At 42.5% G+C, this 286,060-nt stretch overlaps 1 protein-coding gene across 3 annotated transcripts; it reads left to right on the top strand.

Annotated features, from left to right (window-relative positions):
• The first annotated feature begins 163,727 nt into the window (after positions 1–163,727).
• LOC115655402 (heparan sulfate glucosamine 3-O-sulfotransferase 1-like) lies at positions 163,728–280,195 on the top strand. 3 transcript variants are annotated; one of them, XM_030570821.1, is made up of 2 exons: positions 163,728–163,961; positions 278,799–280,195. In XM_030570821.1, the coding sequence occupies exon 2, from the start codon at positions 278,902–278,904 to the stop codon at positions 279,829–279,831; it is 930 nt and encodes a 309-aa protein (XP_030426681.1). In that variant the 5' UTR covers positions 163,728–163,961; positions 278,799–278,901; the 3' UTR covers positions 279,832–280,195. The 3 variants fall into 3 exon arrangements, with proteins under 3 accessions (XP_030426681.1, XP_030426682.1, XP_030426683.1); XM_030570822.1 differs by lacking the exon at positions 163,728–163,961 and adding an exon at positions 164,508–164,570; XM_030570823.1 differs by lacking the exon at positions 163,728–163,961 and adding an exon at positions 164,605–164,668.
• The last annotated feature ends 5,865 nt before the right edge of the window (positions 280,196–286,060 follow it).

Below are 286,060 nucleotides of genomic sequence, written 5' to 3'. Positions count from 1 at the left end.
ATTCTAATGTGGGATTGTTCCAAGCTACATAACCCCTATGAAGATGGGAGTTGTTAAAACCAGAGGTCAGGAACCCTGGATCCTGCTTGGATGAGACCGCCGCTGCTTCCTTTCTCAGACTCTGGGGAAACCCCTTTGGAAACTGTTGCTCAAACTGTGGGTTGCAATCCTAACTGGGGTTGCTTCATCAGCAAATGGAATCGCAGCAATTCTGAATGTGCAGAGGATCCCATTATATAAAGCAAAATTCCATCCTCCAAGTGACATGACCTTGCACATATGATGCATGTGAAGTCACACTGCATGGAGAATGGCAACCTCTCTACTGTTTGGGGTTGCCAGAAGCAATCCATGTTGAAATGGGGTCATGCAGGGAAAATGTTTGGGATCTTCTCCCCTAAAGTCTCTTTGATATCCCCATTTCCCAAACAACAAAGGTGGTGGTTACACTGCCCACACTGCAGGCCAACTTCAGTCAGTTCTGGGAACAAGAAGTGTGTCTACTCTGGCTCCAGTGAAAGCCAGCAATAGACTCCCTAGCTCCCTGCTTGGGCAAAGCTCCAGCAGTTTCTCAGCAGCAACTTCTGCCTTGGACAGAGCCCACAAGGAAATCTTCCATTTCCTGGCCAGGATTTCAGCTCCTCACAAAATGGACCCCTCCACGTTGGTGGCTGCAGCCAGCAAATGAGGCTCCCTGGAATTGGAAGGCTCTCTTCTCAAAGACTTCCTGGGACTTGTGGTCTCCAAGGCTGATCTGATCCAAGAGGTAACTATAACAAGACGCCTTGGAAATAGAGACCATAATATAACAACATTTAACATTCCTGTGGTGGGAAGAACACTTCAACAGCCAAAAAACTGTGGCATTTAATTTCAGAAAGGGGAACTATGCAAAAATGAGGAAGATAGTTAAAACAGAAATTAAAAGGTACAATGACTAGAGTGAAATCCCTGCAAGCTGCCTGGACACTTTTCAAAGATGCCATAATAGAGGCCCAACTTAAATGTATACCCCAAATTAAAAACACAGTAAAACTAAAAGCCACCATGGCTTAACAACCATGTAAAAGAAGCAATGAGATAAAAAGGCATTTTAAAAAAAGTAGAAGTCAATCCAAGTGAGGTAAATAGAAAACATGAACACTACCGAATTAAGTGTAAAATTTAATAAGAAAAGCCAAAAATGAGTTTGAAGAACAGCAGCTAGAAACTCAAAAGATAATAATGTTTAAGTATATCAGAACCTGGAAGCCTGCTGAACAACCAGTGGGGCCCCTGGATGATCAAGATACAAAAGGATCACTTAAAGATGATAGTCATTGCAGAGAAACAAAATGAATTCTTTGCTTCAATCTTCACAGCTGAGGCTGTTAGGGAGATTCCCAAACTTTAGCCATCCATTGTAGGTGACAAATATAAGGAATTGTCATAGATTGAAGTGTCACTAGAGAAGGTTTTGGAATTAATTGATAAACTTAACAGCAACAAGTCACCGGGACCAGATGGCATTCGCCCAAGAGTTCTGAAAGAACTCAAATGTAAATTGCGGAACTATTAACTATGGTTTGTAACCTGTCTTTTTAAATCAGCATCAGTACTCAGTGAGTGGAAGATAGCTAATGTAACACCAATGTTTAAAAGGGCTGTAGAGGTGATCCTGGCAATTACAGACCAGTAAATCTAACATCAGTACTGGCAAATTAGTTGAAACAGTAGTAAAGAATAAAATTGTCAGACACACAGAAGAACATAAATTGTTGGGCCAAATCAACATGATTTCTGTAAAGGGAAATCATGTCTTACTAATCTATTGAGTTCTTTGAAGGGGTCAACAAAATGTGGACAAGGGGATCCAGTGGACATAGGTGTATTTTAAATTTCCAGAAAGCTTTGACAGGTCCTCACCACAGGCTCTTATGTAAATTAAGCTCTCATGGGATAAGAGGGAAGATCCTTTCATGGATGAACAGGTTAAGACAGGGAACAAAGCGTAGGAATAAGGGTAAATTTTCAGAATGGAGAGGGATAACTGGTGATGTTCCCCCAAGGGTCAGTCCTAGGACCAATCTTTTCAACTTATTCATAAATGATCTGGAGAAAGGGGTAAACAGTGAGGTGGCAAAGCTTGCAGATGATACTAAACTGCTCAAGACAGTTAAGACCAAAGCAGACTGGAAGAACTTCAAAAATTTCTCAAAACTAAGTGATTGGGCAACAAAATGGCAAATGAAATTTTAATGTGGATAAATGTAAAGTAATGCACATGGGGAGGGAAATAACTGCAACTATACATACAATATGATGGGGGGGTTAATTTAGCTACAATTAACAGGAAAGATCTTGGAGTCATCGTGGATAGTTCTCTGAAGACATCCATGCAGATGTGTGTGGTGGCAGACAAAAAAGCGAACAGGATGTTGGGAATCATTAAAGGGATAGAGAATAAAACAGGGAATATCTTATTGCCCTTATATAAATCCATGGTATGCCCCCATCTTGAATACTGCATACAGATGTGGTGGTCTCATATCAAAAAAGATATATACTGGCATTAGAAAAGGTCAGAGAGGGCAATTAAAATGATTAGGGGTTTGGAAACAGGTTCCATGTGAAGAGAGATTAAAAACACACAGACTTTTCAGCTTGGAAAAGAGGAGACTAAGGGAATATGACAGATATATTAAAATCATGAGTGGTGTGGAAATAAGTGAATAAGGAAAAGTTTACTTCTCATAATATAAGAACTAAGGGCCAGCAGGTTAAAAGAAATAAAAAGTTCTTCACGCTGCACACAGTCAACTTATGGAACTCCTTACCTGAGGAGGTTGTGAAGGCTAGGACTATAACAGGGTTTTAAAAGGGAACTAGATAAATTCATGGAGGTTAAGTCCATGTTTGTCAGAGGGTGGAGATGGATGGCAGGAGAGAGATCACTTGATCATTACCCGTTAGCTTCACTCCCTGGGGCACCTGGCATTGGCCACTGTCAACAGGATACTGGGCTGGATGGACCTTTGGTCTGACCCAGTATGGCCATTATGTTCTTATGAATTGCAGCACTTTGGGCTCTTCCTGACCAGAACACTCCCAATTAAGGGCAAAGGCCCTTCTAATAGAGGGTGCCTATATGTGTTAAAATTAATGTAGAGATCTTTAAACTCCATCACAGGCCAGGAAATTCCATACAATTAAACTGGTAACTTCATTGTTGGTGACCATATTTCATATGTCATGGATACAGGGCAAACTGTGCGTTGGATCCCTTCAATCCCTCTTGGGTGCACCCTTGGGTGGCAGGCCTGGCTTCATACCCCTCTCTCTGGGTGAATGGTCCAACCACTTTGCAACTGGAGCTGTAGGCTGCAGCTTCCTCTTCACCATGTTAATTCAACAGGCCCATCTGTGTTGTAAGCTCTTTCTCTGGGAACCTGTAACCAGCAAGTAATTTAAGTGATTCAAAACCAATGTCTTCAAGCAAAGCACTATTTTTTCCATTTTTTCCCAAAGGTGCAAAGCATCTAGAGCACAATGTAAAAATAAGGCCCCATGCATGGGTATTGTGCCTTACTCTTTCCTGAACAACTTTGGTAAGTTTCCATCAGCTCAGCCAGCTCTGGTTGGGAGAAGCAACTGTCCAGCTCACATCCATGCTCGGTCTCCGTATGTTTGCTTGCCAGATGGGTAGCTTTCACTGTTGTCCCTAGGCAGCCTCTCTTCACCCAAATCAGCTCCCTTTATAAGTGTGGAGCTGTGTAATGGTTTAGTGATCCTTTTGATCTCTCGACTCTCTCCCCCTCAGCCTTGGCAAAAGATGTATGTCACCAAGCTTGGGGTCTGAGTTGCCTCTTCATGGCTGCAACCTAGCTATGTGTTGTGTTGGAATGCTTGTTATTTAAGCCAGTGGTTCTCAAACTATTGTACTGGTGACCCCTTTTCGCATAGCAAGTCTGAGTTGTGACCCCTCCCTGATTAAAAATTACTTGTTTCTATTTAACACCCTTAAAAATGCTGGAAGCAAAGAGGGTTTGGGGTGGAAGCTGACAGCTCATGACCCCCCCCCCCCATGTAATAACCTTGAAACCCCCTTGAGGGGTCCTGACCACAATTTGAAAACCCCTGAACCAGGCCATTGTTTTGCCTTTCCTGCCTGATACTACCCTATTGGAGTGAACATTCATAGGCTACTGTTGTCAAAAACACAGGCATTCATCCTGCTTTAGAGAATATAGACATTTCCTAGTTCATCTATACCCCTACCTAAAAATATATAGGGTTGGCCAGTTGGTTACACCTTTAAAACTTTAATTCATTAGTACAACTTCCATCAGTCTTAGAGAAAGACAAGTGGTGTTAGCAATGATTACCTTACCACTAGCTATTCTACCGCTTACTCTCAAACAGCAGCACATTCTTGTGCTGCCCCCAGCTAAGATTCCTAGGTTCTGCAAAGCTATTTGCTCAGACCTTCACACCCACACAGAGTCTAAGTGAAGTCAGTATGACTCTGTGGAAGTAAAGGTCCATTGTTTGGACTGCTTCCCAATACCCAGGCTTAAAATACTTCATATACTTCATATACATCAAGGCTGTAGTTGAAATCAAACAAACCTATGGGTTTTTTTTTCCTGTCGTAGGAAACAAAAAGAATCCAAATTCTCTTTTTATGAGAACTGCGGTGGAACTCAATAATATAAAGCATTAGGCCAAACACACGCAAGAGGGGGAAACAACTTCTTTTGACTTGTCTTTTAAAAGAGTAGAGGAGGGATGGGCCTGTGCCTTCAGGGAGTCTTTAAACTACTAATACACTGCCAGTGAAATTAATAGGATAGAGCAAAACTTTTCGGCTTGCAGTGGACTCTATTTTCTTAACAATTCTAATATGAAATAATATAACTTTTTTTGAATATTGTCATTCATCTCTCCTGGTTTTGTTTAAAGTGTGATTGAAAATAATGGCTAGCATTTACAGAACACCTAAAATTTGTAGGGATTACAAGCCTCCACAGGGAACAGTTCACCCATCAAGAAAGACAACTGGCTCTGAGTGTAAAGTGGGAGCCTTAAGCAGCACACACTATCCCTTCATAATTGTTCAGAACAGACATAGAAAAAAATCCTACTACTTCAAACAGCTGGCGAATTTAGGTAGGCAGAATACTATTAAAATTAGTGGTGATAACCAAATGGTGACATGGCTACCCTTGGGTTGGGTGGGAACTGGCACTGGATTTTCAATAAGCACAATTGGCCAGACCTCAGTTTCACATCTAACCTGAAAAACAAACCTCCAGTGGCATAATGACTCCATTCTATGATGGGTCATTGTTTTATTACTGTCGCACAGAGAGGAGTGTTACCTGTTTTAACTCACTAGCACCACTTTCTACAGCAAGTTCTGACTAGGTTTAAGTTGTGTACGCTATGAGCTCTGAGGGCTATGCTTGCAGGAAACCTTACTTAGGGCAAACGGGTGGAGAAGCGATTCCATAGAAAACAGCAAAATAAAGCAGCAGAAAACTGCCAGCAAAGAAATTTTGGGTGGGCAGGAGGGTGGATATCCATACCAAACTGTAACGAGTTATGAGTGCTCATGGTTGGGGTAATGGAGAGTTCTCTAATCACTATAGATAGGCACATCGTTGCAAGTGTTGACGTTCTGACCATGTTCTTCTAACCTGGCCGGAGCAGCACCTGCAGAAATGACAAGGTATTTCTATATCTCCACTAGGTTCTAGCTTACCTGGAGTAAGTCTAGTAACCTCATTTTACAAAGACTACATAACAGAGGTTGGATTCTGAAAACCTCCAGTTACTGTATCCACAGGTATCCAAGAGGAGAAGATTATGGAATTAAACCTATATGTATGGAGCCATCCAATATCCCAACAGGTTTGTTTTGAACACCTAGTGACTACCTCTCTTATTAACTTCTCCAGGCACCTTCTGGTAGAAACCAGAGTGTTTCAAATAGTGGTGTACTACCAACCTTGTAAATGTATGGGCCCTTTACAGTTGCCTCAATGCAACCATTATTTTTTTTAACTCATACAAATTGCTTCTAAGTACTTTTTCCATAAAATTCCAATGATAGCTCCTAGGAGACCTGAATACTCTTTTCAAAGCATATATTCATCCTTTTGCCTGTAACCCTATGTGCAGCCAAGGTCCTAATTTCATAGCAACCAAAAAACCTTGTACTATTGCCTGATGCTCTTTGAATCTGCCTCATTCTGTCTTCTATTTATAACAAGGACTACAATTACAGTGCCAGCTCCTGATGTCCTTGCTCAATTTTTACATGGGCAACAATCCCGCTTATTTGAGTAGAGGCTGTGAAAAAGCTGAGAACTAATTTCTGCTCTATTCCATGCTAATTAGGCCTCAACTGGAGTATTGTGTCCAGTTCTGGGCATGATTTCAGGAAAGATATGGACAAATTGGAGAAAGTCCGAAAAGAGCAGCAAAAATAAGGGTCTAGAAAAAATGACCTATGAGAGAAGACTAAAAAAATTGGGTTTGTTTAATCTGAAAAAGAGAGTACTGAGAGGGGACATAAAAGGTTCTTACAAAGAGGAGGGAGAAAAATTCTTAATGTCTGATGGGACAAGAGGCAATGGGTTTATACTGCAGCAAGGGAGGTCAAGGCTGGCCATTAGGAAAAACGTCCTAACGGTCAGGGTGGTTAAGCACTGGAATAAATTGTCTAGGAAGGCTGTAGAATCTTCCTCCTTGGAGATTAAGAGCAGGCTAGACAAACGCCTGTCAGGGATCGTCTAGAAACTTAGTTCTGCCATGAGTGCAGGGGACTGGACTAGATGACCTTCCGAGGTCCCTTCCAGTCCTATAGTTGCCCTGTCCCCTGTTGAAACCCATAGGAAAGGGCACAAGGATCAGAGAAACTTTCATCTCAAGCTTTCCAAACAAATCATTCCTTAAGTTTTTGGGTGTTAAGTATGGAGGTATGAAACCTCTTATGCTTGTGGATCAAAGGCATGAGCTGGGAGGAACCCAGATCTGCAGAGGGCAGAGCTGTTTGTATGAATAGCTGCTCCACTTGGCCCTGCTGTCTGGTAGCATATCTTTTTCAGGAGCTGTGTTGCCATTGACTGAGTACCCCCACAGCCACTCAGCCATGGAAGAGACCCCGGAGCAATTAGTGCAGTATCCACTGTATTAAGCCCCTGGCAGGGGTGGTTTTGCATGTAATTCCTGGGGGTGGTGGAGAAGTCTCAGTAAGGATTGTAGGAGGTAGTTCACAAAGAATGGTATAACTCCCATATTTTCATAAGATTATTTTTATCCTTCAACTTGGATTCGTCGATCAAGCTTAGACTTTTAAATAACTTAAAGATAAAGCCCATCAGCCATCGTGGGTATGGTAGTTCAATATTCTAAGTCAATCACAATCAGGTTTTATTTTGAGGCTCATGCGCATATAATCTTCTCAGACTTTCTCTTTGATTAGTTTTATTGGATAGCTATTCAATCAAAAGAAGGTTAACCCTTTCAAAGCCTTTTCCCCACCTACCAATTAATAACACACATCTCCTACTTTCTTAGCATTCCTCTTTCACGTTAAAATTGTGATTGCTATTACCTATCAGTGCATGACAATTTCTCAGAGAATCCCTCCTTCCACACCATGTACAGTCCTTCAATTAAATCTCTATCAATGGTAACAGCCTATTTTCTATCTCCATAACAATTAATGCTGCAATGCACATTGTTTGAAAAAAGAGAATAAAGAGGATGATTTGACTTTTCCCAACACCAACAAATTGTATAATCTATGCACGGAGAGCTAGTGCTTTGGCCGCAGATGTCTCTAATACTTTCTATTTTCAGCATTCCATTAAAAATGTTTACAAGAGAAGAGTAATTCCATGAACTGTTCAAATAGTTCACCTTGAAAATATATTGAGGCAAAAGGTCTTTTTAGTCTTTTGAATACATCTTGTAAAAAGTTCTTAGGTTTCCTGAATTAAGATGACACTTATTTCACATGAAATCTTTCTAGACATTCTCCTCTCTGGACTGCTAGCCACGTGACTGTAGAAGAATTTTTAAACACATTCCAAGGTGCACTTGGCTATATTTATTAAACTAAAAAGTTCTCATAATTGTGAATCTGGACCATTACTTCTATGCCTGTAGAAAAGTCTACTTGAAGCAAAGCCGATAACATAAAAGATAAACCAAGTTGTGGATGTTTTTTTTAAAGGTACGTAATCTGAGCAATCATAAGCCTTATGTGACATTACTATTTGGGAATGCCAAATATCTTGCCCAAGTCCTCAAGCACAGAAAAGCAAGTGAAAACCTGATATTTCAAATATTTTTTTAAAAAAAAAGCTCAAGCACAATATTTTCACTTTAAAAGGCTTGAGTCTGTCTCCTTTATCATAAAAGAGCAGTAAAGCTGCTCATTAGCCATTGCTACATTTTACCTAGCATAATAGACATTTAATTAGGTTTTTCCCTCCTCCATTAAGAAACTTTTTAGTTGCTAAAGATGAGTGGGGAGTAGTCTGGTTTTATTTTATTTTTAATTTGTAATTCAACTGTTAATACTAATAGCAAAACTTCCCCCCTTCACATTTCTTCATTTTGAAGCAAGTTTTTATGCTGCCAAGAGTCAGTATCCCAGCCCACTTCAGTTGGTAAGACAGCTGCAGTTCAGGTTACATTTGTCAACTGACAACAGGGGTCAGACTCTGCCAAATCAAAGCCCATTAACATATATCTCTTCTAACTTTTAAGGTGGAAAAGAAAAATATTCCAAGACTCCAATCCTGCCTTTGGATATGCATAGGTGGGCTAAGATTGGGGTTTATATGGAAATCAGTACAGTGTTGTCTTCCTGAGTTTGCAGACAGAGCCAGAAATTACCTGGGGAGGTTCCCCCAATGAATTTCATGATAAATTAACTCTGAAGTCCTAATACTGATAATTTAAATGGTTTCTTTATTAACTATTTTAATGGTGATCGCTTTACCAGAAACATCCAGCAACTCTGGGGTTGTAGGTTGAGCTCCTGAATTGGGATCCAGGGGTTTCTACTTCCTTCCACACATAAAAACTGAGGTGATCTTATGCCCCAAAATATTTAAATGCCTTCTATTTCTAATTCAGTACTACTTATGCAGCGGAGACTTGACATGTTGGGAAGCCTGCCATTAACAGCAATTGCCATATGTCTGCACTTCAGAGGGTGATGCTGGCCTGCTAGCACAAACTTAAATCTTTCTGTTTCCTTAGAAAATGCCATATTTGTACACTACAACTTTATTGACAAGATCAAAATCTGATGTTTACAAAAACATGCACCAAAGTTCAACCACAAAAAGGAAGTGAAGAAACAGTGAAATTTGCTTCTCACTTGATTTAAAGTTAGCTTTTCCAAATCAAACTTACCAATGCACATTTAATAATACAATATAGGAGTGTATGTGGAAGGGGGAATAATGCTAGTCCTATTGTTATAAAAAGTAATAAAAGGAAGTAGTTCTAGAGAACAAGTTGTGGGAATAGGATCAGTTTGATATTACCAATAAGAAGAAACGGGCTTCAAGACAGGAGAAAATGAATATAATGATTAACAGGTAGAACATTCAGAAGGAGTATAGTTTGGTCTCAATCTTATGTTGGATTGCTGCATCATGGAGGCCATAACTTATTTTTTAAAATAGTAAATTCAGCCAGGGAGACCATCAAATCACTTCAGGAAACTGAGGAAAGGGGAGCTTAGGAAGAGTCCCTACATAATTCTGTGTCACTCACTGTTATGATTGTTAGATTCAGTTGAAGAAATTATGAAAACTTTGGTAAAACTAGATTTAAATGCCTGATCCTGCTCTCAACAAAGTTAATGGTAAACTTTCATTGATTTAATGGTGAGAAAGATTGGGCAATAGTTGATGATGTAAAAGGTTACGCTCACAGAGGTAAATTCATCCTTTGCTTGCCTTCATCATTGGCAAACCACTTACCTCTGTGCCTGGTGCTTGGAGGAAACACAGGCTCAACTAGAGCTTCTGATTGCCTTGTTGATATAAAATGTGACACTGTCTAGTGGAGAAGAAAGTGTTGCTATATGCTTCCATCCATGGATCAGAGTAACAGAAGTATATCAAAACATTCTTTCAGAATGCTTGGAACAGCATCCCAATTAGGGTTCATTATTCTCCCTCTTCATCTTCAACGTTAGAAGCATCACCTGTTCCATGCAGCTTTCTTGATATAAATCACCAGTCTGTGTTTCTTTTTTGCTGTGTAGTTTCATACTCTTCCTGACTGTGTTGTGAGAATGTAAGCTCTTTGGGGGCAGCTTGGTATCCAGCCCTTGGTATTCTTTAGGTAGCTGGTATACAGCCCTTAGGTTGTTGAGGAAGAGTATACAAGGAGACTCCTTCTCTTGTGCACCTATGTGGGATCAGGCATGACAGTCCTTTGTGGTCAGGGGATATAAAGACTGCATGGGACTGGCACCAGCCTTCCAAAAGGAATGGAGAGGGCTGGGAGAGTGGGGATGTGTGACCCTCTCCACAGTACATCCAGAACCATAAACCATTGTTATCCTTCTGCATCAAAGGGAGAGCTTTGCTGGGGCTTACTGTGTCAGCTCCCTGGCGCACTAGTTTGTCCATCTCACCAGAAAACTCTTTGAGGCTCTGCCGGTCTTAACCTTGCCTTCCAGGTAACCATCAGTGAACCCCAGTTCCCCAAATCCATCTCTCTGCAGCATCCAATCCCTCTCATTGGACACTCGTAGAAATGTAAGTTCACTGCTTCCAAAGAGCGTACACGTGATCCTGTTAGATTAGCTGAGGACTCTTACTTTACTTTAATATAACAGCACTGAGGAGATTTATAGTAAAACTACGAATAGGTTTATTAACAAAGAACAGAGATTTATGTGACTTTAAGTAGAGAGAACTGAAACAGAAAATGGTTACAAACAAAACAAAATTAAACATACTTTCTAGTGCCTAAAACTTAATTCTAGCAAGCATGTGTCTTTTTTCCTAAATAGTTTCACTGTCATTTCATAACATCCAGTGTCCCCTTTGTCCACAAAGTGATGTATAAATGTTCTCAATTCTTTTTAGAAAAGTAAACCCCAACAAAGTTCTTTTTCTCTAGCTGCTCATCCTTTAGGGTGCAGGCACCAACCCCACTGTTCATCTTCTGGCCAGTTTGCTTTCTTGATTTGGCTTAATTACTTTGTTTACCTTAGATGCAAGTGTACTTCCCGTTGTCTCTGACATTACCTTGCTGAATTTACATTAGTGATACAGGCAAAGCAACATTCTTCTGTCTAGGACAAACTTGTTTATGGAGTCTGTCCCCAAAACCTAACCAGTGAGTCACTAGCTTTCAATTGAGACATGACTTGATACTTTGATATTACAATAATACTGAACTTCTTGGCTGCTCTTCACAAGTTTATACTGTAATTTTCTTTTGGTCTTGGGCATAGACAGCCAGAACACTAAACTAAGTATCAGATTCATTCTCCAGTAATGAACAAAATCTTATCCTAAAACATGAACCAGCAATAATTTAAAAATGCCCCAGAGGGCTCTAAGGATTGATTATTCTTTTCTCTTGATATATTTTAGTAGCCCCAGTGACTTCTTGTAGATTCCAGTACTGTTTTATGCAGATGTGGCTGTTACGTGCATTAATAGGCCATCTGTCACAGATCTTAAGACTGAAGTACAGTACATTTTGAGCTCTGTGCAACTGATTCCCTACCCTCGCCCCTCCAAAAAAAACAAAAAAAACAACAACCTGTTCCCTTCTCTCCTTCCTAATCTGAATTACTGGATGAGTCTTATGAAATATCCACTGTATGAGCATACTCCTTTTAAAATATATATAGCCAGCCTCTGGACAGATTAATTTTTAACTTGTACCTTTTTTTTTATTACCTTATCAGTGACTGTTGCGTTAGATTAGGATTCCTCTAAATTAATTTAAAATGCTGTGCTTGGGAAAGGTACTTGACATTAGTTTCCTATTTTGCATTGCTACAAATTCATTACAGTGATTATATGTACAATGGGACTTTGTTTGAATTTAAGGTAAAACCAACAAGAATGTGCCATAGTTCTGTTAAATTCATTTTCCTCAGATCTCTTGGGGAAACTCACAGGGACACATACATGAACTGATTGTGCTGAAATGAAAAATTCTTCCTGCATTAGCTAACACTAAGGCCACGTCCACACTACAGAGTAAAATCGAAATTAATAAAATCGATTTTATAAAACAGGTTATAAAATCGATTTTACGCGTCCACACTAGGGCACATTACTTCGGTGGTGTGCGTCCATGGTCCCAGGCTACCATAGATTCCAGAGCGTTGCACTGTGGGTACCTATCCCATAGTTCCTGCAGTCTTCCCTGCCCTTGAAATTATGGGTTACTACCCCAGTGCCTGATGGGGCAAAAATCACTGTCGTGGGTGGTTCTGGGTACAGCCTCACCCCCTCCCTTCCTGAAAGCAGCAGACAGCCATTTCGCGTGTTTTTTACTGGGTGAAGTGAGCAAACGCCATAGCACAGCAAGCATGGACCCTGCTCTGATCAGTACGCGATCGTGGACATTGTAAACAGCTCACGCATTCTCGTGCTGTCTATGCTGAACCATGAACTGCAAACGCAGGAGAGGAGGAGGCAGCTACGGCAGCGCGGCGATGAGAGTATGAGGACCTGGAGACTGATTTCTCCGAAACCGCGGGCCCCTGTGCTTTGGAGCTCCTGATGGTAATGGGGGAGGTTCTACCCATTGCTCGCCGATTTTGGGCCCGGGAAACAAGCACAGACTGGTGACTGCATAGTTTTGCAGGTGTGGGACGATTCGCAGTGGCTGCGGAACTTTCGCATGCGTAAGAGCACTTTCTTTGAACTTTGTGACTTGTTTCCCCTGTCCTGAAACGCCATAATACCAGGATGAGAGCAGCCCTCGCAGTGGAGAAGCGAGTGGCAATAGCCCTCTGGAAGCTTGCAATACCAGACAGCTACCGGTCAGTCGGGAATCAATTTGGAGTGGGAAAATCTACTGTGGGGGCTGCTGTGCTGCAAGTAGCCAAAGCAATCATTAAGCTGCTGCTACGAAAGGTTGTGACTCTGGGAAACGTGCAGGTCATAGTGGATGGCTTTGCTGCAATGGGATTCCCTAACTGTGGGGGGTTGACAGATGGAACCCATATCCCTATCTTGGCACCGGAGCACCAGGGCACCCAGTACATAAACCGCAAGGGGTACTTTTCATGGTGCTGCAAGCACTGGTGGATCACAAGGGACGTTTCACCAACATCCACGTGGGATGGCCAGGAAGGGTTCATGACGCTCGTGTCTTCAGAAGCACTGTCTGTTTAAACGGCTGCAGCAAGGGACTTATTCTGGTCTGAAGTAACAGTTGGGGATGTTGAAATGCCTGTAGTTATCCTGGGGGACCCAGCCTACCCCTTGATGCCATGGCTCATGAAGCCATACACAGGCAGCCTGGACAGTGGTCAGGAGCTGTTCTACAGGCTGAGCAAGTGCAGAATGGTGGTAGAATGTGCATTTGGCCGTCTAAAAGGTCGCTGGAGAATGTTACTCTCGCTCAGACCTCAGCCAAACCAATGTCCCCTTTGTTATTGCTGCTTGCTGTGTGCTCCACAATCTCTGTGAGAGTAAGGGGAGACCTTTATGGCGGGGTGGGAGGCTGAGGCAAATCACCTGGCCGCTGATTACGCGCAGCCAGACACCAGGGCGATTAGAAGATCACACCAGGAAGCGGTGCGCATCAGAGAAGCCTTGAAAACGAGTTTCATCATGGGCCAGGGTACGGTGTGACTGCTGTGTTTCTTTCCCCTTCATGAACCTCCCCCTGTATTGACTCCTGCTGCAAGCAACCTACCCTCCACCCTTCCATAACAGCTTGCTTATGGAACTAAAATCATTCCCTGTAACCAACCCACCCTCCCACTTGCTTTGAATAGCATGTAATTATAAGAAGTAAGAGAAATAAAAAGGTACCCCGGGAGTGGTTTGGTAGGAGTATAGGAGGGAAGAAAAAGGCCATTAAGGACATTTCAATGTAATGACAGCCTTTTGGTTGGACTGTCCACAGGGTGGAGTGGGCAGGTGCAGAAAGCCTTCCCCTACGCGTTCTTACACATCTGGGTGTGGAAGATATGGAACATGGTGAGTACTGAGGGAGGTTAAACATGGGCTGGAGTGGCACTCTGTGACCCCGCAGCTCTTCCACCAGACTTCGGAGGATGTCAGTTTGATCGCGCAGCAGCTCCAGCATTGCAATCCGCCACCACTGATCTTCCTGCCTACGCCTCTGATCTTCCTGCCGCCACATCTCATCTCGAGCGTCCCTCCTGTCCTCACGTTGGTCCCTCCTGTCCTCACGTTCACTGGCATCTTTCCTGTACTTTGCTACCATGTCTTTCCACTCCCCCAGATGAGCTCTTTCATTGCGGGTTACTGCCATGATTTCTGTGAACATCTCATCCCGTGTCCTCTTCTTCCTCCTCCTTATCTGAGCTAGCCTTCGGACTGGAGTAGGGAGGCTTGAGAAATTTGCAGTGCATGAGTGGGGGAAAAGAGTGATAGAAGGATCATAAGAGATACATTTCACAGAACAATGGTTATACTCTTTCACAGTGAACTACACTATTCACCGTACGTAGCACATCACTTCACTACAAGGTCGCCTTTGGATTCTTTAGTATTTAGTGCCTGCGGCTGTGGTGTAACAGATCAACACAGACGCAGGTCCGGGGATTACAATTCATCTTGCGGCGGTCATGGTAAGGCTACATCTAATGGCAGATCACCCTACAACCTCCCCCTTCCCCCCCCCCCCGCTATTAGCAGGTAAAATTCATGCTGGGCAACCAACTGCTAAAAAGCACATCTTTTGCTTTTTTTCTTATGCCTTCAGAAAGGTTAAGCACTAGAGGAAATTGTGAATTGTGTTCCCCCCCACTCTGCATGTCTGCTATGATGGCAGCACTGAAACCCTATCCCCTCCCTCCCCCCCCCCCACCGCGTGGCTATTAGCAGGGAAAATTCCTGCTGCCAAATGCTAAAAAGCTCAGCGCCATTAAAGACACCTCCCCGTAGGAATGGGCAGCTTTTTCCCTTCCCCCCGCATGGCTAACTGCAAGGGAAGGATTTCTTTTAAGCCGCAGGAAAGCATCACTGTAGGAATGGTCATCTCTGTCCCTTAATAAAATACATTAATTTTTACCAGGTGACCATGAACGATATCACTCTCCTGAGGATTACAGACAGAGAAAAAGAAATTATGCTTCTTGAATGCCAGCAATCCCGGGACCATACGCAGCTAGGCTTTGTCATACAATGATACCCGATTACGTGCTCCAGGCATGGCATGGTAAAGTTTCGTACCATGGTGGACGGAATAAGGCTGCCCTGCCCAGAAACCTTCTGAAAAGGCTTTTGGGTACCTCCAGGAGTGCTTCATAGAGATGTCCCTGGAGGATTTCCGCTCCATCCCCAGACATGTTAACAGACTTTTCCAGTAACTTTAATGCCAGCTAATGCATGCAAGCCCTCATGGCAAATCAATCATTAAAAAACGCTTGCTTTTAAACTGTGTTTTATATTTACAAAGGTACACTCACCAGAGGTCGCTTCCATGGCTTCATTGTCTGGGCTAGTGGCTTGGGAGGGCTGGGAGTTTAATTCTGTCTGAGTCACGAAAAGCTCCTGGCTGTTGGGGAGAATGGAATGCTGTGTGCTTTCAGCAAGGTTTCTTCCTCTTCCTCTCGTAATCTTCCCCCTCCGCTGAATCCTCAGCCATGGGTGAGATTATTACCCCCACCTCGGAATCCACAGACAAGGGGGGGCTTGTCGTGGCGCAGCCCCCTAAAATTGCATGCAGCTCCACTAGAAGCGGCATGTTTTTGGCCCAGATCCGGATCTGCCATTTGCTGCTTTGGTTTTCTGGTACGCTTGTCTGAGCTCCTTCACTTTAATCTGCACTGCACTGAGTCCCTGGTATGGCCTCTCTGCCTCATGGCATTAGAAATTTTTTCAAAAGTTTTTTCATTTCGTCTACTGGAACGCAGTTCTGATAGCACAGAATCTTCTCCATACAGCGATCAGATCCAATAACTCCTGGTGGTCCACGCTGGAGCTCTTTTCCTATTCTCAGGAGACTGCATTGTTACCTGTGCTGCTGAGAGCTCCACGCTGGCCAAACAGGAAATGCAATTCAAAAGTTCCCGGGCTTTTCCTGTATACCTGGCCAGTGCAATAGAGTTCATTTACCTGTCCAGAGCTGCCACTGGTGCACTGTGGGATACCTCCCGGAGGCCATTAACTTCGATTTCTGTCCACACTAACCCTAAATCAATTTAGTAATATCGATTTTAGGGTTACTCCTCTCATTGAGCAGGAGTACAGAAATCGATTTTAAAACCCCTTAAAATCGATTTTAAGAGCCTTGTAATGTGGATGGGTACAGCGTTAAATCGATTTAAAGCTGTTTAAATCGATTTAACGCTGTAGTGTGGACCAGGCCTTATTCCTAAATGTGTCTTATGGAAACATGCCTACTTATGTCAGAATCTAAAGTCTAGAATCTGAAACACTGCATCTTATTGATACTGGTGCACTGAAATAGTCAAAATGCAAATCTAGTCAGATAAAGTCCTAATTAAAAACTCTATTTCACTGATAGAGAGCTTCGTCTTATTTTTTTCTTTTATGAAGACCTGGCTGTACTGAACTGGACATAAAATATTTGCTCAATAGATTTGCTTTTTAAACTTTCAGATCTATTTTTACTGCTTATCTTGGGCCTTAACTTTTGAAGTTGTCATGTAAATGAATGCATGAAGATCTTCTTAGGGTTTTTGTCTTGTTTAAATAAATTGAATCAGATTGATTTAGGATTCCTAGTACAATCTGTTACATTTACCCAGGCTGTTGAGGGATATAATGTTATCAGGGTTTGTTATGAATTACAAAGGGAAACAAATGATAACTGCTCAGCAGGTTGCTTTGACCATAATTCATCATTTTAGGTAACATCCATAACACAATCACTGTAAAGCAAAATCTAGATCATGTTTGTTTAAACTATTTACATATTCAATTGATAAATTGCAGGTTTTAAGTTTAAAAAAACAAATAAAGCAAACTTTAAAAGCTTCCGTTTTTATTAGAGTCTTTATTTTTAGTCTGAAATTCTCATTAAATAACTATAAAACGAACTTTGAATGCTCAGCTGTGTTTCTAAGATCCTGCCGAGAACTTTATATTGTAGATCTATGGATATTTGTTGTAAGTTTTAGTTATCTACCATTGTTTCATTTTTCCTGTTGCGTTTAACTGGTGTATTGGGAGAGAGGGTGAGATAGGAGTTAAGTTTAAATGAATACCTCTCATTCCCATGAATGTCAGCATTTTTCCCTCCTGCTATGCTCTGTCTACATCAGGCCTCTTTTTTAAACACTATTTAAGGAATCAAAACATTTTAAAGGGTGCTTCCTTTACAGTGTGGTGATGGTAACATTCCAAACTGCAGCCAGTGTTGCTGAGTCCAGTAGTTGTCTGCTACCCTTCTTGCCCAACATCCCTCTGCAGCTCTCTGGAACGCCTATGACAAGATAGCATTAACAGTTTAAACTGTGGAAACAGTGATTCAGGTGCACCCTGAACTAAAGGAATTGCAGGCACAGCAAAAACAAAAAAAGTTGTATAGCCTGAACTAATTAAAATGTGCACAAATGGCCTTTGTATGACCAACAAAAAAGGACCTTGAGACACAAGTAAATGTAATAAGTGTGCTAAAGAGGTGGTAAGCACAGACGTGGATGAATCAGAAATGTCTGGAAAAGACTATAATGAAGGAGCAAGTCCAGTGTTGGGAGAGTGCACACGGACACTTTATACAAAAAAGGAGAAATGAATTTCTGGTGGGACAGAGGCAAGCTACAAGTCTTGGGCCTACATGCATATGAGGCTCTCGGTTTCATTAAGATGCATATCACAGAGACAGAAAGACAACATAGTGGATGTAGAGCTCCTCAGCTAGAGTATTGTGTCCAGTTCTTGGCACCACATTTCAGGGAAATTTTGGAGACAGTCCAGAAGAGAGCAACAAAATGTTTAAAGGTCTAAAAAACATGACCTATGAGGAAAGATTGAAAAAATTGGTTTATTTAGCCTGGAGAAGAGAAGACTGAGCCGGGGCATAGTAACAGTCTTCAAGTACATAAAAGGTTGTTACAAAGAGGAGGGAGCAACATTGTTCTTAACCTCTGATGATAAGACAAGAAGCAATGGGTTTAAATTGCAGCAAGGGTGTTTTCGGTTGGACATTAGGAAAAACGTCCTAACTGTCAGGGTAGTTAAGCACTGGAACAAATTTGCCTAGGGAGGTTGTGGACATTCCACCACTGGAGGTTTTTAAGAACAGATTTGACAAAAACCTGTCAGGAATGGTCTAGCTATGACCAGGGGCAGCTCTGTTTTTTGCCTCCCCAAGCACGGCAGTCAGGCAGCCTTCGGTGGCATTTCTGTGGGAGTCCCGCCAGTCATGCAGATTCGGCAGCAGTTCTGAAGGTGATCTGCCGGTCCCTCACCTTCAGCATACCCGCTGCTGAATTACCTCCGAAACCACAGGACTGGTGGACCTCCCACAGAAACGCTGTTGAAGGCTGCCTGACTGCCGCCCTCACAGCGACCGGCAGGCTGCACCCCACAGCTTGCCACCCCAAGCAAACGCTGCGCTGGTACCTGGATCCGCCTCTGGCTATTACTTAGTCCTGGCTTGCATGCAGGGGACTGGAGGTCCCTTTGAGTCCTCACTTCTGACTCTGTCACATTATGCTAGGCACTGTACAAACACATTATGTGAAAGTCCCTGCAGCGATTATCTTAAAATCTTCATTTTAAGTGCTTCCTTCCTATCCCAACCTACTTGCCTAGGATGGGGAGAAGTGGCCCTGTAAAGGCAGCTCTCCCTCTTGAACTGCTATGCATCAGTTGCAGCCAGTGCAGTGCAGCCATTAGCATCAAAGGGACTTGAGCATCCAGTTCCCTTAGACAACTTGGAAAAGCTCAGTTTTATAGCCCGATTGTGACATTATTGCACAGTCCTGCAGTAAGGGATGGTACAGAAAAAGCTTTGTCCATGGAATGATTGTGTACAGTGCACCTGATTTTGCTGCTTATTTACTCTAGTGTAAATCAGTAGTAATTCAATGTTAGATTATAATAAACAGGCGTATATGATAAGAGAAGCATAGCGGATACTTCCTGGGTTTTGAAGAGGGTGCAACATGCCTACGTGTCAGTAAACAGGGCAAATTTTCCAACTGTCTCCCCTGATGTCAGTAAAATAAACCAAACAGTCCCTGTCTGATGCAGAGAACTGAAAAAAAGCTGCCATTCATGTTAATCAGTAGTTAGTAATGTTAGACATTTTTTTAAATCCTCAGGTCAAGATAACTTGCACCCAAGATTTTTAAAAGATATGGCTGAGAAGGTCTCTGGACCACTAATATTACTTTTCAATAAGTTTTGAACACTTTTGAAGTTCCAGAGGACTGGAAGAAATTTAACATTTTAAAGGGGTAAATGGAACAATCTAGGTAACTTATAGGCTTGTCAACCTGACTTAAATCCTGGACATAATAATGAAATGGCTGATGCAGGACTTGTTCCTTAAAGAATTAAGGAATGGTAATAGGATTAATACCACTCAACATGGTTCTATGGAAAATAGATCTTGTAAAACTTATAATCATTAAAATTTTATATAAATAGTTTGGTTGATAATGGAAATAGTGGTGTTATGATGAACTTAGATGGCTGTAAAGTATTAGACTTGGTATTGCATGAGATTTTGATTAAGAAATTAGAATGACACATCCAAATGGCACACAGTAAACGGATTGAGAGGCACCATTTAGCCAGTTTTTAAAGTGTAATTGTAAATGGGGAATCCTCATCAAGCAGTTTTATTTCTAGTGGGGTCCTGCCTGGATTGGTTCTTTAGCTTATCCTATTTGACTTTTTATTTTTCCCCCATCAATGACCTAGAAGAAAACCTAAAACCAGCACTGATAAAGACTTCAGATAACCCAAAGATTGGGGGAGTGGTGAAAAATGAAGAGAACAAGTCATTGATACACAATGATCTGGATTATTTCATAAACTGGGCACAAACAAATACGTATTTTAATATAGTCTAATGTAAAAATGAAAACTGCTTGGGTCTAAAGGGTGACAATGCATTTAAATGGGGCCCAGTATCAAGTTACACAAAAATGAGGAACAAAAAATGTTGGCTATCCTTACAGGATCTGGGATGCTATCCTGAGAAACACTCTCTCTAAAAACAAACTTGAGGGTCATGGTGGATAATCAGCTGAACGAAACTCCCATTATGACATTAACCAAAAGGTCTAGCGATCCTTGAATGAAAATATATATACACACAGGAGAATATCGGGTAGGAGTAGAAAGGTTATGTTTCTGTGTATGCGATACTGGTGTAACTGATACTGGAATACTGTCCCCAATTCTGATGTCAACAATTTAAGAAGGATGTTGAAAACTGGAGAGGTTTCAGAGAAAAGTCTTGGGAATGATTACAGCATTAAAAACATGCCTTTATAGTGAAAGACTCCAATGACCTTGATTTTTTAGTTTAACAAAGAGAAGATTGGGGTGACTTGATCAGTCTGCCACTATCGAGACGGGGAACAGACTTTATATGAAATAATCCAGAGATCAAATGGCTAGACTTTGAAGCCAAACAAATTCAGAATGGAAATAAGGCACATTTTTCAGTGAGTGTAATTACGCATTAGATCAGTTTACCAAGAGTTGTGGTGAATTCTCAATCACTGGGTATTTTTAAATCAAGATGAGATGTTATGCTGCTTTTATATGTTAGGGGGTTTATTCCTTCACCCTCTTACTTCCCTGGTCCTTCTCGCATGAACAGAGAGCAACAATACCCGAAGTCCAAAGGCACAAACAATTTGATGTTTATTGGGGTGAACTTCCAGCAAGCATGAGTCCAGTTTCCTTCCTTAGTGTCCCCCTTCCCATCTCTGACACCACAAACCCTTGCCTGTGTCCCTGTTCCTGTTCCCAGTCCCTGTTCCCACTTCCTGATTGACTTCAGACTATATAGCAAAACCTGAATTTTGCTTAGTTATTCCTTAACCAATCATTTTACTGAAATTTAACTAACCAATCCTAACATATTGTAACATGGTTATTTAACCAATTATACCCACCACCATTGGTTTACACCCAACAAAATTAATTATACAGCAGACCGAAACAATTACAGAACCAGACAGAAACCATGCAAATAAACATACAAAACAATACAGAAGTGAGGATTTCACAACTACATCTATACAGACATAAGGGTTCTTCAGCTGTGTCTATTGATAAGTGAGTTCTTGCCAGACAGGATGCGATCAAACTAAGTTTCCTTTTACATCTTCTAGGCTCTTCCGTTTCTCTGGAGGTGATAGGAATATCAGGACAGGATTGTATTCCTAATAGCCCAATAGCACCTTATTTCAATGTGACTAGTTTGGAATGTGAGGATGTGACCATACACTTCCCAGCTTATGGCTGCCTAACTACAACTTAGCTGAAGGCCTTAGCCTGTCACAGTAAGAGAAGGCCATTACACAGACAGTGATCTTTGATTCTTTCTTTTATACCTCTATAACTAGCTAAGTGATAAGAAAACCCCTAAATTCTTAAAGTATAGGCCTTTGCAGACAGCCTGAATATCTATATCCTAAAAATATATATTATATATATATATATATTAAAAAAAAAAAGCTTTAATGCACAGAGGAGTTAATTTAGGAAAGACCTAGCTAGCCTATGTTATGCAGAGGGTCAAACTATATGATCACAATGGTTTCTTCTGGGATTTATAACGTATGAATTATTCTTTAATTGACCAGTAACACCTACCACATTCATCAAAAGTCCTTAAGAACCATATTCCAGATACTTAAGGATCTGCATTACACACATTTAATCTAAAATATAAATATTAGATGACTTTTTAATAGAATGCTAAGTAACCATTCTTGATTTATTAGAAAAATCCCAGATCAAAACATCTTTAAATCTTTCACTTGATCTAATTTTGTAGTTTTGTTGTTGCATCTGCTGATGCAAAAGCTTTATTTTGTTTTATTTAGCTTAAATTAGATTTTTATAAAATGTAAAGAATGTTTGTCTCCAGGATATTTTTGATGGTACCATTCTGATGATATATTACAACACTCTATTATTACAGCAATTGTTCTCTGATAGTGTACAGTATTAGAACAATAAATCACTGGTATCCTAAAAACTGGCATGTTAAGCTTTTCTTCTTTTTTTATTTTAGAGGAGGGTGGGTGAGAGAGAATGAACTAAAGTTGAGAAGGAAAGAGGAGAACTTTTAATAATGGAGGGAACACTTCAAGGTGCTGATGAGTTCATAAGATGCAATGTATATGTATACAGCTTTTTATTACTGTAGGTCACAGTGAAAGGAACAATTAACACAATAACCCAGAGATCTGGTAACGTTCAATACACATCAGTGGCATTATACGTCAATATGGGGTAGAATTTCACATTTTTAGTTCCTAGGCAGCATTTAAATGTTGTTTCCACATTAGGCACTTATATGGCCCCCATTACCACAATACATCACAATTTTTTAAATGTAAATGCAACTATTCTAACACCCCTGTGAGGTAGAGAAGTGCAATCCTCATTTTACAGTTGGCAAACTGAGATTTTTTTTCCCCAAGGTCACTCAGGCAGACAGTGGAAGAGCAAGAATAAACCCGTGGTCTCTTCATTTCCTAGGCTAATGCCTACCTACTTAATCATGCTTCTTTTGAGCTTCTGCTTTTTCTGCATATTATTGTTCGCAAAAAGAATGTAGGCCTCATTTACAGGATGGGGAGCTGTGAGCTGAGAAGGACATAGGGATCGTAGTTGATAGCCAGTTGGACAAGAGCTAAGAGGGCTAACATGAACTTTGGATATAAAAAAGGAAATAGTAAATGGTATTCTACTGAATTAGTTTAACAACGTGAGATCATCACTGGAATGCTGTGTCTACCTCTGGTGCCTACACTTCATAAGGGATAGTGAAAAATTGGAAAGGGCTCAGAAAAGAGCCAAAAAGAGTGGTTCAAGTCTATAAAACCTGCTTTATAGTGAGAGAAGAAGCTTAACTTTCTCTTTGATAAACTAAAGAGAGTGAAGTGACTTGATCAGTCTATTAGTATCTGCCTCTGATGATCATTTCTGCTGAGAGCTCTTCTATCTACCTGAGATAGACAAAACAAAGTCTAATAATTGAAAGTTAAAATTAGACAAATTCAGCTCACAAATAAGGTATACACTTTTTTCAGTGAATCATTGGAAAAACTTACCTAGGGATATAGTGGGTTCTCCATCACTTGAAGTCTTTAAATCAAGATTGGATGTTTTCTATAATTTAGCTTGACCAGAAGTAATGGGCTTGATGCAGGAATTGCTGGGTGAAATTCTAAGGCCTGTATGATGCAAGTCAGACTAGATAATCATAATGGATCTTTGGGGTCCTCTGTATTAAACATCTATTTGTGTTATTGTGGGCCAGACTGTATGACCCTTTGGGGGGGTCCCCTTTTACACCTAGACTTGTCACCTTTGGGGGGGGTGGCAAGGGACATGTGAGACCTGGGGTTCAAAAGACTATATTGAACAATGTGTCAGACAAGAATGGACTCTTAGAACAAAATATGTGAAGTGGTTTTCCTAGGGATTATCAAGGGAAAGGTACTTGCAAATTCCTAATCTCCCATTATGCAAAAATCCAGCCCTTTGAAGCTACATGCTGAGATGCATGCCATTGTCTGCTGATCACCTGTTACATGAGGCCAAGATCAAAGACCCAAGCTGTAAAGGAAAGACTGAACTATGCATGATTGTTTTGGTTCTGAATCTGAGACCATTGTAAAATGTTATCAAGGGGAAAACCCAGGTGAGGTTGAGACGGGAGCTGCGGTGTTTACTAGTAAGCTTTTTAGTATACATATAGGTTCTTTTACTGTTTTATAATACGTTTTTGTGTAACACTTTTACCTTAAGAATAAATGTGCTTGCTTATAAAGATGTGTGGTAGCTTGTAACTGCTGGCAGTTACACTTTTATAGCCTTCTGGGAGAGAACGAAGTGGAAATAATGTCCTATTTATGCAGACTGGCTTGCTGGGGATATTATAGCGTAGTGGGGAACTGTGCAGACTGGGGAAAAACTCTGGTCAGGCGAGAGAGACACACACAGGTCTCTACCCAAAAGAGGTGACAGCTGAGGAGCTGGGACCACAGAGTGGTGCCCTTGAGGGACCACAAAATGGGACTACGGGTACAATTGCCCTAAATAGTGACAAGTTCCTTCTGGCCTTGCAAATAATAGATTCATTGATTTTTGTTACTGGAGCCCCTACAGGACATGATTAGGTTTGGCGCTTCATCATGATAGGTACTGTGTACACACAATGAAAGCATTGTCCCTACCCCCACAAACTTGCAGTCTACGTGATGATTAATGACCAGGTGCCATGAATTCAGTTAAATATTGTAGAGGGGCTCATGCATGTCTGAAATTTTAGCAAACCACTTATCTGTGGAGACAGATGAGATGAGTATTCTAGTCTGTAGCTCTGACAGTTCCATCTGCAAGGAGGGGTAGTTGTAGCAGGCATCTGAATTGCCTAGATCAGAGTGATTTTAAAAAAAACTACACATGCACACACTTAAGACTATAGGAGCTCCTGTCAGTGCAACACTGAACTGGTTTTTTTTTTGCATTCAGGTTAATTGCAGAATGTTCTCACTTAATAGGACTGGTAGGCTTGATGTTTCCGGAATTGTTTACCCAGAACTATTTTTTCCTCAGCTTGGAAGCTTGCATACAAATTTAAAAATTAGGCTAACACCAGGCATGCCAATATAGCCAGCAAATTCTGTAGCCACCTCCATCAAGCAGCTCTGCTAATGTTATACCCTTGCTCTAGGGCATCCCTAATATTCAAGTAATTGACTCTGATGAATAGCGACTATGAAATCAGTTGTGTGATAGTTTTGTTATATACACAACAGAAGCCAGAATGAGGTCACAAAACTTTTATTCCTCTTGATTCCAAACATGATTGAGCCTAGGTTTCCAGAGGTAAATGGAGAATGCACTAACCCACCATGACACCTAGCTTCCTATCCCTAGTCAGACCTACACCTGTTCCATACCACAACATGTGAATAAAGCTTGTCTTGTTAGATGCTTACTGAAAATAACAAGGACATTCAACTCATTTACATCTGAAAACGAGCAGTCGTGTTTTCATAATGCTGATACTGAAATAGTTTCTTATCATATAAATCATAATGATGAGTCTTCTGACAGTAGTGTGAATCTGCTTAATGTGTTCTATGGTTTCTCAGGTGAACTAAAGATGATTCGTTTCAGTTCCTTAAATACCATCTCTGTAATATGCAAAAAAAACACCATTAGGTGACCGCTACTACTCTTCTTTATTAAATAGTGATGCAGTTTTATGGTTTCTACAGGATAAAGAAACAGTACAGTTCATCAGTGATGAAATCCACCCACTGCAAAAGATTTATGCTCCATTTAAATCTCATTTGAGTCCCATTTCAAAGGTGTGGAGAATGGGAGTTGCATATTGGTTTTTTAATAAATATTGTAACCTTGAGGGGCTTATCAGTTTAATATCAAACTGCTTGACTGTGAGGAGTTAAATCAAAAGAGGCTGTAAAGGGAAAACAGATGCCAAAGATAGAATCATGGAACTGGAAGGGACCTTGAGAGGTCATCTAGTCCAGTCCCCTGCACTCATGGCAGGACTAAGTATTTTACACCATTCCTAACCAGTGTTTGTCTAACCTGCTCTTAAAAATCTCCAAAGATGGAGACTCCACAACCTCCCTAGGCAATTTATTCCAGTTCTTAACCATCCTGACAGAGGTTTTTTTTCTTAACGTCCAACCTAAACCTCCCTTACTGCAACTTAAGCCCATTGCTTCTTGTCCTATCCTCAAGAGGTTAAGAGAAACTGTTACAAGGAGGAGGAAGAAAAACTTTTATATACTTGAAAACTGTCTTCATGCCCCCCTCCGTCTTCTCTTTTCCAGACTAAACAAACCCACTTTTTTCAGTCTTTCCTCATAGGTCATGTTTTCTAGACCTTTAATCATTTTTGTCACTCTTCTCTGGACTTTCTCCATTTGTCCACATTCTTCCTGAAATGTGGCACCCAGAACTGAACACAATATTCCAGTTGAGACCTAATCTGTGTAGAGTAGAGCAGAAGAATTACTACTTGTGTCTTGCTTAAACACTCCTGCTAATACATCCCAGAATGATGATTTTTTTTTTTGCAACAGTGTTACACTATTGACTTTTATATTTAGCTTGTGGTCCATTATGACCCCCAGATCCCTTTCCCCAGTACTCCTTCCCAGGCAGTCATTGCCTATTTTGTATGTGTGCAGGTGATCGTTCCTTCCTAAGTGGAGTACTTTGCATTTCTCCTTATTGAATTTCATCCTATTTACTTCAGTTCATTTCTCTAGTTTGTCCAGATCATTTTGAATTTTAATCCTTTCCTCCAAAGCACTTGCAACCCCTGCCAGCTTGGTATCATCCTCAAACTTTACAAGTGTACTCTCTATGCCATTATCTAAATCGCTGATGAACATATTGGACAGAACCAGACCCAAAATTGATCCCTGCGGGACCCCACTCATTATGCCCTTCCAGCATGACTGTGAACCACTGAAAACTACTCTCTGTGAATGGTGTTTTCCAACCAGTTACCCATCTTACACTAGCTCCATCTAGGTTGCATTTCCCTAGTTTATGAGAAGGTCATGTGAGACCATATCAAAAGCTTTACTAAACTCAAGATATACTATATCTACCACTTCCCTCTCTGTCCACAAGGCTTGTTACTCTGTCAAAGAAAGCTGTCAGGTTGGTTTCACACTTTGTACTTGACAAATCTATGCTGGCTGTTACTTATTGCCTTATTATCTTCTAGATGTTTGCAGATTGCTTGGTTATTTTCTCCATTATCTTTCTGGGTACAGAAGTTAAGCTGACTGGTCTGTAATCCTTGGGTTGTCTTTACTTTTTTATAGGTTGGCACTATATTTGTCCCTTTTCCAGTCTTCTGGAATCTCTCCTGTCTTCCATGACTCTTTCAAAGATGATTGCTAATGGCTCTGATATCTCCTCAGTCAGCTCCTTGAGTATCCTAGGATGCATTTAAACAGGCCCTGGTCACTTGAAACATCTAATTTGTCTACATAATTTTTAACTTTCCCTATTTTAGCCTCTTCCAAACCTACCTCCATTTTCACTGGCATTCACTGTAGGATGTCCAATCACCACCAACCTTCTTGGAGAAAACCAAAACCCAAGTCATTAAGCACCTCTGTCATTTTCACATTTTCTGTTTTTCCCCCTCATTCATTAATGGACGTACCCCATCGTTGGTCTTCCTCTTGCTTCTAATGTATTTGTAGAATGTATTGTTGTTACCCTTTATGTCTCTAGCTAGTTTGACCTGGTTTTGTGCCTTGGCACATCTGGATAGACAGCTTAAAGATAACAATGGCTGGGCTCTCAATTGGGAAGAAGTTACCTGGATGGCTCCTGCAGGGCTGGCTAGAAAGCCTAGGATCAAAAGGAATTCTAAACCTTTAAGATTCTGCATATGGGTGTCAGTGAGAAGCTGAGAGCTGATTGTCTGTGTCTCTCCTTGACAGCATGCTGGAGTTTGGTTGGGCTGAGGGCAGCTTACAAATGCTTGCAAGGAAAAGTTTAAAATTTAGGGGGGTAGGCCTTTGTTGTGTTAGCCCTTTGCTCTGTGTGCTACATACCTCTAGGTAAAACACTAAATAAGGGGATTTTTTTTTAAGATGCTGTTGCTGTGTCATTTCACAAAAGGAAGTTCTTACAGGTGCCAAGCCCAGTTGGGCTGGTCACATTAACATGGTTAGGAAATGGGGTGCTGCCACCCAGGATCCCTATGGTTCCACCCAGACTGAGGTACAAGAAGTCAGATGTACTCATGAAGAGCAAGGGGTCTCGTCTTAGATATGGCACAACCTGTAACCATGACACGGGGTGAAACAATGCATAAGCTTTGTGCCATTCCTCTGTAAACACCCCAAATTTGTCTCCATTACTTAAATTTTGTCCAAATGAAATTTCTGAAGATAATTGGTCCTCATAGCCCCCCGTCAGGTGGAGAAGGTATGTTATCCCTACTTACTGATGGGGAACTGAGTCAGATTAATACATTTCCCCCAAGGTCTCTGAGTCTGTAGCAAACTCGGAACTGAAATCTGGTCTCCTATATCCCAAGCCTTATTCACAGGACCACTCTTCTTCTCTCACCTGGCACAATAAAAAGTCCTGGGAATAAGAATAATTTAAGGAGAAAGAAATCACTAACTCTGGGTATGGCTACACTTACAGTTTTGCAGCGCTGGTAGTTACAGCTGTGTTCGTACAGCTGTGTAGGGCCAGCGCTGCAGTGTGGCCACACTGACAGCTACCAGCGCTGCAGTGTGGCCACATTCACAGCACTTGCAGCGCTGTTGGGAGTGGTGCATTGTGGGCAGCTATCCCACAGAGCACCTCGTCCCATTTTGGCGCTATGGCTTGTGGGAAGAGGAAGGAAGTGTGCGGGTCTTTCCGCTTCCTGTTCCAACGTCCCGTGGAGCTTTGCTACACATTCCGAGCAGTATGGCAGCATTGTGATTCTGCAGCGTGATTTCTGAGATTTCTGTTACAAATGGAGCCTGAGCTGCTGAGGACCTTGCTGATGAATGTTGCCAGCACATCACGCATGGCAGTGGAGCTATTCCTTCAGCTGCAAAGTGACAGTGAGGAGTCAGACGATGATATTGAAACGCCTGACGCTGAAGACACTCAATTGCTTGTGGCAGTAACAGACGTGCTCAGCACCGTGGAACGGCACCTTTGGGCTTGGGAAACCAGCACTCAGTGGTGGGATCGCATTGTCCTGCAAGCCTGGGATGACGAGCAGTGGCTGCAGAACTTTAGGATGAGAAAAGCCACTTTCATGTCACTGTGTGCTGAGTTCGCCCCTACCCTGCGGCTCAGGGACACGAGATTGAGAGCTGCCCTGCCAGTGGAGAAGCGGGTGGCTATTGCAATCTGGAAGCTGGCAACTCCAGACAGCTACCGACCGGTGGCGAACCAGTTTGGAGTGGGAAAGTCCACCGTTGGAATGGTGCTGATGCAAGTTTGCACAGCCATTAATCGCACCCTGCTAAGAAGAACTGTGACTCTTGGGAACGTGCAGGACATTGTGGATGGCTTTGCAGAAATGGGTTTCCCTAACTGTGGAGGGGCAATAGATGGGACGCATATTCCTATTCTGTCACCACCCACCTGGCATCAGAGTACGTTAATCGCAAGGGGTATTTCTCCGTGTTCTGCAAGCACTTGTGGATCACCGTGGGTGTTTCACTGACATTTACTCAGGATGGCCTGGAAAGGTGCACGATGCATGCATCTTTTGGAACAGTTCCCTGTTCAGGAGGCTGAGGGCCGGGACTTTTTTCCCAGACCGCAAGATCACAGTAGGGGACGTCGAAATGCCCACTGTGATCCTTGGAGACCCCGCTTACCCCTTAATGCCATGGCTCATGAAACCGTATACAGGGAAGCTTGACAGGAGCAAGGACCAGTTCAACTACAGGCTGAGCCGGTGCAGAATGACTGTGGAGTGTGCTTTTGGCCGTTTGAAAGCCCGCTGGAGGTGTCTTTATGGGAAGCTAGATTTGGGGGAAAGCAGCATCTCCACTGTTATATCCGCGTGCTGTACCCTCCATAATATTTGTGAAGGGAAGGGTGAAAGATTCAGTGAGGAATGGACCTCCGAGGTTCGACGCCTAGAGGATGAATTTGCACAGCCAGAGAACAGGGCTACTAGGGAGGCCCAGGAAAGGGCTTCAGGGATTAGGGATGCTTTAAGGGAGCAATTTGATGCTGAGAGCCAACAGTAATGTTTGGTGCCTTTGCTGTGCTTTGTTCTACCTTGGGGTACAATATTTACCACTTCCTGCAATAATAAAACATATTGTAAAAGCCATAAAATCCTTTATTCAAAATACAGTACATAAAAGGCCAGGGGGGTTAGGGTGGTGGACTGTACATTCAGAGGTTTGAATATGTCCTGTTTGGATTACTGTTCAATGTCTGCTGCACTTCAGGATTACTATGCTGCAGGGTAATGGGGGTGGAGTGCACAGGGTAAGAATTATAGTTATCAGGGCTGGTAGGTGATCGTACAGGTGTTGGGGGCAGCTGGGGGTAATAAGAAACTGGCTGCTGGAGAAAGGTGTTTTGTGCAAATACTGAGGAACAAGAAAGAGAGCTTTGGGAGGGCTGTGGGTTACCACGGTACATATCTGCCTGCATGGCTAAGAGATACTCGAAAGACTCAGTTTGGCGAGCCAGGAGGCTTATCATCTGCTTTGAGGTTTTTTTTGATAGCCAGTTCCTTTCTCTTGCTTTCTGTTTGCCTCCAGTCATACATTTTCTCTCTCCATTCCTGTGTCTTCCTACACTCTCTGTTGTAGTGATTCATAACTGCTTTGATCAATTCTTCTTTTTGATTTTCTGGGATTTCTTCTCAAGTTCTGCAAGTGACATGAGGTCGGTGATCCGGCTGCATTAGTCAAGGTCACTAGAAAAACAAAGATAGAACCATGTAATACACAGAGGCTACATTGTTTATTATCACACAGTGAAGGAGTTTTTAGACTTTTTGTAGCATCCTTCCCACATACCTCACATAACACAGAGAGGCCAGGGAAGCTAAGTCATGGCGAGCAATGGGGTGAGTGTTTCTGCCCCGAGTGCACCTGGGAGGGGGAATTGACCGATGGGTCACTGGGGTTTATCTGCATTGGGTACAGGAGGACAGTAGTGAAGAGGAAGGTGGCGAGCTGGTGGCAGGGAGGGGGGTTCCGCGTTAATGCCAGCCTGCTGGTGTGTGTGGGGGGAAACGCACAGCTGTGCTGCTGCCTGATGTCGGGGAAGGGTGGGGGAACACAACGGAGCGCATCGTGGGGCTGGAGTCCTGCTGCATGGGCAGGGGAAGGGAGTGGGGAACACTGGAGCGCACCGCGGGGCTAGCTACGTGCTGGAAGGGAGGGGGAAGACTGGAGCGCACCGCAGGGGGGGGGGACTGCGAAACTGGGCCCTGCCTCAATTAAGTCAGCCCTAAATTCTCAACAGGGTTTCCTACTGCCAGATATATCACTGCTGCGTGTTACCTGGGAAGAGAGGGAGGGTTCTTCTACAGCACTGTGGATTCCGCCCTGGCCCTAGGCAGTTGCCTGTTGCAGCAGGGTCCCCCACCCCCGCCTGCACAGTGGATCGAACGAGTTAGCCTGACCGGGACAAGGACCACGGTGGCTCTCCCGATAAACTTGAGGAAAGCACATTGCCCATGCTCGGCTACAACTTTTCAAGAGTTACCGAGGCAGATTCAGAGACGTGATAGAGCAATCAATATGGCTATATTCCACGTTTAGGCATGCATGCAGGCAGCCAAACCCAAACCCTCTCTCAAAATATAAAAATTTGCTTACCCCGAGCACGCTCCTCCGTTTCTTCCTCACCAGCAACTTCCTGCTGCGCGACTGGTTAGCTCCTCCTGGCTTGAGAAGAGCTCCTGGTTGCATACCTCCTGGGACTCCGGGGGTGTCTCCCTCCAGTAGCCTCACGTCGGCTTCCCTACAAACCCCCATTCCCCACTTCCCTCCTCATCTCAATGGGTCTCGGATGGCAGTGGGGTCACACCCAAGTATGGCATCCAGCTCCTTATAAAAACGGCAGGTTGTGGGGGCAGCTCCTGAGCGGCGATTTTCCCTCACGAGCTTGCAGTAAGACTACTCAGCCTTTTATTTTGACACATGCACTGCAACGCATCACCGTTCATGGCCCTTCTCAGCAAGGACTGCGATATCTGCCCATAGGTATCATTAATCTTCTCCTTCTGGAGCGCAGCTGTGCTTGCACAGCTTCCTCACCCCAAACACGCTGAGGTCCTGCAGCTTGGAATGTCCATGCTGGGGCTCGTTGGAGCGTGGAGGCATGGTTGCTGATTGATTGAATGATTGATTGCACTCCACACCTGGCTGAGCAAACAGGAGGGGATTTTTAAAATTCCCCAGGGCATTTAAAGGAGGGGTCAGCTGAGCCCAGGGCAGTGGAGTGTGCATGATTCCAGAGAGGCTTCTAAGGTATGCTGGGATACCTCCTTTTACCATGGAGGTCAATAAAAGCGCTGGTGGGCGTCCACACTTGCTGACCAGGCTGGAATCCCTACACCCGAGGCTCGACCGGGTGTACAGCCAGCGCTCCAACCAGGGAGTTGCAGCGCTGGCCGTGCTTTGCAAGTGTGGCCACATCCTAAATTGCAGCGCTGTAACCCCCTCACCAGCGCTGCAACTCTGTAGTGTAGCCAAGCCCTCTGACTGGATCTATTCATACTTTGACCATCATCTTACAGCTATTGTAAAAGAAAAATGCAGTAGGTGCAGTTTGAATTTTAAATATAATAGAAACTGCACTGACAAGCAGTTCTTCTGCTCCAGTATAAAAGGAATCTTGCGTTTCATTGTAACTAGTATTATCAATGACATATTCTCTATTATGGAAAAACAGCCTTTTCATACACTTACAGAAATTAGAGCTGGAAAAGACCTATTAGGTCACCATCTTCCTGTCAGTGCAGAAGGTTTCCATTTATTTGCAACCTCAGGCATATTTTCCTTATTACAAAGATGCATGTATGCCATGTAATTATCTCATTCTAACCCCCTAGGCTTCTATCAGTGGTTCTGACAGTTACATCTACCAATGTTAAGGATAATAACTGGGGCTAGGTTGATTGTCAGATTAGAAATCCTTTAAAGGGTTCTGACAACATTAACCTTAGGGGCACTAGATTTTTGTGCTAATGGAGTATTGAAAATAAAAATGTGGACTCCTGTTGGCCTGATTGCATTCAAATTTAGCCCAGATGTCAGTGAATTTTCACATAATGTCCCTAGCTACAAAACTGCTGTATGGACTAGTAAAAGTTGGAAAAAGCAGTTTTTAACTTAACAGGTTTGCAAAATATTCATTGTTATTTTCTTCATGTGAAATATGACTTTATTGAAAAGTTTGAGTTTAAATGTTCTAAAAAGGCTCAAATTTGTAAAATGTTCAACATTTACTGCAAAATAGTTGTCATTATCTGGAAGTTTGTGAAAAAGCCATTTTAACATGAAAACTCATACTTAAGAAGAGCCTGCAGGAGAAGGAGGAAGACACTCCCCTCCCCCTGAGTCACATGATCTTTTATATCTGGATTGAACACAGGATTGGGATCCATGAGGGCTAAGCTGTATTCCAATATTTGCTAACTGACCTTTTTTAATACTTATTTTCCATAAAGCTTTTGATTTCTTCAGAGAATGGCTAGTGGTACCCTCCACCACTAAGGCAGTTCTCTAGGCTGCTTCTCTTTTTGCTGTTTTTGGGTATAAAAGCCAGCAAAGTACACCATACTCTCCCAGTCAAGCGAGCAGGCTCTCTGCTCATTTCCCTAGTCTGCATCGAAGTAATCAAAATGCTTCACCTGGTCCCACTGGCTGATCTTGGCATTACTGGAAAAGAGAGGGTGAGTGGGACGGGTGCTATTTGCAGTTGACAAAATGTAGGAAGCCATGTAAGGCTGTTGTGAGGAAGAAAATTAGTTTGACTAGGTTTTGAGATTTGTTATGAGATGGTCACACAGATCTAATTATAGGAAAGCTTGCAGACAGTTGTCAGATCTCATTGAAAATAAATGGGAGACTCAGAATCCCATAGATTTTCCTGCAAGTCTTTAATGCGGTCATCAATATAAATCAAATGTGTTTATGATAATTCCAAATCCCAGTTATAGTATCTACACACAGTCACTGATAGTTAGAACGTTCCTTTTTTACATTACTATTTAATAGTAACTACCGTATCAATAAACTGAGAGTAGGGAAATACTGTAAATGTCATAATTGGGAGGTACACTGGCTACTGTGTGTCTATACTTGTATCTATATAATTATATACATACATTAATATGTGTGCCTATATATGATTTTGTGCCACTTTCATTTGGTGTCCTAATTTGTAGTACATCTATTTTTATATACAAGGGCTATTGATTAATCACATTTAACTCACTGGATTAACTCAAAAAAATTAATCATGATTAGAAATATTAATTGCAATTAATCAGTTTTAATCACACTGTTAAACACTAGAATACCAGTTGAAATGTATTAAATATTGTTGGATGTTTTTCTACATTTTCAAATGTATTGATTTCAATTACAACACAGAATACAAAGTGTACACTGCTCACTTTTTATATTTTAGATTAAATATTTGCACTGTAAAAATAAAAATACAGTAGTATTTTTCAATTCACCTCGTACAAGTACTGTAGTGCAATCTCTTAATCATGAAAGTGCAATTTACAAATGCAAATTATTTTTGTTACATAACTGCACTCAAAAACAAAACCATGCAAAACTTTGGAGCCTATAAGTCCACTCAGTCCTACTTCTCATTCGACCAATCACTAAGACAAACACGACTGTTTACATTTACAGGAGATAATGTTTCCCACTTCTTATTTACAATGTCACCAGAAAGTAAGAACAGGCATTCACAAGGGACTTTTGTAGCCAGCATTGCAAAGTATCTATGTGCCTCATATGCCTAACATTTATATGCCCTTTCATGCTTCAGCCACCAGTCCAGAGGACATACTTCCATGCTAATGACTCTCATTTAAAAATAGTGCGTTCAGTAAATTTGTGTGTTGAACTCCATGGGGGAGACTTGCATATGTCTTGCTCTATTTTTACCACATCTGCCATACATTGCATGTTATAGAAGTCTGGGATGAATAACTCAGCACCATGTTGTTCATTTTAAGAATACTTTCGCTGCAGATTTGACAAAATGGAAGAAGGTATCAATGTGAGCATTTCTAAGGTAGCTACAGCACTCGACTCAGGATTTAAGAATCTGACGTGCCTTCCAAAATCTGAGGGGGACGAGATGTGGCGCATCTGAGATGCCTTCAGAAGTCTTAAAAGAGCAATGCTCCAATACAGAAACTCTAGAACTGGAACCACCAAAAAGAAAATCAACCTTCTGCTGATGGCATATGACTCAAATGATGAAAATGAACATTGCACTGGTCCGCACTGTTTTGGATTGTTATTGAGCAGAACCCATCATCAGCAAGGACATGTCCTTTCGTTGAAGCATGAAGGGACATGTGAATCTTTAGTGCATCTGGCACATAAATATCTTGCAACACTAGCTACAACAGTGCAATGAGAACACCTGTTCTTACTTTCAGGTGACATTGTGAACAAGAAGCAGGCAGCATTATCTTTTGCAAATGTAAACAAACTTGTTGAGCGATTGACTGAACAAGAATAGGACTGAGGGACTTGTAGTCCTGAAATTTACATTTTATTTTTGAATGCAGTTATGTTGTACATAATACTACATTTGCAAGATTGAACTACAGAGTACTTGTATTAGTGTGAATTGAAAAATACTTAAGAACATAAGAAGGGCCATACTGGTACAGACAAAGGTCTGTCAGCCCAGTATCCTGTTCTGACAGTGGCCAATGGTAGGTGCCATGAACAGACAGGTTATCAAGTGGACCCATGCCCCTGTCACCCAGTCCCAGCTTCTAGCAAACGGAGGCTAGGGACACCATTCCTGCCCATCCTGGCTAATAGCCATTGATGGACCTATCTTCCATGCTATCTATCTAACTCCCTTTTGGACCCTCGTTATAGTATTGGCCATCACAAAACCCTCTGGCAAGAAGTTCCAGAGGTTGACAATGCATTGTGTGAAAAAATACTTTCTTGTGTTTGTTTTAAAACCTGCTACCTATTAATTTCATTTGGGGGCCCCTTGTTCTTGTATTATGAGAAGTAAATAAAACTTCCTTATTTATTTTCTCTATGTCACTCATGATTTTATAGACCTCTATCATATCCCCCCCTTTTAGTTGCCTCTTTTCCAAGCTGAAAGTCAGTATTAATCTCCCAATATGGAAGCTGTTCTATACCCCTAATCATTTTGTTGCCCTTTTCTGAACCTTTTCCAGTTCCAATATATCTATTTTGAGCTGGGGCGATCACATCTGCACGCAGTATTCAAGGTGTGGGCATAACATAGATTTATATAGAGGCAATATGATATTTTCTGTCTTATTATCTATCCCTTTCTTGATGATTCCCAACATTCTGTTTGCTTTTTTTGACTGTGGCTGCACATTGAGTGGATGTTTTCAGAGAACTATCCACAATGACTCTGTCATAAACGGATAGTTAAGAGTTAATAGAACAGAAGTATTTCATATCTCTTTTGCCTGTAAAGGGTTAATGAGATCAGTGAGACAGACTGTCACCTGACCAGAGGACCAATCAGGGGACAGGATACTTTCAAATCTTGAGGGAGGGAAGTTTTTGTGTGTGCTGTTAGTGTTTGGTTGTTGTTCACTCTGGGGGCTCAGAGGGACCAGACGTGTAACCAGGTTTCTCTCCAATCTCTCCGATACAGGCTCTTATAAGTTCAGAATAGTGAGTACTAGGTAGATAAGGCGAGCTAGGCCTATGTTTGTTTTCCTTATTTGCAGATGTGTATTTTGCTGAAAGGATTTTAATTTGTACTTGTATACTTAGGCTGGGAGGGTATTCCCAGTGTCTATAGCTGAAAGACCCTGTAACATATTCCATCTTAATTTACAAAGATACATTTTACTGTTTTTTCTTTCTTTAATTAAAAGCTTTCTTGTTTAAGAACCTGATTTTTTTTTAATTCTGGTGAGACCCCAGGGGACTGGGTCTGGATTCACCAGGGAATTGGTGGGGAGAAAGTAGAGAAGGGGGAGAGAGAGGTTAATTTTCTCTCTGTGTTAGGATTACTTTCTCTCTCAGGGAGAGTCTGGGAGGGGGAGAGAGAAGGAGAGGGGAAGGTGAATTTTCCTCTCTGTTTTAAGATTCAGGGAGTTTGAATCACAGTGATCTTCCAGGGTAACCCAGGGAGGGGAAGCCTGGGAGAGGCAACGCTGGGGGAAAGGGTTTACTTTCCTTGTGTTAAGATCCAGAGGGTCTTGGTCTTGGGAGTCCCCGGGCAAGGTTTTGGGGGGACCAGAGTGTACCAGGCACTGGAATTCCTGGTTGGTGGCAGTGCTACAAGTATTAAGCTGATAATTGAGCTTAGAGGAATTAATGCTAGTACCTCATCTTTTGGACTCTAAGGTTCAGAGTACCATGACAGACTCCAAGATACTCTTTCTTGAGTGGTAACAGTTAATTTAGACCCCATAATTGTATGTGTATAGTTAAGATTCTTTTTTCCAATGTGCATTACTTTGCATTTATCAACATTAAACTTCGTCTGCTGTTTTGTTGCCCAGTCACCCAGTTTTGTGAGACCCTTTTGTAGCTCTTCACAGTTTGCCTAGGACTTAACTATCTTTGTATCATCTGTAAATTGCCACCTTACTGTTTACCCCTTTTTTCCAGATTGTTTATGAATGTAAATAGGACTGGGCCCACTACAGATCCCTGGGGGACACCACTGTTTACTTCTCTCTGTTCTGAAAACTGAGCATTTATTCCTACCCTTTGTTTCCTATTTTTTTAACCAGTTACCAGTCCATGAGAGAACCTTCCTTCTTATTCCATGACTGCTTATTTTGCTTAAGAGCTTTTGACGGACCTTGTCAAAGGCTTTCTGAAAATCTAAATACACTGGATCACCTTTGTACGCATGCTTGTTGATCCCCTCAAAGAATTCTAGTAGATTGAGACATGATTTTCCTTTACAAAACCATATTGGCTATTCCCAACAAATTATGTTCATCTATGTGCCTGATAATTTGTTCTTTATGATAGTTTCAACCAATTTGCCCGGTACTGAAGTGAGGCTTACTGACCTGTAGTTGCCAGGGTCATCTCTGGAGCCCTTTTTAAAAATTGGGGTCACATAAGCTATCCTCCAGTCATTTGGTACAGAAGCTGATTTAAATAATAAGTTACAGATGACAGTTAGTAGTCCTGCAATTTCACATTTGAGTTTCTTCAGAACTCTTGGGTGAATCTCATCAGGTTCTGGAAACTTGTTACTATTTAGTTTATCAATTTGTTCCAAAACATCCTCTAATGACACCTCAATTTGGGACAGTTCCTCAGATCTGTCACCCAAAAAGAATGTCTCAGGTTTGGAAATCTCCTTCACATCCTCAACAGTGAAGACCGATGCAAAGAATTCATTTAGTTTCTCCAGAATGGCCTTATCTTTGAGTGTTCCTTTAGCATCTTGATCATACAGTGGGCCCACTGGTTGTTTAGCAGGCTTTCTGCTTCTGATGTATTTAAAAAGAAATTGCTGTTACTTTTGGAGTCTTTTGGCTAGTTGTTCTTCAAATTCTTTTTTGGTCTTTCTAATTATATTTTTACACTTAATTTGCCAGAGTTTATGCTCTTTTCTGTTTATCTTCCAGTTTTTAAAGGATGCCTTTTTGCCTCTCACTGCTTTTTACTTTGGTATTTAACCATGGTGGCTCCTTTTTGGTTCTCTTACTATGTTTTTTAAATTGGGGTATACATTTAAGTTGAGCCTTTATTATGATGTCTTTAAAAAGTTTCCACTTATTTCTTTTGTTTTTTCACAGTGGTAATATTTGTAATAAAAAATAAATATAAAGTGACCAATGTAAACTTGGTATTCTGGGTTGTAATTGAAATCAATATATTTGAAAATGTAGGAAAAATCCAAAAATATTTAAATAAATAAATGGTGTTCTATTATTGTTTAACAGTGTGATTAATCACTATTAACTTTTTTAATCACTTGGCAGCTTGTGTGTGTGTGTGTGTGTGTGTGTGTGTGTGTGTGTGTGTGTATATAGAGAGAGAGAGAGAGAGAGAGAGAGAGAGAGAGAAATACATACACACACACATAAAATGCTGCTTCCTAAAACAGCTAAGGATAGTAAACCTCATGAGTGAGGTTTTGCAGATCTTTTGAAGTGCCAGTGCAGAGTGCCGCAGCTCAGTTGCATGGCCACACTCCATGCCACAAAATCCTACAACAGTACTATGTGGGGTGGGAGAAGGGGGGAAGAGTAGGAATCTCTGTGTTTACAGAAATGCTGTATCTACCCAACCATGGCTTCACCCTTCATACCAGGAGTAGAGTTGAGACTTTTCCTCCCCAACATGCAAATCCCACTGCTACCAGTAGGAGAGAACTGGGGAATAGTGGCAGGAAAGGTGACCCAGTATTTTTCTGCTTTTTTTTCTCCCAGCCTTTCCCATATGGCATGTGAATCAAATAACGCTGAAATTCGTAGGTATGTTGTTAAAGTGGGTTTGAAATTAGGCAGACTTGTCAGTCCATCCCTCCGTGCTGTGTACAATCCCAAGGTTAGGTAAGCAAACATTGGCATAATGTCCTGGATTTTCAGGTCTTTAAAACAAGAATTTTTCTTCTTTCACTATAAAACAGGATCCATATTAAATCCAAAACAGGGATCCTTTGCTCAGGCTCCCAACCAATGCATTTACAACCGGTACACTTGGTAATTAACTTGGAGGAAAGTTTACTTATACATCCGGATAGGAAGTTCTGAACTTGCTGCAGTCTAATTTAGTCCATGATAGTAACAGTAATATGGGAGACCATGAAAACATACACTTAGTTTTGAACTATGACTCTAAGAACTGGATGTGGTTTTAGCTGTAAATATGAAGGCTTCCACAAATTGTCACTCAAAAGTCTCACTAACTATATTTTCTAATGTACACTACTAACCCATTTAAAGCAAATAAGAAGGATCAACTTTAACGCTGTCTGCTAATGTGTGGACAGCAACAAATATTTCCATTGTAACTTTATAGTATATTCAAATTCCTCTTCTACACAAGCTGTTTTGCTCTCTAAATAAAAGGGTTTGATGCTTGGTGAGGATGTGACATTGGTGGATATGTCTATCTTCCCATTCACTCTGCCTTCAAGATTTGTCTTCTCATTGCTTCTGACCTACTGAGATATAAGCACAATAAGAACCATGTACTGCTGACCACTTAGTTAAAAGACCAGGCTAGTACGGTGTTCAGTGGAAGCATGGCTTAAATAAATTGTAGGTTTAATCATTGATAGGTTTAGAATGGTTATGATTATAAAAAACATTTCATAGGGAAACTTAACACCTAAGTATTGAAACGCTAATTCATAAAGCAGGAACAACATAATCATTTTCTAATTTACCTGGGTAGCTGTAGCTATCATCATCCTTCTCCTTTAATTACTCAATGTATTTTCTAGGAGACCAAGTTACAAAACCATTTTTGTAACAGCATTTCTTGTGTTTTGCTGAAATTGTTACAAAAAGACTGGTGAAAAAGACAGATCACAGAAATATGATCATAAATTATTCTCTAAGCTTTATTACCCTTTGTATGATTTCTCTGGGTTCCAAAGAGATTAAATAATACTGTTAAAATCAACTTGGATTTTCAAGTTCGCAAAGGCCTGTGAGTTGGATTAGAAGAGACAGATTATATGATGGGGTCAGATGAAGGCAATCTGATACATGTAATGAAATGAGGCCTGGATAAAATGCAGAACATTACTCTTTGTGGAGACCTGTACTACCAGGCAAGATCATCTGCAGTTGATAGAGTTCTTTATGGAAGGATCTTATCAGGTTACGTATACACTTTTTAGCATTAAAGCAAAAGTGGATGATATACTTCTGCTTTTGACTATCCTTACTCAAAAATAGTTATATTTATTCAAAGTACCTTTAAAAAAGGAAAGAGAGAACCTTGGGAACTACAGACCGGTAAGCCTCACTTCAGTCCCCGGCAAAATCATGGAGCAGGTACTCAGGGAATGCATTTTGAAGCACTTGGAGGAAAGCAAGTCATGCCTGACCAACCTGATTGCCTTCTATAATGAGATAACTGGCTCTGTGGATATGTGGAAAGCAGTGGATGTGATATATCTAGACTTTAGCAAAGCTTTTGATATGGTCAAAAAGAGGGGGGGATAACTGCCAAGGTAGCCTGGGATGGGTGGGGAAGGAGGGAAGCACTGAGTGGGGTGGGGGAGGAGGGAAGGACAATGACACACTGCACTTCAAAACTTGATGAATACCAATTTTCTGTTGCTTGGGCAGTCCCCTGGGGTGGAGTGGTTGGGTGCCCAGAGGCTCCCCCACCATGTTCTTGAGTGTCTGGGTGAGGAGGTTATGGAACTGGGGAGGAGGGTGGTTGGTTACACAGGGGCTTCAGTGGCAATCTGTGCTTCTTCTTCAAGTGATTGCTCACATCCATTCCAGTTAGGTGTGCGCGCCGCGCGTGCACGTTCATCGGAAACTTTTTTACCCTAGCAACTCCAGTGGGCCGGCAGGTCGCCCCCTAGAGTGGCGCCGCCATGGCGCTCCATATATACCCCTGCCGGCCCACCCGCTCCTCAGTTCCTTCTTACCGCCGTGTCGGTCGTTGGAACTGTGGAGCGCGGCGTAGCTGTCCTCCACGTCCCTAGCTCTCCTTGTTAACTCTCGTTAATTGTTATAGTTGTTAGTCAGATTGTTAAGTGTAGTTAGTGAGTAATTAAGTGTCAATAGTGTTGTAGATAGTTATTCGCCGGGGGCTGTAGCCCTTTCCGGCACCCGGCACCGGGCTCATGCCTGGTTCGCCGGGCTTCAAGCAGTGTGCGGCCTGTAGGAAGCCTATGCCTACTAGCGACCCCCACAACGCGTGCCTGAAGTGCCTGAGGGAATCGCACAGATTGGACAAGTGCAGCATCTGCAAGGCTTTCAAGCCCAGGACAAAAAAGGAGAGGGATCAAAGACTTAGGACTCTCCTTATGGAAGCGGCACTTGACCCGGCGGCTTCGCAGGCTGTGATCTCGGCGCCGGCACCGGATCGCACCGGCACCGGGAAGACTCCCCGGCACCGACCTTCTCCGGCACCGGGTACAGAGCCGAGACAGTCAGCGTCTGCTACTCCAGCCAGGCAGACCCGACTGGAATGCCCGGCCTCGACATCGGCTGCGGCGCCGCCGGCACCGTCGACTCCGGGCCTGGCAGGTCCGTCGAGTCCGGTGCCGCCGAGCTCCCCCATAAGATCTGGGGTTGAGCTAGTGGTCCCATCCACGCCGGAGACCTTCGCCTCGGCACGGGACCTTATTGCCCTAACGGAGCCTACTCAGCCGCCACCCCCGGTACCTCTGGTGCGGGTCGCGTCTAGAGGCAAGCCAATGATGTCGGCACCGTCTCGGGACTCGCGCTCACGATCCCAGTCCCGACGCCAAGGCAGATCAAGATCTCGCCGCCGCTCACAGTCCCGACACCGCTCCCCTTGGTGGTACCGGTCGCACTCGCGGCATCGATCGACCTCCAGACGGTCGCGCTCGGACTCCGGCCGCCGATACCGGTACCGTCACTCCAGGAGCCAGTCCCGCCGTCACGCACCACACCGGTCGACCTCCCGGCACCGAGCTGGTAGCAGGTCCCGGTTCCGGTCGACCTCCCGGCACCGCGTCGGTGGCAGGTCCCGGTCCCGATCCCGGCACCGAAGCGGCGGCCGGTACCGGTCCAGATTTCGGCACCGAGACAGAACCCGGTCCCGTTCCCGTTCCCGGCACCGCTATGACTCCCAGTACCGATCCCCGGCACCGAGAAGACCTTCGCTGCCGACTCGCGCTGACCCTTACCAACCAGGGTCGGCCCCGCCATGGCCTTCTAGGCAGCCGTCGGTGTCTTCGCAGATGGACAGCGGGTATGCGTTGGGCACTGACCGGCAGGCGGCGCTGTTCCAAGACCCGCCACAACAGGACCAAGGTCCGCAGCAGTGGGGGTTTAGGACCCCATGGGCATACCATCAAGCCCAGGGCCCCCAACAGCTTCCTGTCAGGCCGGCGACAGCGGAGCACAGGGTGCCTGAAGCCTCGTTGTCTCGCCCCCCTCCCTCCCCGGATGGAGAGGAGGGATCCAAGCAGCAAGACTCCGCTCTGGCTCCTGAGACAGAGGCGAGGGCCGAGGGAGACCCCCCATTGGACACTTTCTTGCCGGGGGTCTCCTCATCCTCCTCCCCTGATGAAGCGGTGGCTGGCACCTCCTCTAGTAGCCCCCCTCCGCTGGATCTCAGGGCGCACCAAGACCTCCTTAGGCGAGTAGCTCAGAATCTGAGCCTGCAAGCCGAGGAGGTCTCTGAGGTCGAGGATCCGATTGTCACCATCCTCTCGTCGGATGCTCCCACCAGAGTCGCCCTGCCTTTCATTAGGACGATCCAGGCCAACGCCAACACAATCTGGCAGTCACCGGCCTCCATCCCCCCTACGGCGAGAGGTGTCGAGAGGAAGTACATGGCCCCCTCCAAAGGCTACGAGTACCTCCATGTCCACCCAACACCGGGTTCCCTGGTGGTGCAATCGGTGAATGACAGGGAGCGTCATGGACAGGAAGCTCCAGCCCCAAAATCCAGGGAGGCCAGGCGTATGGACCTCCTTGGACGTAAGGTCTACTCGGCCGGGGCCCTGCAGCTCAGGGTTTCGAACCAACAAGCCCTGCTCAGCAGGTATGCGTTCAACTCGTGGGTGGCAGTGGACAAATTTAAAGAGCTGCTGCCACAGGACGCCCGCCAGGAGTTTGCGGCCATCCTAGATGAGGGCAAGAAGGTTGCACGAACATCGTTGCAAGCTTCGTTGGATGCCGCAGACTCGGCTGCCCGCACCCTCGCCTCGGGGGTAACGATGCGCCGTATCTCCTGGCTTCAGGTCTCTGGCCTTCCACCGGAGCTCCAACATACCATCCAGGACCTCCCGTTTGAAGGCCAGGGCCTTTTTTCGGAAAAGACAGACCCGAGACTTAAGAGTCTCAAGGACAATCGGGTCATTATGCGCTCCCTAGGGATGCATACGCCGGGAACGCAACGCAGACCCTTCCGGCCACAGCAGCAACAGCAGCGCAGGCCATACCCCCAGTTCCGCCAACGGCAGGACCTCAATAGGCGCCGTGGCAGGACTGGAAGGCGTAGGCATTCGGGGAACCAAGGGGGGGCAGAATCAAAGCTCCTCTAAGCCCCCGCCTGGACCCAAGCCTTCATTTTGAAGGTGCGCCCGAGGGCGCAGTAACAGTTTCCCCCACGGATCCTTCCCCCCTGTTTTCCAACCGCCTTTCGTTTTTCCTTTCGGCGTGGACCCAAATAACATCGGACCGCTGGGTCTTGCGTACGGTGCAGACGGGATACCGCCTGCAGTTTACATTGTTTCCTCCTTCCCGCCCCCCTTCCTCGTCACTCTTCAGGGACCCCTCTCACGAGCAATTCCTTCGACAGGAGGTTCGGACGCTCCTCGACAAAGGAGCTATAGAGGTGGTTCCGGAAAACGAGAAAGGCAAGGGGTTTTACTCCCGCTACTTTCTGATCCCCAAGGCCATGGGAGGCCTCAGGCCTATCCTCGACCTGCGAGAGCTCAACAAATACCTGGTGAAGTTGAAGTTCCGCATGGTATCCCTGGGGACCATTATCCCATCCCTGGATCCGGGAGACTGGTACGCCGCCCTCGACATGCAGGACGCTTACTTTCACGTTGCCATTTGGCCACACCACAGACGGTTCCTTCGCTTCGTGGTGGGCCCCCTTCACTACCAATTTGCAGTCCTCCCATTTGGCCTTTCCACGGCCCCGAGGGTCTTTACGAAATGCATGGCAGTCGTTGTGGCACATCTTCGGCGCAATCGTATCCACGTGTTCCCTTACCTAGACGATTGGTTAATTCGGGGCATGTCGGAACTGCAGGTTTGCAGCCACGTCCGCGTGATCACCGGCCTGTTTGCTACCTTGGGCCTCATGATCAACGTGGACAAGTCCACTCTGATTCCCACACAGAGGGTGGAGTTCATCGGGGCCGTCCTGGACGCCACCGTCGCCAGGGCTCTTCTACCGTTGCCGAGGTACCAGGCATTGTCGGCGATCGTTCATCGGTTGCTGGCAGCCCCCTTAACATCCATACGGACATGTCTAGCCCTGTTAGGCCATATGGCAGCATGCACGTTTGTGACCGGTCATGCTCGGCTCCGCATGAGGCCCCTCCAGTTGTGGCTCATCGAATATTACCGTCCGGCAAGGCAGCCGCTGGACATGCTGATCACTATCCCCCAGGGGGTGTTGGATTCTCTCGATTGGTGGCTGAACCAGTCGGTGGTATGTGCGGGGCTCCCCTTCCACTCGCCTCAGCCCTCGGTGTCCCTGACAACGGATGCCTCGGATCTTGGCTGGGGGGCCCACCTGGGAACCCTGAGAACACAGGGCCTGTGGTCCCTGCAGGAGGTGAAGTTGCATATCAACATGCGGGAGTTGAGAGCGGTCCGCCTTGCTTGTCAAACATTCTGTCACCAGCTCCAAGGTCGTTGTGTCGCGGTGTTTACCGACAACACGACGACCATGTACTATATCAACAAGCAGGGCGGCACCAGATCCTCTCCCCTATGTCACGAGGCGATGCGACTCTGGGACTTTTGCGTAGCCCACTCCATTCACCTCACGGCTTCCTTCCTCCCCGGAGTGCGGAACACGCTGGAGGATCGCCTGAGCAGATCCTTCCTATCACACGAGTGGTCCCTTCGCCCGGACGTCGCCCTTTCCATCTTCCAGAGGTGGGGTTATCCCCGTGTGGACCTCTTCGCGTCCAGGGGGAACAGGAAATGCCAGGCGTTTTGCTCCTTTCAGGGCAGAGAACCCGGGTCTATAGCGGATGCCTTCCTTATTCCATGGACGACCCACTTGTGCTACGCGTTTCCCCCTTCCCCTCTGGTCCACAGAGTCCTTCTGAAGGTGCGCAGGGACAGGGCTCACGTGATCATGGTAGCCCCGGCATGGCCCAGGCAACATTGGTACCCCATGCTGCTGGACCTGGCCATAGCCGACCCAATCCCCCTGCCCCTTCACCCGGACCTGATTACCCAGGAGAACGGGTCCCTCTGTCACCCGGACCTGCAGTCGCTGCACCTAGCGACGTGGTTCCTGCATGGCTGACCGGTTCTGAACTGCGCTGTTCCACGCCGGTACGGGAGGTGCTTTTGGGCAGCAGGAAGCCTTCCACGAGAGCGACATACTCGGCCAAGTGGAAGCGTTTCTCCTGTTGGTGCGTGGAAAAAGGTCTCCGCCCTATGGAAGTTTCGGTGGCCAATATCTTAGACTGTGTTTGGTCCTTCAAACAACAGGGTCTAGCGATATCGTCGTTGCGGGTCCACCTGGCAGCTATCTCCACCTTTCACCCGGGTGGGGATGGCCGCTCCGTTTTTTCTCACCCGACGGTGTCTAGATTCCTTAAGGGGATGGAACGTTTATACCCGAACGTCCGCCTCCCTGCTCCAACATGGGATCTTAACCTAGTGTTGTCTCGGCTCATGGGGCCCCCCTTCTAGCCGCTAGCTACTTGCTCCCTACTTTATCTCTCTTGGAAGACTGCCTTTTTAGTTGCTATCACCTCAGCTAGGCGGGTGTCGGAACTCCGGGCTCTTGTGGTAGACCCCCCCGTATACAGTCTTCCACAAAGATAAGGTACAGCTGAGACCACACCCTGCCTTTCTCCCCAAGGTTGTCTCAACCTTCCACATCAACCAAGAGATATTCCTCCCGTTTTTTTTCCTGAAGCCTCACGCTTCAGGCAGGGAGCAACAACTCCACTCGCTTGATGTCCGTAGGGCTCTCGCGTTCTATGTGGAGAGGACCAAGCCGTTCCGCAAATCCCCCCAGCTTTTCGTGGCAGTAGCGGACCGCATGAAGGGGCTTCCTATCTCCTCACAGAGGTTGTCCTCATGGGTAACGTCCTGTATCAGGACCTGCTATGAGTTGGCCCATGTTCCTACGGGCCGTGTGACTGCGCACTCTACCAGGGCGCAGGCGTCTTTGCTAGCTTTCCTCGCCCGTGTGCCCATCCAGGAGATCTGTCGGGCAGCGACCTGGTCATCGGTCCACACCTTTGCTTCCCACTACGCCCTGGTCCAGCAGTCGAGGGAAGACGCGGCCTTCGGATCTGCAGTGCTCCATGCCGCGACTTCTCACTCCGACCCCACCGCCTAAGTATGGCTTGGGATTCACCTAACTGGAATGGATGTGAGCAATCACTCGAAGAAGAAAAGACGGTTACTCACCTTTGTAACTGTTGTTCTTCGAGATGTGTTGCTCACATCCATTCCACACAAGCCCTCCTTCCCCACTGTCGGAGTAACCGGCAAGAAGGAACTGAGGAGCGGGTGGGCCGGCAGGGGTATATATGGAGCGCCATGGCGGCGCCACTCTAGGGGGCGACCTGCCGGCCCACTGGAGTTGCTAGGGTAAAAAAGTTTCCGACGAACGTGCACGTGCGGCGCGCACACCTAACTGGAATGGATGTGAGCAACACATCTCGAAGAACAACAGTTACAAAGGTGAGTAACCGTCTTTTCTGCTGCCTTTCCTGCAGCTCAACCATATGCTGGAGCTTATCAGTTTGATCCTCCAAGTGCCTCAGCACTGCTTCCTGCCACCTCATCATGCTGATGTCACCTATCATCTTGATCCCGCCACCTCTCTTGCTCCCACCACCTGTCCTCACATTCATTTTGTGCTTTCCTGCACTCTGACACTGTCTGCCTCCACACATTCTGCTGGGCTCTTTCAATGTGGGAGGACTGCATGAGCTCAAAGAACATTTCATTGCGAATGTGGTTTTTTGCCTTCTAATCTTCACTAGCATCTGGGATGGAGATGATAGGGGGAGTGTTGAAACATTTACAGCTGCAGGAGGAAAAAAGGGAGAGCAGTATTTAGAAAGACACATTTTAAAGAACAATGGGTAGACTCTTTCACGGTGAATCAAGCTGTTGACATTACACAGACTCTTATATTGAGGGCCTGCTGGTTTAGTGTGAGATCTCACATGCAGGGCCAGCAGGCAACAGAATTCAGCTTGCAGGCAGACGTGGTAAGCCACAGTTTTGGCTTCTTTAACCTTCGTAACATGTGGGAATGGTTTCAAACAGCAGTGCCCTCATTTCTCATCCAAGCACCTGTTGGGTTGGACATTTAAAAGGAGGGGCTGTGGTTTTCAGGTTAATATGCAGCACAAACCCAATTACACCACCCTGCCCCACACACCCTCAAATCTCTGGGATGATCGCTTCACCCCTCCCCCTACCGCATGGCTAACAGTGGGGATGATTTCTGTTCAGCCACAGGCAAACAGCCCAGCAGGAATGGCCCCCTCTGAACGTCCCCATGAATATCACCACTCTCCTGAGGATAACACAGAGATATTAAGAATGGATGTTGCCTGAATGCCAGCAAACACCGGGACCATATGCTGTGTTATGCAATGATTCCAGACTATGTGCTACTGGCCTTGCACGGTCAAGTGTCCTACCATGGAGGACCAAACAAGGCTGCTTTCCCCAGAAACATTTCGCAAAGGCTTTGGGAGTACATTCAGGAGAGCTTCATTGAGATGTCCCTGGAGGCAGTCATGAGCTGCCAACATATTAACAACCGGTTCCCTCCTCCTCACCCCACGAAGGGGTCGTGCCCCCCCTGGACTCCTGCCCCATCCAACCCCCCATGTTCCTTGACAGCCTCCCCAGGGACCCCTGCCCCATCCAACCACCCCTTCTCACTGTCCCTGGTATCCCTACCCCTGATTGCCCCCCAGTGCCCCATCCAACCCCTGCTCCTTCCTGACTGCCCTCCAGGACGCTTGCCCCCATTCAATTCTCCTGTTCCCTGCCCTCTGACTGCCCCGACACTAATCCACTCCCCCAACTCCCCTGCCCTCTATCCAACACCCTTTCCCTGCCCCCTTACCGTGCTGCCTGAAGGTGGGGGCCGGGCCTGTGGTTTGGACCGGAGCCGCTCAGCCAGAGCCTGGGCGCTTGGCTGGGGCCAGGCCCAGGGTCCGGAGCCGGGACACCCAGAGCTGAGGCGTCCAGTTGGCCGGGCCCGGGGGCTGGGTTGGAGCCACGCCTACCGGCCAAGGTCAGAGGGTCAGGCCGGAGCCGCGTCGTCCAGCTGAGGTTGGGGCAGGGCCTAGCGGCCAGGCTGGAGCTGCGCTGCCCGGCCGAGGTCGGGGCTGGGCAGGAGCTGCACCAGAGCCGGGCCTAGTGGCCAGGCCAGAGCTGTGCCACCCGGTGGAGGTCGGGGCTGGGCCTGGGGGCCAGGCCGGAGCCGCATTGCCTGGCCAAGGTTGGGGCCGGGGGCCAGGCTGGAGCAGCGCCGCTCGGCAGAGGTCGGGGCTGGGCCGGAGCTGCGCCGCCCAGCAGGCCACAGTCAGAGCTGGGGCCGGACACATGCTGCCTGCGGTTGGGGTCGGGGGCCAGGCTGGAGCTGTGCCACGCCTGGAGCCCTCCTCACACTCACGCCCCCACCCCCCTGCCCCAGTTCACCTGCAGGAAGCTGCTGCTTCCTTCTCAGCTCTCCCAGGCTTCCTATGTGAACAGCTGATTCGCAGGGAGGGAGAGGAGAAGCCGGGGAAGCATTCAGGGGAGGAGGCAGAGGTGGAGTGAGGTGAGCTGGGGCTTGGGCTGGGGCTGGGGCTGGGGCTGGGGGAAGGGCAGGGAGCTGCTGGAGCTTTTGTTAAATTTAAAAGCCCTTTTCGGACCAGTTCTCTCTTGCGGGACAACCGGTTCTAAAAGTGCTTCTAAATTTAACTGGTTCCCGCAGACCGGTGGGAACCGGTTCCAGCTCACCACTGCCTGGAGGATTTCCATTCCATCCAGGACCGGCACTAGGGGTTTGAGCGCCCTAGGTGGCCGGCAATTTCGGCGCCCAGCGTGCTGGTTCCGCAGCTCCAGTGGAGCTGCCGCAGTGGTGCCTGCGGAGGGCCCGGTGCTCTGCAGCTCCGGTGGAGCTGCTGCAGTCGTGCTTGCAGGAGGTCCACTGGAGCCGTGCGAGGAGCCGACCGTCCGCAGGCACCACTGCGGCGGCTCCACCAGAGCTGCCTGCCACCCCCTCCGGCAAAATGATGCCCACCAATTATTCTGGCGCCCTAGGTGATTGCCTAGGCTGCCTAAATGGTAGTGCCGGCCCTGATTCCATCCCCATACATGTTTACAGACTTTTCCAGTAGTTGTACTGGCCGCAAATGAATCCCAAATCTTCAGGGCAAATCAATCATTAAACATGCTTGCTTTTAAACCATGTATTATATTTACAAAGGTACATTCACCAGAGGTCTCTTCTCTGCCTTCAGGGCCTGGGAGCCCACCTTCGGCGGATTGGGAAGGTACTGGCTCCAGGGTAATAAACAGTTCCTGGCTGTCAGGGAAAATGGTTTCTCCACTTGCTTGCTGTGCGCTTTCAACCTCCTTCTCCTCCTCTTCCTTGTCCCCAAAATCTGCATCCCTGTTGCGTGAGAATCCACTGACGGAGTCCACGCACAGGGGTGGGGTAGTTGTAGGGGCACCCCCTAGAATGGCCTGCAGTTCATCATAGCAGCATGTCTGGGGCTCTGACCCGGTGCAGCTGTTTGCCTCTTTGGTTTTTTGGTAGGCTTGCCTCAGCTCCTTAAGTTTCACACGGCACTGCTGTGGGTCCCTGTTATAGCCTCTGTCCTTCATGCCCTTGGAGATTTTTTCAAATATTTGGGCATTTTGTCTTTTGGAATGGAGTTCTGATAGCATGGATTCCTCTCCCTATACAGAGATCAGATCCAGTATCTCCCAAGCAGTAATAACAAGGGGATATTGGTTTCGCTGAAGTCTAACCGAGTCAGTAAACTGCACCAGTGCTTTTAAACATCCAAATGCACATTCTACCACCATCCTGCACTTGCTCACCCTATAGCTGAACAGCTTTTGACTACTGTCCAGGCTGCCTGTATATGGCTTCATGAGCCACGGCATTAAGGGGAGGTTGGGTCCCCTAAGGATAACTACAGGCATTTCAATATCCCCAACAGTTATTTTCTGGTCTGGGAAGTAAGTCACTTGCTGCAGCCATTCACACTGACCAAAGTTCCTAAAGATGTGGGCATCATGTACGTTTCCCGGCCATCCCACGTTGATGTTGGTGAAACATCCCTTCTGATCCACTAGTGTTTGCAGCACCATTGAAAAGTACCCCTTTCGGTTTATGTACTGGCTGTCTTGATGGTCTGGTCCCAAGATAGGGATATGCATTCCGTCTATCGCCCCACCACAGTTAGGGAATCCCATTGCAGGAAAACCATCCACTATGACCTGCACATTTCCCAAAGTCACTACCCTTGATAGCAGCAGCTCAGTGATCGTGTTGGTAACTTGGATCACAGCAGCCCCTACAGTACATTTGCCCACTCCAAATTAATTCCCAACTGACCGGTAGCTGTCCGGCATTGCAAGCTTCCACAGGGCTATTGCCACTTGCTTGTGAACTGTGAGGGCTGCTCTCATCTTGGTATTCCAGCACTTCAGGGCAGGGGAAAGCAAGTCACAAAGTTCTATGAAAGTGCCCTTATGCAAGCAAAAGTTTTGCAGCCACTGGGAATCAACCCAGACCCACAAGACTATGCGGTCCCACCAATCTGTGCTTGTTTCCCGGGTCCAGAACTGGCTTACCAGGGCATGAACCTGCCCCATTGCCACCAGGATGTCCAAACTGCCAGGGCCCGTGCTTTGAGAGAAGTCTGTGTCCATGTCCTCATCACTCTTGTCACCGTGCTGCTGTCACCTCCTTGCCTGCTTTTGAATTTTCCGGTGCTGCATATACTGCAGGATAATGCATTTGGTGTTTACAGTGCTCATAACTGTGGCAGTGATCTGAGTAGGCGCCATGCTTTCTGTGGTATGGCGTCTGCAGGAGAGCAGAGTGGCAGTGGAGGCGGTCATTCGATGATGATAGTTTGCAGCCCTACTGCACTGTCTGCTGCCAGCAGTATCCAGGACACAACAGCAGCGGCTGAGCTGAGCGGGCTGCACGCTTGCCATGGTATGGCATCTTCATGGGGAAAAAAGGCGCAAAATGATTGTCCTCCTTAAACAGTTCCGCACAAGAACTGATGAAAGGCCACTGTGAACATGAAAGACAAGAAGTATAAGGTACAACTATAAAATGCATGTATAACTTTCACAGATGCCAATGCATGTTGAACATACGTATCTAAGAGCAAATTTTTCCCCAAAGCATAGACAGGAGTGTTTTGTGTGTGTGTGTGTGGTTTTTTTGTTTTACAGAGAACCATATTTAAGTAGGGGGAAAAGACAGATGCATGTTGCAAATTACAATATTAAAATGCTATGATGAGTGAATTGAATGAGAGACATTAACAAACATAATGAAGGCTAACGGTGAAATTCTAATCAACAGGTAAAATAGGAGAAAACACAAACTCCATAACAGAATGGATGGGGCTACAGGTATAAAATGAGAACATGCTGAAATATACCTTGACTAGAGTGATTATTTATAACTCCCTTTTTAATGAAATGCTAGGTAATTCTCTACTAAAAATGTCATCTATATTAACTAGCGCAACCTTTTTATATTCCTGCAGTAATTTCCCTGAATTTATTATCAGATATTGATTTGCTAAATTATAAATATTAGAATCAAATGCCTTATGATAGAAGGCTTAGAGAATAAACAATTATTGCCAACAAAAATTCTTGCCTTGTGAACATGAAATATAATCAATATGACTATGCATATTCAAATATAGGGTAGCTTAACGAAATAAGCCTATATTGTATTCGTTCTGAAGGGAAAGTGAGTAAAGCACTTGTATTGCCATTCTAGATACACTGCAGTTCTTTATGGTGATCCAACATGGCTGTTATGTCGCTGTCATATAATGAACTATATTTTCCACACCTACTTTGTTTGTATGCTTAATGTTCCTGCAAACAATGCTGTGTTGCCTAATAAAATTATTGTACTCATTTAGTACATTGTTCTATTGATCTGCCTATTTAGAAAATGCAGTGGAGGTCTACCATCAATCACATGGTGTGAAATCATAGTTCTGAGCTCCCACTGCATAAAGCCCTTAATCTCAATAGACTCTAAGTAAAACAACGTGGTGCATTATTCACAGTAAATATTCCACAGTCCTTCACTATATTGATCTACTCTTACAAAATACTTACGCCCAAATTTGTAAAGTTATTTTCGGCTTTGCTGTGCTCAGTGTTGCAGTGCTTAACTGATTTAGGAGCCTAAATCTAATTTTCAGAAGAGATTTAGCCCATTGATCTTGGGACAGATCCTCACCTCACATGAACTGGTGTCACTCCATTGACTTCAGTGGAATAATGCCAATTTACACCAGGTGAGAATCTCAACCCACTAAAATTTGCTTTGATCTATTTGTGGTAACATCAAACATAGAAGAAAGAAGTCCAGCATTACTAATCATGGAAGAAACTGAATTAATGAAACCTCTATAAACTTTCTAAGACTTGTTTTTCCAAGGTAGTTTAATGTATCCGTATATTTTTATTTGAATTTCAAATTTAATTGATAACTATTCTTAGGAAACATGGTGTAAATATGTCAAAACAGAGAAGTACATTTTTAAATAAGTTGAAGCCTTTGCTAAAATTATCTGCTACATTTCTGGATATCTGTCACCTAGACAAACCTGCATTGTATTAATGGCCTCAGCAACCTATGAAGACAATTAGTGTTATGAAACCCAGTGTAAGGAAAGTCTTCATCCTTTCCATCCCACCCCCATGTAATGTGTGTGTGAGGCCAATTTCATGGCAGAAAATTGCATTATCAAAAGAAACTAAGACAAAAGGGAAGTCCCAGAGATAATTTAATATTCGAATTGAGTAGTAAACAAGGTGCTTCAGGCCCTTCAATAAATGGCAACAACGATGAAGAAGCATGTGGATGCCTATTTTGCCTGATGTAAGATGCATCAAAAGTATATAATTTGGCATAAATGAGTCCAGGGACAGCTTCTCCTGTGGGGATGACCCAAAGTTTTTATGGTTAAATGTATTTAGTCAATATGAGCAAATTACTGTAATGTAGTATTTGTAACAATCCAAATTTATGGAACAATCCCTTCAATTGAGGTCTTTTATTTGTTAAATTCTTATTAGTTGCAAACTACCATGTAAGGTTAGTAACAGGATCCCAAAGATGCTAGAGCTGGCTTAATAACACTGCTGGTGGTAGAGCTAAATTAATCCTTGCCAGGAAGATCCTAGAAGGCGACTCTTTTACACACCATAATAATGCTTGTAAATTGTAATTTATTCAAACATCTCAAATGATCTTAAACATCAAGCAGAGTGCAAGGTGATGTTTCAGTAGGAGTCAGCCTTTGTCAATCCACTAGTGAAAAAGAATTTTGAATCCTGTTCATCATTCAATTTACGTTTGAAATGCCTGAATAAATTGCACTTTAGGTTCTTCATTTCAGTATGCAAACTCCCTTCTGGGAATCTGACATGAACAAACCTAGACCAGGATCTATGGAGTCTCTTAATTTCAGGTACATTGTTTTTGAAACTAGATTGCCTGAGAAGGAAAAAATCCTTTTCAGTATAAAATACTATTTAAAAAAAAAGGCAACTAAAACCAAAATTCATGAACAAGAATGAAATTAAAGTTGTGAGATGAGTGCACTAGATAAAGAAAGACATAGTTCCTTTTCCAAAGAGTTTTCAATCTAAGAATTAACCACTTTTTCCTCCTCACTTCTAATAAACTGATGTCTTCACCTATTGCTCACAGCTGCACGATTAAGAAATACTAGTGCATTTACAGGGAGACTCTTCTTATGCTTAAATATTTTTAATTGAGTGATGTGGATTTTTTTATTCTTAAGACAAAAGTCCATATGTGATGCTTTGAGGATTCACCCAGACGAGTAAGGGATTTGGTAACCACATGCTGCTGCCTAGTAACCCTGGATGCCTCAGTTCTGTGCAGCTTTGGCTCAGCACCCTGACACTAGCAGCATGCTCACAGCACAGTAGTCTCACCCTGGCTTCCACCAGCCCAATTACTCCTTGCAGATGAACCCAACAACCCTTCTCATCCCAAAGCTCCCCAAAACCATCTCCTCTGCAGGGTTCTGTCATAATGGACACAGAAGTCACACCAAGTTTGCTGCCTCCAAACAGCCAATACACACAATGGCTTGTTAGCAAAACTGGGGTTATATGCTTCAATACACAGCACTGAGAACTGTTGCAGTAAAACCAAGAATAAGTTTATTAACAAAGAAGAGAGATAAGTGGCAATAGGTAAGAATGAAAGATACAGGTATGGTTACAAGTAAAACAAAGCAAATCTCCCTTTCTAGGGACTAAAACTAAATGTCAGCAAGTTATAAGCTTTGTCTAAGCAGGTTTCTCACCTATAGTCAATCTCCAGCTACTCTTGCCTCTATGGCCCAGATGGTCCACTTTTCATGAACTCAAAGGCTGCTGCTCCCCTTAGTCCCCTAAGTGATGTATGACTCATGTCTCTTTGCCCTCTTTATATTACCCCAAAGTTCACTGTTTCTGTTTCAAGAGCCAGGAAGGCTTCCTGCTGACTCCATCCCCCGTCATGATCGTTAAATAGTAATTTCCCCCATGTGCTAGTTTGATGGCTTTGTTTACTTTATATAAATGAACACTTTTTTCATTGTCCTCTGCAGTTCAGCCGGTCAGACAATAAACATTCCTGTGTGTAGGGCAGGATGGGCTTGATGCGCTGCTGACTAAAGCAGGGCCAGTGCAACCTATTAGGTGACCTAGGCGGTCGCCTAGGACACTAGGATTTGGGAGGTGGCATTTTCTTCAGCAGCAACCATGGCGGCTGGATCTTCGGCCGCCCCAATTGCCGCCGGCATTTAGGCGGAGGGAGCTGGGGCAGGGGGGTGTGGGGAGGGCCACATGCAGTAACTAAGGGGGCACGGCACGCAGGGAAACTCCCCGCCCCAGCTCACCCTTGCTTCACCTCCTCCCTGCGCACGTCATGGCTGTTTCACTTCTCCCACCTCCCAGGCTTGCAGCACCTAAGCTGATTGGCGTAGGAAGCCTGGGAGGTGGGAGAAGTGAAGCAATGACGGCGTGCTCAGGGTGGAGGCGGAGCAGGGGTGAGATGGGGCATGGGAGGGGCACCTCAGGGCAGAGGGAGGGAGCTGCCGTGGGGGTGGGGTGCCTCAGGGTGGGGGCTCGGGGATGGGGGAGGGGATAACGGTCCCCTAAAATCTTGGTTTAGGACTTGAAACACCCTCTTCATTGAGCCCTATAGTTTAAAAAAAAAAGTCTATTACATTTTATGGTTTCTTAACTCAGCATCCAGAATTGCTTCAAGAAATGATAAACTGCAACACTAAAATGACAGTTGTATATTCAGAAGGGTAGGCCTGCTAAATGTCTTTTTGGCTTCTTTTTCTATTTGCATGTCTAATTCACAGATTTTTGACATGTGCCTTACCATGGTATCGGTACTCAAATTTACTTAGGACAAAGTTTTAAAGTATGCTAACAATGCAAAATGTACTCTTGACTTTAATATAGACTATATTCTGATCTCAGTTACAAAAATGTAAATCTGGAGAAATGCTATTAAAGCCAACTGCATTGATTTGTGGCTTATGTGAACTAAGCTGGCAGTCTTGGTCCATCTGCAAATGGGAAAGAATATATCCTGTTAAAATCATCATTACTGGCACCATTCTAGTCTGTCCTCACAGAGAAACTAGACCGTGACTGGTATTACCCTCCTAGTATAATCTCCTTTTAAGGACTCAATCCAACGCTGATAGTAGTCAATGGAAAGATCACACTGACTTCAACAGACATTGGATTGGGTCCTGAATCAGTAGTAAACCTTTTAACTAACTACACAATCTGATAGAAAGAATCAAAGTCCTTATGTGAAACACAGACCCTATCTGAGTCACAAAGCTGCCAGAAAATTTCAAACTTCTCTTTTGTACAGCAGCTACTGAAGCTGCTGAACCCATCTGGTGCAGATCGTGTGATTGCTTCACCCTCATCTCCTTTGTGTGTATTTTGAGGTGAAGTGAGATTTCACTATCAGAAAGAAAGGAAAAGAGGAGGGATTAATGAATTCCCAAAGGTCTGCTTAGTCTGCTTTTTTCTTAGAAATGTTATTTTGGATTCATGCAGGGCTGTTCCTAGCTATTTTGGTGCCCTGTGCCAGCCCCAGTCTCTGTGGGGGGACTGGGTGGGGCCCTGCCCCAGGCCTCTGCCGGGGTGGGGCTGGCCATTTCCTGTGGAAAGTGGAGTGACCCGGCCCTAGCCTGCTCTGTTCCCCTGGCTCCCAGGCTTGGAGGGAGGGGGAACCGCCCCCCAGCACTCACCGGCGGCATGGCTGGGAGCCAGGGGCCGGGTCGCTCTCCTTACCAGTGAGTGCAGGCCTGACCACTTCTGGAGTCCTCAGGGGAGTGGGGGCAGGGCTGGGGTAAGGGGAGACAAGAAAAGGCAGGGCTGGGGTGTGGAAGGGGCAGGGCGGAGCTGGGGGGGAACCCTGGGGAAGAGCTGGGGCAGGGGTTGGAGCAGCATGTAGCTGCTTTGGCCACCAGGAAATTTGGGGCCCCAAATTTTCTGGTGCCCTACGCAGCTGCGTACTTTGCGTATGGTTAAGGATGGCCCTGGATCTATGTATCTGTGACTTGACTAATCAGATAAGTGAGGGACTGTGCACACAGAACATAGGTAAAACGCTACAATTGTACATGGATATATGTTTGTTGTTTTTGTCAGATACTATCAAAAGACACTTGCCAACTTTGACCCAGAGTAATTAGCATGCATATTTTAATACTTTTGAAATAGAAAGGAATGCTAGTTTATATGAAAAATATAAAGCGGACCAAATACTACTCTGAAGTGTTAGAATATGCTTCTAAAAGTTTTCCAGATGTCATGTGACAAAGTGCTGTAACATGGTAAAGAAGTGACCCACTTTAAATTTTGATCTTGCAAAGCTTAAATAACTCAAAGAAAATGTCTTAAAGCATAAAATTTGCCATGTTTATCATTGCATGAGACTTTTGTTCAACTCTATATATTCATCTTGCTTTGTCACACATTTTTTCTTAATAGAATAAACTCTGTTGCCTTAGCAATCCACTTTCTATACAGTGAAAGTCTCTCAACTTCCATTGAATTTCTGCAGGGTCAGCCAAAACATCCTTTCTCCCTCCTGCCACTGAGTCTGTTCAGTTTGTATAAACACATGCATCATGCACATTCTTATTTATCAAATCTCAATTATTATGATATATGTAAATATTTAGGAAAAGAGCCTGTTTTGCTGTTTTCCTGGGGAAGGGCACATCAATTTTGTGACCTAAAAAAAGGTAGAAATATGGACAGGAAATAAAATGAAAGGCACTATAAGAAATGCAAACTAAACTTCTGAAGAAAATTAATCCAAAATGCTGATGCTCAAGCAGAGGAAGGTGGTGGGAAGGCTGTTATACTCAAAAGGTTCTGCGAAAAGACACCTAATAAACAGCAGGTTAGATATGAACTTGCAATGTGTTATGTTGGCAAAATATGTGGTTGGTTTTCTCTTTTGGGGCAGGGCTTATGCAGAGGCAAAACATCACAGGCCAAGGAGGCAAATAGTTCTTCATTGGTGAGACCACTCCAACTGGTAGAACCCTGCACAGAGTTCCAGGTACCCAGTATCAGAAAGGTGTCAAATTATACAGAGAACTCAGAAAATGTAACAAGGCAGATTTCTACATTAGCAGGGAATGAATAAACTGGTGTCTCCTCACTCTACTTCTTACGGGGTTTGATTTCTTGTTTGTTACTGTTATACAATAATTTGTGAAGGGCCACATTCTTCAGGCTTGCTGAGCTATGGGGCAAGGGTGGGAAAGACACAGTCCAAAGATGTCTTTTAGCCTGGACCAGTCCCCACGAGATCCACTTCCTGGACACTACAGTACAAAAAAGTGATGGTCACATAAACACCATCCTATACCAGAAGCCTACTGACTGCTATACTTACCTACATGCCTCCAGCTTCCACCGAGAACATATCACACGATCCACTGTCTACAGCCAAGCCCTAAGATGCAACCAAATTTGCTCCAGTCCCTCAGACAGAGACAAACACCTACAAGCTCTTTATCATGCATTCTTAAAACTACAATACCCACCTGGGGAAGTGAGAAAACAGACTGACAGAGCAAGACGGGTACCCAGAAGTCACCTACTGCAGGAGAGGCCCAACAAGGAAAATAACAGAACACCGGCATACAGCCCCCAGCTAAAACCTCTCCAGCACATCATCAATGATCTACAACCTATCATGGAAAATGATCCCTCACTCTGACAGACTTTGGGAAGCAGGCCAGTCGTCGCTTACAGACAGCCCCCCACCCTGAAGCAAATACTCACCAGCAACTGCACACCACACCACAGAAACACTAACCCAGGAACCAATCCCTGTAACAAACCTCATTGCCTACTCTGTCCCCATATCTACTGTAGCGACACCATCAGAGGACCCAGCAACATCAACCGCACTATCAGGGGCTCATTCACCTGCACACCTACTAATGTGATATATGCCATAATGTGCCAGCAGTGCCCCCTGCCATGTACATTGGCCAAACCGGACAGTCTCTACATAAAAGGATAAATGGACACAAATCAGACATCTGGAATGGTAATATACAAAAGCCAATAGGAGAACACTTCAGTCTCCCTGGACATTCAATAACAGATTTAAAAGTAGCTATCCTTCAACAAAAAAACTTCAGAAACAGACTTCAAAGAGAAACTGAAGAGAAACAATTCATTCGCAAACTTAACACCATTAATTTGGCCTTGAAGAGGTACTGGGAGTGGTTGGCTCACTACAAAAGCATTTTTCCCTCTCTTGGGATTGACACCTCCTCATCAATTATTGGGAGTGGATCACATCCACCCTGATTGGATTGGCCTTGTCAACACTGGTTCTCCACTTGTAAGGTAGAACTTCCTTCTCTTCATGTCCCAATATATATTTATGCCTGTATCTGTAATTTTCACTCCATGAATCTGAAGAAGTGGGGTTTTTACCCATTAAAGCTTGTGCCCAAATAAATGTTAGTTAGTCTTTAAGGTGCCACCAGATTCCTCATTGTTTGTTTTTAACCATTGTTGGACTCCCCAGTATGATGCACAGCACAAGGAAAAGACTGTTTTGCATAGGGTGCCAATTGCTCCAGGGGCCATTCCATGAGCCAGATCAAATGGACACAGAGGTGGCCTGGGCTCCCTTCCTTTAACACATTCTCTTCTGGGAGTTTGGGGTGGCTGTATGCCACTTGAGAAATTCCCTTCGCAGAAAACATGGGACTAGCCCTCCAGAGAATTGGAGCCAGAGTTTCCTGTTGGAGCATTGGACTGGGACTCGGGAGACCTGGGTTCTGTTTCTGGCTCTGCCACACACACACACCCAAGCAACATAGCTTGGATCCTAAGCACTGTCTCCCACCAACATAGCTTCCACCTCTGATGGAAGTGGAGTAATTATGCTGATGGGAGAGCTCTCTCCCATCGGCATAGAGTGTCTTCATCAGACATACTACAGCGGGCATAGCTGAATCGCTGCAGCTGTGCCAATGTGGTGCTTCTAGTGTAGACTATCCCTTAGTTAACAGACCCAAAAGCTCTCTAGCTTTTTCCAGGATCACACTGTGCCCACCAGCTACTGCTTGGCTTTCTTGCCTTTGCCTCTATCTCTTGTTCTCTGAATGAATGCATGTTCTGTGCACGCGGACACACACAGCAAAATCCCCCTTCCTCCCAGTCCAAACTCCTGGATGGGGTTGTGACTTTTTGTCTCAGGTGAGGACTTCTAATTAACTCATCCTGACAGTTATGTTAGCTGACACTCAGTCTCCAAGAGGTTTGTTATTCAAGCAATCACCAGCCAATAACAATATCAAGTAGTGTGGGAGAATAATCAGCCCTTTTTCACTTTTGGTTGTCCCTCCAGTAAGCTCTCCAATTCCCATTTTTACAGTGGAATTTGCTTCACCTGCATAAAGCTTGAAAATCAGCCTCAGCCCTTCTGTGCCATTTTCTTAGGGTGTTAAGGACACTGCATCTGCAATACAAAGATCTGATTGCAGACCCCATGGCCCATCTTCTGGCCCACCAGCCAGCTGCCCTCTGCAGCAACCCCTCTGTACAATCTCCGCAGTTCATCTGGTGCAGTCTAACAGCAGGATTTAACAAGTGTAGTGTTCCCTAGCCAACAGGGTGAGTTAGATCCTTCAGTTTTCTTACAGATTCCTACATTCTTCTTGAAGTAATCATGCAGAGTATGAATATTGTAATCACTGAGCAAAATCCCTTTGTTTCAGTAGCCATACATCTCACGCTATTTACATAATTTAAAATTTTAGTTGATGCCCTATTGACACCACACCAGGGCCATATTGCATAATTAAATTACACGGGAACTTCAAAGTCATGTTCTCAAAGTGTACTGCAGTGTTGTTGTAGTTTCCCTTTAAATCATTGTATCAAAACTGCAATTAGAGGGCTTTGTATTTTAATTTCTGCTCAATGAAAAAAGACCAGTCCATATTCATAACTTTTATCTCTGGACCGCAGCTGAAACCTGCTGACTTACTTTCGTAACAATTTAAGTTTTTTTTTTCATCCAGATAAAATGGTTCTGATGTGTTTGGGTTAAACCACAGAGGCTATTCCTCTCAGACCTTCCCAGAGGAAACATCACACTTTCTTGTTGAAATCGTTAGATATAGGTGTGATATAATATTATTTCGGAATATTTTGTTTGGAACATTTTATGAAATCTTTATATATTCACAAATTATGAGTAACAAATACTGTTTGTTAATTTTTTTTTAATTATCACAAAATTTGTCCTATACTTATTTGATGGAGATTACTCAGCTAGATAAGGCTGTGATATAAAGCTCTAGAATCCCTCACTGAATTTCTCTGTAAAGCACTGTCACCGATGGAGGGTGGATGATATTAGAAAGCTAATTTTAGATACTATAGTGTTTCCCTACACATAAATACAGGGAGCTGGAGGATTTCCAGGGCACAGTACTGAAGCTTGATTGACTTTAACCATCCAAGAATTACAAATGTTTCCTAAAATGACACACAGATATTATTACTACTGTGAAATAGAAAATATAGCTGAAATGAGGATGAAAGTTGCATTTAATGGGTACTATTGATATGAATCGTATATTGACAATTGAAGTCATTAGTAGCCAGAACTCCGAAAAGGTACATAATGTTTAGTATGTACAAACACATACAAGAATATTCCAAATGTGAACATGTGTTGAAAACTACATTTCTACATACTTTTTCTCCACTTAATAGAAGAATACCCCTGTTCTATTTTTGCTATGCTGTCCTTAGTTTTCAACATTTCTGTGCTTTATTTAAAAAAAACCACAATAACATTTTGGCCTCTTTGTGTGTGTTGCAACAATGACATTTACTATATTGGATTACTCCCCTTGCACAGTGTAATTAATTGCCTCAGCACTGCTGTCAAAGATACTCTTCCACAGCTGAGTCTGGCTTTGTGCCAAGCTCCGTAGACACTTGTGTTAGTGGCTTTTGTAGATCCTTGTTTTATGGTTAAGCTTAAAACAGACACAATTTAGGCTGCTTTGTCCTCTTGAATCTAATTTTCTTTGAACTTACCACTGAAGTGGTGGAATTTGTTTATGTATTATTGGAGAAGTACTAGTACTTCAGCACCTGCCAGTCTAAATTACTTAGCGACACTGGGAGTATTCATGCTATCACAAGTATTTCTAATAATTAATTGCCTGTGAAAATTCACTGTCGTTTGCAATTTGAAATGACAGCAAGTATAACACCAGTAGCAGTAGGAAGCTATTCCCTCCCCACCCACCTCCAATTTCTAGCTTTACTGTGTTGAGGGTTAGGGTATAATACTGTGTGTCAAAGTACAAAGGTGTTAAGGTGTATAGTGCGGAAAAAAATTCCCTAATATATTAATAAAGTGGTGAGCTAGATCCCCAGACTGGTTAAGTTGTCATAGCCCTATTTGATATAACTATGCTGATTTACACCATTTGAGGATCTGGCCCTATGTTTTATTTCTTTTTTTCTTTTGCATCAACCTTAAATTGAATATGGCCTCGGTAAATCTCTGCTAAGCCATCTCTTTTGCTTTACGGGGTCACGTGGCCTCTGAACCTATAGTTGAGCTCTAGAGGTTGGGCTCTATCTAAGCTGCAATCTTGGATCAATGTTAGTGAAAAATGTCCTACGTATTTATATTTTCTTTCCTCACATTGTTTTACATCTTTATTTTCATATAGAACATTATTCTACATCTATAATGGACAATTAATCTTCTTGTTGGGTATCCTTCCCTGAATCCTTATATTCACAGTGTGATGGGATGTCCTGCTCTAAGGAACCTTACAAGTAGATGCAGAGCTATTTTGCTGACTCAACCTGGCAGCGAGAACAGGTGGATATTATTAATTGCTGCTCAGGAATATGCAAGAGTTTATATCTATCTGAGGTAGCAATAGAGGAGAAATAGACTTAAACTTAGACTATGCTGCAATATATAAATAGCTGAGAACATAAAAATATTGAGGCTGCTATTGCAGAGCAGAGCCAGAAAGATAGGTTTGCTGCAAATAACCTTTTTTCAGCACAGCAGTTGAAAGAAACACCATTTGATTTGAGTAGGAGCCACATTTACACCTGTCTTTTCTGTTTGCTGAGCTAAGCTTATTTACACGGTTTATAAATTAATGTTGCTTAGTTTTGAGCATCTGTAGCTTTTATAGATCTGTGAAGTTCTTAGTTTGAAAATTCTCTGAGATATTTAGCCCACACTAGTGGAAGACAAGTTATCTGCATTCCCATTCATGTTTGCCCGGAATTGCAATTGTGAATCGTGAATGAAATCAGGCATTTTAAATCTTACTCCATATACACTGTGCTATAAATATTAGATTTATCTTTTGTATCTTGTACCCTCTGCGTATTTTTTAGTTGAGTAGCATGTTGATGGCATGCATTTTATAGTGTAATTATACTGGCACTATTCACACCATTATGTTTAAGACTCAGCTAGCATTTTCATGTTAAATCTATATTTTCACGGTGTTAGTTTAGCCATAAAAAATCAGGCCCTGCTCAAAACTCAGACAGACAGACAGAAGGTCTGAGCCAATGTATTTATTTTATAGTTTTAAATTCTGGCCTTTTAAAAAGTGACAATTTTTAAAAATACAAATAACTATTTTATGGTGTCCCGATGAATGATGACTTTTTTCCTACAAGTGGAAATTCAGTATGTAATTTCACCAGAATAAGGACTAATTTCTTTTACTCCTTTTAACAAAACAGGTTTTTTTTTGTTTGTTTAAATATAGCTTTTCCTGTCAATAATTTTGATTTAGTGCTGGTTGTGGAAAAATTACAAATGCTCAATGTATTAAGGGGACAAAAAGCTTCCTTACGGCTTATAGATTCTGCATAGTGGCCTGATCCTGCAAACACTTAACACCAGGTGTAATACTTACTACTGTGATGTCAATGTGTTACTCATGGTATTAAGCACTATAGACTTGATTCACAAAAGTATCCCTATTCAGGAAGTACATGCTTTACTTTAAGCACATGTATAAGGGGTATTCAAGTGACTAGAGTACCCACTCAGCTGTGGGTTCCTAGTACTCTGTCCAGGGAAGAGGGGGTGTCTCAAGTAACTTGGGTCAAACATAGGTAGGACTTGGAAGATGAGCACTGAAACCTTGAGTTTGACCTAGTTTTCTATGAGGAGCTGGTGAAAAGAGCAGAGCATTTGGATGATGTACTCTTCATGTCCTATGTTGCTGAACTACTGGGTTCTGAACCAGTTATAGCTTTGTTAAGGTCAGCGATTTCATTCCTAGCTACAATAATCAAGCCTGGAAAGTAAGAATGTGTGGATCACCATGGCTAAGTTCAAATCCAAGAACAAAGGGCACTCTTCTTCCCAGCCATAGACAGAAAAGTGCATTATTCATGGCCTTATCTGCCTAAGTATCCAGGAGCAGTGAGGAGGCTTGATAAATATTTAAGTGAGGGGGAGGATAGCTCAGTGGTTTGAGCACTGGCTTACTAAACCCAGGGTTGTGAGCTCAATCTTTGAGGGGGCCATTTAGGGATCTGGGGCAAAAATCTGTCTGGGGACTGGGGCTGCTTTGAGCAGGGGGCTGGACTAGATGACCTCCTGAGGCCCCTTCCAGCCCTGATATTCTATGAAGTGTACATTTATCAAAAGCAGCTGAGCATTTATGAACACAAGTCCTATTGATTTGTCCAGGCATCCTGTTAAAAAGAATAGTAAGTGATCATGTAAGTAAAGACTGGATCATAATGAATATGCAGAAAGGGACTAAATTAAAGTTGCACTGGCTGCCTTAACTTTGACATTTACTAACTTTTGAGTGCTTGACCCTTTTAACATAGTATTTCTAATATACTTTAAATAAGTTCCACCTAGCCCCTCTGCTTGGGCACTTCTCTCTCATTTTTAAAGAAAAGTTCTTTGCAGATAAGCTTTTTCTTTTCTGGTTTCTTTTTCCTTTTTGTTATATGGAACATGTATTTATTTTGAGAGATTTTCAATTTAATAATATTCCCTTATCTTTTTTTTCTCTTTACCATCTACAGCTCTTTTTGTACAATACCTAAAAATGTTTTCTTTTGATGTGTTTCAGCATTCAAAGGTCTAATATTCTCATTTGGATACTGTTACTGGATTTTGTTATTGATCTGCTATCTTCTTTGTCTTTCTTCTATGTTTAAACTGTAAGAAATTTCTGCCTTTCTTTTATTGGCACAGCCAACAATGAGAGAATTAATATCCAAAATAGGCAAAATTGCTTCCTCTTTTTTTGCTGGTGATTGCTTGTTTGATCTGTCAGTCATGTCACCAATTTCAAACACACCTAGAAACAAAAAGTAGGACTAAAGGAAACGTATTAAAGACGCTCACATTTTATCGCTATAAAATCCAGGACAAGCCTATCAATATAAATTAGACTTCTATTTGTCACCTTTATCACAAAAAATATATTCTTTTCATTTTGGGAGATTGCATTAAACACAGATGGAAATATCTTTATACATAATTTAACAACTGAAGGAAACTAAATTGGGACTAGACAAAGTCAAGTGTGAATTCAGAAAAGCAGATATCGGTAAATGGGAGATGCCTACATTTATTTTAGATGGACAGTACTTCTCAAAGTTTTAGGAGGGCAAGTTTCATGCTTTTCTTAAAACAGAGTGGTATAGCTTGGTTAGGCCCTGCTCCTGCAAAGATTTAGACATGTGCCTAATTTTATGCATATAAATAGTGCCACTGAAGCTAATAGGAATACTAACACACTTAAATATAAGTATGTGAATAAGCCTTGTAGGATTGGGGCTAAAATTAGTGATTTTGAGGGGGGGGGAGATATTTATAGGCAATTTTTGTAACCAACAAGCAATTTTCAAAGATAAGATGTTACTTATGCAAAAAGTGGTCTAGTCCCTATGATCTTGAGTTATGGTTGCATACACATTTTTGAGCTATAGTTCCCTACTTTCATTATTTTCTAACATTTTAATCTGTGGACACATTTAACCACTTTTGTGATCATTACATATATATGATTTGGAGGACTTTTACTCCTGAGCCCCCTTTTAATAATCTTCTGCTTGATCCCTCTCAAAGGAATCCCATTAGCTTCAGTGGATTTTGGATTGGCTCAGTATCACATCTCTCCTGACGGAGAGCATCCTCTTGATTAATCTTGGTTCTGTACCAAGGCTAATCTTGGTGTGAATGATATGTAAAGATACTACTAGTAAGTAACAGAATTTCAGAGGGGTGCCATTGTGGTCTCACAAATAAACCTTGCTGCATCCAATGAGATTCCACTTTCACCTAGCAATTGGCATAATATATTATAATAAGTCAAATTAGCATGAATAAATAATTATTACATACATAATTGTAGGGTCGCCAGCAGAAAGGAAATCTACAAAATAATTAAAACCAGCAGATGTCTTAGCACCTGCTAAATTTAGGGCACCCTGCCTATACACTACCGAGGCCTCAAGGCGTGACCAATCAATTTAGGCAACCCCAGCCTTTTCCTTCTGCAGGCTCAGGGTGTAAGGCATCTATCCTTACCCATGGTGCTCAGGAAGAAACCTGATCAATTTAAGTACCCACCCTTTCCCTCTGGACTCAGGGCTCTACCTTTTCACAGTGACAGAGCCTTGCACATTTGGGCTCTAAACATCTATTTATTAGCAACACACACAGAATACGTACACCAAGCAAATCTCTTGTGCTAACCACGCCCAATATACAGACAAATTTCACCCAATGGCCAGTTAGGATTCATTCATCTGGGGATTCCTGGCAGCAATACCTCTGCACGTCTCGTTCATTCAGAGGGGTCAGCGTTCCAACAGCTTGATCTTGCACTGCAGTTCGAAAATGGTTCCCAAAGAGCATTATCTTTCATTTACATTGTACAGGTAAAACTAGTTAAATTTACTAAACCTATCACATTTTCCCACACTCCTAAATAACAATTTTAACCAATTATATACTGGCACCTTCCTGCCCAAGCTTTTTTACATTTTATCTTTCATGCCTAAATTGTAACTTAGTTGTGACCTTCTCTGTTTATGCAGATGGTCAGCATAAAAACACAGGTTAGAGCTTATTTTACCATTTATTGATTCTCTCTCTCTCCATATCCTCCCTAATTTTCCAGCGCCAGGTTGTCTCTACTTTACAACCATGGTGGTTATAATTCTTGTTAAGGACATTCTTGAGGTGGGGGTGCTTTGTCAGCAGCAGAAAATTCTTTTTTTCAATTTTAGTGGTGACCTCCCTAAGTTTCACCCAAGGCTGGTTTAATATGAGGCGGGGGGGCACTTGATCGGGTCTCACAATTTCCCTCCTTGATGACGCTTTCTGGGAAATCTGGTGATAGTTGTGGTGCATCATATGGTATTGGGGAATCTTGGTACAGAAGGAGGTATAGTTGGCTGAAATGAAGCAAAAAGTTTAGTTGTGTGCTGAAAGACCCATTTACCCTTGCTATCCATTGCATCCAACACTCCAAAATACATATTGTGCCTTTTTTTTAAAAAAAAAGGCAAATATTTGATAATAGAAAGGAAAATGAATGTATCTGTTTTGTTCCAGATTTCAGACACAACCAAAACTTGGGCATGTTCCAATTACTCAGGTTTGGCCCATAATAGAGAGAGATGCTAATAAACCAAGTTTGGACCAGAGTCTAAACTTTTAAACTCTCCCTTCATCTACCTCAAAGTTCAGCTCTGTTCAGACTCAGATTCCAGTAAGGATTCATCTCTGTTTTATTGGGAGTTTCATGGGAAAGACGAAAAAACTTTAAATATTGTGTATATTGGCATATTATTAAAGTATGTATTTAGAGCACATATCCTGCAATCACTCCAGCGGTTCTGAAATAAAATATAATATGCTGCTAATTCATTTTAACTCTCAGACACATTTGTGGATTATGGATCTATGAGTTTTTCTAAAATATAGATCTATCACATGAAATATGCAATAAGTCTTTATGAAAAATAGTTACTACACACGGACAAGGTAGCTCCTCTTATACTTCAACTATTTACGTTTTTTCTAAATACCAAACCTGCCAAGTCCACTATAGATTACTAGTTTGTACCTTTCAATTTTGCAACACAAAACTGTTTAAAGTGACATGACCTTAAAGTCTATGACTCTATGACATGACTGCTAGGAACTTAGACTTGGATATTAAAAATAAAACTTTACAATGTATATTTTAAACACATTTCTGAAAACATCCACTCTTTTCTGAACCATTGTATGCCAAGTTTCATCCTGGAGAAAATGTTTAGAGCTGAGTTACAAATGCCTGAAATTGCCCCTCTGTAATGGGAACTCGGATGACCCCATTACGGTAGCATCAAATGCTGGTGGCACTATAATGACATCTTTATAGAAAATATAGGCTAATATTGTAAAAATAGGCTCTGGATCCAGACATTAAATACTCTGAAGCTTTTTGGTGGTGTTTTGCTTCTGAAGTTTTAGTTCTCCTCAAGATGGGGTTATTTTCAACACTGGGATCCCAACATGGGTTCAGATTTTGAACAGATCCAGGATTTTGATTTGGCTCCATCTCTATCTGGGGTCACGATGGTTTCAGTGTGCTGATGACACCCAGCTTCATATACTCCTCTCCCGTGACAGGTAGCGGAGAAGCAACTTCTCCAATGTCTAGCCATCAGAGCTAGCTGCTTGAGACTCAACCCAGACAAAACTGAGATCCTACTTATTGGATGGGGGAAGCAGCCAGAGGAAATAGTAGAAGATACATCCGCCTGTCTGATGCCGGATTTTGTTTCTAATAGTCATGTCGGATCCCCAACTATGACTGGGTATCCAGTAAGGTGTGCTGCTTAGCCTCTGTACTTTGCAAAAAGGTGGTGTCCTTCTCTTTCAGCGACAGATCTCACTATAGTCACTCATAGTTTTGCTACCTCTAGGTTAGGCTATTGTAATGTGCTGTATATGGAGCTACATACTAACACTATTCAGAAAATGCAGAACGCAGCAGCCTATTTAAGTAACCTTTCCCACCAGGAGCACATACTACCTTTCTTCTATAAACAACAGCATCTACCAGTTAATTTCCTGGTGAAATTCCAGATGTTGGTTTGTCCTATAAATCCCCAAATAGTTTGGAGCCTGTATATCTGAGGCTGTCTTGCATGATACCATGGCAGGTGTGATCATCTGAGGAGGATGAGTAACTGTCTGCTGTAACAAGGAGATGGATGGTGGCAGGGCATTTTCAGTGAGAAGTTAGCAGCTCTGGATTGATGTTTTGCATACTCTGCAAAACTCACTTGTTTTGCAGATGTTTCCTGGAGAAAGAGTTTTAAGAAGTTGGTTGAGGTTGATGATGGTTGAGATTGGGAAGGTTTTCTTTCACTTTATATGAAGGCTTATTTATAGATCTGTAAAATATTGTGCCATTTTAAATCTGTGTAATCCATCTAGAGTTTGAGAGAAATACAATAAAAGTCTAAATAAATAAATCTTCATTCTGTAAGAACACAAAATCAGGGAACTCATTAACTGAATATCCATCTTTCATAGTTTAAGACCTTGCTTAGTGGCATGTTGAAGTAAAGTACAACTGTAGTGGCATGGACCATGCCTAAGCTGTTGTCTAAAGCATTGCTCTAAAATCCCTCCTCAAAAATTTCATCTAAAAATGTCGGTTTTAATATAAGTACACGTAAAGCATCTCAACTGCTGGCAATGGCTGGAAATCCTTTTTTGGAAATATCCTACCTCTGGGGAAGGGGATAATGTCTCTTAAAAATCGCTAGCAAAACCAGACTATAGGAATTTCCACAAGATGATACCATCCTTGTTGGGTGGCAAAGAAGAAATCTCATTTAGAGTGGGCTCCTTGAAACTGTCCCACTGGCTTGAAAGATTCTACCAGGTATAATAAAATTCCATATTTTTAAGACGGGTAATATACCTGCAACTTGCAGACTCTTTCAGATCAGTGGTACTTTTTTAAGGATGCCTGCTAGATGTCCAGTGAAATCACTGGGACCTGTTCCTACTGCTAGACTATATTTTTACGTTCCTTTTGAAGGTGATTTCTAATGCTGGTTCCCTAGAAATGTAGCCATTTATATATGTAACTTACAAATTCTGTGGGCAAGATGCAAAGGTAAACAGATGCGGTGACTAGAGGTGTTAAGAAATTCAGCCATTTCTCTTGGCAGAGGTGCAAAACTTTTCCTTGATTTTGGTTCATACGGGATGGGTTCATAAGCCCAAAGTTTCACTTTGAATTTTGAGTTCAACAGACCTCAAAATATTAAGATTCACATCATAACCATGTGAAAGCATGAGCTTTATGTGATTTCAATGCAAAATTTTGAATTGACCCATGTAGATATAAGGAATATAAATATAATATTTTTTAAAAAAAAAATTTCAGCAAACTTTGGTCTCATTTTGTAACACATCTGCAACCCAAGCAATCTTTCCTACCTCAGCATCTACTACAAATCTTGCAGACATCTTGTTTTTGTTTCTGTTCTGAAGTTCAACCAAAAATTTTCAACATTTCCTGCAAAACTAAATTCAGGAAAAAAATTGTTTTGGGTCAAATTGTTCTGATTTTGATTTTTTAAAAAATATTAATGTGTATTATACACCATAAAATAAAAGAATTGGAACAAACAGACATTTCAGAACAGAAAATTGAAACCTTCCATTCAGAAAAAAGTTGAAACAGAACATATTGACCTTACTGAAACACTCTCCATTTTCTTTCTGAATGAAATGTCAAAAAAAAAAAGAGTTTCACTGTCAATGAATCAGTATTTTCTGACAGAAAACTGAACATTTCCAAGTTGTTCTTCTGTAGGCTGTGCATCATCAAGGCCTTCCCTCTGGTTTAGAAAGGCTAATTCTATACTCTCTGGTATTCTTCAACAGGGCTCTGAGTTCAGGCCAGAAGGTAATGCTGCTTCTTCCAACATCTGATATCATGCTCCTCACACCAATGGGGGAGCAAGCCACACATTTAAGTTTAAAGCATATATATCTAACACATTAATGGCACAGTCTAATTACTCCTGGTTAGCACGGATTACAGTTAATATAGCTTTAAAAACTCTATTTTGAATAAATCATGAAATCCATTTTTTTGAGTTCATTAATTTTTAATTAATTATTAATGTTGTTTGCATTGCAGTAGTTCACCAAAACCCCACTCAGGATTGGGCCTGGTTGTGCTAGGTGCTGTATACAGTCACTTAGGAAAACATGGTCCCTGCCCTGAAAAGCTCCCAAGCTTAATGGAAGAGACAAGACACCACATCAACTGTGAGGAACAAGAGAAGAGAGTCTGGAGATAAAAATAAGCTCACACAATATAAGTGATCAAAAAGCTTGGTGTGGTGATAGTCTATTACATTACAAGCAAGGAGAGGGAAGAAACTGGTAGGAAAAGGCAAGGGAGAAAGACTGCTTTACATTGCAATTTAAAAGCCAAGTTATTACACACAAGGAAAGATGGTTATTCTTTGAGGAAACTGATTACAATTGTTTAACAGGGGGCTGATGTGTGAAAATGATGAAAATATTCTTGGTGCCTCGTACTCAGCAGTTACTGCATTCAGAATATTTTGGCTGTTGTTTTGTTAAATTGCTGTGGCTTCCTGCAGCTTATTAGGTGCAGCAGTAGTTTTCCTATGGTTCTCTACTTTGTCTGGAGCATAGATTTGGACACCTTTGGAAAATTAAATTGAAGTGGGTTGCAATAAGATTGGCAGAAGCAGCTGATGCTGGAGTTTTTGTATAAATCCATCCATCCTAATTTTGAAGGAAGGTGAACAGGACATCAAAAAATAATGAGACAGAAGACAAATGGCTTGCCTGTTTGGTCATGTGGTGTGCGGAACTTCTGTTTCAGATGTATTTGCACACTAACCCACAGTAGTCAGAGAAAAGGAAAAGTGGTAAGAGCTGGAGGAGAAAGAAAATAGTTTTATTAAAAATATATAGCATGGCTGTTAAGACATACATACAGTGACCTACAATCTAACCCTCATCACACTTTACCTGTTTCTCTCCCTCCTTATTGTATGTTACTCTCACTCATTGTGTCACCTCTAAAATTACATTGTAAATTCTTGTTTGTTTTGGAAAGTGCCAGCAGTGGTAAGGTGCTGTATAACAATATGCCTCGATCTAATGTGTTTTTAGATGTGGTATTTTGATACAGTTGACAACGTGAGTTTGACTAAGCTTATTAACAAACCAAAATTATGATAACTATTTCCACTAACCCCCTCACACACACAGTGCTGCATAGATGTAGCCACTCCGCTGCCCTGCTGCAGCGTGTCTGGTGAAGATGCTCTATGCCAACGGGAAAGAGTACTTCCGTCGGCATAATAATACCACTTATGCTGATGTCAGCTGTAGTGTTACACAAATCCTAAGACACAGGAGCCTGCCCATATAGAAATCAGTGCGGGATCAGGGCCTGAGGAGTGTTCTACACTGAAGAGTTACATCAGCATAGCTATTTCTCTCAGAGGTGTGAAAAATCAACACTCTTGAGAGACGTATTTAAGCCAGCCTAAGTCCTGGTGTCGACCGCGCCTCTTGTGGAGGTCGATTATGATAGTGATGTTCCTGTCACTGTAGTGTCTATCCTGAAGCACTACAGCAGTGCCATTGTAGCATTTCAAGTGTAGACATAGCCTAGGTGGCTATTATCTCCTTTTCACTTATGAATGAATTACTCTTGGGGAAAGAACTAATAGCATTTTCTAAGGGTCCAATCTTGAAGTTCATACTTGGGGTCTGGTCTTATAAGGAGTACAGGAAGGTGCAGATTATCAATACATCTCCGGATGTGCTCAGTAACTCACAGGATCTGACCATTATCCCTTACTCAGACAACACTCCAAATGAAATCAATGCAGGAAAAGCCTGAGGAGTGCTACACTTGCAATGCTGATGGACTGCAGTGGGAATTGCATATGCTCAGGAGCTCTCAGGATTTGACTGAATTGGAGGTTTGTCTGAATAAGAATGTGAGGTATTGAGTTCCTTCATCTTCCATTGACTTCAGTGGGAGTTGAAAGGTGCTCAGTGGGAGTTCTCAAGAGGCACTTAGCACCTAGAAGGATCAATCCCTGTGGCAGGAGTGGCGAGCCTTAAATAAAGGTTAGGTAAAGAAATCCTAAAAAATGCATTTATTTTGTTGCTAGTGAATTGCTTAGCTGCATATAGGAAGAGAGGGAAATGATTTATTTTAGTGAAAACTATTAGAATGCAGATACCTGTATGATATATCCAAACACTGTCACATTACTGTCTATTCATGGACATTTTGAGACTTGTGATCACTGGTGCTACCCTCATAGGACCACTCAGAGATGCTAGATTGTCAGAGTGATTGGCTCTGTGACAGAACTTTGAACTAGTTCTGGAAAAGAAGGTTTTCCAGAAAATACAGTTGAATTTTCAGGCTCTGTCTTTGAATTACAGCTGAGTGACACTGATCTGTCCAGTTTCCACCTTGATCATCATGAAACCTACAAAAGAAAGAAAAATATGAGAGTAATTAACCTTTGGAACAACTTACCAAGGGTTGTGGTGAATTCTCCATTACTGACCATTTTAAAATCAAGATTGGAAGCTTTTCTAAATATGATCTAAGAATTATTTTGGGGACGTTCTATGGCCTTTGTTATACAGGAGATCAGACTAGATGATCACAAGGGTCCCTTTTGTTCCTGGAATCTGCGAATCTGTGAAAATGGACTAGAAGCAAAGATGGAAGTTGGATATGCCATGGGTATACGACAGGACATATTTGGGACTCTTTTCCTTTCTTCCTAAATTTACTTCAATTCCACAGGTTTCTCTCAATTTTCATGATTCCTATATTGAGCCAGGTGAAATAACGGGCCTTATGCTGATAATCGCATTCAGTGATTTGGTGTTTTTTCCCCTCGTATGTTGAATGTGAAAACTGTTGTCACCAATAATCAGTAAAGTTATAACAAGACTCCTGAGATGTTATAGTTCTCATTCATCAACGACTTCAAGTAACTGAAAGACTGCAATTGCTCCAGGTTGTGCTGTTAACCCAGTTGCTCTCTATAATGTGCTACTTAACTTGATTTTTTTTTACATTCATATTAAAGCCAAAATGACGAGCAGCTGTAATTCCTCTTGCATCAGGATTCTGAATGGAACTTTGCTTGTGATGAAAACTACAGTTTTCTGCACAACTCATGGTTTGTGACCACAGTAATGTCACCATATAATTACTCTGACTTTAAAAAACAGCATGTTTCTTATGCTGTTAGCTTTCTGCTCTCTGTTTTACTGCTGCTTTAGAATAACTTGGGCTCAGGAGCATGAGGGAAGAAACGGAAAGAGTAATATTCCATTACAACTCTGCTTGTCCCTCCTTTCCTTCCAAAACAACAATTTTCTTTTTGAGTGAGGGGACTCCAGAGTAATTAGACTTAACTCTTGTACAGGTTCTGGGTAGAAATGGGTCTGGGTTGTGAAGTTAGGCTCCCAGTTTGGATTCTAATTCAAATGCCTTTACATTTGGGAGTGGTTTGATTGGCTGATCTAGCATGTCCCAATACAGTGTTCTGTATTCTAATGATTTGACACAGATTCAAATCCAAACTTCAGTGGTGTTTGGATATGATGTTCTAGTCTGGGACCATCCCCGATTCGCCAATCATAAATTTGTTTGAAGCAGTAAAAGTCAGTCTGTCTGCCTTACTTTCTTGCTCCCTGAAAGATGTATGCATCATTACAATCCTGAAAAAGATAATTTTTCTTACCTCCAGTTTTGAATGGTCAAAGGTCCAATAGAATATTTTGCCTACCTCTAATTGTGAGTCTTTGATTCTGGGGAAGTTCTAGAGCATGCAAGCACTAGAAGCTGTTGGAATCAGAATACACATTGACTCAGGTAAAGAGGATATTTATCCAAACCTCCAAAAAGATTGTCTGGTTCAGTGTAGAGATGGGGCTGAACATAACACCAAATAAGAGTCCTTTCCCATCAAAACTTTGTAGCAAATCTGGATCTGAATTTCATCTCTCAGGACTATTTTCAATTCTGTACTTCAGCTGTGGTCCAGGTTAGTTCCCAGGTTTTTCTGAACCATTTTTCCCATCTGTACAATGCATTTACTAAGGACATTGCACTGCTATGTATGGATATTGCAAAACAAGATTCTGACGTGAAGAGTTCATTTCTCAAAGCAAGTTTTGTTCTTCAGGAAGTTCCTGTAATCCCATTACATCAGTACTTAAGCAGCATGTATGGCACAAGTCATTCCTAGAACAACCATCTCATGGAGACCAAATTTCAGGGGAAATGGGTCACTAGTGTTGGAAAGTAGTTCTGTGTATAGCAAAATCCCTCTGTCTGTATTCCTCCTTTATGTACAGAGGTACCAAATGACAGGTACCCTAGCAAAGATTTATCAAATGCATAGTAGTACAGTGATGTTGGAACTAGGGGTGTTGCCACACCCCCTGGCTTGAAGTAGTAATAAACACCAAATACATGGTTTCCATCATCAACACTTTGACTATAAATTGTTCCAGCAACGTGTAGTTCTAGGTGTTAATTTGACTACAGCTCCACTTGACTTCAGCTTCCTATTTGCTTTATATTAACTTCTTCCACACAACTATGACATCTGAAATTTCAAGTTTATAGGGTTGATTATAGAAACTATTTCTCAGGCAAGTAGTCCTATTGATTTTAATGGGACTGCTCACATAAATAAAGACTACCCAGTAAGGGTTTGCAGGGCTTATAGGATTTATGAACTTTTGTACAGATAAGAAGCAAAGGCCTGACCACTAACCTCTTTGGAGCAATAATACTTTCCGGCTCCCATTACCACTCTCCTCTTTGGTATTTCTTAACTAATTTTTAATCCACCCCCTTGTTTGACCCAGGATTCTTGTAGTTATTAGAAGTTTGTCATTAGGAATTTCATCAAAGGCTTTCAGAAAATATAAATAAATAATGTCATCTGCCATTACAGAACTTTTTGAAACCTCCCCTAAAATATCAAGGAAGTTAGACTGGCAGAATTTATCACATTCTGTACTATGCTAGTTATATTTTATTAAATTATTGCTTTTCCTTAGAGACATGCTAGTTCTGAAATATCTTCTACCTACTTATTCTTTCAATACTATTTCTGATTGCTAATTACCTGGAAAAAGTTAGGCGACATCTGACCCAAATCTTATGAATAGGAGAGATGTTTTTCTAGTCTTTAAAAAGTAACTGGTAATTTTCTTTTGATTGTTGTAGAGTCTCATTTTTTGCATGTGATGAGCTGGCTGAAAGGCTATACAGACCATGGGCCAGAGTTGCTTGGGCTATTGTCAGTGTAGGACTCAGAGACAGTGTCCTGCTCCCCTAGCCTACTGCCTAATCAAGGTCAAAACCAGCTCCCAGCACAACGTAGTGGAGCTAAAGGTCCAGTTTGGATGACCATGGATCACCCAAGTACAGTGCACTCTTGCTCCCTTCTCTAAACAAATTAGGGAAATGTGCCCTAGATGGAGCTACTATGAGGTAGGTGCATAACTAGTTGGCAAATAATTTCTGGAGAGTGGTTATCAGTGGTTCACAGTCAAGCTGGAAGGGCATATCAAGTTGGGGTACTGCAGGGATCAGTGCTGGGTCCCATTCTGTTCAATATCTCCATCAATGATTTGGATAATGACGGAGAGAATACACTTATAAAGCCTGTGAATGATACCAAGCTGGGAGGGGTTGCAAGTGCCAATTCAAAATGATCTGGACAAACCGGAGAAATAGTTTGAAGTAAATAGGATGAAATTCAATAAGGAGAAATGCAAAGTATTCCTTCCTAACTGGAGTAATCAGTTGCACTCATACAAAATGGGAAATGACTGCTTAGAAAAGAGTACTGCAGAAAGGGGTCTGGGACATACAGTGGATCACGAGTTAAATATAAGTGAATAGTGTAATGCTGTTGGTGGGGGAGCAAACATCATTCTGGGATGTATTAGCAGGAATGGTGTAAGCAAGACACAAGAAGTAATTCTTCTGCTCTACTCCACACTGATTAGGCCTCAGCTGGAGTGTTGTGTCCAGTTCTGGGCATCACATTTCAGGAAAGAGGTAGACAAAGTGGAGAAAGTCCAAAGAGAAACAACAAAAATGATTAAAGATCTAGAAAACATGACCTATGAGGAAAGATTGAAGAAAATGGTTTTGTGTAGTCTGGAAAGAGAAGACTGAGAGGGACATACCAGTTTTCAAGAACATAAAAGGTTGCTACAAGGAAGATGGAGAAAAATTGTTCTCTCTAACCTCTGAGGATAGGACAAAAGGCAATGGCTTAAATTGCAGTAAGGGTGGTTTAGGTTGGACATTAGGAAAAACTTCCTAACTGTCAGAGTGGTTAAACACTAGAATAAATTGCCTAGGGAGGTTTTGGAATCTCCACCACTGAAGATTTTCAAGAGCAGGTTAAACAAACACCTGTCAGGGATGGTGTAGATAATACTTAGCCCTCCGCTGCGTGCAGGGGACTGGACCAGAAGGACCTCCCAAGGCCCTTTCCAGTCCTATGATTCTATGATTCTATTATTGCACCACACATAGAGGAGGTGAACATATCCCATAGACCCAGGTACACCGGCATAATACTGCTCAGAAATCCTTCTACTTTAGGGGAACCCCCAGCTGCCCTGTTAGAGCAGCTCTGTCCCTTAATGAAAAAAGGACAGAGGCAGGGGCAAGGGATCTGGCTCCATGTGTAAATGATGAAAACTGGAAGCTCACTCCTGGGAGTGAAAGTCTCTGCTCTGTCCATACCTACATTAGCAAACACCTTCTTATATTGAAAAATGGGAGTGGTCCATTTCAGATGTTCCTTTCAGAAGGAAGAATTTTCTAGGCATTATGAAAATTATATCTTTCTATTTGAGCATTTTAATGATTCCAAAAGCCTAATCTTAGTTTTCTATAAACATCTTGCTGAGCTGCTCCAGACAATATTGAACTGTAATTGTTTGGGGGAAGGAAAGCTGAAACAATGGCTAGAGTTAGTGGTCAGTGTACTGAGAATCTAGGCTCTCTGTTTTCACTGCCAATGTAGAATAATCATTTTCTAAAATTAAGATGTTATCTAGTGAAGGGAGCAGGGATGTCTAAGTACTCCATAAAGGTCTACTGTATGATTAACTGTAAAAAATTAGAAGAATGAAAACATTAACACTTATGCTTCTCTGTGCTATTATGAACTTTTATTCTTGAAAAGCAATCTTTATATAACATTTAATATTTGTAAAGCTTTTTAAAAAAAATACACCAGCTCAATAAAACACAAGTGTATATGAATTGTTGATGCAAAATCAATTGTAACAAAACTGGGTAATAGTGATTTTGGTAGCCATTTAAGAAGAAAGCGCTATTTTTATATTTTAAATTCTTACACAAATTTGAGAGTAAGCAACTACATTGTATATTTCAGCTATTTTATCATCTATCATCTTTCTTCCTTCCTGTCTAATCAGAGATACGCGTGACTGTTCAGATACATAAGCAGTGCCATTGCAAACATGGGTATCTTCCTACCTTTGCATATCTTTTGTGTGCAATTGCTTTCCTCTCATTCTTATGCAAGAAAACTAGTGATAACATTACTTGATTACATTTTCTGTGTCTGGTTTGGACCTTGGCCACTTCAAAGACAGCCTAGAGGAAGAAAGACAATCACAACAGTTGAGATGGCGAGCGCAGGAGGAATTTCTTGCTAACATTCCATAGATTGTCTGGGGATGGAGGTAAATCATTATCAGTAAAGAGATATCAGATCTCAGAACTCCAAGTTAATCACGCTCTGTTGATTTTCTGGCAAAATGTATGGCCCATCAGCCCACTTTTCTGTGGTGCTGCCAGACTGGTGGAATTGTGGGTTGGCCATGGGAGGATTCCTTCAATGTAGGTGGATCCTGCAATGTCATGGAGCTCAAGTATCATCTCCTAAACTGCTCTCCTACTTATCAGGTGGCCTTACACTCTGCTGTTCTCTTTTTGTGTTGGCTGTTATCAGGCAAAGGCTGCTCTGAGTTGCATTGGGGGACCAGGACACATACCTCAGCTGCCCCATGATCTTGAGGAGTACAAAGTTAAACTTTGCATTCCCCTTCTTGACCAGTGCCATGCAGTGCCATAGCTGTAGATGAAAGATTAGGGCCCTTGTATTTACAAAGCCTTTTGCCTGAATGGGGCAAGGGACTGATTGTGGGTCAGGTACATACATTGTAGTTTTGTTTGTAACGTATTCATCCCGGGCATATGCTGGACACAATGTAAACAAATAGCCCCTGATCATCTGAGCCGGCAAAAACAAAATGATGAAAAATTGTGCTCTCTGTCCCTTTATTTATTTCCAGACACCATTTAGTTCAGTACTTGGGAGGATGGAACTGTTTGAGAAAGAGGAAAATGTTCTAAATGACAAAAACAAAATGTTAGAGGACTCAGGGAATAATGGATGGTGGTTTGAGGAAGATGCCTTGGGGGACCTATTTTTTCCAGCTCAATGAGATGTTACTTGATGCACATTGTATTGGAATTAAAATAATTGAAACAGATGAGCCTAAAAATACTTTTCACAATCATGTGTAGTGTTAGGGATAGGTATGAATGGGACTGCCTGATTGTATTGCTGTAATACACACTATAAGAATGAAATATATTATGTTATGAACATATTTATATCCTCTTCTATGGAAAAATCCAAATGATACCAGTTAAATATATTTAATACAACATTTTATAAAAGGATAACTCTGGATCCATCATTTATTTTTGTGAGTTATAGATGACCTCATAACTTATGAGCGATGGAGCAAAGCAGAGCTGGAAGAGCGTTATAAAAGGTCATCAATAGAAATAAATGGTATATTCAGAATCAGTCCCCTCCTCAAGTTCTGTTTATGCAACACCAATTTTAGCTGCAATCTGCACTGTTGGACTATAATAGTTTATATTAAGTGCTGGAGCACCATGTGTATCTTGGTCGCAACGTGCATGACTGGTTGCATTGCTGATGTTTTTGAAAGTAGGAAATGAGCAAGCATGTAAAGTAGTGGACGATATCACAAGAGCAGCCATTGCCACTGAACCTTCCAGTGCTGATACAAGAGAAGAGGCGATAGTGACAGGATCACAGGAAGGCAGTTAGCAGATTTTTTTTTTTTAAAATTGAGGGTAAATTCAATAGATCAAGTCATGCTCCCAAGATCCACACATGTGGGGACCTTCCACACATGAATCTTAACTGCTCTGCTTAGGAGAGGACTTGGGAACTGTCTCCCATTCCAGAACCTGCAAAGACCTCTCTGTGTGATCTGGGGACTGTGATATTAAACGGAGGAGATGGCGAGGGGGCAAGGCAGGAGGAGTGGTGAGACCTGGAAATGCCTGGCAATTCCTATTTTTGCACCTCTAATGGAAATTACCTGGAAAAGGAATACAGTTTGAGGCACACCAAGGGATTCAGACATGCATTTGTGCGTGTCTTTCATATTACAGTTGCAAATCTTTCCTATGCCTATCATGTTTTTCTGTTCCAAATAGTCTTCTAGGTAAACAGGCAAAATTCCATTGGACTTCTGAAAAGGATTCAGGGGTTATAATGGAGAAGCAACTCAACATTATGTAAGCGGGGGGATGGTCCCGCTATTGTGGGGAACTTTCCTGGCTTCTGCCCTACCACAGTGAAATGGGCTAGTTAGAAGGATCTGAGTTCTTGTTCCCACTTCCTTTACCCAGAGACCTCCCTGCCCTCGAGGACTCCCTTTCCACTCTCCTGTCTGACAGAGTCCTCGTAACCCCAACAAGGCTGGGCCCAGGATTCCTGGGGGGGCTCGACCCCCAACCCTGCTGTGGTCACCTAGGTCAGGAGCTAGGGTGTTCCCACTCTCGGGTACTCTCTCTGCACTGGATGCTTTCCTGATCCACTGATCATTACATATGATTTAAAGCAATACAGTTTACTTAATTAACAATTAGTTTAAAAGGGAATAAGGAAAAGTCGGAAAGGTTAAAGGAAACACATCACACTGCTCTGTGGCAGGGAATATCACAAACAGTGTCTCTGGAACATCAGGGCAGTTCACAGTCTGTTTCTTGTAGGTCCCAGGCCGCCTTTTCAGGCTCTGGCTGTACTGCAGGGATGCTGCGGGTTGGACACTTGCTCTGGTGGTGGCCACATGCTCTCAGGCAGGACCCTTCTTCCCAGCATCACCCCCTCCCTGTCAGGATTACGATCCCCCTCCAAGTCTGGCCTGCAGAGTTTCTTGGCTGAGGGATCTCCCTGTGCTGGGTCCGCTGCCCAGGGCACCCCTCGCCCTCTCCAGCTGCTCACCATACCTGGCTCCAGATTGCTCCACTTTGCCTCCAGCTCCCTGGGCTGCTTCTCTGGCCCCTCTGGCTCTGATTGCTGCAGCTCTGCTCCCAAGACAGGTCTGCTCTCTTTGGGCTGTGCTCTGGCTTTGGGGCTGCAGCTCTGCCCCCAGCAGCTTAGCTTGGGCCCCTGCTCTCCCCTTAGCTTGGCCTCACTCTGTCTGATGCAGGCAATTCCAGCTTACACGGAGGATGGGACCCCCCCGGGCCTCCTGACTCCTTGATTAGCCTGCCCGCCCTGTCAATCAGGCTGACTTGGAGCTTTGGCTTCTCCCCATTGCCCCTGAGGACTGTCAGTCTCAGGGTCCTGATTTCCCATCGATCCTTCCCCTTTTGGTACTGGGAGCTGGCAACCAAACATCCCCACTGAACGTTAGTAAGGGGATAATAGTCGCCTTACAATTAGTTCCCAGTCCTATGCTGTGACAATAAGAGCCAAATTGATCTTGGAATATATAAACAGGGGAGTAGTGAGTAGATATAGCAAGGTAATTTTACCTCTGTATCTGGCATTGGTGAGGCTGAAACTGTAATACTATGTACAGTTCTGGTGTCAACATTTTTTAAAGGATGTTGAAACATTGGAGACAGTGCAGAAAAAAGCCACAAAGTAATTTGAGGACTGGAGAAAATGCCTTGTAGTGACAGACTGAAGACTTGACTTCACTACCGGGAAGATCTACACTGCTGCAATTGATGCAGCGGGTGTTGATTTAGCAGGTCTAGTGAAGACCTGCTAAATCGATGGCAGATGCTCTCTGGTCAACTCCGGTACTCCAGCTCCCCGAGAAGAGTAAGTGAAATCAACCAGAGAGTATCTCCCATCAATGCAACACAGTGAAGACACTGGGGTAAGTTGACCTAAGCTACGTCGACTCCAGCTACATTATGCACATAGCTGGAGTAGCGTAACTTAGGTTGACTTACCCCTGTAGTGAAGACAAGCCCTTAAAGAGCTCAATCTGTTTAACTTATCAGAAAGAAGAGAGCTACTTGATTACAATTTATTAAGTACCTTCTTTGAGAAAACACTGAACACTAAAGGCATTTTAATCTAGCAAAGAAAGCCTAACAAGAGCCAATGGCTGAAAGCTGAAGCCAGACAAATTCAGATTAGAAAAAAGGTACAGATGTTGTTTTTTTTTTAAACAAGGACAATGAGTAATCATTGGAACAAACTACCAAGGAAACTGGTAGATTTGCCATCTCTTGATGTCTTCACATCAAGTCTGCATACCTTTCAGGAAGAGAAGCTTTAACCAAGCACAAGTTATGCTTTAGTCACACACAAATTTAATGGGCTTAATATAGGGGTAACTGGGTTAAATTTAATGACCTGTGATATACCAAGTTCAAACTCTCTATTGCAACTCTATTGCCTATTTTTAAAGTTGGTCTATATAAAGTTCTTTATTTATTTATATATAAAATATGGCTTTACTTTCAACTTTTTATCCTATTTAGTAATGCACTGAGGTACAGAGGCTTCATTAACACCGGATAATTTGCTTATTTTATAGTATTGTCTCAACTATTTTGAAAGCACTAATGCCCTCCTTGTCATTGGTTAATACCACACCAATATAGAACCTATTAGCACTAGAGTTTTGAGTTTCTAATTAATTCAGATGATGATATTCACTACATCTTCATATCTGTATCTCTCCTCTGTCTCAGAGGTTTTTTGCTAATTAGAGGATTGGAATTACCCACTCTTGTAGTCTTATTATTTTTTACCTTCCTTCTCTCATCTCATCTTTGAGTAGAATTTTATTCTCATGTCTTTTCTTTGCCCTAGAGGTCTGTACAATGTCCCTAGTGCTATCCTTATTTTTAGCTCTGTCTGGTAGCTTAATCCCAGATTGATTCATTATATTTCTCTGAGGTTCACTGTTGCAATTTTTCAGTTCTGATTTTTTCTCCTGATACACACAGTGCTACTTCTCCCTCTCTCTCTTGTACTTTTGTCTTCCAGAAAATCCTGAAGCCCTATACTCAGAATTAATACCCTTCCTTGGGAATAAATCATGTTTCTCATGTAACTGCTACAGTAACATGCATTTGATTAACAGATGCTTGATTTTTGAATATTGTACTTCTGTAGGAGCATCCCCAGAAGTAACATCATAGTTCCAAGCTGGGTGAAGAGGGGACCCAAGAATATTTTATAACTCAATTCATGGTAGGTCCTCCTAAAGTGTAGATTTCATATCTCCATTCCATGGGGAATAAGTTGTACTATTGTTCAGGAAGCTGCAGCACTGTTGCTAAGTTCACCTGACTGTTATCAATAGTTCCACTAGGTCTGACCCTCAATTTTAATTACAATATCATAGAATTGTAGGACTGGAAGAGACCTCAAGAGGTCATCTAGTCCAGTCACCTGCACTCAAGGCAGAATTAAGTATTATGTAGACCATCCCTGGCAGATTTTTGTCTAACCTGTTCTTAAAACTCTCTAATGATGGAGATTCCACAACCTCCATATAACATAACATATCAATAGTCATGCTGCATTTCTCTACTGTTGTATATGCACATCTGCTGGAGAGGGAACTTGGAGGCAAAGTTTGGTTCCTCAGTGACTGAGGTGTTTGGATCTGTAGTTTTGGAATGCAAAGACTGCAATACTGGATATAGAGCTCAGCAAAACTTGGGATTTCACGAGAAATTTCAGGATTTAAGTGATCCTGGAAGCCCATCCCAGGACTTGTAGACTACCATCCCCACAGTGCTGAGCCTGTAAGTCCTGATAGCTCCTAGGATTTCCAGGCTAACTGTTGCAGAGCTATACACCTAGACTCTGACAGCACTGGCCAGAGCTGGGTCTTTAGAGCTTCCATGCTGCCATCTCCACGGTCAGGAGACTGGAAGACCTGAAAGTCTGAGTCAAGATAGGGTTCTCAAGGCGTCCAGACTCCCTGCTGCACAGCCAGGAGGCAAGGTCCTCCAAGGGCTCTAGGGTTGCTTCTGTTGCAGACTCAACCACTTGCCTAAAAGGAGGGGGAATTTTAGGTCAGAGTGATTAATTAAAGAACCATAATACCGTTGGAAAAAGTTTCTTAGCAAGTTATCTACTTCTGGTACTTACCAAAAAATCCTTTTTATTTTGGTAGTTTTCTGCTATTTCACACAAGCACATTTCTACATAATTTAAAATGCTTCTACAAAACCATGCAGTAATTTTATTCTTGGGCTAGATGAGTTCAATCACTGTCTGAATTTACAAGTAGAAATCACTTTTTGGTCTTGTTCCAGTCTCCATTTATCCATATCACCAAACTGCTTTATAATTTAGCTTCATTCAGGACAAGTAATCTCTACTGTGGAAGGGCCTGCAACTGTTGCAAGTCAGGATTGAGGTACATAATATCAAAGAAATTGTCCAGACTTTGCCAGCCTTGTGCCCCCAGCTCTAAGTACTATGTGAGCATGAGCACTAAATTCACTCACAAGTTTAAAGAGAAGTTAGAAAAAATTCTATGAAGTAATTTTTCCATGTTTAAATTTTTTTCACTGCAGATATAACTTTGTAAGAATAAACAAACATACTATAAAAAGGTTCAGTGTTTGGTTTGTTCCATTTATGAAAATGGAAATAAATATGTTTAGAGATAGAGTGTGTTATACTTACGTACATGGTTGTAACTCTTCCAAAAACTATATTTGCCTATAATGTTGAAAGTTGCATCCGAGTCCCCAATACCATCTTGCCTTTTTATTACTTTTATTTCCCCATAGCCTGAGACCAGCTATCCTAATCTTGATTTAAGCTATACACTGGAACTGCATTAGCTGTCATTTTGATATTATGCGTCCAGTTTTGAGTAGGAGGGTGCAAAATTTATGTATTAAAGTGAGCCTGAAGCTTCCCTAATGCAGTTATATATGCTAAAATTTGAGGTTTTTACCATACATTCTTATCATGGCTTATAATATAGAACATTTATGGCTTTTTTCTGGAAAGTCGAGTGAGTGTAAAGAAAATACTCTTGGCTTGAAAAGCATAGTAGGAAACTTAGTGAGCTACTCCATTGAGAAATGCTACTAAGCACTGAAATACTGCAAAAAAAAGCTGCTTCTCTGATCAATCTCTGTGCATAACTCCTATTGGCTGGGAATTAGAAGGACACAGCAAGAGTGATAAATAAAATAGGACCTTATGTTCCCATTCACTTCAAACAGATGTGTCTGTACCCACAGATCTGATTTGGCAAGTCATGGAAGTGGGACATGCTGCCTTTGCAGTATGCGCTCCTTTCCATGCCTGCTTATGCAGAAGCCCCTCCGTGGGAACTCCAGCTGACATATAGAAACATTATTTGGGAAGGAGCAGTTAGGCTTCAGGGCCAGCTGCTCTGTACAGCAGGTTTCCCTTCCCAGTCCATGGGCCAAGTTGTGCTGAGCAAGATATGTCCTTTTTTGCACTATCGAACCCTCACTGCTGCAAGTTTAGTGTATAGTGAATACAGGCCTTAAGACTGCATTTTTTCCTAATGCTATTTACAGAAATGAAACTACAAAGTCCTATTTTACACCACTTCCTAGTTATGTTGGTGAATGCAGAGCAACTCCTCATAGGGATAATTAATACAAAATCACCCATATTGTAGGGTGCTTGTGAGGATTAGTTAATGTTTGCAAAGCACTTTGAAGATGAAAAGTGTCATCAGTATGCTAAATATTATTGAATATATTATCATCCAAAGGCTTTCTATTCCCTCTTCAGGTTATTTCTGTGTAGGGGAGCATAAACTCTGAGCTTCTCATCCTGAAATTAAAATCTTGAATTTCTGAACCATTTTAAATACTATTGATTTTAAATATAGTTCCTTCCAAATGCTTGAATCTGATCCCATTGAAGTCAATGGCAAAAGCCCTATTGATTCCTATGAAGCAGGATGTACTAACAGGAATAAACCCAAGTCTGGACTTCTTTCATAATTATTATTTACATAGCACAATGCATATGCATGATTCTTTGCAGACAAACGGGGCAGGCTTCATATTTCTTAAGACTTACTGTCTCTGCACCAGTCCTGCATGAAGATGCACTCTTACAGACCCTTAGGAGACCCATTGACCTCACTGGGGTTTTATACAGGCACAATAGATCCCATTTCAGGTTAAGGACCTAAATTTGATGTTATACAATGAGATAATGGCAGTAGGGGAGAGTAGGAGGGGCAGGAGTAATTGGAGGATTCCTCTTGCATCTTGAGGTGCCTTTTTAAAGACTTTGTTATTTATAACTATAAAAAGTTTTTAAATGTATGTTTATGGGGTTTGGGAGCATTTTCTCATTTTTCCCACCCAGCCTCTTTTTTTCCCTCCCCATCTCTCTCTTCCTTATGTCCCTATTTTTATTGGTTTAGTATTGTCCTGATGTATTCATGATCCCTTTCCCTTGAAGATGTTGTCCATCTTCATTTATTCCCTTTCCCTGAGTTCCCTAGTTAAAGCAGTCACATCGTATAAACAAACTGAGGAAAAGGAAAGGCAGACAGACTGTGAACCCCACCTCAGAAGATAGGTCCCCTGCCCACACCAGAAGCACTTGATACAAGTACCTCTCCTGCCCCTGGTATTTCAGCTGCTGCTTCACTTTAAGGTGCTGGGAACAAGGTCCTCCACTTGCTAATGGGGGTGAAGTGAGCAGGAGGCCTCCTTCATTGGGAAGTGCATACAATGATGTTAGAAGTAGAGTTCATAATTGAGTCCTCACTTAGATAAAAAATGACATCTCAACATGAGCTCATTTAAATTTGACCTTTTTAATGTGTTACAGCAGCATATTATCTTATGCTTTTAGCTGCGTTGGCTCTTAAATCAGGATCTAGATGTAAAAGGCCATTACTGAGTCCTTGAATTACATATTTCACAAGAGACAATATCTATTTTTTTCATGGTTAATGCTCAGAGCATACAGGGGTATTTAGAGGAGAAAGCAGGAAGGCATGTGACAATTCAGTGTCTTTGCATACCATACTCCACGGGTTGCAAATGTTCGGTAATATGCTGAGAGTAAGCAAAGTTAAATAAATAATGGTTAAAAAGTAATGCAATGAAATAAAAACCTTTGATTTCCTGTGAAATCAAATGTAAATCTTTTTAATTCAAGAAAAAATGTTGACCTATGTGTCAGATACTCAGGAATTATAGAAGTTAAATATAAGTTTCTGATTTTATGGTTCTAAAAAATTATTTTCCCATTGGGAAGTATGAGATATTTGTGTGTTTGCTGGAAATTGTAGAAATAGTGACTTATCTTTTCAATAATTTACACAGGATAACTACTTGAAAAGCAAGATCAGCATGGCCTTTTTTTTTTCCTGAATAAAAAGAATTTGGCCAGCTAGTTTTGTATGCTCAGAAATCAGGGGACTTTTCAAAGCAGAACATGAACAATGCTTGTTCTTTGCTAATATGCTGTCTGTATTAGGTTCTGCAGCTCTCTTGGCGATTTCAAGCCTCAGCTTGGTGCCTCACTTTTGAATGATGCTGTTCCCCATGTTTTTAAAAGTCATAGTGCCCCCCAACTCAAAGCTCACTCAGACACTTTCCCAGTCCTCTCAAGGGATATTTGTGGCCTTCCAGTGTCAGGACACTTCTCACCATCACTTAAATGGATAGATTGAAAATAGACTTGGGGGATAAGAAGGGGTTAGTCAATGCTTTTTAAAATGTGATTTCAAAGCAACTTTACACATTCTGTGCCTGAATATTACAAATGTAGAATATGAAGCAAATGAGGGACAATTTTTATGTACCTTCTTCTGAACTAGGCATTTATTTTTATCTGCTGGAAGGGATGTCAGGAGAGAGAAAGATCCAGTTTGTGTAACTCTGGGAGGTCTCTCTACCCCACTTTTATGGACCCCAGATTCTTGAGATGCTAAAGATTGTTTAGTTCATATTATAAATTAGAGGATTGTCACGGGGTGATGCCCCTTTATGAGGAAATGGGGGTCCAGTGCTCAGTTGATCTTAGTGGAAGGTACCTGAATCTTAAAAAGAGGGAGTCAGCAGCGGGTGAGGTAGGCTACTCTCTGACCTCTTCCAACCCAGAGAGGTAAAGGTGCTTTTAGACTAGAGGAAGCTGTGGTAGAGACCAAAGAGAGCAGGAGGCTTCTGAAGATCACCCTGAGTAATGGGGGAAAGACCAGGAGAGGAGCAGAGGGGTTTTGCCTGCTGACCTCTCTGAGACAGAGAGGGTATGTCTACACTGCATTTGGGACCAAGGTTCCCAGCCTGAGTCCACAGACTTGTGGCTGTGGGGCTTGCGCTAGCATGATTAAAAATAGCTGCGTAGATATCGCAGGTTGGGCTTTCAAGCTGGGGGTGGCCTTGAAAGCCCAAGCTCCAGCCTGAGCCGCAATATCAAAGGAAAGTCTACTCACCATATTTAGTAAGCTAGTGCAAGCCCCACTAGCACAAGTCTGGGACCCGAGTTGGGAGGCTTGCTCCAGAGGTGAGGGAGAGCTGAAGAAGGCTGAGCTCTAGCTGGGAAAGGCTGAGAGAGGCTGCTTGGCAAAGGCAGATTGGGTCAGAAGAAGATCATCTCCAGACTGGCTGAAGATGGCAGAGCTGAGTATGAGAGTTTATGTTGTGGTGATGGACTTTATTTTGGGTTGTTGAGGATTGTTTTGAACTGTTTGTTGTTAAACCAGTCCCAGGCCTGGGTGCTAGTAAGCACAACAAAACCTGCCTGGAGTTTGCTGCCAGAACCCTAAGAGAAGGGGAAACCATAACACTTCTCTGCAGAGCCAACCCAGGCCACACGGGGGTGCTAGGGAATTGATGCACCCTGTTACATGGACTCTTTGGTTCCTGCAATTCGTAGCCAGGTGACCACAGCCCTAGAAGCCAGAATAGCTGGCATGCAGTACTTGTGTTGCCACTTTGCTTTGGCCACATCCCTTATGCCAGAAGTAAGAAGAGGGGATGGCACAGAGCCACTGTAGTATTTTTATACCCCCAGGGCACTTCCAGGTAAAACACCATCAAGGCTATTGTTAAACACTGTCAAATAATATACACACACAAATATTTCTTACAGATTTGCTGGTGTTGTACACAACAGAATTTTGACTGTGAACAGAACTGAGCAAAAGTTTTGTTGCTAAAAATTAGAACAGGGTCTTGTGAAAGCCTGAACATGACTTGATATCCAACATAATGAATATGTAAAATGAATAGCCACAGGACACAGAAAACACATTAAACGTGTTCCATTAAACTTTTAACAGTGGGAATCTGCTATGACGTTGCATTTTTCTTTTGGGCATTTCTAATTTAAAATTTATTTTAGTATACATGTCAGTCTGGAACCTGTAAATGGTAACTAGGATAGAGGGGTATGAGGAAAAAATTGTACCAATCATTAAAAAGTATTACCAATAAACACACATTTTAAAAGTACATATGTAAAAAGTACAATCCCAGACTGAAGAATATTCTAAATGTTTGAGGTGAACTGAATAACCCATGCTTAGCTGTGCCATACATGAATAATGCTGTCACCCTGAACTCATGCTATTAGAAGTTGTAATAGTAGTATGATATGAACACCCTACATTACATTAGGGATTTATTTGGCCCAGAGCATTCCATTACAACACACAGTAGGATTCAATGTGTATGTTAAAATGAAACATCCAGCATCTGTTAAAATGGAAAAGGAAACTATATGTTTCTAGCACAAGCCCTACATATTACCATCTGTTTTCTCTTTTAAAATGATTTTTGGACCTTTCACAAAATTGGAAGTGTGCTGAAAGTGATATCAGACTATATTTAATATTCAATCAATGCTCTTTTTACTATTTCTGATTTTTATTACAAATTCTATTTTGTAAAATAATTTAAGACACTTTAGGCTATGCACTTTAGAGATATTATAATGCTACTTGAATACTTGCTTCTATTTAATATCTACCTTATAGTTATGCCTGGACTGTAGTCCTATTGTGTTAGCCACTGAAGGAAGACATGATTCCTGATCTAAAGAGTTCACAGTCTAAGTTTAAATTACCAGATCTTTGGTCCTGTGCCTTAAAGTCAGACAAAACCTGTTAGAGTTGTCTAGAAATTGAACCGTTCTTCATGTGTTAATTCTTAATTATAAAACATCCAAGAATGTGCAGCAATTCAGTTCGCTCCATTGCTCTTGGTCTCAATTCATGCAGTGGAACAGTTAAGGGATTATTCCTTTGTTTTTGTTTTTAAACTGCATTCTATTTAGAGAGACTTCAATGTGCTCAGCACCCCCATAACATCTGATGGCTTCACATACATTGTTGACTTCATCCTCATGACACCCTGAGAGGTATGATCCTCATTTTACAAACGGGGAACCCAGACACAGCTACAGTAAACCAACATCCTCAAAAGCGGTTACTAGCTTTGGGAGCCCAAATTGAGATACAGGTGTCTTATGTTGAACAAACAAAAGCAGCCACCCAAAATTCTAAAATGTTAACATATTAGGGCTTATCTACATGGAGATACACAGGAACATTAATCTGAATTATTTTTTAAAATTGATTACTTGTCCTAGATTACATAAGAAAGCTTTGACAGCGCCATGAATAAATCCCAGGTCTCCTCTTACAGAACCTAGCTAGTTAAAGGGCTTGGGGGATGGAGAGGTAGGGGACTTTCCTTTTAATTACGACATTAATATTTTATTTTTAAACCAAAATTAAGTTATACAAAATCCTTGAGCATTCTTCACAATGTATTATTAATATATAGCTGCTGCATGTAGTTTTTGCTTCTAGAGTGAGCCTCAGTTTTCAGTTTAATTCAAACTGCTCCTGTGAGTAATAGCATGGGGAGAAATAAGCCCCACAGCTGCACTTATTGACACACAAATGCAAAAAAAATCATAATAAATGTTATGGTAATGATGCTGTAAAGAGAATGGCATGGGTAGACCTTGCACCCATGTAGTGCTTGCCCATACAGTTCTTTTTGCAGGATCAGGACAGAGATTGAAAATTTAAATGCTGAAAAGTCAGGAAATTCAAGGGTAATACAGTGGAGTGGAATATTTAGCCCTTTAAATGCTATGAAAGGAAGAGAGATATTACAATAATGAGTATCTCTATTTCTTTAAGAAGGGCTTGTTTGTCAGTGGGTGAATTAAGATGCAATTGATTCGCTTTATAAAGTTTGTGGAAAATTCTGTACAAGATGCAGGGACATAAGATAAAAAGAAAATATTTCAAAAGTTGCTAAGTGACTTAGGAATCTCACTCCTATTGTTTTCAATGGAAAATAGGCTCCTAAGTCAAACACTTTTTAAAACTTTACTCCTACTCCCAAAAGGAACATCATCTGAATAATTGAAAAATAAAAAAGATAATGTCCCTAATTATTTAATAAAATTAATGTCTTTTCTCAGATATTTACCTCCTGTTATTTGCAGCATGAATGAGAAATTATATCTAATCTACTCAGGCCCTCTCAGCAGTCCAGAGAGACCTGGGCCACTTCCAACTTTTGAGGCCCCTAGGCATAATAAAAATAAAAAATGACAACACATGGAAAACAAAATAAAGCACCAAAAAAAGAGTGAGACATGTTTTTAATATTTTTTTTATTTAACAAATGCTTTTCTAGCTTTTTTTCTGTGCAAATGTACTAATTATTGAGGAAAAATCTAGCTTTCGTGCAATGTCACAGTTGATATTAAGCATGGCAAGTCCATTCAAATGCTCTTGTCCCATAGTTTAACGGTGATAGTTCTTTACCTGCTTCAGCGTGTTGAAGGTGCATTCATCTGAAGCCACTGATGCTGGCAAACTGAAAAAAATACACACTGCAATTGTGATATTAGGAAATACACCAGAGAGTCCAAGTTCGAGTATTTCTTGAAGCAATTCATTTGACTTGCAATCCAATTCAAAGTTCATGGAATATATTTGTTTGAGGAAGATCACCTCGTCACTGAGATCTTTTGAGATTTCTTTGTTGTGGTGTTGCTGAAATTCTTCAGCTGCAGAAAGTAGATCTTCATTACTCAGTCTATTGAACTGCCAAAGAAACCCAAAAGGGGTACAAATTAGTCTCAGTGACTCAAATAGATGTGTAAGATCTGATTGAACAGAGTCAATGATGACAAGGAAGACATTGACCTTTTAATGCTGCTTGGCATCAGATTCAGTAGGTAAGTTGTGATTGGTGGAGAACTCAGATGAAATGCCAATATTCTGTGTTACTAATTTGGACTCAGATAGGATTGCATCCAATTGGTCACAAATCTGTTGAATGTCATTGATAAGACTTTCAGTGTTATCCCTCTCAACATGAAGTGGCATGCTTCAATTGCCAGATCAGTTTGGTGGATCATTGTAAGTAGCTTCATCCACAAAAATGACATCAGACTGCATTCAAATTTGGACACGTGCTTCTGAATAGACTGACGTTGCCCCCATGTGTTGAATTAATTCCCCTGATTGTCTCTTTCTTCTCTCGCTCCTGACTTTATGGGGTACTTTCTTCCTGGCCAAAGGAGAGTAAGTGAGAGTCCTATTGGTGCTTCTCTTTTACTGCTTGAAGGGTCCCAGAGAAATGAACAAAGCACTTGCTCGTCACCTCGGAAGCACAAGAATTTTGTAATTTCATATATATAAGTTTTGAAAGTATCATGATCCATGTTTTCCAAGCTTGTGCCAGAAAACAATACTGACTCCTTTTAGATTGTTTTATTTGAAGCCAATGTAGTCTACAATGCAAAAATATATTATATTTTTAAAATCTGTAATGTTTAAGGGGTGTTTATCATCTGCCATGAGGCAGATCGACAGGGCAAATCTCTCTGTCTGTCCCCACTCCCAGGGCATTATTTACCTGCAGAATTTAGTAGCACATAAGTGCCTAACAACTTGTTCATGTCTGCATGAAGCCATTGGGATGTTATAGTATAGGAATGTGAATTAAAAAAGATATAAGATAAAATCATTGTACATATGCTGTAACCAGTTGTATATAGCTTGACAGTTTTCTGATAATTCTAAATTCTGTAATTCATTTAATCCGCATATTTTTCAATTAATATAACAAAAGTTTTAATTTACTTCCTTTCCTCATAAAATTAGAATGCAATAAACTGTTTTCTTAACATTCTTACTGAAAAAATGCAATTTGTTTTAATTGCAAAACTGTTTCTTGTAGGGCTAAGCTAATCCAGTGCACACCAAATTTCAGCATAAAGGGAATTTTGTAACCAAGTGGTTAACGAGGGGTTAGAAAAGAAATACTGACAGTGACAGGTCTGCTACTATGCTGGTGGTAACTTGCACTGCTGTAATAGTGCCAACTGTGAGACGTTTCTAAAACTGCCCTACTATTTCCATCTTGTGTAATAACAGTACTTACAAAAGCATTTTCCAACATAGAAAAAAGGCTAAACTTAGCTGCAGCAGACCTGTCATTTTGCCTTTTTTTCAGCATTCCTACTTTTCTTGGAGGTCACTTTTAATGAGTGCGTAGAGCACCTGAAAAATCAGGTGCATAAATTAACTACCAATTAGAGCAGTAGAAAAAGAAAAAATAAATATAGAAACTAGTAATTAAGTCCACTCATTAGCATGCAGTATGCCTGCATGTTTATCACATGGCAATTACTGAAGCTCCAAAGAAAAGTGATGCTTTCATTGTGTTGCAGTCCTGAAACTGGATACAATATGTAGGAAAATCTGCTTTCAAGTTTGTCAGTTGACACAGCTGAAAGACTATTATAACATTTTAATAGAAAAAGTGCTTAATTATTTCTTTAAGTCCCCTCCCCCCGCACACAATTTAATATCATCTGTCTGGAGTGACTGTTGACCTAGTTTTCAATTAATTGCAATGGGAATACAAAATTGACTTTAAGGCAGTGAATTTCTTCACTGGGTTACCTGTGATGGCTCCTCTGAAATGATGATTTCATAATTGATGAACTCTATCAACGATGAAGTGGCATCATAACACAAAATCCTACTCCACAGTATGGCATTAGAAAATAAACAGAGTGTAGAAAAACAGGACTCTACAGGGTACATAATATTTAGCCACAGGATAGGGGGAAGGAATGAAACATATGTCATCAGGATTCAAGATGCCAGTTACCTACACATTCTCGTCAGCCATTCGGTATCTATTTTATGTAACTTTGCTGGGGTTCAACTAAGGAGCATCATTCAGCCACATAGTCATGAAGCTAAAGAGCAAGTGGTTCCCTTCAGCCTCCAAAGAACAGAAGGTGATAAGATAAAGTAAGAACCAAGTGAAGGAAAAAAATGGCCATTTGTTGCAAATCTTCTCACTCTAATGGATCAAGTGTACAACCCAGCTTATCTGAAACAGTCAGGCCATGCTTTAAAGCGCAGAAGACAGAGTCAATAAGCTGTATATGGCAAACTATACATGTTTGGTGAAATTTTTATCAGTATCAGCCAGATTTGGGGGAGATTCTCACATCTGTTATAAGGAAAGGTGACCATATTTCATTAATTCTCTTATAAAGTCCAATTCTTAAGCAAAGAGCCTCCTCCTCCTTCTATATGTCTGGATATCACTGATTCTTATTCCAGATACGATCTTTCAAACAGAGGCCTTGACTATGTTAGAAAATGTGCACTGCCACTGCTGTAACTAAACTGATTTTACAGGTACAAACTCCCGATGAAGATGTGCTGCACTTATGCAAAGTGGGGTTTAAACAATTTTAGTTAAGCTTGGTAATTAAAGCCATTAGAGATTTACACTAGTGTAACTGCATCAGTTTTAAATCAATTTGGTTACATCAAAGCAAGTCCTTTAATATAAACCAAGTCGTATAAAGTCAGCAGATGTCAAATACACAGTGGTATAGTGGTAGGTATCTAAGCACACCTCTACTTGAAGACCATTTTTCTGAACCATCTATCAAACCAAACATCAGGGAGGAAATGGATTGTAAATTGGTTGTTGTTGGCATCTCAGATTCCAAACTAAGTGAACACAATTTAAGTAATGTGCAAAATGCAGCACACTGCATTACAAACATTTTACTGTTTGAGTGCTTTCAGCCCCATAATTGCTATGGATTGTGTTCAGAACGTGCTATCCAAATTAGTGTCAGGGAACACTATTTCATTATTCTCCATCATGCTTTGTCGTAGCACATAAGCCTACAATAACATACAAAATGAATCACCTTAAAGTAATTTTATCAGCCAAATTCTCCTCTTTTACATTGGTCAACTGGGGCTGCAGTGTTGTAATGAGAGAGCATAATTTAGCCCAATAACTGAAAGTTAAAAGAGAAGATGCTTCTGTATAGAGTGCAGTCTTACTTACAATTTGGACTTCAAGTTGGTTGCATTTTAGTAGATCCTGTATGCTTAATATGAATTATACACAGTACAGTAATGACAGGGGTTAACGGTGGCATTATTAACTATTAATACAGTGCTCCTCATATATGCCAGTGATTGCTTACTCTCATGCCAGTTATTATTCCTCATAAAATTACTATTAAGCATGCAGTTCAGGCATGTCAACACTTTCATCCTCAGCCATGGAGAGTTCATTTATCTATAAACACACACAAATTATTCAGGGCCTAATTTATTTAGAAATTATTTGGCGAGCTGTATGTGGTTTTGAGTTGTCATTTTCCGTATGACCTTATATGTTTACAAGTGTATCAGCAATTCAGAAAAGAGAGGCTGTAGATGTACCAGGAGTGAGAAGCCCAGGTAAGAGCATGTTAATTAAATGTGGGATTCAAAATAGAGGTATGTACAGACAGAGGGACTGATTACAAAATCATGGCTGAAACAAGTCTGTAGAGTTTCATTCATTAATATGAGCTGCAAAGCCTGTGTTTTGCTGCTGGATGAAACAACTGTACGGAAGGGTATAGACTCCACACATCCACAATGCCGATGTCCAGTTCACCTACACATGCTGATACAAATCCATGCACAGAACTAAATACTACGAATGCACAGTAGCCCTCTATAAAGCACATGAACATGGTGCATCTAGTCCGAGTAGATTTGTTGTATAGGACAAAAGTGGAGATACGTTGGATGTGAGTATGGGATGAGAGGTAATTGAGGATGAGGAGGGGAAGTGATATGTGGAGATGCTGAATGACTTAACTGCTTATTTCCTTGCTTTGTGTAGCTGTGATGTTGGGATAGACAGCCCAGCAACCTTAAGTCAAAAAAGCTAGAGCTAGACAAGAGCAAGTTTCACTAAGGGTACATCTACACTACAGGATAAATTCGAATTAGCTTAAACCGATTTTATAAAACAGATATTATAAAGTCGATTGTGCACGTCCACACTAGGCACATTAATTCAGTGGTGTGCGTCTGTGGTCCGAGGCTAACGTCTATTTCTGGAGCAGTGCACTGTGGGTAGCTACTGTAAAATAATGAGGCCAATAACGTCGATTTGCGTCCACACTAAGCCTAAATCAATATAGTAATATTGATTTTAGCATTACTCCTCTTGTTTTGTAGGAGTACAGAAATCGATTTAAAGAGCCCTTTAAATTGATATAAAGAGCAGTGTAGTGTGGACGGGTGCAGCGTTAAATCGATTTAACGCTGTTAAAATCAGTTTAACAGCGTAGTGTGGACCAGGCCTAAATGTCACATTTAACCTGAAGAAGACTGTTCCTGCTTCTCATGCAGGTGTTATCCCTCAGGTATTTAGATTTGGGAAATGAGCAAATACTGTTGTTTGAAACTTTGTGGGTAATTACCAAACAAGTTGGCCTATGAGAAGTTGGTATCTCATGACTGCTCGTCACCATGCATATGTATAAACTGTCTTTTATTAGCTTTAACATCCTAGCCAGAGGTGGATTGTGGTTTTGTGGGGCCATGGGTCAGAACAAGTGACAGTCCCTCCTCACCCCTTCTGCCTGCAATCCCCCTGAACCCCAGTGCTCCTGCTGGGGAAATGGGGTCAGAGCATGGGAGCTTGTCCCTCTCTGCCTGCCTGGAATTCCTGCTGGGGAGTGGTGTTGGGGTGGGGGGCTTCCCCCGCTCCCTGGCAGGGGCATTGGGTGGGCTGAACAGGGCAAGCCCTCTGACCCTGTCCCCGGCAGGAGTGCTGGGCAGGTGGAGCCAGGGCCGGTGCAACCATTTAGGCGGACTAGGCGGTTGCCTAGGGCACCGAGATTTGAGGGTGCCAAAAAGCGCCCCCCAATTTTTTTTTAAATGGTTGAGCAGCCGCTGCTGCTGGGACAGAGAGGGAGTCTGAGCTGCCGGCGGCAGCCGGCAGCCCAGGGTGTCCCCTGGGTCAGGGCGCCGCTGCGGCAGTCCGCAGTCCAGGGTGTCCCCTGGGTCAGAGCGCCGCCGCGGCAGCCAGCAGCCCAGGGGCCCCCTGGGTCAGGGCACTGCTGCGGCAGCCGGCAGCCCAGGGTGTCCGGAGGGGGCAGCAGGCAGCTCCCGTGGAGCTGCTGCAGTCGTGCCTGCGGATGGTCGGCTGCTCGCACGGCTCTGGTGGACCTCCCGCAGACACCACTGCGGCAGTTCCACAGGAGCCGCAGGACCAGAGCGTGGGGCTGCGAAATTGCCATCTACCTAGGGCGCACAAAACCCTAGAGCCGGTCCTGGGTGGAGCAGATTGGGCAATGAGGGTGCCCATTTTGACCCTGAGACGTCTAATTGGCCGGGGCCTCTAGGCACGGGCCCTGTTGGCCCAGTGGCTAATCCGCCACTGATCCTGGCAGACAATGTCATAAGGAAGGGTCTCAAACTAAGGGACTCAAACACCTGGCACCACAGATCATCAGATTACAGCCCAAAGATGTGTAGCAGTTTTATACCCACGTCTATAGTACTTATTATCAATCCATATAACTGACTATAGATTATTACATGATGAACAACAACAAATCTGATGTCCTCACAGGGTAAGTTATTGACCAGTCAGCAGTTATATGTTACTGTTATGCCAGACAGAGAAGTTAATGGTATTTAGAAGCTTAATCTGAGTTTAGAGTGGAACAATTCAATTTGCCAAACAAATGGTGACACAACATAAGTTTGTGTTCATTTAGGCCAACTTAAAATAGATGTATTATTGAGTAGGACTGATTTAATTTAAAAAAAAAAGGAATCAAATCATAATTTATTTTCTGTTTGTCCCATACAGAATGCCTATTTCTGAATATTAAAGCTGGTTGAAAATTTTCTATCAAAGTGGTTGTAGATGGAAATGATCTTGTCAACAAAACAGAAATTTTCACCAAAAAATCACCATTAATGTCAAAAATGTTTTGGTTTTTGACAAAAAAAAGAAAAGGGAAAAAAAAAGAAAATGTTTTGGTTCTCAGCATCCAAAAAATGTTCTTTTCAGGTTTTCAATTGAAAACTCAAAATAAAAAAAAAGAAAAAAAAAAGAAAAGAAACTTTTCAAAAAGGAAAAAAAGTGGTTTCTATCTAATTTTTTGGCAGGGGAAACATTTTTCCGAATGGCTTTACTGGGTATTCTTTTTGATTATCTGAAACCAGAAACAAATACTTGTTGTTCTCTGTTATACATGGTACCTATTCATGGTACGCAGCTGGTACCTAAAAATGACTACTTGCTCCTTACATGAAGCCTGATCTGACCCTTACCTCTGATTATTCACATTAGGTTTTTGGAGTTTGGATATTTGGATAAATATATATCAGATATTCAGCATCCTAATGTGCTTCATAGCAGTCTTTTACACAATAAAACATTGTACTCTGGGATCCCTTCATGTGCAGATCCATGGATCCATCTTTAATCCTCTATTGTGCACCATGTGCTAATTTACATGTGGGAAATAGCCTTTTTTATCGTTTTGCATCTCTCTGCACTTTAGAAGCTCACTAAGGAGAATGCTTAGAAATTGTCTCCTAATTAGGTGATCGTTCCATGATAATAGTGCCATGAGACACTTTAGGAAACTTCTCACTTCTTTTTCAATTGAAATTACATAATTTCTGAAAGCACCCAATTAAGATGCATTCCCAGTTTAAACTGGTGGGTTTTTGAATTCTTCAAGGGATGAGTGCAAATACAATATCCTTTCATTTCATAGCTAGCAGAATATAGGAAAATGGCAAATACACATCTGAAAGGCTTTTTGAAGGTGTGTAGCTACATTGTGCATTGTGTTTGGGTTAAACAAAGGAGGGGGAGCTGCAGAAACAGGAGGCAGTGAGGGTGACAAAGAGGGTGTAGAGAGAGCCTGTTGGGGTGGGGTAGAAAGAGTGTCTTAGTGTGTCAGAATTATTTAAATTAATAAAAACGATGTCATTATCAGTGTAGTTTTATTAGTAAACAGAAGAAAATATGTCTCTTTAATATATAACCATATTCAGGACCTACTTGTCAACTCTGTTTTTCAGAATTAAAAGTGCCTTAATTTGTTCCTCCATCTCCATCTCCTCCTGCCCCATGTGAAAAGCAAACACTTCCAATTAATTTCAAGCCTTATGTTTATTTTCTTAATAGGATTTACAGAATTGTCTGTTTGAGGATGGCTGGGTTTTATCTGCACATCTGTCTAGGCAGTGGCTAAGAATATCTTATATGGATGTGAGAAAGGAAAGGGACAGAGAAGAAGACTAGGAAAGACCTTGTGTACAAACAGGACTACATTACTCTCGTCTCCTCTGCAGGTGGAGATTACATGAACCTGATGGATTCAGGTAACAAGAAGTGGAGAACCTTCAACTCAGGGTTTTGCATTTCCTCAGCTTTGCAATTTTGGGACATTTGAATCTATTTTGTAAAATCTGGCAATTTTTCCTCAGTAACAGGGCTATTTTTTTTAATTATTATTATTATTATTTAATAAGTTTTCATTCAAACATGGATCCCATTTTGAGTCCAAACTTTTACAATTTAAATGTTGAGTTCTTGGTTCAACAAACAGTTTTGCATCAAAACTTTTGACATTTCATATAGTTCAATGTGAAATTGACTCTTTTTTTTTTAAATGTAAAAAATGCTGGTGCAAGAACAAAAAGGCAAACATATTCTCACCAAATTTCTAAGTCAGTGGGAAAAGGCTCTTGTAATTTCTGCACAATAGTATCCTGTCATTAGTTTACATACAGTTCTCAACTCTGAAGCTCATGATTGCTATAATGAACAGTAAAGATGTTAAAATGTAGAGAAAAAAGAAACTTTTTGGTTGTAAAAGTTGAACCACACATTTCAATAAATACTGTGTTGTGTTTTCAAGGCCCTGATCATGGAAAGACTTCTATACATGCTCAACTTTAATACATGAGTAGTCACATTGTGGTCCAAGGGCCCAATCCTGCAAATTGTTACTCATGCAAGTATCTCTGTTGCCATCAACCCAGCACGATGATGATAGAGATGAGCAAAGATTTGCTGGATCTGGCCCCAGTACAAAAACCAGTCAGAGAGCAAGTTCTCCTTAACATTCCATTGGCTTTAGAATACTTTTAAAACATCAGTAGCTATAATAGGTATTTATAGGATAGTTATCTGTATAATTTTCTCCACTTTTTACAGGTTTTGTTATAAGCCATAATTTATGGGGGAAGAATGGAGTTGAATCCATAATACAGTGCTCTATAACACTAAAAGCAGACCCATTTTTGAATCAGAGGTATATAACTCTTTCTTAGAACTGTGGTAATTACAAAAATTATTCAAGCTTCAATCTCATGAATTGTCAGCACCAGAACCATTCAATGGAATTATCGTCCCTCTGATTGGTAATTATTTGGTCCTTTACAGGTTAAGGATTCATAATGAGCAGTGAATGAAAGAATCTCCATTTCTTTTAAGAAAAATCATTTCAAGAAGGAACTATCCGGTTGTTTAAGTTGTTCCCATTGTTAAAGTAATTAGGACTGGAAATGGGAGAGAAATATAAAATATGTAGCTCGAGCAGCTGTATGATAGTAAATCTATAGCTGGGTAAGTTATTTCACTGGGAAGCTGAACATCATCTTACTTAGGGGATTATCTACACTGGCAAATTTTGTCAATGAAACTAATGTCAACAAGGAAAAATTGACAAAAGCAAAGTCACCAAAGCGTGTCTACATTTGCTCCCTCTGTTGACACATTGTGTCCACATTCGGGGCACCTTTGAGGGACCATTTTGACAATAAGGGGCAGTAACACGTGTCTGCTTTGGAGTTGCTTCCCTGTTGCGTCTATGTACAATTTTGGGGCCCAAGATCCATGCAACACAATGCTTTTGAAACCTGTACCCAAGAGTGAATTGATTGCTATATGCTTTTGCAGAACACAGAATAAAAACATTGTACCATAGAGGGGGGTGAGGTTGGCAAAGAATTGTGCATCTGCTGCAGAGACGCTCAAACTCGGATCTGCTCAGTCTGCAGCTGTATCAAGGACTTGAGCATCTCTCTCTGATCCTCCATAACTTTTTAACATCTGCTCTGATGCTTGCCTAGCAAAAGCAGCATTCTCTTTTCTGTCCTGCCTTTCGCCTTCCCAGCACTCTTTCTGTGCCCTGGTCTGTCTCTCATCACGCTCCAGTACCTCACGGAACATCTCTTTGCTGCACCTAGGATTTTTTCTTATCTGTCGCAGCTGGTCCACGGAGGTGCATGATGTGTTCTTCAAAGTCTGTGCTGAATGGAAGAGGGATAGTTACATTCCAGCAAATGATTGAAACATTTTAGTAAAAAGGAAATTTTGTGAGTAGTAATCACTTTCTCTCTGAGACTCTAGGCAGGCCCACAGCTCCACGAGCACCCCAATTATGGTGAGTTTCGGGAGGGGGGAAAGGCAGCTGTGTGTATGGACAAAAAGGTCTTGGCTTGCAGGGGAGCTTTGCAGGGAACTCATTAAATTATCCCACAATGTTTCACAGGCAGCCAACCTGCTGGCTGACATCTCGCTGAAACCAGGGCTCAGCTTCTGAATGCTTGTGGCTTTCACCCCAGTCTATATGCAGCTCAACTATGTGCTGCTTTGGTCCCAGCTCCAGTGATTGCTAAATGGCATGGTACAGTTTCCTACAATGAGGGTCCTAACAAGGCTGCAATCCTTTGGAATCTGTGGCAGAGGATTAACAAGTACCTCTTGGAAACTTTCCAGAGCATCTCTCTGGAGCATTCCCTGCAGGTCTCTATGTCCATCGACACTCTGCATGGCCATGCAGATTAGCAACAGACTACCTGCCTCCCACTTTTCTATTCCCTACACAAGCCATAGCAACTTACCTGGCATCTCATCTGTTTCCTGCTTCCCGTTGAGCACTTCTGGACTTGAGAAAAGTTCCTGGCTGCATGCCCCACCAGGAAACCCCACTGGGAGCACCACAGCTTCTTCTAGCTCTACTTCTTCATCCACAATTTCAGTCTTAGGGTTACCCCTTCTTTCAGAAGCCTTTGAAGTATCCATGGGGCAATTGGCGATGGAGATGGGGCCACCACCGAGGATAGCATTCCGCTCCTTATAGAAGCAGCAGGTCTTACGTGCACCACCGGGGCGATGGTTTGCCTCCCACTCCTTATGGTACGCCTGTCTCAGCTCCTTTATCTTCACTCTGCACTGTTGCATGTCCCAATCATAGCCCTTTTCACATAAGCCTCGAGAAATTTGCCCATATGTGTCCCGATTCCTATGGGTCACTCGCAGTTGCGAGAGAACAGACTCCTCTCTCCATATACTGATCAGATCCAACAACTCAGCGGTAGTCCAAGTGGGAGTGCATTTGGGGTGGTAGCCAGCCATGTTCACCTGGGAAGCTCCTCTGGGAAGCCAGCAAACAGAAAATGAGATTTAAAAGTCCCGGGGGTTGCAAGGGGGAGGGGTGCATTGGCTTCAGGGCAGCGTAGTTCAAACTGCTGACCAGAGGGACAGCAGGGGAATTGTGGGATACTTTCTGGAGGCCAATAAAATCGGGGCGGGGGAGAACTGTGGTGTCTATATTGGCTATTTGTTGACAATAAAGGGGGAGGGGGAAGGCAAAAGTCTCTTGCAGGGGTGGAAGTTTTTTTCCGCCAAAACTTGGCCTTTTTTTCTGAAAAAAGTGACCTTGCAGTGTGTACGCTATTGCTGTTTTGTTGCCAAAAGCCAGTTCTTGGTGACAAAACTTGCAAGTGTAGACATGTCCTTAGAATATTGGAAACAACTGAGAAGAGTTTCATAGAGTTTAAAGCCAGAAGGGACCATTAGATTCATCTAGTCAGATCTCCTGTACATCACAGTCTATTACATTTCATGCAGCTGCCTCTATATTGAGCCCAATAACTTGTATTTTAGCAAGGGCTAAAGAGTGTCAGAGGGTGCTTTGTAGGTTACTTACAAAGTCCAGAATGTTAGTTTTTGGAGAAGGCGTAAACCCCTTCCATTGCTGCTTCACCAACTGTAATGGCCCCTTAACCTCGTGACCATACACAAGTTTAAACGGTGAAAACCCTAAACTGGGATGTGGTACAGCCCTGTAGGCAAACAGCAACTGCTGCAACACTAGGTCCCAATTATTGGAGTGTTCATTGACAATTTTACGTATTATGGCCCCCAAAGTTTTATTAAACCTTTCCACTGGGCCATTGGTTTGACGGTGGTACAGGGTGGCAACCAAGTGGTTTACCCCATGAGTTTTTCACAGTTTTTGCATGGTTCCTGCCAGGAAATTAGATTCTGAATCTGTAAGGATGTCGGAGGGCCAACCTACCCTGGCAAAAATGTCTGTTAGGGCCAGGCACACAGTGTTAGCCCTGGTGTTGCCTAGAGCTACTACTTCTGGCCATCGGGTAGCAAAGTTTACAAAAGTCAGTATGTACTGCTTTTCTTTGGGTGTTTTTTTTGGGAAATGACCCAGAATATTTACAGCTACTTGCTGAAATGGGACCTCAATTATGGGGAGTGGCTGGAGAGGGGCCTTGACCTGGTCTTGGGGTTTTCCCACTCTTTGGCATACCTCACAAGACCGGACATACTTGGCAACATCCTTGCCCATCCCCTCCCAGTGGAAGGACTTCCCCAACTGGTCCTTGGTTCTGTTCACCCCAGCATGGCCACTGGGATGATCATGGGCTAAGCTTAAGAGCTTCCCCCGGTACTTAGTTGGAACCACCAACTGTTTTTGCGGCTGCCATTTTTCCCGGTGTCCACCAGAAAGAATTTCCTTGTATAAAAGTCCTTGGTCTATAACAAACCATGATCGATTAGAAGAGCTGAGAGGCGGTGGGGTGCTCCGTGCCGCCGCCCAAGCTTTCTGAAGGCTGTTATTTGCTTCCTGCTCAGTCTGGAACTGTTCCCTTGAGGCTGGGGTCACCAGTTCTTCCTCAGACTGTGGACTTGGGCTTGGTCCCTTTGGAAGCGATGTAGGTGATGGGATTGTTTTCGTTGCTGGTGAACCGCTCTGTGCTGTTGCACCTGAGGGTATTTCGGGCTCTGGCTGAGCCTTTTGGGTATGGCTGACTGTTGCTTCTGCCAGTTCTGGCTCGCTGGTGCCCTCTGGCATTGAGTTTGAAGATGTGGTTGCAATTGCTGGTGCTGGTTGCTGTTCCAGTTCCGGGCCTGGGACTGGAGGCACTGTGGCTGTTTCAGTGGTTGGCATGGAATCCGGGTCCACTACCTCTGTCTGGGTCTCTGGTAACACAGACAGGGTGTCTGTGGACGGCTCAGGAACAGGAATGGGTCTGGAAGCTTGTTTGGTTTGGCTGCCTGTAACCAATTCCACTCTCTTGGCCCGCTTCACCTGGTTGGCCAAGTCTTCCCCCAGTAGCATGGGGATGGGATAGTTGTTATAAACTGCAAAAGTCCACATTCCTGACCAGCCTTTGTACTGGACAGGCAGTTCAGTTCAGCTAGGTAAGTCTACAGCTTGTGACATGAAGGGGTAAATTGTCACTTGGGCCTTTGGGTTGATGAATTTGGGGTTGACGAAGGATTGGTGGATAGCTGACACTTGTTCCCCCCGTGTCTTTCCAACGCAGTAACCTTCTTTTCGCCCACTGTCAAATTTTCCCTTCGCTCCAAGGGTATTTGAGAGATATCTGGGCCTGGGGATCTTTTGGGTGATGGTGGTGTAATGAACTGCACTCGGATGGCGTTCTTTGGACAGTTGGCCTTGATATGTCCCAGTTCATTACACTTAAAGCATCTTCCATCTGATGGGTTACTGGGTCGAGGTGAGTTACTGGTGAGGTGGAAGAATAGTGTGTCTGTGGCTTTACTTGGGTTGTAGGTGGGGTTTTTGGCTGCCCTCGGTTGTAGGGTTTATGGTCAGTGTGCCCTCTGGGGTATTCATTCCCCTTGACAGTAGCTTTCTTGCTTTTTGCCACTTTCATTTATCTGGCTCCAATTTTCCCTGCCTCGGTGAGATTTTTGGGTTTTTCATTTTGTATGTACCGTGTTATGTTCTTAGGAACACCATTCAAGAACTGCTCCATTTGTATGAGGAGGTGCAGTTCTTCCAAGGTTTTAACATTGTGTCCTGATATTCAGGCCTTATAATTTTTTTCAACGTAGTAGGCGTGTTTGGGAAATGACACATTTGGTTTCCACTTTTGGGTTTGAAACGCCGACGGGCATGATCCGGGGTTATTTCCATTCTGTTTTTGGCCTTGGTTTGAAAAAGTTTATAGTCGTTCATGTTTTTCTTAGGCATTTCAGCTGCCACCTCTGCTAAAGGTCCACTGAGCTGTGGCCTTAATTTTACCATGTACTGGTCTTCAGAGATGCAGTACCCAAGACAGGCTCTTTTAAAATTTTTCAAGAAGGCCTCAGTGTCATCACCTGCCTTGTAGGTGGGAAATTTCCTGTGATGTGGAACCATAATTGGCAAAGGGTTGTTAGGATTGGCTGGCGCATGCAGCCCAGCTTGTGCTAAGTCCAGTTCATGTTTTCTCTGTTTTTCCTTCTCCTTACTTTCTTTTTGTTGTTTTTCCATTTCTCGGTGGTGGGCCATGTCTTCTTCTTCTTGTTTCCTTCTGTGGGCCACCTCTTCTTCTTCTTGTTTCCTTCGGTGGGCCACCTCTTCTTCTTCTAGCTTTCTTTTGTGGGCTGCCTCTTTGGCTGCTTGTTCTCTTTTGTAGGCTGCCAGTTTGATGCTTTCTTCCTTTTCTTTCAGCTCCACCTCTTTTTGTCTTTTTTCCAGTTATTGTCTGTGTTCAGCTTCTTTGATTTGTTCTTCTGCCTCCCTTTTTTCCTTGGAAGTCATGGTTCCTGTTTTCTTGTGTTGGGGTGCCCTTTGGCGTTTATTATCTGAACTGCAGGCTCTGTTGCCTCCTGGGGTCTGCCTAGCAACAGTGCCTTTTTCCCTTTCTTCCTCTAGCTAATCTTTTTAATGTAAAGTAACCAGAAAAACCACTTATTTGCATGTGTATAGTGCTGGTATTTGACTCCTAATGGGAGTGCTATTGTGTCACAAAAGACCCTTTTGTCACAGCTTAATGGTTCCTTGCTTAATATGCAAGCCAGAAATTGCAAGAGAGAGCAGAGAAAAAAAATTCTCTCTCGTTCCCTTTAAAACCAAACTGTTTCTCTCTGCTTAAAAGCCCCTAGCAGAGAAAAGAAAAATATAATATTCCTACTGGCTTCTGGATTCTATCTTTCCCACAAACGCTGCCACCATGTCATAACCTAGTCCCAGATTTGGACCTTAGCATCCAAAATATGGGGGTTAGCATGAAAACCTCCAAGCTTAGTTACCAGCTTGGACCTGGTAAAGTTGCCACCACCCAAAAAATTAGAGTGTTTTGGGGCACATTGGTCCCCCCAAAAACCTTCCTTGGGGACCCCAAGACCCAAATCCCTTGAGTCTCACAACAAAGGGAAATAAACCATTTCCCTTCCCCCCTCCAGGTGTTTCCTCCCTGGGTTCCTGGAGAGATACACAGAAGCAAGCTCCATGAATCTAAACAGAGGGATTCCACCCTCTCTATTTCCAGTCCTGAAAACAGAAGTACTTCCCTCTTCACCCAGAGGGTATGCAAAGTCAGGCTAGTAAATCTAACACACACAGATTTCCCCCTGACTTCTTCCTCCCACCAATTCCCTGGTGAGCACAGACTCAATTCCCTGGAGTTCCCCACTAAAGAAAAACTCCAACAGGTCTTAAAAAGAAAGCTTTATATAAAAAGAAAGAAAAAGTACATAAAAATGGTCTCTCTGTATTAAGGTGACAAATACAGGGTCAATTGCTTAAAATAAATATGAATAAACAGCCTTATTCAAAAAGAATACAGTTCAAAATACTCCAGCAACTACACACATGTAGATACAAAAAAACAAACCTATCTTTTTGTACTTACAACTGGGAAACAGGAGATTAGAAAGGCAGGAAACAGAAATCCTCTCATAGCCGAGAGAGAGACAGGCTCAAGACAAAGAACAAAGGACTCACACACAAACTTCCCTCCACCCAGATTTGAAAAAGTCTTGTTTCCTGATTGGTCCTCTGGTCAGGTGTTTCAGGTTACTTCTTTCCAGGTGAAAGAGACATTAAACATAACTTATGTGTGGCTAAAGCACATCCTCCAGAGATCCAGTCTTGGTATGAAGACATTGAAGATGGAGACTCCATCACTTCCATTAAAAGTCTGTTCCAGTGGTTAATTACTCTCACTCTGAGAATTTCCAGTTCCTCCTACTTGGTATTCAGACTCCTAGCATTGCTATATAAGTAATTTGAAAATGTTGTTCTTTACATTCTTTGTCATATTGGTTCAATTTGTTCATGATGTGCTGAGTTTGAGTCTGTAATGCATTTGCCTTCTTAGCAACCTCCCCTAATGCCCTCCTGGCTGCTCCAGCTAGCCTTTAACAGAGAAGATTAGCTCCCCTTCCTGTGAAATGCAGGCTGTCCCATTCATACAAGCCTCTTTCCCACTGGAACATGGCCCAGTACTCCACAAACCAAAGCCTACAGTCACACACCCAAAGCCTTCAGCTACACATCAGTCACACAGCCATTGGTGAAGCTCATGTACTTCCGGTGGCAGGCAGACCCCTTTAAACCTACTGCTAGTATTTTCATTACCTCTCATAATGTGAAACACAAATCTGTTCACTTCATAACTCCTTCAAAACCATTTAAATTACAGATAGGCCCGCCTGGTTTGGAAATCTTTGAATGTGGAGGTACCCAGCATTGATAGGTCACTGAGACAGAAAGAGAGACCAGAACTTAAAAATAATGCACTGATGCACAGATGTGCAGTGATATTTGAAAAACATGAACTGACCTTTTAAAAATGTACACATTGTTTAAAACAAAAAATCTAAAGTTCTTCACTCTTTGACTCTGTCATATAATGTATTACAACTTTTCTTATTACAACGTTCAATTCCAGAATGCTACCTTTTTTAACTGCTTTGTGTTCCTTCCAAACATACTAGCTATGACTGACTGGTATATACCTGCTTTCTGGCCAAACATACCTAACATGTCCTGACATTCCATTATACATTTTAAGATCTCAGCAGAGAAGAGGTTAATCCATTGTTCATGACTGCCCAGCTCCCATGGCTATACCATTTCCTTTCCAGCACTTGTATTTTATGGAATGCTGCCTTGAGTAGACACATGATCAATGTGTCCATCTCATCACACTTCTTTTCTCTTCACAATAATTTCAGACTTCATTTAGAGCTTGGGGAAAGCAGTGAATTTTATTCATTAGAAATTACTGCAAATAGTTCTCAGTCTGTTTTGGTGCCAAGAATTAGTGGAATTGTATAACAAAGTCACCATCATTCTTAAAACAACATTGCATTAATTTTAAAAATCATATTTTTCAACTTGTTTAGCTGTGTAATTAATAAGACCATAGAATCTGGTAAATGAAATCTGATTTCAGACTGAACTTGATGTTCTCCATTTACAGTATGTAACTTTATTGTGTTAAACAGTTCTTAAAATTCATATTTTCCCTTTTCAGCCTTCCAGTGTTCACACCAAGTCCAGCACCTTATCCACCATGCCCAGTTCAGATTTCTCTCCAAGCTCCAGTCGCACCTTCTTACCCCCTTATGTCTCATTTCTGAGACACTCCAGGATTGCCAGCGTAGGATGTCTGCAGTGAGTTTCACTGTGCTTCATCTCTAGGGACCCGATCTAAAGCCCATGAAGTCAGTGGAAAGACTCCCATTGAAACCAATGGGGTTTGTGTCAAGCCCTAGAGGAGCAGGATGTTCAGTGAGAAGCTTTTATCTCAGGCTTAGAGTATCCTCATCAGATACCAAGAATACTTTAGGGACAGTCTGTCAGTGGCAAGAAATTCTTTAGTAGCCAGACAGTTTCCTTGATAGAAATGTCTGGGGGGGGGAAGAGCCTGCTAAAACTCTGACGAAACCTCATTCTGCTATTCTTTGGTGTCAGCAATGAAGATACAGTCCCTGCCCTGAGAAACTTTCTCTCTGCAAGACAGGCAAGTCAAGACAAGAGAGTTAACTTAGCATGTGTGTGTATGTGTATAAGTGTAATTTAGAGCCACATTATCCATGACCCTTGTTCATGTACTGAACACATGGTAGGGATGTGCTAAGTGTCAAATGGACCATGTTTAAACAGTCTTTAGGCTCCATCAGGCCAGAAGGAATTGTGCTATTCAAGTAGGACTGAATTCTGCAAGGTGCTGTGCACTCCGGTCCTAATCCATCAAAGTTCTTGAGCATGGGAACTGTTTGACTAAATGCAATGGGACTATTCATATGCTTAGAGTTAAGCATTGGGCTTAAATGACTTGCTGAACTGAAGTCAGTGTCTTCAGCACCTTGCAAAACTGAGCCCATAGAGGATAAGTGGATTAGGTCCTAATTTTGCCTTGAATACTTGTTTGTTATTCCAACAGTATTTCTTACATTGGAAAATATTTAGGTCTTTTTTGTAATAATTGGGAATCTGTGATTTTTAACTGTGCTTGTATCTTTACAACCTTAAAAGATCACATCCATTCTGTTCTGCAGTCAAGGCAGCTCTGTGGGGAATCGTATCTCTGACGTACGCCAAATTATACAGAATCTCCTCCATCTAATTGCATATCATGTACAGTGACTTTTTAAAAGTATGTTTAGGCCCTATGAGTCTTATTAACCTTTTAAAAAAGTGCTCAATCCACTTGCGGTGCCATCACCTGTTTAATTTTTTGTCTTCTGGCCTTTAAGGAGAAAAAGCTTGGCTGTTTACTATGTATGCTAAGTATATAAACAGATGCACAAGTCCATCTTAAGATACGGACTCACAGGCTGAACAATCACATTGGCAGTGGCTGGTGCAATGCGCACCTGTGGCTTGATGAGAGTACGCTGGACTCAGACACCGACTCCATGGTTGCTCCAGGGTCGGAGCACCCACGGAAAAAATATAGTGGGTGCTCAGCACCCACTGCTAGTCCCACCTATCAGCTCCTCCCTCTCCTCTCCCACCCTTTCCCAGCACCTTCTGCCCACTGGTGATCAGCTGTGCAGGAGGTGGGCGAGCGGGGAGGGACAGAATGGGGATGGGACGAGGTGGGGAAGGAAAGGGGGGTTATGGGAAGGGGAAAGAGTGGGGGTGGGGCCTGGAGCAAAGCAGAGTGGAGGATCAAGCACCACCCAGGAACTCAGGAAGTCGGCGCATCTGGCTGGACAACAGTTTGGAAAACATCTATGGTTAAAGCTAGCCATTTTGTTCCTTCATGTGAGACTTTCTTCTCAGTTTTTCTTCTGACCAATACATAGCTTCACTGGATCGGTGGACTCTTACACTCACAGAAATCAGCTTGCAGGATTGGGGCTTATATAAATATTCAGCATCATCCACATATCTATTTTGCCACCATTTAAAAAGTGCTAAATATAAATGCATCTATGAAAATAAATGCACTGAGATGTAAAGAAGTATGTAGTGGAAATAAAAACCCTTTAATAAGCATAAAATCATTGAATGGGGTTTTCTAAGTGACCTAACTTATAAGTTTCAATAGGAATTGAGTTCATAACTATGAATCCCGTCCATTGCCCCTACCTTGTTTTTGTATTAGGATAAGAGTGCTGCCCCAACTTTCTATTTTTATATCTAGAAATTAAAATTATTTTGCCACACTCTGAAACCTCCACAATTGACTTTATTTTATTGAAATGTGAAACATATTTGTAGAAATAAAATGTCCAGGGTCAACTGAAAAAGTCATTTATTTTTCCAACTAATTTAACCTGCTGCTGTTTCATTTCATTATTCTGTCAAACTTTGATTTGTTCCTCTTCAGCCCTGTGGGTAGTGTGCTGTGCCCAAATCAGATTCAGTAATGCTGTAGCTATGTATTGTTAACAATGGAATCCTGAAAAACTCTCACAGGCAAACCTATCAATCACATGGGGCACAATTGCAAGAATTCCCCTCCCAAACTCAAATGCATCCAAGAAACTATTTTTGAATATACAACTTGGTATTTGGTCCCTGGAAAATCTGCAGAATGCTGTGAGAATTGGAAGCTACAAGGTTTGACAGCTCAAACCATAATCCCTAAAAATGCTTAATCTACAATAATTCTCCCTTACTCTTGTGCATTAGGATCAATAGAACTTAATTCTGTTTCTTTTTACTGCATGGGTGGCATAGATTCTTACATTCAGTTTTAACAGGAATTTAAATACTTAAGAGAAGCTGTAATGTATTTTTGTGGATTTTAACCTAAAATACTTTCCCTGTTTATACCTAAACCATGAGGCTATCCCACTGCCCAGGGGAAAAGGATGAGATGTGAGGGGTATTGAAGATTCAGGTAAAGCTGGTTTTGTTGTTATTGTTGTTTTTAATATTATGAAGGAGCAAAATAAATGTGTTTCAGTAACTCATACACACTAGGGATAACCAAGTAAACTTTTCCTCCTAAAATGCAATGTTATCTAGTGTTAGCACATAGGCTGTAGTTAAAAACACCACATTTGAACATTAGTTAGGCCAAGACCTGTGGGAAGTTCTTTTTTGTTTTTTTTTAAATATTTTGACAGTTATAAAAAGAAACTTGGCCAGGTATAGCAATTCTAGTTTTGGCACTTTGTATTATGCAGGTGCACACCAGAGGTCCAGATGAAATAACTCTCCTTTTGAGGAGGGTGGGGATGAGAAGAGTTTTATAAGTGTGTTTCATACTCATCCCAAGGTGCACTTGTTCCATATGCTGTTATTTAGATATATATACCAGTATTTTGGAAATGTAAAACAAATACCTTTCCCCTTTAAAGACCGTGTAAGGGGCAAATAAAACTGGTGCGACAAAGGCAGTGTATCTCACCATGTGCATGACTGGGGAACATAATAGAAGATATATAGAAGGGTCCATGATAAACTTCAGGATCCCTAACCCATGGTTTCCCCAGTTGCTGTATGTGGTAATTTGGGATGTCTTGGGCTCCAGTCCATAGCCAGGAATAGTGAGCAGTGGTGCCTTTCCTTTCCACCTCCCCAGAAGCTTCCTCTGCTGTTCCCCACGCCGCAGTATTCCAGAAGGTCTACGGAAAGTCTGCCCAAACCTTAGCAATGTTCCTACAGATATAAGATTAAGGACCATGCTAGCTGACCACCCTCAAAGATCCCAGGATGGGGTAGTGTGCCTGTCAGTTCCACCAGAAGAACCTTGGAGGGAAGAAGATAGTATCAAAAAGCCTTGCTCGTCCCAAAGATGGCTTTCAGAAGTGGAGGGAGGCAGGCAATCTGGGAGAGATCCATAATCTGCTTACCTAAAGGGATCCGGGATGGAGAGAGCTGGATGGATGTGAATGGATATTTCTTAAGCCTTCCCCTGGAGTCTACAGATAAGTGTCTGGCCATAGGCACAAATGTGCATTATTTGGAAGACATATTATTTGATCCATTCCTGTTCATTTTAATGTGGCTTGTCTATTGTTGCCAAAGACGTTTGGATACCAGTTTGGTTACCTGTTTACATGTAAAGTAATGTAGCAGTATTCATGGATAGTTGATATCCTATTTTAACTCTTCTTTTTTTTTTTAAGATAATTAACCTAGTCCCTAAAATTCCAAAATGAATAAAAGTAAAAACATTGTGTAAGCAGGTATACAAAGGGCAAGTTAGTGGCAGGTCTCAGAAAGTAGCTCAGGGCTTTTCTGTACACTTTCACTCCTCCTGGGTCTGCTGTGTATGTGGCTATTCCACTTGTCCTGTCTTAGAGTTCTTTTTTCTTGCACTAGCCTTTTATGGTCAAAGGGGACCAAAAATGCAGTGCAGGATCAGTATGGCAAAGGGTGTCCCATCCATGCCTACCTTCCTCCATTACACTAGCAGCAAGGAATCCTGAAGTCAGTTCTGTATCATTGCAGGAGCACTTTTGCAATGGGGTGATCTTTCCTGGGCCAGATGCAGTGAAGTTCCTTCTTCAGCTTAAAGATTTGTTAGACTCTTGGAAAGGATTTTCTCTCCATATTCTCTCCAGGGAAGTCCTAGTCCATGCACTCTAGGTTCTGAAATCCTGATGATCTTTTCAGAATGGTTCTTACTCTAAATTCTGTCTTCGCTCCTCTGTCAGTCCAACTATAGAGGACTAAATGCCAGTTGTTTCAAAACTTGTTAATGAGACTCCTTAACTGATGAAAGCAAGCTACTCCTTTCCTTTTGAGGAAAGTCACCTCTGCCAAAACCTGCCTGCTCAGAGACAAAGAAGGACATTTAGCATACTTTTGAAAAGCCAAAGCACACCTCATGCAAGTTTGTTGGGGGAAAGGACTATATATAATATACAGAAGCATAATTTCCTTTAACTCTTAACTCCTTTTGTTGAACAGTCTTTTTTCACAAAGCTAATACAAGCTTCTGATCCCTTAAGGGATTTCATTCTCTTTCATTAACATGTTAGTGAATTCGGGTATCACAAACAATGAATTGTTACATCTCTAGAAATCAGATTCTAATGCTTTTAAACTGAGTAGTGCTTTATTCTCTGAGCAGCTCTTTGATTTCAGTGGGGTAGTGAGCAAGAGCGTTAGAATCTGGCCTACAATGGAGATTGATTAGAAACATATTCTATGTCCACAGGAATATCTTAGTTCTTAACAGCATTAGGAAGGGAACTATAGAAAACATATCTGCTAGCATAGGGCCTGATCCTGAGATATGTGCTTCTACAACCTCCATTGACTTCAGTAACTTTCAGGACATTTTGGTAAATGTGATATTTTTGTTCATTTTTGAAGTAGTGGCTGTATATCTGGAGAAATCAAATGTCAGTCTCCAGAGGCAAATGCATTGTGATTTAGTCCAAGGTGCTGAATTTTTCTGTTTTTAGGTCCCAAAATATTATTTTGCTTGAAATAAAGTGGTTTGTTTTGTGAGAAGCATCTATAATTCTGTGTAAACTGCTTAGCTCTTCAGAACAGCATGGAGATTCTGCAGCTGCTGTGTTGCAGAGGCGTCACTGCATTTTTCAGTTTCACCCACACAAGTTATGTCCAACAGCATTTTAGATGTATACACATTTGGCAAAATATTTGATAGAAAAAAGTAATCGCTTTATATTGGCTTGCTGTTTCTTAAGAAACATAGTGCTGTACATTTACATGGCAGGAGTTAATAATGATGGCAAATTTCTTAGGGCATAATCAAATTTTGTGAATTTGTGTATCTGATCAAATATTTATTAGCTGCAGTCTTTTCTTGATGGATGATTTCTCTTTCCATTTATTGCTCTAGGCCTTACTGCACAACGCTAAGGTGACACTCTTTGGCTTAAGTCCTCAAAGAAAGGCAACCATTATGAAATATCTGACTTCAAAACCACAGGCTGCCTAAATTTTAAAATGTTTAATATTATTTCTTTAATAAACTGCCACACTATTTAATTATCTTTTCCATTCATTTACTTGACCTATATTAAAACTAACCAGAAACAAAATTTCATTATCTATGCTGATCACAGACATTAATTTCCACTGATGTGACCTTTTAAGCTTTTTACTCTTGTATTTAAGCCGTTCTCACCATTGTAGTTTGCTACAATAAGAAAATTGATACTTCTGATTGATTGTTTGGCATCAATATTTGCTGCTTTGTATTGCAGTGGTCTGTTATGAATTGGCTGGCTGCGCAAAAGTCCTATTGCACCAAACTATTTGTGCCATTTGGGATCTTGCTGTGGCATCAGTGAGGGTCGTGAAAGAGCAGAGGTGATCAAAATTGTTTTGAAATTTCAGTGAAAAGAGGAAAAGACACTACCTCAGTGCTATTTCCCCATCGCTAACACTGAGCCACCACCAAGCTGCTGAACGTAGTGCTTTGTTGCAATCCACTCAGTTGAAGTCAGCCAAGGGGAGCACGTGCTCAGTATGGATGGGGCAGCAAGAACATGGTGCCCAACATATTATAGGGCGCACTGAGGGGCTGGCTCTGAAAGATATCGTTTTATGGGAACCTTTGGCAGTATTTCTGTCAGTGGCTGTCCCTCGTGGCTGCCCTGTTTCCGGCTTTCCCCAGCAGGAGTCCTTCTGCATCTTCAAATGAAGTAGCACTTCAGCATGGTGGCAGGAATAACTTAACATAGTGACAATGGCAGCTATGCACCTTTTTTGCATGCCTGTGATTGGCCATAAACCAATGAGCAGACCCTATCTCAGCCTGACCCAGCCCCACTAATCCTGAGTGCTCGTTTTAGAGGTTTACTCATGCGGTCATATGCTGGACACGTTTCTAAAATATGGAGGACTCTTTCATGGCCATTGATCACAAGAAGCATGCACTACTGATCAATAGCACTCTGCCTCTCCATACACCTCTCAGCAGCATTCAGCAGCATGCTAGATGGAGCCTTTTCAGACTGTAAACAACTAGGAATGTCTGTATGGTTCACTGCAAATATTACAAATTAGATTGTCTAAAAATGTCCATTTTCTGCTCTGAAAATATCATATCCTCAGGTTTTCCATGGGCATCTGAAGCCCAGGAAATGCTATATGCCTTTTTAGGAATTACTCTTACCATAAAAAAAGATATATGCACAGAGCAAACTCAAGCAGTCAGCATGATCTTTTTATTGCATCATGGACCATTCCTATTCCTAGGAAAGTCAGTAGGAGTTTCCCCGTTTACTTCAGTAGGAGCAGGACCTTAGATTGACATTCACCCATATGCAGGGCCAGCACAGGACATATTCTGAGGATTTCAGTTGTACATCGATACAGAGCACCAGAAAGCTTCAGTAAAGGAATGGGTAGGAATTTCCTAGGTGCAGTGTTAGAGCTGGTCTACAATGAACTGTGACGTGGCTAAGCTATGAGCCCTTAGATTATAAGCTCTTGCAGGGCAATGGCCTTTCCTGTGGCACTGTATAAATAATAGTTTCTTTGTCATACGTCGTTTCTTAAACCACAAGTGAGCTGTATTAACATATTCCTGCAGGAGGCAAATACACACAAGCAGAATCCTTCTGAGGTAAGGGTAATAAGAGCACACATTTCGCAGAGAGCCAGAGAATCTCAGGAGAGCACAAAGACACAACACTTGTATAATGTATTGATATATTTATTTATATTTGTACAGACGGACAAAAAGATAAGCTCCTTGACACTTATTTAAAAGCAGGCTGTAGGCACTTGGGATTAAGGAAGTTTGCCAGCCAGGGTAACTGCTTGGGGCAGTATTTGGTTTACTGCAGCTTGCCTACAACAGGCAGTCCCTTAGGATAAAGTATACATATTACTCTGACCCACATTCACTATTACAGCTCACAGAGGTGCTTTTCCCTAAGCTTCCTCACACCGAGGTTTCTTGCAGAGGCATTTCAAGGAGTTTTATAATGTCACTGACTTGTCACGCCTTGATTTTATATTGTCACCTGCCCATCTTATGATAGTTGGGTGGCTTAGGTAATTCCTGCCTTCTGCAGTCATAGAATCATAGAATATTAGGGTTGGAAGGGACCTCAGGAGGTCATCTAGTCCAATCCCCTGCTCAAAGCAGCACCAGTCCCCAACTAAATCATCCCAGCCAGGGCCTTGTCCAGCCTGACCTTAAAAACCTCGAAGGAAGGAGATTCCACCACCTCCCTAGGTAACCCATTTCAGCACTTCACCACCCTCCTAATGAAAAAGTTTTTCCTAATATCCAACCTAACCCTCTCCCACTGCAACTTGAGACCATTACTCCTTGTTCTGTCATCTGCTACCACTGAGAACAGTCTAGATCCATACTCTTTGGAACTCCTTTTCAGGTAGTTGAAAGCAGCTATCAAATCCTCCCTCATTCTTCTCTCCTGCAGACTAAACAATCCCAGTTCCCTCAGCCTCTCCTCATAAGTCATGTGCTCCAGCCCCCTCAACATTTTTGTTGCCTTCCGCTGGACTCTTTCCAATTTTTCCACATCCTCCTTGTAGTGTGGGGCCCAAAACTGGACATAGAACTCCAGATGAGGCTTCAACAATGTCAAACAGAGGGGAATAATCACATCCCTCGATCTGCTGGCAACGGTCCAACTTATACAGCCCAAAATGTCGTTAGCCTTCTTTGCAACAAGGGCACACTGTTGACTCATATCCAGCTTCTCGTCCACTGTAACCCCTAGGTCCTTTTCTGCAGAACTGCTGCCTTGCCATTCGGTCCCTATTCTGTAGCAGTGCATGGGATTCTTCCATCCCAAGTGCAAGACTCTGCACTTGTCCTTGTTGAACCTCATCAGATTTCTTTTGGATCAATCCTCTAATTTGTCTAGGTCCCTCTGTAACCTATTCTTATCCTCCAGCGTATCTACCACTCCTCCTAGTTCAGTGTCATCTGCAAACTTGCTGAGGGTGCAGTCCACACCATCCCGTAGATCATTAATTTAGATATTGAACAAAACCGGACCCAGGACCAACCGTTGGGGCACTCCGCTTGATACCGGCTGCCAACTAGACATGGAGCCGTTGATCAGTACCCACTGAGCCAGATAATTTAGCCAGCTTTCTATCCACCTTATCATCCATTCATCCAGCCCACACTTCTTTAATTTGGTGGCAAGAATACTGTGGGAGACCATATTAAAAGCTTTATTAAAGTCAAGGCATAACACATCCACTGCTTTCCCCTCATCCACAGAACCAGTCATCTCCTCATAAAAGGCAATTATGTTAGTCAGGCATGACCTGCCCTTGGTGAATCCATTGTTCCTGATCACTTTCCTTTCCTCTAAGTGCTTCAGAATTGATTCCTTGAGGACCTGCTCCATGATTTTTCCAGGGACTGAGGTGAAGCTGACTGGCCTATAGTTCCCCAGATCCTCCTCCTTCCCTTTTTTAAAGATGAGCACTACATTAGCCTTTTTCCAGTCATCCGGGACCTCCCCCAATTGCCAGGAATTTTCAAAGATAATGGCCAATGTCTCTGCAATCACATCCATCAACTCCTTTAGCGCCCTCGGATGCAGCGCATGGACTTGTGCTCATTCCAGCTTTCTAAATAGTCCTGAACCACTTCTTTCTCCACAGAGGGCTGGTCACCTCCTACCCATGCTGTGCTGCCCCAGTGCAGTAGTCTGTGAGCTGACCTTGTTTGTGAAGACGGAGGCAAAAACAGCATTGAGATCATTAGCTTTTTCCACATCCTCTGTCACTAGGTTGCCTCCCGCATTCAGTAAGGGGCCCACACTTTCCCTGACTTCCTTCTTGTTGCTAACATACCTGAAAAAACCCTTCTTGTTACTCCTAACATCTCTTGCTAGCTGCAACTCCAAGTGTGATTTGGCCTTCCTGATTTCACTCCTGCATGCTTGAACAATATTTTTATACTCCTCCCTGGTCATTTGTCCAAGCTTCCACTTCTTGTTAGCTTCTTTTTTGTGTTTAAGATCAGCAAGGATTACACTGTTAAGCCAAGTTGGTCGCCTGCCATATTTACTATTCTTTCTACACATCGGGATGGTTTGTTCCTGCAACCTCAATAAGGATTCTTCAAAATACAGCTAGCTCTCCTGCACTCCTTTCCCCCTCATGTTATTCTCCCAGGGGTTCCCGCCCAGCAGTTCCCTGAGAGAATCAAAGTCTGTTTTTCTGAAGTCCAGAGTCCGTATTCTGCTGCTCTCCTTTCTTCCTTATGTCAGGATCCTGAACTTGACCATCTCACAGTCACTGTCTCTCAGGTTCCCAGCCACTTTTGCTTCCTCTACTAATTCTTCCCTGTTTGTGAGCAGCAGGTCAAGAAGAGCTCTGCCCCTGGTTGGTTCCTCCAGCACTTGCACCAGGAAATTGTCCCCTACACCTAGTTCTTCGGGTCTGGATACAAAAAGGGTTTTAGAAACCTTTGAACAGAGAGTGGGAATGGTACCTCTCCCAATTTCAAGGGCCAAAGAAAGATTTCCTTTATTTTAATGATTTATAGCATGTCTAATTAATAGACCTGAGCAAATAATTGATTTTTCTGATTCAGTGACTGAATTGAAAAAATTATTTTAAAAAAGACTCTTTAAGCGAGAACTTTTTTGGGGGGGCGAAGAGTAGGAAAATCTTGCTCAAATGAAAAAACAAAAAAAATTGTTCAGGTTGAACAAAACATTTCAAATGTTGTTTCAAATTGATATTTTTACATGAAATGTCAAAATAGTTCATTTGAAAATGCCAACACAAAGTATTTTGACATTTCTCGTGGAGGGGCATAAATTAGTTTTTATGGGGAGTTTTTGGCCAAAACTATTGGCCGAATTTGATCCAAATATGTAAATAATTTTGCAGCCCTGAAAAATGCATTTTTTTAGTGAATTTACTATTATCTAAAAAAAATTTCACCCAGTTCTATAAATGACTTAGCAGATAAGTGCCAATTTACTAACTCATATAAAACTATAGAAAAGAGGGAGAAAGAAGAGATGTTCAAGTTATTGTAATGTTATTTAAAATGCTTTTAATCTCGCTGAAAACTGTCACAAATTATCATCCCTCACAATGCACTCAACTCTCCCATAGGCACTATTTCTAGTGCTTTCAACTGGGGACAGCAGGGGACAGCATCATCACTGGCTGCCCATAAAGGAAGAAGGATTGAAATTAACCCAATTATGTAGTGCAGTAGAGGGAACTTGGAACTGGAAGAACTGAATCAGCACTGGCAGCAGGTACTGTGTATTCCTGCATAACATACCCCAGCCCCTTCAAGCTCAAGTGCTAACCAGGTTTACCCTTTTCTTTTCGTTCCTTAGCCACTGCGAGCTATGTTCAGTTGTCAATCTCAGCTCCAGTAGTCCTAACTCATCCTTTATTTATGTTGCCATGACAGATGCCTAAATGTGTATTAAAGTGTGTTTCCTAATATACTTCTACTTGATGCAATGGGAGCCTGAACTGTTGCTGAGTGGTTCTGACATGGTAAAATCAAGGTACAATATACACTTCATACAATGCATTGAAATATGAAATAAGCTTCTTTTATTAGAATTAATATGTGCTGTTAAACTGCCTCTAAGAATAATCTGATATATTCACCATTTGGATGCACCATCTGTGTAGTTCCCTGGGCTGCTGTAGCTGCGGGCTACGAAGGAGCCAATCCCACAAAATAGGCTCCTGTCTGGATCAGTGACTGAAGGATGGTGACTAAGGTCACTAATTATTGCAGCCATTCACTGCAGGGAGCTGGTGGCTGTGGTAGGCAGGTTTATTTTATATCCTTTCCCCTTCTTTATTCTTTTCCCTCCTCCACAATCTGTGGCTGTGTTTTTGGAGCATTTTTGTGTCTCATTTAGGTGTTTGTTTTTCTTAATAATTATACTATAAGTCTGTGGAGAGATCAGTCTGTGTGTTGATTTTTAATGAGGCATTAGGGCCTGATGCAACTCGCACTGACTTTAATGGGCATTGGATCAGGTAATTAGAGAGTGTCTCTTTGCATGAGTGTTTTTTTGTTTGTTTGTTTGTTTTTTGTTAATTTATTGCTTTCGAATGTCTGAGGTGGGAGGGGAAGTGACAGTTTCCTTTCCGGCTTTGTTTTATTTTGTTGTGATTGTGAACAAGAGAAACCAAATAACTATTCACTGTTCGATATCTGGTTAATCAAATGTACCAGTAATATGCCTTGATGGAGTTTAAAATGTATTTTTATTTGGGCTTTTTGGGTCGGCACTGGCAGTGTCACGTGTACGTATTTCTAGCTTGTATATATGAGAGGTTTCCTATGAACCCTAGCATTCCCATACATCTAAGTTGAAGAGTTCCTTGACTTCTAGAAATCCATGACTCTAAACTAGTTTGAAGAAATCCAGAAGGTGGAAAAACATGCCTTCATGTACAGCACTACAGCAGTGCAGCTGCGCCAGTTAGCACTTCAGTAAAGATGCTACTACACCAATGGGAAAGCTTCTCCCATTGGCCTAATTAATCCACCTCCCCAAGAGGCAGTAGTTAAGTTGACAGGAGAAGCTCTCCCATTGACATAGCACTGTCTACACGGGGAATGGTGGGTGGGAGGTTAGAGAGGGTATTAGGCCGGTATAACTACTTCACTCTGAGGTGTGGGTTTTTCACACCTCAGAATAATGTTGTTATACTGATTATAGGTCTGTAGTGTAGACCTGACCAAAATGTTAATGAAAAATATTAGCCCTGTTTTTGTTGTATCAGTAGCTGAATTTGGATTGGCACATATGCAGAACAATAGGCTTTATGGGAGCTTTGTTAGGGCTATTAGAAAGTATCAGTGTTCTAGATCCTTCCTGTTTCAAAACTGTTTAAGTCTACTGGGCCAATGAAGTCAATGGAGCTTGTCCATTAACACCAGGTGAGAATCTGGCCTATTGTCTTCTAAAGTCCCCAATTCCTAGCTCAGGAGGTTTATTAAATATTTCATATTCCTAGATAACATCATTTGAATAAAATGCTTTTCTCTAATCAGTAAAAGGGAGTGTAACTTTATTTAAAAGTGGAATGTTACATCATTCTTTCTAAGAGAGTGTGAAGTTTACACATATACATTTTGATTAGTCGTGTTTTGGCTTGGTCTGTCTATCTAACTAGGTTTATATACTACATGCAGCACTGGGGTAGGGAGCTTTCAGAGCACCTTGCAGAATTAAATATTCTATGTGAGTGATCTATTTAGAGTTGATTTTTTGTTTCTTTGTTTCTCTCCCCATACTCAGAGGTAAGTAATATTAGTGAGAACTATTTTTGTCCTCTTATTCTTGCTCTTCCTTCTTCCGGCCTCCCCTATCCTGTGAGCAGTCTGGGTGAAGTCTGTGTGCTTCTCAGTGTGATTGGCTGTGTCACATTATTTTTTGACTATGGTCTGGGTTAGGTCCTAAAATATCTTTGGGGGAAACCTTTCTTTCAAAGATATAACTATGCTCGGAATAGTTTAACTTTGAATTGGAATATGAGGATTTTTCTTTATTCACCTTAAAACTGTTACCATATGTTATGAAAACTACAGTGAATGGGATTCAAAACCTCAAACACTATTGTCAGCTGCTGAAACCCCTAACAGACCAGTTTCCTTCCTGAGACTTGGCTAAGTTTTGTAACGCTAACTGTGAAATATAAGCTTGTGTCCAGAAATAACACTACAGTCAAATTGTAATAAAGTCTGATTCTGCTTTCTTGATTTGATTTCTTTTTCCAAGGATGCTCTGACTCTCAAACACAAACAGCCTAGGGCACAATGTAGGTGCCTTTCTCTGTCTGTTATCTTTTCATACACTGCAACTAGATAGTCTGCTTAAGTGTAAGGATTAAGGGGGAGCTTTTCAAAGGCACAAATGGCAGTAGGTGCCTGATTCTCACTAAAAGTTTCAATTGAAATGTACAAGAGCTTGTCTTATTTTATAGAAATTGGTAAAATCTTCACTACTAATAAAAATGCAAATAAATGTATTTTGATTTTAACTTGCAATATGAAATAGTGGTTCATACTGCAAGTTAATGTTGTAGCTGAAGAAAAAATGATTGCACCTCGGTAACTTAGACTTTATTTTCTCTAAAATTATAATAGATATATCTATTATCATAACATGCTATTGTTGTTGTGTCTTCATTTACATGCACTATAATGATATTGAGCACAACTTTGAATTTTAAATCTCGTCTCATATATGCTGTTAATCTTTCAAAATGAAAAGACCAATGACTGTGGTATATAAATGAATGTTAACAGCAATATAATATAATATTGTGTGTAGAGCTAGCCTAAAATTATTCATGAATAATTTGTTGGATGTGAAACCACTTTTGCATTTCGTATGCATTTCCTGGGAACATTTCTGTTAGCAAATCAGTTACATATAGAACAATGTCCCTCTTGTTTGCTGGGGTTGGGCTTTAGCCTGACAAGGCAGGGAAAGAGTCACCTGAGTGAGGGAGCAGAGTTCAGCTCTGCCTCCTCCCCATTCCCTTTGAGTGCTCTTTGTAGGTGGAGGGAGGAGAAACAGGAAGAGGTAGGTTTGAAGTGAGCCTCTGGTCAGCCATCACACCCATGCTGGGCGTGATGCTGAGGTTTGGATGTTTCAGAAGGGTCTCCACTGGCAACCAGGCCCACACCCATCTGGTTTATAAGGGGCCTCCTGAATAGTGTCTAGCCAGTGCCTGAAGCCCCTTCAGGAAAAGTGGAAAAACCTTTCCAGAACAAACCTTTCCACCGTAAAGGAACCAAGACTGGATCTATCTCTTTGAATTGTTCTGGTAGCACAAAGGAACTGGAGAGTCACTCTAACAGGTAAAGGTAGCATTCCTAAGGCAGCTGGGGCAGGTGTGCAGCACTGCATTCTGGCAATCTCCACTTGGTAGTGTGGTCCTAAGGAACTGCGCTGGCTGGCATAATTGAGAGCAAACTTGCGCTCGGGAATGGTTTGGTCCCTGGTCAGCAGACTAGAAAGCTGATCCACCCCGGGTCTTGCACTGAGTGCAGCTCAGCCAGATCTGGAACCTGGCCCCAGATCTTTCGAGATACCCCAGCCAGCTGTACAGATCACTCAGTGATGAGACTGCATTGTGTTCACAACACTGTCAAAGTACTTAGGATAGTTAATTCTTGCTTGCTGTAGAAGAACTGAGCTTCAAAGCAAGTAGTGTCTGTCTAGTTAGATTAGGAGACATTGTGTGGTTTGAATTAGTTCATCAGGAAATTGTAGCTCAGGCAGAAATCAAACTAGTTGAGAGGGCCCCAGGAAGCTTAAAGAGAATGGGATAATGCATTATCTGCCTTCCATTCTGATCACCTTTCTCTCTTTCAAAAATTCCTCCCTGGCCCCTTGTTGTTTTCCTGTGTTCCCTGTTTTCAGAGGGTGGCATTTGTCGTTGTTTGTGTGTTAAATTGTTTGTTTTTTTCTATTGTACAACATTCAAAAGTTGGGTTTACGGTGAAAAATGTAAGGCCCCAATCTTGCAAATGCAAGTGAGAAACTTTATGCACGTGTAGTTCCACGGGACTTAAGCCTTTGCCTCTGCCTGCATGGTTTGAAGTAGTTTACACTAGCGTGATGTGGGTGTTAAAAGACTGACTTTCTGATCTGAGTATGTCTTATATCCACTTTGCACTGGTGTAAATGACTTCAAACCATGCAGGGCAACATAGAATCAGGCCCTCTGGGGTCTGGTCTACACTACAGAGGTATACACATCACTCAGGGATGTGAAAAAATCCACACCCCCAAGTAATGTAATTATACTAACCTTGTAGATAGTGCTGTTAGCGGGGAGAGCTTCTCCTGCCAACATGGCTCTCGCCTCCAGGGAGGTGGATTAACAATAAACCGACAGGAGGAGTTTCTCTCCATTGGCATAGATGTCTTCATTTAAAGCGCTACAGCAACCAGTTGCGTCGATGCAGCATTTAAGTGTAGAGGTGCTCTGAGCCAGTGGGGACTCTCTGGGCTGGTCTACACAACGGGGGGGAAATCGATCTTAGATACGCAACTTCAGCTACGTGAATAACGTAGCTGAAGTCGAATATCTAAGATCGGATTACTCACCTGTCCTCACCACGTGGGATTGATGTCCGCGGCTCCCCCTGTCGATTCCGCAACTCCGTTGGGGTTGGTGGAGTTCCAGAATCGATATAAGCACGCTCGTGGATTGATATATCGCGTCCAGATGAGACGTGATATATCGATCCCCGAGCAATCGATTTTAACCCGCCGATACGGCAGGTAGTCTAGACGTAGCCTCTCTTGAGTAAAGTTACTTGTGTGCATGTGTTTGCAAGATCAGAGTCTCTGCCAGCCTCTGCTGAAGTGACTGCACTGCCACCAGTATTTCATTCTCCTTGGAATATCCTCTGCAAAGCTAAGAAATGCTATCACAACTAGCTATGAGTGCAAATGTGGATTTTTGTAATTGGGAGAACTACAGGAGCTTTAAACAAAGGGCATATCATTACAAGGAGACTTATAATGAGAGTGATGAGTCCTTGCACTGCTGCAACAAGAACCTCTGAACTATACTGTATGGAAGTCTAATTACTGTTTTTTAAAATTAGTTCCCCTGATGGAATAAATCTAATATGACTTTCCCTATTGTCTTTTTATGACATTAGATCATTTTCTTCAGTCAATGTTTCATAGATTCTCCTGGCTGCTCTTTGTTGTTAACAGAACACTCTTCTTTGTTACTGTCTGGAATTATGACTGGTCTTTAACAATATAGATCACACTATTGCAGAAAAAAGCATATGGGCATCTAAGGTAAAACCAAAGGCTCCAATCTGTAATAGATTGGCATTTTCCAAATTGTGTCTCTCGGAGACAAACCAAAAGCCTCTTGCAAATTAAGGTTCCAACCAGAGTTCCATTATGAGTTAAAGTTACCGTCTCCCTGGGAACTTCAGAAAGGGAAAATGATTCAGGCATAAATATTTTTGTTAGTCTCAAGGAAGAGTAGATGATTTTTAGAGTTTGACATAAATTGCTCGAACCATATCGTGTACAAGAGCTTGTACATACATATATTAAAAAGATTGGTTTTTTGGGGGGAGGGGCACATTACATTGAAATGGAAGTGTCTTACATCTGCATCCCTATAGTTTAAAATGAATTAATTTAAAAATAATAAAAAGGAGTATGATATAAAAAGATCTTGCATTTGGAAACTGACCAGTTACCTGAAATTTTCATGTTGTCTAGTTTTCTAAAATGTTCAGTATAATGTGCATCAACTTATCTCATTTTTATCTAATTTTTATTATATCTATATGAAATTACATTTGTTCCAGTTATAAAATGCAAATTCTACTCTCAGCATTCTTATTGGCTGTACTTAGCTTAAATTAACATGTTAGGTATATTTTTCAGTCACACAACTTTGATATATAATACCATTTCTGGTAATTTTAGAAAGGTCTCTCAATGATGATTCAAGCAATATAAGTTTCTATACTGCTACACAGAACAGCATGAGTCCTGGTAGTTTATACTGGCCTAATTATATTTCACATTTAGATTTTGTTTATTCTGGGTAGCATTTCAGTAGTGTTTCAACTCAAACACACCAAACTCGTCTTTAGTGAAATGTATAGAATGTGCTGATAAAAATCAATATATATTTTGCATAGTACATCCCACAGGAAACATAAAATGTGTGTGGCTTGAGATGATTTAGTGCACTAAGCAATAATATTCATGCAATGCAGAAGATAACAACTACACTTAGCTGTGAAGGCGTTAAAAATGAAAATAAAATTAAAAAACCCTGAAAATTAATGTTAAGATTCATGCAACATAGAAGAGTAAAAATATAGTCCTGTCAGTGGGACTAACTGCATAATAAGAAAGAAAGAAAGTGATACCAGGTCAGAATTTGAAAGTGCACAGACCCAACAGGCATGAAGAGATCTTGTCAAAATTAGATAATTTCAACTGTGTGTTTTAGTGTTGTATCATAAACAATGTCTAAAACTTACAAAAAGGTTAAAATAGCTTTCTTTTTACCATTTCACGAGGCACTTGACTGAAGTCATTATATGGGAGAATTATGAATTCACAAATTTCTGACTGGGCCATAAATTCCCTAACAAGCTGATTTCTGCCTTACAAAAATTTTAGTTAATGTCAGTGTTAAATTCTGAAGCAGTATTTGTAGGTTTTATCTGACAAAGACTCTTCACTGGAGTTGACCAATTTAGAGACACGATAATCAAATGGGCTACATCACTAGTCCCAATACTTGTGACTGCGGCAAAGACCCTCAAAATATGAAGCATCTCCTGCTACGCCAGCTGCTTGAGCATGAATGCTTTTCCAGTGTTCTTGCAGAGTGCAATGATTGGGTAATCACATATGCCTGGAAGTGGTAGGAAACAGCATGAGGACATGACAAGAAGCAGACTTGAAGTGAACTTGACAAAGAGAGATCCAGGAAACAGTGGCTGTTCGTGTTACATATTTGAGATCAGTTTTGCAATGCGAGAGCTTGGAGATCAACAGAGTAACTATCAGAGAGTGGATGAAGGGACAGCTTATAACCAAAGTAATCCACGAACAGCCTCTTCACCTACTTGGCCCTTGCTTTTAATGGACAAGACTCAACTCTGTTGATGCAAGGATGCACAAGTAACTCATCTCCCTGTGTCACCATCACACAGAAGGACACATCCACAGGGCAGGGCAGTTGGTGCTTCCATGTTCGTTTTTCATTTGTGGGATTCTACTAGGGGAGGTAGCTTCTAGTTCACCCAGGAGTGTACAAGGAACCTAACCAGTGGAGACTGCTTTAGAAAAGTGTTGATACATGACATCCTCTGACAACTCAAGTCATGCTCCTTCCCCAACCGGCACTGCCATTGTTTGGTTTGTGTTGACTGCTTGTGGACCCATTAGCAGAAGGAAAGTCACTGCTAGTATAGACAACAGGTAAAATTTTCAAAAGCATCTACACTTAGGAGCCTAAGTTCCATTTTCAAGTGGAAGCCTAAGAATATGTCTACACTGCAAAAATACCCCTTGGCAGTGAGTCTCAGAGCCCAGGTCAACTGACTCAGGTTCATGGGGCTTGTGCTATGGGGCTAAAAATAGTGTTAATGTTTCCACTCAGACAGGAGCCTGGCCTCTGAAACCCAGTGAGGGGGAAGGATCTCAGAGCCTGGGCTCCAGTCTGAGCAGGAATGTCTATACTGCTATTTTTAGCCCTGTAGCGCAAGCCCAGCAAGTGCTAGTCAGTTGACCCCATCTCTGAGACTCACTATCATGGGGTTTCAGAGGGGTAACCATGTTAGTCTGTATCAGCAAAAACAACAAGGAATCCTTGTGGCACCTTAGAGAGTAACAAATTTATTTGGACATAAGCTTCCGTGTGCTGGATGAGTCCACACAAGAGACCCACTTCCTGGACACTACAGTGCAAATAAGTGATGGTCACATAAACACCACACTGTACTGAAAACCTACAGACCTCTATACTTACCTACAAGCCTCCAGCTTTCATCCAGACCACATCACAGAATCCGTTGTCTACAGCCAAGCCCTAAGATACAACCGCATTTGCTCCAATTCCTCAGGCAGAGACAAACACCTACAGGATCTCTAACAAGTGTTCTTAAAATTACAGTACCCACCTGGGGAAGTGAAGAAACAGATTGACAGAGCCAGAAGGGTACCCAGAAGTCACCTACTACAGGACAGGCCCTACAAAGAAAGTAACAGAATGCCACTAGCCATCACCTTCAGCCCCCCCCAACTAAAACCTCTCCAGCGCATCATCAAGGATCTACAACCTATCCTAAAGGATGATCCTTCACTCTCATAGAGCTTAGGAGACAGGCCAGTCCTCACCTACAGACAGCCCCCCAACCTGAAGCAAATACTCACCAACAACTACACAGCACACAACCGAAACACTAACCCAGGAACCAATCTCTGAAAAAGACTCCATTGCCAACTCTGTCTGCATATTTATTCAAGGGACAGCATCATAGGACCTAACCACATCAGCCGCACCATTAGGGGCTCATTCACCTGCACATCTACCAATGTGATATATGCCATCATGTGCCAGCAATGCCCCTCTGCCATGTACATTGACCAAACCAGACAGTCTCTACGGAAAAGAATCAATGGACACAAAAATTGTAACATTAAAAAACCAGTGGGAGAGCACTTCAATCTCCCTGGGCACTCAAAAACAGACTTAAAAGTGGCCATTCGTCAACAAAAAAACTTTAAAAACAGACTTCAACAAAAAACTGCAGAGCTGGAATTAATTTGCAAACTTGACACCATCAAATTAGGCCTGAATAAAGACTGGGAGTGGCTACAAAAAATAATTTTCCCTCTGTTGATACTTTCACCTTCTTGTCAACTGTTGGGAATGGGCCACATCCCTCCTGATTGAATTGGCCTCATTAGCACTACAAAAAGTAATTTTCCCTCTGTTAATATTCACCCTTTCATGTCAACTGTTTGGAATGGATCACATCCACCCTAATTGAATTAGCCTCGTTAGCTCTGACCCCCCACTTGGTAAGGCAACTCCCATGTTTTCATGTGCTGTACATTTATACCTGCCTACTGAATTTTTCACTCCATGCATCTGATGAAGTGGGTTATAGCCCATGAAAGCTTATGCCCAAATAAATCTGTTAGTCTCTAAGGTGCCACAGGGACTCCTTGTTTTTACTGTGGGGTGGGTTGTTTTTTGTTTGGTTGGTTGGTTGGTTGGGTGTTTTTTGTGTAGATGTGTCCTGAGTCAGACTGAAAGTCAGTGGGACCTAAGAGCCACATCACTTTTGAAAATGGGACTCGAGAGACTAAATCACTTGGTTAGTTTTTAAAATGTTCTCCTGGGTGTCTGAAGTTAGGCCAGTTTCAGACTCATCTCTACTATCTAAAGTTGCAACATTTCCCAACTCTGATTATCCAGCTTTTCCCCACTTTTCCCCACTGCTTTGGTGGAACACTTCACCTCATGAAATTCCCTTTATTCCAATTTAAATCAAAGCTTTGGAACTATTTTTTTTTCTATATATTTTCTTCTTAATTCACTCTGAAATAATTGCTTTAGGGCTTATGAAAAACACTTCTAAACTTGCTATCAAGTGGGGATTTTCAGATTCCCCACTTTGCTATCCATGACTTCAATTATATGAAATCTTTGAGGAAGAAGGATTCCAATTTGAGTTTTTGTAAGTGGTCCAAAAAAAAAATCCAAAAGCCCAAGAGCAGTAGAGTATTTAATATAAAGGAAAATTAAATGGCAAATAAGATTAATAAAACTGTCACGCTTTATTCAGCAGACGGATGCCCTCTGTATTGTTGTGGAGGGTTATGGATTTGGCTTTTTGGCAGAACTAATGAGTAGGAGCCAGACGTGGCTGCAAAAAGCCTATCTGAGGTCTTCTGTGTGTGCAGGGTTCCTGGAGAAAACTATTCAAGAATGGAGACTTCATTAAAATGATTTAGCCCAGGCCTTTTTCCCCCTTCACAGCTGTCCTAGTCAAAGAGTGTGAGGATGATAATTGACCTTCTGGATTCAAAATGACATTTTAAAAATATAAATGCAATAAAAAATTAGTCTGCTTATTCTCAAAAAAAAATAGTATAAGGTACTTCTTGTTTTCATTACTACTTGGAGCAAAATCCTGAGTCCATTGAAGTCTATGTGAGTTTTGCCATTGATTTCAATGGAGCCAGGCTTTCATCCTTGATCTCCGACATTCAGAGGGTTTCCCTCCTTTGGAGTGTGGTTAAGATTAGACCCTGGTCATGAAATTTTTGACAGAACAGTTTTTTGTCAAGACCAAAACTTTTCACGGGAATATGCCAGATTTGACTCAAATTTGTTTGGAAGGTTTGTCTGATCCAGGATGGAATTTCTAGTCAAAAGCTGAGGGAGAGAGCTGCACCAATAACCCAGTGGTTAGAACACTCTCCTGGGATGTGGGACACCTAGGCCTCCAATTAGGGACTTGAACTTGGGTCTCAGAGTTCATTCCTGTCTCTGTCTTTGTCTCTGTCCAGCCTATCAGAGCTATTCCATTTTTTATAAATAAATAAATATTCATTGAGCCAGAGAGAGAGACTGAGATCAATGATTGGGCCCTCATTGTGTTAGGTGCTGTACACACACGTAGAGGAAAGACAGTCTTGGATTTAGTAGATTGATGTAACCAACAAACAGTGGAGGGGGCGGGCAGTAACAAGGACTCTGAGTGAGATAATGGAGAAGTGGGGTGTCGGGGTTTGCACAAATTAGCTGTGTTCATAATCAGTCTGCACGGAGTTAGAAAATAGATTTTCCCCCTGCATCTATTGGCAATACCAGTAAATGCTTGAGCTGTAATGCATTCTTATCTTGTCTAGAACTCTGAGACCACCTGTGAAAGCTCAAAAAGATTCATTTTTACTAATTGCACCCTTTGGGTACCCTGAGACATAATTGGTGCATCTCAACAAGAAGTGTGAGCCATGAATGTATCTTGGGTCCATGATGCTGGTTATGTCTCCCTCAGAATAGATGTCTGCAGGTAGGGCAGAGAATAACAGGCAAGGACTTAATGCACAGTGGGGCTTCATTCCCCAAGAGAAAAATTGATTTTTTCCCCCTCTTGCTAAGAAAGAAGTTAGACTAATAATTTTCTCAATTTTCAGATGTTTTTTCTTCTTCCTATTTGACCCTTTGAAAATCAAGATATTTTATTGAGAGACTCAGGCCTGGTCTACACTTAAAATTTAGATTGACTTAGCTACATCACTCGGGTGTAAAAAATTCACACTCCTGTGCACTGTAATTAAGCTGATCTAGCCCTCCTTCACCCCCAGCGTAGATGTGGCTCAGCTGAGGGAACAATTCTTCTATTGATCAAGCTACTGGCATTTGGAGAGGTGGATTACCAATGTGGGAAGTCTACATTACAGTGGCATAGCTGCAGCTGTAGTACCCATATTGTAGACATGGCCTAAAAGTGATGTGACTATATTTAGCAAATATATACCAGAATACCTCTTTGTGGACACTTTTAGAGGGCTCTGTATTCTGGTGACTAGAAGATTGAATTCTCAGTGGAAAAGGTTGAAGAAATATAATCAGATCTGAGTGAAAGCCGATGAGAAGGAGATAAAAATGAGGGGAGAAGAGATTTTTTTTACGAACTTCACACACCAGAGCTGCAATTCGCCACAAAGCTGCCATCTTCAGCAACGCAGCTGAACTTCTTCCACTGCTTCTGTCTTAATGCAAGGCAGTGCGTTTGTTGAGTTGCTATACCAGAATAGACAAATTTGTCAATGCTGGATCACAAAAGATTAACTTCACAAACTAACAGGCTGCACAGCTATATGATGGGATAAAATAAATAAATGATGAGTTAAAAATGATAGGCACATGGTGATGCCACAATTGAAATAAAATGCCTCACAATTAAAAAAACAAACACAAACAAACAAACAAAAAATTTCAGTGGTTTAATTCAAATTTCTGATTTTTTTATTTTTTTTGAAAATTAGGCTTGGGCAAAGAATGTAATTCGTGGGAATCTCTGTTAGAGATGTGGCCAATCAACTACTTTTTAAAAATCTTGATTACCATAGATTAGGCTTTAAATGTAATCCGACATTACATATAACTCTGTGGGAAAGGTCATGACACAGTGTATTTGAAAAAGTGTACTGTTTACATATGGCACCAGGAATATTCTATCCTGGGGGAAGGTGGGGAATATCTTCTGTACCTTTCATAACTCATCCAACACAGCAAAAGCCAATGCAGGGAGGGGTGATGATTCCCAAAATACTTCATGGTGACCAGTTGCAGAATTAAGTTATTTAGAAATTAAATTACATATTTATTTTTGGGAGGGAGTAATGAGAACAGAGGCTAGAAGTCAAGAAATATTGGTTCCATGCTAGCACAATCCCTCCAGGAGCTCCCACAGGAAGAGATCTTCTCTGTACAGCCCCCACATGTGGCTGTCTTAAAGGCCCAATAAAGTTATCTAGTGTGTGCCTCCATTTTCCCATCTGTAAAATGGTGCTAATAAAGCTTCCTTTGTGTCTTAATTCCTTAATGTTTGTCAGGTACCTTGAGATTCTTGGAGGAAAGGCACTATACCATGTGAATGCACTTTATTTGTGGTTTTTGACAAGCTGTTGTGTATAATTTTTACTATATGATTTTTGCTAAATGAGTCACATGGTTTCCACTTCTTTGGTCTCCCTACGATGTAGATATGCTGCAAACAAGACTCTGCCAGGTCTGGATAGCTCTGAGTAAGGCAGAGCTTTTCACCTGCTTCCTGCCATCTATGCAACAGTTGTACTTACAGACACACCTATGGTGATGGGTGTTTCCTAGGGTATGTCTACACTGCACACTCCTTAAGGTGGCATGTAGAGCTTATACTCTGTACACCCCCTACTAGGTGTACAAACAGCAGTGTAGATGGTGAGGCATTGCTTAGGTGAGTAAAGACGCACCTTAACCTTTTGGATATGTACCCTACATGGCTTTCTACATGCTCAAACGGCACCTTCCCCATCTATACTGCAGTTTTTAGCAGTGTAGTGTCCTGCTGCGTCCCTGCTTCTGGAGACTTTCCATGGGCTTCGGCACTGGGAAGCCACTGGGGAAAGGCTCCAGCAGCTCACCATTGCTTAAGGTTTTCCCTGTTGCCTCCCCGCCACAGCTTTTCATTGAGTTGTGTAGCTACACCCTGTGTTGTGGAGGTACCCATAGTCACCTGACAATAAACTGATACATTTTTAACTCGTTACATTGTGTCTGTACATACATAGAAAATTTTACTGCTGTTACTAACAAACTTCCATTTTCCTTTCAGATCAGATGAGTAGAAGAGATCCTCCTATAATAAGGTGCCTGCTTAAGGAATAACAAAGCCCTAATCCTACAGTCAGAGTTGTATTGGCAGACCTTATGCGCACACAATCTAACTAAAGTCAGAGCTCCCAGTTCAGATTCCCATCAGGTTTTCATTTTCCACCAGAGAGGACGAAGAGCTCTGGAGAACCAGCACTACCTCAAGCCAGATAGCTGCTCTCCTCCTGATCCTCTGTCTTCCCTTGCATTCCCTCTTACTTGAACCTTGGAATGTTTTCAGCTTGCGCCTGGGAAGATCAACCTTTGTGATTTCTGTGTTAACTCCTAAATCAACCCAGGTTCTCAGGAAAGGTTCATAAGCTCTAGTAAGCCTGGCTGGCCTGATTTTAAAGGTGGTTATAAAACCAGAAAATAAGTGAGTTTCTTGTTATTTTAAGGTTTTTATTGGAAAGATTTTGCACTGTTCAGGTCTCAGTGACTTGAAGACTGTGTCTTCAAGAAAGTTATGAAACCAAGTCAGTAATATTTCATAGAAGTGGGGCAGGGAGGGTGGGTATGTTCAGAAATCCTGTTAACAAACAATAAGATTTATATTACTCCTGTGCATTGCTTTTAAAATGCACCATTCAGTATCTGTTTTTAACTATGTAGGTAAGAAATCCTAGGTGCTTGCAACTGTGAAAATGTCATTTCTCTGAAAGTTGGATTCAATCTCTTCAAGCATTTTTTCCAAAGAACTGATTTTTGATATAACATAATTAGTCATGTGTGCACTAAGGTAAATGAGATATGCAGATATGTGTTGTTTACACTCAGTTTACTGTTGCCGGTTGAAGTTGGTAAAGTTGCAGTCATATAACCACAATGTGTTAAATGTCAATGTGTTTAATTTGGCATTCATTCAGTCTGATATTTTAGTGGCATAATGTGAATCACTTCCATATTAGAATCACTTCAATTGATTGTATCAGCATGACTCAGCTATATTTAGCTTTCTTTTCCAGAGATCATAGAATACCAGGGTTGGAAGGGACCTCAGGAGGTCATCTAGTCCAACCCCCTGCTCAGAGCAGGACCAATTCTCAACTAAATCATCCCAGCCAGGACTTTGTCAAGCCTGACCTTAAAAACCTTTAAGGAAGGAGATTCCACCACCTCCCTAGGTAACCCATTCCAGTGCTTCACCACTATCTGAGTGAAAATGTTTTTCCTAATATCCAACCTAAAGACTGTATGTATTCCCATATCCTCATCTATGGGGAGACTTGTAATACCAGCTTCTGGGATATGAATTCTGCATACCTACAGCAAAGGAAGAACTTTTTTTCCTAGTCTGCATTATAAATTCAGAAATATAAAGAAAAGGCTGTTTTTTCCTTGAATAAACTGACATATTTAAATGAATACTGCATTAACTCAATAATGTTACTTATGAAATTTTATAACCATTTAATTTATGCTGTCTTGCTTATTGCAATTATTGTCATGGGGTTTGTAAGCTTGTAAATGAACAGGGCTATGTGTCATGTTTCCTCGCACCCTTAGCTCCTTTCCCTTTCAGTCTCTTTAAAAAGGCATTGGAGAAAATATGTAGCACTGATCTCCCCAGGTAAAAATCTGTACTTTTCCAAACTTTGCAAAGAGCATTAACTGTTCCTGTTTCACTTGCCTCTAGAAAATACTCATTCACTAAGTTGATGCTTATGAGTAAACTGTGTCTGAGTTATGCTGCCTCAAGAATAGTTCTTATTTTATAGCTGCAGTATCCACTGCAGGGAATGGGGGAGGGGGAAAGCCTTGAAAGCCTTCCTGCTTTGTTGAAACTATATGTGTTGACAAATTTGCTGTGTGTAAATTTGAAGGTTTCATTTCAATAATTATCTGACATTCACTAGGAAAAAATCTATTCTCTTTTCAACTTTATACCAAGTTTAATTATACCAAGAATAAACAGTGCACAAATAGAGGCTGTTAAACTGGAAAAGTATTTGCTCATGCTTTCTTCATGCACCATTGATGAAAAGTCAGACAAAACAGGTAATGATTTAAACAGTTTCACATTTATAATAAACTTTGATATGGTGATAATCAGTGTATGCAGCTGTAAAATTCCCAGTGGAAAAACTTTGACCCTGGTTTTCCATTGCTTTTCTCCTCATACAGCTAGTCACACCAATGCAATGTGAGTGTTAAATGCTATTGTTCTGATCTGAGTTGGTCCACCAGCCAGCACAATCTATTGGAGTGAGATCTGAGTGTCAAAAATTCATGGTTTCTAATCCCATCTCTGCCACTAATTTGCTGTTTGCTCTTGGGCAAGTCACTTTGGACCAGATTTGTAAAGGTGCCTAAAGATGCAGGCAAGTGCCTATTAGGATATTCCAAAACTCATATGTGCCTAACTCCCATTGATTTGGAATATCCTACTAGCCACTCATCTGCATCTCTCTTGTTTTTACTTTCCCCATACAGGGCTGTCCTTACCCCATATGCAAAGTAAGCAGCTGCATAAGGCACCAAGAGATTTGGGGCACCAAATTTCCTGGTACCTTGCACAGCTACTCCAGTCCCTGCTCTGGCTCTTCCCCAGAGCCCCAGCCTCTTCCCCACCCCACCATCACTCCCCTGAGGACCCCAGAAGTGGTCAGACCTGCGCTCACTGGTACGTAGAGCGATCCGGGCTCAGCCTGCTCCATTCCCCTGGCAAGTGCTGGGAGGCAGTTCCCCCCTCCCTCCAAGCCTGGGAGCCAGGCGAGCAGAGCAGGCTGGGGCCAGGTCACTACACTTCCTGCAGGAAGTGGCCATCCCCCTTTCCCCCCGACATCTTCCATGGAGGCCTAGGGCAGGGCCCCACACAGCCCCCCTGTGGAGCTCTGGGGCAGCCCTTCTTCCACTTCCCCCCAGTGGAGGCCTGGGGCCAGGTCCCCCCTGCCTAGGGCACCAAAATAGCTAGGGACAGCCCTGTCCCCATATAACTTCCCAGTTAACACAGTTAGTGGTACCACACAGTAGCATAGCTAGCGGGGTTCAGGGGAAGCAGCTACTTCCCCTCAGCAAGTTTCAAAAAGTGGCACCTGCTAGGCCGGCGCTGGTGGCAGCACAGACGGAGGAGCCATGAGGAGGCGGCAGGCGCGGCCGGAGGATTGAGGGGGCCTGCTCCTCAGCCATCATGCCCCATGCTCAGCGCGACCCCAATATAGCTGTAGCCACTTTCTGTGGCGGCGACTCAGAGCTTGGCAGCCAAGCACGCCCCGTCCCTTGCTAATGCGGCGAGGGGAGACAAAAGGGCCCCTGCGCTTTTAAGGCCTCCTGGCTGGCGAGCCCCAGGTGGAGTGCACTGAGTGCCAGGAGCAGGCAGGGACAGGCGGCGGCGCAGGACGGAAGGTGAGCGGTGGGGGTCTGGTGCCTTGCATGGGAGGGTCCGTGCAAGGGGCTCCCCGGGGCCAGGCCCAAGGGCAGGGGCACAGGCCATGGTGTCTGGACGGGGGCCCTGATACGGTGAAGAAGCCTGGGGTGGGGGGGGACGAGACCCCGTGTGTGGGGCCGGGCAGCACAGCCCGGCAGGGGACACCTGCAGAGCACGCTGGGCAGGAGAGACTCTCATGGGGACAGGGGGGTATCCGCACCCCCGCGAAGCCCACAGGAGTCCTGAGCCGACCCTGGGGTTATTCGGGGGGAGGAACAGGAGGAGTCGGGCAGCGTGGTCAGAGGAGGCTCCAAGGGGGGGCATGGCCAGAGGAGGAGCCAAGGGAGGGTGCCTTTTTTATGTTTGCTCCTCCTACACTTAAAACCTGGCTACCCCACTGGTACCACATAAAAACCTATGTAATAATATGAATCTGCCTAACACTGGTGGTGTGAGGATGTTTGTACAGTAGTTTGAATAACATAAAGCCTTCAAAAAGTGTGCAGTATAATTATGAATAATATTAAACATGTTTGACAGGAGAGGGAGAGATTGAACTGGGTGCAGGGCCGGCTCCAGGCCCCAGTGTGCCAAGTGCGTGCTTGGGGCAGCATGCCGCGGGGGGCGCTCTGCCGGTTCCCGGGAGGGCGGCAGGCGGCTCCGGTGGACCTCCCACAGGCGTGCCTGTGGAGGGTCCACTGGTCCCATGGCTCCGGTGGAGCATCCACAGGCACGCCTGCGGGAGGTCCACTGGAGCCGCAGGGCAGGTGAGCAGCAGAGCGCCCCCCGCGGCGTGCCGCCGTGCTTGGGGCAGCGAAATGGCTAGAGCCAGCCCTGACTGGGTGATATTACTCAGTTCTGTTCAGAGTGCACCAGTTAGCAGAAGGACACCCTGAGTCATTCCATTAGGCTATATCTACACTGCAGCTCAGGTAGATCTAAACACAGATGCTCTGACTGAGCTAGCACACTCAGCAGTGTTGCTGCAACAGCACTGGCAGTGTCTTGTCCAAGTACACTGAGTAGCTACCTGAGTACAATCCTGTCTGAGATCCTCAGTACAGCTACATACTTGAGTGGCTAGCCCGAACCTCTGCCTATGCCACTGTGGCCACACTACTGTTTTGGGAAAGGTCAGAGCATGGGCCGGGCTGACATTACTCTAGGGCAGTATTCCTTCATGAAGACTGTTGGGGGTTTTGCTGATCTGAGGGTACAAAGGTCAATCCTGGTCCTTATGCTGAGCAGAGTGTAGATTGGGAGCTTGCTGGTGCAAAGTTTTATACAGGGCAAAATTTGCTCATGGCTGCAAACATCAGTTCTCACTATGAAAAAAATCTGTGTAGCAAACCCAGGGGATTTTACGTAGCTCTATCACCAACTTAAACTAGCAAACGGCATAATTAGAGAGACTGTCAAATCATTCACACCAAACATGTGACTTGCCATGAAATTAGAATAATGTCCTTTGATTTCCAAACACCTTTACCCCTAAAATCCACCCTTTTAAAAATAGAGAAATTAAAGAAGAAACAATTGACATTGTCTATATTGTGGCTAAACTATCTTGGCTTCACACCTTTTTCAAACTAATGAAGCATTACTCTATATACAATACATTTCTATTCTAGCATCCTCCCTTGCTTAATTATGTACTAATTACTGCCTTTATATAGAAGTATAGCATCATATTACTCACTGCAGAGGAGGCTGAGGAGCTCACATTTCTGCATTTGGCCTTTTAGCCTGAAGCAGTTTTAAAAATAGATATGACAATGACAATGGATGTTCATTTTTCAAAGCTCTCTTTATTCCACTATAAATTGCCCATTTAAAAATCAGTGACATGCATTCACTATATCACAGTACTTGTAGCTGAGTGACACAAGTCTCTGCCCTCTTGTGGCAGATCAGGCTGGCAAAGTTAGATAATTATTGGGGAATGTTTTCTTTTCATTAACTGCAACAGCCTAGCATTATTATAAATGATGCAAGGTATTAAGGGCTCACGCCTGCACCCACTGAAATCAGCCTGCATGTTGGATGCAGGATTAAGACCTAACTGTTCAGTCCTCCTCTTCTGGAGGTGCCCAAAAAAATTAAGTAAAGGGACATTAGATCCTGATTGGGGTGTACTGCAGTTTTAAATATTACAAAATAAAACTAACTTATAAATATATGGACAGCGCAATGGGAATCAACATCCTGGCATAGGAGATGCTTTTTCCCTCCCTTTCTATTGCGCCAGCATCAGGATACATTATAATGACAACTTTCCAGGCACTCATTGATTAGCTACCTCTTTTGAGCTTCTGACAAATCAGGTAAATGGGCACACTGTGAAGAGAAAAAAGAGCAGGAGTGGAAATGACTATCAGCAGGAGGTCAAGAGAATGATATGGAGGAAGGCTAACATGCCATGTCATGAATAGGGCTGGCTCCAGGCACCAGCATTCCAAGCTGATGCTTGGGGCTGCAATCTGCGAGGGGCGGCTGTCCCTTTTGTTTTGTCCCCAAGCAGCAAGCCGAATTGCCGCCTTGGACAGCGGGGGCAGTCAGTGCACTGTTAGGGCAGCAGGTGTGTTTCCGCGGTGGCGGCAATTCTATGGCAGCTTCTATGTTTAGCTGTCCGTGGCGGCTTCAGCTAAACATAGCAGCTGCCGCCAAATTGCCGCCGCCACGGAAATGCGCCTGCCGTCCTAAGGGCACACGGACTGCTCCCACCGCCCGCGGCGACAATTCGGTGCACTGCTTGGGGCGACGAAAACTGTAGAGCTGGCCCTGGCCATGATGGGCCAAATGTGACAGGAAGTGAGAAGGAAGTAATGGGTTACAATGAATAAAAGGCAAGGGTTCACATGTGTAAGGTAAATAGTATAATTTAAAAAAATGAAGCCACATTTAGCTATTTTTTTTTGTATGTCTATCATGTGCAGAGTTATTCTGCTGGCTTTGCTAGCCAGACCAAAGGGGTCTCATTCTCTCCAATTCAGGAAGTGAATGAAAAGTGGACTCAAACTAGACTCCTACCTCAGTGATTTGTGATAAGGGTAAGGGTAAAGAGGAGCTCCAAGAAAAGGGTTAGTTTGGACTATAATCCATTGTGTGTCAGATGCCTTAGAAGTAGCATTGGAACTCATATTGATTTACAAGGAAAAAAAAGTCTGTCTGATTATGGTCCAATCCTTCGATAGGAGTCTTTATAGGAGTAAGGTTCTGTGAGTGTGGGTCTGTGTGAAGGCTCTATAAGCTCCTTAGGGAACAGACCCTTCTCATGCATGTCTGTGAAGTGCTACTGGGAGTCAGAGAAATAAATAAACAAAGGTGACAACTATAAGCAAACGAAATGCACATACCTGGGTCTTTGTTTATATAGCCAATTGCTAATATGTAGCATAAAAGCCAACAAAACCCACAAGAATATAAAATAAAAATGAATCAGTAAAATAAATTAATGTATTTAAATGCAAATAAAAATTAAATTGTGGCATGGCATCAATTTGTTGTGAGCATATTTCAATTCAAATTTGCTGCTGCTTGTCTTTTGTGTACTGCTACCATTAGCAGATAGCCTCCCATTTTTCAAACATCTGTTTTGAAAGGCTTGCGAATATTTGCTTACAGTAGCATGTATTTAACATTTAAGCACGTTCAGCAGCTCTTTGAACAATTAGCTCATAATGAGCAGCCTCCATGCTAGCAAGCTATACTAAAATGCTTATTAAATACTTTAAAATGTTAAGGTTTTGATTCTAACAAGAGAGAGGCCACACAATTCTCAGCTCACCCTGGGTAGCCACAATGATGTGTTATATCTAAAAAGTTGAAAATAATTGCTGTTAAGAAGTTCTGTTTCGCTGTATGCTTTGTTGCTAGGTCGATGCCTCAAGGTGTACATCAAAGCCTGCAGAGGTCCAGGGCTTTGTGACAGATCCCTGAGATGCTACAAGAATGGATCTTTGACATGATACAACATAAAAGTTTTGGGAATAGAATTGAGCTTCTTCATAAGAAGTTACTCACCTTGTGCAGTAATGGCTCTTTCAGATGTGTGTCTCTGTGGGTGCTCCACTGTAGGTGTGTCTGTGTCCCTGTGCTGCTGAATGGAGAACTTCAGTAGCAGCGTCCATTGGGCCCACATGTGCGCTGTCTCTCCTCATGCTGTGCCACTAGGCTAGCCAGCAGGTGGGCCAACCATCCCCAGTTCCTTCTCTACCACAGAGTGCTAATAATAATAAATAAATAAATACAACTATGACATTGTTGGCATTACTGAAACTTGGTGGAATAATACACACGACTGGAATGTTGATGTGGATGGGTATAGTTTGCTCAGGAAGGATAGACAGGGGAAAAAGGGAGGAGGTGTTGCCTTATATATTAAAAATGTACACACTTGGACTGAGGTGGAGATGGACATAGGAGATGGAAGTGTTGAGAGTCTCTGGATTAGGCTAAAAGGGGTAAAAAACATGGGTGATGTCGTGCTGGGAGTCTACTACAGGCTCTTTCAGATGCGTGTCTCTGTGGGTTGCTCCCGTGTAGGTGTGTCTGTGTCCCTGTGCTGCTGAATGGAGAACTTCAGTAGCAGCGTCCATTGGGCCCACATGTGCGCTGTCTCTCCTCATGCTGTGCCATGAGGCTAGCCAGCAGGTGGGCCAACCATCCCCAGTTCCTTCTCTACCACAGAGTGCTAATAATAATAAATAAATAAATACAACTATGACATTGTTGGCATTACTGAAACTTGGTGGGATAATACATACAACTGGAATGTTGGTGTGGATGGGTATAGTTTGCTCAGGAAGCATAGACAGGGGAAAAAGGGAGGAGGTGTTGCCTTATATATTAAAAATGTACACACTTGGACTGAGGTGGAGATGGACATAGGAGATGGAAGTGTTGAGAGTCTCTGGGTTAGGCTAAAAGGGGTAAAAAACACGGGTTATGTCGTGCTGGGAGTCTACTACAGGCCACCTAATCAGGTGGAAGAGGTGGATGAGGCTTTTTTCAAACAACTAACAAAATCATCCAAAGCCCAAGATTTGGTGGTGATGGGGGACTTCAACTATCCAGATATATGTTGGGAAAATAACACCGCAGGGCATAGACGATCCAAGAAGTTCCTGGACTGCATTGCAGAAAACTTTTTATTTCAGAAAGTTGAAAAAGCTACTAGGGGGGAAGCTGTTCTAGACCTGATTTTAACAAATAGGGAGGAACTCGTTGAGAATTTGAAAGTAGAAGGAAGCTTGGATGAAAGTGATCATGAGATCATAGAGTTTGCAATTCTAAGGAAGGGTAGAAGGGAGTACAGCAAAATAGAGACAATGGATTTCAGGAAGGTGGATTTTGGTAAGCTCAGAGAGCTGATAGGTAAGATTCCATGGGAATCAAGACTGAGGGGAAAAACAACTGAGGACAGTTGGCAGTTTTTCAAAGGGACACTATTATGGGCCAAAAAGCAAGCTATTCCGATCGTTAGGAAAGATAGAAAATGTGGCAAAAGACCACCTTGGCTTGACCACGAGATCTTGCGTGACCTACAAAATAAAAAGGCGTCATATAAAAAATGGAAACTAGGTCAGATTACAAAGGACGAATATAGGCAAATAACACAGGAATGCAGAGGCAAGATTAGAAAGGCAAAGGCACAAAATGAGCTCAAACTAGCTATGGGAATAAAGGGAAACAAGAAGACTTTTTATCAATACATTAGAAGCAAGAGGAAGACCAAGGACAGGGTAGGCCCACTGCTCAGTGAGGAGGGGGAAACAGTAACGGGAGACTTGGAAATGGCAGAGATGCTTAATGACTTCTTTCTTTCGGTCTTCACTGAGAAGTCTGAAGGAATGTCTAATATAGTGAATGCTTGCGGGAAGAGGGTAGGTTTAGAAGATAAAATAAAAAAAGAGCAAGTAAAAAATCACTTAGAAAAGTTAGATGCCTGCAAGTCACCAGGGCCTGATGAAATGCATCCTAGAATACTCAATAAGTTAATAGAGGAGGTATCTGAGCCTCTAGCTATTATCTTTGGGAAATCATGGGAGACGGGGGAGATTCCAGAAGACTGGAAAAGGGCAAATATAGTGCCCATCTATAAAAAGGGAAATAAAAACAACCCAGGAAACTACAGACCAGTTAGTTTAACTTCTGTGCCAGGGAAGATAATGGAGCAAGTAATTAAAGAAATCATCTGCAAACACTTGGAAGGTGGTAAGGTGATAGGGAATAGCCAGCATGGATTTGTAAAGAACAAATCGTGTCAAACTAATCTGATAGCATTCTTTGATAGGATAACGAGCCTTGTGGATAAGGGAGAAGCGGTGGATGTGATATACCTAGACTATAGTAAGGCATTTGATATGGGCTCACATGATATTCTTATAGATAAACTAGTAAAGTACAATTTAGATGGGGCTACTATAAGGTGGGTGCATAACTGGCTGGATAACCGTACTCCGAGAGTAGTTATTAATGGCTCCCAATCCTGCTGGAAAGGTATAACAAGTGGGGTTCTGCAGGGGTCTGTTTTGGGACCGGCTCTGTTCAATATCTTCATCAACGATTTAGATGTTGGCATAGAAAGTGCGCTTATTAAGTTTGCAGACGATACCAAACTGGGAGGGATTGCAACTGCTTTGGAGGAAAGGGTCAAAATTCAAAATGATCTGGACAAATTGGAGAAATGGTCTGAGGTAAACAGGATGAAGTTCAATAAAGATAAATGCAAAGTGCTCTACTTAGGAAGGAACAATCAGTTTCACACATACAAGATGGGAAGAGACTGTCTAGGAAGGAGTATGGCAGAAAGAGATCTAGGGGTCATAGTGGACCACAAGCTTAATATGAGTCAACAGTGTGATACTGTTGCAAAAAAAGCAAACGTGATTCTGGGATGCATTAACAGGTGTGTTGTAAACAAGACACGAGATGTCATTCTTCCACTTTACTCTGCGCTGGTTAGGCCTCAACTGGAATATTGTGTCCAGTTCTGGGCACCGCATTTCAAGAAAGATGTGGAGAAATTGGAGAGGGTCCAGAGAAGAGCAACAAGAATGATTAAAGGTCTTGAGAACATGACCTATGAAGGAAGGCTGAAACAATTGGGTTTGTTTAGTTTGGAAAAGAGAAGACTGAGAGGGGACATGATAGCAGTTTTCAGGTATCTAAAAGGGTGTCATCAGGAGGAGGGAGAAAACTTGTTCACCTTAGCCTCCAATGATAGAACAAGAAGCAATGGGCTTAAACTGCAGCAAGGGAGATTTAGGTTGGACATTAGGAAAAAGCTCCTAACTGTCAGGGTAATTAAACACTGGAATAGATTGCCTCTGTGTATCAGAGGGGTAGCCGTGTTAGTCTGGATCTCTAAAAGCAGCAAAGAATCCTGTGGCACCTTATAGACTAACAGACGTTTTGGAGCATGAGCTTTCGTGGGTGAATAGCCACTTCCTCAGATGCATGCAAAACGTCTCTTAGTCTATAAGATGCCACAGGATTCTTTGCTGCTTTTAGGGAAGTTGTGGAATCTCCATCTCTGGAGATATTTAAGAGTAGGTTAGATAAATGTCTATTAGGGATGGTCTAGACAGTATTTGGTCCTGCCATGAGGGCAGGGGACTGGACTCGATGACCTCTCGAGGTCCCTTCCAGTCCTTGAGTCTATGAGTCACAGCAAGAACTCTGAAGCAGAAGGGAGGAAAGTGGGTAGCGGAGCACCCATACGGGGACACATCTCGAAGAACCATCATTACTGTACAAGGTGAGTAACTTCTTTCTCTTCTTCGAGTAGTGTCCCTATGGGTGCTCCACTGTAGGTGACTCCCGAGCAGTACCCCTCTTGGAGGACAGGGGCTTTGGAATCTGGTTAGTCACAGGTGATAGTCACTGGGCTGCCAAAGATGGCATCAGAGGCAGAGTTTCCAGTGATCACATAATGTTCTGCAAAGATGTGGACTGATGCTCGCATTGCCACTTTGCAGATCTCTGAGATAGGGACATCTTTAAAGAAGGTGATAGATTAGATAGAGCTTGTGGAATGTGTACGGATCAAGTCTGGAGTGCTTATGTTACAAATCTGGTAGCACTGTCTGATGCAATTTAAGATCTACTTGGAGAGTCTTTGGACTGATATCGCTGAGCCCTCAGACCTTTCTTTTATAGAGACAAATAGTCTATGGACATCCTGAAGCCTTTGTCCTATTGTGGTAGAATGCAAGGGCTCTCCTAATGTCTAGTGTATGCAGTATGGCCTCCCTATTGTCTCGGTGATGCTTTGGGTAGAAGACAGGAAAGTAAATAGACTGAGTCATGTGCCATTAGGGGGTCACTTTAGGGATATGGCCTGAGTGTAACCTTACCTGGGAAGAACACTGTGTATGGGGGATGTGCCATCAGAGCAGCTATTTCCCCTATTCTTCTAGGTGAGGAATTGCGATTAAAAAAACTTCATCGATAGGTGTGCTAGTGAACAGGTAGTCATAGGTTCAAAGTGGAGCCTAGTCAATCCGTTCAGGACTAGGTTTAGATCTTGAACTTCTGAGCTTTGACAAACTTGTTGAGAGTGCTGAGGTCCAGGATGGGTCTCTAACCTACCTTCCTTTGGGGTATTAGGAAATAATCAGAGTAAAACCCCTTGCATTATAGGTGTTGAGGTTCTGTTTCTATGGCTCCTAACTGCAGGAGTTGATCTATCTCCTGCCATAGTAAACTCTCATGAGAAGAGTTTCTGAAGAGGAATAGGGGAAGGGTGTTGTGAGGGGGTAGGGAGGTGAAGTAGATGGATATTTGGTCTAATGATCTCTAGAACCTATCTGTCCAACATTATGCACTCCCAGACACGGTGGAAAGCTGCTAAAATGGTGGCTAAAATGGTGCATGGTCCAGGGTAGTAGTGGGGAGTGGTTTTGCGGTGTCTTCACCTGCTTGTCAATAGTGAGTTTAAGTGCAGGGGCGTTGGGTCAAGGACTGGGAACCTGAAGGAGTTTGTTTTGAGAACTTCTCTTTTTCCTCTGGGGCTTAGGTGCAGTCTGTGGCAGGAATTGGGATGACTTACTCTGTTTGGTATTGAAGGCTAGAGCATCTCTTTGCCCTACTGTGTAGATTCCCAGTGATCTGAGTGGCCCTGGAATCCTTCAGGAATAAAGAGAGGGCATGGGGTCTCTTGGTGAAGAGCTTCACCCCCTCAAAGGAGAGGTCCTCCACCATGGTCTGCACATCCTTTGGGAATCCCGAAGGTGAGCCATGATGCTGGTCTGATCACCACAGCCATAGAGATGGTCCTGGCAGCCATTTCGGCAGTGTCAAAGTCATACACCTTAATACCAAAGAAATCAAGCAAAGAGTCCTATGGCACCTTATAGACTAACAGATGTATTTTAGCATGAGCTTTTGTGGGTGAATACCCACTTCGTCGGATGCATGTAGTGGAAATTTCCAGGGGCAGGTAAATATATGCAAGTAAGAAGCAGGCTACAGATAACGAGGTTAGTTCAATCATAGAGGCCCCCTTTCTTCTAGGAACTGGAACTGATCAGTATGCAGGGAGAAAGAGGCTCTGAGCTTGGACTTTTTGTGAACTCTGACTTGTAGCATTCTCTGGTTGGTGGTGGAAGAACCCTTCCAGGGGAATGAAATAAAACCCAGGTTAAGGTATACAGTCGTAGTGAGTGATGGAGTTTGAGTCCTGCGTCAGCTGAACCCCTGTGGGGCTGATAAAGACTCAGACTGAGAAGCTGCAAACATGAATTATATTTGTTCCTTGAACTACTTTCAGGAATCAATAGATAAGAGGAGTCCCTCCTCTTCTTCTCCAAAATGCTTTCAAGTGGCCAGTTACCATCCCCTCCTCCCAAATTTAGACTTCTCTTACCAAATGAGTCTAATCCACAATTTTCAGCTCAAACAACATAACTTCACTGTATGGAACAATTCATACCAGGCTCTTAAGCATATCCTATAATAACTAATAAAAGAGATGTTAAAGTGTATCATGTCAATAATCCATAGTATGGCACTATTGTGGTGCTAACCTCAAACATGTAAATCACCAATGTTATGAAAAAAATACAAAAGTACATCCGTCTAATTGTATAAAACATAGAGATGTTAAATTATGTTGTTTAAAAGCCAAGATGCCCAGTCCATGATTCTGCACTTTTAATTTAAAACTTAATACAGGTTTTCAAAAACATGTTAATGGAAATGGTAAAAATGCCTGTCTTTTGTCCTTACAGTAATTAACCAGCTGCAGAATTGATCTTCAAAATTTACAAGAAAAAATATTGTCCCTGAGCTGGGAACTTGTAGTGGTACTGAATATAACAAGTCTCATCCCAGAGCAATTTTCACCAAGCTAAGACCCTTAGTAATATAAATACGACAGAACCTTGACTACAGCTTTGTAGAGTTTTCCCATAATACAGTCAACCCTAGCAATACTGAAAAATGTGTCTATGTTTTGGCTAAGGGAAGAGGTCAAAGCTGACAGTTCTTTAGGTACTCAGATTATATTGATATTGTTTTGTTACTCTCTATAGTGCAGAGCCTTAACTCCCAAGACTAGGACTGGGATTAATCTTGAAATAAAAGCTTACTGATGTCATTGAAAGGAGAATGGGGATTCATATCTTCCCATACCTGAATGATTGACTAGGGAGGAGAAAGTCCAAAGACCAAGTCCTCCACCACATCCCGTCACTCTATGTCTCTTCCATCACCTTGGCTGATTTTAAACAAAGGAAAGTCCACATTAATTCCAACACAAAAAATCAGTTCATTGGGGGCACTGCTAACTCTGAAGTTCAAGGGCCTTTCTCCCACATGAGCAGTTCAGACAATTCGCCACTTATGTTGTGTCTTTCACACTCTGATTCAGATGAACAGCACCTGCATACACTGGTTGTATGATGATCCCTGTATTCTATCTGAACCAGACTAAACCATTTCATTTATCGCCCCTATGTGGCGTAGATGAGGGGTCAAATGATTTCAGCATAGACAGCTTCCAGATGGACTACTTTCTGCACTATGACAGCATATGATGCAGCAAAAGCCACACTTCCACAAAGGCTATTGGCTCATTTGATAAGGGCCTATGATGCTTCAGTTGTGTTTCTCAGGGATGTTCCCCTATTGGACATATGCATTCCTCTACCAAGCATTGGGCTATCATGACTGCTTCTAGGTCCGGATGCAGCTTTGGAAGAGCAGTTCTGCAGGTCCACTATTTAAATAGACTCTGAACCCCACCTCCTTCTGCTACTGCTCGTGAATTAAGCAAGTGGATACTCATCTGCAACCACTCAAAGAAGATGAAATGGTTATTAACCTGTAAAGAGGTTACTAACCACTGAAAGAAGATGAAATGGTTACTAACCTGTACTATAACTGTTGTTGTTTGAGATGTGGATGCAGACATGTATTCCAGAAAACACCATTTGTCCCCTCAGTGTTGGAATCTTCAGACATGGATTACACTGTGAAGGAACTGAGGGGGCTCAGGATGGTGCTGGTCCTAAATAGTCTTGGAGGGGGCCAATGAGTGGAGGCATAAGGTGCATGTATCATCCTGATGAGTACTGCTCTGCAAAGTTCTCCTTCTTTGATGTGCTGGGTCTGCGCACACCTGAAATGGAATGCACACTTGCACCTACATCTCAAATAACCATAGGCGCTGACATCCATAGGCAACTCCCCTCCCCCCCACCCCACCCCACCAGCGTGCTGTGACCCTGCTCCTCTGCCTACCTCCAGCTCTTTCCCGCCGCCAAAAGCGTAGGACTTTCCAGGAGTTGGGGGGGGGAGTAGCGGGGATGCGGCCTGCTCAGGGGAGGGGGTGGAGAAAAGGCGAAGGGAGAAGGGTGGAATGAGGGTGAGGTGAGAGTGGTGCAGGGGCAGGCCAAAGGTGGGGGTCAAGCACTCACCAGGAACAGTGGAAGTTGGCTCTTTGCAAAGAAAAATAGTTACAGTACCGGTAAATAACTGTTTCCTCTGTTAGATACATTCCATGGCCAAAATGTGTCTGAGTCCCAGAACTGATGTTGAGGAGTCACATGGATTGAATCAGCTGGGAGTGAACTGTGGACCAAGGCCTACAGACATAGTTTGCTCTAGGGAAATAGGAGTTAGCATGAAGTGAGGGGAGAATCATAGAAATACAGGGCTGAAACGGACCTCAAGAAGTACATCCTGTTAGGCCATCCTTGACAGATGTTTGTCTAACTTGTTCCATGGGTATTTTTCATGCTTTTTACTTTTTTCTGAAGTGCTGAAGTCTGGGGATTGCAGGAGTCAATTCACCTTGTTTAAACTTGCTGGCATGCAAAGTTTTCCCCGTGGAAAGAGTTTGGGACTAAACATTTCCCTTAGAAAAGTGCTCTCTTTTAAATTTTTGCCCACGGGGCTCATATTAAGATTTCTCTGTCAAAAACAGCTTGAAGATGAATTAGTTGTTGAGGCAATTCCTGACCATATTCCTGTGGTGACAAAGGGTGGGATGCTGTGTCCATTGAAGTGACAGCCCCACATCTTAGCTTTCTCCACAACATGTGGACCACAACTCCATGGATCATTTTTTGCAGTGTCCAGGGATACCCTGCTCCTAAGCAGACCAGAGAAAGTCAGTTCATAAATGGCCCACATGACATAGGTGTCTCCAGGGAATGATCTGGGCTATAGTTTTTTGGAATTGCTTCATTTTCCCCATACCTGCTCAAACACAATTTGAACACTGGTATAAAATGTATAAAATTTGCTTTGAGTTGTGTCAATGATAAAAGGATCTTTTCAGATTCTGTAAATAGACAAGAGCCCTTGCTAATTATGCAGGTTTTGAAGTCCTAAATCAAATAAACCAAGGCATTTTCTGCACTCCTTGTTTTCTGTGATTATCCATGCAATTACCATAATTGCTTATTGTATTCAATGCATTATATTAATAGTCTAATAACCAATGTTTTGCTGAAAATGTCATATTTCTAGGCATTGTGTAAAAGTCAATGGAGAGTGCATGTGTTTTGCATGATAACGGGCATGTCGTATCAAAAGAGAACCTATAGCTTTACCTCATGCTATCTTAACAGAACATTTTATTTTTAAAAATCTGTTTTCAATATTTATTTAGACTATGACATTTGTTTAGATTATGAAGGTAGTGGAAATGTGAATGAGTTGAATAGGTATAGCATATTTGCATGGCTCCTTATATCTAGAAGAATTTGCAAAGTATTGTACAATTTAGGGCTAGATTTTATATACTTACACTGAGTAGTGCCTGTATCCTTGAATAGTCTCATTGCCAGAGAACAGGACTTCTCAGAGTAAGGTATATTCCACAAAAGAAAGGGTATGAGACTCTGGCCCTTACTAGACTGAAATACACAAACCATGGGATATACAAGGATCAACCTCTTCCACTGCTGGAATGTATCCATCTCTGGGGTGAAAATAGCCACTGCGATATAGCACAAAATAACATTCATAGCCATTTAGGACAGAAAGTGAAGAATATTTATCCATTTGAAACTACAGGAATAAATTAGTTATGAGCGTTTAATTACACAAGTTGAAATTTGGCCAGGACATTGGGTGAATATCCTCTACTTCTACAAAAGGTGCCCAGATGACTGTCTCGCAGCACACAGCAAAATAAGACCTTGGGCTCCTGACAAACATGGCAATTGTTATTAAAGTCTGAGTTAAATTTTCACTCTTCTTTTAAATTGCACTATTTGGCTTTGTGATACATTCAGACTGCCTGTGCCAAATCTTATAGTGCGTTTACTAAATTCCCACTCTGGTCCATGAGACTTTTGCATGTGGAAAGACTACAAGATTGGTGCTCCCTGTGTACACAGGATAAGTCAATGTTCTCAAACTCCTAAAATATCTATGCACAGCAATATGAATTAAGCCTTTACTTCAAATTGCCTGACTTTTGTGGATTTGTCTGATCCTTAATGTTGTTTGAACACAAGGTTTATGCTGTAATTGATTCACAGGCAAAACTTCCATTGACTTCAGTGGCAGTTCTGCACAAAATCAATACCACATAGAAAGCCCATAGATCTAATTTGTTTGCCCTCAAGTTCTCCTAGAGAAACCATGGGTTTAGTGGAAGTTGATGTTATAGCAATTTTTAATAAGGTGTATCTTGAACTTGATTGATGATTCCATGCCTCCATTTTGAAGCTTCATTGACAAAGTAACTCCACATTAATTTTGAAATTTTTATGATACATTCTGTAGAGGTTTGATCTGAATGACTGTGAGCGTTTCTTCTAGGAAGCCAATTTGATTTGAACGTACCTGCACTATTGTCCCTTTGCATGCTATTCACAAGGAACAAAACTGACTAAGCAATATGTGATGCTTTTGTTCCACAGTGTATCAAAGACCAATGGTTGGACTGGGAATATTAGTCATAAAAAGATTTTTTTTAATTGTTTTATAGAACAAAATGTTTATAAGTGAACCTCTGATTTGGGATGCCTCCATTTTGGGTGTCCAGTTTGAGAGAACTTGAGGGTCACTTTTCAGAATGGTTGAGCATCCAAAGTTCCCATTGGATTCAGCTGGAACTCTTATTGCTTAGCAACTCTGAAGGTCAGGCCGAAGTTGTCCACAGCTGTCAAAACTGAGGCATGTTTTTGAAAATGTTGGCAATTATCCATTAACCATAGACTTAGTAGACTAGTAAGGCTACCGACCAAAAATCCTGATCCAAAAAGCTCCATTATTTAAGTATTAATCCACACTATAGCCTTAGCCTATAAATTGTCTGTGTCAGAAGATTTATTTTTTTCCTGTGTTTTCAGTTTTTGGAACACTATGTGAAGTCTGAAACAACAGGAATACGATGATGATTATTGAGGGTTTTGGGGGGGGGGGGGGGAGAGAGGGCGGAGGTGTCTAATTAAACCATAGTTGCAGCCAGTGCTCTGAGAGAATTGAATGTGACATGAGTTATGCATCCTAAGCCAAAAATGAGATTGTGCAGTAGAAGTCTAGTTTATTATCTCACAGTGGTACCCATAACAATAAAGTATTATGATTACAAGAGTAGGGATACCATTTCATTTTCTCGTTTTAGTATTTCTCCTGTGATGAGTGTGTTAACTCATTCTTTTAAACATTTTCTCACAGCATAAGCATTATGGGGGAAGGATAGCTCAGTGGTTTGAGCATTGGCCTGCTAAACCTAGGGGTATGAGTTCAATCCTTGAGGTGGGCCACTTGGGGATCTGGGGCAAAAATCAGTACTTGGTCCTGCTAGTGAATGCAGGGGTCTGGACTCAATGATCTTTCAAGGTCCCTTCCAGTTCTAGGAGATAGGTGTGTCTCCTGTTATTATTTTCTGGGATTAACCCATGAGTTAAAGTCCAGTGAGAAATAGATTCTGGGTATCTAACCATGTTCCATAGTATTCTAATTCGTTAAAATGACCTAACGTGTTTACCAAAAAAAACCCGTAAATTATTTAATATTTATATACTGTCAAATACAATCCTGCACAGGCAGGAGGATGAACTGAATAACCCAAAGACTGCACTTTTCCATCTCCAATTTCTTTGGATCCTTAGTTCCCCATTTGTAACATGGGATTAATAATGTTTCCTTAGTCAGTCTTGTCCAGTTAGACTGTCAGGGCAAATACTGTGTTTTTACTGTGTTTGTAAAGTGCCTAACCCAATGGCACCCCAACTTTGATTCGGGTCTCTAATCAGTATCATGATGCCAATATAAACTTTATGTTCTTCACCTAGCGGCTTTGTTCTGCTCCCACTAGAGTCAATGAAAAACCTTGAATGATTTGTACAGATGTAGGACTGGGTGCTAGGTGCCCTTTTCATGATAGGTGCTCAACAGTTATTTAAACAAATGAATATAATTTCCCCAGTGGTCTGAGACTTTGAGGATCTGGGAACATGCAGCCTAATTACCAACTCTGAAAACTGCAGTTTATAAAGAGAACTTTGACAGGCCTGGTCTCCCAGGTGCAAGTAGAAAACTACAGTAAGTCCATCAGATATTTTAACCCAGAGTTCAATAACATTTAACCAACCCATTAAGGGATGTTATTGTTTCATAATATTGTATTTAGAACCCTCACATTTCCTCCCATTCATAAATTAAAATTACTCTGTCTACACAAGAAGGAATAGAAGCCAAACTGGCTTTATATATTAAATTAATTCATTTGTATTTTAGACATATTTCTTTCTTTTTAACCTCAAGCATTTTATTTGAAATATTTTTCTTTTTGAGTCGGATCCTGCTTCCAAGCCCTTTCTTTCATCAGAAAAGTTCAAGTTTTAAGCCTGTGGATCAAAACCATTTTTAAAAGTTTAATTAAATAACTGTTAACCCAACCATGCAGATAAAGGGGGAAATTGAAATGCTTTTATGGCCTGAAACTTTACATACATGCAGGGATAAATAGATGGAGGAACATAAAAACATTAGTGAATAAGTTAAAGGTATGTAATGTGATTCTTTCATTGTGAATGTAATCATTTATCAGTTAACCTCTGTTTCATTATGCTGATTGATATGACTTCACATTCTCCTTGGAAAATAGTGGGGGTTTGCCTGTTCTCTGCATTTCTCTCTTCTGTATCTCACTGTCATCTGTTAAACCATAATGAATATTTTACTTGATAAAGAGGATAATGATCATTCCCCAATGTCTGGATAAATAAAATCCGTCTCAGATTTTCTCAGCACCTAGATGAATAAAGCTGAGATTAACTGCAACTCTCAAAAACTGGAGGAAATATTTTTTTAAGTAATTCTTGCCCAGCAAACTCTGGTCCCTATTTCTCCTTCATAAAAGAAAGGTGAGAAAATTGTTTGTCCAGTGCCAAGGGATATATTTACATTTAGGCCCACTTTGTGATTGGCCCTTTTGTGATAAAGTTGCCAAGAGCCTTACTCCCTTTACCACCCTGGCACAAGAGCCAGGCACAGTTGCAGACTCTGTGCTCCACTCAGTTTAGGGACTGCTCCTTTTTCAGCACACCCTGGGTCTCTAGCCACCCCAATGGGGAATGGAGGAGATGGAGTTGTTCTGGTATAGGGACCTAACAGATGATAGTGTGTGTTCATCTTCCATGGTGATCTTTGGAAATCCAGGGGAGACTGTTTTTTCCTGGAACAGAATTCCTGTCACAACTGCCCTGGGTAATGAGGTTCTGCAATGCCCCCAAGTGGGGCCAGTGTCATCAAGGCATAGTTTGATCCTTAAGATGTATCTGAAACTTCCACCTGTGCAAACCCAGGAGTAGCAACAATGATAATGCCAGCATAGACAGGTGATTGGCCTTTTAACCATATCATCTAATCCTGCTCAGAAGAAGGTCTGCCAGTAGATGCCATGGTGGATAAAACACTCCTGGTTTATCTGCACAAGGGTTTCTATCATTACTACTACCAGCTGAACTGTACAACTGGTATCAACAGTATATTGTTTAAGAAAATGTTTACCGTGGACAAGGACTTAAAGAGCCAGGTAAGATTATTCAAACATAAAGTTAATTGGTCAGTGTTATCATGCCAATCAGACCCAATATATTTTTCACCTTGAAGAATACTCAGTTATGCGATAGTATAGATTGGCAAACTGTCTGCCATACATCTTGCATGACAAACTCATTCACTGAGCATTCTGTCTTAATTCCCTATGTGTTGCAATCATTGTGCTGGGATGCCTGATAATGTCAATGCATTAATTAGGTAGCTAGAACTCTGTGATTTCTTGAAAATGTATGAGTTTAATATATTATTAATTGTTATTTAATGTTTGTATAGCACCATAGTTGTGAATAGCAGCTTAGACTAGGTCCTTGTATGAAATAACCAATATAACCCTTCAGTTCGGTCAAAACCAAAGCCAAAACTTTTCAGCATGTTTGATAACCCAGAAAGTTGATTAATTTCATTCTGGATCAAATGAAACATTTTATCTGATCCAAAGCTAATGTTTCATTTTGTTTAGGGCATTTTGAACCTCTCTCTCTCTCTCCCCCCCCTCCCCCATCTCTTAAATAAAAGCAAGAAAATGATAGGGTAGATTTACAAAACAGAGGAGATGTTGGTGCCCTCTGCCCCCAATAAACTTTACCCAGTGGTTCAGCTGGGACGTAGGATACCTAGATCTGAATCCTCACTCTGGAACAGAGACTTGAACCCAGAGTCTGCACCCCTCCTTAATGAGTGCTCTAACCACCAGGCTATAGAGTAATCTGGAGTGGGTTACTCTCAGTCTCTTCTGCTGAAGCTATTTCACTTTGTATCAATAATAAAATAATCCTTGGGGTAGGGATTTGAGTTTGGGTGTCCCATATCCCAGGCGAGTAACATAACCTTCAGGCTAAATGTTATATGGGGTAGCGGCACCATCACTGTTTGTTTTGTGAATGGCTGCTAAACCTTCTTGTGAATTTAGCCCCAAACTTGTTTTTGTCTAAATTTGCAAATTGTTTTGATTGACCTGAAACTATATTTTTCAGTGAATAATCTATTTGTCTGAAAAAAATTTGCTCAGCTCTGGGTCATTTTCCTGAGTACTGAAAACAGAAGTAAGAGTCAATTTCTTCCTCATCTGAAGAATCTTCCTACAATTCTGGCATTATAAATGATAGGCAACTGTGAGCTAAAAAAAGAAATAAATATGTTGAGGGGTTGTGTTGATACATTGTTATCCATAAAGTGTGGAAAATCTTGCATCATTAAAGTCAATAGGAGTTTTGCCATTGACTTCAATGGAGTCAGGATTTCACCCTAAGTGCACATAGAGTGGCTTTTTTAAAATTTTGAATAATGTAAGGTTCATCTAGTTTCCTATCCCTCCTCCCAGTTACTTTTCTCCTCTCCCTACTCTCCCTTCCTTTAATTCTCCTTACCTCCCTTTCATTCTTGCTCTGTCTGCTGTATCTGCCAAGCAGTTAAATTTTAAAATAGATTTTTTCTTTTGAAGTGCTAATGCCAGCACTGATGTTTCTGTAGTGTTTAACTTTGCTGGCTGTTATTGGTTCACTTTTATTCTTTGTTTTGTGTATGTGGGTTTTTTTTTAGTAATCAGGAGCAGAAAAAAACCCACTCCTAATTAAATTTTCTAGATAAAAGTTAAATCCCAGCAGCCATACAACCTCAGGCTGTGATCTTGTCAGATCTCACAAACTAAACAGGTTGGCATTGGTTAGATCTCCAAGGAAAACCCAGGATACTGCTTGAAATGGTGCTGGAGATTCAGTAGTTGCCCCTCTTCCTTCTTTCTGAATCATATTAAACCACTGCATATAAGTCATCTTGATTCACTATTCTAAATTATTGTGTAGTGTTTCTGTGAGCTGTTGAACAGCTGCCACCATCCATCTCAGTGATGTCTGCTTTTCAGTGCTGAACAAAATTACTTTATAAAGATGTGGGTATATATGTAATTATTACTTGTATTATAGTAGTGCTTAGAGGCCCCAACAGGGTTGGGACCCCATTTGTGCAAAGTATTCAACAGACATATAATAAAAGACAGGCTACGCTCTACAGTTGTTTATCTATTTAGTTATATAAATATGTTAATATATTAAATGATTTAGAATCCTTATGAACTATAAGTATGCAGTATTATTAAAGCAGCCATCATGTTGTGTAAATGATTCGTACATTGTAAGAGGTAGAAAGTTTAGAAGGGTCTCCTTTTTAGCAAGGCAAATGTTTTAATTCATGAGTGTGCTTTGTATTACATTTTGGTGATTTCAGGTTTTTCCAGCTGCAAAAAAGTATGACCAATTAACAGTAAAGCCACCAGTTGTGCTGCAGTAAATTTACTATAGAACTCTGGCACTATTAATTAGCCAACATTGCCCACCTTGTGATCCCCTAGTAAATGTATTGCCAAACTATTACATTTCCTGGTAGTAGAAGCAGACTTTGTCATTATATAAGTTAGCTAATTAGTTGTATTTAAATCTGTCTGGTAAAAGTGGAGAAGAGGGGAGCAGGGAGAGAAATGAGGGTACAAGTGAGAGACAATGGAGGGGGGGAGAGAGAGAGCGAGAACAAGTACTGTTGCCCTAGCGCACTCTGCAATGATTTAACAGATGTACGTCTTGCTGTTTACACACTGAGAATATTTCCTTTTTGCACTAGGATCATCAGATACCTGGATATATAATATTATTCTAAGGTTCACTTTTGCAAAATAACTTGAGATGTTTGGAATGCAGGAAGTGAGACTGTGTGTATATCCATATAACTGAATATTATCACTGCCACCATAAATATTGTTACAAACCATAGTTCAGTTAAAGACTCTGAGCCAGCTATCCAGTCTCCAATAAGTCTGTTTTGTGCTGCAGAGTGGCACAGGGAAATCTTCTAGACTATCATCTTCCCTGTCCAGTACCGGTGCTGGTTAGCGTTGGGAAAGATAGAATCCAGAAGCCAGTAGGGATATTATATTTTTCTTTTCTCTGCTAGGGGCTTTTTAGCAGAGAGAAACAGTTTGGTTTTAAAAGGGAACCAGAGTGAATTTTTTTTTCTGCTCTCTCTGGCAGTTTTTGGCTTGCATATTAAGCAAGGAACCATTAAGCTGTGACAAACAGGTCTTTTGTCACACAATAGCACTCCCATTGAGAGTCATTACCAGCACTATATACATGCAAATAAAGTCGTTTTTCTGGTTTACTTAACATTGAAAAGATTAGCTAAAGGAAGAAAGGGAAAAAGGCACTGTTGCTAGGCAGACCCCAGGAGACAACAGAGCCTGCAGTTCAGATAATAAACACCAGAGGGCACCCCAACACAAGAAAACAGGAACCATGCCTAACAAGACAAAAATGGAGGCCGAAGAACAAAGCAAAGAAGCAGAACACAGGCGACAACTGGGAAAAAGAGGTGGAGCTGAAAGAAAGAGAAGAACAAATCAAACAGGCAGCCCATAAAAGAGAACAAGACACCAAAAATGCAGCCCACCACAGAAAACTAGAAGAAGAAGAGGTGGCCCACGGCTGAGACCTGGAAAAACAACAAAAAGAAAATGAAGAGAAGGAAAATCAGAGAAAACATGAACTGGACTTAGCGCAGGCTGGGCTGAATGTGCCAGCCAATCCTAACAACCCTTCGCCAATTATGGTTCGACATCCCAGGAAATTTCCCAACTACAAGGCAGGTGATGACACCGAGGCCTTCTTGGAAAATTTTGAAAGAGCCTGTCTTGGGTACAGCATCCCTGAAGACCAGTACATGGTTGAATTGAGGCCACAGCTCAGTGGACCTTTAGCAGAGGTGGCAGCTGAAATGCCTAAGCAGCACATGAACGACTATAAACTTTTCCAAACCAAGGCCAGATACAGAATGGGGATAACCCCGGATCATGCCCGTCGGCATTTCAGAACCCAAAAGTGGAAACCAGATGTGTCATTTCCCAAACACGCCTACTACGTTGGGAAAAATTATGAGGCCTGGATATCAGGACACAATGTTAAAACCTTGGAAGAACTGCACCTCCTCATACAAATGGAGCAGTTCTTGGATGGTGTTCCTGAGGACATAACACAGTACATACAAGATGGAAAACCCAAAAATCTCGCTGAGGCGGGGGAGATTGGAGCCAAATGGATGGAAGTGGCAGAAAGCAAGAAAGCTACTGTCAAGGGGAACGAATACCTCAGGGGGCACACCGACCATAAACCCTACAACCGAGGACAGCCAAAGACTCCACCTACAACCCAAGTAAAGCCACAGACGCCCTATTCTTCCGCCTCACCAGTCTCCAGTAACTCACCTCGGCCCAGTGATCCATCAGATGGCAGATGCTTTAAGTGTAATGAACTGGGACATATCAAGGCCAACTGTCCAAAGAACGCCATCCGAGTGCAATTCATTACACCACCATCACACCAAAGATCCCCAGGCCCAGATGCCTCTCAAATACCCTTGGAGCGGAGGGAAAATTTGAGAGTGGGTGGAAAGAAGGTTACTGTGTGGAGAGACACGGGGGCACAAGTGTCAGCTATCCACCAATCCTTCGTAGACCCCAAATTCATCAACCCAAAGGCCCAAGTGACAATTTACCCCTTCATGTCACAAGCTGTAGACTTGCCTACAGCTGAACTGCCTGTCCAGTACAAAGGCTGGTCAGGAATGTGGACTTTTGCAGTCTATGACAATTATCCTATCCCCATGCTACTGGGGGAAGACATGGCCAACCAGCTGAAGCGGGCCAAGAGAGTGGGAATGGTTACACGTAGCCAAACCAGGCAAGCTTCCAGACCCATTCCTGTTCCTGAGCTGTCCACAGACGCCCCGTCTGTGTTACCAGAGACCCAGACAGAGGTAGTGGACCCATGCCAACCACTGAAACAGCCACAGCACCTCCAGTCCCAGGCCCGGAACTGGAACAGCAACCAGCACCAGCAAGTGCAACCACATCTTCAAACTCAACACCAGAGGGCACCAGCGAGCCAAAACTGGCAGAAGCAACAGACAGCCATACCCAAAAGGCTCAGCCAGAGCCTGAAATCCTTCTCATAGCTGAAAGAGAGGCAGACAGAAGACAAAGAACAAAGGACACACACAACAAACCCTCCACCCAGATTTGAAAAAGTCTTGTTTCCTGATTGGTCCTCTGGTCAGGTGGTTCAGAGTACTTCTTTCCAGGTGAAAGAGACGTTAACCCTTAGCTATCTGTTTATGACAAGCACATTGCACACCAAAGATTCTTGGCTATTGTAATTGACTCTTAACAGCTTCCTGAGGCTGTGTAATTTATAACAGATTTATGGCTACTCTAATTTATGCCAGGGGCTAGGACTGGGCCGTGGCTGCCTGCATGAGCAGGGGAGTGCAGTGCTGGCTCTAATCCTTTATTCACCCTCTGCCCTGGTCCTGCACAGCTCAGTGAGACCCAAGGATCTGGAGAAATGTCTCCTTTTTTATATATAATCTTTCATTAGTCGATACCCACTCCAATCATCCACCCCTCCCATTTTCTCTTCTCCCTTCTTTAATTCAGTCTCTCAGAAAGACCAAATCAGTACAGTGCAGTGGATGCAAGAGTGAGTAGATTTAAAATGGGAAATAGAATAAGTAATATGTGTGGCAGTTTTAGAAATTATCTGTTCTCAATAGGAATATCCTCATTAGCCACTGAAGAGTGATATGATCACCCCATTTTATGAAAAGAAATTCCAATATTCATAGAATAACACTGACATACTCCAACTAACTTGTCTGTCACTTTAATATTAATAAGAATTTCTAACTGTCTTATGACTTCAGTGAGAAAAGTCATTTCATGATAATTAAGAGGTCATGGATTACAATACCCAATTACCAAATAAATATTCGAGAAGATGCACTTCTCTGGAGTCTTTCAAAGGTTAGCACTGTATGAATACCAGATGCTGCAGATGTCAAGCCCTGAGGTTTAATACAATGAAGTTCCTGTGAGTTTTATGCAAATTTAAATCCATATCTGTCTGAATAAACTCACTTTATTATACTACTATGAAGAAAATTTCTAAGATAAGTAATAAAACCTTAGGCTAATGGTCCCCAAAGTGTCAGAACACTTTAAACTTATTAAAAATTAAATATATATTCCACATAACATTTATATAAATATGACAATTAACATTGATATAACAAAAGTCAAAAGGAAATGAATCAAAAAGAATGTGTTGAAATTGACATACTCCCAAGAAATATTTCAATTTTGATGAAACTGCATTTTCAGATGTGAAATTTCTCTCACAAAAAAATGTCCACCCACTCTTCCCTGAAGCCTAAGAATATGTGTAAAGCACAACTGGTAAGTCAGGGTTAGAACTGGTCAGAAAGTTACATGGAAAATTAAATTTGTATGAAAAAGAGAACCTAAATGTTTCATTAAAATGTTACGGAGCCAGGCTGGCAGTTTCTGAAGGCAGAAACAGAAGCAGTCATCTATTTGAATCACCTTAGTCAAACTGAATTAGGTTGTGACAACTAATAGAATAACTGTGTGTGCTTAAAAGTTCATAACAGGCTTTTGCCTGAGTTATCACAGCATGTATGCAGTTATTGGAAGATTGGTAGTTAGAATTACAGCAATCCCAATCATGAGAAAAATGGTAACATTTCAGAAAAGAAGAATTTGAAAATGTTTCTTCATTTTATATAAATTTTTGGAGAAAATGCAATTGTCCTCTGAAGGGACAAGTACGGAAGTATTACTGTGTCAAACTTGTAGACTAAATTCATTCAGTCAGGTATAAAATAGGCTGCTTTAAGCACAAACCACAATCCAACCTGAGCTATGGAATTGTTAGTGCTTATTCCTTTGAATATAGCCACCATCTAAAAATCAACAACAAAAAAGGAAAGAAAGAAAACATAAAACAACATGGTGCCATGTAAATTAAATCCCTCTAGGAGCAGTTTTCTCCTTTCCTCTTGTCTTTTTTTCCTCTTTTTTCAGACTTTGTCCGCATTTGGCATGATGTGGGCTATATTCTCAATTACCAATGTGACCCTATTGCTCCCCATCCACTTGGTGTAACCAAGGGGCAATTGGTCCTTAGGTTCTGATTCTGCAAATCCTGGGGAGCACTCTGTTCCCACCTGGAGCTAGGGTTACCACAGAGTAAGTGTGAAAACTCAGGATGCGGGTAGGGGTTTAACAGGCGCCTATATAAGAAAAAGACCCAAATAGTGGGACTGTCCCTATAAAATTGGGACATCTGGTCACCATACCTGGAGCGCCACTAATGTGTGGGAGTCGGACCCTCGTCTGTAAGCTTCTTGGGACAAGGGGCCTGTCTCTTTATTCGGCAGGAAGCAAGGCACCATGTGGGGCAAAGAACTAGCCACGGGTGGTGCCATTGAAGTCAATGGGGGTTTGCCCGGAGGCTTTGGCCGCTAGACACTATTGGCTCCACCAGGCTTTCCTGCGGGTTTGGGCCAACACCCCCAAACCTCACCGTTCAAACGCGCACGCTGCTGGAAGCCGCTCAGCCGGCCCCTCTGCACGGGCGAGCCTGACCGCGTTCTAGCCCCGCTCTGCTGGAGCAGGGGCTTAGGTACCGCGCTGGATGCCCCCCCACCGCAGCCCGCTCCCCGAGAGCGGCGGCCGGGGCAGCGCCAGGAGCCCGCCCGAGCCCAGCCCGGCGCGGGAGCGGTACCTCCTGAGGCAGGGTAAGGAGGAGCCGGGCTCGATCCCACAGCGGGTGTCTAGTCACCTGCCCAGACTCCTCCCCTCTCTCGGAGCTAGCGCCGCGCTCCCAGCTGAGCCGGGCCCCCTCCGCTCAGTGCCCGGCCGGCCGGGGAGCCATGCGTCCGTCCAGCAACTCCGGAGTGACCGCGCGAGCCGCCAGCCCAGCCAAGCCCCCACTCCCCTCGCGCCGCGCCGCGTCTCCTGCTCTGGTCACCCGCGCTGATTAATTAATCATGATGGGGCTGCTGCTCTTCCTGCATTTATCTGGGGCGGACGGGGCCACCGGCTCCAGCCGCAGCACTGTGAGGTGAAGCGAGCGCTCGCCTGCGCCCTCCAGCATCTGCTCCAGCTCCCAGCCCGGCATACCCTGACGCCGAGGAAGCGTCGCTCTCTATGGCTCCGGAGGAGGTAATGAGAGTAAGGACTTGCCATAGGAGCCAGGGACTGGCTTCATCCCTGGCTCCTGTTTCCAGCAGCAGGCAGGAAACAGGGCTGGATCTGGGGGGCAGCGTAAGGTTGTGCATGAGTAACTCCTGCTTTTATTGTTAGAGATCCCTTGGTAGCCCAGGAAGACGAGTAAACAGACGCGCAAGTAGCCTGATGTCCTTAATCCTTTCAATAGTTAAGAATCGGCTCTCCCTGCATAACTCTGCATGATTCATTCCTACTTTTACAGCTACGGATGCTGTCAAAAACATTGTGACTTAAACCTCCGGACTTCCAAGTCACTTGAAAACATATGAAATAATAAACACAGCAAGTACATTCATAGTGCCCTGGTTACACCATAGGAATGAAGATTTGCTAATTAATTTACATACTAGGAAATTATCTCGTGGGGGGAACCACACCCTATTGCACCTGCTCCATAGAGATTTGTCATCTGAATCTAGAGAACAGCCATAAATCATGTAAAGTGGTTGCCTTAGATTATGCTTGTGAGATCTGTGGAATTATGAATCCAAGTGCTGAATTTAAATTTTCCACTAGGAAAAGACAGGCACCATTTAAACTCAGGTCAGATCCAAAGTACTTCATTTCATTTAAAGCTAAGCTGCAGTTATTTACTGTAATGCTGAAGAGAGCACTCTTGTCTTGTTCTGATACAAATACAGGTAATCCTTTTAGAGTACATAATATTGGGTACATTGTTGAATTGTGATATTTCTCAGTCTCAAAAATGGGTGACTAATATCAGGATTATGTTTTAGACTTAAATGCATCCCTTTATTTTGACACCTGTCAATGATAAAATGAGACTCGTTGGGCTATGTTAAATTTCACTGTCAAAATTCTGGAGAGTAGGCATGAAAGATCATGTTCTCCAATTTATATCATGGCTGAAAATTTGACTGGAAAAGCTGCAACTCCCAGTATGATTCATTTTCTCTTTCTCTTTACAAAAGAAAATCTATGCCAAATGTACATGGACTACATTGACCCTCTGAATCACCCTTTTAAAATTGTAGTAAACTTCATTCTCTGTAGATTTTTTACTACTTCTCCAAGTAAAACACTTTTAAATAGTTTTTGGTTCATGAGAATGAAATGAGATTAGCCAATATTCTGTTACTTTTTTTCCCAAAAAGCAATTGCATGTGACTGCTATTTATAGGAATCTCTTATCAGTATGGTTGATATTGGTTCACTAGTTGGGCAATTTGATTATAGACCGGTTTAGTTCTATAAAATCGTTTGTTTCATGTTATAGTATCTTTGAGATAAAAAATTAGATTTTTTTGTTGTGACATGAGTTAAACTTGCCTATATTTTATTAGTCATACTTGCAGATTTGAACAGATGGCTTGTGTCTGTACATATGCAAATACTATTTATGTTGGATTAATATTAGCAATCTATAATATTTTTAATAATTGTTATTCCTATATGTAAATCTTCTGGCAGGAAACAGTGAAAGTTGCAAAAACTACATAAGTTTTGTTCTTCCAATTGTGCAAAAATACTGATGTCCGTACTAAAAAGACTAATTGTTATGTTTTGCAAGTTTATTTGAGGCATGATGACTGAAGAAAATGAAGGGTGCTGTTGTTATAATAGAAGTGGTGTATCTGGTTTGACCTTTCATAACTTGCAGGTTTAATGAAGAGAGATTGTTGTCAATTAGTGTAAGGGAGGCTTCTATGAAAATATGTGATAAGCTCAGAAGTAACAAAAATAAGCACAAGTGATCTTACTACTGGACACATCTAGTCTTAAAAACAAAAATGATTATACTAATTGTCTCATCAAAATTCAGCACTACAACTGAAGCATGAAGGAGTCAAAAACAAACAACCAAGATGTACAAAAAGAACAAAATATAAAAAGAAATTATTGAGGAGGAAAATATATATGTGAGTTGTGGTCTTTCTGTCAAACTCAGTCACTTAAGGATTGACAGAACACAGTAGATAGTTCATCAAATATACAGGTGTGTGTGTGTGTGTGTGTGTGTGTGTGTGTGTGTGTGTGTGTGTGTGTGTGTGTGTGTGTGTGTGTGTGTGTGTGTGTGTGTAAGTTTGTCAATAAGCCAGTCAAAAAGGTGGGGCATTAAGTGTAGATGTGGGTGAAAAAAGGAAACAACAGGTCAAATCACTGTGAACAATGGGGTCTTCTTTATTGGCTTCTTAGTTGGCTTGAATATTTGCTGTTGCAATTGGAGGGCAGTTGCTTTTCTTTAAAAGCATAGTGTTTGCTAAATATCATTCTGCTATCACTATCAATGGCATACTTAGAACTGTCAGTAACATTGGAACATTCAGGGTGTTCAAAGTATTCACTGAGTGGTGAGCAACTCAGAGAATAACATATTGGATATTTGGCTGGAGGGGATGGGAATGGGGAGATTAGTACCATAGTTAACTTTTTATTTTTGGATATATCAAAATGTCTTTCCTTATGTGTTGGCTTTTTTTAAAAGAAAAACTATTTAGCAATAAATTTTTTTTTCACTGATCTAGAAGCTGATTGAATTTGGATTGCAAGTCCTGAACCTGTATAGATTGATAAGAGAAAGTAAAGTGTTCTACATGCTCTGTAGTAGTCTGAGATGGCAGGGACTTTTAGTAGTCCTCTTGCTGTCACTCTGGCTGGTGTTCTGCCTGAATACATTGCTACAGGTGGCATGGAAAGTCTGGAAAAAAAAGATGATACCAGAACCACCATCAACAGTTTGAGATTAGTATCCATATAAGGCTGAAGTATAATATGTTTCGCCACTGAAGCCTGGATCAAATTATGTTGGAAATCATTTGTTTCCATTTTAATCAGAATGGTCAGCCAGCAGCAAGGAAGGAATGTGCACGTACAATCATCATGCTTTACGTCTCAGACTATACTGACACCATTGGTTGATACAATGAATCCAGGGCTCAATGACTTGAGTAAGTGATCATCCCCTCTGGTTTTTCAACTGCTGCAACTGGTTGAGTGTTACTTTTCTTAAAAGTGTAGTGCTCCATGCCTCTTGGTGACATGTGGTTTAAAAGGAGCAGGGCAGAGCAGAGCGGGCTGACCGCAGCATTTACTCAGCATGCTATAAATGACCTATAGTTCACTATTTGACAGTCGGTCCATATCTGTGATAATGTGAGCATGCCTTCCTTACTGTCTATAGCTTGTTTTTCAATCACTTTGGTAGTCTCTGGTGCTTGGCATCATAAAACTATTTAACAGAATGTCTGGAGATACCAGAGGGATATTACCTGGGCATTAGCTGCAGCCGTACATTTTAAGAGTGGTTGGTATGAAATATTTAGATGGCAGTAGAAGTCTAGAGAGTGCAATGCTGACAGCATAGGCCTGTATGCATGAGCAATTCACTATCCAGTCACTATTCTTGTTTTATACATTGTCACTTTTCTTGAACATGTCTCTTCAACTTGTGCTTCAAAAGATGGTGGTGCTTTCAGGGTTCAAAACAAGTTGTTCACTTCAGCAAAACTGGAAGGAGTTCCATAGTCTTTGAGAGTGGACTCATAGGTGTGGTCAGTTACAGGCTAGCAGTGGGTGGCAGTAATCTAGGGAAATAAAACCACACTGAGAATTGGCAGGCACACACAAAGACAAGTAATTACAAACTTGGTAGCTGGTGAGTGGTGGAATGTTAATTTTCTTATGAGCCTGTATGAGAGGCAATACCATTCCAGGCCATCAGTCTGTTTGTTAAAATTCCCAGTCTCTGCTTGAATCTCTTGATTTGAAGAAAAAAGTAAGTTTCTAGTCTTCTTCCATGCAAAGATAGCCTGGAAAATGTAAAAGGATATGAACCAATCACTAGGGGTTAAAGCTTGGAACTGATTTTTTCCTAAGCATTGTGGGTTATTAACAGTCAACCTGGTTTAGGATTTGGTGTTCAGAAAAAAGAATAACTCCAGGTCTTTGGGGTTGTGGGTTGATGTATTTTTGTGGGGGAGGAGGGGTTAGAGTGGTGGTGAAGACTGCATACTGAGTTTATGGTTGTAATCAGTGTCATGTAAACTACTGCTGAAGGCACTAGAGCCACCATAAGCTCCCTAATAGCTAGCTGCCTGGGCTTGTGTCAGTGCCTTTGCTGAGCACCCTGCATGACTTGTGACCATAAGGAAGGGCAACTAGGTAGTAAGAAAGTCAATGTGGTCTAGTCGACTAATCAAAGGCCTGAGAACAAGGGGCTAATCCCAGCTCAGGCACTGACTCTATCTGTGGCCTTTGTTAAGTCACGTAAGCCAGATATTTTAAACCTGTGTGCCTAAAGTTATGCACCCAAAGATAGAGGTGGAATACCCTAGTTCACCCTTGTGTCTTTTTCTTCTCTCTCTCCAGTGTTTTTCTGTCACATTCACTAGTCATGCTGAAGCTGGCTGGGAAATATGTTTTGTTCCTATGAAAAAAAGATGAAAATTTTACTTTAGAAGATTTTTCTTCAGAAGTTTGTCAGGTTTTAATTGAGAACCCCAAATAGCTTGTTATTTTTTGGCCAAAAATTAATTGAAAACAAATTTCCAAGTTGATGAAAAAGCCATTTTTAATTAAAAAAAATTGAATGGAAGATTTTGACCTGCTCTAATCAGTCCTTCTTATTCCCTTTGTTCATTTGCCAGCATCATACTACACTCTCTGTACTTGCCTTTGGCCCAGAAGCTGTGAGGAGAAACAGGAGCACCTGGCATTGGCCACTGTTGGAAGACAGGATACTGGGCTAGATGGACCTTTGGGCTGACCCAATATGGCTGTTCTTGTGTTCTAACACCAGCCCACAGTTTTTTCATCAGTGGTTGCCTGCATGTGTTAGTGCGTCTGCACTGCTCATAGGCTCACCATTTGCAGAGTGTCCAGAGTCTTGCACTTTGCATGGATCTGACTGTGGCCTTGTCTACATTAGAAACTCTTACCAGTATAGCTGTGTTGGTTAAGGATATGTTTGTTTTTTACTGACATAGCTGTGACTGCAAAAGTCCTAGTACACTGCTACCTCAATATAATACGACCCAATATAACATGAATTTGGATATAACGCATTAAAGCAGCGCTCCATGGTGGCAGGGCTGCCCACTCTGGTGGATCAAAGCAAGTTCGATATAATGCGGTTTCACCTATAACACGGTAAGATTTTTTGGCTCCCAAGGACTGCGTTATAATGAGGTAGAGGCATATAAGTGCAGTTTTACCAGTTTATACCAGTACAGCTTATGTCCTTTCAGCCAGGTCTACACTTAAATGTTTTGCTGGCATGTTGGTTAAGAGTGTGCAAAAAAAAAATCTCACCCCTCCCTACCTGACAGACCTATGCCAGCATAAGCCCTAATATAGATGGAGTTGTACTGTTGAAGTCTGTTAGCTAGTGTAGCTTATTTCATTTGGGAACTGATATAAGCTATTCCAGTGAAAGAACTTTTTGTCGGTATAAGCTATGCCTCCACTAGGAGTGTTTGCCAGTAGGGCTATTCCGGCAAACCCTGTCCAGTGCAGATACTGATACCAGCAAAGCTTTCCTAATGTAGACAGTACTTTGTGTGGAAGAGTATTATCATGAAGAGGTTGCTTGTTGTGAGGCTTCCTGGGGACAGGAGGGCAGCACGATTTATGTCAGAACTGGAGTGCTCCTTGAGGTGCATATGTACTGATCCATCCTGTTGTCTGTCTTACCAGCTCAGCTGGCCAGTGGCTACTTCAGGTGACAATTCTCCTAGGGCTGACAAAAACCATGAGACAACATTCTGTTTTTTTGTTTTTAAACTGATAGGGACAGGCCCTGAAAATGAAGTAGTTGAGCTTCTAGCAAAAAACAGATTGTCTCTGTCTGTCTGTCATGAAAATCTGCTACTATACAGGATACTACATGAGGAGCTCGGGGGAATTACAGCCCAGTAAGCCTTACATTTGTACCCGGTAAATTGGCTGAAACAATAATTAAAAATAGAATGATACCTAGAATATCATGATATGATAGCAATTAACAAGCATGGCTTCTGCAAAAGAAAATTTTCCCTTAGCAATTTGTTAGAATTCCTTGAACAGATTAATAAAATAGTGGCTAAAAAAGAGCCAGTTGATATTTGTTTGGACTTTTTTAAAAGGCCTTTGACAAAGTCCTTCATGAGAAGCTATTAAAGAAATGAAGTAGTTGTGAGGCAGAGGTAAAATGCTATCATGGATCAGAAACTGGCAACGGACAGAAAACAAAGAATAGGAATAAAAGGTCAGTTTTCATCATACTAAAGGTAAATGGTGGATGCTTACAAGATTCTGTACCAGGACTGGTCTCAGAGTCGGGGCTCCAGCTGAAGCCCGAATGTCTATGCTGCAATTTTATAGCCAGCCAAGTTATGTGAGCCGAGTTAGCTGACCTGGACTCTGAGACTCAGTACTACGGGTGGGTTTTTTTGTTTTGTTTTTTTAAATCAGAGTGTAGATGTACCCACTGACGGTAGGACTTGATGTTTTCAGTAGTAAAAGGAGTATCCATAGTTACAATAACAAATATTAGGGTGGATAAAAATGTATAACTTAAAAAAATTACTTACATTTATATTAAATATAGGTTTTTTTTTAATTAAACTTGAAATTATGGCAGCCTGTGTTAAGGCCTGAACTTACTATAATCAATTGTCAACGTCAGTAGCATTTTCTGCAGGGTACAGAGAGAATACTTTCTTCAGTTTATTCAACTAGTTCAGTTCAATGACTAGTTCATTCATAGTTAAGAAGTCAAGCGGGAGTTGAAAATGCAGGAAAGCTTGTTTTCCTTTTCCTATCTATGAAAGAAAACTACATGTGAGAGGCTGAGATCTACAAGTTCTAAAACTTTGAACATAAGAATGGTCATACTTGGTTAGACCAATGGTCCATCTAGCCCAGAATCCTGTGGCCAATGCCAGGTGTTTCAAAGGGAATGTACAGAACAGGCAATCAACAGGTGATCCATCCTGTCGTCCACTCCCAGTTTCTGGCAAATAGAGCCTAAGGACATTCAGAGCATGGTGATGCATCACTGACCATCTTGGCTAATAGCCGTTGATGGACCTATCCTCCATGAACTTATCTTGTTCTTTTTTGAACCCTGTTATAATTTTGGCCAGTTCTGAATGACAATGGTGGCTGGAAACAATCAATTCAGTTCACTAACCTACAGATAATACTTCATTTGTTTAATCAGTCAGTCAGATTTAAATACAAAGCATGTTTTGATAAACCCTTTTTCTTATGTATCCAGCATATTTACAGTAGTTTTATTTAACTGTTTTTTTAAAATGTTGGTTTTGTGCATTTTTAATTAATTCAACTTTTCATCAAAAAAGAGCTTGACACAAATCACAAGTGAGAAATGCATCATTCACCATTTTCTAACTTAATAAAAATGTAAAAATTAAGAATCTGAATAAGTGTACTGACCACTATCAGAGACAGGATACTGGAGTAGAATGACCACTTGACTTATCTGGTATGGCAATGCTAGTATTTGGAGTTCACATGACAAGCTTTTATTATTTGTAAAACCTGAAATTGTGGTGGTCATTTATATTAATGAAGAATGGCTGTGATCATGATGGACAGTCAGAGTTATTTTTGTTTGCTTTTTGTGGGGGACAGAACAGCAGTCAGTAATTTTGGTCAGAGGCGCCGACTTTCTAATGTGCCGTGGGGTGCTTGACCCCTGCTTTACCCCAGGTCCTGCCCCCACTCCATCCCTTCCCCCAAGACCCCACCCTGGTCTGCCTTATCCTGATCTGCCCCCACCCTGCCTGTTCCTGCCCCTGCTCCAACCCCTCACTCACTCCTCCTCCCTCCTCCCCAGCACCTCCTGCACATCGTGGAACAGCTGATCGTGGCAGGCGGGAGGCGCTGGAGAGGGAAGAGGAGGCGCTGACATATGGGTGCTGGGGAGAGGGGGAGGAGCTGATCGGGGGGCTATTGAGCACCCACTGGTTTGGTTCTCCCCCCCCCCCTCAGCCCCACGTGGGTGCTCCAGACCCAGAGTACTCACAGCGTCCGTGCCTATGATTTTAGTGGCTCCTGAACGGCATTAGTGTTGGATGTCATCTTTTGTATCAAACTTTAGCCAGTAGATGTTGAATAAATTAGTAGCCCAGGCACCTATCCACTGGAATGAAAAAGAGCTTTCTTTCTCCCACTCCTCTGTCAGAGTATACTGACTGTTAAGGGGAAAAGAGGAAAGATTTCTGCTACTCTCCCTTCCCCAGGCCCTTGGTTGCTGCTAAAGTAAAAGTGCTCTCTGTGACACTCACACACAGAAGCAACCCTAGCTGTTGTGTTGGCCAGGGTGGAAAACATTTTAGGCATCCCCACCCATGAGTGGGCGAGCAAAAAAAATATTCACACAATTGTGAAGAGGGGGCTGGCCCATCAGCTGATCAAAACCAGCTGCCTTTCTCTCCCCAAAAAGCCAAGCAGCACAGCGGTCGAGCACTTCCTGTACGGGCGTGCCCAAGGTGACCAACCGGGTTGCTCACCCTTAGAGTTGGCCCTATATGTGTACACACTCGGTTGCTGTTTTGTCAGTCTTCCTCACCTGTGTGAGAAACTCAAGTGCTGTTTGCAGCTTTCCCTAGCAAAGTGAAATTGACATAAATGTTGTCCATTTCACTGCTGCCCAAGAAGTTCTGAATGAAAGTCTCCTGTAAAGGGACTGCATGAACAGTAAAGAACTGTTAGTCTGTGGGCTCAAAAAAGTCCTGTCCCTTCAGTGCACATTTAGGAGGTTACCTCTACAACCAAGAACTTAAATTCTTTTAAAATAAAGGCCTAACTTCTGTACAAAATAGAAGGATTTAGGCCCCATTGGCTACTCATCTACTCTTAGTGGTAAGGTTTTTTTCCCCAAGCCCAGACAACAAATATATGTAGTCCGTATTTATGAAATGTATATGTTCAAGTGGTAAACAAAAGAGTTGGGAACACTAATAGAAAACCATAAGAACTATAAAGGCTTGGATAAATGGAACTCAAATAAAAATATCCATGCATTTAACATATTTTTTTTTTCAAATGTAGTATTTTAATGTACTTTTGAGTCTGGTTAGTACATTGACCAGTTATATTAGTGGATTGACCTTATTTTAGTTCATGTTGACATCATAATTAGGTTTGTAAAGACTTGTTCTGGTGTTGATTTGTTTCATCTTGACATTGTAACATGATCTTTGTGGAATTGCACGCTTACAATTTTGCTAGTGGCTTAAAATTAGAATGTAAACATCAAGAGAACAATACAAAAACCCTGTGTGAACGACACATTGAAAAATAAAGACAAGACGTACAGATTCTTATCCTAAGTAGCACTAGCTTACTCTTACACTAGGGTGGGCAAACTATTGGATCCAGCCCTTCAGATGTTTTAATCCAGTCCTTGAGCTCCTGCTGGGGAGCGGGTTCTGGGGCTCCTGGAAGCAGCGGCATGTCCCTCCTGCAGCTCCTACGTGTAGGGGCAGCAGGGGATTCTGCACGCTGCCCCCACCCCAAGCGACGCCACTACAGCTCCTAGTGGCTAGGAACTGCAGCCAATGTTCCAATGTTCCAATGCAGGGGTGGTGCCTGCGGACTGGGCAGTGCACAGAGGTGCCTGGCCGTGCCTTCACATAGGAGCCAGAGAGGAGACTTGCCTCTGCTTCCAGGAGCTTGTTTGAGGTAAGCGCCACCGAGAGCCTGCACTCCTGACCCCCTCCCATGCCCCAACCCCCTGCCCCAGCCCTCATCCCCCTCTGTCCCAGCCCAGAACATCCTCCTGCATCCCCAACCCTTTATCCCCAGCCCCATCCCGAACTTGCACCCCCAGCCTGAGCCCTCCCCTCACACATCCCAACCATCTTCTTCAGCCCAGAGCTCCCTCCCACACCCTGAACTCCCCATTTCTGGCCCCACTCCAGAGCCTGCACCCCCAGCCGGAGCCCTCACCCCCTCCTGCACCCCAACCCCTAATTTCATGTGCATTCATAGCCTGCCATACGATTTCCATACCCAGATGTGGCTTTTGAGCCAAAAAGTTTGCCCACTCCTGTCTTACACACACAACATTTCCCTTGTTTAGATGCTCAACACACTTCCCTGTGGGGAGCTGTCCTGCCCTTTGGAAAAAAACTTCTCCCTCCTTGTACAGGCAACACAATAGTGGGGCCAGGGGAGGCAGAGGCAGGAGTGCCTGAACACACATAGTCACATCATGTTCCTGAGTATAATCTGATCCCAGTCTGGCCCATACAGCACTTGTGAAGTGGGAAAGTTAATGTTCCTTGTGTGAAATAATATGTATGATCTAAACACTACATCTGTATTGTCTGTATGCATGTAATTTCCATTTTCCCCTTTAAAGCTGGGGAGAAACCCTACCCAGGCTTAAAGTTTAGAGTGGAGGGTTTGAAATGTATAGCTCTTTGAAGTGAATGGATTGTGGGAAGGGAGGAGCTAATGAGTCAGATCTTGAGGCATAGATGAACTGCACAATGCATAGGTCAGGGTAGGTGGGTGCAAAGATGACAAAGCTCACATTAGCACTCCTCGATACAGTTGTATGTAGGTAACTACCTCTTTTACCATGTTAGAACAGTCTAAAGGCTCTTGTCATTTACTTAGGCTCCAAATGTTCATAAGAGACTGAAAATGCCAATGACCGTTGTGGCGCGCACACTCCTATTCTTTTGGCCGTGCCCCTTTTATCTGCTATTCCAGTAGCAGAAAACGGGAATGGCATCTGAGTACCTACATTGGCACTGCACCGTGGGAGGATGGCTTGTATGCTGCATTGATACTCCATGCACTGGGTAACCTTGTTTAAGGGTCAGATTGCTGTGTGCCAGGAAATCTGTTTCAATATCTTAACTACTGCTTGGCTGGAGACAGCTGTCTGCAAGGTTGGGTTATTAGGCCAGCGGTGCATCCATTTCCAAATGGACAGCTGTACCTTCACAATGGAGGGGGTTGGGAACTTATCACTAAAATGAAAGGTTAACATTTTACAGAATCTTGCAAAATGCAGAGAAATCACAAATTGATGGGATCCACAATTTTCTCACATCCATGATTTTTTTTTCTTGCCCCCGATGTGAAGACATAGGTTTCTGGAGGTCCGAAGATATATGTACCTGAAGTTCATAATTTGGTATAGTATTACTCAGTCTGTGTAATCTCTGTATGACTATACTGTAATACTGCCTAAGGCCCATCAACTCACAATTCACATCCATTAGCCTACACATGAGGTGCCTTCTAGAAAAAAATAAAGGGCTTTCTCTGTATGGCAGTCAGTCCCTCTCTAGAAGGCAGAGACATGCAGATGTTTGGGAGAATGACTGAGAGGTTGTCAGCTGCAAGAAACAGCCATGACCTGAAACACTGCGAATCATATAACAATACAATTTCCAGTCTTTGTCCTTTTTCTTGATTTCTCCCCTCCTCCCCCTCCAGACCTGGATGCATCATTTTATAGTCTGAATTTAACACTGGTCAGAGTAAATGACTTCAGTTTTTAATCTGTTTCTCTTCTTGCTTTCTTAAACTAACATCATCTTGTTTAAATGTAGTTATAATTGGGATCTGATTGTTATCTGTGTGTCCCTGGGAACAGAGGCTCCTTTGCTCTTGGGGACTGAGTAGGTTGGACCACAAAGGTGGCTTATGTAAGCTGGGGCATGGTCCCACTATTGTGGGAAACTTTCCTGGCTTCTGCAGTACCCCGGTGAAGAGGGTGAGCGAAAGGATCTGAGTCCTCGCTCCCACTTCCTTTACCCAGAGGCCTCCCTGTCCTCGAGGACTCCCCTTCCATTCTCAAGTCTGGCAGAGTCCTCGTAACCCCAACAAGTCTGGGCCCAGGATTCCTGTGGGGCTCAACCCCCAATCCTGCTGTGGTTGCCTGGGACAAGGACTAGGTTGTCCCCACTCCGGGGTACTCTCTCTGCACTGGGCATCTCCCTGACCCACTGATCATTACGTACATGTAAGGAGGCGCCCTGGCTCTCCACCGCGCCTGAGAGGGACGAGCCGGAGCAGGTGCCTCGGTGGGCGGAGTCAGCACTCCCTGTCCCCGCCCCCCGGAAGTCAAGGGGCGGGACAGGAAGTATAAAAGCCAGGCCCCAGCGCTCAGTTGGGAGCAGGCTGCCGGAAAGGACAGACGCTGGTGCCTGGGCTCCCGCCGGGCCCAGCCTGCCCCGTGCCCACTACCCAGAGGAGCGCTGGCCGGACCTGCCCCGCACCCACTACCCAGAGGAGCGCTGGCCGGACTTGCCTCAGACCTGGTACCCAGAGGAACGTCGGCCTGACCTGCCGTGTGCCCGATACCCCGAGGAGTGGCCTGAGCTTCCCCACGACCGGTACCCGGAGGAGCCCATGGTCTGGGACCTCCCAGACGACGCCGGCAAGGACCAGGTACCCAGAGAGGGGGAGGTTGGAAGTGGCCCGGGGGTAGCCGACCCTGGTTTGGCTCCTGAAGAGCCCGAACCCATGTCAGTGTGTTGCGGCCAGGATCCCCACTGACCACAGCGGGTCTTGACCGCTGCTAGGGCCCCGGGCTGGAACGCAGTGGAGTGGGAGGGCCTGCGTTCCCCCTGCCACCCGTAACTGGGTGGCAGACTCCCCCTCTTCCCGCCTATTGCCACTGCTCTACCCTGATCCAGAGGGCCAGAGCTAACTAGACTTGTGTTTGGTGCCCCGCACGGACCAAGGGCTGGGCCCCTTTGGCTTTGCCACTGCTCTGCCCCGATCCAAAGGGCCAGGGCTAACTAGAACTTTTACTGCCCCGCCCTGCCAAGGGCCTGGGCTGATACTGTGTTTGCTCAGCGCCTGCTAGAGGCCTGAGCTTGAACTGCTACTGCCCCGCCCTGCCCAAGGGTTGGGGCTTATTTACTTTGAGAGCCCCGACCCCGGCTAGAGGGCCGGGGCTCTACCTTGTTTGCAGACCCTGTACCCCCCTCCACACCTGCGGAGGGGCTAAGCCTACCCGGACTGCGGCGTGCTAGGAGGCGCCCTGGCTCCCCGCCGCGCCTGAGAGGGACGAGCCCCAACACGACCGGCTTACAGTACAGTTCAAAGCAAATACAAGTTGTTTAATTAACAATTTAAAAAAATAATAAGGAAAAATGGCAGGGAACATTACAAATGGTTTCTCTGGATATCAGGGCACTTCACATTCTGTTCATTGTAGGTCCCAGGTCTCCTTCTGAGGCCCTGGCTCTGCTGCAGGGATGCTGCTGGTTGGACACTTGTCATAAACAGATAGTTAAGGATTAATGTCTCTTTTACCTGTAAAGGGTTAACAAACAGGGAACCGACCACCTGACCAGGGGACCAATCAGGAGACAAGATACTTTCAAATCTCGGTGGAGGGAAGCCTTTGTTTGTGTTTTTTGGGTTTTGCTTTGTTCTCTCTGGGCTCTGAGAGTGACCACACGTTACCTACAGGCTCTCTAATCTTCTATTCCAATTTTGTGAGTATAGAAAGGCGGTATAGTCTTTTTTTATTTGTTTTCCTTTATTTGCAAATGTGTAGTTTGCTGGAAGTATTTTAAATTATATTTTGCTGGGGGGAGGCTTCTTTCTAGTGTCTATAAGCTGACAGACCCTGTAATATTCCATCTTGAATTTACAGTGACTTTCTTTATTCTTTTTTCTTCTATTAAAAGTTTTGCTTTTTATGACCTCTCTGATTTTTTTCCCTTGTTAAGGCTCAAGGGAATTGAGTCTGTACTTAACAGGGAAGGAGAAGGGTGGAATCCCTTTGTTTAGATTCACGGAGCTTGAATCTGTATATCCCTCCAGGAGCCTAGGGAGGGAACACCTGGAAGGGAGGAGGGGGAAGGAAAATGGTTTATTCCCCTTTGTTGTGAGACTCAAGGAATTTGGGTCTTGGGGGTCCCCAGGGAAGGTTTTGGGGGAGACCAGAGTTTATCAGGCACTCTACTCTAAGTCCTGATTGGTGTCAGCACTACAGGATCTAAGCTGGTAATTAAGCCTAGGGGAATTCATGCTAGTACCCATATTTTTGACGCTAAGGTTCAGAATTGGGAATTATATTATGACAACACTTGCAATGGTGGTGGCCACACACCTCCGGGCTTTGGGTTGTAAGACTCTTCTTCCCAGCATCAGCCCCCCGTTGGGTTAAGATCCCCCTGCAGGGACCCTTGGCTGGGGGTGTCTTTCTGCGCTGGGCCCTTTGCCCAAGGTCCCCCCTTGGCTTGCCCCAGTTGCTCACCACACCTGGCTCTGTGGCTGCAGCTCTGCTCCCAGCACAGGATCTACTCTCTCCCTGGGCTATGTCTGGCTCTGCTCCCAAGTCTGACTTGTTTCCTGAGCTGCTTTTCTGGCCTCTCTGGATCTGGCACAGCTCTGCTCCCCAGCTCAGCTTGGGCCCCTGCTTTCTCCTTAGTTCGGCCCCACTTTATCTGACCCAGGCAATTCTAGCTCACAGGGAGGATGGGACCTCCTTGGGCTCCTGACTCCCTGATTAGCCTGCCCATCCTGTCAATCAGGCTCAGAGGCTAAGGCTGACCTGGAGCATTGGCCTCTCCCCAGTCTTTTAGTGCTGGGAGCTAGCCAACCAAAACACCCCCACTGAATGTTAGGGGGCAACAGTCCCCTTACACATAAAATAAACTCTCATGGCTAGTAGTGTGCAGAGACTGCCAATAACAGGGAATGACCATATGTTTTAATGAGGCACTTGCAATCTCTCTCTTGTGAATTGTCCCTGCTGCTTTAGATCAGAAGCCTCTGTCTTGGCTGGGCATCTGGTGAGGCTAAGAAGGGAGAGCATGCATTTGTTTTTTCATTGTTATCACAAAAGGGTGGAGAGCCATTGCACTCTGCAAACATTTCAGCAGATAACTACAAAGCACGCTCAGTTATGATTTTTTGATTATTTAATTTCTTTTCATTCCCTATCCCAAATTTAACCAAAAAGGTTTTATTCATAGAGGTTAACCACGGGTTAACTTTGGAGGGTGGGCAGGATTTATTCGTATATCATCTTTATAATATTTGGGATCAAAAAAGTCTTTTGCTTTTTTCATCTTAGTATTTAGCTCCTTTTAAAAAAATATTTTTTCTCCAACTTTAAATAAAACACAAACTAACATCATTTCCTTCTGGCATGAGACCAGCCAAAGCTTTAGACCCAAACATTTTTTTTATACAGCTTTGGTTTGTAATGGAACTTTGCACAGTGTGTAACTGAAATGGCAGCTATTACAGCTGCCCAGTCGTGATATCCCAAAGCACTTTACAACGTATAAAGAAAAATGGAAGCTAGGAAGCTGTGTAGATCTTATTTAATAGCAAAATTAAAAAATACAGTCAGTTTTTCAAACTTGAGTGCCTAAAGTTTAAGGCAATCAGAATTCTCTGAGCAGAGCTGAAGAAATATTTACCCTCTGAGGCTGAGAGAAATTGGACTAGTTATGTTCCCTGTCCTAATAACTTAGCATTTATATATAGTGCTTTGTGTGTTCAAATAACTTTGCAAACATTAATAATCTTAACATCCCTGCAAAGCATGTAGATATATTTGTTTTACAGATGGACAGTTTAAAGCCAACAATTTTTAGACCTGGGACCTTTAAAGTTAGGTTTGATTTCCCCCTTCCTGCCCCCCAGTGATAATGGGTTGGGTTGGTATGCTCTGCCTCTCATACTGCCCTTATCCATTATCTGTCCCACTCTGACAGCAACCTCCTTCCCTCTCTGACAATGCCCCTGTTCTGTTTTCATTCTCATCCTCATTTTCCAGCCTTTCCAAAGGCACGACTTCTGCCGCCTTCTTTAGGAAGTGAGCAGTTGAGGAGTCCTCATGACAGGGGATGATGGGACTAGCAGTGAGATTTGGTATTCCTTTCCTTATTCTCCTCCACTCCTACCCAAGTATTAGATGAGTCCCGTAAACTTACATTTCATTGTCTCCCATCTGTGTTCACAAGCTGAGAGTTGGTGAACAAAGGTTAGAGTTTGTTGTCTGCGCTGAGTGCCAATTTTTAAAAAAATGTTTCTTAATTTACAAACAGCTTGTCCAATTTAACATCAATTTATTTTTCTGTTGACAAGTCCCTCGTGTTCAATTGACATATTGAAGTCCAACTCTGCAAGGAAAAGGTCTACTGATTTACTTTTAAAAAAAAAACTATAAAAATTTGCCTTTTGATTTGGGCATGGTATGGTGGAGCCAATGTCATGCTTAAAATGGAAACTCATTTGCAATCTTTAATTCTGATGTGGCTGCCATCTCTCTCTATCCAGTGTCCAGTGAAGCCATCGAAAAGACTCCATAGTCTTCAGTGAGACTACTGTCATGCTTAAATCTAAGCATGTGTTTAAGTTCTTTCCTGAATCAAGCCAGAGTGTGTGAACCTCTGCAGGATTGATCTGACTTTGCATCCTATTTCTGGACTTCACAAAGGTGGAATAGAAGAAAAATAATTTTAAATCTAGTTACTTGAATTTTTTTTGTATATTCATTTATATTTACAGAATTCCATTTTTACTGCTTTGGTTTTGCACCACATTATTAAATGCTGAGGCTTCTGTCTTGGCCCTACTTTTGATAACCTGTGCATTACTGATACTTTCTGGTTGTAATATTTTTTTTTTTGTTCCCTGGGATACAACATTAATGAAGTCTCTCTGCAATGTATAGCCTCCTGTGTACTTCTAGGGGTTTCTAAATTCAGAAACTGACATGTGCACTGGAGAATGAAGAAAAAGAAAAGGCTTATTATTTTCATACTCTACTGCATCCTCATGGTAGCGCTAAGTTTCTGGATCTTAAAGTTAGACCCAGGTGTGTATCCAGCAAAAAACAAGAAATTGAGTCAGGATAACAGGCCAGATGTCTGAGTTTTCACTGTGTTTCCAACTCCCTTTTTCCCTCCATCTTTTAATCAAATTATAGAAGTTGAATATAGCTAGCAAAAGTTAATATATACATCTTCTCATGAGCTCCTGCTTTATAGACTATGTAAAATAATAATAGTTCAAACAATATCTCAGTGATACAAAATGGAAAATTTCAGACTAGATTTTTTTTCCTTGAGAAAAGTGATGGGGGGGGGGGGAGATTACGGTTCAGTTTTTATAGAACTGCCTGTAATGTGAATCTTTGCTGGATGAAGAGTCAGGCATTCTAAATCTCATCAAAATATCAATAAAATCCAATCCTGATGCCAGGGTATTCAGAAAAGAGTACAGCATCTTTTTTTCATTCCTGCATGGTAATACACATAGAAAATTGTGCTTTAATACTCCAAGGAATTGTTCTACTTTGCTTCTATAATGAATCAGTTTCCTTTAATCAAGTGAAAGCCAATGGGGATACACAAACATCTAACGTGGTTTTATTTTGCCCACTGGGAGATATTTGGATTAGTGCTGGCTTGCACTAGAAGGAAATGCAGTAAAAGCATTTTTACCCCCTCCCCAAAAAAGGAAACATACAATGTTCTCACCCCACTCCAGCAGTTAGTGTATGCTTGTTGTTGTGTTTCTAAAATGTTAGATCATATTCTATATTACATTTTAGTGTTCAGATAATCTATTGACATTCCAGTACAAAAAACACATTCTTCTAATCCGCTCATTTGTACTACTGACGACTTTTTTTTTTTCTATAGTGTGCATGAAAAATCAGAGACTGGGAATCTGAGCTCAGGAATTCCTAGTGCCTGCTCTGCTATCAACTTGTTTTGTGGTTTTATAGAGCACCAAAGGGGCTTGTCCTCATCTGTAAAATGGGGATTATCAGTCTTGCCTCCATCACAGGGATGTTGGGAGGATAAGTATATCAAACACTATTTAAGTTCTGTTTCTTTCAGAGATATTTTCCTCTATTTATAAAGTATTCCACACGCAAATCAGTTATACAGAAGCCTATATAAAAAGAATGTTTAGATTTCAATGAGAATAAAAATTAGTCAGGAAATGCCAGATTAAGTTTGTCCGCACAACTCCTGGTGTCTTGATATTATGATGCAATCTTTAACTTAACTCCTACATACTATATTTTCCCACAGGACTCCTACCTCAGTTGTTGTGCATATATAATAATTACAACAAATGGTTGGCTCTTATATAGCATGCTTCAATATAGATTTTAAAATGCTTTAGGAACTCCCCTTTTACAGACAAGGGAAGCAAGCAGTGCAAGGTCTCATGGCAGATTGGAGACAAGACAGGTAACAGAACCCAAGTATAGTGCTCTATTCACAATGAATGTGGCAGCTGTTCAGTACTTTCATCTTTATTGTTAAATGGGTGGTTGTGGGCCTCGTTACTACACAAGCCTTGCTTTATTCACTATCCAGCCAGTGCACTTGAAGTAAGCAGGGGTCCTTTGGGGGAAAGTATAATATGTGACCATGTATAGTATATTAAGGCTGAACTATAATGCATATTCATAATGAGGTAGAGGTAATGGAATGGAAGCTTCAGATTTTCAGTGCCTAAAGAAATACTTATAAGAAAGCACCCTGGGATGGGTTGGAAGAAGTGTGAAGCGTAATATCATGTGGATATTGTCTCTGCGTAGACTCTCTCAAAAGGTTTGGATCCTGCTATTGAAAGTTTTAAATGTGAAATCCAGTTTCAGAAAAGAGGAGGCTAAATAGTAAACTAATACTTTGTGACCCCCTCCATGGAAAGTACTATGGAAACACAAAGAGCTTTGCAAATGTTGATTAGTTAAGCTTCACAAATGTTGATTAGTTAAGCTTCACAGCACCCTGAGAGAGGAAAAAAAAATCCTCTCTAATTTATAGATGGGGAAAGGATAGTGCTGAGATTGAAGGTGGCCTGCATAGGAAAAACCTGTGCTTGTCCTTTTTGCTACTTTGCAATGGATAAAGATGGCCTGAGAGGTTGTTCTGTTTTTTAATTTTTTTTTAAATTTCTGCTAGGTGGTGTGTTTTTTTTTTTTGGTTTTTTTTTTTGTTTTTTTTTTTGTTACAATAGAAATTCAGCTCTTGTTGAGGCAGTAGACGTGAAGATTGGAGAACAAGTGCGATAGTGACATCATGTTAGCAAGAGAGCTGAAAGTTAATTGGAAAAAAAAAGGCAGTTTTCAACTGTTTAAGACTGTTACGGTGTATGTCGGGGAGAGGGAATTAAACACCTGTCTAGCCCTTCAGTGACTGATACCGAATAAAAGGAAGTCTGTTAAAGATTCAACACGTGCATATCTTCAGCTAAGGTGTTAGAGCTCTTAATAAACGTATTTTCAGACCGCACTATGATCCCACAAGAAAAACCAAGGAAGACCAGACTTGATGCTACTTTTTCTAAAGTAAGAGAATAGGGAGGAGAGGAAGCTCAGGCTGTATTTATAAATCAGAAAAAAAGAAGTAAAAGGGGGAGGAGAGAAGCCCAATTTAAAAAAAAAAAACAAAAACCTTTACAATCAACTTTAAGTGACTTGACCAACTTCGCACTGGAATTTATGGCAAAACCAGGAATAGAGTAAAGATTTCAGAGCTTCCAGTTCTGTTCTTTACAGGAGAGGAGGGATCGTTTTGTAAATATAATACTTTTGTTTAATTCCCATGCATTTAAATATGTAGTTACATTTTAGTAGATGTTGCATGGTGTAAATATATTGAGGGAAAGTGTAATAAGTTAATCATAATATTGTACAATTGTACTGTTTTGACATTTTTCTAAGACATGTTTTTCTTTTTTGCTTATTTGCTGTTTTTCTATTATTTATAGCTGAAATTTTTTCCAGATCACCATTTTGGTGTACTTACACACTGTCACCGTTTTTGTTTGTTTGTTTTTGTCCTTCAGTCACTTGATACCTATTTGTGCTTTTCTATTTCCCTTGCATTTCTATTTCTCTCGACGCTTTACAATCCATTTCCTCTTTTGATTCCCTGTTGCCATCCTTCACTATCTTCCAGTCTCCCAGCTTGCATTATACAGGAGCTCAGTCCCTTCTGGCTTCATAATAATCTTTAGGCTCCTAAATACCTTTTAAAAATCTGGTTGTTAGATCGCTTCCTACTCTCGTGTCTGTTTAATTCCACCTGGGGTTTTCAACTGTATAAGAACAACTTTAAACTATAAAATCAATATGTTCTTGCAGTAATTTGTGAAAATACCACCATAGGCTTTTCCAGTCTTCTGTCAGGAGACTCCAAAGTACAAAACTACTGGTGTTGCAGGCCATTCCAGAAGATGCACACACAGTGAAAAGCAAACAAAGAAGGCAGTTTCTTGTCCATTTTCAGTGGACTTGCTGGATATAGTGGGGAGGCAGATGGGCCCAGATTCACAAAGGGATTTAGGTGTTGCAACACTCACTGTTGTGATACTGAACTTTTGGGCACCTATCTACCTGGTAGAATCCACAAACCCTAAGGGGCCTAGGCTCCCTATACAATGCGGGGGGGCGGGGGGGGGAAGAGATGTGCCTAAGAATGGGATCCACAAAAACTAGTGTGTAGGAGGAGGGATCACAAAAGCTAGCCAGTAGCAGATGCTAAGGAAAGAGGTGTATCCTAAGTCACCCCACCACCCTTCCCTCTGTGAGTCGGTGAGTAAGCCTAGGCTGGAGGGAGACACCGATCTCCAGCGGGAACAGCTATTTTCACCTTGTCTGAGGATCCCATTGGGGCTTAGGTGAGAGAGAGAGAGATGCCTAGGTGCCTAGACTGAGACATTGTGAGCCCAATGGCAGCAGCAGAAACATAGGCACATAAGGGACTTCACTGGCACTGGAGGTGCTGAGGGACTTAAGGCACCTCCAGATTTAGGGGGCAACCAAGCAGGAGTTTTGAGGATCTCAGTTGTGCCTGAAATGAGAGTTGTCTTTTTGTGGATCTGGGCCTAGGTCTACTTCTTTTACAGAACAAGTAATTTAACATTGACTTTGGGGAAAGACTTGACAAAACTAGAATTGGACATTTGGAAAAGCAATGTGAGAACTGTCAAAGAAAGGTCAGACTAATTATTTGGATTGCCTGACAGTATTGTCACTGGAAAAGAACAAGACTTAGATATCTTGGTCTACATTTTCAAAAGTGACTACTGATTTTTTGGATGCTTCAGTTTTAGGGTGCCAACTGCCACCTTAAAGGGGCCTGGCCTGCTGAAGTATTCAGCACTATCCCTCTGCAAATCAGGTCTCTTTAAGGTGTCTCAAGTTGGGAACCCAAAATTATCAATTTTTTTTAAAATGTAGCCCTATAGATTCATAGATTCTAGGGCTGGAAAGGACCTGGAGAGATCGAGTCCAATCCCCTGCCCTCACGGCAGGACCAAGTACTGTCTAGACCATCCCTGATACACATTTATCTAATCTACTCTTAAATATCTCCAGAGATGGAGATTTCACAACCTCTCTAGGCAATTTATTCCAGTGTTTAACCAACCTGACAGTTAGGAACCTTTTCCTGATGTCCAACCTAAGCCTCCCTTGCTGCAGTTTAAGCCCATTGCTTCTTGTTTGATCCTTAGAGGCTAAGGTGAACAAGTTTTCTCCCTCCTCCTTATGACACCCTTTTAGATACCTGAAAACTGCTATCATGTCCCCTCTCAGTCTTCTCTTTTCCAAACTAAACAAACCCAATTCTTTCAGCCTTCCTTCATAGGTCATGTTCTCTAGACTTTTTAATCATTCTTGTTGCTCTTCTCTGTACTCTCTCCAATTTCTTCACATCTTTCTTGAAATGCGGTGCCCAGAACTGGACACAATACTCCAGTTGAGGCCTAACCAGCGCAGAATAGAGTGGAAGAATGACTTCTCATGTCTTGTTTACAACACTCTGTTAATGCATCCCAGAATTACGTTTGCTTTTTTTTGCAACAGCATCACCCTGTTGACTCATATTTAGCTTGTGGTCCACTATAACCCCTAGATCCCTTTCTGCCATACTCCTTCCTAGACAGTCTCTTCCCATTCTGTATGTGTGAAACTGATTGTTCCTTCCTAAGTGGAGCACTTTGAACTATGTACTTTTGCACTTTGCAAAATGTATATAACTATACATTTTAAATCTTTTTTTTAATTAATATTGGACTTTTTGCATTTTCTAAAGTTTTCATAGACTTGATCAGCTATATGTAAATAGCAGAAATTATTTTACTGGATTGTTGTACCCCTGTTCTACCTTTCATTGAAGTAAGGCAATGCTAATTGATTGCTTAAACCCCTCTTTAGATTTATAATTGAGGTGCAATCATTGCTAATTAATAAAGCACCTGATTCCTTTTGAGATCCTTAAGCATGTGCATAATTTTATGCATGTAAATAGGCCCATATAAGTAAGTAGAATTATTTATGTGATTAAATTTATACAGTTCGTGGAATTGATGCCAAAACTGTATTAAACAAAATGTGATGTGTCTTCTATAAAGGCAGAGGTGAAAGTAAGCTGGTCCGGTCCAGCATACCAGCAAGAGCTGGTACGCTGTGCCAGACTAGACTGGTTTCTCTGGCAGTGATTTAAAGGGTCCGGACTCCCCACAGGGGCCAGCACTCCAGGCCCTTTAAATAACTGTCAGAGCTCCAGCAGCCAGGCTCGGGCGGGGATTTAAAGGGCCTGGTGCTCCGGCCACTGCAGGGAGCCCTGGGCCCCTTAAATCACTGCGGGAGCCCTTTCTGTGGCGGCCGAAGCCCCAGGCTCTTTAATTTGCCCCTGAGCCCTGGGGCTCCCAGCCGCCTCTGCAGCTGGTATCTCTGGGGTGATTTAAAGGCCCTGGGGCTCCTAGCCAGAGCCCAGAGCCCCAGGGCCTTTAAATCTTAAAAAAACACACCTCTTCGGGTTGAGGCCACAGCCCCTGCCCAGGACTCCGGCGTACCGGTAAGTCCTTTAAGTTACTTTCACCCCTGTATAAAGAGCTAAGGAGAAAATCTAAACCTGTGGAAAAATAGAAGGATGGTACATCAAATTAAAAAGAAGCTTAGTGGCAGAAAATCAGCATCTCCAAAATCTTTTCAGGTTGGGAACAATCTATCAGCTTTTTATAACTTTTAGAAGAAGCTTGGATTGTAGAATTGAAAGAAATTAGGAGGAACAGTGTGGTCACATTTTGAACAAAAGATTTTAGGCCAGTTAAATATACAGGCTAAGAGCTGTCAGATGCAGATATGGAATAGAATGACTCTTGGGTCAAAGATTAAAAATATCTAAATGGAAAATATTAGAGCATACTAACCAGAAGAAGGATGTGAAGGCTCGGTAGAAAAATCTCTAATGTATTAAGCATTATTTCACTACAGCTTTATGGTGGTGGGGGCAGAAAAATGCCTAGAACAGTATGTTGGAAGTGATAAGTGGCTATTACGGTGATAGCCAGGACATGTCTACATGGGGATGCTCAGGAAAGTTTCATCACGTTTACTGAAAGTGGAATATACAGCTAATTAACCCCCTGTGTGGACTCTCGCACATTCAGAAATAAAGTGGCTGTAGTTCACTAGCTTAATTTACAAAGTGGCCACTTTACTTCTGAATTGGAGCATCCGCACATGGATTTAATGCACTTTAACCAATGCACCTCAACTTAACTTTCTTGAGTGTCCCTGCGTGGACATGCCCTCAGGCCTTACCTAGCCCCCTACAGTGCTAGAAACTGTGTACTATTGTATGTTTGAGTAATTAGTCAATTCAATTCACTGCTGATGCAAGAGGAGATAACTTAGTGAGACAGTACCCCCTTAACCCAAAGGTGAATTTGGCCCATTGTGTGTAATTCCTTTTCAAGAGGTGAGATGGAGAGTAAATCAAATAATACATATAATACAAAAAGAGTGTACTGGCCTCTCTGGTAGGTGACACTTTCTCTGCTATTTCACAGCAAAAGATACAGAACAAATCATCATCCATCTTCCTGGGTTAAGTTTTGGTGTTTTAATAGGTGTAGCTAAGATGAGTGACAAGAATTAACCCGGAATGTCTGGTTATGTATGTTCTGACCCTGCTCTGACCAAAGTATAAGCACAGTGAGCTTGATTTTTCTTTAGCAATCCAGCTGCTTTATGCCATACCAATGTAGAGGACCTTTGGGTATGTCTGCATGGCAGGTGAGGGAGTGAGGCTCAGACCAGGTAGACAGACTCATGCTAGTGGGGCTTGACCTAGCATGCTAAGAATAGCAGTGTGGAAGTTGTGGCTTGGGTGGCAGCTTGCATTCTTAAGCCCACCTCACTCCCAAGATCTGAGCTCAGGTGGGTAGCCTGAGTCTGTGCTGGAGCTGCAGTGCACTGCTATTTTTTAGTGAGCTACCTCAAGCTTCACTAGTGCAGAAGTCTGCTTACTGGGCTGGGAAGCTTGCAATCAACTAAAGTGGAGACATACCCTTTGTGTCTGGCACATAGCAGGCGTAAGGACTGCATCTGTTCCCCAACAGCCCTCAGCATAGGAAGAGTGGCCAGAGCACGCTGCACTCCTTCTGTTCTAAGGTGCCCATGGACTCCTTTACTCTCCCCACATTTCTGTGCACAGAAATGGAACAATTGAGAATCAGGGCCTCTGTATTGAGAGAAACTCACTGGTACTTACTGGTAACTCAAATGAAAACATATGCCCAAAACTTGGCCGGTTCTTTGGAAAGAATCTTCTGCCTAAAGGGCTGCTCCCACCTCCTCCATATACTGAGTTAACGAGCTAGATCTTCCATATTGAGTAATCAGGAATTAGCTGGCAGTTTTATGCAGGATTCCATCACAGCATGGGTCGACAGAAGAGCCTTGCCATCCTGTTACTATTATCAGTATAATTAAGCGGGGCAGAATTTGATACTTTGTAAAATTGCAATGGATAATATCAATATTTATCTTAAGCAATATTTTTATTTCTACTGATTTTAAAATTTTCACAGTTGTACAAAATTATGGGTTTTAAACATTTTTTTCAAATTTTATCAAATTTTCACAGTTGGGGGAATTATAGGTGGTCAGACAATAATTATTTAATGACAGTAGAAGCTGAGATTCAAAAAGGTAGTTTTATAACCATTAAAACACAAATTGTCTATATTACAAGTCAAAATATACAAAGTTTATATATCAAGTCAAACTCTAAGACATTCTCAAGCTGCATCTTTCTTTTCCTGTCTGTATATTTTGATTTTTTATCAATGACAATATTTTTTGTTGCTCTGTGTGAAATCTATGTTTACCAACATTTACCAATCTAATTCTTCCATGCTTGATTGCTGAAATCAGTCTGAAGTCACACATCTGCAATAGCCATAGCTAGGACTAGTTCGACAATTGCAGAAGCAAAGCAGAGTCAGGCATGGACAATACTTGGATTGGACATGCTGGACAGGAAGGCAGCATGTAGGAGTGAAGTGGTGGTGGTGATGGATTATCTCTGCCTGACTCAGTACTGAACGAATGCCTTAGCAGGATGTTAGAGGTCAGTGTGCTGTGGGGGTTTCATAGCTCAAGTGTTAACCCCAGTGCTCTGGCTAAGTTTTGGTTTAGGTAACTATATGCTGCCTACCTAAACTGCTGTGTGTTTCTGTATTCAGTTAAATTGGGTAGAAGGAGAAAGGAAATTGCCAGCTGCACAGGGCACACAGAAGCAATTCTACCTCAGTATTATTACTATTAATAATAAAAACAAAACCTAAAGCAATAAAGTTGATCCTGCTTCATTTATGCACTATTTTTATTTTAACCACTGGAATTGGTTTTCAGTGTTTTATGGTAGATTCTCTCATCAGAGCTCACTGATGTTATTGTTTGTCCCCTCTGTCTCTGCTCTGGGCTTGTTTGTATCTTGAATAATTTCTGTATTTAGCACTCTCTAATGCTGATTAGGGGAAGCAATGTATCTCCATGGCCTTGAAGCTTCTGTTCTTCGTTTTTAAATGAAGCAACCTAACCCTAACAAAGGGAAAACTGCACTTCTTCAAAAAGCTAATGGTGAAGAGGAAAAAAACAGTTTCACAAAATGAATGGCATCAGCTTTTCGCTGTATGCGCATCAGCAGTAAAAGGCCAAAACCGACAGTCATTTATGTCACCAAGCACTACAGTAGTATTGGGTATTCACATATTGTGGTGATGGAGGGCAAAATAAGTAGCTAGATGGATAGACAGATGGTATTTTTATTTATTCTCCTTACTGTAGTCATCAAGGTTGTAAATTGTTTAAAGTTTTAATGGGCTGAAGTACTGAGTAAAACTTTTTTTTTTCAAGTGCTAATATAGACAGGCACAATGATATTCACTCTAATCAAAATCTAATTGTAACAGAATCTTGATCTAGTATTTTATTCCTTGAGACTTTCCCCATTCTGTGTAATTTTGCTATGTATAGCCTGCATTAAACCAGAATGCAATCTGGTTCACATCTCGATGATACTGAAAAATATCTTAAACAAGAGATGATATTTCAAAGATATGGTGCCTCTTTCTGATAAATAGATGTCTCTCTTCCACTAGATTGAGTTAAAGATACAGCAGCTCTTGAATGAATGCAAACTTTTATATTGGGGGATTTGCAGACCCAGTATCTGAGCAAGTTCATGTGAGTGGGGAAAATCTCAAATTGTAGATGGGCTGGAGAAAATAACAGGTACAGAACATGCTCCATTTAAAGTTGTGCAATGCTTCACTATAACATGATTTGGCTGCCTGCTTTGTCCACAGCTGGCAGCCCCCCATCAGCTCTGGTATGCCCCCATAGTGCCTCCTGCCTTCTGGCAGACCCCGCAGATCAGGGCCTCCCCTACCTCTCCCCCTCTCCTGCCCGCGGCAATCAGCTGGCTTGCAGCATTTAGGGCGGGGGAAGAGCGAGGACTCAGCGCGCAGGTTCCCACTCACTCTCCTGCCTCCTGAACACCATAAACCACCTTATGGCATGCAGGCTGCCACTTTCTCTCCTGCCTGCGGCAATGTCCTCGCTCCTGCCTCCTGAACACTGCAAGCCAGCTGATTGCTGCGGGCAGGAGGCAGGGAAGGGAGGGGGGGAGGACGCGGCATGCGGAGTAAAGGGGCCGGGAGAGGAAGAAGAGGCGGGTTAAGGGTGGGAGCTTGGGGGAAGGGTAGCGTTGGCGGGCCGAAGGTTGAGCCACCTGCCCCTGGTGCTTGCAGAGTAGGGGAAGCTGCTGCTGCTGCTGCTGTGCAACATGCTTTTCCTAGCCTACAGCACCTTCATCTCCCTTGCCTGCCTTATTGTCTCCAGTGCCAGTGGGCTGTGCCTGTGTGGGGTAAGGCGGGGACACTTCCCTACTATAGTACTGTACTGTATGGCAAAACAAAATTTCCCTGGAACCTAACCTCCCTGCCCCCCGCCGTTTACATTCATTCTTATGGGGAAATTGGATTCGCTTATAATCGTTTCACTTAAAGTTGCATTTTTCAGGAACATAACTACAACATTAAGTGAGGAGTTACTGTACCAGTTTTTTCATGCTACAGTAAGCAAGATGATAACTGAAGAAACAAGGTCAGAGCTGGAACATTTCAAAGAAGTGAGGATCTAAGTGTAACCCTTCTGCCCCTCTGAGTTGGCAGTAACAAGGGCCGGGTTCAGTATCCAGAGGTTCCGTTTCAATAACACAATACAAAACCAGCTCGAGCCCCCACCCAGTGACCTGAGACAATTACATACCACCCCCCCGGGCGCCTCTAGGAGGCAATACTTCCCCACTCGCAAGCACGGAGTCAGAGTGTAGCAAAATCCTTTTAATAAAGGAGGGGAAACAATGCGGCATCACATTGGAGAAACAGCACAAACCGGATTATAACACAAACCATAAGCAAAAAAAAAATAAAAAAATCCACCTCCAAGTACATTTGGCAATGTCCTTTTCCCCCTTAGGGTCTTAAGTCTAATCACCCCAAAGTCCAACAACCCCAAAGTCTCTGTCTCTGGTCAGTGCCACCCCAGAGTTCAAAAGTTTATCTACAGAGTTTTACCCCCTCAACCTGGGTGGAAATGGGGGGGGTGCACATAGGGTGTTAAGGGGCATCTTACATGGGCCGGGGCCAACTGCTGTGCCTCTCCGAGGAGTTCTGCTGCAGCCTTCACCACAACTGGCTCCACTCCACCAGCTGTGCTGGTCCTCCAGCCAACCCGTGAACCGCTTCAGCCGTCCCCGCAAACCGCTCCACTCCACTCACTGTTCCATGGCCTGCGCCAACATGCTGCAAACTGCTCCGCTCTGCCAGCCGCTTAGCAATAGATCTTCAGGCTCCCCCATTAGTTAACACAGCACTCGGTGTTCTCAGCTCAGTAAGCTTAGCTCTTTTAGTGATTTCAGCTTGTAGTAGGGGAGCCCCGGTGCTGGTGCACCATTGGCCCAACATTAATTCAGGTCAGCAGCCTCTAGATGGATTCCTAAAGGATTCAAAATTAGCTCTGCTCTTCAACATTGTAGAGAGAAGGATGTGCAATTGGTGTTCCAGGCCCTCAAAAGGGGCCATACCATCAGGTACACACACCAGTCTCCAACCTCTCTCCATTCACTGGGAATTGGCACCCATGTCCCTTGTCTAGCAAGTGCTCCTTAATGGATAGTGAGACATCTCTGTCATAAAGCAGTCTCATAGTTCCTCATTCACATAATCAGGGTGACAACACTTTATTCCTCCTGCCCCAGTAATCAAAGAAATTGGGGATCCCAGAGCTGTCAAAATAACCATCCCAGGCTGCCCTGGGCTATGCTAGGTGGGGTGGGTGTGCCAATGCAAATACCTGAAATTCCTTTCCACATTCCCCATAATTCACCACCAGATGTCAGGGTAGAGCTCATCCTGACTCTGCTTACATAAGCAATTGTCTCTAGAGAACCTACAACATATCTACAAAGAACAGTTTAGGAGGCATCCTTAGGGCCCAAGGACAACGGTAGCTTATTGGGAAGAAGGTTATGTTAAAACTAGTCACAGCAATCTTAGTAGTCTTTGAAGGACATGTTCCCATTGAAATCAATGGGAGTCTAGCCAGGCACTTGAATGGGAGCAGGACTGAGCCCCTGATTTGTTGCCACACACTGGTGCAGCAGGAATTATAACCAGCCAAGGAAACCCAACACATGTTGAAATGTTAAGAAATGACTTTTTTCAAACTGGATGCTACTTTGGCATGTGTTCTGTGCATGGCTCAGATAGCTATGATGAAGGCATGGAGGGAATGGATTTTAGCTGATCTTGGTAACAAGTGAAAGATTTTTCAAATCTGTTCTGTAGGTGGTGTGCATAATAATAATGTGTAGCAACCAAACCTGTGTTGTGATCCATGCCATTTTCATTCTGCTTTCTGTACATGTGGGTGGGTAAAATTAGTTTTAAAATTAGCCTGATAAAGCACCTCTATCTTGTCTTTTTCTCTAGTTGTATTAATTTCCTTTTCCCTACACCCAAACAATTATTTTAGGAATACACCTCTACCCTGATATAATGTGACCCGATATAACACAAATTCAGATATAATGCAGTAAAGCAGCGCTCTGTGGGAGGACCGGGGGGGGGTTGTGCACTCTGATGGATCAAAGCAAGTTTGATATAACACAGTTTCACCTATAACACGGTAAGATTTTTTGGCTCCCGAGGACAGCATTATATCGAGGTAGAGGTGTATATGTTAATTTAAAGATCAATCACTTTAGGTGCCTTCACTGGGAACAAGTTTTACATATGTAAAAATGGGAATCTCATAGCTTTAGTTTCTGAAGAACAATTCTAGTAAACAGAAAACTTTTCACAACATAACTCCAAAAGGGCTTATTCAGATTTAATTAATTTCTGAGGAATTAAATGTTCAGAAGAAATATTTCTATCCTGGTTCATTGATGAGCAAGCATCAATACCAGGAACTCCTGTCACTAATAGCAGGAAGCCTGTTTAACACCATAGACATTTAAGTACTCTAACTCTCTTACAAAAAATACACATTTCACCTTTGCATTTTTTTTGTGGTTCTGACACTGTAAAGACAGCAAAACTCTACATTTAATCCTCTTTGCTTTAGTGTCTCTGTGTGCACCCATTTTGTTTAAAGAACTTTGCTAGTTCCCAAAAATCTAGGACAGAAAGAGTGTGTCAAATCCAGGACTGATATAAGTGGCTATAATAACTCTATTGAATGTATTAGATTTCCACATGTATTCAATTCTTTTACTCTAAGGACTGAAGTTCGCACAATATTTTGTTAGCTCCTCCTGGACTCTTTAATGAAATCTTACAGCAGCAGATGTTGTTTTGGGTGGAATATGACCTGTTTTATAGAAGCTTTGCAATGGCTGGTCCAAACTTAGAGATTGTTCTCTTTCACAAACTATTACTTAGCTTAACTATTGGTCCTTCAGAATATTCCTCCTGCTGGCTTTCATTTACATCTACATGAAAAGTATGTATATAGTTGCAGCATGAAATAGCTTCTCGTTTTATTTGGAAGTTGCTTTCAACCATGGAGTTTACTTTTACATAGCATAGTGTGATCATATGCATAAGGGCACCGTGGTGTATGCAGTATAATTCAGCACCAGGAAAGGACCAAATGGAACCAATATTTGAATTAGTGTCATGTTTTTGGTTTTGTTTTTTTTTAAATCTGCTAGTAGCTAGTCAGCTCCTTCATATTGTATCCTCCATAATTTTTGAAGAAAAGTCTAAAAGAAAATAATAAAAGGGTGAGTGTTTTGAGAAGAAAATTGGTTTACCTAATTCAGGAGTTATTCACACAATATATGGGGGAGGTATACAGGTAGCTTCCTTTCACAAGTGGAGGAGACAAGATGTCATAAACAGATGGTTAAGGGTTAATAGAACAGGAGTACTTCATGCCTCTTTTGACTGTAAAGGGTTAACAAGTTCAGTGAGCCTGGCTGTCACCTGACCAGAGGACCAATCAGGGGACAGGATACTTTCAAATCTTGAAGGAGGGAAGTTTGTGTGTGTGCTGTTAGTTTTTGGTTCTTGTTCTCTCTGGGTTCTGAGAGTGACCAGACATGTAACCAGGTTTCTCTCCAATCTCTCTGATACAGGCTCTTATATGTCCAGAATAGTAAGCATAGGTAGATAAGACGAGTTAGGCTTATGCTTGTTTTCTTTATTTGCAAATGTTTATTTGGCTGGAAGGAGTTCCAATTTGTATTTTCCTGAAAGGATTTTAATTTGTACTTGTATACTTAGGCTGGGAGGGTATTCCCAGTGTCTATAGCTGAAAGACCCTGTAACATATTCCATCTTAAATTTACAAAGATAATTTTTACTGTTTTTTCTTTCTTTAATTAAAAGCTTTTCTTGTTTAAGAACCTGATTGTTTTTTTTATTCTGGTGTGAGACCCCAGGGGACGGGGTCTGGATTCACCAGGGAATTGGTGGGGAGAAAGGAGGGAAGGGGGAGAGAGAGGCTAGTTTCTCTCTGTGTTAGAATTACTGTGTCTCTCAGAGAGAGTCTGGGAGGGGAAGAGAGAAGGATGAGGGGAAGGTGCATTTTCCTCTCTGTTTAAGATTCAAGGAGTTTGAATCACAGTGATCTTCCAGGGTAACCCAGGGAGGGGAAGCCTGGGAGAGGCAACGGTGGGGGAAAGGGTTTACTTTCCTTGTGTTAAGATCCAGAGGGACTGGGTCTTGGGGGTCCCCGGGCAAGGTTTTGGGGGAACCAGAGTGTACCAGGCACTGGAATTCCTGGTTAGTGGCAGCACTACAAGTACTAAGCTGGTAATTGAGCTTAGAGGAATTCATGCTGGTACCCCATCTTTTGGACGCTAAGGTTCAGAGTGGGGAATTATACCATGACAGGCTCCTACCTGCTCTGTTCCACCCCACCCTGGTGCTCTTGCTAAGGAGTGGGGTCAGGGCACTGGGACTTGTCCCGCTCTGCCTGCCAGCACTCTGGCCGGGGAGCGAGGTCAGGGCACAGGGCTTGCCTCGCTCCATCTGGCACTCGTACTGAGGAACAGGGTCAGCGTGCAGGGGCTTGCCCTGTTCCACCTGCCTGGAACTTCTGCTGGGGAGTGGGACAAGCCCCCTGCGCTCTGACCCCGCTCCCCTGCAGGAACGATGAGTACATAGAGCGGGGTAAGCTCCCACGCTCCGTCTCCACTCTCTAGCAGGAATGCCAGGCAGGTGGAGCAGGGTAAGTCCCCACACCTGGACGCCACTCCCCAGCAGGAGTGCCGGATGAATGGAGTGGGGATAACCCCAGCGTCCCGACCCTGCTCCCCAGCAAGATCACCCGGGGTTGGGGAAATGGCAGGTGGAAGGGGTGGGGAAGGCCCAGGACCCCACAAAACTGACCACTTGCTCTGGCCCAGCAAAACTGTAATCCGCCTCTGGGTCCAATAAAAGATATTACCTCACCCACCTTGTCTCTCTTGTATACAAAGAAGCAGTCACAAATTTAGCTTAGTGAGGAAAGTCGTTTTCCACTGTCGCAGTTTCACTTGCTTTCACCATAACCGGAAAACAGTTTTGACTAGTGAAAGTGCTGTCATCTTCCCCATATGGAGGTGCTGTAATATGTTGAAAGCATAAAGACAATTGACCTATCAACTCAAAATAGGGTTGCTAACTCTCTAATTGCTGAAAACTGGAAACCCCAGCTCATCTCTTCCTCTGCTCTGCTTCCTTCTCTCCTCCCTACCCCCATCAGTTGCTTCCCCCTGGAGAGCTGAGCTGGGAGGAGCTGATGTGGAGCCTCCCTGCCCAATCAGGGTACAGCAGTTGGGCTCTGGTTCAGGAAAGGTCAGTCCCCGGAATGAGGGGCTGGGGGCAGTTGGGGCATAGTGGGGCAGAAGGAGGTGTTGGATCCCGGAGCGAGGGGCTGGGGGAAATCAGGGCACTGCGGGGCAGAGACAGGGTGTTGGCCATGGAGCGAGGGGCCAGCATGGGGTTGGTCCCTGCAGCAAGGGGTTAGAGTGAGGGCAATCAGGGCACAGTGGGGTAGATGGTCCCTGGAGGCTTAAGTTGCAGGTCTGGGAGCCAATTCTCTCTGTCAGCAGCTGAGCAGCTCCTCCAGGCAGCAACTGCTGCCCTCTCAGAGGGGAGGCTGATTGCAGTTACTCTGACTGACCAGACACTCCCAGGTCCTGTTCTCGACTGGATTTTCCGGTTGAAAACCAGACACCTGGCAACCCTAACCCACAAGTCTGTTTTAGGAAGATCAGCAGTTTACATATCAAAGAACAAATACAAGAATGTTATAAAAAGTCTTGTCTTGGAAATGATGATTTCTCCTTGGTTTTTTATGTCATTTACATCATAAACAATGGGGCAGAGTGTGACATTCCACCAACCACTTGTGCTTTGCAATGCAGAATGTAGGTGCCTCAATATGCAATCTGTTTGGCTCCCAACTTCTATTTTAGAGCAACCTTTACTTAGTAACAACCAATGTGACAGCTTTTTGTACCTCATAGATTTTGCTGCAAGGCTGTGAAGTCTTTCTACAGTTTGACTTAATAAAAGATGACATGCTGCAAAATGACAAAATTCAACCCAATGATACTACAGTGCTGAACATTTTTATATTGTGACTTTGTGTCAACCTGAATCTTGTGTATAGTACAAGAAAACTCTTCGCAAGTCTCAACAGAAAAAAAATGGGATATTTACAACAGGTGAAATCTGAGCTCAAATAGGAATGATTTCTAGCTGATCTAGGCCATGTCTACACTTACAAGCTTACAGCGAGACAGTTGTATCAATACAGCTGTGCCATTGTAAGAACGCTTGTGTAGCTGTGTTATGCTGATGAGAGAAAGTGTTCCCTTCGATATAATAAAACCAGCTCAACAAGTGGCAGTAGCTACGTTGGCGGGAAAATGTTTCTGTGATGTAGCACTGTGCACGTGAGCGCTTATGCCGGCAAAACTTATGTCACTCTGGGGTCTGCATTTTTCACATCCCTGAGTGATAAAAGTTTTTACCCACATAAGTGCTAGTGTAAACATGGCCCTAGACTTGAATTTTTGCCTGTAAATATAAAATGCCAGTGTCTAAAATTATGTAATCAGCCAGCCAGTAGGAGATTACCCTTTTAATAACTATATATTCTGAAAGAAATAAAGGAAACACATTATCTTTTTGGAGGGGTGAGTCCCTTAGCCCGCACATCACTGAAATTTTAGGAGGAGGGTTACACTAATTTCAAAAGGGCCAAGATTTCACCTGCAAGCTAAACAATTTAATGTGCATCTAGCACTGAAATACATTATGGCTTTCCCAGGTGACAAAGAAATGTGATACAGATAAATATGAATGTACCCTGACTGAGTGGTACCTAAAGCAATGTTGGAAGTGTCATGTTGTTTCAGCTATGCATTCATACTCAAGGCCGTTTACTCACTATCTGCATGTATCCAGAATAACAAGAATAAAAGGCCTTAATTCTACATTTCCTCTTACTTGTGGTAATAGATCTATTTACTTATAGATTTCACTGGATGTGTGACACATAATGCATTATTCCTTTTTAATTCAAATTATTTAAAAATGTGAAACATGGGCTTCTGTAGAAATTTTGGCTATGATTTTAGATAAGGTCCATAATTTTTAAAAGCAACTAGGGAAGATAAATTTAAAGTTTGTTTAAAGTTTTAATCTTCCCTTATTCATTTCTCATTATAAAGTATCCATTCAGTGATAACCTAGTTGGAATTTCCAACCCTATATGGATAAAACCTCATTTGACATTACAGAAATGTCATTCTGTCTACTAAATTCAATGCTTATAAACAGTCAGTTTTTGAAAAATTTTGAAGTCAGTGTGAACCTGGCAGCCCAGAAAATCCAGTCCTCCTATAAAACATATCTGTAGTCTGGAATACAAGATAAGTAGAATTATAGATTAATTGCAAAAGCAGCAATAGTAAAAGGAAGCAAAAGATTTCTACAATATTTGTAGGGTTTAATTTTTTTTGGTCACATTTTATATGTTTAAGGTACTAGTCATACTGCATGGGAATAACAAAATCAAGATCTTTTTTCTTTCTTCAATCTGAGTGAAACCACTCTTGTATTGTATTCCAATACACCGAATCCTAAATTCCCCAGTGTTTTGGGTAATTCCCTTCTTAGGTTAATTCCTGACTTCTAAGTCAGTTCTTTCAGTCAGCATTTCAAGATGGGCAGGATTCTTGAATGTTTCTAGTCATCTTTCATATACTTTTAGAAGAGACTACTTTGATGCTTTTGCTGACTGTACTTCTCCTTTATTCATTGCTGATCTCTCATTTATGTGGAGGCAAGGGGTCAAGTGTTGAGAAGGAAGGCATAGGATAAATTGACTTGAAGTTGGGAGTTGCTGTGGGGAAATATGAACGGGATGAATAGCGGATACTGAATTGGAGAAGTTAGCCACACCAACAACATAAACAAACAAACCTATAACTAAGATGTGTGCTTGTCGTCACCCTGATCACCGTCCATCTATCTAGCAGGTTATGGCTATGTCTACACTGTAATTAAACCCCCCTGGCTGGCTCATGTCAAATGACTTGAGCTCGGGCTAAGGGGCTGTTTAATTGTAGTATAGATATTTAGGCTAGGCTGAAGCCCAGGCTCTGGGACCCTGCGAAGGGGAAAGGATCCCAGAGCTCGGGCTGTACCCGAAGGTTGAACGTGTACACCACAATTAAACAGCTCCTAAGCCTGAGCCCCATGAGCTGGAGTCAGCTAACAGCAGCAGGCATTTAATTTCAATGTAGACATACCCTATGTGGCTCTCATTTGCTTATAGGCTGTATTTACTTTGCCCCAGCCCTTGTCTGCCTTTGCTGTTTTAAAATGTAGACTTAAAGACAGGAACAATGGCTGAGTTTGTGTAGATCTGGTGCACTGTGGAGCACTACTGCAATCTAAATAATAATGATCTTGTGAACAGAAACTTTTTATCTTCAGTTAGCTTTAGAAATATTGGCTCATTTAATCCTACAATACCCCTATAATAGAGTTTAATCCCATTCTAAATATTCGAAAATGGAGGCAGAGTGTTTGGGACTAATCCAAAGCCACAAAGGGAATTATGGTGTACTAAACAATCTTTTAAAGGTGTAGGTTGCCACTTTAAATTTCAGTGTCTTTTTGTGGTCCTGCTTGCAGATTAGGGAGCCCCGTAGGGAAGCGTGTGATCTGGGCCTACCAGCAGTCAGTCTGCAGCAAGCAAGCTTACAGTAAGATGGGGGTGAGTTGTGCCTCTGTTTTAGGGAGATTCCTGCTTTGTCTCTTGCTATTTCAGGGTTTTGTGGTGGTCTAGATTTTAAGAAATAAAATGGTGCTACATTACAACCTTCCACAATGTGTGTTGTGTTCTAGATAGTAACATTGAATATGAAGAACAAAACCAAGATCTTTTCTCTTCCTTCATTCTAAGAGTGAAGCCATGCTCTTAGTACTTTATTTTAGTACAGGAGTCGGCAACCTTTCAGAAGTGGTGTGCCAAGTCTTCATTTATTCACTGTAATTTAAAGTTTTGCGTGCCAGTAATGCATCTTAACTTTTTTAGAAGGTCTCTTTCTATAAGTCTATAATATATAACTAAATTATTTTTGTATGTAAAGTAAATAAAGTTTTTAAAATGTGTAAGAAGCTTCATTTAAAATTAAAATGCAGAGCCCCCTAGACCAGTGGCCAGGACCCGGGCAGTGTGAGTGCCACTGAAAATCAGCTCACGTGCCACCTTCGGCATGCGTGCCATAGGTTGCCTACCCATTTTAGTACATTAGTACAGGATCCCAAAGTCCACCCCCAGGTATGTGCTGTGAAGATAATAAGAATCCATGTCAGAACTGGAACATGATCTTAGTAATTCCTGTCATGTAGGCCCTCACCTGACTCTAGTCATTGAGAGAATATAGTTATTGACATGTAAGATGAGAGCCCTGTAAAAATCCTTTGCTTATATATAATATAGGGAACGCTAGTATTGCTGTTTAGTGTGAATGATGACATCCCAAATTTTAATTAGGAATTGGCAGGTTTTTTCCAACTGATGCCAATTGCTGTGTGGATGCATTGAGGTGCCCCTTCCTCCTCTCAGGTCAAAATGGAAGGTGGTAGATAGATTGGGCTGTTTGTGAGGCTCCTAGATTGTTCTGATTTGTCGTGTGAGCTACTCTTATTGAATCCCAGCTGAAGGAAGAAGTCTCTTACACGGCAGGGTAAGAACATCTATTCTGTTAGCAGCTCTGACTCATTTGTGGATTAACAGCATAGACTAGGTTCTTTAAAGTACTTGGGATGTCCTCAAGTTCCCTGGACATCCTCAGTTTGGTCACTTGTGACTTCCTTGGCCAAAATTCCGTTGACAAGATGAAGTGGAGCAACAGCTGTAAATCTAAAGCAGGGATATAGGAAGCAGTCTCCCCTCAAGCACAGGAAGAAAGAATAAAAACTCATAGTTCTTCTTCGAGTGATTGCTCACATCCATTCCAGGTAGGTGTGCGCGCCGCGCGTGCACGTTCGTCGGAAACTTTTTTACCCTAGCAACTCCAGTGGGCCGGCAGGTCGCCCCCTAGAGTGGCGCCGCCATGGCGCTCTATATATACCCCTGCCGGCCCGCCCGCTCCTCAGTTCCTTCTTACCGCCGTGTCGGTCGTTGGAACTGTGGAGCGTGGCTTAGCTGTCCTCCACGTCCCTAGCTCTCCTAGTTCTCTATCGTTTATCTATCGTTCATCTCTAGTTCCATTATAGTTGTTAATTAGTTTGTTAAGTAGATAGTTTAGTTAAATAGTTGTTAAGTAGTTCTTCGCCGGGGGCTTAGCCCTTCCCGGCACCCGGCGCCAGGCTCATGCCTGTTTCGCCGGGCTTCAAGCAGTGTGCGGCCTGCAAGAAGCCCATGCCTACCAGCGATCCCCACGAAGCGTGCCTGAAGTGCCTCGGGGAATCGCACAGATCCGACAAGTGCCGCATCTGTAAGGCTTTTAAGCCGAGGACAAAGAAGGAGAGGGATCAGAGGCTCCAAACTCTCCTAATGGAGGCAGCACTTGACCCGTCGGCTTCGCAGGCCGTGGTATCGGCACCGGCACCGGATCGCTCCGGCACCGAGAAGACTCCTCGGCACCGACCCTCTCCGGCACTGGAATCAGAGCCAAGGCCGTCGAAGTCTGATACTCCGGCCAGGCAGACCCGGCTTGAGCGCCCGGCCTCGACATCGGCCGCGGCGCCGCCGGCACCGTCAGCACCGTTGACTCTGGGCCCGGCGGGTCCGTTGAGTCCGGTGCCGCCGAGCTCCCCCATGAGATCTGGGGTTGAGGTAGTGGTCCCATCCACACCGGAGACCTTCGCCTCAGCTCGGGACCTTATTGCCCTGACTGAGCCCACTCGGCTGCCACCCCCGGTACCTCCGGTGCGGGTTGTGTCCAGAGGCAAGCCCATGATGTCGGCGCCGCCCAGAGACAGTCGTTCGCCATCCAGGTCCCGACGTCTTGGGCGCTCCAGATCCCGACGCCGCTCGCAGTCCCGGCACCGCTCCCCTCAGCGGTACCGGTCGCACTCGCGGCAACGGTCGGCATCGAGGCGGTCGCGGTCAGGCTCCAGTCGGCGACACCGGCACCGCGACTCCAGGAGCAGGTCCCGACGCTACTCGCCGCACCGGTCGACCTCCCGGCACCGAGCTGGTGGCAGGTCCCGGTCTCGGTCGACCTCCCGGCGCCGAGCTGGTGGTAGGTCCCGGTCGACCTCCCGGCACCGAGCTGGTGGCAGGTCCCGGTACCGAAGCGGCGCCCGGTACCGATCAGGATCCCGGCACCGTGACAGATCCCGGTCCCGATCCCGGTCCCGGCACCGATATGACTCCCGGCACCGGTCCCCGGCACCGAGACGATCCTCCGTGCCGGCCCGCGCAGACCCTTACCATCCGGGGTCGGCCCCACCGTGGCCCTCGAGACAGCCGTCCGTATCCTCCCAGACGGACAGCGGGTATGCGCTGGGCACCGACCGGCAGGCGGCGCTGTTCGGTGATCCGCCGCTGCAAGACCGAGGCCCACAACAGTGGGGATTCTGGACACCCTGGGCATACCATCAGGCCCAGGGCCCCCAGCAGCTCCCTGCTAGACCGGCGACTGCGGAGCGTAGGGCCCCTGAAGCCTCCTTGTCTCGCCCCCCTCCCTCCCCGGAAGGGGAGGAAGGGTCCAAACAGCAGGACTCCGCTGCGGCTCCGGAGGCAGAGGCGAGGGCTGAGGAAGACCCTCAGTTAGACACTCTCGTGCCTGGGGTCTCATCATCCTCCTCCCCGGATGAGGCGGTGGCGGGTACCTCCTCCAACAGTCCCCCCCCGCTGGATCTCAGGGCGCACCAGGACCTCCTCAGGCTATTGGCTCAAAATCTGAGTCTGCAGGCAGAGGAGGTCTCGGAGATAGAGGATCCAATTGTCACCATCCTCTCTTCTGATGCTCCCACCAGGGTCGCCCTGCCCTTCATACGGACCATCCAGGCCAACGCCAATACTATCTGGCAGTCCCCGGCCTCCATCCCTCCGACAGCGAAAGGAGTCGAGAGAAAGTACATGGCCCCTTCTAGGGGATACGAATATCTACATGTTCACCCGACTCCCGGTTCACTGGTGGTGCAATCGGTGAACGATAGGGAGCGTCACGGCCAGGAGGCTCCGGCCCCCAAATCCAGAGAAGCCAGGCGGATGGACCTCCTTGGCCGTAAGGTGTATTCGGCTGGGGCGCTGCAGCTCAGGGTCTCTAACCAGCAGGCCCTGCTGAGCAGATACGCCTTTAACTCCTGGGTGGCAGTGGACAAATTTAAGGAGCTGCTGCCACAGGATGCTCGCCAAGAGTTTACGGCCATCTTGGACGAAGGCAAGAAGGTCGCACGCACGGCCTTACAAGCCTCCTTGGACGCTGCGGACTCGGCTGCCCGTACCCTCGCGTCAGGAGTTACGATGCGTCGCATCTCCTGGCTGCAGGTTTCCGGCCTTCCGCCGGAGCTCCAGCACACTATACAGGACCTTCCTTTCGAAGGCCAGGGCCTGTTTTCTGATAAGACAGACCCCAGACTCAAGAGTCTAAAAGACAACCGGGTCATTATGCGGTCCCTCGGGATGCACACCCCCGTGACGCAGCGTAGACCCTTTAGGTCGCAACAACAGCAACAACGTAGGCCGTTTTCCCAGTTCCGCCAGCGGCAGGACCTTTACAGGTGCCGCGGCAGGAACGGCAGGCGCAGGCAGTCTGGGAACCAAGGGGGGCAGAACCAAGGCTCCTCAAAACCCCCGCCTGGTCCTAAGCCTTCATTTTGAAGGTGCGCCCGAGGGCGCAGTAACAGTTTCCCCTATGGATCCTTCCCCCCCGTTTTCCAACCGCCTTTCGTTTTTCCTCCCGGCGTGGTCCCAAATAACATCGGACCGCTGGGTCTTAAGCATGGTGCAGACGGGATACCGCCTGCAGTTTGTTTCATTTCCTCCTTCCCGCCCTCCTTCCTCGTCCCTCTTCAGGGACCCCTCTCACGAGCAATTCCTTCGGCAGGAGGTGCAGACGCTCCTCAGCAAAGGAGCTATAGAGGCGGTTCCGGAAAACGAGAAAGGCAAGGGGTTTTATTCCCGCTACTTTCTGATCCCCAAGGCCAAGGGGGGCCTCAGGCCTATCCTCGACCTGCGAGAACTCAACAAATACCTCGTGAAGTTGAAGTTCCGCATGGTATCCCTGGGGACCATTATTCCATCCCTGGATCCGGGAGACTGGTACGCCGCCCTCGACATGCAGGACGCGTATTTCCACATTGCCATTTGGCCGCGCCACAGACGCTTTCTCCGCTTCGTTGTGGGGGCTCTTCATTATCAATTTGCAGTCCTCCCATTCGGCCTGTCCACGGCCCCGAGGGTGTTTACAAAATGCATGGCAGTTGTCGTGGCGCATCTTCGGCGCAACCGTGTCCACGTGTTCCCTTATCTGGACGACTGGTTGATTCGGGGCACGTCGGAACAGCAGGTCAACAGCCATGTCCGCATGATCACCGCCATATTTGCAAGTCTGGGCCTCTTGATAAACACAGACAAGTCCACTCTGAGGCCCACGCAGAAGGTGGAATTTATCGGGGCCGTCCTGGATGCCACTGTGGGCAGGGCCTCGCTGCCTCTGCAACGGTTCCAGACCATGGCGGCGATCGTTCAACGCTTGCGGTCAGCCCCATTGACGTCAGTGAGGACATGTCTAACCCTGTTAGGCCAAATGGCGGCGTGCACTTTTGTGACCGACTACGCTCGGCTCCACATGAGGCCTCTCCAGCTGTGGCTTATCAGTCATTACAGGCCGGCAAGGCAACCTTTAGACATGTTAGTCACAATCCCCCAGAAGGTCTTAGATTCTCTCGGCTGGTGGTTAGACCAGTCCGTATTATGTGCGGGTCTTCCCTTTCACCCCTCTCAGCCCTCGGTATCCCTGACAACGGATGCCTCAGATCTAGGCTGGGGGGCCCACCTAGGGACCCTGCGGACACAGGGCCTGTGGTCCCAGGAGGAGGTGGGGCTCCACATCAACATGCGGGAGTTGAGAGCGGTCCGCCTTGCTTGTCAAGCGTTTTGTCATCAGCTTCAGGGTCGTTGTGTCGCCGTGTTCACGGACAACACGACGACCATGTACTATATCAACAAGCAGGGAGGCACCAGGTCCTCCTCCCTGTGCCACGAGGCGATACGACTCTGGGACTTTTGCGTAGCCCACTCCATTCACCTCAGGGCTTCCTTCCTCCCTGGAGTACGGAACACTCTGGCAGATCGATTGAGCAGATCCTTCCTGTCACACGAGTGGTCCCTTCGCCCGGACGTCGCTCTCTCCATTTTCCGGAGGTGGGGTTATCCCCGGGTGGACCTCTTCGCGTCCAAAGGGAACAGGAAGTGCCAAGCGTTCTGCTCCTTTCAGGGCAGGGAGCCGGGGTCGATAGCGGATGCCTTCCTCATCCAGTGGTCAACCCACCTGTACTATGCATTTCCCCCGTTCCCTCTGGTCCACAAGGTCCTCCTGAAGGTGCGCAGGGACAGGGCTCTCGTGATCATGGTGGCCCCGGCATGGCCCAGGCAGCACTGGTACACCATGCTGCTGGACTTGGCCATAGCCGACCCAGTTCCCCTGCCCCTTCATCCGGACCTGATTACCCAGGACCACAGGACCCTCTGTCACCCAGACCTGCAGTCGCTGCACCTAGCGGCGTGGCTCCTGCGTGGCTGACTGGTTCCGAGCTGCGCTGCTCCACGCCTGTAAGAGAGGTGCTCTTGAGCAGCAGGAAACCGTCCACAAGAGCCACATATTCGGCGAAATGGAAGCGCTTCTCCTGTTGGTGCGTAGAGAGAAATCTCCGCCCTATGGAAGTTTCGGTAACCGAAATCTTAGACTACGTTTGGTCCCTCAAAGGGCAAGGTCTGGCCTTATCGTCGTTGCGAGTCCACCTAGCAGCTATCTCCACCTTTCACCCGGGTGCGGACGGTCGCTCCGTTTTTTCTCACCCGACGGTGTCGAGATTCCTTAAAGGGCTGGAACGTTTATTCCCTAACGTCCGTCCCCCTGCTCCAACCTGGGATCTTAACCTGGTGTTGTCCCGGCTCATGGGGCCCCCCTTTGAGCCGTTAGCTACTTGCTCCCTGCTCTACCTCTCTTGGAAAACTGCCTTTCTAGTGGCTATCACCTCAGCTAGACGGGTGTCGGAGCTCCGAGCTCTTGTGGTAGACCCCCCATATACGGTCTTCCACAAGGACAAGGTGCAGCTGAGACCACACCCTGCTTTTCTGCCCAAGGTGGTCTCAGCCTTCCACGTCAACCAAGAGTTTTTCCTTCCGGTTTTTTTCCCAAAACCTCACTCCTCAGGCAGGGAGCAGCAGCTCCACTCGCTGGATGTCCGTAGGGCTCTCGCGTTCTGCATAGAGAGGACTAAGCCCTTCCGAAAATCCCCCCAGCTTTTCGTGGCGGTAGCAGATCGTATGAAAGGGCTTCCTATCTCCTCCCAGAGGGTATCCTCTTGGGTTACGTCCTGTATCAGGACCTGTTATGACTTGGCCCATGTCCCTACGGGCCGTGTGACTGCGCATTCTACCAGGGCGCAGGCGTCGTCGCTAGCTTTCCTCGCCCGTGTGCCCATCCAGGAAATCTGTCGGGCAGCGACCTGGTCATCGGTCCACACCTTTGCTTCCCACTACGCCCTGGTCCAGCAGTCGAGAGAGGATGCGGCCTTCGGAACTGCAGTGCTCCGTGCCGCGACTTCTCACTCCGACCCCACCGCCTAGGTATGGCTTGGGAGTCACCTACCTGGAATGGATGTGAGCAATCACTCGAAGAAGAAAAGACGGTTACTCACCTTTGTAACTGTTGTTCTTCGAGATGTGTTGCTCACATCCATTCCACACCCGCCCTCCTTCCCCACTGTCGGAGTAGCCGGCAAGAAGGAACTGAGGAGCGGGCGGGCCGGCAGGGGTATATATAGAGCGCCATGGCGGCGCCACTCTAGGGGGCGACCTGCCGGCCCACTGGAGTTGCTAGGGTAAAAAAAGTTTCCGACGAACGTGCACGCGCGGCGCGCACACCTACCTGGAATGGATGTGAGCAACACATCTCGAAGAACAACAGTTACAAAGGTGAGTAACCGTCTTTTACCAGCTCCAAAGAGTATCCACTGCATCTTCCTGGGGCAGGAGAATGTCACCCTCACAGAGCCCTGTCAGAGAGAGGCAGTTTTCAGTTTCACGCTTCCATATTACATATTTAGCCATCACAGCCTTTCAAGGCACACTTTCTTGCAAACAGGCTTGGAGCCTCATTCTGTTACCAAAAAGTGAGTCATGGAATAGTTATATGAGAGGCCCCAATAAGCATAAACAAATTAGATCTCTTTTCAGTCAGGAAAGTTCACAACTTCGTGATAACTTGGAACACCCACAAAGATGTTAGCACTCTACTGTTTTATTTGCTCTAGGTATAGGGAGGGAGGGAATCAGACTGGCTGACAATCTGATTGCAAGGAATTCTCCCTCAGATCAGAGTCTTTCACAGACTATCTGCAGGGATCCCCATAAGAGACAGATTTGTTTCACTTCTTTAAAAAACAACAATCCTAAAAAGAAAACCTAAAAAAAACTTCTGAGATTCCTGTGCAAAATGGCTTTAGTGAGAGATGTCTTCTCAAGCCACTGGGCATGCCCTCAATGCCTGAGCATCACTTCTCCCCTTGGGCAGGTGTTAGCAAATGTAATCAAGAGTCATTCAGTGTGAAGCCTTCTGATCTTACCCCAGTTCCTGTCAAGTCATGGTTCAGCTCAGTTCTACAATTTTTGATAGATTTCTGCATAGTCTTGAGCAAAACTAGGCATCACAACCCAGATGCAGTGGGGAAAGAGGGAAAACTCTGCATTGAAGGATTTTCTGATGATAACACTTATGCTATTGGGATTCCTTACAAAATGCAGGTTTTTGAGAACAAATTGTCAGGCTCCTGCTTTAAGTTTGCAAAATATGCCTCCAGTAGATCATGCAATAGGCTTTATAGGGACTTTGTTTTGTGGGCATAGTCAAAGCCAGGTAATAAAAAATTCCCTTTCAGAAGTTAAGCTTATAATCCTTGATTACTTGGCGAGCAAGGTGGCAGATGGTTAATCTACTGCCACCATTTAGAATTATATCTCTGCTCTGGCTTTTGTTTTCCTTCAGGGCGAAAAGGACCAGAGAATTTGGCATGCTAGTCAGATCTCCCTCCCTAGCCAAAATAATGTAATGCCCTGTATGACTCCTTTAGGGCTATTAATGTTTTGCTAAATCATTTAGTTGTTGTTACATAGATCTGTAAACTCTCCATCACCATAGAGGTTTATTGTTTTTTTGTAAGTTGTAATTTCTTTGAGGCAGGGATTGTGTTTTTGTGTATGTTCAGCACTAAGGCCTGGTCTACACGACGCGTTTAAACTGAATTTAGCAGCGTTAAACCTATTTAACCCTGCACCTGTCCACACAACAAGGCCCTTTATATCGATATAAAGGGCTCTTTAAACCGGTTTCTGTACTCCTCCCCGACGAGAGAAGTAGCGCTGAAATCGGTATTGCCATGTCGGATTAGGGTTAGTGTGGCCGCAAATCGACGGTTTTGGCCTCCGGGCGGTATCCCACAGTGCACCATTGTGACCGCTCTGGAAAGCAATCTGAACTCAGATGCACTGGCCAGGTACACAGGAAAAGCCCCGCGAACTTTTGAATTTCATTTCCTGTATGCCCAGCGTGGAGCTCTGATCAGCACGGGTGGCGATGCAGTCCCAAATCCAAAAAGAGCTCCAGCTTGGACCGTATGGGAGATACTGGATCTGATCGCTGTATGGGGAGACAAATCTGTTCTATCAGAGCTCCGTTACAGAAGATGAAATGACAAAGCATTTGAAAAAATCTCCAGGCTATGATAGACAGAGGCCACAGCAGGGACTCAGCACAGTGCTGGGGGGGGGGGGAGGGAGGACTGAGGAGTCCAGCTATCCCACAGTTCCTGCACTCTCCAAAAAACATTTGCATTCTTGGCTGAGCTCCCAATGGCTGAAGGGTCAAAAACATTGTCGCCAGTAGTTCAGGGAATATGTCATCAATTTACCCCCCCTTCGCCTCCTCAAAGAAAAGGGAAAAAAATCGTTTCTTGTCACTTTTCAATGTCACCATATGTCTACTGGATGCTGCTGGTAGATGGGTTGCTGCAGCGCTAAACAGCAGCATCCTCTCCCCTCCCTTCCCTGGTGGCAGACAGTACAGTACAAAATGACTGATAGCCGTTCTCGTCATCATCCTGTGAGTGTTCCTGGCTGGCCTCGGTAAAAATGGGAATGACTCCCTGTCATTCCTGGCAGACGGTACAAAATGCTGGGTAACCGTCCTCATCATAGCAGCTGGAGCCTGAGCTCCATCAGCCCCCACTCCCCCTTTTGTGTCTAAAGAAAACATTCTGTGAAGCACTGCAGTACCGCCTCTATCAGCAACATCCAGTACACATACGGTGACAGTGACAAAAGGCAAAACAGGCTCCATGGTTGCCATGCTATGGCGTCTGCCAGGGCAATCCAGGGAAAAAGGGCACAAAATGATTGTCTGCCATTGCTTTCATGGAGGAAGGATTGAGTGACGACATTTACCCAGAATCACCCGCGACACTGTTTTTGCACCATCCTGCATTGGGATCTCAACCCAGAATTCCAATGGGTGGGGGAGACTGCGAGAACTATAGGATAGCTACGGGATAGCTACCCACAGTGCAACGCTCCAGAAATCGACACTAGCCTCGGTACATGGACGCACACTGCCGAATTATTGTGCTTTGTGTGGCCGCGTGCACTCGACTTTATACAATCTGTTTTACAAAACCGGTTTATGTAAAATTGGAGTAATCCTGTAGTGTAGACATATCCTAAGTGATGTGTTTGTAAGCACTAAAGAAAACAATAATATCTGTTTGCAGATTTCATCATCTAGCTCAGGGGCAAATTGCAAATAAATAGCATATACTTCACAATTGTGTACAAAATGGAGCCAGTTACACTAAAAGGACCAGAGATTAAATACATTTTTTTTTCCAAAAAGTGCCTAAATGATATTGTCTTGAAAGTCAGTGGGACTCCAAAGAGACAAGATGGGTGATTTGTAATATCTTTTATATGACCAACTTCTGTTGGTGAGTGAGACAAGCAATCACTCTACATCTAACCTAGTGGTCCTCATCTTTAAAGGAAACCCACACAACACTTTCAAAAGACAAGCCTGGGAGCATTCATAACTTTGCTAGACACTAAAAATCATGGACTGAATAGAGATGCTGGATTTATGGCTTATTACAGCAATCTATAACCCATTAATAACACCCCAATCTTCTCCTTCCTTTCTCCCCTATGACTGGGTGGATAATGGGCCACCTGTCTTTGAATGGGCCCTCAAAATGTGTGTTACTTATGCTAAACAATTAGTTCCACCTTGTTTTTAGCTGTGACGCTCAGAGTATATTTCCCAGACCTGAAGAAGAGCTCTGCGTAAGCTCAAAAGCTTGTCTCTCTCCCCAACAGAAGTTGGTCCAATAAAAGATATTATTTCACCCACCTTGTCTCTCTAATATCCTGAGACCAATACTGCATACAACAATGGGACCCCAGAATCATTTAACTAAAATGTTACTGTTGGCCTCCAACAAGTATATAGCTGCTAAATTGGCTTGTCTCTTAGCCTTACTTGGGTCCACCAAGGTATGTGAATTGCCTCTACTAAAAAACAAGTAATCCCTAGCTGAAGAAAAATCTGGTAGGGTACAAACACCTCATCTCTGGGAGGACTAACAAAATCAGCAAAATTGTAACCCTGCTTTGCTTTATCTTGTCATAGATGGCAAGATAGAGTCTGTGTTCCCGTGTTTCTTCAGAAATACATTGATCTGAGCTGTGAGTGCAGCAAAATTCCTGTAAGGCTGAAGTGTATGTACAGTAATGGACTAGGTTATATTCCAGATGTGAAACACGGGGTTACACCTGTGCATCTGTGGTACTAGAAGGTGGAATCTCCCATCAGTGGAAAAATAGAATCACTTCCTGATGTATAAAAATAAACTACTTCTTAATTTTTAGCAGCAGTTGTTTAGGAGACAGTAAGTTTCCATTATTCTTTTCTTACCCGAGAGGCATGAATCCAATGTGACAGTCTTTCTATCTTAATAAGACCCAATATGATGACACTTGCTGAACATTTGTTTTGGGACTTGGCATTTCAAAACCTTATTTCCCTTGTAGTCAGATGTGTTGACTGAGGCAACAAAGTTTACCTTAATGTTGTTATAAAGGTACATCATGACTAGATCTGGTCTGTTGTATCTGACGGTGTCCCTGATCTGTCATTTTCTTACATGCATCTAGTTCATAATTGGCTGTGAGTGAACTTTTAGCCCTCATCCAATGTCTTAAAGGGCTAAGAGTAAAATTTTCTAAAGTGTCTAAGTGACTTAGCAGCCTGAGTCCCATTTTTCACAAGCGCATATGTCACTTACAGTCTATGGGACTTAGGCTCCTGAATCACATACACATTTTAGAAAATTTTACTCTAGGTGATTACCTTCCAGAGAAATACATCTTTCCCCTCTAATTAACCAAATTACCGTTGTAATAATCAAATTTAATCTTTTTATACTGTTAATTTATGCTATGCATTTGCCCCAGTTTAGACCACTAAAACAGATGAGTGAAATTTTTTGTTTCTAGTAAGTTTCTCTTTCTGGTTCTTCTACAGTATCAGAATGATGTAATGTTTGGATAGCACGTGTTACTGGGAATGTTTCTTCTGTTCCCTTTTCCCCACTTTAAAAATAATTTATTTATTTTTTTAAATAATAGGGTCCCTTTATCTCTTAAAATTTGTTTTTACAAAAATAGCTTAGGCTTTTTAGTCTAAGCTATTTTAATTAAAAATTTTACATCTTCAGGCTAATCATTTGGACATAACATTAGATAGTCTCACTAGAATGCCTCCTATTCTACAGAAAGCCAACTGACACATTCTCTATAGATTTATTTTTTTAATCTTCTCTATTTTTTTTTATTAACATTTTGGTATTCTGGGTTTTGCTTCAGGAAGCATCTTCCCAGTACTGTATTAGCAAGTTAGTAACAAAAAACAAAACAGAGAATGCAATCTATTTGTTAAAATGAACATCAGGAAGGAGTATGTAAAGACATATGCATAAGGATACTTACACCTGTATCCTGCATCTGTTTGATACAGATGTGCTTGAGTGTAACATGTTGGAGGGTGTTGTATTCTGTATAACTCTAATATACACTCCTATTTTTTCCTGCAGCTCTGCCTACTTCTCTGCTGAAGTACAGGCCATAGCTCAGTTTTTACAGGACTTAAAAAATAAATAAATAAAAAGTATGACAGGGTTAAAGCACCAGGAGAGCATGCCACACCATTTCTGAAGGAATAACATTTAATATAGATGAACATCTGCAACCAGGATTTGGAATACTTATGGCATAATAGTTGTGAAAAATGCTCACAACTAGTAATGTTTTCCTCAGGGAGGCAAGGTGGGTGAGGTAATATCTTTTATTAGACCAGCTTCTGTTGGTGAGAGAGACAAGCTTTCGAGCTTACGCAGAGTTCTTCTTCAGGTCTGGGAAATGAAGGGCTTGTCTACACTACCACTTAAGTTGATGTAACTTATGTTGATGTAACTTATGTTGCTCAGGGATGTGAAAAAACCAAAAACATAAGTTACATTGATTTAGCGCAGTGTAGACAGTGCTTTATGTCAGCAGTAGATGCTTGCCCGCCAACATAGCTTCCTCCTCTCGTTGAGGTGCAGTCATGACATTGATGGGAGAGTGCTCTCCTGTTGACATAGCACATCTTCACTAGATGCAGTTTTAGTCCCATAGCCAATTGCTGGCTGTATCCTGAGCTTCCAGTGAGATAGGTAGCCTGCAATCTGGATCCAGAGGCACAGGCTCTGGGACGTAGTCCTCACAGCAGACACATCTTAGTCCTGTATTTGTTCAGCCCCTGAGTCCACAGAACTGTCTTCAGCTCTTCCTATTGTAACTTTGATCCTAATGAGGTCCAGCTGTCTCAGTTCTCTGATGGTGGGTGTGTGGAACCTGCTCGACTGCTTGCCCTTAAAGGAAATCCTTTGCACTGCTTCAGAGACAGCTACTGAACAAACCAGTAACTATGTCATTCAGATGCCTCTGGGCTGTTGTAAGTGCCCTCCCTCTTGAGAGACTTTCCTCTCTGCATGTGTGCAGAGACAAGATGATTAATTGAAAATCCATGTCTTCTCCCAACTGCCTTTCTCCCCTCTTTAGACTAAAGAAAATCAATCAGTGCAGTACAGGCCTTTTGCGCTGACCTGTTTACCCTGTGCTACAAGAGTGTGAGTTACGTGAGCAGATGATGTTGAAAACTGACATGACATATTGAGATCCATTAATGTGATAACAATGAGTCTTGTGCTCCTTGCTAGTGACTAACATAGACATTGATAGGGCTTTGTTTGAAATGAAGAGCTCTGGCAGTAACTGTGACAGCCAATAATCCTTACCTGCTATTCATCCAAGGAAAGAGCAGGAAAAAATGAAAGTTTCTTGGAGTGACCTTTTGAAAAGCTAAAATATAGTATGTGTTAAGGTTTTTTGGTCATAACTCCAGAATTTAAGCATCTATGTGAGAAATATCTTGCTGGTAGAAGACTTTAGATAAACTTTCCCGCAAACCTGATGATTTGTTGCCTTGCATTAAAAACAACAGAGTATCACCTATTTTCTCTAATTTTCACCCAGAATCTCTTAAAATCTCATCAGGTATTTTCATATGTTTATCACTTATTTATAAAGATTTATTTATCACTTAATTACAGGCCTTTTGCGCTGATCTGTTTACCCTGTGCTGCTTATATTAATGATATGATTTGAATCATGACATACAAAGGCGGTAGAATTCATAAACCCAAGCAAATGAGTAATTTTGATTACAAAGTTTGCTTCTAAAATGATTCACTGATATTAATGTTGGTAAAGCATAAGATTTTAGGTCAATAAACCTAATAGCTAGACTCTAGATACTACATAGTAATTTTATATATATATACATCCATACTTTAAAACTTTCAAATTAAATTATAGTATACTAGATAAAGCTAGGTGAATGTATCACTTCTGGTATACAGTAACTTATTTTGTGATGGTTCAATGTAGGACAAGGTAGGAAAATATGACTTTTTGACATGAAATTATAAAAACGTTACCTGATTATATATGCTCATTCCTTGGATTCCATGTACTCTCTTAAGTTATCTTTTTGTCTCGTCTAGCCTGTGATTACATATACAGTTATTGCTAGGGTGTGAAAGTGTTCTTGAGAGACTTATGTAGAATCCCACACAGAAAACCAGGCACAACTGTAAGGATACACTAACTCACAACTGTAACTGCTAGACAGACAATGTGAGGTGAGGGAGTATCTTTTATTGGACCAACATCTGTTTGGTGAAAGAGAGAAGCTTGAAAGAGACTAACAGAAGTTGGTCTCACTCACCTTGCATCTCTCATCTCCTGGGACCAAAATTGCATATGATTCTCTCGTAATTTTGAAACCTTACAAAATATGCATGCATATCTTTATACTATATCAATGATAAATGGGCTATCCTTAATACAGAAATCTATAAGGTTAGCAATTTTTAATTTTTAATTTAATTTAAAGACTTTTTAATTCAGTACAATGATATGAATAATATATACAACAAGGGTCTTGTTAAAAGCTGCTCTGAGAAGCCTGTGTTTTTACCTCTTCTCATAACTTTGATCTCTGATTAAACTAACTTATATTAACAATTATTTTTTGAATTTCTTTCTGCTTTATACTTCTTCCCAAGCAGAAGTATTAAAGGCTGAAAGGAAATCAGTATTCATATAACCTTATGAAAATACTGTTAGTTTCATTGCAGAATACTAAGTGTATCATCCATTATGAAGCTATGCTTGTGAAACAGAACTTAACAAACAGCACAAAAAATCTGTTCAAATAATACTAAGGACCTAAGCCAAACCTACAAAAGCACAGAATTTCCAAGTTGAAGTCCAAACTCCAATCTAGCTATTTTGCCAAAGTCTCCCAACAGAGAGTGTTTTTCCATGCGTTCTTCCTCAACTTGCCTTTCACTCCAACCTGAAAATATTCACAATGTTCATGGATAATTTTTGCAATGTTAGTCCTCAATCCTGGAATAGATGCAAGTGGTAGATTCCTGTGTCTACATGGAGCCCCAGTGTGTGGGTGCTGGATTTGGGCCTTCATGTTACTGGACTTCTGCACAATTTTGCTAAATTCTCAGTTTGCAAATAAACTATATTTATAAAGAGGATATCTGGTGCATTTTCTTCAGTGGAGGCCCTGCGTGGTTTTTATTATTATTCATATTTATTACAGTAGTGCCTCCGGCCCAATCAAGGATGGGTCCTCATTGTGCTAGGCACTTTACAGAGTAGTAGAAATCCCCTGACCTGAAGAGCTTACAGTCTATTTGACAAGACTGACACAGTCGGGGAAGGGATAGAACGCATAAGCAGAATGAACAATGTGATGGAAGCAAAAATCATATTAGTTGCACAGTTTTTGGGGGGTGGGATTTAGTTAGGAAGGGATCAGCTAAATGGAAAGAAAACAGAAGGGAACAGGGTAGGGGAGAACAAGGTAAGAAAGGCAGGTGTAGAGTGAAGCAGAGGTGAAGAGATAATGAGGGAGGGGGACAGTTGGATGGCACAGGAGGATTCTGTGTTGGTTCTGTTACCCCAACCTGACCCACCCCTTACATTGTGTGGGAGGTGGTAGCTGGTGAAGGAGACACCTCTACTGGGATTACACCTACAGAACACTTCTCCCTCCACAAAGTGAATTCTCCACTGGCCCTTGATGGCCAAAATCCAGCCCCTTTGCACCCCTTGATGGCACTAGAGAATCTGGTCCAGTGCATGTTGACAGGGTTAGAAAGGGAGAGGTGTTTCATTTCATTACAAATAGATTGTATCTTATGCTGATACAAGATTGCAGTTTTCTGAAAACATAGATGTGGAGTATAAATGTAATTCCATGACTAAATAGCCTCTCCAAAGACAACAGTGTTTGAGAACTAGATAGAGGCTGTTTTTGCATTTACCATGGGTAATGAATCTGATGTTTAAAGATAATATCTTTATTTACAGGCACACAGTTACACCTGCTTCTCTTGTCTTACACAGCAGTAGTCAAATTTTTCACTTTTTGAATGCTTCTAGGAATATTTTATAGGCAAATAAATACCAACAGTGAAGACTGACTTCACTGTGGGTGAGAAAGCGGCAAATAAACATTAAGTTTAGCTGTAAGTATTGAAGATGAACTGTGCACAGTAAAAATACTTTCAGATAATGATCTTGTCCATCTAACTGCATTCTTCAATAGCTGTGTCCACTTAACTGCTCTAAAATAGCCCATGTTGCACAGCTGGTGCCTTAGTACGGAAAGTTCTTAGAGTTGGACCTGGATCACATGGGAATTAGGCAATCTGAAAATTGTAAAAGTGCCTGCATCTTCTCTTTCAAAGCAAGTATAAGTGCAGAAAGAAAAGAGTACATGCTTTTGATTTCAGTGTTTCTCTTGCTATTCCTGCAAACAGTTGTGCTTTTAAATTTAGTTTTATGTTATAAATTTCTCATTTTGAGTGAAATTCACTTCTGTGCCAAGGACTCGATACCACTCAGGTCCTCACCAATAGGTGCTGTTCTGTGCTCACAGATGAAATTTGCCTTTTATGTGTCAGTTTTATAAACAAAAGTACATAAAAATGTGAACAGAGAAAACTGCAGTTCACAGATGGCTTTCCTGTGGTTTTCCTATTTTTTTTTTTTGCATGTTTTCTATACAGCCCACAATGTGCTAGGCACAAATATTAGAAGTGACAGTCCCTGTTGCAAAGAACTCACCATCTGTATGTTCTTTTTTCATTCTGTGTTAATGTAGTATTTATTACACATGTGAAAGACTAGTGTTTAAGCAAAATTGCTATAAAACTTGCCACCTTTTATTAATTTTTGTCCATGGTATAGCATAGACCAACTCTCTGAAATGCCCGAAGATAAAACGTGTAGCTTGACATACCATTCACGGAAGATCATATTAAAGTATTTGGGGTGAATGGATTAATAAGGGAATTACCCTAGCCATGTCATTAGGGCTGGAAGATATGAGTGACTCCTCAGGATTGCAAACATTGTAGTGTCGCTGGGACATGGGTCTTTAAATAGGAGAGGGTTAAATTAGACAGTGAAGTAGCGCTGTACCCAGGCTTCAGGGTCATCTTGCCTTGACCCAAACTCTGCCACTCCAGACACTTGTGTTTGCAGATATTGGAGGGATGGGCCTAGTGTAGGGCTACCATATGTCCGTATTTTCCCAGACATGTCTGACTTTTTAGTTGTTAATCACCATCCGGGAGGCTTTTTTTAAATATATAAAAACGTCCAGAAAATATGGACACATGATAACCCTACCCACTGCCCCTCTCTCCTCTTGGAGTGTCAGCTCGCTGCAGCCTGCGGATTGCAACCTCCCTTTCCCCCCAATGCTGCTGCCGGTGGTGGCGTCTCTGCAGCCAGCTGTGGGGGGACCCATGGCCGATTCTCCAAGCATCCCCTGCGGCTCTGGCAGAGCCTCAGTCTCCCCCTCCCCCCAGCCATGCAAGGAGCACCCCACCAGAGGTCCATGCAGCCGGGGCTGCCTACTCGGCCTGCGGAGCTGCTGCCTGAGGGGAGGGGGAAAGTTTCTCAGTGCGCGGTGGCGGCTCCCGGGAGCCCAAGCTTCCCCCCCCCGCCCCGAAGAACCCACGCTGCAGCGCCTTCCGCAGCTGCCTGAGTTGCTGCAGCCTGGCTGGGTCCAACTGGAAATGGGGTGGAGGACCCCCGAGCCCAGGGGCAAGGCCCAGGCCACGCAAAGAGCACTTCTCTGCTCCAGCCTGGCCAGAGAGGGAGCCTGTGGCTTGGATGCAGCCTTGCAGGTGGGAGCGCATTGGGGCTGGGATGTCCAGCTCGGAGGCAGGCCTGGGGCCCGAAGCAACTTCTTGCCCCCCCGGCTCCGGCTGCTGCTGTGCGGGGGAAGCGCCCAGCTGAGGGCACACAGGCTGGAGAGTGGTGGGAGCTGGGAAAGTTGGAGCCTGGGGAGAAGGCAGCTGTTTCAGGTGGGAGGAGGGGGGAATGAGGCACGCTCAGGGGAGGAGGCGGGGATTTGGGGAAGGGATCCAATGGAGCAGGGAAGGGGCAGAGTTGAGGCGAGGCCGAGGGCCCCTGTGGAGTGTCCTCTTTTTTTTTTTTTTTCAATGTTCAAATATGGTAACCTTAACTTAGTGGCGGATTAGCCATTGAGTTGACAGGGCGTGTACCCAGGGGCCCCAGCCAATTGAGGGGCCCCAGAAAAATGGGAGCCCCTGCACCCTGACTCTGTTCCCTAGCAGAAATGCTGGGAGAAAGGGGGAAAGCCCCAGAGCCCAGACTCCTGCTGTGGCCCCAGGTTGGAGGAGTTCTCACTCTCCACTGCGGCCATGGCGATGAGACAAAGCTTCTCTGGTCTTGGAGCCACCATGGTGGGGGGTGGAATGGGGTGGGACCATGGCTGGAACCGGGGCTGCAGCGGGGAGGAGAAGAATGGGGCAGGACTGCAGGTAGGAGGGATGGGAAGTGCCCCCCTACTTGCTCTGACCCAGGGCCCCACGAAACCTTAATCTGTCTCTGGATGAGCCCTACTCTCTCCTTTCCTCTCTAAAAATATCTAATCACATTTGTGAGGACACACTCAATGCGGCTCAACTATACAGGGCACTACTTGAATAGAAGGGAACTTCTTCTGCCACAGAAGTCCAGAAATAAAGGGGACCTCCAGATCCAAAACTTTCTCTTCCTGTGCAGATGACACTATTCCCAGTGCAGCCACTTCAGAACAAATCTTGGGATAGGACAACATGATGTTTGATTGGAGAAGAAAGAAAATGGGGGTAAGGAAAGAGAAACCAGAAAATGGGGTGAGATTTTGTGACAGGGGAAGAGGATAACAAATAGCTGAAAATAAAAGGATAAGAGCACAGAGGAGGAGAAGCAGAGACAGAAAATTTATAATGTGAGAAATATTTGTCAGTGGTAGGCATGAAAATAGTGCTTCCAGAAAAGCCAATTAAGGTATTGTGAAATGGCTGGAACAATAGGGAACCCTAACTCACCTGATATAGGGGAAAGTAGGTTGGAGGGGATTTAAAGATGACAGTGGTGAAAAGTACGAGTAACATGATTAAAGTTAGAGCTGTGCAAACCTGTTTGTGTTATCTCCATGTTGGCTGTGAGTTTTTGATGTTTAGTTGTTTGGTTTTGGTCAGAACTGAATTTACAGGCTTTAAGGTTTCAACCAGGTTTTCCAATACCCTAATCTGATTGCAAACACATAGGCAAGGCTTGTGGTGGAAGAGTTTGCTTTACTCACATGGGTTTGCTGGAAATGGGAATAGACCTTAGCTCTGATTCAACCAGGAAACTCTGGTGTTAGTGAAAATCCCCATGATTTTATTATACAAGTCAAAATTTAATGATGCCAGTTCCTGCTTAACTAGGAGAATTAAAGAAGGTTTTTATGTTCTAGGCCACACTACTTCTTACATTTTGGTAGACCCTCCTTCCAACTGGGATCAGTTATCATGCATTCCTCACCATATCCATCCTATTTCTTATTTCTGAGAAATCAAATTAAAATGGCTTATGCTGAGTAGATCTTCTTGTTCCCCTGGGAGCAGACAGAGACACTGAAGGAATACCATGTGCTATTCCCTAAGATGTATGCTTTAGTGCTAAATGCACCAAATCCAACACAGTCAAAAGTCCAGCAGTTCACAGATAATCAGATACTGCAAGCAGTTTCACAAAAAGCTTTGGTAATTTTATGGACTAAAACAAATGTTCTACAGGCTTATTTTTAGGCCTTCAATGATGGTAAGTCAAATATTTAGCACAGGGCTATTAGAAATACTTTCAACATGAATTTATATTTCAGACTTTTTCAGGGGACTCTGAGAACTCTCCATTTCACACCTACATATGGGACTTGAACTTCCAGCAAATTCAGCCCTTCCACTGATGTCTCTTCTTTCCCCCTCCCCTGAGTTAATAAACCCTGTTTATTATTCCTTCTCCCTGATGATAGTGTGTTTGTGAACTAACTCCTATCAACAAGTGAACTCAAGTGCAGACTTTTCCTTGGTCCAGGCCATCTTGATAGCAGGAACTATTGACCAAAAGTCCATAATGAATTAATTAACTTTTTTCTTTTAAAATGCCAAGTATGAATTATTTTTGCTAAAACTGTAGTATACAAGCAGTTTACCCTGGATCTTTGTAATTTTGTTAGTTAAATACATACTATGTTGTTTCTGATTATTAGCTATGTTCATGCAATATAAATACAAATAGTAACAGCATATAATAGTTTTTGTTTCATTTATATTCATTTGTTTTAATACACATTCCATGGACGACAACAGTTGTAATCAACAAAATATGCAAAATTGCTATAAGCAATCATGGGATGCTACAAATGCAGCATATAAAATTAACTAAATACTTTTCAGAGACAGAATGACATATTTATAATTTTTGTGACACTTGTTCTTGATTAATCATACTTTACTGAAGAAACTAATTAGCTAACTACAGTATGTGACATGATGTCCCACATGCCCTAAATTTCCAGCTTGATAATTAAGCAGGAAACATACTAGAATGGAGAACTGGTTGAATGCAAATAATGTGTGAACTTTACCATCTTCATGATCTATCACATACTCATAAAAACAAATGAAAAAACCAACTCTCCAAATCTACCTTTTTGGTTGGAAAAAGGATACTGTGCATACACAATGGTGAATATTTAAAGCCCAATATCCATTGAACAATCATTGTTTGTTTGAGATTATTTTTCAAAGAAAAAACAAAGTAAAGTTTTGCTAAAGCCACTACCTTCCACTGGTTTCATATTGAAACTGAGATTTCCACATTACTTCCAGCTCCATTCTCCACTCTTTCAGAGATGCAGTCTCCTGATCCACTTCCAATTATGGTTTCTCAGGGAACCAGACCTCCTGTTAATCGATTACCTGCCCTGGGTACCTGCTAAATTGCAACAAAAAAATAATTTTACAGCGTAACTTACCCACCAGGTCCCTGGCCTGCTGCGAGGAAAGTTTAAAACCCCACCTCACACTGGCCAGTCTGGCAGTGAGGAAAAATTCCTCCCTAGCCCCAACAGGCAACGAGCACGATACCCACTGCAAGGCCCCAATACCTGGTCCCATTATAAACCCAAGGGGGGAGCTTTTCTTCCTGTGTGAAATGGCCCCCAGACTTTGAGGAAAGTATGACAAACTCTTCCACTAAGTGCAGTGGGAGCCGCTAGGCTTTGCTGCAGCTTTGTCCCCTACCTATCAGCTCATAGTCATAACTATGAGGGAGGCTGAATGCCCAAAAAGAAGTGTTCAGAGAGGTGTACTCCTTTAAAAGGGACCAAGTGTTTTCTTTCCTCTGATCGTGCAGACCTCTGAGGCCATAGGGCAGAGACTTCCAGTGATTTCAGTACCCATTGCTATGACTGACCATTTATACAGCATTTCAATTGTTTTATTCCTGAAAGAAAAGAATTTATTTAGTCTCCATGTTCATGTCTGCTCAGTGTTTGCCTGAGGCTACATATATTTGGGGGTTTTGCCTAGGGAATTAGTGAGGCAACTGTCTGGGGATGTTTCAAGTCTGCACTTTCCTTGTACTATGCCATGGTGGCAGGTGAAGACTACAGATTCTTTCTATATGCCAATCACTGGAAGCATGCTATCAATGTTTCAGGTCAATTAATGTTTTATTAATTGTAAATACACACAGAGGCTTAGCCTGGTACATTTTTAAAAATAACAATGACATGAATTATATATCTGTATTTAAGAATTTCAAAGCAATAGTTCACAATGGATATATTAAATCTAGTAGTACCAAAGCAGATGAGCTTTTGTGGCTCTCTTTGGTTAGTTGTATCAGATGAAACTTTTTAATACACTCTAATTCATTTCGCAAGACTTTTCATGCCAGGTCTTGACTGTTTTTATCATGAGATCCGGACCGTAATTCTTCATTTAACTATATCCCCTGGCCTCTCCACACATTTTTAGCAGTTTAACCTCATATACTTTTTTTTAAAAAAAAATAAGCCAAAGGATAAGGAAAGAACTAAATTTAAAATTAAATCTTTCATATTTTTTTTCTAATTACACCTCTACCTCAATATAACATGACCTGATATGACACAAATTCGGATATAATGCGGTAAAGCAGCGCTCGGGGGGGGGCGGGGTTGCGCACTCCGGTGGATCAAAGCAAGTTCGATATAACGCGGTTTCACCTATAACGTGGTAAGATTTTTTGGCTCCTGAGGACAACGTTATATCGAGGTAGAGGTGTATCTTATTGCTATATAGTCTATCCAGTGGATCTTTATTTTGTTACTAATTCAAGCTTTAAAATAAAATATTTTAAATAATTTCTTTATTGCAAAAGCAGGCTTACAATAAATATTTTCCCTGCAGAAGTGTACCATAAAACACTCTAGGAATTGTAAATTTTAATACCAGCTGATGACATCTGAACAGAAAAGCTAAAAAATTATCTTGCATCTCTAGTATCCAAACTACAAATCAAGACTAATTAAGCCAGTGTGGTGTTGTAAAGCAGTTGCTTTCTTAAAACAATCTGCTACAGTAAGTCAAGTTCTGTTTGCTATTCACAGACTTGCTATTTGATAACACTTTATTAGTTTTGGTGTGTACCCCTTCATCACTTACAGCGAATGGATGCTGCTCTCATTATTAGCATATTTGCATTGATACAGCTTAGGCCCAGGGTGCCTAGGGAGAGACAGTTACAAGTACTTGTTGCAGAGAAAAGTTTTTGAAATTGTGAACCCGAATATTAAGAACTGGAAGGCATATAAAAAGAATCTAAAATGCTGAGGCATTGTGGGATGTGTGTGTGTATGTGTAAAAATAATGATTTGTTATTTTATTCTCTTGATTACTGTTGGGCCTGATTTATGAACACTGGGGTTTAGTGGATGAGGGTGTTTTTTAAAGGCCTCTTTTTTTCTGTCAACCTCCAAGTTCCTCCCACCCACACACTTCTGATGATGCCATGCTGTTTCTAGGGAATCCTTCCCTGTGAGGAATGGGATTGGCATTAAATAAGTAGCTGCCTTACAGTTGTCTGTCCTATTGCTACAGCTTAACCAGCCTTTCCTGAAAAGGATTCTGCTAATAGTTTAATCTTCAGTTTACCTTCACAAATGAAACAAATGATCCTTCTCAGCTGTCAGATACTGTAGACTCCTGGCTCAGGCAACCTTGGATATTATGTTTCAGTTGGGATTCACTGGGCATGGCTTTTGTTTCTATTTCTTTATGTGAATAGTAATGGCTGTGCAAAACCTGCAGTTATTGTTGTCTGTTTATACTATCTTATCTGCGAGCCTCAGTCATGGACCAGGATCCCTTTGTGCTAGGTGCTGTATGTATGTATGAATGAATGAATGAATAACAAAGACAGTTCCTGCCCCAGAGAGTTTACAACCAAGTATAGGCCAAGAGACAACAGATACATATAGACAAACAAAGGAGTATAAGGAAACAATGAGACAATATTGGTCAGCATGATAGGCAGGGCTCTAACCAGAGCGGGGCAAGTGGAGCAGCCACCCAGGACACACAGCCACAGGGGTGGAAAAAGGGGGCCAGAGGTGATGCTGGGGAAGGGCATGGGAGGTGGGTCACATTACCACCACCCTGATTTTTTGTTGTTGTTGCGTCCTCACCCCTAACCCAAACAGGCTTGGTGGCCCACTGACGTAAGTCAGGGGGTGGAGACGGCACTCCCTTCCTGAATCCCACTGTGTGGGGGTGGCTGGACCAAGCCTTCCTAAACGTTACTCTGGGGTACATTCCACAGTTGGAAAACCTTTGTGGGGTGGTCACATGCCCCTCAGAACCTTTACATTGTGCCCCAACCCACTATTAACAATTGTGTCACTTCTGAATGGGGCAGAAAAATTATGGGGGAAAAACAGTATAGGGTGCAATTATGCTTGCTAGCTCCAGGTGCTAAAATGCCTAGTTGTGGTTTTGATGATAGGCAGGGATCTCAGCACATCTGCAGCTTATCTGCTGTCAAGCTTTTTCTAGGCATCACAGCAAAGGAGAGTTTTAAGGAGGGTGTTGAAGCAGGATAATGAGGTTGCTTTGCGGATATTTGTGGGGAGCTCTTCCCAAGCATGAGGGGCAGCACGAGAGAAAGTGGAGGCTGGTATCATGGGCTGGTAAGAGTCAACATTTCATTAGTGAATGTGAGATGATAAGGCAGGGATAGGCTTTCAAGGGTCTTGAAAATTAAGACAAGCAAGTGAAGACAGAGCAGGCCTTTGGCTGAAAGTTGTGTTTGATAGCTTCAAAATCTTTGAACTTTTCTTTCTTTACAGAATTGACTGTGTTAACACTAACGTTCCAGGAGAAAAAATTCCTTCCTTGTACTATGTTACAGTTCAGAAAAAAAAGTCACCCAATGTGTGCATTAAGCTGTTACAGATTTTCATGAGTTGCAGTCACTATAGAATTCAAATAATCTATTTACAGACTGAGACCTTCAGAGGATACATCTTTTTTTTTCTCTTTTGTGCATAGAGTTGAAATTTTCACCTTGAATGGCTTCTGCCATGCTTAATTAACAAGTACCTCATGAGAGAAACTGCTTCTCCACCAACTGTGACCAGCAGGTATAGACAAGAAAGCTATGTAAACGCTACAAACGTCAACTAGTGTGCTTAAAACAGCCACGAAAAAAAATGTGCTCAGCATCCCAGAGTTATTCAGCTTTATATATTGCACAACAGCTTTTACTTGAGATGTGGGTATAGGACTGGTGAGTGTGCTAAAATCTATTGCTAATGCTCTAGCTGTTTTTTAACAAGAAAATCATATCAGTGCTGTATAGTCAATACTATATGGATTAAAAATAATTTCTTAGCAAGAACCCTAAAAATATAAAGAATTGTCCATTTAAACATTTTCTGATCATCTGGTAATTTTTCATCTTTGACATTAGCACTGAAGCCTTGGAACAGTCACTTTCCCATAAAAGCAAGATTCTTCACTGCCTACCACTATTGAAATTTCAACTGGCCTGTTAAAACTTTCTCAGAGACACAAAAAAATCTTGTTTCTTATGATAGAAGCACTAGAATCCAATAGTGATTAAAAAGAATGAACTGTGCCTCTAAATAAACTTCAGTGGCTAAATGTAAAATTATGCTAATTTTTATATGGTTTGTACAGAATAAAATCTACATACTAATGACAGACAAAAAGGAACACATCTTATATTTCCAAACTGTGTTTATTAAGATAGTGTCTTGTTCTGTACCTTCTTACATCTTAATTTTTGTTGGAGACAAAATTCTGTGAGTGATGAGGCTGCAGAGCTATGGGCCTGATTTGAAGAAACGGCACTAGGTGTTTCAGGTTTGGCCCTTACAAAAGGAAGTAGCCAAAATTATTCGACACTTCTGAAAAAGTTGGCCTAAATTTCCATCCTATCAGAGTCTTAAAATCTAATTCAAAGGTGTTTCTAAATACTCTTAAAGAAGACTATGGTCTTGCTCCTTCATGGTACTTAAGCACTCTAGCTCATTAAGCAAGTATTTAAATATGTGCTTAACTTGAAACATACATACAAGGGGGGAGAGTGATAGCTCAGTGGCTTCAGCATTGGCCTGCTAAACTCAGGGTTGTAAGTTCAATCCCTGAGGGGGCCATTTAGGGATCTGGGACAAAAATCTGTCTGGGGATTGATCGTGCTTTGAGCAGGGGGTTGGACTAGATAACCCCCTGAGGTCCCTTCCAACCCTAACAGTCTATAACTTTTTAAGTTCATTGGACCACCAGCACATGTAAAGTTAAGCATGAGTCCATAGTGCTTAGAACTTGCAGGATCCAGCCCCAAATGTCAGACATAACTTTTTCTAGGCCAAAATATTCTAACCCTTGATTTCAGAAGATACACAATCCAAAGAAGAGATGTCAGGAAATACACTGTGATGTAGAAATATCTTTGTATGTTTTTTCGTGTGACAGCTTGTTAACAGATTAATTTTACTGGAACAAAATAATGTCCCAACTCAGGAAATCACTTCAGGACTTAAGTACTTGCTTCTGACCTCAATAGAACTTAAGCATGTACTTAATTTTAAGTACATGCATAAGAGCTGTCCTCCTGAATGTTTGCCTAACTGTGGTTCAAAGTTAGGTAGAAACAGAAATATGGATCTAAAAAGTGAGAAGTGTGCTTTTTTTAATTGCTTTAGGTTACTATCTCAAAACAGCAGTATTCAGGGATATGTGTTTTAAATTCATGTTATGCATTTTAGTCTTTTTTTCTTTTTTTTTGTACCTCTCATAATATTAGGTAATAATTATTCATGCTGAATAACATTTTCAGTTCAACACCCTCTTCTACATTCTTAGCATCAGCATCCTGCAAGAGAATATTATAGTGTAGTTTAAACAGCATGAACAGTCCCATAAGCAGTATGATGTTCTTGATAAAGATGCAAACTACTGACATTTTAATACTATCAAATAGACTACATTCTGACATTTTAGGAGGGAAGCCAATGAATACTGTATTGTTTCTACCGACTAAAGTACATTGACTCTTTTATTATTATTAGAGATGGCCTTCATTTTTAGGCAAGCTTTATTTTTATGATAGACTACTGTATTTAATAGCTCTTTTCTCTAGTTGTATTTACTTGGTGCATCTCAATCTTTTATAGCTGGTAAATTTAGTCAAATTTACCAATGAACCATGTTCAGTAATTTACTACTAATTAGATGCAAAATTTGAATTGCATTGCTTGAAATAATACAATAGTTTAATTTAGGGAACTGTGTAATCCTAATTAATTAACAGCAAATGAACTTTGTTTAGGGTGTTTTTTCTCAATGGAGGTGAGGATTTTTTGCATAGGATAAGTGAAGAAGCAATCTACAAAGATTTGTTTTTCTTAATGTTAATTATAGAGTGAATAAAAGTTGAACCTTCCAAGTGTCCCATTTATATTTGGCAGAAATGTTGAGCAGGTTTAAAGTGATTCAGAACTGAAGAAAGTATCTGAGTTTGGGCAGGAAGATTACAGAAATCCCTGTGGGGATTTATTATACAATTTCTCAGATGATGTTTAAAGACATGCTATTTAATCCTTTCTCCCTCCCCTGCAACCAGGAAAATCCAGTTACTGAATTAGAGCAAATCTGCTTCCCAACTATACGGTTGGTGTAGCAAAAAGTATAGTATGCCGCTGGGAGTCTAAAGAAAACTACACATACAACTATTTTCTGTACTATTTGTCTTCAGGTCTTTATGATTTGTGATTCAAAATCCAGAGATCAGTTTCAATATTCTTATGCTAATACAGTAGTTTCAGCTTTATGAAAAGCAAGGTTCATTGTCTGAAAAGTCCTGTACAAGAAACATTATAGAATTCATACAGAAACAAAATGATCAGAACATAAATTCATAAAGTATCTTACAGTATTGGGAACATTATGCAAAAGTTCTGAGTAAGACTGGAACATCAAACGAGGGGTTGAATATAAGGAAAGTTCTATACCTTGGATGAGTAGAGGACAGAAGCAAAAGTAAATTCACTTTGTTAAAGACTAACATTCAAATCCTCTATAGTGGGTCTAATTCTGAGGTGAAACCTTGGCCTCAATGAAGTCAATGGCAAAGCTTCCATTAATTTTGGTGCGGCTAGGCAGTGTGAAGCAAAGTTCTATGGTGTCTGGGGGGCACAGGAGGGGATAAAACCTCTCCCTGCTCTGGGGTGGTTGTTGCAGCCTTGGGCATCAGGAGACTGCATAACTACATCATTACTTCTTATAGAGGCTGGCTAGTGAAGCCTGTGAGTCAGGGAAGTCAACCATATGGACCGTGAACTGGATCTGGCTCACTTGGTACATTTATTTGGCCCACAAAGAGTATTTTGACGTTCTTAGCCCTCGTGGATGAGAACAATATCTTTCACATGTGAACCGAGAGTAAACTGATTCAGTGATGTTTCCAGAGTCAGAAGTGGCCAGCTTCAAACAGTGGCAGAGATGTGAGCTCTTCTGTACCCTGTTAATCTCATTGGAGTGTTAACTCAGTGATGACACTTCAGTGTTTCTGTTTTCTGCCCAGCTCTAACACAGTTTCCCTCCCATGAAAAATTGTGGGGGTTTTTTGGTAACATTTTCATTGCAAAATGGGACAAAAGTAAAAGGTAAAGTAAAAAATTTAAAAAATTTCACCAGAGGAAACACTCTAAAAAATTCTTTCAGGTGAACAAACACAGAATTATTTGGCTTGTTTCTGGTCACCATACTTCCCAGGTAGCTGCCTCCCCAGGCTGCCTAATTCCCCATGAGGTGTCTGTCAAAAGTATCAAATCAGCATTTTTGAAGCTGAACTTTTGCCCAAGAGTGTTAAGAAAAATCATATCTGACACAATCCATCCAAATCCAACACTTGTAATTGGGTCCCCTGAGGCAATGGGTGGTTGAAGGTTCTAGTCAGAATACTTTTCGCTGTACTGTAGCAGTGGGGAGCCCTCTGAGAGCAGTCCTCCCTGCCCCCTTCCTTGGTGGTGGAAGTGGGTCTTTCCCCTTTGGAGAAAGGGTCCTGAATCCCTTTGAGTCCCCAGTCCTGGGCCACCAATGCAGCTGGGACACTGTAGCTCACCACTCACATGAGGTGTTGGAGTTTGCCCCAGAAGACAGCCCCTTACCAGGCAGCTGGTGGGACCTGACACCTGGCATCAGGGAACTAGGGAGCAGGATGCCCTGGCTGCCACAGACCTGGCTCACTCACTTTGGGAGGCAGCAAGGCCACCAGATCTGTGTGGCTAGAAAGACTGCCTGGGCAGGCCTTGCACGCACAGGGAGTGCTGAAAAGGCTATCCTCAGTCTCTGCCAGCCATGGCTCACTCTGTAGCCTCAGATTCATGAAGTTTTTTGGTTTATTAATCTTATATCAGAAATTTTTAGGCTCTGCAAAAATACTACTTAATCTCAACAAGAGCATACCTTTTCAGTCTGTGGTACCTATCAGGCATAGCAGCAGTTAAATGGAACCACTTTGCTCATCTTTCACCATGAAATCATTTAAGATGGAAGAGACCCCTAGGGAATTATGCTAGTCCATTTCCCTGTATCATAGAGGGACTGATTTCATTAGTTCTGAAATATCCCTAATAGATGGCCGTTTCGGCCAGTCTTGAATACCTCAAATGATGATGATCTTCCTGAAACAGCTTGTAAATTTCAGCCAAAACCTCCACTGCTTTGATTAACAAGAAGGCTTCAACCAATCAGTATAGGGAAATGCAGCTGCTTTTCATACAAACCTTGTTGAACTAACTAACCACTGTAAACTGGTTTTCCTCCGACACAGGCTGGGTCAGTATAAAGGAGGTGACTCTCTCCTCTAGAGCAGGGGTCGGCAACCTTTCAGAAATGGTGTGCCGAGTCTTCATTTATTCACTCCTAATTTAAGGATCCACATGCCAATAATACATTTTAACATTTTTAGAAGGTCTCTTTCTATAAGTCTATAATATATAACAACTATTATTGTATGTAAAGTAAATTAGGTTTTTAAAATGTTTAATAAGCTTCATTTACAATTAAATTAAAATATAGAGCCCCCAGACTGGTGGCCTGGACCTGGGCAGTGTGAGTGCCACTGAAAATCAGCTCGTGTGCTGCCTTTGCCATAGGTTGCCTATGCCTGCTCTAGATCCAGGCTTTTCTCCGTTACTTTACATGAGCATAGCCAATAGTCGCTTGTTCTGCCTATCAGCTATATTGTTTAGTTATACCATGGGTTTGTTTAATGCTGCAGAAAAGTTATTGGCCTTGCAAAATGAAGGATAGAAAATATTGATATTCCTTTCCAGCTTTCACCTATGGTATGTGTCAGAAATGTATGGCATAAAGAAAAGGTTGGTGAAATAGATTCCATTCTAGAAAACCTGAAAGTGATGATAGATGTAAATAATCATTTATCTCTTTAATGCTCAACAATATATCTAGTATGTCTGAGAAACTTGCTTCTGAAGTGCAGCCAACGTCTCAAGAAAGTTAATGAAAGTTCCCTTGAAAACTACTGCTAAAGAACTTGTATGTTTCAACTGATCTGAGGGTATCTAAAAAGTTCCTTTGAAATGCTTTGAAATTAACACCTCCATTTAGGTGAATGGAAACCATTACTGTTGCTGTCTATTTTTATGAGTGGTCATGCTTTAATTTATTCCCTGTATCTTTTCACACGACTGTTTTCTATAGTTTGTCAAATACCAACTGCTGTCATTTGTTGTTAAATTGTAATAAATATTTTGGAATGTAGTTTGTATAAGAGACTATAAAGAAGAGTTGTACATATCACTATCTGACTTACTGGGACAATGCTGCAATGGCTACTATAGAGAAGTCTACTTGGACAGCAGGAATAACTACAAATAGGGCTGGTCACAAAAATTTCATCAAAACTGCTTCTTGACAAAAAAAAATGAGTTTTCAACTAAATGAAAAATGTCTAATTTTTTTGATGAAATATCAGAATTTTACCTGGAAAGCATTTTGCTCAAAAAAAATGAAACCTCAGTTTTCATTATTTTGATGAAAATTCAGAATTTTCCATGGAAGCAAAACTCCATTTTTTCTGACCAGTTCTAATTACCCATTGGTTTTGTTTTCTCTAAATGAAAACTTTGTTTGCTTTTTCATATAGCATCATTTTTTTTAATCAAATGCAGAAAGGACCCATATTCTGGGATGCATGATTTACTTATCTTATTTCCCATTGGCCTTGATATTAAGGTCTTGGTTTCTTTAAAGAGCATGCAATACTTTAACTTTCTCCATTAATTTGCTGCTACTTTATACCTTCTGTCTCCTCACTACATCTTTAGTCTGTGAACCACATTCATCACGGCAGGTTCTTTTAGTGTCTTTTGAGGCCTTCTAAAAGTCAGTAGATCTTGCTTATGCTTTCACTATAAATCATGAACTGTATGTTTTAATAATAAAGTTTCTGGTCTTCCCAATATTTATGACTATTTAGTGAAATATGAAAAGCTTTGCATTGAGCGGTGATATGAAAGCTCTGCTAAGCTGTTCAGAAACAGAGACCCCTGAGAAGACAATAAGGAACAAATAAATCCTAACCTATTAAGAAATTCATGCTTTAGTTGCTGATATCTTGTTTTAAATAAAAGAGCACTGAATTAAAAAAAAATTATGAAGAGGGTATTGAGCCACTGATGGAAAATTAATGTTCATATATGCAATTCCCAAGTATTGTGATCAGAGAAATAGTCTTGTACATTCAATTCAATTTCACTTTAACTTCTTATAAATCTACTTTATTATTATAATGGATACTTGTTTGCTTAAGAAAATTTTTACTTTCTTGTATTCCAAAATCCTTTACTGCCTTATCTATTACTTGGTGGGTTTTTTTGTTGGTGGTTTGTTTTTTGTTTTTTTTTTTAGTTTTGGTGATTTTTTTGTGTTGTGTTTTTTGTTTTGTTTTTTGCTTTTGGATAAATCCTCAATGATATTCTGTGTCACTGAGTTCCACAAATTAATTGAGCATCGCTAAAGAAGCATTTAATTTTATTGTTTTTTATTTTTATTTTGTTACCTTTCCATTTCACCGAGAGTGTCCTTTTTTTCAGGACTTGTAAGAGGGTAATAGGTGTACCGATTTTCTCTCACTGACATAGATTATTTTGTCTCTTTTTTCTAAACTAAGCAGTACCAGTCATTTGAATCTCTCCTGACATGAAAATGTCTCTATGCCTGTAATCTTTGTCACCTACTTCTGAACCTCTTCTATTTCTACTACATTTTCTTGAGATAAATTGACCAGAACTGAGCACACTATTCTCAGTCAGTCTGGACCGTTAACTTACAAAATGAAATAATAGCTCTGATATTTTCTGTCCCATTGCTTTTGCATACCAATGATTTGTTTGCCTTTTGACCACCACTGTGCATTGAGCTGAAGTTTTCATTGAACTTTCCCCAAAGAAACTTATCGTTGAGACTCTCTAAGGAGCCAAAGGGAATTAGGTGCCATCTCCTATTGAAATTCACATTCAGTAGGAATTAGGCACAGTATCTTCCATTAGGGTATGTCTACATTTCAAAAGAAGACCCATGACAGCGAGCTTCAGAGCCCAGGTCAGCTGACGGGCTCAGAAGGCTCACGCTAAGGGGCTAAAAAGAGCAGTGTAAACATTAAGGCTCAGGCTGGACCTGGACCTGAGACCCACTCCCCTCTCCAGGTTTCAGAGCATGGGCTCTGAAACCCAGTGAAGAGAGTGGATCTTGAGCCTGGGCTCCAGTCTGAGACAACAAAGCTATTTTCAGTTCTTCAGTGCAAGCCCAAGTCAGATGACCCAGGCTCTGAGACCTGCTGCTGCGGGTCTTTTTTGCAATGTAGACGTACCATTAGATTCTTCTTTGGAGATGTCCCTTTGGGTGCTCCACTCCAGGTGTTGGTGCGTCCCTGTGCCTTCGCTCAGAGATTTTTACAGCAGTACTTGTACCAGTCGTGCATGCGCAGAGCCTGTCACACATACTCCCCGCCCAAACTCCGAGTGTACCTTAATAGTGCACGTGAGTGACCAGTCTCCTCAGTTCCTTCTCTACTGTCCCTGGCCTGAGACAAAGCTCAGCAGACTCATTAGAGAATTTCTTCTTTCCCTGTTCAACCTTTTTCCCCTCTTAGTTTAGCTTACCAGCATTAGTTAGGTAGCCTTTTCCCTTCTCTGTTTTTTGTTTTGTTTTGTTTTTTTAAAGAGAAAAGAAATAAAAAAAAGCCTTTTTGTTCCTGTCACCACAGCAGCTTCTGGCATGCCTGGCTCTCCAGGTTTTAAGCACTACTCTAACTGTAAAGATGGCATTCCTCTTTCAGATGGCCACTCTAAATGTATTAAATGTTTGGGGGAGTCCCACATCCCTCAAAAATGTGCCCACTTCAGCAAGTTGAAATCCAGGGCATGCAAAGACAGGGAGCTGCGGTTAAAACTACTCCTGCTGCAAAAATCTCTTGGACCAGCCTCAGACCTGGGCTCTGACTCTGCTGTACACCGCAGCCCCCTCACTTCAAAGAGACAAAACTTAAAAAAAAAAATCAGTCTCTTTCACCCGCAAAGGGTATTCGCAGGGACATGCCTTCTACGGGTACTGCTTCCCTCCCTGCACTCCCTCAGCTGAGTACCTTTGATGCGCCAGGCTCCTTTGGCACCACGTGAAACCCACCTGCGGCTGTGGCAGTCGTGCTCAGGGCCGCCGAGAGCAGGTTTGGGCCCCGGTGAAAAAATTTTTTCGGGACCCCAGCAAGGGCGGACAGGCTAAACAGGGCCAACGAAGTGGGGGAAGCCAGGCCCTGGTAATCTGTACCGGCTTTCACCCCGCCCCCTCATTGGCCCTGGTCGTGCTAACCTCCAGTGCCGAGGCTTCAGGATTTCAGTTGCCTGCCTCTCACAGGGCACATTCAGCACCACAATCGAAGCAGTGCCGATGCATACTAGCCTGTCTGACCCCCTGCAGGCTCCTCTCACTCTCCCGGCACTAGCCAGCAGTGATAGAACGCTCAGGACACTAGTGCAGAGGAATTCCTCTCGTTCAGCCTTCCCCTCACAGAGGCACTACAGCAGGCAATTCACACAGTCAAGGGAGCTTCTGGTGTTACCCCTACTTAACACCTTCTTTTCTCCAGACACTCAGGCAAGATCCGCACAGCTTTCCTCCAGTGATGAGGAATCTGGGCTGCAGGGAGAATTTTCACCTTATCAGATCTCCCGTCCACAGAAGAAGTCGTAAAAAAGCTGCCTTGTCCTACTCCAAGTGTCCTATCCCATGATGCACGAACCCGTGGATGGCAGCGCCCATGCCCTTCCCACCACAATGGCAATATTGGGCTTCATGGACTCCTTATAGCACACTCGTTATAACACTGCAGCTAGGTGTGAGACCAGCTTGGTACCACCAGCTGGCAATCCTGCCACTGACTCCAGACCCCAGGCAGCCCTGTCACAACCGCAAGAGCAAGCACTGCCTGCCTCTATCCCAGTAGAACCAGTTGTTCTGCCTGATGAAGCATTGCTTCCTCCTCCCCTGAAGTCTTTGGACGACTTCTCAAAATTTCAAGATCTGTTTAAAAGAGTTGCCAATGAGCCACGAATTAACCTGGAGGAAGTCCCTGAACAGCAGCATGAGCTAACATACATCCTGCAGCCCTCTTCTTCTTCTAGAATTGCATTACCTATCAAAGCAGCCCTTTTAGAACCTGCCAAGGCCATTTGGCAAACCCTGGCTGCAAGCCTACCTACCTGTAAGAGAGCGGACCATAAGTACCTTATTCCTTCCAAGGGCTCGGAATTCCTGTTTACTCACCCAGTGCCAAACTCACTGGTAGTAGACGCAGTTAACCAAAAGAACAAACACCAGTTTCCCTGCTCCACCCCTTCCGACAAGGACAGTAAGCCTCTGTTTGTCAGAGGATGGAGATGGATTGCAGGAGAGAGATCACTTGATCATTGCCTGTTAGGTTCACTCCCTCTGGAGCACCTGGCAATGGCCACTGTCGGTAGACAGATACTGGGCTAGATGGACCTTTGGTCTGACCCGGTATGGCCGTGCTTATGGTCTTATCTACTTGCACGTAAGGTATACACTTCTGCCACATTGCAGTTTCGCACTGCTAATTATACAAAGGTTCTCTAGAATACTGTAGCTTTGATGCCCCCCATGGCAAAACATTTGGAGAAGTGGTACTTTGTCCTTATGCAGGGTTTTTGAGGGTTTGTACTCCCATCTGGCCTCAAACTCCCTGATGGTGACTGTAGCAAATGACAGGGCTTCACAGGACAGGTGTAAGTCCACCTCAAATGACAAAGAGTACAAAAGAATGGACTTAATGGGGAGGAAATTTTATACCTTCTCTTCTCTCTAAATGTGCATCGCGAACTAGCAGGTGTTGCTCTTTCTACAAATGAATTTGTCAATTGAATGACTGTGTCTGAGTTCTCAGACAAATTGCTAGAGCCCTCCAGGGAAGAGTTTATGGCATTCGTTGTGGAAGGCTATATGGTGGCCAAGACTTCAGCTCTGGACATGGGGGATGCCATGACTAGAATTATGGTGCCTGCTATGACCATGACGAGGGCCCCATGGCTGCAGAATTTGGGCATTTTTCCCAACATGCAACAAACTCTTGAGGATTTACTGTTTTGATGGCCAGGTTTTGTTTTTAGAACATGAAATCCTGCACTCTTTTAAAGACTCCTGAGCTACTTTACATTCTTTGGGAGTATATACTCTGATCATGAAGAGATGCCACTATAACATTCAGCAGCAACACAGCAATATCCCTCTCAGCATTTTTTTGGACAGTCCTCCTCCTTTCCTTTAAGGCAGCAGGACTACTCCTGGAAGGACCACAGATCCAAAAGGAGGAGATCCTCCAGTTCTGGGGTTACCCAGCCAGATCGTCTCTCCCCTGCCTCCTATCACCCCACACACAACGGCATCCAGCAAGTGCTTATATTGACTTGTGTGTCCAGGACAATGACCCAGTGGTAACCTCCTCTTTGTCCCCTCTGTTCGGGGACAGGCTGGCTTGTTTTCCTAATGTTTAAGACTTGATTACCACAGACAACTGGGTTCTGAACACCCTCAGGTCAGGTTATGGCATTCAGTCCCTCTCCATCCTCGCCCCGCCCCTCACAGGAGAACCTGCTCCTTGAGCAAGTTCAGTCTCTGCTGGCTTTGGAGGCTGTAGAGGAGGTCACCCTGCAGCATCAGAGACCGGGATTCTACTCCCAGTATTTCCTGGTTCCCAGGACCAAGGGAGGGATGCAGAGGCGAAAGTAAGTCAGTACGGTCCAGTATGCCGTGCCGGATCAGCTTCCCCAGGCTGGTGATTTAAAGGGCGCAGGGCTCCCTGCAGCGGCCGGAACCCCAGGCCCTTTAAATCACCTCCAGAGCCCTGCTGCCAGAGCCCCAGGGTAGCGGCTGCAGGGCTCCTGTGGTGATTTAAAGGTCCTGGGGCTCTGGCCACTGCAGGGAGCCCCGGGCCCTTTAAAGCGCTGCCCGAGCCTGGCTGCCAGAGCCCCAGCGTAGTGGCAGCAGGGTTTGGGCAGCGCTTTAAAGGACCCGGGGCTCTGCTGCAGTAGTGGCAGATGAAGCCCCAGACCCTTTAAATCACCCCTGAGCCTCGGGGCTCCCAGCTGCCTCTGCAGCTGGTAGCTCCAGGGGTGATTTAAAGGGCCCAGTGCTCCCAGCTGCAGCCAGAGCCCTGGGGCCTTTAAATCAAGTTTTAAAGGCCCAGCCTCTTCTAGTTGAGGACACTGGCATACTGGTATGTCCTTTAAGTTACTTTCACCCCTGGAGGGATGAGACCTATCCTCAACCTCTGTAATCTAAACAAATACATCAGATATGTGAGATTCCATATAGCAACTAAGGAGTTTGTAGGTGTGACAAGTATTTTCCAAGTACACTCAGGTCAGACTTTCCCCCTTGACCAAAAAGTTCTGAAGAAAATTTAACCTGTTCTTAACTAAAGTTGCTTTTGGCTGAAACATTTGCATTTATGTAGATAGAAACCCAGAGAAATAAGTAGGACATGAGCATGAAAATATTTTAGCTGAAAAAAGCATAATGCCAGGGTATGTGTCTAAAATGAAAATGCAGCATTAGAAAATAGAAAGGAAAGTATAGGATTTATGTTTTCTATATAAAATACTGTCCTCTCTCAAGAGGATAAGCTATTACCATTTTTCCAAGAGAAAAGTGCTGGCATCAATAATTGATAGCTTACATACTCTTTCATTCCTTTTTTTTTTTTTTAAGTATGTTATAAACAGAAATAACTCTTCCATATTTGTATAGTTCCCAATTAAATTTCAAATCTAGATTTATTATCCCCTGGGATACATTTTTTTTTAGGTAAAAGAACTAAACATTTATCATCAATAATTCAGAAAAGGTTATTATTTGTAGCTGCAAAATTAAACCTGACATCACTGTAATGAGTAAATGCTTTTCTCACCAGACTTGACTGAAATGTTGAAATAGTATTCTGCGGGGTTTACAAAGCACTTTGTGTATAAATGACTAAACAGTGAGGGACTAAAAACTCATTAAAAGTAAGAAGAGCAGACACGATATGATCAATGATACTAGGATTTCAGTGCAGATACTTTTTTTACCTAAATAGATTTCACATTAATCTTTCCAAACAAGTGAATGTTTCCTTGTTGTCTAAAAATATAAATAAGGCTCTTACAGAGCACAGCAATATTTTGAAATATGTCACCAGCTGCAAAAAATTAGTTCTCAGGTTTTTTTTTCACCTATAGCATCAGTGCACATGCTCTGTGTCACACACATCTTGGTAAGTGTGAGAACTGCATTGGCGAGTAGGTCTCCAACTATCAAGACAAGGTGGGTGAGGTAATGTCTTTTATTGGATCAACTTCTTTTGTTGAGAGAGAGGAAAGCTTTTGAGCCACAAGGAGTGATTCTTGAAGTCTTGAGTAGGTATTCTAAGCATCACAGCTAAACGCAAGATGGAAAAAATTGTTTAGCACAATAAGTAGTTGGCAAATATTGTAAGGGACCATTCAAGGTACACTGGTGTGTTAATACCTTTGCAGTCATAGAACAAAAAGGTGGGTTAGTGGGTTACAATTTGTTATAATAAACCAGAAATTCAGTGTGTCTGCTCAGTCCCTGATTTTTAGTGTCTAGCAGAGTTGTGAATTTAAGCTTCCAGGCTCATCTTTTGAAAGTGTTGTGCAGGTTTCCTTTGAGGGTGAGGACTGATAAATCAGATATAGAATAATCACTTTGTGAAAAGTGTTCACCCATAGGTGATATGGTGTTTTTGTCTTTTATCATTATCCTGTCTGAATTCATTGGAGAGAGTAGTGATTGTCTGGTTTCACCCACACAATTGTTACTGGGGCAGTTAGTGCCCTGGATGTGGTATACAACATGTTGTAATAGGCATGTGTAGAATCCATGAATCTTGAAAGGTGTGTTGTGGAGGATGTTGGATCATTGTAGCAGTGGAGATATATCTGCAGGGTTTGCAGTTCAGGATGGGGTACCCATCGAGCATGGGTTATAATTGTTTGATGATACCCCATATGGGTTCCAGTGTGGGATGGTAGGTGACAAACGGGTGTGCAGTTGGAAGGGTTTTTATTTCTGTATTAAAGCAGGTTCTCTCGGGGTATTTGGGTGACTTGTTCCATGATGCGATCCACTTCACTGGTGGAGTGTCCTTGTTTGGTGGAGGTGGTTTTAAGTGTGCTGAGGTGCATATCCTGGACTTCCTCCTCAGGGCATATCTTGCGTCTCTCAACAACAGAAGTTGATCCAGTAAAAGATATTACCTCACCACCGTGTCTCCTGGGATCAACACAGTTACAACTATGCTTCATCCAACTGTACGAACATACTGCATGCAGTAAGGCATTTGGCCATCTGTGATACATTTTTTTTGAGGGGGGGAGAGGAGAAGTAGCTCCCATAGGTAAAAGAAAAGGAGTGGGCACCTGACCAAAAGGGATTTTACAGCTAACTGGCTGGCTGGGTGTCCATCAAAGAGAGCTACTCTCCCACCCCCCTTCATGTATCACACCATCCAAAGGGATGCAGAAGCACATCCATTGCTAAATGACTTTGGTTTGAATTTTTTTAAACATATGAATATATGGAATGTCATCTCTCTGAATTTAAAACAAACCATCCATGAACTCTTCCTGGGAGGTGGTAGAAAGACCAGTGTCCCTGGTAGAGGTTAGGTAGAAGCTAAGTGAATTTACAGGAGGTAATAAGACTGTGGTTTGTTACAAGGATTCATGTATTCCCAAAACATACATAAATCAAGAACGCTTACCCTTCTCCTTTTCTGCTTTTATATTTGTTACTTTGCTACACAGACTTTTCTAGTCATATTTATTTATTTGTTTTATATGGCAGTTGCCTCTTTTTAGTTAACTCCTTAACTGACCCCATTATTTTTCTAGCAAATATCTCTGTGATCTCAACCTGTCCCCTCCTCCAGTTCGGCTTTGATTTGTCATGCCTTTTATTAACAGATATAATATTGCTTTCACTTAACTGGCAGATGTCTTTGACCTGACTGCTCTTCTCCACTTGTCAGCTTTCCCTCTAGTTCCTATATTAAATAGTTGATCTAAAACTTGTTAATTTTTTCTTCTGGCAGCCGGGTCCCACTTCAGTTAAGGTGGAGCTCATCCCTTCTGTACAGATTTTCCTTTCCCAGTGCTGAATGAACTTCAGCCCTTCCTCTTTACACTGCCTTTCCATCCAGGCATTGAGAGCCCCTGAGTTTCCCCTGCCTAGCTGGGCCTGAGTGTAGGATGAGGAGCCTTGCAGAGAATACATGAGGCCCTTGTCTTAAATCCTTTTCCTGACCCTCTAAATTTAGCTTCCAGGACACCACTCTTTTGTGCCTTCCATTGTTACCAGTTGATACCAGTTTGTACCATGACATTCAGCTCCTCTGCAGGACTCATTAGAAATGCACCAAAATATCTTGTGAGATCTGCCACATTGCTAGGATGGGGAAAGAATCTTTGGGTCAGTTGGAGAGGAGGAAATGTTAGCATTTTAAAATGTCCCATCCACACCCTGGCTGTGGTGAAGTAGTAAGTACTTCTTAAAATGTAACTGGAGAGCAGTTTCAGAGCTAGATCCAATTCACAAACTGAAACAGTGACTGCTGAGCAGGAATCTAAAAATATATTGCTGTAAAGCTTTGTAAGGTAAAACGCCATTTGTAATGAACTTCAAGAAATGGTCATGGAGAGCAATCATTGGTTTATAGCCTGTTTCTGTCTGCTCATGGCCACAATATTTAAGCACTTCACAAACAATGAATTTATCCTTTCACCATCCCTGAAGGTAGGGAAATAGTATTATTCCCATTTTACAAGTGGGTAACTGAGGCACAAAGATGATTAAGTGACTTTTTCAAAGTCACACAGGAAATTTGTCGTAGAGTTGACAAATGAGCCCATGTCTCCCAATTCCCAATCCAGTGCCTTAATAACAGGGCCATACTTCCTCCCACTGAGAGGGGAAATCTGCAGCACCAATTAATAAAATAACAAGTATTTAAAAATATAGCTTTCTGATTTGTAAATTGAATTTCAGCTCAACGCAAACGAAGAATATTCAGATATAGAGCAAAGCAAAAAATGGAAAGCTAAATTTTCCTTTATTATCTCTAAAAGAGCAGAACACGGCAGAATTTTCTGAAATATTAGGTGACTGTCTTAGATTAAAACATATGGTGCAGTTGCTGCTTATAAGGAATATTCTTTTCAGTGCATGGACATTCCTCTTCTAGTCATTAATGGGAGTCAATGCAGTTCAAGAGGAGAATATTATGCAAAGCAAAAAATGATCAAATCTACACAGGATTTGATTGATCACCTGTTCTCTGCACCCCAGGTGCAATCCTGTGATGTGCTCAATGTCTCCTGAAAAATGCTCAGCACCCTCAGTTGCCTGAGCACCTCATGGAATTTGGGCCTTGAGTTTGGGATGGTGCTTTTAAAACCCACCCAAAGAAAAATGTTTGTGTTGGAAATTATTAAAAAATTCTTCATATTGCCCGTATGGGAAAGCACTTTGCAATAATGAGTTAGCTACCAACAATAGGGAGTTAATATGCAATAATTGTGCAGACAAACGCAGCAGCTCACCCTCAGCAAGTAGCTCACATGACCTCTGAGATATTGGAACCTGTTTTAATGAAGGAGAGAATGTGAACTGTGAGGAAACCAAGGTTATCTAGCCCTTTTGAAATTAATGCAGCTTCCACCTGGGTAGCCACCAGAGACAGAAAGAAGGAAGCGCTCTTTAAAAGCTTTAATAGCAGGGAACTGCACTTGTAGCAGACCACTGCCCCCTCCTGGTGGCACACTGCAAAGTCCAATACTGGTATGTACTCAGTCCTTGAATCCATATTTAAGAGGTTCACAAACACAAGTAAACACATTATTTCAGGTTCAACATTAATCAAAATAAATACTCCCCACCAGTTGACAATCTGATTTCTCTTACACTGATAGGTAGCCATCTGAAGGGTTAGGTTTTTTTTTAATCTAACAACTATAAACCAGTTGATTTTTTCAATACTTGAAAATTCTGTTTGCTCGAGAATTACCTGAACAGGAATTGTATAGTAGTTCTTTGACCTCTGCCATTTTCTATAGGTGAATGTTCCCACTGATAACACTTCCCACAGAAATCTTTACTTATCTATACCAGCATGCAGTGATGGCGAGCTTTTCCCAGTGAGCAGGTATTACTAATCTCAGCAGCCATAACTGTTTAATGAAGAGTTACCTAAACCTAATGAAACTTTGACTTTTTTCAAAGGATTTCCCAAAGAGTCAAATTGAATACACTTGTTTGAAATGGTCAGTGTAAAGATTGGGTCACTATTTTCAAATGTGGATGCCTAAAGTCAGACAGCTACCTCCATACTTAGGCCATCAAAGCTGCAGGTGCTCAGCATCTATAAAAGCCAGGCCACTTTTATACAGGAGCTTTTAAATATGGACTAGCTTCTGCTTCTCTTACCTAACTCCATTTTCTTTAATGGGACTACTTCTGGCATAAGGCACTACTCAGCGTGACTAAGGGAGGCAGAATTTCTCCCTATTGGTTTAAGTGCCCAACTTTGAAAATGTTGGCCTTGTGCTTTTCTCTCTATCTCACCAAGCTTTGAAATTAACTGCCATTCACCTGTTGGCTTTTGCTCTTTATAAGTCTGAAAGTAACTATTAGGCAGGTGATGAAGAGTGACACCACAACCAGTGCACTGATACACAGGTGCCCTCCCACCAACAGCACAAGAAGAACTCCACATGGACTCCTCCTGAGGGTCGAAATGACAGTCTGGACCTATACATTGAATACTTCCGCCGGCGTGCACAGGCAGAAATCATGGAACAACAACATCGCTTGCCTCACAACCTAAGTCGTGCAGAACGCAATGCCATCCACAGCCTCAGAAACCACCCTGACATTATCATCAAAGAGGCTGATAAAGGAGGTGCCGTTGTCATCATGAACAGGTCTGACTACCAAAAGGAGGCCGCCAGACAACTCTCCAATACCAAATTCTACAGGCCACTTCCCTCAGATCCCACTGAGGAATACACTAAGAAACTACAGCATCTACTCAGGACACTCCCTACATTAACACCAGAAGAAATCAACATACCCCTAGAGGCCCGACCAGGGTTATTCTATCTACTACCCAAGATCCACAAACCCGGAAATCCTGGACGCCCCATCATCTCGGGCATTGGCACTCTCACTGAAGGACTGTCTGGATATATGGACTCTCTACTCAGACCCTATGCCACCAGCACTCCCAGCTATCTCCGTGACACCACTGATTTCCTGAGGAAACTGCAATGCATTGGTCACCTCCCAGAAAACACCATCCTAGACACCATGGATGTAGAGGCTCTCTACGCAAACATCCCACACACAGATGGAATACAAGCTGTCAGGAACACTATCCCTGATGATGCCACACCACAACTGGCTGCTGAGCTCTGTGCCTTTATCCTTACACACAACTATTTCAAATTTGATGACAATATATATCTCCAGATCAGTGGCACTGCTATGGGCACCTGCATGGCCCCACAATATGCCAATATCTTTATGGCCGACCTGGAACAACGCTTCCTCAGCTCTCATCCACTCACGCTCCTTCTCTACCTATGCTACATTGATGATATCTTCATCATCTGGACCCATGGGAAGGAGACTCTGGAAAAATTCCACCACGATTTCAACAGCTTCCACCCCACCATCAACCTCAGCCTGGACCAATCTACACGGGAGGTCCACTTTCTTGACACCACGGTGCAATTAAGTGATGGTCACATTAACACCACCCTATATCGAAAACCTACCGACCGCTATGCCTACCTTCATGCCTCCAGCTTCCATCCCGGACACATCACACGATCCATTGTCTACAGCCAAGCACTGAGGTACAACCGCATCTGCTCTAACCCCTCAGACAGAGACCAACACCTACAAAATCTCCACTAAGCATTCTCAAAACTACAATACCCGCACGAGGAAATAAGGAAACAGATCAACAGAGCCAGACATGTACCCAGAAGCCTCCTACTGCAAGACAAACCCAAGAAAGAAACCAACAGGACTCCACTGGCCATCACATACAGCCCCCACTAAAACCCGTCCAACGCATCATCAAGGATCTACAACCCATCCTGGACAATGATCCCACACTTTCACAGGCCTTGGGTGGCAGGCCAGTTCTTGCCCACAGACAATCTGCCAACCTGAAACATATTCTTACCAGTAACTGCACACCGCACCATAATAACTCTAGCTCAGGAACCAATCCATGCAACAAACCTCGATGCCAACTCTGCCCACATATCTACACCAGCGACACCATCACAGGACCTAACCAGATCAGCCACACCATCACTGGTTCATTCACCTGCACATCCACCAATGTAATATACGCCATCATATGCCAGCAATGCCCCTCTGCTATGTACATCGGCCAAACTGGACAGTCTCTACGGAAAAGGATAAATGGACACAAATCAGACATTAGGAATGGCAATATACAAAAACCTGTAGGAGAGCACTTCAACCTCCCTGGCCACACTATAGCAGACCTTAAGGTGGCCATCCTGCAGCAAAAAAACTTCAGGACCAGACTTCAAAGAGAAACTGCTGAGCTTCAGTTCATCTGCAAATTTGACACCATCAGCTCAGGATTGAACAAAGACTGTGAATGGCTTGCCAACTACAGAACCAGTTTCTCCTCTCTTGGTTTTCACACCCCAACTGCTAGAACAGGGCCTCATCCTCCCTGATTGAACTGACCTCGTTATCTCTAGCTTGCTTGCTAGCATATATATACTTGCCCCTGGAAATTTCAACTACATGCATCTGAGGAAGTGGGTATTCACCCACGAAAGCTCATGCTCCAAAACGTCTGTTAGTCTATAAGGTGCCCCAGGATTCTTTGCTGCTTTTACAGATCCAGACTAACACGGCTACCCCTCTGATACTTGACACCATAACCATGGTGAAAATAGCTCTGCCGAGTCAATCCTCCAGGAAAACTCAGATTGCTTTGAGAACATGAGGAAAATGACCTGCTCAAATGTAACATGTAGAATGAGATGGCACACTACAAGGATGGCATTAACATGGGGGCATGTTGTTGTGATTATGGAGAGGGAGAGATAAAGAGTGAGAGGTGCAGGAAGGTTGTACATTTAAAACCATGACCTTTTTTCCATTTCACATGACAAGACTTCAATAGTCAAGAGAAAAAAATGGCTACAAAGAGAATCAGGGGCTGATCTTCAAAATCAATCTTTTAATTTTCTTGTTCTTGAGCAACCTAAAATAGAGACCAAAATGGGGAGGAAATGCTTGGCTTGAGATCCATATAATAAAAAAAAAAATGGAGTTCCATTCCTTATTAAATACCTAATGAAAAATGGAAAGAATGATTGATCACAAACCTACACTTCAACCTTTTCTAATAGTTTATTTTCCATTTTATTTGAAAACTGAGGGGAAAAGTAGAGGAGATGCTGGATTAGAAAGACAGGACCAAAATAGAACAGCACTTTCAAGTGTGCTTTCCTCTCTCTTCTCCCTCGGCCCCAGAGATTGTTACATGTAATGCCAGTCATGGAGAGCAACAGTCTTTTGTTAGCTTGAAACAGAAATAAAACATTTTAGTGCTTTGATTTTTTGTTCGTTTGTTTTTGCTTTGACAGTTTTGCCAACTCTGTTTCTTCACTATGGAAAAAAAATATGCTATAAAATTCTGTGTTACCTAAGAAGCATGAATACTTCTATAACATTGCATCATGTCTAAGGTTTGTTATTTGGGCATTTTTTGGATGTCACATCAATATGATGTCCGTCTGATGTTTTATTATGGTACCACTTTGTAGTTGTTGAACGTGTGCATGAAAATTCTAAGTTCTCTATGGGTTCAAGAACAGATTTATGTACTCTGTAAACTGCTGGTAACAGAACAACAAACATGACAGCCACGTTTTTGCAGATTAATTACAGTGGTATTTATCAAACCTTGTTCACCCATGACCAATCCAAACCACTAATTCCCTCCCCCGCCCCACTCCCGCTGTTAATCAAGTCTATAATATAGCACCTGGTCTCCATCTCCCAGACTACTTTGTTTAAAGAAAAGTAATGAGTTAAAGTTCACTGTGCCACGTATAGCCAAAGTAGCATGTAATTTCACATTTGAAGCAAGAAGTATAATGTGAAATTGTTGTGAAAGACACATTCCCCAATATAAGGTGACCAGATGTCACGATTTTATAGGGACAGTCCTGATTTTTTGGGTCTTTTTCTTATATAGGATCCTATTACCCTCCACCCCCTGTCCTGATTTTTCACACTTGCTGTCTGGTCACCCTAACCCAATATCATTTTCAGTATATTTATTGCAGCTTTTTCAATGCAGGAGGTTATCTTGCTATGCCCAGATATTCCCATCTGCTATGCCTCATCCCTTTCCTCCTTGACATCCATTGCCAGCTCTTGTGATTTTTATTGAGTCTCACCATCTTTGAGGTTTTTCTGAAAGCCCCAGCTCCTACATTCATGTGATTAGGGGAGAATCCCAGATTTCATTTAAAAAAAATGTTCCTATTCCTCATAGTTTCAAAGAAAAGCTTAAAATCTCAACTCAAAATGCACAGTTAAACCTCAGAAACCAGAAGACTCTTTTTTTTAAATCTCGTCATTTTTCAATGCTTGGGCTTTGCAATACTGCATCCCTTCTCACAGCCCACTCAAAGAGGCTCGTAAATCATAGCCTAAAGAACGAGGAGTATTGAAAAGATCATGGGTCAGGTCCTCAGTTAGTGTAAATGACATTACTCCATTGAAGTGATGATTTACACTAGTTGAGAATTTGGCCCCATTTGTCCACTTGCTCACATAGGTAAGAAATTTTACCCAGGCAAGAATGCTGAGAGGCAGGCTCAGGCTCTTCTGGAGAATAGAGCTGGCCAGTAATTTTCCAACCAAATGGGGCTCCTTGGAAAATGCCAATTCCTCTAACCGGAAATGTTTTTCGGAAGTGTATTTGTCACAAACTTCTGACAAACCATAGGCAGGTTCCCACTTTCCTGGCAAGCTGCTGGGAACACCAGGCTTCCCAGAGTTTGCAGCTCCAGGCTGGGGACAGCAGTGAGCCTTAAAGCTCTGAGAATCTTGCCTGAGGTCAGGGCTTTCAGGGCTTCCAGATTTCCTGCCATGGATCTGGGAGCCTGATCTCCCAAGTTTATGCTCCTGGCTCAGCCATGGCTCCCAGGGCTCTAGGCACTCAGTTCCCCTCAATGCGACAGATTCTGCTAATCTGTCCACTATGGCTGATGAGGATCTGGGAGCCTAATATCCCTAGGAGCCATGACTGAGCTGGGAGTCTTGGATCTTGGACTCCCAGGCTCTATTTCTTTTCAAAATTTGAATTGAAACATTTTGATTGTTTCGAAACAAAAGCAAAAATAATTGGCTTTCTCCTTCCATAGGAAACTTTGAAAAATCTACTTTTTGTTCCAGAGTGAAGTGAGAGTTTGTTTGAGAATTTTCTGTGGAACTGAAGTTCTGACACTCAACCTGCTCCTCTGGAGAAGACAAGAGCAGAGCAGCTATAGTATTGTTACTTCTTGAACAGAAGAGAAGTGGGGAAACAGGGCAGAGAGAGATTTAAGTGTCACTAGTTCTTTTTTCATGAAATGAGAAGGGGAGCAGAGTATTGGAGTCTGCCACATTTCTCACAGGATGAGAAATAGGAATAGGATTGCATCTGAAAAGTTGTTTCTTTAAGATCAGGGGTACAGGGACTTAAAAGCAAAGGGCTAAGATGAAGAGGAGGAACTGGCCAAAGGCCTCAAACTTACCCAAAAGAGCAATGAAAGAAAGGTTCCTTTCTTCAGCCCTTCTAAAAAGTAGAGGGAAAGTAACTGATTTGAGTGCCAGCATTAATTGATTTGGAGGGAAGCAGTACTAAATAAATTTGAAGGGGCAGACTATATTAGGGGATGGATTTGAGCCGTAAACATAAATTATTTTTATCTGTTAAGGCAGAAAAGATTTACTGAGGGAAGTGAAGATGTGCTAAAGGAAATTAAGCATACTGTTGGACTTTGTAGGCATGATCTTGGCATCCTTTCGTCTGTGAGAGATGGTGGGAATTGCAGCCTATGATGTAGATATTCTGCAATGTCTCATGTGACTGAATAGGCCAATTCGAGATTTGCATGATCTTTGGCAGTTATTGCAAATGATGTATCTTGGTTGGGAAATGCTTGCTTCCTACGAGCTCTTTTCTCTTCAAGCTGTAGGAGCCAGCTCCTCTCATGGACTTTGATACCTTGATGGAGACAATCGCACCACTTGTTACGATCACTTGCCAAGATTTCCCATTGGTCAGGATCAATTCCAAATTCCTTCATATCTCACTTGCATGTGTCTTTATAAAGAAGCTTGGGATGGCCTGTTGTTCTTGTTCACTCTGATAACATGCTATACGGGGAGCTCTTGGGTATGCGTCCATCTTCCAACCTATTCAGATGGCCCAGCCAGCGCACTCATCTTTGCTTGAGCAAGTCTGTCACAGTTGGTAAATTTGCCCTTTGAAAAACCTCTGCGTTGGTGACTTTACCTTGCCATTTAGTGTTGAGTATGCGGCATAAACAGTGTAGGTGGAAACTGTTCAACCTTTTCTCCTGGTGAGCATTAGTTGTTTCCCCACCATACATGAGAATACTGAGGTCACAAACTTGGTACACTAGCATTTTGGTCTTGATGGTAAGCTTTGAGTTGTTCCATGCTCTTTTAGTCTGCTAAAGGTGGTGGCAGCCTTTCCAATGCGAACATTTAGTTCTTCATCCAGTGAGAGGTTGGTAGTCACTGTAGAACCTAAATAGCTGAACTATTGGACTACTCCTAACTGGTTTGCATTTAAGGTAATTGAAGGATCTTGTGGAACCTCCTATCCTAATAAAACTGTTTTCTTGATACTGATGGTGAGAGCAAATGCCTGACAGGTACTTGAAAGGTTGTCCATGAGTTCTTGTAATAGATCTTCATTGAGGGCTATGAGGACAGCAACATCAGCGAATGGAAGTTCCCTGATTAGCACCTTTTTGGTCTTTGATTTAAGTCAAAATAGGATGAAGAGTTTCCCATCTGATCTTGTGTGGAGATACACTCTATCTTTCATGTCCTTAAATGCACAGTTTAAGAGTACTGAGAAGAAGATTCCAAAGAGTATAGGGACAAGAACACATCTTTGCTTCACTTTGCTTTTCATCTCAAAGCTGTCCAAAGTGAACCCATCAAACTGGTCAGTTGCTCTCATGTTGTTATGGAATGAACATATAAGACTTAGCAGGGTTGGTGGCATCCTATCTTTTCTAGTATTGCAATTAGACCTGCTCTGCTGACTGTGTTGAATGCTTTGGTTAGGTCCACAAAGGCGATGTACAATGGTTGGTTTTGCTCTTTGCCCTTTTCTTGGAGTTGATGCAGAGAAAATATCATGTCTATAGTTGATCTTCCAGCCCTGAATCTGCACTGTGATTCAGGGTAGATGTGATTTGTCAGCTGTTGTAAACACACTAAGATTACTTTTGTGAAAGCTTTTCCTGCTACACTTAATAGCGAGATACCCCGGTGGTTGTTGCAGTTGCCCTTTTCACCTTTATTTTATACAAAGTGATGATGTTTGCATCACGCATCTCTTGTGGTACCTCACCCTCTTTCCAGCATTTAAGTAGCAGCTGATGAAGATGTGGTAATAGACTGTCTTTCCTGCACATGAGGATTTCCGCTGGGATGCCATCTCTTCCAGGAGCCTTGCCACTTGATAGCAAATCAATGGCCTTGCTTAGCTCTTCTACAGTGGGCTCCACATCTAGCTCTGGCATTACCTGTAGAGTTAGTATTTGGTCCAGTGATTCGCTGGTGATGTTTCTTGTGTGTATAGCTCTGAATAGTGTTCAACACAACTTGACAACTGCTTACTTTTATCTGTAATAATTTCACCGCTGTGTGATTTGAGAGGGGCAAGCTTGTTGACAGGGGAAGCTAGAGCTTTCTTCAGGCCATCATACATGACTTTGAGGTTTCCTGTGTCTGAGGCAGTCTGTATCTCTTCACAAAGCTTAATCCATTAATGATTGGCACAGCATCTGCTTGCTCGCTGTATCTTGGTTTTTGCATGTCAAATTCTCTCTGAGGTGCTCTTTGTTGGCTTCTTGTTGTGTTCCAGATGGGCTGTGTTCTTAATGTTGATGAGAGGTAATAGTTCCGCTTCATTTTCTTCAAATCAGTCCTATTTTGATGGTCTCTTTCCCCCAAATGTAGCTAAAGCTGTTTCATGGATTGTTGTTCTTAAATCTTCCCAAAATTCCTCTGCCTTCCCTGGTAATGATTTCCCATGCATGCTAAGTTCAACAGCCTTCACAAACTCCTGGCATTTCCTCTGGTTTTTTGGGCTTTAGATTTTTGGGCTTACTCCGAGGTTTTGGTCTATGTAGTTTCTTGGCTGTAATTGTCACTTTGCTAATAATCAGGTCACAATCAGCACTGTGGAACATGCGAGTGTTCTACACTAAGCCTACGTCCACACTACAGCTTTAAATCAATATTAGTAAAATCGATTTTATAAAACAGGTTTTATAAAATCGATTTTACGCGTCCACACTAGGGCACATTACTTCGGTGGTGTGCGTCCATGGTCCCAGGGTACCATCGATTTCCGGAGCGGTGCACTCTGGGTAGCTCAGTAAAAGAATAGGACCAATAACTTCGATATCCATCCACACTAACCCTAAATCGATTTAGTAATATTGATTTTAGGGTTACTCCTTTCGTTTAGCTGGAGTACAGAAATCGATTTTAAGACCCCTTAAAATCGATTTTAAGTGCCTTGTAGTGTGGACGGTTATAGCGTTAAATTGATTTAACGCTGTTTAAATCGATTTAACGCTGTAGTGTGGACCTGGCCTAAGGGTAGGTCTTTCCTCCTAACGATAACAAGGTCTAATTGGTGCCTGTGGCCTGATCATGGAGTCGCCATGACACTTTGTGGCAATCTTTTCCTGTAAAATGTGAATTGGCAATGCACATTTGATTTGGGGTGCAGAATTCAAGAAGTCATTGGCCATTCTCCATTTATCTCGCCAATGCCAAATGTCCTAGGCAACCTGGCCATGAGTTGTTGTCTGCACTGACTCTTGCATTAAAGTCACCAAGGAGGAAAAGTTGCTCAGCTGATGGTATTCTTTTGACAACTTGATGCAAAGAGTCATAAAATGTATCCTTCTCGGGGCTAGATTTGAGTGTTGGCGCATAGACGCGAATGATGTTCACAGAGCCGATGGTTGTCCGAAGTTTAGTGAGACGATATGCTCTGACTTCCCAGTGGGTGTTTCTAGGAGTTTTACCCACTTATTTCTCACAGCAAAACAAACACAGTGCAGATGATTTTCTTAGCTGCTTTTACCTTGCCAAAAGAAGGTGTAATTGGCCTCTTAGACAGAACCAGCATCTGCAAGTCTTGTTTCCTGAAATGCTGCAATCATAGACTCATAGACTCATAGGTCAGAAGGGACCAATCTGATCATCTAGTCTGACCTCCTGCACAAGGCAGGCCACAGAACCCCACCCATCCAATTTTATAACAACCCCTATCCCAGGACCGAGTTATTGAAATCCTCAAAATTGATTTGAAGACCTCAAGCTGCAGAGAAACCACCAGCAAGCGACCCGTGCCCCACGCTGCAGGGGAAGGCGAAAAACCTCCAGGGCCCCTGCCAATCCGCCCTGGAGGAAAATTCCTTCCCGACCCCAAATATGGCGATCAGCTAAACCCTGAGCATGTGGGCAAGAGTCACCAGCCAGCACCCAAGAAGGAATTCTCTGCAGTAACTCAGTTCCCATTCCATCCAACATCTCCCCGCAGACCATTGAGCAGACCTATCTGGTGGTAATCCAAGATCAATTGCCCAAATTAACGATCCTATCATAACATCCCCTCCATATACTTATCAAGCTTTGTCTTAAAGCCAGGAAAGTCTTTTGCCCCCACTACTTCCCTCGGAAGGCTGTTCCAGAACTTCACTCCCCTAATGGTTAGAAATCTTCGTCTAATTTCAACTCTAAACTTCCTAATATCCAGTTTGTACCCATTCGTCCTCGTGCCTACATTAGTACTAAACTTAAATAATTCTTCTCCCTCCCTAACGTTAACCCCCCTGATATATTTATATAGAGCAAGCATATCCCCCCGCAGCCTTCTTTTGGCCAGGCTAAACAAGCCAAGCTCTTTGAGTCTCCTTTCATAAGGCAGTTTTTCCATTCCTCGGATCATCCTTGTAGCCCGTCTCTGAACCTGTTCCAGTTTGAATTCATCCTTCTTGAACATTGAGTTTGTACAGCTTACTGTCTATCAAAGCTGACTTCCATGTTCTGCTTGTGTATTGTAGGTCGTCATAGTCTATTGGTCCTGATATTCCTGCTGCCAAGCCGGAAAGTTCTTGGTTTCTTACTTTTGCCAGGTGCAAGGTTTCCATCTGACATTCAAATTTTGGTCTAGCCCCACATATCCCATGAGGCAGGCAGATTGTGGTGGCTCAGCACCAAATTGTCTGAGGGCTGCCCGTCTTTGTGGTGGGTGGCGCTGACCAATGGAATGCAGTGATTCCTCCCACTGTTGAACGTGACCCATGGCGCCCTCCTCTACTCCAATTAAGTGAGAGCTTATAACTTGTAGCTGCCACTTTCCATGTTGTGTCCACATTACCAGCAAGGATGGAATGTCCTCTCCATGTGATGTGGCTGGAATAGCCTGGGCAGTTGATATGGAGGCGGTGCCCAAGTGTCAGCATCTCCCTCTTGACTTTACTGATTTGGACCAAAGGAAGGATGGGAGTCGATACATTTGGAACCAGCTATGCTGCCAGAGTTGCCAGAGCAAAGGAGATCTTCCATTTGCTTGCCTTTCGGGGCTCCATTTCTAGACTGGATATCAGCCACAGCTGAAGGACTTAATCTGTCCTGCATGGATGTTATGGGCAAAAACACTGAGTGAATTTGCTCATCTGCCTTTTGATGGCGTTTCCTCCAGCAAGGATTTCACTAAACTCCTTAGCGCTCATCAGCCCAAAGCCATTGATGCTTCCAGAGGTTTCGGGGTTAATTAACTGCCACCCAGCACTTGGCATTGACCAAATCAGGTTGTACCACTTAAGGTCATAGTGGTAGCAGGTTTTAAATCCTGACCTGACCTGACCTGACCTGACCAGGCATGATGGTACAGGTAATTTTCACCTAAAGAGGCTTAGGCCCAGATCCCCAATGATATTTAGGCCCCTAATACTCATTGATTTCTGTGGACTTCAGGTGCCTAACTACTTATTACCCCTTTTTACCCAAGCAATTAGTCAAATGTGCATTGTTGCAGTTGGTGTAGAAATTGATGATGGAATTGGGTACTTTCTTTGATGCAGTCTTGTTTATTTATCAGGAATGTACAAGGTTCTGTTCCTCTGAACACTGTAGGAATCAAATAGTAGGAGACTGTTGCTTTGTTCACCATTCCAAGCCTGTCTTTCCAGCCAACACTCTACACCCCCAAAAGCTTTTTCTCTTTCCTTTGTCACGGGACCATGTTACTGTGCTTCTAGGCTGCCTGCCTGGCTGTGTCTCTGTTTCTGTCTCTGATATATGTGTGTACACAAACAGACACATACAATATGGAGCACAAAGTTCAAATTCTTGTATGGGGTCACATACCCTCTTTGTTTAAGTGGGTCTGTTTAGCTTGATCTCACTATTGGTTTAAGAGGGATGGAGGTCAACAGTTTAGATGAGGTCTAACCCAACCCACTTCACATACCTTTTAGGATCTGGGCATTAGTGCTCATAAATTATAGAACACATCAAACATTTCGTGTTCAGCTATTGAGAAACCTTCAGTTTATGAACATAAATATGTTTGGCACAAGGCAAAATGTACTAGTAACACCCAAGTCATCGTTTTATTTACAATCCTCCAGTATTGTCAGGAAGTTTGTGATAGACAGTAGCACACTTCAGAGGCTCCTTCCAGATTTCAGTGACCTCCAAGCGTATTCAGAGTATCAATTAGTAAGGTTACCATCCTTCCTCTCAAGTTATCAAAAAACCAAACAAAAAAAACCACCAAGGAAAAATTAAGTTCTGACAGTTAGCTGCTTTCTTCCTAGGACTCAGTTCATTATTTTGTCTTACAAAAGAATGCCTTGGCTCTTCTGGGTATAGTCCAGAGGACTTTAGGGTGGAATTTTTAAAGGAACCTAGGTGAGTTATACACCTAATTACCATTGAAAGTAAATTCAACTTGGGATCCTACCTCCCTCAGACTCTTGAAAATCCCAGTTTAAAATCTTGGATTTGTTTTTAAAGGAAAGCTTGATCACTATGTGTTGAGTCTGCAAACATTTTTGTACATGCTTAATTTAAGCATGTGTGCATACCATTGACTTCAATGGACTATTTATATGCTTAAAGTTAAGCATGTACTTAAATATTTGCAGGATCTGAGCCCAGAAAGAGTTTTTCTAAATTCTATTTTTTTCCCTCACAGACATGTATAAAAAGCCAGTGGAAAAAGGTAAGATTTTCCACCAAATTGTTCTGCCCTATGCAAGGTGCAGTGAATTTATCATTCAAAAAGACCCAGGGATGGAGCTATGTTTTACATCACCTGGATATCAAGCATGTATTCTTTGCCATTTATGAGTATAGATGTATTCTTTGCCACTTTTGATTCACATTGGAGTGAAGTGAACCTTTCCTTTCTATATACGCATGTATCTCAAGTGGAAAACTAAAACCATCTTTGGATAATTTGGAGGTTTCTCATCAAATGTGCTTTGGTTTACTCTTAATCCTCTGTTTAAAACTATAATATTTAAAAAAAAAGTCAAATATAATCCACAGGAAAAAAAGTTAATTCTGATTTAATTTTGTTTTTAGCTTGCATAGCATACAATTCTATCTTTAAGTTCTTATTTAACTGTAAAAGGTATATCATATTGCATACATGTGCTCAACCCCCATCAAATTCGATAACAAGCAAAATAACTAACTGCACCCTGACGATGTAATAGAGAAATTTTTCCTAAATAACAAGCCTTAGATGTACTGTGAAGCTAAGAGTAGCTAAGAAACTTTCTTACCTAATTCACAGTTTAATACCATACTCTTCCCCTCCCCACCCCACAAAAGTTGAGAAGTAAGAGTCAGCAGAAAGGTTTGTCAAAGCTCTAACTTTACAAGTTCTAATTATTTGGCATCCAGCAGTGTTGCTACAGCTACTGGTCCATCAATGTCTCCATTAATAAAACTGCTTTGGAGGGGTTTGGAATGCCGATATTTTAATTCAAACTTGGCTGAACTTTTGCACGAAAAATAGCCCAGATGTCAATTGTGTTAAACAAAATTTAAAATTCTAAATGCAGCAACAGCAACATACTTCAGTGGTATTAGATCCTGACTTCCTTTCCTCAAATTTAAAACTATGACTTCTTTGAGTGTTTGTTCATGTCCATTCCAAGCAGGTGCGTGCGCGCCACATGCACGCCAGCCGGAAGATTTTCCCCTAGCAGCGTCCGTAGGGTCGGCCCTGGCACCCCCTGGAGTGGCACCACTACGGCGCCCTATAAAGGGGCCCGCCAATCCTCCCCCCCCTCAGTTGCTTCTTACTGCCGGTGATGGCTAGCTGGAACTTCTCTTGCGGATAGCAAGTTAGCAGTGTCCTATCCTCGCGTGTATAGTCCGTGTATATAGTTAGTTTAAGGGCCTTAGCCTTTTACATTGAACGTACCAAGCCATTCAGACGCTCGACTCAGTTCTTCACTGCGGTGGCGGATAGGATGAAAGGGCTCTCGGTCTCCTCTCAGCGAATCTTTGTGGATCACGGCCTGCATCCGGGAATGTTACCGCATAGCTAAGACCCCTGTCCCTCCGATCACAGCCCACTCCACTAGGGCGCAGGCCTCCTCTGCGGCATTCTTGGCTCAGATCTCGACTCGGGAGATTTGTAGAGCGGCCACGTGGTCCCCCATCTGCATGTTCACGTTGCACTATGTCATCACGCACCAGGCTAGAGGTGATGCAGCCTTCGGTCATGCAGTACTCCAGTCAGCAGTGAACTCCAACCCCACCACCTAGGTTCAGGCTTGTGAGTCACCTGCTTGGAACGGACATGAACAACCACTCGAAGAAGAAAAAACAGTTACCCACCTTTTAGTAACTGTTGTTCTTTGAGATGTGTTGTTCATGTCCATTCCAATACCCACCCTCCTGCCCCTCTGTCGGAGTGCTGGCAAGAAGGAACTGAGGGAGTGGAGGGTCAGCGGGTCCCTTTATAGGGCGCCATAGTTGCGCCACTCCAGGGGGCACCAGGGCTGACCCTACGGACGCTGCTAGGGGAAAATCTTCCGGCTGGCATACACGTGGCGCGCACACACCTGCTTGGAATGGACATGAGCAACACATCTCGAAGAACAACAGTTACTAAAAGGTGGGTAACCGTTTTTTCTGTCCAAATTTCCTTCCTTCCATCTTTTTTTATTATTTTTTACTTCATATTTGTTTCTGCAACTACTAAAACTGTAAGATGAGAGAGAAATATGTTTTTAGATGTGTTTCCTTTGTGCATTTGACAATGCTTGATATATACTTGGTCCCACTGTTTCTCCTGAGGAAAAGATCAGTCATCTTCCTCTTGTTGTGTGGGATAAAAAAAAAAAAAGGAAAATGTGATTGTAATACCACAATATTTAGCGGGGACTCAGAGACAGAAATAGTACCTGAAATTACTTTAACTGTTCAGAATGTAATTCTCTAGATCAAGTTGATGATATCCTTTTGAAATAAAACTATTTTTTTCAATTCCAGAGGTTATTTACAATTTTGATCATTTTATAATATCTAACTTAAGACTACAAAGTACATCTGGCTTGCATGCTAGTTAGATAACTTTTATTACCTTAGATACTTACTTATATGGGCCTCAGACATTATAGCAACGGAGCTATTATCCCTGTTTTGCAGATGGGAAACTGAGGCACCGAGAAACTAAGTGATTTTCCCAAAGCCACACAGGAAGTATGTGATGGAGCAGGCAATCTGTCTCTCCCAAGTCGTAGGCTATCATGCTGGTCCATCTTTCAATACATGCTGCAAATCAAACTGTACATCTACACTGGAATTAAAGACCTCAGGCACAGCCACAGCTGGCCTGTATCCTCTGACTTGGGATCATGGGGCTTGGGCTGTGAGGTTAAAGACTGCTGTGTTAACATGCAGGCTCAGACTGGAGCCTGGGCTCAGGGACCTTTCTCTCTCATAGAGTCCCAGAGCCCAAAAATCTACATCGCAATTTTATACCCTGCAGCCCGAGGCCCGTGAGCCCAAGACCACTAACTCAAGCCAGCTGCAGGTGTTTAATTGCTGTGTAGATGTACCCAAAGGGAAAACTCTGCTTCCCAAACATTTGTGCCAGAGTCCCTGTAGTTAAACTGCATGAGATAAGCAAGGCGTTAGCTACAACCTCTGTCACAGAGAATGGAAGAACAGGAATTTAAGCATGCACGCCTAACACCAAATTAATTAATTGGGCTCTTATTAGTGTTATTGAGTGATGGCTAATGCCTCCACCCCCATTTCAGTGTAAATGCTAGATTGGTAACCTTACTGTAATAATCTGGTTTGATAAAGCAACAAAAGCAAATAAATTTCAAGTTAAGAAAAAAATCTGTTTTCCCTGTTCACAACCATTGAGCTACATCCTGTAGCCTCAAGATAATATGTCCATGGAAAGATGGTGCTTTATCCTGTTTTATGATAGGGGCCCTGTGTAAAAAAACAAATAAAACTATCTCATAATGTACTCTCATATGGGGTACGGGTTAACATTGCACAGGCAACCTTAATTTTGACACTTCCTAACTTTTGAATCATTGACCTTGCAACCTTAACATTCTGTTACCATTTCTTTCATGTAAATTTCTTACTTTTCTACAAAAACTGAAAAAAATAGAAATTCCACCATGTTGAGCCATATACTGATCAACAGGGTTTGGACCTCTAGATCCATGGCACAGACCTTGAGAGAGTGGAGGAGGCTGAGCGTGTGGATAGTAGTAGTAGCAGGCTGAGTATGTGGAGCAGATAGAAGGGTATCAGATGTAACCCTTCTGCCCCTCTGAGTTGGCAGCAACAAGGGCCGGGTTCAGTATCCAGGGGTTCCGTTTCAGTAACACAATGCATAACCGGCTCGAGCCCCCACCCAGTGACCTGGGACACTCACATACCACACCCCCCTGGGCGCCTCTAGGAGGCAATACTTCCCCTCTCGCAAGCACGGAGTCTGAGTGTAGCAAAATCTTTTTAATAAAGGAAGGAATTAATGCGGCATCCCATTGGAGAAACACCACAAACAGGGTTATAACACAAACCATAAACAAAAACCCACCTCCAAGTACTTTTGGCACTGTCCTTTTTCCCTTAGGGTTTTAAGTCCAATCACCCCAAAGTCCAACAACCCAAAAGTCTCTGGTCAATGCCACCCCAGAGTTCAAGAGTTTATCTGTAGAGGTCCCTCCCCCCAGGGATAGGGGCACCTTACGTGGTCCTGGGCCAACTGCCCTGCCTCTCCGTGGGTTCTGCTTCCGCCTTCTCCATGAACTGCTCCGCTTTACCAGCCGCTGCACGCTGCTTCTCCAGCCGTCCTCAGAAACTGCTCCGCTCCACCAGCTGCTCTGCTCCATGAGCTGCTCCGGTTCTCTCTGCAAACTGCTCGGCTCTGCTCGCTCTGTGGGCCGCTCCACCCGTCCCACAGCTACTCCGCTCTGTCAGCCACTCTGCTGCCACCAGCTGTCCCGTGATCCACTCCAGCCATCCCCACAAACTGCTCCACTCCGCCAGCAGCTCTGTTCCACAGTATAGCTTTGGGCTCCCCACTAGTTAGCACCGTACTCAGTGCTCTCAGCTCAGTGATTTTAGCTTTTTAGTGATTTTCAGCTCTTAGTGATTCCAGCTCATAGTAGGGGAGCCCCAGTGCTAGTGCACCATTAGCCCAAAGTGATTTCAGCTCAGTAACCTATATTTAAATTCTTGAGAGAATAAAAAAATCATCTCTGACATTCCACAGTGGAGAGAGGAGGGGGTGCAACTGGTGCTTCCAGCTCCACAAAGAGACTGCACCACTAGGCACAAATACCTGTCCCTAGCCTCTCTCAATTCTCTGGGTTTTGGAACCCATGTCCCATGTCTAGCCAGTACCGCCCAACTGAGGGTGAGCAATTTGTCACCAAGCAGTCCCACAGCTTGGGAGTCTGGGATAGGGTAGGCGTGCCTATGCAAATATACTCTCTGAAATTCTTTCCACCAGATGTCAGTGTAGAGCTTATCCTGACTCTGCTTACACAGACATACACTTTCTTAGCTGTTTGCTCATAGAGGAATATTGACACTCAGCAGTAAGACTCCTCAGTTTAATTCCAGGATCTGGAGGGGAGTGTATCAAGTGTCAAGTCTAACCTCTTGCCCCTCCAGGCCTCTCTTTGCCCCCAACATCCCTGCTGCTGCCTAATTCCTTCCTTTGCTCCTATTAAACCTCCCTGCCACGTCTTTCTCCCCCTCTGCTCCCAGCACTAGTGGCACTCACTGCTTTCCTTTTGTCCACATCCCCTCTGGCTCTCTCTCTATCCCCCTCACTGCCCTGGATTCTAAATCTGGCTGCAATCTTCTCCTCGCTGCCTGGGAATCAGCAGGGACAGCATTGAGAACGCAAGAGAGACAGTCTCCCTGCCCTCAGTTCTGGTGCCTGGAGCCACAGCAGCCCAGAGTAATTACAGGGGGAAATCCTGCCCAGACCCAAGATGGAGCATTCGAGTCACTGTGTGGGGATGGTACATGTGCAGTGCAGTCACATGAAGGAGCTCTGTAGAGGCATATCCGTGCAGACAGAATTTCTTTGCCAAAACCTACAACTCCCTACTTAGCATGAATGATCTTTGAGAGTTCAAATGCTCTCGTAACTTGGCCATATATGGACACTATTTCACAGGAATGACAATAGACACATCCCTGACACCAGGGCAGCCCCTCCCCGCCACCAAATTTCAAGTCCCTGTGCTAACCCAGAGAGGTGCTAGAGCTTCTAAGTAATACCACCACCACCCATTCATCAACGTGTGCAAAACTGATACATTTCTTTAGTCTTCTTCTGAAAAACTATTAAACTATTTTTGCTTAAACTTACCCAAAAATTCAGCCTGAAGCAGACACTGAGCATGGAAAACTTCAGCATGAACAGTTAAAGTTTGGCAAAGTTATAAGCAACTGAAAATAGGGTTTTATAATAGGAAGTGTCAGGCAGCCTTGATTATTTGTGTCACTGCCTATACTGCCTAAAATAACGTGTGAACCTGTGTGTACATACTTCAAGAATACCTGAAGTAGCCAATATACTTAAAGGTGTTGCAGGATTTAGGTTGTTTGAGTGCCTTAAAGCCTGTGAAATAATTTATACTAAGATACAGTCTAGAAATCTTATAAAAATCATTTTAGGATTTTTTTAACTGATTATGTGACTGTATAACTTTGATGGTAGGGACACTTTGTCTTCAACATCATGTCTTAAAATACATGAGACATATTTATCCTGCACAAATTACATTATATTATGTGGTGTTCCTTGCTATCTTTTTTTTTCTTATATATGCATAACATTGTAATTAACCAGATAAATTAATTCATCTGCTAGGACTTTTAAAAGAAAGGGAGCAGCAGTAATGCAAAATATTTCTGGGAAAAGATGGGGTATCAAAGCCTCTGGTTTTTGTGTTTAACTTACTTTATTTTTCTAGCAGTAGAGCTGTTTTCTGAATACAGCCCAGCATTTGAAATATTGATCTTTTTTTCTTTAAAGTCCTGTATATTCTCTTGTCTGTTTGCTCACACTAGTCTACAAGGTATGTATCAGCATCTCCTTCATCTTATTCAGTTAAAACTGACAGATGGGCCAGTGCTGCACAAAAATCCAATCAGCACAGCCTCTGTGGGGCTTCAAGTCCTGTTCAGGAGCCAGATGTTTTTCCACAGTAATTCCATGGAGTTTAGACTCTGGGCTATACTCCCTTGACTTGCAGAAGGCAAGAAATGAGCCATCCATCAGTTGCCATATATTGAAGATGGGTTACACCAAGGATATGGTGTTGACTCATCTTGTTGGGTTACAAAGAGAGCACAGATGCCAACATACAAAGGAAAAATCTCTAATTCAGAGCATCCAATTGTTCCCCATTTTCAGCAGCAGGACCTAGGAATTTGTTGCTACTGACTCTCAACTTTATACCTGAGAGATGTCCCAAATTGTGTTGATGCACTCTATGGACTAATGAGATGGGGTATAAAGGGACAAAGATAGCAGCTGGATCCAGTAGTGATTATATAGGTCTTGCTATGAGTATCTTAAAAATACTTACCTAGTGGATTGGGGAAAGCAGCCTACCTTGCTAACCCAAAGATGCAGGGTGGATGAGAGTACCACAGTATTCTGAGTTAAAAAGAGGGCAGATGGCTGCCAGACAGAGTGGGGGTGAAAAGCATCAAGGCATCCAGCATCCCCTAAGAAGATAACTAAAGATGAGTCTGTGTGTATGAGAGAGAGGTATTGTGTTGGCACTGGGATACTTGGAACCTGTTGAGAGGATGAGATGGTTTATGTGGAGGGAAGAAAGAGTCCAGTCTGGCCTGACCTACTTCTTTTCTTGACAGGGTCCTTCATGTCCCTCCTGGAGCACTGGGTGATCTTTACTCCCAAAGTCCTTAGGGAAGAGAGTTTCCAGGGGAAGGAAGCCCAGGAGGCCAGGGGAGAGAGATTGTCCAGCCAATGTCAGCTCAGATAGGAACTGCTGGCTGGGCTGAGCCAGGCAGAACTAAGAGTGCTATCTGCTGTTTCTGTCTGCTGCTCTTGGATACTACTCATACAAATATTAGCCATATTCTGAAGTACTTGGTTCAGTTAATATGGCTGATTCATATTTAATTAACACATTAATTATTTGATTTGCCTCTCCCTACTTGGCACACTAAGTTCTGGAATTAGGCCAGCAGGACTGCATAAATTGGGATCAATATTAGATGGAAAGGAGAAGGAAAGCAATTGTCCTGAGACTGTTATTTCAACTATAAATCTGTAAATTAGGTTTTTATTGCTGAAAGCACATAGCATACAAAGTGAAAGGGTAGAAACATTAACAAGCAATTATTTTCTTACAAGTTTCTACCCATCTCTTTTTGTAATTGCCCTAGTAGAAGTGTTTATTCCATTCTACCCAGCCCTGCCTACAGCCAATTCCTCCCCATTCCTGGAGAGTCCAGGACCTCCCTTCCAGAAACTTCTCTGAACCTTTGCCCAATGATGTGTCAGGATTCCCAGCAGTTTGGAGCAGTGAAAGTTTGTACTCTATTCTTCCTTCCCTGGGAGCTGAGGCCTTTTTAAAAGCCTCTGTGGGAAACCTTGGAGGTCTTCAGTTTCATAGGTTTGGGGAGGAGGCGCATTGGGTTCTTGGTGTCCTGTAGTTCTGTGGAGCCCATCTGGCCTCTTCTTGTGAGCCTTCAGTGACTGACACCCTTTTGTGATTCTAATAATTATTTATACTTTGATTTGCAGAGTATATCACGTGATTCCCACATGATATCTTCTCTCTTCCAAAACTGGGTAATGTCAAAGTGCCCTTTGTATTAATTCAGAATGAGGGTGGGTGAATATAATTAATCATGCCAGTGGTAGAATGACCTGATCCTGCAATCTTTACTCAGAGGGAGGTTTCCTGAGTGAGAACTGCAGGACTGGGCCCTAAAATCACAGCCAGTGTATAGCTGAACATGGTCACATCTTCTACTTGATGTGTACTACTATTTTGCTGAAAGCATTGCCTGACATGTTTTATTGCTTAATTAAAGCATTCGTCCTGAAGCGTAATTGACAGTTACAGGTGTAAACTTAAACAAGACTATAATTCTACTTGAAATATGCCCATGCTGGTTTAGACCAACATTTCAAACTGACCTTGTCAGTTTGTATTAGTCTGACCACAGGCTATAGCATATTAAGAGATTTTTTCATCCCCACTTAGAGGCAATGAAGACTTGTTTTGTACTTGCATGGTTATGTGGAATTAAGCACATTAATGGAATTTACCAAGACTAGAATACAACAATACATACATGGAAGATTTTGTTTTTCATCTTCAAAATACCATAGTGATATAAAAATGACTAGGTTATAAAAGATACACTTAGCCCAGAAACCTATTGCAGTGTGTATATATATATATAAAATTTGCAGTTATAATATCAGGTAATTTTGCATCTTAAATTATCAGAAAAAGGAATTAGAAAAAGGTAATTCTAATCTCAGGGAAGTAAACTTTGTAGAACTCCAATCTGCTAACATCACCTGCCAGCTATTTAATGTATTTATAGTTTATGCTAACCTTTTATAGCTTTTTTTAAAAATTCATTATAGTCTGTGTACCTGGTAAGAGGGAAGCCTGCAGCCAATTGCAATTACTTTGCAGCGCCTATCTATAGCCACAAAATAGCTATTTTCTTTTTTATTTCTGGAAGTTGGTGATTGTGGGATGTTATGGAAATGTGGCCTCATTAACAAATGATCCAACCAAATAAATTCACTGCTAATGTTAGAACTTGTAAATGTTTACTTCTTCAACCTGCTCTGGGTTAAATATATATTATGTCCAGTAATTTGTGTTTAAATATTTACCTTTTGACTTTTTTTCATTCTCAGGAGATGTGTTAAGATGGCTTATGGCTCCTGATAAGCATTTTAGTGGGTTCTTTTATGCCATATTTATTGGAAATGCATCATTTAAGAAAATGTTTTATTAATGCTTCCCCCCATCACCCTTTAATTTAAGTACACACATGTTCTAATTTAAGTAGAATGGAATTGATGATGTGCAGTTGTAGTCAAGATTAACACTAGCAATGGTGTGACCTTCTGCTATCTCTGTCTGTTACTCTGAATATCACAGGGATCTGTAGTCCTCAGTACTCACCTTGTCCTGTATTCCTTGCATAACCCAAACTGAGTGACAGTTCAGGAAAGCAGCCTCAGGTCCAAAATTAGACAATTACTCCCTTTAGCAAGTAGTACTAGCCCTTTTTTCCTGGTCAGTGCTTTCATACATTCCGTAACTGACATTGATACTGAGGGAATAGGAATTCCAAAAATCGTGCATATAAGGCTTTTTCCCATCCACTATCTGTCTAGTTTTTGAGTGCAAATGGAAACAAGAATAACCTCAGAATTATGATAAATCTCTGCCATGACATAGTTAGAAAAAAGCAATGAAATCTATGATAGAAAGTACCGTACTTGTACCATACAAATGCTTCTTTCCTTTTGGGTCTGATTCTCGAAGATCCTATCAGCGTTGATGGGAGTTAAGGACTTGGGGCTGCACCATTTGAGATCAATGGGTTTTCCCATTGAATTGAATGGGAGTAGCATTATGATTAAGATGGTGATGGAGTATTGAGCAAACACATGGGATTATAGGCCCAGATCTTAGGAGGTATTAAGGCACCTAACTCTCATTGATTTCAGTGGATGCTAGGAGCTTATATACCTTTGAGGATCTTGGCCATAATTACCAGTTCTTTCAGAAAGATGTGCTGTTATGAGTACTCTGTCCCTCTTTTTAGCTTCATGGAATAGTTGGGTTTAAAAAGTTAGTAATATTGACCATTTTCTCATTCATTCTTCCAGAGAAATTATGCTCTGCTTAGAATGTTGCAGCACTGACTTCAGCTTCACCAGTCTAGCTCCTTCATATGTTCCTTACTGAAACTCTGTTTTGAGACTCTCTTTAGAGCTTCTATGTTATTCATTTATTTTCCCAGTCCACTTCCTGTCACTGCTCAAATTACTCTGCAGCATTTATTGCTCTGTCCTGCTACTTACCCTCCATTCCTAAAACTTTCTTTGCCTAAATATATCCTGCTATGTTTATTTTTCATAATGTGGGTGAATACACAGCTGGTTGTATCAGTGAGCACAATTAGTTCTTACAGAATTACATCCCTGTAATAGTTTTTCCTCTGCTTCCGCAAAACCCATAACTGTCATACTGGGCATTTCATTTTCACTAAGCCAAAAAAAAAAATAAAAAAGCCAGCAACTCTACTGATTTTCCTTCTAGGGACTATTCAGCACCTTCTTTATTCAGGCGGGAATCTTGCCCAAGTAAAGCAAGAGGATTTGTATCTTAAAATCTAAAGATACTTCAGGGGTGCTGATGTTGGAAACTATGGATAAGTTTGCTATTACTACTTCAAGCCGGCAACACCCCTAGATCTAGTACCACTGAGATACTTGAGCAAATCACATTTCATATTTTTCTCTTTGTGATATGTTGTTTATTATTGTTTTTATAGGATTTTTATTTGATTCACTTATGTATAACTACTTATTTTAGGGGTAAAGTTTTCAAAGAGCACCTACGTGCTATGTATTTGAACTGAAATCATGTGATATTTGCAGTTACACATAAGGTTGTGTTGTAAAACCTGGTGAAAGTTTCTACTCCATTTAAATTGTATCTGAATCCAAATTTCAGTGAAATTGTTAAGACAAAAATTTACAGTTATTAAAACTGAAGAGCACGGACCAAATTCAGATTTCAGTTTTGTCAGTATAAAGCTGCAGTAATTCCATTGGTTTCACTGGAGTTAAAGTTAACTCACCTTTTTTGATCTGGAAAATTTTGTGAAAGTTTGACTAGAAGCATTATGATTCTTTCTTTCTTTCTCTCTTTCTATGCAGCATTTGCTTTTTCACACTAAGAATCTATTTCTTTAATGCTGCTTTTCATTCCTTCTCAATGACTGGACTGGACGTCTCTGAGCTGTGCACATAAGGGTAGCTGAATTTAAGAATGGAAGGAATCAACCAAAGATAGGCACTCTTTGCTGTAATACTTGCACACATGCTGACTACTTCAGAAGTTTCTCAGATTATTCTACAGAGAGAGATTAAGGCATTGCAATGATGACGTTGGATGGTCCCATTACTTTTAGATCTCATTGCTAAGAATTAAAAGATTTATTCCTCCCTTTATTGGATTTGAATAAATTCATATTTAATTATACTAAGCAATGGGTCTTATATGCATTGGATTATTGGGTTGCCTGTTTTGTTGAAATGGATAAAAAATATTAAGTGAAAACAGATTTGCATTTATTACCTAATGTGACTAGCTCCACTTTCACCACCTAGCATACCAGCATCTATGATAACTTGTGCATTCTACAAAGTTTGTCCACTTCAGTTTTGTCAGACACGTGTGTTGTGTCTTATGTTGTGTTTTTTAATTTAAAGACAAGAACATGTTTTGGTTTATTTTCCCCTAAGAACTAGGTTCTCTACTTTGCCAGTGATATCAGATGTTACTGGGTACTTTTCCTGCAAACTCCTTTGCACTTTCTCCCAAACCAACCCTTAGGCATTAGAGGAGCCCCTATACAAATCTGCAAAGCTAATAGATTATCTTGCGTCAAAGCTCTCCAAAACTCACTTCCACCAGGATGCCTGTGAAACACTAGGCAATGGCTAGACATCTGAAGTGCTGTGACCACTGCCTGTTTGACTAATCGTAATTGTCTCACTGTCACCTTGTGCCCCCAGTAGGGTTCCCAACTTTCTGATTACAGAAAACTGAATGCCTCATCCCTTCTCCAAAGTCCTGCCCCTCACTCACTCCATCCCCCCTCCCTCCATCGCTTGCTCTCCCTCACCCTCACTCACTCGCTCATTTTCACCGGGCTGGGACGGGGAGGGTAGGAGTGCGGCAGGGGGTGAGGGCTCTGGCTGGGGGTGCAGGCTCTGAGGTGGGGCTGGGAGGTTCAGGGTGCAGGAGGGGGCTCAGGGCTGGAGCTGAGGTTTGAGAGGAGAGCTCCAGGAGGGGGCTCAGGGCTGGGGCAGGGGTTGGTGTGTGAGAGTATTTGGGGTGCGGGCTTCAAGTGGCACTTATCTCAGGCATCTCTCAGAAGCAGCCAGCATGTCCCTGCTGCTCCTAAGTGGAGGGGCCAGGTGACTCCATGCACTGCCCCACCCACAGGCACCGCACATTGGCCGCAGTTCCCTAGGGGCCACAGTAACATGTCGCTGCTTCTGGGAGCCATGTGGAGCCACGGCAGTCTGGGAGTCTGCCTTAGCCCAGCTGCACCGTTGACTGGATCTTTAATGGCCCAGTCAGCGGCCCTGACCAGAGACCCCAGGGTCCCTTTTTGACCGGGTGTTCCAATCGAAAACTGAACACCTGGCAACCCTAGCCTGCAAGTCTGTTTGTGGTGTCCACCTGATGTCTCATGTCACATACTTAAACTGCAAGTTCTTTAGGACAGGGACTGGTTTTTGATTGTGGGGTTCCTGGCCTTCACTGGGGCCTCTAGGTACTTGGCAAAGGGAGTTCACCAGTTCAAATCCAGCCCAGGTAAGGCCTTGTCTATGCAGTTTTTGTATCGATATAACTGTTTCAGTTAGGGGAGTGATTTCTTTACTGAAATCGTTATACAACTACAACCTGTAGTGTGAAAACTGTTCTGGTGGTATAGCTTACTCGCCTTCTATACCTAGGTATAAGCAATATCGGTATAAGGAACCTTGATACCCATATAAATGCACCCATACTAGGAAGGTTGTACCACTTCAACTATACCAGTATAGCTAAAGTGAAACAACTTGTGTGTGTAGACAAGCCCTTAGTAATGTCTGAAAGATATCATCTTAAGGCTGCTTGGTAGCCTGTGTTGGAATGGGCTGGTATCCTTAGTGTAACAGAATTTCACAGTGAAATAATATTTGTTCACTTCCAAAAAAAGGCATTTGATTTACAAGAAAATTGTTAGGGAAGGAACAAAGTACAGTTTCCTTCCTCTCGTCCCAGTCCAACCCCCATGAAAATGTTTGGTTTTGCTGCTGTTTTTTTTTTCCAGATTCCCCAGTGAAGGGACTATTTTTGCAGAGCTGTGTTACAGACTGTGAAAGCTTGAAGCCAAATATTACTATTTTATTGCCTTTCCAACTTAACTATGTAGCCAAATGTTGTAGAAGAATTGGCTGTTAGCCTGAGATACTGAGTCTTTTCTCTCAAGTTCAACATAAATCTTCTGTTGCCATGAGAGACGGAGCAATTGTCATGTAACAGCATGAAAGTTGTAATCAGAAGCCCTAGGTTCTGGTTCTGCCACAGACTTGCTATACAGCCTGGGGAAGGTCATATAAGCCTTGATTCATCCAAACATTTAAACATGTGCCTCAATTTCCCTTATAAAATGGGAATGATATACCTACTGCACCTCACTGGGGTGCGGTGAGTTAATTCCTGCATCTCGCTTTGTACTTTGAAATCCTCATGCAGAAAGCACTACAGAAGTGGAAAGTAGTAGTATTCATTATAATGTTATTACTATGGTTAAATTGACCCTATAATGCTTTATTTAAGACTGAAGCAAGATAAATTATAAACTCCCTCAGAAATAGGTTTTATAAGAGTTCAAATAGACCCTTAACTGCTCCACACTCAACTAAATTAAAATGATTTTCAGCCCATTTATTAGACCCTTTAGTAAATGTCATCACTAAGATTTTCAAAAATTAAAAAATACCCTGGTTTTCTCTGCAGCATGAATTTCTGTCTAACCCTCACTTCTGTCGAATATATACCAAGTCTACTGATGTTACTAAGCAACGCCAACATTACCAAATAGTAGAAAACATAACATGTAATGGTGCTATAATTTTGACGCTGTATCATGGGGTTAATTTTTTAATTATGTACCATAAAGCTAATAGGAATGTGCTGAGATTCAGGAAGTGCAAGATGCTGCAATTTAAAATATAGTGTTTTCATTATACAGAGCAGTTCATATTGTCTTCTAAAAATGTGCATTTAACTGCATAAAGACAACAAAATACAAATTTTTGAAATAATGTATTCCAATTTAAATCCTTTAAATCCTGTTTAAATCCTTTTCACATTTATGTAGCAATTATAGCCTAACCACAGGATCTAACATCATAGAGCTTCATCAAAATCAATCAAATTTCTTAGACTGAACCTGGAATGTTGTTCTGATGGAATTGCTCCCAAAGGCAATTTTGATCTATTTAGGCATCAGTTTTACAGCATATTCTGAATTAGATTATCCCTGGTAATATTTTCAAGGTAATGTTTTATTCTGGCAATAAATCTAAGAAATTTCCATCGTGTAAAATAATAAATGAATTGTAAACTAGCTAAACTGGAGTATTTGTACTCAGAGACATTATTAATACTGTTAGAAAGTGCAGAACCAGTTTTGTTTTGTATGTAATTGCAACAACTCTTGATCTCAAACAATAGGCAAACCAGACCCTGAGAATCCTTTGGTGTGGACCTGCTAAAAGGGGTACAAGTTTTCTGTACAACTGATCATATATTTGTCTTTCAATTTCTGGGCTCCCTTGAATCACAATACATGTGACTGAATCTATGAGTGAATGAAACCCTATCTGTCACTTACTCATGGGATAAAAAGGCAACTAAATTAAATAAATAAATAAAACATTGAGTGGGGACAATTTGGGCTTCTCCGTGCCTGTGGCCAGAGCTGGGAAGAACCTAATCAGGATTCAGATTCTAATGATCACTTGATGATTACCTGTTCTGTTCATTCCGTCTGGGGCACCTGGTATTGGCCACTGTCGGAAGACATGATACTGGACTAGATGGACCTTTGGTCTGACCCAGTATGACCGTTTTTATGATCTTATGATCTGTCTACATTACAAAACTATCCCTAATCTGAAACACTTTTCTAGGTTTTTAGAAACAGACTGGAACCAAGAAGCAAAACTATGCCAAATGAGAAAAACTTCCAAAAAGTTGTTTAGGGTGCTAACTTAGCTAGTCTTATGGGTTGTTTCCAGAAACCGTTCTAAAAATATGTTCCCCAGCCACACAAGATGATGGTTCCTGCTGGTTAAACCATGTTACCTGACATAACTTTTAGGAACCAGTCTATAAACTCTTTCAAGCTTGGGGATTTTTTTCAAAATAAATTGCATCATCATTTATTAATTTTTGTTTATGGTAGCACCCCAATATATTAAAGAAAGGACAGTCCCTGTTCCATGGAGCTCAGAGTCTAAGGATGTACAGACAGGTGGACAGAGGTTGAGGAAAGGAAATCAATATGGATTTTTTTTTAAATCACAAGTCAACTGCTATTCTGTATGAGTGTTTTATACTGCCCTCATCACTGTAGTATATGAATGCCTTCCAGTAATAGTAGTAAGCAATGTAACTAACAACTGCAACAATCTGATTCACTCTAGGCAGGATGGCAAAAGTAGGTCTTTAAGGACATGGACAGGGTAGGGGCCTTGTAATTGGAGTCAGGCCATGCATATGAGACCACGTAGAAGAAGCATGGAGATGATGATTCAAGAAGGTGACACATAGGGGATGGAGGATGGCAACACTGCATGGAGCAGAAGGAGCTAGGGCAGTAGTTCTCAAGCGTTTGTACTGGTGACTCCTTTCACATAGGAAGCCTCTGAGTGCGACACCCTCCTCTCCCCCCTTATAAATTAAAAACACTTTTTAATATATTTAACACCATTATAAATGCTGGAGGCAAAGCAGGGTTTGGGGTGGAGACTGACAGCTCACAATCCCCCGTGTAATAATCTCGTGACCCCCTGAGGGGTCCTGACCCCTAGTTTGAGAACCCCTGAACTAGGGCAACATGAAGCTCAACAGGTGAGGATAAGTAGGAAGGAAGAGTTATAAAGAACTCTGAATGTTGTGCAAAGAAGCTTAAATTTGATGCTATAGCAGATGTGAAAGCCAAAGGAGGGATTTGAAGAGGGTAGAAGCATGATCAAATCAGCAGGTAAAGCAGATGGCTTTAGCAGGTGGATTTTTTTAAAATGGCTAAAGGGGGAAACGTGTGGGGGTTTTTTGTTGTTTTTTTTAGGAGGCCACAGAGGAGGCAATAGTCAATGTGGGATATAATGATGGCCTGATGAAGATATTTGATTGTGAGGTTGGTAAGAAAAATAGACTGGATACATTGAGCATCTTTTCATAATTATTCTAACACTTATAATGTTCTTTGAAGGTGAGCCAGAATAGCTCTGGCAAATAATATTTTTTAAGTGTTCAAGTTCCCAGATACATAGCATAAGGGCCTAATTGTGCTCTGAATTAAGACATGACCCGTGGTAGGGAATGATGTGGACATTACCCCAGCAGTAGCTTCTAAGGGATTGCACCACAGGCAGGAATGGGGCTTCCAAAGTTAGGAGAGTATAGCTCCTGCACCCCTCTGTGGTCTTGGAAAGGGTTAATTTATGCTGTTTCTTTTGCCTTATGTTGTGCCAATCCTGATGACCTTTTGTGGAAGACTGGCTGGGTCATAGACCCTCTCTAATCTTTTGAAGAGTTCAGTTTTGCAACAGTGATAAACTTGGTAAGCCTTGTGCTGAGAGGAATCGTGATTGTGCTAGGCTGCGTGTATGAGTTAGGAAGGATATTCCTTGCACCCTACCCTTCCTGCCACAGGAATATCCAGTGCAGAGTCCAAGCAAAGTAGAGTTCTTCACATATGTAAATGTATTTGCAGTTTTTAAGAGAAAATACCTGATGCCACATAACTGAGCACATACACTAGTAATGTATTATGAGTAACTGCCTGTGATGTCTTGGCAATAGTGCAAAACTCTTTTAGGGCACATGATAGTTTCCCCAGGCAATTAAAAATAGATTTAGACTTCTTATAGTGGAGAAATCACTAAGGAGAGAATCAGTAGCTATGGTTATTGCCATGGTCCTACACTACATGTTCTAGAACATAAATCAAGGTGGTTTCTGATACTGTTGTGGCTGCTGCTGCATTAACTGGTACTTGGGGAACTCTGCAGGAAAAAACACAACTTGAAAAGTTAGCAATGGGAAAACCTGATGTGTTTTAGATGCTACACAAAGCTTACTCAAGCTACCACAAGCAATTGTTTGCAAACTTGGGCAGAAAATCTTGCAAGAACAGTCTCATGTTACTTTACTAGTTCCAGACCCATGTGTTCTCTTCCCCCGGCCTGGTCAAACCCTTCACAACCTTACCCCTTCAACAAGCTACACAAAGGTTATGTGATATTGGAATGTGTTTTGTTCTGCAGAAAGACACATCCAATTGCTTTACTTAGGGTGGATTAGATTAGAGATGACAAGTCACAGCATCTTTAAGGTTATGAAGCACATTCTCATCCCCAGCTCTGTCTGCTTGCTAAAACAAAGCACCCAGAAAGAAAGTGCAATCTAAGCACTTTCTAAGAGAAAGCTCCAGGTGATTTAGCCATCAGTGCTACATCGGGAGTATGGCTAAGAGAGAGGGGATGTGGCCAGAATACTGCTGCACTCAAGTGGGTTGAAGCTGCCGGAAGTAGCTGTTGCAGCTATGAGCAACTTAGGTCAGTCCTGAGGCTCCAGGTTACACCTTGGCCAGCCCCATGAGAAGGAGAAGCATAAACTTAACCCAAGGCCCTTGGAGATGGTTGATTGTGGTGTGCAGGACCCTGGTCTCAGCATCCCATTCAGAAGCCTACCTCTCTGGGAGCATTTCTCATGCTAAATCACCCAGCTATGAAGGATGCCTGTCCCACCTAACAATATTTAGATCAAAGGGGGCAGATGGAGATGCAGGTAGCAAAAATAGCAGTTGATTGCAAAACTGTCGCAAGAAATAGATGCCCTAAATACAGCAGCTGTGAAATCTCAGATTCAAAGGGCCCTGTGCATGATACTACATTGCAAAGAATGCTAAGCTTAATGACTGAGGTACAGGGCCGTATATGACTATTGTGACTAGAAATACTGTGACAGATGTACAACACAGATTGTTGCCTGATTGTAGTAAAAGACTTTGGGCCAGACTCTGAATTCTGTTACACTGGTTTAAATCCAAAATAACTCCATTGAAGTCATAGTTATTCCAGACTTACTCTGATGTAGCTGAGATCATTAGCTAGCCATTTAAAAAAAAAACTTTTTCACTGTTTCTGATGTTTTTAAAACAGCTTACAGTTTTCTCCAGTCACAAATGAAAGCACAGATTGTAGATGTAGCGCAGCAGAATTAAGCTTTAAGTGTTCTTACCTGAGTTTGCTGTAAAAACCTGTGTATCAAAACAGATGTAATAACTCTAAACTCTGCTCAGTTGAAACATTAAATACTTTTATAAAAATAAGCACTGCCCTTTGCAGATGTTACTTGGGACTTTGTTTTCTAGTAGCATGTATGTAACAAATGAGCAATCATCATTAGTAAAAAGAAAATGTAGATATGTTTGAATATTTCCCAAAATTTGTTTTAGGACTGTCAGCATATGACTAAAATAGCCCAGATTTTAATTTACTCTGAATTTTTCTGGAATGGCAAATCCAGATAGTCAAATGTTTTCTCTTCTGTAATGATTTCCCTTTACATAGTGTTAATTAGCACTTTGTGAACTACCTGCATGCTTTTCTCCATGTTTTCTTTAAAGTCAGCTCAATCAATGAACATGCATTTGGATATTTTGGCCTTTTTTTTTTTCTTTTTTCTTTTTTTAAAATCCATTTATTTCCATTTCAAAGTTTGTTTTGTTTGTTTGTTTTTCCTTTTTCAACGTGAATATATAAACTTCAAGCACACCTTGATGATTCTCTCTATGACAGTGTGGCATTCTCTGTGCACTGTTGTTCACATGGTTGAAACCTAGTCAGCTCTTACTTACACCTGTCTTGTCATTTGTCTCACACCTTCAGAGGTAGTTTCAACCTGACCTGCTGAAATTGAAAATGTAACCTTCCCAAAATAACAGATGAGAGATTCTTTGCGCTGACATTTTGTATGAGCCTGAGTCTGGGAATCTGTGACCTAAAGCATGAGAAACATCTAAACTACCAGCTTACTATACTTATGGCCGCTGTAGCCTCCTAAGAGGGTACATCAGTTGAACTTCACTGTGTATGTTAACTTTAATGATCATAGAGGTTGTAAATAATAGGACGAATGAACAACAGAATGCACCTAACTGTCCATAATGTGACTTCTTGACAGTTTAACCTCATTTTTAGCTTTGTTTCCACATTTTGAAACAAAGTAACTACAAGACCAAACAAAACAAGTCTCTCAGGGCTTGGGCATAATAAATAAACAGCTTGTGTAATAGTTCATCTACAGTGTTTTGTTCTTATATCTACAAAATTTAAAGAGCTAAGTATGTGTTGGTTCCATGCCTAGCACAGTGGTTTCTCAGTCTTGGTCAAAGTTATTGGGAACATCGTAATATAAAGAAATAATATTTAATAGTCAAACTGTGTTTTAAATCAAGGCTGGGATTTTTCAGTGGAACCTATGAGGGATAGATGGACAACTCGCATTGTAATTAATGAAAACCCCACACTATGGACCCTAGTTCTGCACCTGAATATGTGTGCAGAGAAGTTCACTTGTGCATGTCTGTTTGCAGAATCAGGATTCTAGATGTTACAGCATGAACCAAAGCATTTGTATTTTAATTCACCAAAGTTGGTGGGGATTTAAACACTTCTTTTTAACAGTTTGTTTCTATGTTGCTGAAACAGTACATCAGTATAATTTTCCCTGATAAGTAAATTTTCACTTTTGTGTAACAGCCTATTTCATTCTTCATATGGCTTACCTGAAAAAGAGGGAAAAAATGAAGTGCATTTCAATAACAGATTAAATATCCTAACAATGTTTTTGTAAAGAATATCAGAAAAGAATCATTTTATACTATTAATTATTCAAAGAGGTAATTGGCTGATTATGCAACCTAGGAGACTACAACTGATAAACCTCTTAATTTACCTTTCTTTTCTGCTGACATATGAGTAGAAATCTTTTCCACTGGAGCTAAATGAAAAGCTTAAGAAAACCTCTCAGAATTTTGGGATCTCAAATAAAAAGGTCAGAGATAAGCAAGAGCATAGGATAACTTAAATATGAGCTGAATTTTTCATGAGAAGCAATATTCTCACTGGCGCTAAATAAATATAGAAATATCCACTATCTTAATCAGTAAGTGTCCTTATGAGTCTCAGATCCCTTTCTTACTTGGTTCTGATGGACCCATGGTGTAACTAGATTCTACAGTACACTAGGTGTTTGTGGAGCCTCTCTGTAGGCCAACATTGTCCTGTGCAATGGAGTGTGGGATTTCTGCTATACTCCTTGCCTGCAGTGCCTGTAGGCAGAAAGCCAGAAGAAAGCAGTATTTCATCTTTTATACCTAGTTCTAAAGGCAAGTCTGGGCCTAGCTATTACAGGGTGGATTTACATTCTAATCACATTTTCATTTATAAATACTGTAATTCTTTTAATGTGTCTTGTTCCCACTACATCTTTAAACAAAAAATGGTATTTAAGGTATATAGACTTCATGGTGCTTCTATGTTTGTTATGGTTTTCATAAAAAAGGGGATTTTTTAAAATACCGTTTTTTAATAAGTGTCCTTAAATCTGATTCATAACACTGTGCAAACCATTTTGAAATATCAAGAGCCACAGAGGTAAAATTGTGTTGGAAATTCTCAGACTGTAGCATCTGACTTGCATGCAAATCCTATGGCCAAAATTTTCACAAAGAGCCACTGTTTTTAGGTACTTAGGGTGTTTTAAGCCGTCTTTAGAAAGCGCTGTGCACCTTCAACTTCCATTGCAGTTTTTGGTGCTCAGCACAACTGAATATTAGGTCCAAGGTTTCTCAAGATGGACACCCAAAAAATAATAGCCATTTTTTTGAAAATGTGGTTGCAAGCAAATGACTCCTGGTGTGAATATATATAGTCTGCCATAATGTCCTAATATAAAAACTTGCCTTTGGTGTCCCCTGTGTTGTCTTTGAGAATTTAAAATAAATCTTGAATGGAAAACTCATAATGTACGAACCCTGTAAATAGAAGTTTTCTTTCAAATGGTAAAACTATAACAATGTTTAGTCTAGTTGCGACTACAGCGGCATTCTGCTTTGGACTTTTAGCTTGGGTTTGATTTGGCTTAAAATTTTGGACTAGATTAAAGATTGGATTTTTCTAGTATTTAAATATGGTCATATATGTATATATTTATGTATCTATTGCTCCTTTTGAATAGGCTGCTGCCCCTGGAGTCTTCCGCTGGGAGTTCTGGGTCATGCTTTAATGTGGATCAAGTCTTGAGTGAAGTTAGTTCCACAACAGGAGGCACTGTTCATAAGTAAAATTAAAGTTTTAGATATATTCAGTCAGTCCAAAAATCTTGCTGATGAATGCTACCTATAATTTAGGGCCCGATCAAATTCCCATTAGAGTCAATAGGAGTCTTTAAATTGACTTCCAAGGCTGTTGGATTTGACCCTTAATTATTAGATTTAGAATTGTCATTTAGTGAATCTGCTGCTTTACTTATACAGTATTAGGAACTACCATCAAATTTTGACAATATTACTATGATAACTGAAGCCTGTAAGCTGCCAATAACTCATACTAAACAATTACCAAAAGAAATATAATAAAGGGAAGCTGTGAATCCTCTTCAGAGCCATGACAAATAGAAAGTGTCTGCTTTCTTTGAGGTACTATGTAAGAGAAGTTATTACTGAACTAATGTGATGAATGTTCAAAAAAAGCACAGCAAATCACTGAAACTAGAATCTGAAAAAGGAGCTATTGTAGCAGTAACCGAGATAATTTTAAAATTGGAGAATGAGATAGAGGTAATCTATATCTAAATAGGTAGTTCTTGTTTTAAGTGACTTGCTTCATTGTATAAGATAACTTCACTATTTATAGGCAGAGCTTGTCAAATGAACTAGTTTTCACACTACATTTTATTAGGATTAAAAAATAAATTACGTTAAGAAAAATATGGTGTATATATTACACATGCTTATTACCAATTGAAATCTTCTAGCTGCCCAGAAATAGGGCAAAATCCTAAAGTCTTTCCCATGGAAATTTTTCCTGAGTAAGGACTTAAAGGATTGAAACATCCAGTCCAGAGCACTCAGCATGATTATCCGGGTGCAGATGTTGTGTTTTTCTAGATTATTTTTATCAGTGGTTCTGTGATGCCAGCTCCGTTATAGCTAAATCTCCAAATAGTATATAGATGGGCCTCACACAAAGGCCATTTTAAATATTAGTAAAACAGTAGGAATTTATATATATATTCTATATATATCCCTTCCCCATCCCCAGGAGTCCTGTCCCGTCTAGCTGGGACCTGCATTCCATTTAGCAATATGGGAGGGCGGGATAGTTGCAACTGTCAGATTGAGAATCTCTGCTCTCCTTTAATAGCTCTTTTTCTTCTGTTTGAGAATGAATGAATAGTAAATAGAGCCCAGATCCATCCAATCTTACCTCCTGCTCCCCTACCTCACCCCTGCAACAAAAACTTTTAGGATCCCCTGAATGTATTCTAGGTATCTCTTGGAGACAACCATTAGCCACTCCTTGGAAAGACTAATGTTCTCTGCTCTAATTCTAAAGCTCTGCCCTTGCAGCAACCACCCCAGCTACACATGTGTGCATGCACACACCCTAGCTCCTTGATCTTCCACAACTAATCCACCCAGACTAGTTTATCCTCTCATTCCACATTCAATTGATGCAGATTCCATTTTTCCTGCTCTGATGCATTGTTGTGTCTGTCTGTCTCTTTACTGATCAAAATGGCTTGCAATCCAATGATTTGGCCTTATTTCACTCCTGCTCTTGCTAGACACATCTTTTCTTTGCTACAAGTCAGGACTCTCAACTCACAGCCCATTGGAGACCGAATTAAGGCATCAACTAAATGACACTTGCTATTTAGATTCTAGCAGTGAGTTTGAGGAGGTGACTTGATACTCCAAAATATCATGGAATCATTATTAATGGCTAGGGTTGTTGATTAATCACAGTTAACTCAAATAATTAATAGCTATTAATCGCACTTTTAATCATACTGTTAAACAATAGAATACCAATTGAAATTTATTACATATTTTGGATGTTTTTCTACATTTTCAAATATATTGATTTCATTTACAACACAGAATACAAAGTGTACAGTACTCACTTTATATTATTTTTATTACAGATATTTGCACTGTAAAAATGATAAACAAAAGAAATAGTATTTTTCAGTTCACCTCATACAAGTACCATAGTGCAGTCTCTTTATCATGAAAGCACAGCTTACAAATGTAGACTTTTTTTGGTTACATAACTGCATTCAAAAACAAAACAATGTAAAACTTTAGAGCCTATAAGTCCATTCAGTCCTACTTCTCATTCAGCCAATAAGAGAAACAAGTTTGTTTACATTTACAGGAGATAATGCTGCCCTCTTCTTATTTGCAATGTCACCAGAAAGTAAGAACAGGCATTCACATGGGACTTTTATAGCCATCATTGCAAGGTATTTACATGCCAGATATGCTAAACATTCGTATGCTCCTTCATGCTTTGGCCACCATTCCAGATGATATGCTTCATTTTTTTTAAATTGCGCAATTAATCATGATTAAATTGCTTGACAGCCCTATTAATGGCATGTGCTAAATAGCAAAAGGTAAAAGGAAGGAAATGATAGCTAGGAATATAGAACTAGGTAGATCCTCCTCTTCTTTCTTCATAGCCTAGTCCAGTGTTTTGAGTTAACAAATGTTCTCGCTGATTTAGTATCCACCATTAATCACAGCACTGAGCAAGAAAATGTCAATTCACCATTTTTCTCTCCTGAAACAGAGTGGCGGAGGGGTTGGGGAGAGGAAGTAAACTGCTTTAGATAATTTTTCTATATGGTACTAATTACAGAGAAGTCATACTTTATCTATGATGCATTCATGCATATACACAGAGATAATGATTAATCTCACTTTATTTTACAGATGCTTCAGAAAGCTGTTTGCTCGCCCCCAGTTCTGTCAACCAGCTCCTCAAGTGGAGAATCACGTATTATTGAACTAAGTTTTTGAACTAATTATTCTCCACATGGCCTTCCTCCTGGTGTCAGCTTATCTTTTGCTGACTCACACTCAGGGTGCTCCTGTTGAGAATGAGGCATTGCTGGAGACGCTGAAGTCGCAAGTAGGATTTTTCAGTAATAAAAGTGAACACTATTCTGCACAGGTGAGACCTCCTGGCACAAACCGACGAATACCTCAGACGATCATTATAGGAGTTCGCAAAGGAGGGACCAGAGCCTTATTGGAAATGTTGGATATTCATCCTAATATTGTGGTAGCAACTACAGAAGTCCACTTCTTTGACTGGGATGAAAATTATGTTAAAGGAATAGACTGGTATAGGCATCTGATGCCATTTTCTTATGAAAATCAAATTACTATTGAGAAAACACCAGGCTATTTTACCTCACCACAGGCTCCAGAAAGAATTCATGACATGAATAGCTCTATTAAACTGCTGCTCATTCTAAGAGACCCCACTGAGAGAGTAATATCTGATTATACCCAAGTATATTACAACAGACTAGAAAGTCACAAGCGTGTTCAGCCCTTTGAAGAAATTGTTATTAAAAATGGAGCACTTAATACCAAATACAAAGCTATTCAGAGAAGTCTCTATGATCTCCATATGGAAAAGTGGCTTAAGCATTTCAACTTAGATCAGATTCACATAGTGGATGGCAATACTTTAATCAAAGACCCTCTTCCTGAGTTACAAAAAGTGGAAACATTTCTTAATCTTCCTTCCAGAATTATGTCTTCAAATTTTTATTTTAACCAAACCAAGGGGTTCTATTGCATTAGAAGTGATGGAAGAGAGAGATGTTTACATGAATCCAAAGGGCGTCCCCACCCTGTTGTCAACAACACTGTTTTAGAGCAACTTTACTCCTACTTCAGAGAGCACAATGCAAAATTTTACAGAATGGTTAATCATTCGTTTGACTGGCATTAATACAGTTGGAATAAATGTTTCTTAAAATGTCCTGAAATAAACTATTTTCAAAGTTACCTTTGTAAGCAATCTGAGGTAGCTCAGACTGAAAACTTCAGAAGTTGTTGTTATATTGAAAACAAAGCCTTCATTGGGGATAGTTATCCATTAGCAGTACCCTTTGAACATTGGAGAAATAAGTTTGCTATATTTATGTATAACTAACTACTGTGGGCCAGAATTTGATTTCAGTTTCACTGCTCCAAATCCATTAATTTCAGTGGAGAAACTTCAGATTTACACCTGTATGACTGAGATTAGAATTGTAAAAGCAGCAAAGAGTCCTGTGGCACCTTATAGACTAACAGACGTATTGGAGCATGAGCTTTCGTGGGTGAATACCCACTCATGCTGCAAAACATCTGTTAGTCTATAAGGTGCCACAGGACTCTTTGCTGCTTTTACAGATCCAGACTAACATGGCTACCCCTCTGATACTTGAGATCAGAGTTAAGTCTCTTTGGAAAAATGAGACTGCTTTAAGCAGTGTACAAAATGTAGATAGCTTAAATGGTATCATTTTAACTGTTCTGTAATGTTTGTTCGTAGTATTTTTTTTATGTCATGCGCTATGATAATGACATTGATTTCTAGAACTTTCATACAGTAGAATAATGACATATGTTAATACAGAGGATTCCAAAAGTGCTTCCTTTAAACAATTCAAAATTTGTGAAAGTAGCTACTATTGTAAAGTACTTCCTACTTAAATAACTAACATATGATAAAGGGGCTCCAGTCCAACTATGGTTTTGAATACCTACCAGCTTACTCTGTGATGAGGCTCCTTCTATATAGAATGTTAGTACTAAACAACACACTTATTACTTGGTGCAAAATCTTCAAACTGGTGGAGAAAATTAACTATATGGAGAAACTTAAAATGTTGGGGTTCAGGAGGCAAACCGACAAGGATCCAAAACACCCTTGGTTTACATAGCAAAATTGATCTGCTTAATAAAAAGTAAATCTATAAACAAAGTCATTAGATGTCAGCAATTGTACAAATGTTTATTTAATTACATAAATTGTCACTTTCCTCTTGAATGGAAAACAATTTTTCATCAATACTACCTTATTGTTTGTATTTCTGTGACTAATTGTTCTATTGCTCTCTTAGATTTAGTTCACGTATCTAAGTTGACACATTGTTTACTGAAAAAAAATGAATTGCCTGCTCTCCAAAGCATGGAATACCTTTTTTTTTTGTAATTCCTATTTGCAAATCATGAGATGTACTCAGAGTTTAAAGAAATTTCATGTAACATGTATATAATATTGTATATCAGTCACAAGTTATCAGATTCAAGATATCAAGTATGATTTACTCAGATTTTCTATAAAAATCATGTCAATCCATATTCATGTACTAGGAATTGTTTAGTCATGCGTCTGATGAAGTGGGTATTCACCCACAAAAGCTTATGCTCCAATACATCTGTTAGTCTGTAAGGTGCCACGGGACTCTTTGTTGCTCTTTTTAGGAATTGTTTGTTCATTATAATTTTGACAGCATCATGCTAGTCTTTTTTAGGTTCTAAGCCTTCTCAGGTGTATCAATAGTGAAAAAGAAACCATACTTTAATCATTCTGACAGGAGTTATTTTGCCAGTTACAGATATCCTGAGAAATGTACTAGCAGTTGCATTTGGGTTTTGGTCTTAATTATCATAATATGAAAAATCTTTTAATAATCACCCACCAGTGTACAAATAAGATCCTATAGTGGGATTTTAAAAATACTTTCTATATCCATCAACAACCATGGTTCCAGGCAGGCAGGAGAGAAGAAGAAAATATTATCTTCATGATCAGGTGCAATGTTGCTACTCAGGAACTCCAGTTTCATAGTGATAAGTGGTGATTCAGGCACACAGGTGGAGGTGAACGTAAGCTTCTACGGTCCAGAATGGCATACCGACCGTACCAGCAGAGCTGCTGATGGAGGTGGAGGGTGCAAAAGGGGTGCTGCCCTGGGGCCCAACAATTTAAAAGGGCCCAGAGCTTCCGACAGCAGCTGGAGCCCCTGGCCCTTTAAATCGCTGCTGGAGCCCCAGGGTAGTGGCGGCCAGGAGCCCTGGGTCTCCAGTGGTGATTTAAAGGGCCCAGGGCTCCCAACCACTGGTACCACGCCAGCGGCCAGAGCCCCAGGCCCTTTAAATCGGTGCCATCCCTGCCCCTTCTGCCCAAGGCCCCACCCCTTCTGGGGGCCCAGAGCCACCCCACCCCCCCACCTTGACCAGGATCCCGGCTGCCCTGCATACCAGTAAGTCCATCAAGTTACTTCCACCCCTGCACACAGGTCACATTGGTATGAATGGGAGTTCTGCTACTCATCCAGTATTACTTTGAAATGTTATCCCTTAGATGTTCCTAGTACCACATTGCAGCCTGTTCCCTAGTGACCACAAACCGCCACTCTACGAGACACGTTGACTACTGAGCAATAACATGGGATGCCTTTCTGGAAGACATAGTTTAGTTTTAATGAATTAAATTCTATAGTCTGTTGTACAGCAGGTCAGAGTAATGATCTTATAGTCACTTCTGGCCCTAACATCCATGAATCTAGTGCTTTCTGCACCGAGATTGTGTGCCTTGAAATCCTACTAAAGTAAATGGGAACTGAAGTTATTCAATCCTTCTGCAGTTGGTTAGTGTGTTCTTTACATCCACGGCCAACTCCTCTTGAGGTTAAATAGAATCATCCCCAAACAAAGTTAAAGGGAAATATATCCTTAGTCAAAACCTCTCCAATAAAAAAGCAGACGGTTAAAAATTGTGCAGAGCAGCTTGTATTTTCAGACTAATATTTAAATTACCTACTTTTGCTATTTTTGTGTGTGTACATATAATAATTTCTGTATTAAGAGCCACTCGCTCATTCATCATTCTGAGATTTTCCAATTATTTTAGTTTTCTGGCGTATCAATCACTTAGTAAATCTCTGATTTGTAAAAGTAGGTAAGTACATCTGAAATGTACTTATAGAGCAGGGGTGGGCAAACTTTTTGGCCCGAGGGCTACATTGGGGTTGTGAAACAGTAGGGTGGGCCGGGTAGGGAAGGTTATGCCTCCCTAAACAGCCTGGCCCCACCCCCATCCACCCCTGCCTACTTCCCACCCCCGGCTGTCCTGCACCCATCCAACCCCCCCCCCCCCCCCGCTCCTTGTCCCCTGAATGCCCCTTCCCGGGACCCCCACCCCATCCAACGCCCCTGCTCCTTGTCCCCTAATCACCCCCTGGGACCCCAACCCCCTTGCTCCTTGTCACCTGACTGACCCCTCCTCTTCCCCCAGGGTGACCAGACAGCAAGTGTGAAAAATTGGGACAAGAAGTGGGTAATAGGAGCCTATATAAGGAAAAGGCCCAAAAATCAGGACTGTCCCTATAAAATTGGGACATCTAGTCACCCTACCCCCCCACCCTGAACCGCCATACCCTCCCTGTCCCCTGACCACCCCCTGGGGCCTCCTTCCCCTTACCCCGCCCCCTTACCATGCCATTCAGAGCAGCAGGACAGGCTTATTGGAAAGCCTGGGAGGTGGGCGGGTGCAAGCCAGGTAGTGTGGCTGAGGGAGGAAAGCAGGGGAGGGGCCAGCCTCCCTGGCTGGGAGTTCAAGGGGTGGGCAGGATGGTCCTATGGGTCAGACGTGGCCCACAGGCCGTAGTTTGCCCATCTCTGTTATAGAGGAATAAATAATTATGGTCCAACATTTTTACCAAAGTCAGAGTTGTAGCTTCTTATAATGAAAGGCCTCGCTGGAATAAGGGTCTGGTTAGAATGTCACACTGAAATCAAACCAGAAGTGAAAACCGTATTCCAGAAGAGTACATATCATTAACTTATAGCATTCATTTTTCCCCAGTATTATTTTCTATTACTTATGCGTTCTAATACTTTAGTTGTACCATTTTTCACATTTTGTTTTTCTTTTGGCAAGGTTTTGACTGAGGGTAGTGCTATTTACTTGTATCAAGCAAGTGTAATGTTTTTCCTTGGTGAAAAATGTAAGTTGAACACAAAGGCTTATTTATAGTAGTTGCCAATAACAGCTGATTTCACAAGGCTGCATCAAATTCCTTTAGGCTTCTGAAAGAAAGCAAGTATCTTTCTATACATTTGCCTGTAGGCATCGATACAGGTTTTTTGTTTTGTTTTTTCTCTGAGGTTTACAGATAATCTTTAAGTGACTAGTATGCAGGCACACCAGTTGGCAGAAACCTGTGTGCATCTGTGAAAATGTTTCTGAAATTTACATTTCAAGGAGTGCTGATCTATATGGATTAGTGATGCATAAATCTACCTGATTTGTCAGCAAAGTGTTCATCCATTTCTGTTCAGCAGTTCTGGGAAAAACAGCTAAGGGAATGAATTCAATGAACTCCTTACAATTTACTAGAAGCAGGAGAAATATATTATGCATAGTTTAACTTTTTGTTGATCATCTTTTTTCATTTATCTAAACCCCTCTGAAGTTTGGATTGAGGAATCCATTTTAAAAGAGCCAGTTTAACCTTTGCATTTCAGTATTCACGGGGCAGAAAAGGCTGTAGTAGAGATTGCAACTGTAATTTCAATGACAGACCCCATTTCCGTCTCCTGCAGGACTGAAATGTTCCATACATGGGCTCAAGTGAAAGGCGACTTTTCCCCATACGTATAATAGAAAATCCATGCAGCTATTTTTTAGCCATATGAAACTAAACATAATAATTTCCCCTGGTGACATAATCCAATTTATTTTATATACACAACTCAAAAATGGTTGAATTTGAAACCTGCTATTTAAATAATGCTCATTGAGGAGTATATGTACCATCAAGTGGGAGAAACTATTATCCGAGGAATTCTTAAAGGGCAGGAGTGACAAATATCATCACTCCCGTTCCCTTCCCTCCCCCCCAAAACCCCCAACTTTTGGATCATCCAAATGCTCATTCTTCTGACATGCTCTGCCAGCCAGAGAAAATGCTTCAGAGGCCATTTTCACAGGAGAGATTGGTTTGGAAGACTGTGCGGAGATTGTTTTAAGCCCTGCCACTAACATCAAAAACAAAAATACTGTATTGCAGAGATTGAGAATTTCAGAACCTCTCTAGCATTCTGCAACATCCTGTACATTTTAAGCTTTCATTTAACTATAGTTTCCCTCCTTTTTCAGTTGGCAAGATACAGCTGTCAAACTAGAAAAGACGGTTACTCACCTTTGTAACTGTTGTTCTTCGAGATGTGTTGCTCACAGCCATTCCAGTTAGGTGTGCGCGCCGTGCGTGCACGTTCGTCGGAAACTTTTTACCCTAGCAACTCCAGTGGGCCAGCAGGTCGCCCCCTAGAGTGGCACCGCCATGGCACCTGATATATACCCCTGCTGGCCCACCCGCTCCTCAGTTCCTTCTTGCCGGCTACTCCGACAGTGGGGAAGGAGGGCGGGTGTGGAATGGATGTGAGCAACACATCTCGAAGAACAACAGTTACAAAGGTGAGTAACCGTCTTTTCTTCTTCGAGTGATTGCTCACATCCATTCCAGTTAGGTGAATCCCAAGCCATACCTAGGCGGTGGGGTCGGAGTGAGAAGTAGCGGCATGGAGCACTGCAGATCCGAAGGCCACATCCTCTCTGGACTGCTGGACCAGGGCGTAGTGGGAAGCAAAGGTGTGGACCAATGACCAGGTCGCTGCCCGACAGATTTCCTGGATGGGCACACGGGCGAGGAAAGCCAGCGACGACGCCTGCGCCCTGGTAGAGTGTGCAGTCACACAGCCCGTAGGAACGTGAGCCAAGTCATAGCAGGTCCTGATACAGGACGTTACCCACGAGGATAACCTCTGCGAGGAAATGGGAAGCCCCTTAATGCGGTCCGCTACTGCCACGAAAAGCTGGGGGGATTTGCGCAACGGTTTGGTCCTCTCCACATAAAACGCGAGAGCCCGACGGACATCAAGCGAGTGGAGTTGTTGCTCCCTGTGTGAAGAATGAAGTTTCGGGAAAAAAACTGGGAGGAAGATCTCCTGGTTGACGTGGAAGGCTGAGACCACCTTGGGGAGAAAGGCAGGGTGCGGTCTCAGCTGAACCTTATCTTTATGGAAGACTGTATACGGGGGATCTACCGTGAGAGCCCGGAGTTCCGACACCCGTCTAGCTGAGGTAATAGCTACTAAAAAGGCAGTCTTCCAAGAAAGATAGA

Source organism: Gopherus evgoodei, chromosome 7 (assembly GCF_007399415.2).
Source record: "Gopherus evgoodei ecotype Sinaloan lineage chromosome 7, rGopEvg1_v1.p, whole genome shotgun sequence".
In the NCBI taxonomy this organism is placed as follows: domain Eukaryota; kingdom Metazoa; phylum Chordata; order Testudines; family Testudinidae; genus Gopherus; species Gopherus evgoodei.
The sequence above is the reverse complement of the archived record's forward strand: the minus strand, read 5'-3'. Positions and strand labels throughout refer to the sequence as shown.

Excerpts from the sequence above, each read along its gene's own strand:
- LOC115655402 (XM_030570821.1), top strand. The coding sequence starts at position 278,902 with ATGGCCTTCCTCCTGGTGTCAGCTTATCTTTTGCTGACTCACACTCAG.